Source organism: Mustelus asterias, chromosome 10, assembly GCF_964213995.1.
Source record: "Mustelus asterias chromosome 10, sMusAst1.hap1.1, whole genome shotgun sequence".
Lineage (NCBI taxonomy): Eukaryota > Metazoa > Chordata > Chondrichthyes > Carcharhiniformes > Triakidae > Mustelus > Mustelus asterias.
In genome coordinates, this window is record NC_135810.1 from 74,032,423 (window position 1) to 74,320,780 (window position 288,358).

A 288,358-nucleotide genomic window follows, 5' to 3' on the forward strand; every position below is an offset into this window, starting at 1 on the left:
TATGTGATGGGAGGGCGATGGGAGTGGGAAAAAAAGCATCATTTTGCTTAGTCTGTATTTATTTGCATACTCAGTACCATGTTCTAAATGAAAGTTATCTTTTGGCCATTAGGTAAGGTTTTCATGAATACATTATTAACCATCTCCTTAGTTTAAACTCTTTAAATTTGGTCCATTTAAAATAGTAGAAATGAGTATTGGTTTGCTCCAAACAATCACAACATGAATAAAGTTCATGTCATCCCAAGATGGCTCTGTTTCAATTTCCAGTGTTATCAGGGTTTTATCATTGCCATGTCATGAACAGTTACGAAATAGGTATTCCTGTTGTATTAGATTACAAATCAGTTAGGCATTACATTTATTAGGCCAAATTCTGGATGGTTGAGATATTTCAGTTCATGGAGTCGTTAAAATAACCCGATTAACATATCGCCACTTGATAATACAGATCTTGAGTATTGCTAAAAAAAATGATATCAAAGCTTTTCATCTTACGTAAGTGATAGGCAATGATCATCTCCAACAAGAGAGGATCTAACCATTGCCTCTTAACATTCAATGATATTACCATCGCTGAATCTCCCTCTATCAACATCTTGGGGGTTACCATTGACCAGAAACTGAAATGGACTAACCATATAAATAATGTGGCTACCAAAGCAGGTCAAAGACGAGGAATCCACTGTGGGTGTACCTACACGATGTGGCGATGCCAGCATTGGACTGGGGTAAACACAGTAAGAGTTTTAACAACACCAGGTTAAAGTCCAACAGGTTTATTTGGTAGCAAATACCATTAGCTTTCGGAGCGCTGCTCCTTTGTCAGATGGAGTGGAAATCTGCTCTCAAACAGGGCACAAAGACACAAAATCAAGTTACAGAATACTGATTAGAATGCAAATCCCTACAACCAACCAGATCTTAAAGATACAGACAATGTGAGTGGAGGGAGCATTAAGCACAGGTTAAAGAGATGTGTACTGTCTCCAGACAGGACAGCCAGCAAGTCCAGGAGGCAAGCTGTGGGGGTTACTGATAGTGTGACATAAATCCAACATCCTGGTTTAGGTCATCCTCATGTGTGCGGAACTTGGCTATCAGTTTTTGCTCAGCGACTCTGCGCTGTCGTGTGTCGTGAAGGCCGCCTTGGAGAACGCTTACCCGAAGATCAGAGGCTGAATGCCCGTGACTGCTGAAGTGCTCCCCCACAGGAAGAGAACAGTCTTGCCTGGTGATTGTCGAGCGGTGTTCATTCATCCATTGTCGTAGCGTCTGCATGGTTTCCCCAATGTACCATGCCTCGGGACATCCTTTCCTGCAGCGTATCAGGTAGACAACGTTGGCCGAGTTGCAAGAGTAGGTACCGTGTACCTGGTAGATAGTGTTCTCACGTGAGATGATGGCATCCGTGATCATCTCACGTGAGAACACCATCTACCAGGTACACGGTACCTACTCTTGCAACTTGGCCAACATTGTCTACCTGATACGCTGCAGGAAAGGATGTCCCGAGGCATGGTACATTGGGGAAACCATGCAGACGCTACAACAACGGATGAATGAACACCGCTCGACAATCACCAGGCATGACTGTTCTCTTCCTGTGGGGGAGCACTTCAGCGGTCATGGGCATTCAGCCTCTGATCTTCGGGTAAGCGTTCTCCAAGGCGGCCTTCACGACACACGACAGCGCAGAGTCGCTGAGCAGAAATTGATAGCCGAGTTCCGCACACATGAGGATGGCCTAAACCAGGATGTTGGATTTATGTCACACTATCAGTAACTCCCACAGCTTGCCTCCTGGACTTGCTGGCTGTCCTGTCTGGAGACAATACACATCTCTTTAACCTGTGCTTAATGCTCCCTCCACTCACATTGTCTGTATCTTTAAGATCTGGTTGGTTGTCGGGATTCGCATTCTAATCAGTATTCTGTAACTTGATTTTGTGTCTCTGTGCCCTGTTTGAGAGCACATTTCCACTCCATCTGACGAAGGAGCAGCGCTCCGAAAGCTAATGGTATTTGCTAAAGTTGGACTTTAACCTGGTGTTAAAACTCTTACTGGGTGTACCTACACCTCAGGGACGGCAGCAGGTCAAGAAGGTAACTCACCACTACCTCCTCAAGGGCAACTAGGGATGGGCAATAAATGCTGGTGTAGCCAGTGATACCCACATCCCATAAATGAATTTTAAAAAAACTCACTCATGAGGACAGACATAAGAATGACAAATTTCAAAGGGGGCAACAATTTATATTGCATATGAACAGACAGAATAGGAGCAGAAGTAGGCCATTTGGCCCCTCGAGCCTGCTGGGCCATTCAACAAGATCATGGTTGGTCTGTTTATGTTTCAAATTTCACATTTCTATCTACCCCCGATAACCTTTGATTCCTTTGCCTAACAAGAATCTATCTACCTCTGCCTTAAAAATATTCAGTGACCCTGTTTCCACTGCCTTCTGAGGCAGAAAGTTCCAAAGTTACACAACCGTCTGAGAGAAAAAAAATGTCCTCATCTATGTCCTAGGGGATTTTCACAGTAACTTCATTGCAGTGTTAATGTAAGCCTACTTGTGACAATCATAAATAAAATAAAAAATAAATAAAAAATGGTGACCCCTAGTTCAGGACTCACCCACAAGAGATAACATACTTTCCACATCTACCATATCAAGACCATTCAGGATCTTATATACTTAAATCAAGTAACCCCTCACTCTTCTAAACTCCAGTGGAAACATGCCCTGTCTGTCTAACCTATCCTCATAAAATAACCCACTCATTCCAGGAATCAATCTCGTAAACCACCTCTGAACTGCCTCCATTGCATTTACATCCTTCCTTAAATAAGGAAACCAAAATGGCACATAATATTTAAGATGAGGAGTCACCGATGCATTGCAAAATCATAGAATCCTACAGTGCAGAAGGAGGCCACTCAGCCCATTGAGTCTGCACCGACCACAATTCCACCCAGGCCCTACCCTGCTAATTCCCCTGACACTAAAGGGCAATTTAGCATGGCCAATCCACCTAACCCACACATCTTTGGACTGTGGGAGGAAACCGGAGCACCCGGAAGAAACCCACGCAGATACGGGGAGAATGTGCAAACTCCACACAGACAGTGACCCAAGCCGGGAATCGAATCTGAGTCCTTGGCGCTGTGAGGCAGCAGTGTTAACCACTGTGCCATTCTGCCGCCCACTGAAGCATAACATCCTTATTTTTATGTTCAATTCTCCTCATAATAAAGGATAGCATTCCAATAGCCTTCTTGATTTCATACTTGACCTTTAACCTTTTATGACACATGCACAAGAATACTTAGATCCCTCTGCACTTCAGAATTCCATAGTCGTTCACTGTTTATGTAATATTCTGTCTTTTTATTCTTCCTGCCACACTGAACAACTTCACATTTTCCCACATTATATTTCATCTGTCAGATTTTTGTCTACTCACTCAAACTATCTATATCCGTTTGTAAAGTCCTTACATCTTCTTCACAACATACTTTCTTACCTACCTTTGTATTGTGTGGAAGTTTAGCGACCATGACTTTGCTTCTCTCATCTAAGTTATTAATGTAAATTGTGAAAAATTGAGGCCCCTGCAGGACTTCACTCGTCACATCCTGCCAGTCAGACATTTATACATACTCTGTTTTCTGCCAGCTAATCTTCTATCCAAGTTCATGTGTTGCCTCTTACACCATGAGCTTTTAGTTTCTGCAATAACCTTTGATGTGGCACCTTGTCAATCCAGAATTCCTCCAACTGCTTACACTTTCTGCAGATGTGTTTGTCCTGGATCGCCTTGGTGTCCAAAAGCTCCCACATTCCACAGTTGTAATGTAACATCTTCCTGCCATTGTTACTTAAGTTAACAAGTCCCTCTCCCTTGTTTTGGAAATTCTGCTGGTCATTTGAAAGCAAGGTCTTGCCTTTCTGAAGGGGGAAATCAGCTGTTGGTGGATTGCCTAGAGTCCCTGGTGTTTTGGGAAGCTGTTCTGACTTCAAACTTTTCTGAGTTTATCCAGAAAACTTTAGACTTCATCCAAAGGTCTCAAGTCTAGTATCATGTGAACATTAGTCTTTGCTGTGTTAAGGGTCTTTTGTCTATGGGATTAGTTTGATTGGAACATATTAGATATATTTGTGAAGGGTTCTACATTATAGTGGTTGTTTTGTTTCTTGTTTGTAATTGATAAGATTCTTGTTAATTTTCTTACTAAACATGTTAACTATATTCTTAAATAAACTTTGTTTGATAAAATCTCCCTGGTGGGTCACTTGAATCATGCCTGAAGTGAAACATATCATGCTTATCCTAGCCAAATTCAAGAGACAAAACCTATGATTCAGGCGGGCTCAAAACACTTTGGAGTTTCTACCTGAACCATAACATCGGACATTTGAATTACTCTGCCTAGCTTTAAAAAAATCTATTAGGGTGTGGATGATATTAGTAATGCATTATGTATTCTTCATTCCAAGTTCCCTAGCTTTAGGAATGAATCACATGAATCACCCCACCTCGGGGTGACAACTTTTCATCGTAGTTTCACTGAACTCAGTTTCACAACTTGGCGTGCTGGGATTTGAACTGAAACTTTGGATTTCTATTCCAACATCATTACCACTGGGCTATTGCACGCATGTCTGAAAACGCTAACGCTTTGTATATTGTACTAATTTCCATCACAAGGGATATCTTTTCACATCATTGTCCCTGCAGTTTTAATAGCCTCATGTTTGTTGTCCTATTATAGTATGAAAAATTTCAGCCTTTGCGTCTGTGAATGTTAAAGGGTTAAGCCTATCCTTCAAAACAATCTTTATACATTTGTTCCATTTTGACCCGTTCCAATTGTGCTTTAAATCTTGATTATTTGTTTTTCATAAATTCTCTTAATTTAAAGTGAATACTTCTTTGAAACTGATTAGAAAGAGAATTCAATTTTAGTTTTATCCTTTACAAATGCTGTTTGAATGGCCTTTATTGCTGCTTTATGCAGAAAACACACAAATTGAAAACATAAAGAACAATGTTTCACAGTCTGAGTTAGTCAGTCATTATAAAAAGCAGAACAAACAACTCCTCAGTTGGAAAAAAAACTTATCAAGAAGTCAAAGTCAAACTGTCAAAGAAATTGATAGCCCAATATTTGGGTGTATATACAAACCCAGCTAGAAGCATGCCTCACAAGATAAGTACTCACCCAATTGAATGAGTGCTGTGCAGTGGGGAGGAGAAATTTCACACTACTGATAAGATTAGTGGCAAATTCGAGAAGAAAGTTTGTTAGCTTTTCAAACTTCTCCAAATGTTGTTTAGTGCAAAATAAATTAATTGTTATTACTTACTGGCTATCACTACAAGGAGGGTGGCAAGAAACAGTCTGTGTGGAAGTGGAGATGTCCTTATACCATTGTCTCATGGCAGGCAAAATGGAAGATGCTGGTGCATGAGATATGTGCATGTAATTGAGTAAGAGTTTTAACAACACCAGGTTAAAGTCCAACAGGTTTATTTGGTAGCAAATACCATTAGCTTTCGGAGCGCTGCTCCTTCGTCAGATGGAGTGGAAATTTGCTCTCAAACAGGGCACAGAGACACAAAATCAAGTTACAGAATACTGATTAGAATGTGAATCCCTACAGCCAACCAGGTCTTAAAGATACAGACAATGTGAGTGGAGGGAGCATTAAGCACAGGTTAAAGAGATGTGTATTGTCTCCAGACAGGACAGCCAGTGAGATTCTGCAAGTCCAGGAGGCAAGCTGTGGGGTTACTGATAGTGTGACATAAATCCAACATCCCGGTTTAGGCCATCCTCATGTGTGCGGAACTTGGCTATCAGTTTCTGCTCAGCGACTGCGCTGTCGTGTGTCGTGAACGCCGCCTTGGAGAACGTTTACCCGAAGATCAGAGGCTGAATGCCCGTGACTGCTGAAGTGCTCCCCCACAGGAAGAGAACAGTCTTGCCTGGTGATTGTCGAGCGGTGTTCATTCATCCGTTGTTGTAGCGTCTGCATGGTTTCCCCAATGTACCATGCCTCGGGACATCCTTTCCTGCAGCGTATCAGGGAGACAACGTTGGCTGAGTTGCAAGAGTAGGTACCATGTACCTGGTAGATGGTGAGCAGAAACTGATAGCCAAGTTCTGCACACATGAGGATGGCCTAAACCGGGATGTTGGATTTATGTCACACTATCAGTAACCCCCACAGCCTGCCTCCTGGACTTGCAGAATCTCACTGGCTGTCCTGTCTGGAGACAATACACATCTCTTTAACCTGTGCTTAATGCTCCCTCCACTCACATAGAAACATAGAAAAACTACAGCACAAAACAGGCCCTTCGGCCCCACAAGTTGTGCCGAACATATCCCTACCATTTAGGCCTACCTATAACCCTCCATCCTATTAAGTCCCATGTACTTATCCAGGAGTCACTTAAAAGACCCTATTGAGTTTGCCTCCGCCACCACTGACGGCAGCCGATTCCACTCGCCCACCACCCTCTGTGTGAAAAACTTCCCCCTAACATTTCCCCTGTACCTACCCCCCAGCACCTTAAACCTGTGTCCTCTCGTAGCAGCCATTTCCACCCTGGGAAAAAGCTTCCGAGAGTCCACCCGATCTATGCCTCTCAACATCTTGTATACCTCTATTAGGTCTCCTCTCATCCTACGTCTCTCCAAGGAGAAAAGACCGAGCTCCCTCAGCCTATCCTCATAAGGCATGCCACTCAATCCAGGCAACATCCTTGTAAATCTCCTCTGCACCCTTTCAATCTTTTCCACATCCTTCCTGTAATAAGGCGACCGGAACTGAGCACAGTACTCCAAGTGGGGTCTGACGAGGGTCTTATATAGCTGCATTATCTGTATCTTTAAGACCTGGTTGGCTGTAGGGATTCGCATTCTAATCAGTATTCTGTAACTTCATTTTGTGTCTCTGTGCCCTGTTTGAGAGTAGATTTCCACTCCATCTGACGAAGGAACAGCGCTCCGAAAGCGAATGATATTTGCTACCAAATAAACCTGTTGGACTTTAACCTGGTGTTGTTAAAACTCTTACTGTGTTTACCCCAGTCCAACGCCGGTATCTCCACAGCATGTAATTGAGGGCAGAAGTAATTGGATGCAAAAACATTTTTAAGTGAAGAAAGACTCCCAGCTACTTGGGTGATTTTTTTTCTACCCAACTTTCCTGCAAAGATCCCCTCCTTTCTCATTGACTTCTATATTTCTTTCATTACTGCTCTGATGTTCACTTTCCACAATAGAGCTTCTCAAAGATCCTTTCCCTTATCTGTGATCAATAGAGTCCATAACCACTTCCGTGCCAATTGTACACCTGTTGCTTCTCACAACAGCAATAGTGCCCAACTTACCCTATCACTAATTTCCCTCCCCATTCACTAAATAAACTATCATTAACCAAGCAAATTCTTCTCTCCAATGCACAGAATTTGGAAGGGAGCATTCCCTCTGCAGTAGCCTTGTTAATTCTTCCAGTCCTTCCTCTGCCCGATTGCTCTTGTCAAGCATGTATAGTAATCATGCTGCATATGATGCAATTACTTCATTGCTTCTTCATAATCCCATTATCTGCAGCACCACTCTTACCACATGAACAATGATTTGGACATACCTCCTCAATTCATTGCGTAATATTCACTGTGTTCCAATCCTGTTTGGGTCCAGATAACATTTAAAGAAGAAGTTTGAACATCCAGCAATGAATCAACAAAACTACACCAAAAGATTTGACATTTTAAAACAAAAACGAACTCTATTGTGTATAAGAAGAATTAAACAAAGCAAACACTGTTAATTTTTTATAATTACTTATGCTAAAATTTCAGTTCTACTTTTTTCCTCTTCTCACTTATACATTACAAAAATCTTGAAGATTCATTCCTTTCTTTAAGTACCAGTCCAAAATCATGCCATAGCCTTCTGAGATTCACTTTCCCCTCAGTGTTCCAGATATACTTTTGAGGTCAGATTTGAAGGGGACTTTTCAATTAAGTTTTTGTGTAACTGATCCACCAGCTTTCCTTTGAGGCCTCAGGGCTGTGGATGTTTCAACTCCTTGTTCTGGTTGCCAATTGCCTTTCGACAGTTTTTCAATCTAACTCCACTGACTGCCTCCTGCCATAAGGCTCTGTGAGGACCACTGACTGCCTTCTGCCACAAGGCTCTGTGAGGACCACTGTAAATTACCTTCACTATCTGGAAGCTAGTTTTCCCTCACAAAATCCAAACTGAGATAGAGTTTGTCACATTTTTCTTTGAAGTTCATGCCGAACTGATTATCATTAGCTATTCGGTGAGATGCTGTCTATACCAAAGCAAAGTTGCAGCTGATTCTGCCTGTTCCAAAAGTGAATTGCTTCCTTCTGTCAGCAAACACCAAAATAACCGAAACAAAAGAATATTCTCCATCCACAGCTAATCTGTCTGACAATGCGATATGCTTTGGGATGGTCTCAAACAGAAATGTAAACAAATTAATTCATCTTCATCAGAGCTCTTTTATTCTGTAACCTATATGAATAATTTATATTGCTACTGGAGTTTACAACCCTTTTCCCAGAATTGCCAGCTTTTAGCTTACTTTAAGGACACAATGATAGGCATCTTGGCGATGTTGTCTACATGGACTTTAGCAAGGCCTTTGACAAGGTACCGCATGGTAGGTTGTTGCATAAAGTTAAATCTCACGGGATCCAGGGTGAGGTAGCTAAATGGATACAAGATGGTGGTTGTAGAGGGTCGTTTTTCAAACTGGAAGCCTGTGACCAGCGGTGTGCCTCAGGGATCAGTGCTGGGTCCACTGTTATTTGTCATTTATATTAATGATTTGGATGAGAATATAGGACGCATGGTTAGTAAGTTTGCAGATGACACCAAGATTGGTGGCATAGTGGACAGTGAAGAAAGTTATCTCTGATTGCAACGGGATCTTGATCAATTGGGCCAGTGGGCTGACGAATGGCAGATGGAGTTTAATTTAGATAAATGCGAGGTGATGCGTTTTGGTAGATTGAACCAGGGCAGGACTTACTCAATTAATGGTAGGGCGTTGGAGAGAGTTACAGAACAAAGAAATCATGGGGTACATCTTCATAGCTCCTTGAAAGTGGAGTCACAGGTGGACAGAATGGTGAAGAAGGCATTCGGCATGTTTGGTTTCATTGGTCAGAACATTGAATACCAGAGTTGGGACGTCTTGTTGAAGTTGTAGAAGACATTGGTAAGGCCACACTTGGAATACTGTGTGCAATTCTGGGCACCCTATCACAGAAAGGATATTATTAAACTAGAAAGAGTGCAGAAAAGATTTACTAGGATGCTACCGGGATTTGATGGTTTGAGTTATTATGAGAGGCTGGATAGACTGGGACTTTTTTCTCTGGAACGTAGAAGGCTGAGGGGTGACCTTATAGAGGTGTATAAAATAATGAGGGGCACAGATCAGCTAGATAGTCAATATCTTTTCCCAAAGGTAGGGGAGTCTAAAACTAGAGGGCATAGGTTTAAGGTGAGAGGAGAGAGATACAAAAGTGTCCAGAGGGGCAATTTTTTCACACAGAGTGTAGTGAGTGTCTAGAACAAGCTGCCAGAGGTAGTAGTAGAGGCGCATACAATTTTGTCTTTTAAAAAGCATTTAGACAGTTACATAGGTAAGATGGGTATAGAGGGATATGGGCCAAATGCAGGCAATTGGGACTAGCTGAGGAGTTTTAAAAAAAAAGGGCGGCATGGACAAGTTGGGCCAAAGGGCCTGTTTCCATGCTGTAAACCTCTATGACTACTAAGAGTTCCAGAAATAGGTCATCCATTCACTATTTACACTTCTAATTGTGACCTTGAAGGTTAGCTTTTCACTGTAATTAACGCTAAGCATGTTTTAATTGCAGTTACTTCAGGGTGCTTATTGGTTTCACAATCAGATGTGTCCACATTGTGACAGTTAAAACTTTAATTCCCAAAAATTATATTCTAAAATCGATAAATTCTGAACTAGATCTTTGCAACATGCTGGTTCTGATGGATTTGCATTTCCAAATATCCTGAAATTACTTCTTTAATATTGGATTCTAACAATTTCCCAACAACAGATGTTCTACCTAAGTCATTGGTACCTATGTGGACCACAAAAACAGTTGAAAGAAAACCTTGTTTGAAAGGATAGTTGGAAAACCTGAAGGTGAATCCTTGATGAAAACTGTTGATGGAAAGCATTGGTTGAATGAAGATTTTAAAACATGTATTTTTAAAAGTGGAGTTCTGAAACACTGACAATCATCTGGGGGGAATATAAGGTGAACCTCATAGAAGATTGATTGAGTGGCATCTGCCACTGGATTTCAGATTTGTCTGACCACAGTTAGCCTGTTGGGTTACAGGGACTGTGTGTTTATTGAGAACATTATAGCGTAAGATATATTATGTAAAATTACATATATTATGTAAGATATATTATGTAAAATATTATGGGGGGAAGCTATTGGACACCATATAGGGAATGGAGACAGGGAGGCGGTAGGTTTTGAAGGCCAAACAGAAAATGACTGGGAGTGGAGTGGGGATAAAAACTAAACTAAAGCTATTTTTGGTGTCGTAGCATCTTTAGGGACGATGCAGAGCTCCTACAGGATTCTACATAACAGATTTGGGAGAATTACTAAGATATGACTTGGGTTTCAAACGGAAGCTTTACACCAGCTTTTCTACTGATGCTTTGGCACCAATGCTGTTTTACAGAGTTAATGCTAAAATCGAAAGTGTAGAAGTGGACCCAGAAATAATTTTAGCTAGAATTAGGGCACTTGAGCCAGATTGGGCTGGTAGGTCTGATGGGATTCTCCCTAGGATGCTGAAGTAAATGGGCCTTTAATATACAAGGAATGCCTCATGTACTTAACAATTTTTTTTTACCAACTAGAGGATGGTTCTATGTGATTCTATTTTTCAAAGAGGGCAGTTAGAACAGAAACTAGGGCAATTAATTTAAATTCAGTTATAAAAAAATTGTTAGAAGACATATTAGGGAAATGTTATCTAGGAAAAATCCAGGTTTTTAGAGAATCCTTGCATGAAAAAGGAAATCCTGTATCATCAATTTGAGAGAATTCTTTTGAACAGGTTACAAAATTCATGAATAATAAAAGTAGGATAGATATTATGCATCTAGATTTTTCAGAAAACATTGATAAAGTGCTTCTCAAAAGGCTGCTCAGTGAAGTTAGACTTGTGGGACTGGTGAGTTGATTTTATGTTAGTTAACACATTGGATTCATTCATATAGGCAGAGGGTAATTATTAATGGTAGTAAGTTTGCATGAGCCAGTCACAGTAAGAATCCCATAGGGATCTGAATTAGGTTCATTACCATTCATCATCTTTATTAATTATATCTCTGAAGGTAGTGGGAGAACAGTCTTCAAGCTTACTGAAAGGTAACAACTCTATGAGAGTCAATCACAGAGGAATCTGCATTAGATCCATTGCTATTCACCATCTTTATTAATGATACATGTGAAGGCTTTGGGAGGACAGTGCCAGCTTACTGATGAAACAAACGATATTTGGGAATGAGTTTAGATTAAACAGTCTTCAAACAATAATAGTTGCATTAGGGAATGTTGAGCAGATGATGTATTTTGGTGGGGACAATTCCAGCATAGATACGTCATACAGGGTGTAGAGTGGAAGAAAAAGTGGAGGCTATAACTTAGACATAAAAACATTGAGGGTCTATGATCATAGAAACAAAGAAAAATTAGCAAGAGTAGGCCATTCAGCCCCTTGAGCCATTCAGTATTATAAGGGCTGATCATCCAACTCAATGGCCTGATCTCACTTTCCACCATATCCTTTGGTCCCTTTGGCCCCGAAGAGCCATATCCATTTTTTTGAAAACATACAATGTTTTAGCCTCAACTGTTTCCGTGGTAGCGAATTCCATAGACTTACCACTCTCTGGGTGAAGAAATGTCTCCTCATCTCAGTCCTAAAAGGTTTGTCCCGTATCCTTAGACGATAGCCCCTGGTTCTGGACCCCTCCACCATCGGGAACATCCTTCCTGCCTCTACCCTGTTGAGTCCTGTTAGAATTTTATAGGTTTTTATGATACTCCACCCCCCCCCAGTTCTTCTGAACTCCAGCGAATAAAATCCTAACTGACTCAATCTTTCCTCATACATCAGCCCTGCCAACTGAGGGATCAGTCTGGTAAATCTTCAATGCACTCCCTCTATACCAATATTCCAGGTGTGACCTCACCAAGGCCCTGTATAGTCGGAGTACGACATCCCTGCTCCTGTACTCAAATCCTCTCGCTATGAAGGCCAGCATTCCATTTGCTTTCTTTACAGCCTGTTGCACCTCCATGCTTACCTTCAGTGGCTGGTTGTACGAGGACATCCAGGTCTTGTTGCACATTTCCCTCTCTCAATTTATCGCCATTCAGATAACAATCTGCCTGCCTGTTTTTGCTACCAAAGTGGATAACAATTGGGACATTTAAAGATAAAACTAAAAATGTAATTCTTGCCATGTTCTTGGTTCTACCCCATCTAGCATACTGTTTTAATCTCCCAGCAGGGCCCTGGGAAAAGGTTCAGAGAAGTGCCACTCTCAATTGATTCCTCATTAAGGGCCCTTATTTATTAAGATGGCCTGAGGCGTTTTACTCTGGAGAGGTGCAGATATAGAGGAGATATGATTGAGGAGCTGATTGGATTATACTATGTCCAAATGGAATGTCATTTGACTTAGACATGTATTGGAGGATTAGTTACAAGAGTTAAGTTAGATGCCAGGAATTACTTGTAGAGTTGGTGATCTGTGAGCAGATAGTCCATATGGTGAGTGTGGAGTTGCTGCAGGTCTTCAAAACAGAAGCGAGCAAGGTTCTGTGAGTGGAAGACATCTTGAGTTATAGTAGATAGTTAGATTAGCTTGGAGCAGCACTATCAGTCACCATAAGTTTCTAGAGCGTGCCTGATTACCTTTAGGGATCGGAGAGGCTCTTTCCAAAAGTGACCTACATTTTTTCATCTCTCCCAGGAGATTACATGACTCTGTGTGCATGTTTGTATGGGGATCGAGGTTGTTTGGAGTGTATTGTGGGTTGGGACATGTTTGATAGACAAGCTCGTTTTCTATGTATGTGTATACTCATAAAAAGGGAATTATCATAGATGAATAGACTTAAATAATATGCACAATCAAACTATTGAATTTTCCATTGTTGTTGGTGCGGACTCGATGGACCAAATTGCCTCCTTCTGCAGTGTAGGATTTCTATGACTATCTATTTAGATCAACTCCACACATGGAGAGCCTGAACTGCTACTCTAAAATGCCAGACCATTTTAAACTTAATTCTATCTTTGCAGGCGCACATCAGCCACTAAGATACCCACAGGATATCACATATATGTTTAAAAGAGGCAGTATTTTTGTGACAGAATGCAGGCTTCTACTAGGTATTAAAAATTCAGCAATTTAAAAAAAATAAAAGACAAATGTTTGAGAACTGGTAACTGAAAAAAGACAAACTAAATAAGTACATGCATTTATAAATTGTGATAAAGTGTTTATTAAAATTTGTCAAAGCACTCCATATAATGAATTATTTTTGGAGAGCAGCATTAGCTTTGTTGTTGTAAACGCTGAAGCTATTTCATGCAAGCAAACTGCTGCTAACAGCACTGAAACACATGACCATTACTCTTGTTTAGTGAATAGTAGAGAAATAACATTCCTGTCAGCGATCTTTGGAATTAACAAAAAGAATACAGTTACCAGTTCTCAAACATTTGTCTTTTATTTTTTTTTAATTGCTGAATTTTTAATGCCTAGTAGAAGCCTGCATTCTGTCACCAAAATACTGCCTCTTTTAAACATATATGTGATATCCTGTGGGTATCTTAGTGGCTGATGTGCGCCTGCAAAGATAGAATTAAGTTTAAAATGGTCTGGCATTTTAGTGTAGCAGTTCAGGCTCTCCTTGTGTGGAGTTGATCTAAATAGATAGTCATAGAAATCCTACACTGCAGAAGGAGGCAATTTGGTCCATCGAGTCCGCACCAACAACAATCCCACCTCGGCTTTAACCCTATTACACCACATATTTACCCTGCTAATCCCTCTAACCTACGCATCCCGGGAAACTAAGGGGCAATTTAGCATGGCCAATGCACCTAAACCGCACATCTTTGTACTGTGGGAGGAAACCGGAGCACCTTTAGGAAACCCACACAGACACGGGAAGAACGTGCAAACTCCGCACAGACAGTGCGGATAGTGTGGTATATTGGAGGGCTGTTGTTGATAGACAAGTTATTCAGCAGGTATTCATAATTCCTTAGTTCCTGCAAAGAAACTATCAGAAATTGTCAAACCTTTTAACATATACTTCAAATAAATTGAAGCATAATGTCTAATTTGTGATGGAATTGTGTACCTGCAAGAATTTTCTAAACATGGATAGAAGTTTGTTTAATTGTACTATCAGCATTGTTCTCTATGCATATATAATAAAGGCATAAACATTGAGTAGACAATATACATCCTTTCCTTAATCTGAATTTAACAGGCACAAAAAGAATGGTATCTAAAAAAATGAACCTCTGAAGTTTAATATATAATGAACATCACATCATTCATGAAGGACAAACAGAAATGGTTAATTGAAAATCAATTTATATTTTTATATTCTATGGGTGGAATTTTCCATTCTGAGCTAGCTGAGGCGGGAAAACTGGTGCGCAGCTCGCCAGCTGCACAGCCGGCTTTTCTCTCCAGATAATCCAGCACTCGGTGAAGAAAAAATCTGGAGGTGTGGCCCACACTGTCACGCTGGCGGGACAGGGCCTGAAAACCCGGCAGTTGGGAATCTCGAAGGACTCCCCGACCTCCGATACGCAACACAGGAACCACCCCCCACATGCACATGTAGACCCCCCCCACCCCACCAACCCCATGGACACGGCCCTCCCCTCAACCAATAAGGGGAAACCCCCAAAGAAGATCCACAGATGAACCTCCCCGCACTGCCTCCATCAGTTCAAGGGTACTGCTTGAATATGTCACCCTGCACCCTCCCTCCCTCCTGGAGCTGTACTGCTTTACTTACTTGTGTGCTCCCGGCGGGTTTCCTTCACCTGGTTCCCATTTTTAAAAGGCAATTGTAAACCTCGCCAACATGGCATCAGAGTTGGGAATTTGGTGGTCACCAGCAAGATTCTTGTTTTCTGAGTCTCGTGATACTTTGTGCCCATGTCATCAGAGCTCGTGGTGAACATTGGCGTAAAATTGCGGCAAATATTTTTAAGGTCTCCAACAAATTTAATTAAAATAACACTAGTCCCAAATGGCTAAAACACAGATAAAGGAGGCTCACAGTATACTTTATATATGAGTTGGCCAGTCATTTGCTGAAAGAGGTATCACAGAACAAAGAACCCATAGGTCCAGTTGCAAGTGCTAGAAGATTTTTTGCTGCTGAATTATTGGAATAAGAAATAAATGACTATTTATTTCTTAAAAAGTATTGACATGTTGTGACAAACCTTGACTCAGAAACAGTACCATAAATAAAATTTGTAATTTCTTAAAAATGTCTGCAAAATCTGTAACCATTTTCAAGAATGTTTGAAAAGGACTTTTAAGAGTTTGCATTAATTGTAAAGGAAGCAATTGTAAATTTTCTGGATAATGAGAAATACTGGTTCATGTGACCTGGCAAACTTTGATCTGGAAGCTGTACCAACAGGGCAAAGTTAAGAGAGAAACCATGTGGCTGACAGACACAAAGAAGCTACAACAGGGGATGAACAGTGAAGGCACATTTACAAGGAATTGTATGTAAGTAATACAGTTAGAAGGGTCAGAAAATTGAAGACAGTTAGACTAAAATTGTGAACTGGACAATTCCACTGCTATGCTTCAGTTAGAGTTTTAACAACACCAGGTTAAAGTCCAACAGGTCCACTTGGCAGCAAATACCACAAGCCTTCGGAGCGCCGCTCCTCCGTCACACTCCATCTGACGAAGGAGCAGCGCTCCGAAAGCCCACGGTATTTGCCACCAAACAAACTCGTTGGACTTTAACCTGGTGTTGTTAAAACTTTCACTGTGTTCACCCCAGTCCAACGCCGGCATCTCCACATCATGCTTCAGTTTTGCCAGAACTAACCAGACCGTTTAACAAGGTTGATTAAAGGAGTCAGCTAAAGGGTTCTCTAGGGAATCTGTTGTGAACCTAGCTAAGAAGTTTGCCATTTCAGTGATGACTATCTCCAGGGAACTTGGAAGGAGTGGAACTACTATAGCAGATGTCTTCAAGACCAAATTCATTCAGTGCGAAAAGTGAGAGATCCGATGCATTAGGGGCCGGGTTGGAAAGGTTACACGTGGTGCCCTATTTGTGTGCAAATGATGCAAATGCTTGTAATCTCATGGGATAATTTTATTATAACTGCTATTCCATGTGTAATGTTACTTCATGTTTAATTTACATTGATTTTGATTCATGATGAAGCTGTAGTTACAAAAAGAGAAACCTTGGTGGGAATTTCTTAATTTGGGGGGTAATTTAGTATATTTTTGTTATTTTGATTTCTGTTTCCTCCAAGGGGATTGAAACAATATGGGCTTTGATATTAATCATTAAAACCAAATATGCTAATCGAATACCTGTTGTGGGAAGTTATTGGAACCCATAATTAAGGACAGAAATTTGAGCTGATTTGAGACAGCTAGCCTGGATTTGTAAAAAAACATTAGGTTTTTGTGAAAAATCAAAGGTGTGCTACCCTTGTCCTTCTAGATGTTAGAGGTTGCGGGTTTGGGAGATGCTGTCAAAAGAAGCCTTGAAGAGTTGTTGCAGTGCATCTTGTATTTGATACACACTGCTGCCACTGTGTGGCCACGGAGGGAGTGAATATCTAAGATGATGGATGGGGTGCCCATCAACTGGGCTGTTTGTCCCGGATTATCTTAAGCTTCTGTTGTTGGAGCTGTATTCATCTAGGCAAGTGGAGAGTATTCCATTACACTCCTGACTTGTGTCCTGTAGATGGTGAACAGACGTTGGAAAGTCAGGTGAGTTACTGCCGCAGAATTCTCAGCTTCCAACCTGATCCTGTAGCCATTGTATATATATGGCAATTTCAGTTGGACTTCTAATCAAATGGCAGTGTGCCAGTGTGATTTCCTAGTTTGCTGCTGGCGGCCTATCAAAAAGTCATGGTTTGGTATTGAGTGGCTTGCTAGCCCATTTCAGAGGGCAGCTAAGAGCCAATTACATTTTGTGGATTTGGGCTCACATGCCAACTAGAGCATGTAAGAAAACAGATTTCATTCATTAAAGGGCACCATATGAGTTAAACAACAATCATATAGTTTCTCCTGCCGGAATGATTTTCCAGTCCTGCTGAAGTCAATGAACATTTAAATGTCTCGCCCCATCTGCCATGAGAGAACCTCCCGCAGACTGGGGCCAGAAAATTCCAGCCACAGTCACCATTACTTAGATTTATTAACTAACTGAACTTCAATTCCACCAGCTATCATGGTGGGATTTGAACTTATGTCCTCAGACCATTGGCCTGGATTACTAGTCAAGCAACATTACCACTACACCACTATCTTACTTCTAGGTGCAGGAGTTTAGGACAGTGGTTCCAAAACTTTTATATATCATCTCTATACGAGAAAAAATATTTTGAGGCACACCTATTTTTTTGTCTTTTTCCCTTACTGGAACCTTCATTTTTAACTTCTCCCTGTCTTCTTACCTGTTTATTTTAAACCTCTCCCTGTCTCTCCCACTTCCTCCAGGGTTTTTGCACCTTTTTTGAGTTTTTGCTTTTTGTGTAGGCGCATAGGGCCTTTGTCTTCAGCACCAAGTCCAGTTTGTCATGCACATGGGCCTGACCAACATAAAAAATCGAAACAATGCATGTGTGGCTCTTTCCCAGCTAGTGCATGCACGTAAGGCCCAAGATTCATTAGATCTTGGAGATGCCAGCCACAGAGCTGATGACGAAGGTTAGTTTTAGTTCAACTACATTAATTTTGAATCATTTTGAGGTACACTTCGGGGGGTCTTCATGGCACACCAGTATGTCACCACACACCGTTTGGGAACCTCTAGTCTAGGATGTGGAGCATAGATGTAAAATGATAGTTAGAATAAGAGTTAGGAAACACTTTTTCACTCAAAAAGCGATAGTAGTGTGGAATTCTTTCCCACAAAAACAGAAGACGCTAGCTCAATTAATAAGAATGAATTCACAAAGTGAAAATGTATTGCTATGCTTAGATATTTGTCTTCTGTTCCTCATTCATTTGTTTTGTATCTGGGCTTGTTATTTTTTATATTTATTTGAGATTGACAATTTTATGCTAACTTTTGTTTGCTTTTCATGTAGACCAATAACTTCGAATTTATTCTTCGAACCTAAGGTCTTTATCATGAAGCAATGGCTGTTGGGAAAGAGTATTTTAACTTTTACTCAACCATGAATTTATAACTGATTAGGATAATCCTTCTTTCTAATATATACTGCATGTTCAAGACCAATTCAAACATTTAATTATGCACATTGAAGCATTTTGTGACAGTTTTGCAGAGGCACTTAAGTGTAATTCAGCTGAACTCCCAGTATCAGTGAGACAAGACTTCAGAAATATCATGAATGTGCAGATAACACTCTCATATTGAAGCATTTGTTTCTTCTGACACAGGCTTCAGCATGGTGTTTCTGTCACAAGGCCGTTCTTTGACTGTTCTTGTAATTAGCCTCCAACATAGCTACTCAGATGAATGCTAATAGAAGAAACAATTGGACAATGTTATCGTGTTCCCACCATCTGAGGTTGAATTCTGGTGGGCAAACATTGAGCAGGACTGTGGTCCCTCAAATCTGGATGTAGGTGATGGAGGTTTCAACAGCTGGAAAGGTGAGGCTGGGACAAAGCTAAGGGATGCCACAGAATTGGAAATGGGCAGTCTGGGTGATGTTGCAGACATGTGATTGGAAGCTCATCTTGAGGTCAAATAGGATGCCATGTTTGCAAACGGTCTGGTTTAGTTTCAAACAGTTGTCTGGGAGAGGGAACAAGTGGGTAGCTAGACAATGGAATTTGGAGTGGAAACAAAAAATAAAGCTTCAGACTTCATAGAATCATAGAATCCCGACAGTGCAGAAGGAAGCTATTCGGCACTTCGAGTCTGCACTGACCACAATCCTACCCAGGCCCTATACCTGTAACCCCACCTATTTACCCTGCTAATCTCCTGACACTAGGTCAACTTAGCATGGTTTATCAATCTAACCCCCACATCTTTGGACTGTGGGAGGAAACTGGAGCACCTGGAGGAAATCCGCACAGACACGGGGAAATTTGTGCAAACTCCACACAGACAGCAACCCAAGGCTGGAATTGAACCTGGGTCCCTGGCGCTGTGAGGCAACAGTGCTAACCACTATGCCACCATACCACCTCATTCTCCCAATGTTTAACTGAAGGAAATTTCTTCTCATCCAATACTGTATGTCAGATAAACAATCTGGCAATTTAACAACAGCGGAGGAGTTGAGAGAGGTGGCGATGTGATAGAGCCGGGTGTCAGGAAAACCATAGCCATGCATTCTCATTAGGTTTCTGAAGGACAGCAAGCAGTCCCAATCAGTTGGACAACAGTGTAAAGGAATTGGAGGAGGAGGTTATTGTCAACCATCTCCTTACCTCCCCAACTGAACAGCCAACATTGGCACTCAACTAAAATAAAAGCAAAATACTGCGAATGCTGGAGAATTGGGTGGGTTCTGATACTACCAGAATGCCAGTGGCCTTGTAAAATGACTGTTAATTAGCCAATTACGTTAATTGTTTGCTTGACTTGCTGCCATTCCAGTCACTGGGAATAGGCCCTGGCAGCAGGAACATGTCAAGCTTCTCTCCTGCCACCTTTTGTTGACATTTATCATCCCTCCTTCCTCCTGGATCATCCCCAAATGACTGGTAAAATTCCAATCCTGGTGACGGAGTTAACTGTCGTATTGTCACTTGGTACGTTGCAATCACTAATGTTAATTTACTGTCATTACTAACTGAAATGTGAATGTCTTCACAACAGTGACATTGAATCTTTCCCCATGTCATGTATGTTATCTCCCACAGACCTTTCAATTGTTACACAGAACTTTTATCACAGATTGTTCTCTGATGGGGTGGGGGGAGGGAGACCAGATGATTTTCTGGCAGGGGGGAGGAGGGAGGCCTGATCATTCTCTGGAAGTCGGTGGGGGGGGGGGGGGGGGGGGCGGAGGGAGGCCAGATGGATCTCTGGTGGGGGGGGGCAGGCAGAGGGGACCGCTGCCACTCTGCAAGTGATCGGTGGGGAGGGAAGGGGGGGGCCGCTGCTCACTGTGCGGGTGATCGGTGGGGGGGGAAGGGGAGCAGAGGGTCATGATCGGTTGGGTAGCGGGGGGGGGGGGGGGGTGGGTGGATAAGGGGGCAGTTATGTTGTGGGGGTGGGGTGATGTCATTGGGCCCGATTTTACCATTTTGATTCTAAGTGCTGAATCTGGGCGCAATTCAGATCCGACTTGGAAACCTGTTCTCAGGCGCCCCCATACACACTTAACCTGAAAAAAAATTGCGGGTTTGAATTGCGCTGTGGGCGGGGCTTATCGCGCCTGAAACACTGCAATTCCGATCGGAGCCTTCAGCTGCGCATGCGCAGTGAAAAAAAAAATTTGAAAAACACACCCCTGTCAGATCACTCCCAGGCCACAAAAAGCAGATAAAACGGCCTGGGAGCAAAAAGCGATGGTCCCCACAGACATCACGGTCAGCCTCTTTATGTTGTCCTCTTACTCTCCCAACTTGTAGCATGGGCAAACATGAATACATTGCACTTGTTTTATTTTGTCTAAATGATTAATATGGATTGTAAATAGCTGAGGCACCACAACTGATCCTTGGGGCACTCCAGTAGTTATAGACTGCCAACTTAAAAAAGCCCTGTTTATCCTTACGCTTTGCTTCCTGCCCATTAACCAATCCTCAATCCATGTTAATGTAATACCCCCCAGCTGCATGAGCCCTGATCTTGTCTATTAACCTCTTGTGTGGCACTTTATCGAATGCCTTTTAGAAATCCAAGTAGACTCCATCTATTCACAGAGGCCACATGCTGCTCCAATGACAGTGTGCTCCTGTGCAGGGCCAGATTGTGCCGTCTTTGGCTGGGTCCTCACAGGCCTCAAAAGCCAGAGAATGGATGGCACAGACATCTCAGTCTTCAGAACAGGGGAATGAATAACCTTCTCTAACTCGGCAGAAGTGACAGGGGTAAAACCATGTGGAAGTAATCAGAAAAGGAAAAGGAAGACTTTTTAGTTGTACAATGGAATGTTACAGAATGGAATGTTACAGAACCTACAAGGGAGCAAGCTATCTTGGATCTGGTCCTGTGTAATGAGACAGGTAAAATTAATGATCTCCTTGTGAGGGATCCTCTTGGAATGAGTGATCACAATATGGTTGAATTTCTAATACAGATGGAGGGTGAGAAAGTAGGGTCCCAAACCAGTGTCCTCTGCTTGAACAAGGGGAATTACAATAGGATGAGGGCGGAGTTGGCTAATGTAGACTGGGAACACAGACTAATTGGTGGGACAGTTGAGGAACAGTGGAGGATTTTTAAGGAGATTTTTCTCAGTACTCAGCAAAAATATATTCCAGTGAGAAAGAAGGAATGTAAGAAAAGGGATAACCAGCCATGGATAACTAAGGAAATAAAGGAGAGTCAAATTAAAAACCAATGCATACAGAGTGGCCAAAATTAGTGGGGAACTAGAAGATTGGGAAGGTTTTAAAAAACAACAAAGAACTACTAAGAAAGCAATAAACAAAGGAAAGATAGATGATGAAAGTAAACTAGCACAAAATATAAAAACTGATAGTAAAAGTTTTTACAAATATATAAAACGGAAAAGAGTGGCTAAAGTAAATGTTGGTCCCTTAGAAGATGAGAAGGGGGATTTAATAATAGGAAACGAGGAAATGGCCGAGGCCTTAAACAAGTTTTTTGTGTTGGTCTTCACAGTGGAGGACACAAATAGCTTACCAATAATTGACGGTCATGAGACTGATGGGGGTGAGGACCTTAAAACGATCAGTATTACTAAAGAGGTAGTGCTGGGTAGGCTAATGGGACTAAAGTCCCCTGGTCCAGATGGAATGCATCCCAGGGTACTAAAAGAAACGGCAGAAGAAATAGCAAATGCATTAGTTGTAATTTATCAAAATTCACTGGACTCTGGGGAGGTGCCAGCTGATTGGAAAACAGCTAATGTAACGCCACTGTTTAAAAAAGGAGGTAGACAAAAGGCAGGTAACTACAGGCCGGTTAGCTTAACATCTGTAGTTGGGAAAATGCTGGAATCTATTATTAAGGAAGAAATAGCAGGACACCTGGAAAAGAATGGTTCAATCAAGCAGACGCAGCATGGATTCATGAAGGGAAAGTCATGTTTGACTAATTTACTGGAATTCTTTGAGGATATAACGAGTGCGGTTGACAGAGGGGAACCGGTGGATGTGGTGTATTTAGATTTCCAGAAGGCATTCGATAAGGTGCCTCACATAAGATAAAGGTACACAGAGTTGGGGGTAAAGTGTTAGCGTGGATTGAGGATTGGCTATCTAACAGAAAGTCGGAATAAATGGGTGCTTTTCCGGTTGGCAATCAGTGACTAGTGGCGTGCCGCAGGGATCGGTGCTGGGGCCTCAACTATTTACCATATACATAGACGATCTGGAGGAGGGGACTGATTGCAGGGTAACAAAGTTTGCGGATGACAAAGATGAGTGGGAAAGCAAATTGCGTGGAGAACACAGAGTCTGCAGAGAGATTTGGATAGGCTAAGTGAGTGGGCAAGGATCTGGCAGATGGAGTATAACGTTGGTAAGTGTGAGGTTATCCACTTTGGAAGGAATAATAGTAAAATGGACTATGATTTAAATGGTGAAAAATTACAACATGTTACTGTGCAGAGGGACCTGGGGGTCCTTGTGCATGAATCACAAAAACTCAGTTTGCAGGTGCAGCAGGTAATCAAGAAGGCAAATGGAATGTTGGCCTTTATCGCGAGAGGGATGGAGTATAAAAGCAGGGAGGTCATGCTGCAACTGTACAGGGTACTGGTGAGGCTGCACCTAGAGTACTGTGTACAATTTTGGTCCCCTTATTTAAGAAAGGATATATTAGCTTTGGAGGGGGTACAGAGAAGGTTCACCAGGTTGGTTCCGGAGATGAGGGGGTTAGCTTATGAGGAGAGATTGAGTGGACTGGGCCTGTACTCATTGGAGTTTAGAAGGTTGCGGGGAGATCTTATAGAGACATATAAGATAATGAAGGGGCTAGACAGGGTAGAAGCAGCGAGGTTATTTCCACTTACAATGGAAACAAGAACTAGGGGGCATAGCCTCAAAATATGGGGGAGTCAATTTAGAACAGAGTTGAGGAGGAACTTCTTCTCCCAGAGGGTCGTGAATCTTTGGAATTCTCTGCCCAATGAAGCAGTAGAGGCTACCTCGTTAAATGTGTTTAAGTCACAGATAGATAGATTTTTAACCATTGAGGGAATTAAGGGTTAAGGGGAGCGGGCGGGTAAGTGGAACTGAACCCACTATCAGATCAGCCATGATCTTATTGGATGGCCGAGCAGGCTTGAGGGGCTAGATGGCCTACTCCTGCTCCTATTTCTTATGTTCTTATGTTCATGATTATAAAAAACCATTGTTAACGTATTGCTTATTGTAAATGAATTGTGCACTTTATTTTAAGTTTTAATTGTCCATTAATTTCAGTTTTTCCTTCCCACTTTCCAAATGGACATTAGCCTTGAGGAGAACAGTGTGACCAGAGTGGAAGATGAGCAGTGTTTGTGAATGAATTGGAGGGATTTTTGACTGTGGGAATTTGTGTTTAGGAGGAGCCAGCAGGTAGTGAATTCAGCATTGTTGAGCCATTAGGCTTCATACACTTAGAGTACCTGAATTGTGTCTGGATGACTCCACCACAGGTTTTTCAGACCCCTGAGCCACTTGAGGCTCCTTCTCACCTTGCAGCTTCTTCACTGAGGCTGCAGAGGAGAGTTTACCTTCCTTCTCCTGTAGCTCCAGTCCTCTCTGGACACGCAAGGCACAAAATACCATTAGAGTTCTGGAAACCTTTCCTGATACATACTGAAGGGTACCTTCAGTAGATTATTTTCTAAATGGGGAGAGAATTCAGAAATCGCAAAGCGACTTGGGAGTCTTAGTTCAGGATTCTCTTAAGGTTACCTTGTAGGTTGACTTGGTAATTAGGAAAGCAAATGCAGTGTGTGTTAGCATTCATTTAGAGAGGACTAGAATACAAAAGCAGGGATATACCGCTGAAGCTTTGTAAGGCTCTGGTGAGACCACATTTAGAATATTGCGAGCAAGGAAGGACGAGCTGGCCTTGGAGAGGAGGTTCACGAGAATGATCCCAGGAATGGAAAGCTCGACTTATGAGGAGTGGCTGAGGATTCTGGGACTGTACTCAATGGAGTATTTAAGGGTGAGGGGGGGGGGGAATCTCATTAAAACTTACAGAATAATGAAAGGCCTGGATAAAGTGGACGTGAAGAAGATGTTTCCATCAGTCGGAGAGACCAGGACCCGAAGGTACTTCCTCAGAGTTTAGAACTGAGATGAGGAGGAATCTCTTCAGCCAGATGGTGGTGAATCTATGGAATTTATTGCCACAGAAGGCTGTGCAGGCCAGGTCATTGAGTGCATTTAAGACAGAGATAGATAGGTTCTTAATTGGTAAAGGGATCAAGGGTTACAGGGAAAAAGCAGGAGAATGGAGTTGAAAAACTTATTAGCCATGATTGAATGGCAGAGCAGACTCGACAGGCCAAATGGCCTAATTCTGCTCCGAAATCTTCTGGTTTTATGGTACCTCCAGATTTATTCAGGCATCTCAATCAATCTTCAGAAATCCAATAGCTTGCTATATGAGCACTCTTATGTTCACCTTTCCATTCATTAATTGTAGGGTTTCTCCCAGATGTCATCAGCTACTCCTCAGCAGGTAACACTCCAAGGAATTATCTACTGGGTCAATTTGGGAATGTGAAGATCTGCGAGAGATGTGATAGGTGCAGAGTGAAGACGCCAGAGGAGAATCCAGGATAACTTGCACAGGAATGAGGAAAAGCGTCGAGGCAGTCACAAACCAGCTAAAAATTGGTCAGGGGTGGAATCCCTTTCAACTGGCAAATACTCCAGACCGATTGGAGGGCACCTTTATTTGTCTATCACATGGCCATGAGGTCAAACTATGCATCTTTGCTCTCGAATGTTTTTGTAGGCACATTCATCCAGAATAAAGTTTTGTATGTTTTAATATTAGGCAGCAAAATGTAAAGCAGGATCTGTTATTATAAATTTTAATACAATCACATATAACACAGACCCTTCAATGCAACAGTTGAAGAGACAAACACAGTTAATGTATCAGAGACAAGGCAACAGCTTTCTTCTCTCACACAGTTCAGTATGTATCACCAATGGGATCAATAATCAAGGTTCCATTTGATGACAACAAACATTCGTAAATTGCTGCGACCAACAAACGCCCTGCCATGGACTTTTTCATCTTTCAGCAATTATAAAAGCTGATTTAGAAACAAGCAGTATAGAACATCTATACTAACACAGAATAACTCAATCTGCAACGCCGTGTAATTACTGAAAGTTGCATGCTACATTGGGTAAAGCTCAGGGTGGAACAACCTCAACATTTAAAACCTTGCAGACAAAAAGGATTCTGAACGAACTTTATCAAAATAACCTCTATTTTTGAAGCACATTCGCACATTAACACAATACAGTGCTGAGGATTAATAACTACTCTGAACACCTCACATTTCTTGCTGAGCACATGGTGTGTATAGATGAAATATATTGGCAAGAAGAGGCAATGCGGCCCATATTACATCTCAACAGCATATTTTTCAACAAGGGTCAAAATCCTACAACTTCTTACCTCAGGTCACTGTGGGAACACCTTTACCACATGATTTGTAGTGGTTCAAGATGGCGGCTCACCATCATCTTCTCAAGGACAATTGGGGATTGCCATTAAATGCTTGTTATCCAGAATGATAATAAGTGTTCCTGCGATGCTGAGCCAATATATCAATAGGGGAAACAAAACTTTTCCAGCCTCAGCATAAACAATGGGAACCCACAAACACTGTAAACAAAGCTTCTTTTTCTTTTAAATAGTATTATTTTAGAACCTATTCAACATTCGCTGGGTTTGCTTTGAGATAATCTTCCATTGGGATGACAGTGACCCCTCCAAACCAGTCCTGGAGCCAGACCTGTTCAATATTCATTTTCATAAAGAACCAATTGTGGTCTGGAGGCCACTTCTTCATTACTGGATGCCTGCGGGCACAAACAGTTAAATCGATCAGCAAACACCATGGGGGTGATTCTCCCCAAAACATTCTGAGTGTCGAATTTGCGTGAAAACTGGAGTAAATCGTGCTGTTTTTTTCAGCGGGAGTTTAAAATGAATCTCCCACACTCTGCGCACTGCAGAGGTCACTAGCGTGAATCACTCCGAAAAGTGGTGGACGGGGCTTATTCCCGCTGGAGAAGCTGAAGTCAGTGCGCTGAGTGGGGCCCTCGCGCATGCACACATCTCTGGGAGATCGCTAAGCAAGTCCTCTCAGCGTTGAAATCGCTGGCCTCTCACTCCCTCATGGACATTGCTGGCCTGATCACTGGCCTCAACCCCCCACAGACATTGCTGCCGCTCACCCCCTCCCCGCTAAACAAAAAATCTGATGGGTTCTTGGCCTCCCCATCTCCCACTGACCCAGACATTGCTAGCCTTCCCATCCCCCCCCCCACCCCAGTTCTCTCACACAGCGCTGTTCTGCCATGCACACCCCCTGCCTGCGAGCATTTCCTCTCGTTGAGTGAGAGCCTTGAGCATTGCACCCCCCATGGACACAGTTGAGCTAACCCAATCAGCACCTTTGGAGATGGCTCAGCCTCTACTGAAACCAGGTTGCCTGTACATTATTCTCAAGGAAATTTACCTAACGGGCCCACAACTGGCCCAAACTGACTGCACCTGAACTCCCATAACAAGCCAGAGCTGTATATAAGCTACAATTATGGACACACAGCCAGTCACGCCAGGATGATGGCTCCAAAGAAAAGTGCCCTGAGATTTGTGGAGAGTGAGCAGGCTCGCCTGCTAGATGCGGTGGAGGAGAGGTGCTAGCTGCTCTACCCCACTCAGAGCCATTGCCCAAGGGGTCGCGCAACGAGTGTGTTATGGGAGGCAGTGGCATCATATGTAAATGCCAGGACACTGACCTCCTCAGTTTGGAGAACAGTGCCACAAGAAAATGAACAACCTTCTTGGGGCTGTAAGGATGAGTGTGCATCCCATTCCGAAAACTGTACATGTGCTCTGCCTACAATGTCAAATCATCCCCATACACCTCAAGGGCAACCACCAATGCCCCACCCCGCCTCCAGGACTGTCTCCAACCCGTGCCCCCATAAATCAGCCCCACCCCACTGGGTACCCATTTTCCAGAAACGGCCACCACGAGCTCCCCAACCCGACACACATTGCAGCCCACGCCCTTCCATACATCATGCTTTCAATCCCCCTGATGTCACAGGAGGAGAAGGCACGCAGCCGCCATGAGAGGGAGAAGACTGGTGGGGGTGTCCCAGAGCTGCGGATGCTCAGAGTGTATGAGCAGCGTGCCCTGGAGCTGGCAGTGGGGGGGCGCGCCTGGATGGGATGGACAGCCAGGGCATGTAAGTGAGCATCAGCTGAAGCCTATTCCTAAGTCTTCTTTGAAGCAAGTGCCATGCTGCGTGGGCTGCTTTCCCTCCCTTCCCTACAGTGTTGGATCCTGATTTACCAGGCTCTTCCGGTGTTGCTCCTGAAGATACACCTCGGAGGGACGCCCTGAGGAATCCTCAGAGGACAGCACTAGTAATTTGGCACAGGCATCAACCACACAACCCACCAACACAGAGACAATCACGACGGTGGGTCATTTTAGTGCCGAGATGCCTGGGTCACTTACTGGTGAGCACATCACAGCCGCTGATGCACATCGGGTGCACGTGGGCACACCTGAGGGCTCGGGCACACGGAAGTCTGCTGGAGGCAAGGATTCAGCTGTCCCCAAGCCAGATGCTGGCCTCAGGGTTCGTTCATTCCCTAAGCTGGTGGAGTTGCATCAGAAAACCTGGAGAGTTGTGGATGGGCTATCAACCATGCTGCGACTGCGAAGCTGTTTAGAGGAGTTAAACAGAGTGCTGTTGCAGGAGGCACAGCTTGGTAACTAGGCCACACTGCAAGGGTGGCGACCGCAGTGGAAAGTTTGGCTCAGGGGTCTGTCCTCATGGGTGACAGGGTCCAGGCCATCCTGGAGACACAGCGGGCCACAGCCAATGGTGTCACCGGCATCCAGGAGGCACATCGGTCTGTGGCCACGGGTGTCGGGGGCATGTGGGAGACACTGTTGGCCATGGCTGGGGCTCTTGCTAAGGTTCTGGAGACACAGCAGGCCGTGGCTATGAGCCTCAACAACTTAGCCCAGTCTCAGAGGGATTATGCTGAGAGGCTCCAGAGCTTGGCTTGCTCTCTGAATGCTGTAGCAGAGAGGCTCCAGAGCTTGGCATAGTGTCAGAGGGCCAGGGCTAAGAGAACACAGATCATGGGGAGGACACATTAGGGCCTCCAGGGCTGGCAGAGCCAGGTGACGTTGGAGCTTCTGGAGCTCAGTCCCACTACCCTGGCATCCCATGGAGTGTCCCCAGGACCTATAGGCACCCTGAGGGAGGAGGAAGGGGAAGGAGGAAGGGCTAAAGTCCATGCCTTCCATCCAGAAGACTCCGGATGTCCCGAGACCTTCTGATTTCCCCCCCTTCCTCACACCGGGGCATCTCAGGGCGAGGTGGATGAACAGGGTGGCACAGAAATATCAGTGACATCCGCAAGTTGGCCAGGGCCCTTCAGGTTTCGGCCCCCAGGGGACGACCACCATGGGCATCACAGGCAACGGGGCACGTATCACAGCTGGACACCTCCACGAGCAATATGCATCCTGGGAAGCACCTAGATGAAGCAGTAGGCCACACAAGATTAGAAAGTTGTAGGTTCACTAAGAAGGTTACCAGTCATCATGGTTACGTTTTGGGAAATGCTAAGAACACAATAAACTGTTATTTTGCACCTCACAGCTGGGACTAATCTCTGATTCTCCCCCACAGAATTGAGTGCTCCCTAATCCCAAGTATTGAGGTGCAGGCTGCAGTGCTGCACGATAACAGCGTCTTGGCCAACTGTTTTACAATGTCTGCCCTATTTTCCCCAGCATCCCCCAGATCCTTAGTTAAACAGGACCCTCTGTGTGCACTCCCCCCCCACCCCCCCCGCTCTAGTCCCCGACCCACTGCCCCACTGCTTGTGTTCCCAACCCTTTATGCTACGTGGGCCCAGGTGCCAGTGCGCATTCAGAGAACAGGTAGGAGTCAGACTTGAGTGGCACCAGGGACAAGATTGCAGTGTGCCTCACAGCGAATCGTCATCATCCTCCAGCCTTTACCAAAGACTCGCTACCAGTGCCAGCCCAGATCCATTAACCTGTTGTAATGTTTCTTGAGAACGGGGGAAGTGGGCTGGACTGAGAGAGGGTGAGGATGGTTGGTCAATCTGGATATCATTTTGCTTACGACCTTGCATATGATTGGATTAATCAAATTGGCAAGGATAGCCTCGAGGGAGAGTTCATTGAATATATTAGGGAATGTCTCTTGGAGCAATATGCTGTGGATCCAACCAGGGAACAGGCTATTTTGGATTTGGTGTTGTGTAATGAGGGGGGATTAATTAATGATCTCATACTTAAGGACCCTCGAGGGAAGAGTGATCATGCATGCTAGTATTGCAAATTCAGTTTGAGGGCGAGAAACTGGAGTCCCACATTACAGTTCAGATGTAACTGCATAGGCATGAGGACAGATTTGGCCCTAGTGGACTGGGTAGGAAGACTAAAATGTGGGACAGTTGATGATCAGCGGCAGACATTTAAGGAGATATTCAATTCCTCCCAATTAAAATATATTCCAGAGAGGAAGAAAGATTGTAATGGGGGAAGAAACATCCATGGCTAAGCAAGGAAGTTAAAAGGTAATATAAAGACAAAAATTAACATAATATTGCAAAGGCATGTGGCAGACTGGAAGATTGGGAAACTTCTAAAGATCAACAATGGGTTATTAAAAAAAAATTAATAAAAAGAGCAATGTAAATTGTGAAAGAAAACTAGGACAAAATATAAAAAAAGAGAGCAAAGTCTTCTCTTAGTACATATAAAATGGAACACAGAGTAGTTAAAGTGAATGTTGGACTCTTGGAGGATGAGACTGGGGAGTTAATAGTGGGGAACACAGAAATGGCAGAAACACTAAATCACTATTTTGTCTTTCACAGTGGAAGACACGAGTACCATCCCAATAATAACAGGTAATGCAGAGGAAATAGAAAGGAAGGAACTTCATCAATTGGGATTGAAGGCAGACAAATCCCCAGGGCTTGGTGGCCTACCTCCTGGGGTCTTAAAGGAAGTGGCAGGGGAGATAGCAGATCTATTGGTTATAATATTCTAAAATTCCCTGAATGCAGAAAAGGTTCCAGTGGATTAGAAAAATGTTAACAGAATGTCCTTATTCAAAAAGGGAGGGAGGCAGAAAGTAGGAAACTGCAGACCATTAGTTTAACACCTGTTGTTGGGAAATTGTTAGAATCCATTGTTAAGGAAATAAAGACATTTGGAAAGTCAAAATGCAATCCATCAGAGCCAGCGTGGTTTTATGAAGGGGAAATCATGTTTAACTAATGTTTGACTAATTTGCTAGAGTTCTTTAAAGATGTAATAAGCAAAGTAGATAATGGGGATCCTGTAGATGGAGTATATCTGGACTTCCAGAAGGCATTTGATAAGATGCCACACAAAAGGTTAATACACTAGGTAAAATTGCATGGCATGAGGGGTAATTTATGGATAGAGGACTGGCTAATTGACAAAATACAGATTCTCCAGCATCTCCACATCACAACTGACAGAAGACAAACAGTTGGGATAAATGGGTCTTTTTCTGGTTGGCAAGATGTAACTAGTGGAGTGCCACTGGGTTCAGTCCTCGGGCCCCAACTATTTACAATCTATGATAATGACTTGGATGCAGGGATAGAAAGTACTATAGACAAATTTGCAGATGACACAAAAATAAGTGGGATAGTAAGTTGCAATAAAGAAATGAGCAATTTACAAATGAATATGGTTAGGTTAGGTGATTAGACCAACATCTGGCAGATGGAGTTTAATGTGGATAAGTGAGAGGATATCCATTTTGGTTGAAAAAATAGAAAAGTAATTTATTATCTAAATGGAGAGAAACTTCAGAGTGCTTTGGTGCAGAGGGATCTGGGTATCCTCGTGCATGAATCGCAGAAAACTAGTGTGCAGGTACAGCAGGTAATAAGAAAGGCAAATGGAATTTTGACATTTATTTTTGAAGGAATGGAGTATAACAGTAGGAAAGTTTTGCTGCAACTGTTCAAAGCATCAGTAAGACTGCAACTGGAGTACTGTGCACAGTTTTGGTTGCTTTACTTAAGGAGGGATGTAGTTGCATTAGAGGCAGTTCAGAGGAGGTTCCCTAGATTGCTTCCAAAGAGGTTTATTTTATGAAGAGTGTTTGAGCAGTTTAGGTCTATACTCCCTAGAATTTAGAAGAATGAAGGGAGACCTAATTGAGGTGTATAAGATGTTAAAGGGGACTGATAGATTAAATGTAGAGAAGATGTTTCCTCTTGTGGAGAAATCTAGAATGAGAACTTACAGTTTTAAGATAAGAGGGAGTAGATTTAAAACAGAGATGAGGAGAAAGTACTTCTCTCAAAGGGTTGTGAATCTGGAATTTGCTACCCAAGAGTGCAGCGGTTGCCAGAACATTGAGTAAATTTAATGAAGAAATAGATAGGTATTTAATTAGTATTGGGTTGAAAGGTTATAGAGAATGGAAGGAAAGTGGAGTGGAGGCCAAGACTAGATCGGCCATGATTGTGTTGAATGGCGGATTAGGCTCGAGTGGCTGAATTGCTTATTCCTGCTCAAAGTTCTTATCATAGAAACCCTATAGTGCAGAAGGAGGCCATTCGGCCCATTGAGTCTGCACCAACAACAATCCCATCCAAACCTCATCTCTGTAACCCCACATATTTACCCCACTAATCCCTCTAACCTACACATCCTGGGACACTAAGGGACAATTTAACATGGCCAATGCACCTAACCTGCACATGTCTATGGACTGTGGGAGGAAACCTGGGCACCCGGAGATAACCCACGCAGACACGGGGAGAATGTGCAAACTCCATGCAGTGTCCCAAGCTGGGAATCAAACGCAGGTCCCTGGAGCTGTGAGGCAGCAGTGCTAACCACTGTGCCACCCTATGTTCTTATCATGGAAAGTTTAAGAATATAAAAATCTAATTCTGTATCAAAGACCACATGATAATTTGTGTGTGGAATTGTGAATAAAACAGTGCTAAAACACAACAAAACCTTGCCCCAGACGAGGTGATAATTGTCCAATTCTTCACTTGTACAAATTTTACAAAATTATAATGGGGGGGGGGGGGGGGGGGGAAGAATCCTTTTGATTTATTAAGGAAGATCCATTACTTTACTCAACAGGGAGAAAATATATGAGCACTGCACTGGGTCACAATTACAAAGCACACCACATTTCATTCATGCATTATAGTTGGAAGTGGTATATATTGCAGCATTCAGAACAAAAATAATGGAATGACCTTAACTCTCTACGGTCACAGCACTCAATCATTCCACCTGCTCAAAGCACTAATTAGAATCAATATTAAGCTGGATCACTGTAGTCTGTATGCTTAAAAAGACAAACCTTGAAAACATAGCTTGCTTTGCAAATTGAATTTCATCAGTGGGCACGGCCACCACTTGGCCAGTAAGAGTCAGCCTGGCACACCTCGAGTCTTCAAGCTCAATGAGGTTTTGTCTGGACACAAATGAAATATAGAAAGTGAATATTCAACAATCCAAACAGAGTTTATCAACTTATACCAATCTTCTTCATAATTTTGAAAACTTGTTACTTCAAATACTCTTTCCTAATGAAAAGAAACTCAGCCATTTCCACTTTTCCTCACAAATAAAACTCCTGGAATCTGATACCAGACTAGGGCAATAATATCTTTCTTATGTTAGAGTGTGACAAGTTATGAGGAGTGGACCATAGGCCTGACGAACCTGCTTCGCCATTCATTACAAACATCTGCTTTCTTGCCCACTCTCCACATCCCTGATTCTCGGAGACTCCACAAGCCTGTCAATCCCAGCCTTGATTATAGTTAAAATAGAGCATCCAAAACTCTGAGGTAGACCATTCCAAAGATTCACAACTCTTGGAACAAAATTTCTCCTCTTCTCAGTCCTAAATGATCGATAGCATGCAGTCGTCTAGTGAGGTTCAAAAAGAAAAACATGGAAGTCACGACCTGGAAACAGGCCATTCAGCCCAGCCAGTCCAAATCTGTTTACCCTCAAAGTGATGCTTTGTATAGAAAATGTGCTACCTGTTTTAAATTGACTCTGTTAATACTGTGCTTACGTTGACATTTTCACTGCAGCAATACAGCAGACTAATGGTTTCAAGGATTTTTCTACAATGACCACCTTTCTTGACACATTCAATGAGTCAATATTCAGTCTAATATCATAGTATCATAGAATCCCTACAGTGCAGGAGGAGGCCATTTGGCCCATCGAGCTGCACCAACAACAATCCCACTCAGGCCCTATCTCTGCAACCCCACATATTTTACCCCATTAATCCCCTTGACAATAAGGGGCAATTTAGCATGGCCAATCCACATAACCCGCACATTTTTAGACTGAGAGAGGAAACCAGTGCACAGGAAATCCATGCAGACACGAGGAGAATGTGCAGACTCCGCACAGACAGTAACCCAAGCAGGGAATTGAACCCGGGTCCCTGTGAGGCAGCAGTGCTAACCACTGTGCCACCATTGCAATTATTTCCCATGAACGAGTAGTTACGTGACCCCCGAGCTGTCCACATGCAACTTCTTAGAGGGACAAGTGGTGTACAGCCACACGAGATTGAGCAATATATACTTCCTTTCATGGGCTATTGTTTCCATACTAATTATTTCTCCAAACTGAGTTGAGTTTGCCCTTCTGCTGGCCAATTTTCTGAAATATGCATAAACTTCTGAACATATCAATATTATTCCTTGTGATTTGCTTTGCCTTTTGCTCTTTGAATTCATTCCTGGGGTATGAGTGATACTATAACTTATTTGCCATCCCTACTTGCCCTGAGAAGGTGTCGATACAACTGAGGGCAGTTAAGATTCAACCACTGGTTTGGGACTGCAGACACATTTAGATCACGGAGGGCATGGTCAGGTCTTCTTCCTTCAAGTCTTTTTGAAAACTTAATCTAACATCCATTGCATTTCATCTGTTCACCAAGGCAGAACTCTTCAAGAAATTTAGCTTTCTGTGATTTCTCTTCCCTGAATAAACATGACCATCAAAACCTATGCACAGTAATTCATAATCTTCAAGAGAGTTTATCCTATTAGTTTAAGATGAGGGTTAGCCCATTATAGGAGGAAAGGAGCAGAGTTTAGTTCGGTCGCATATGCTACCAATCTCCCACAATGACAGCAAAATACTGCGGATGCTGGAAACCTGAAATAAAAACAGAAAATGCTGGAAAGACTCAGCAGATCTGGCAGCATCTGTGGAGAGAGAATCAGAGTTAACATTTCAAGTCTGTATGGCTCTTCATATTGGACTCTATGATCCATGATCAAAATGAATGGCAGTGCAGGCTCAAAGGGCCAAATGGTCTTCTCCAGCTTCTTTTTTCTATGTTCTTATGTTTCCAGCATTTTCTGTTTGTATTTCACAATGACTACCTTACATAAGTTTTTTCTTTTCCCATGAGGCTGACTGACATTAGTTGCAAATAGTTTGCTTGGAAATGTAATCAATTATTTCCAGAAAATGGCCACTACTGCAGGGATCTTGTCTTCAATGCTGAACATTTGGTCGATTTATTTTCTGCTACAACACACTGCAACTTTATACATTTCAGGAAGAGGAACACAGATCAGGACAGAAAGAGAAAAATAGCTTGGGGTCAGTTTGTGACCTTGTGTAGCTGCACCAAGTTATTGAGAGGAACATACCTGCAGTAATCTGTCTCAGCCTCAGGCAATGTTAAGGCAGCACTGGGGTTGTTCATCAAATTTACAACTGTAGGGTCCACTGGAGAGACACAGAGAAATGGAATACCGGTACCGTTGTCTAGGAGGCCATCACTGATTGAAAAAATGTTTCCAAATGGCATACCTTTGATCTAGAAACAAGTTTATGTTCATGTTAAATTCATAGAAAAGATTCAAATTTAAATGAAAACTGGTGTTACCATTTTATCTGACACAAGAGTCCCATACTGTTCCTCATCATCATCAACACCAGTAATAATGAACAGCAACAACTTACCTTGATGTCGAGCCTTTAACATAGAAATAATTCCCAGAGCAGTTCACAGAAGTGCAAGGAAAAACTGGAAGCCAAAGGAAGAGATATTGGGAAGCTTGATCAAAACGTTGTGCTTTGCAGCAAGTCTTAATGGAGGAGTGATGCAAACAGCTAGAGGTGTTTAGGGAGAAAATTCCAGAGCATGGGATACAGCACAGCTGCCAAGGGGACGATGGCACAGTGGTTCGCACTGCTGCCTCACAGTGCCAGGGACCCGGGTTCGATTCCTGGCTTGGATCACTGTCTGTGTGGAGTTTGCACGTTCTCCCCGTGTCTGCCTGGGTTTCCTCCGGGTGCTCGGTTTCTTCCCACAGTCCAAAGGTGTGCGGGTTAGATGCATTGGCTATGCTAAATTACCCCTTAGTATCCTGGGATGCATAGGTTAGAGGGATTAGCGGGGTAAATATGTGGGGTTACGGGTATAGGGCCTAGGTGGGATTGTTGTCGGTGCAGACTCGATGGGCTGAACGGCTTCCTTCTGCATTGTAGGGTTTCTATGATGGAATGAAAGGGAGAACACAAGATCCAGGTAAGGAATTGGTAGAGGGATTTAAATACCAGGATATTGGAATATGACCATTGGAAAGCCAGGAGCTGATAAGGCTCACTGGTACTATAGGGGTTGTGCAAGAGGGTCTTTATGCAGGGCAGGACACAGGCACCAGCTGTGTTTGAAATAAGCTCAAGTTGACAGATGTTGACAGGCAATCCAGAAAAGGATGGGATCAGATTAATCAACTCTGAAGGGGGCAAGAGCTCCTTACTGACACAGCAATCTTCAACATGTTGGAAGGAGCTACAACACCTTGCAACATACCAATTATCTTGCTGTTCAACCCAAATATTCAATTCCAATAACTTATACCAGACTTTCACAGATTAATTTAATTCCTTGTGCATGGGACTTTGACAAAATACATAACTATTGGAAGGCTAATTCACTCCAGGATTTTAGTCGATGTACTAGACTGTTTGGTCATAAAGCCAGATTTTACACCGAGAAATCAATTTTACTGAAATGTGTACATTTGCAGAACGTTTAATATATTAACTTTGCAATCTGCCAGAGGCCTATTTAATGTGGGAATGCACTTCTTATACGAAGGTTGCATTCTCTTTCAGCTTCTTTTATAAGAGGTGTTGGAAGATGAATCTCCTCTGAAAATAGTGGGGAAACCCTCAGGGTTGTGAATTGTGGTTGGTGGTATTTGTGGAAGTGATGAGGGCGCAGAATGTAATCTGTCCCCCAGCACTGCCAGGAGCCTTACTGCCACCAGGCATGGAGAGGATGTTCAAAGGTTGTTTAGTGTTACTCTCTGGACCCTGATACAGTGCAGGAAGCAATTCAATGACTCCTTCATTTATCTCTTTGTCTCACTACAAATACACGGGGTCCTTCACCCACTTCCCCATAAGGACAAAGAACAGTACAGCATAGGAACAGGCCTTTCGGCCCTCCAAGCCTGCACCGATCACGTTTACCTATCTAAACCAACTGCTTATATCCCTCTATTCCCCATTTGTTCATATGCCTATCAAGGTAAGTCTTAAATGTGGCTAATGTAACTGCCTCAACCACCTCACTTGGCAGTGCATCCCAGACCCTTACCACCCTCTGTGTAAAAATCTTTCCCCACACATCTCCACTGAACTATTCGCAACAATTCCTTTCCCTCAATCACATCTCTCAACACCCCACATAGCAACACTACACCACCTTTCCTTTTCACTACAACACACACACTCACAAAAAGAGAGAACTTGAAAGCCTCAATACAACGAAAACTAAGAAAAAAACAGATTAATTTGAATGCTGGTATAATATATTTAAGTAAAGTAGATTGAGAATATTGTGTGTAGTTCGCTGGGTCTCATGAAGAGGTTTGGCGTCTTGTATAGTTTAACTGCAAGTGTTTAATAACTACCCATAACCATGTATACATATACAGTACAAGGTCTAAGTTAGCAGCTGTCTCAGCAACAAAGTCATCACAACAGGGTGGGATTTTATGGCCTCGCTCATCCTGAAACTGTAAAATCCCATCTCTCGCCCACTCGGATTCCTGTGGCAGGCGGGACGGTAAAATTCTGGCCATAGAAAATAAAAGCTATCAGGAAGTTCCCAACTCTATCCTTGATTCTGACCCTCCAGAGATTCCTGGATGTGGTGAACCAGTTGGCTTGCCTTGACACACGTCTCTATCCAGCCTGAGGCTACGCTCTAGATTCAGGTTATATGTTCCTTTACATCATAGTGTGGGCGGTACTGTACCCAGTTCCACATTAACCCTTTCTATGCCAGACGCTTACACGACACTCCCATTGTGGGCCAGGATGTCAACCACGAGCCATATGGCTTTGATGTGACCAAATGCTTGCTCTTGCTGCACGTCCCAGCACCATGCCTCGTCTTTCTTGGGAAGGGTTCTGTGAACAGTGCCAAATTGGGTATAAATTTTGCCAACTGGTTCACCATATCCAGGAATCTCTGGAGGTTCAGAATCAAGGATAGACTTGGGAACTTACTGATAGCTTTTGTTTTCTATGGGTCTGTCGTGATGACTTTGTTTCTGATGATGTGTCCTAAGAACCAAATCGAGGTCTTGGAGAAATTGCATTTCCCATTCAGTGTCGACCCTGTTTCCTGCAAGTGTTCTAGGATCATTTTGAGCCTTTAGTCACGTTCTTCCACTGTTATGCCACAAAGCAAAGCATCATTCATATAGCAGATTACATCCCCTAGGGTTTGCAAAATGACTGACATAGTGCATTGAGAGATTTCCACTGTGAAGGTAATTCTGAATGGTAAGCGGTTGAATCAGAATCTGCTAAAAGGGATGACAAAGTGGTCAGCAATCTGGATTTTTCATCTAGTGGAAGTTGTGAAAATTCATTCTTAATGTTGAGCTTTGAAAACACTGTGCCTTGAGAGAGTTTGGTCAGGATGTCATCCATCAAGGACGTCTCTCACCATGGCTTTACTGAATTTATCAAGTTGACGCAGACTCAGATGGACCCATTTGGTTTTAGGACTGGGACCAGCCTGGAATACCATTCGGTTGGCTGAATGACAGGGGAAATGACACCAATTTTTCAAATCTTCTCCAGCTGTAGCTGCACTTGCTTCATGAGTGGATGAACTATTTTTCATGGCATGAATAGGCAGACGGATTTAACATCCTCCGTTCCTGCATGTGGTACTCAGTCACCCCAATTCAGTAAAGAGTTTCAGAAACACCTTTTTAAATTTAGAATCAGGCCCCCGTGAGTTGACCTGGTCAAATCTCTGTAGGAGGTTGAGGTCGACGTAGGCTTTTTGGCTTAAAAATATGAACTCTTGCTTGTGGATGATAAACAGGATCACTTGTATTCTTTTGTCTTTGTCCTCGAGTGTCACCTGCAGAGTAACTTGCACCAGGAGTGTGATGACGTCTGCTCCATACAGCTATGCTGTGGGTGGCATCAACATTTGGGTTAGTCGCCATGGGGATCGAGTGGACCGTAGCTGTGGCTTGTGTCCAATTTAAAATTTATGACATGAGGTTTGACCAAGTTGTCCATGTTCCAGAACAAAAATCCCTGACCTCACCCAAGGAGCCTGGTTGTGTTTCCTCTTGGTGTGGTAACGCAACCTCATGAATCATCTTGGGATCATCATCTGTATGTCTGATTGTTGCAGCTTTGCATAGCTTTCCAAAGTGTCCTATGTGGTTGCAACTGAAGCACTGTGCTGAGAATGCTGGACATTAGTCACGCCTGTGGAGTCACTAGGCTCCACAGTTCTCGCATGGTCAGCCACCCTCTAATGGTTGGTCAGTGTTAGGAAACCTCCCAAAAATAAACTTTAAACTAAAATTGAGAGTTTGGATGTCAGGAACTACAGTTCCCTCAGGACCTCTATGCATCCACCAGCCAGGAAATAGCCACACATGCGCAGTTTAGGTTTCTTAGCATTCTTCCAGTCTTCTACGGCTATGCCTGCCAGGAAAGGGATACATACATGCAGTTAGTCCTTTCAATATTCTTTGGGCTGGAAACTGGCCCTGCACACATATTCAGAAAAAAAGTAGTGAAACTGGTGACCTGAAGCGGAGTGCCATTCGAGCGGTGCTGTCCTGGGGAGTGGGTGACAGAGAGGGGGACAGGCAGAGTGTCCCAAACTAAAAAGATTTCAGGCAGAGACAAAGACAGAGATCTGAGATAGTTCCCATTGAATCAAGGTAAATGAAAGAAGCAGAGAAAAAATCTCCAAGTTAAAGATAGAGCTGCTGGGAACAGACTTGAAGCAAATTGGGCTCGAGAGAAGCCCTGAAGATCCAAGAGGGCAGCCAAAGGTTGGTGACTCCATGCCACGGGCTACAAGGGCCAAGGTATTCTTTTGGAGCACTGATGTTCTGCTTGGCATGGCTAAAGATTTGAAAGTGTGCTTGAAAGAAGAAGCTTGAGCTTATGCGGAGATCCAGAGGAAAGGAATCGCAGAAGGTCAGACTGAATCCACCTGGAGGTAGAATCCTGTTGAAGGTATCTGAGTGGGAGTGACACTTGGACAGAATTCCAAGCTAGGTTCTTCAAATGTAAAGACTGGAAACCCTCATGAGAAAGGCATTTTCAGTGAGACCAGTTGGATCACAGAATGACATTGAGAAATCTGCTTTGGTTGGCTCTGCCATTTACTTTGATGTGTGGGGTGTCTAACCTCTGTTTGCATTGTACTGCACTTACCCTGAATGTAAGAGTATAAGATTCATATGGTAAATTGTTTTATCTTGCCGAATTTGCATGTGTCTGCAAAGGCATTGCTGGGGTGAAGGAATAGTTGCTATTTGAATCATTTCCTTCTATTTGTATTGAGACCTTGCCAATCTTTTTGTACAATTTTGTATAATATAGTTAGCCTAAATCTTCCAATCCCTCCCCGCCCAGGGAATCATCGCGAACAGGATGGATAATTTTACAGCCAAGCAAAAGGCCCGTTGACCTCGGGCAGGAATTTCCAGACCCGGGGCAGGAGGACCAGAGAATCCCACCCATTCATTTTTCTTGTTTAATAGATGTTTTATTCTTGGTGTTAAAAGTCCAGTGAATTTGTTCAGTAATTTACCTCCACAGTTTTTTTAAAAAGTTAGGATTTATCAAGCCAGGTTTCAAATTGGGATCTGATTTGTCCTGTAGTAACATCAGCTGGGAACGTAAGTCAAGGTATGGCTTCCTTTGGCCTGGAACATTCCTATTCCTCTGCTGTTTTACTAGCTGGCACAGTGGTTAGCATTGCTGCTTCACAGCGCCAGGGACCAGAGTTCAATTCTGGCCTCGGGTCACTGTCTTTGTGGATTTTGCACGTTCTCCCCGTGTCTGCATGGGTTTCCTCTGGGTGATCCAGTTTCCTCCCACAGTCCAAAGATGTGTGGGTTAGGTTGATTGGCCATGCTAAATTGACCCTAGTGTCAGGGGGATCAGCAGGGTAAGTAAGTGGGAATTGGTCCTGGATGGGATTGTGGTCGGTGCAGACACGAGGGGCCGAATGGCCTCCTTCTGCACTGTAGGGATTCAATGATTCTATGACAATGAGGGTTGCTCTGTGCCATGGCTTGCTTTCAACCCTTAAGATGGATCTGTGGTACAAATGGATTGCCTGACAATTTGAATGGCCTTTTCAAGGGTCAAATCTTCTTAATCGTGAAGCATGTCTGAGGTGGAATCATCTGCCACTCTGACAATAATTTTGTCCCCGATTAGCTCTAATTTCAGGTCACCTAGTCAGTCTCCAGCCATTTTGTACAGCTCAGTAATGAAAAAGTCAACAGGTTCTCCTGCCGATTGGTCATTGCCTGGTGCTTGTATGATGTGAATGTTACTTGCCAAATATCAGCCCAAGTCTGAATGTTGTCCAGGCATTGCTGCATATGGATACATACTGCTTCAGTAACTGAGGATTCATGAATGGTGCTGAACATTGTACAATCATCAGCAAACATCCCCATTTCTGACTTTATGATGGAAGCAAGGTCATTGACAAAGCAGCTGAAGATGGTTGTTCCAAGGACATTACTCTGAGTAATTCCTGCATTGATGTCCTGGAACTGATTGACCTCCAACAACTACAACGATCTTGCTTTGTGTTAGGGAGAAATCCAACCAGTGGAGAGTTTTCCCCGATTCCCATGGACTTCAATGTTGCGAATGCTGCCTTGATGTGAAGGGCAGTAATTCTCACTTCACCTCTTTTGTCCACATTTAGATCAAAGATGTAATGAGGTTAGGAGCTGAGTGGCCCTGGCAGAACTCAAACTGGACATCGGTGAGCAGGTTATTGCTGAGTACATGCCACTTGATAGCAAAGTCGATGATTCCTTCCATCACTTTGTTAATGGTCGAGAGTAGACTGATAGAGTGGTAATTGACTGGATTGGATTTGTCCTGCTTTTTGTGGGGAGGGCAAAGCTGGGACGTTTTCCATATTGCCGAGTAGATGCCAGTGTTGTAGCTGTACTGGAACATCTTGGCTAGGGACATGACTAGTTCTGGAGAACAAGTCTTCAGTGCCAATGCTGGAATATTGTCAGGACCCATTGCCTTTGCAGTATCCAGTGCCTTCAGTCATTTCAGTTCTATCCCAGAGGGCCGTGGAAGCTCTGTCATGGAGTATATTTTAGGTAGAATTTGATAGCTTTGATTAAAAGTAACATAAAGGGTTATGGGGATAGTGTGGGTAGAAGTGTCCGATCAGCCATGATCGTATTGAATGGTGGAGCAGGCATGACGGGCTGAATGGCCTACTCCTGTTCCTATGCTTCTCGATATCAAGTGGAATGATCAAATTGGCTGAAGATGGTATCTGTGACACTGGGGATGTCAGGAAGAGGCCGAGGTGGATCATCCACTCGGCACTTCTGGCTGAAGATTGTTGTAAATGCTTCAGCCTTGTCCTTTGCACTGCTGTGCTGGGCTCCTCCATCGAGGAAGGGATGTTTGTGGCGCCTCCAGTTAGTTGGTTAATTGCCCACCATCATTCAGGATTGAATGTGGCAGGATTGCAATTTAGATAAGATCGGTTGGTTGTGGGGTCGCTTAGCTCTGTCTATTGCATGCTACTTCCACTGTTTGTCATGCAAATGGTTCTATTTTGTTGCTCCAACAAGTTGACACTTCATTTTTAGGAATGACTGCTTTAACTCCTGACATGCCCTCCTGCATTCTTCATTCACCAGGGGATATGCTGGGCCATAAGATTACACATTGTGGTCGAATACTATTCTGCTGCTTCTAATGGCCGACAGCGCTTCATGGGATGCCCAGTTTTCAGTCACTAGATCGGTTTGAAATCTATCCCTTCTAGTACAGTGGTGGTGCGGCACAACAAAATGTGAAGATGGGACTTCATCTCCACTAGGAATGTGCAGTAGTCAATTCCACCGATACTGCCATGGACAGATGCATCTGCAACCGGTAAACTGGAGAGGATGGGGTCAAGAAAGATTTTCCCTCTTGTTGATTCCCTCACTGCCTGCGACAGACCCAGTCTAGCAGTCATGTCCTTTCGGATTTGGCCAGCTTGGTCAGTAGTGGTGCTACTGAGTCACTCTTGGTGATGGACATTAAGGTTCCCCCCTCCAAGTATATTCTGTGCTCATGCCAACTTCAATGCTTGCTCCAAGTGATGTTCAACAAGGAGGAGTACTGATTCAGGAGCGGTGCTAGGTGATAATCAGCAGGAGGTTTGCTTGCCCATGTCTGTAGTCAATGTTGAAGACTGCAGGACAACTCCCTCTTGACAGTATACCACGCCTTTAGTGTGACATGCATAAGGATGATTCAGTGGGTATGACTATGTCAGGCTGTTGTTTGACTAGTCTCAAGGACTGCTCTTCCAGATGTCAGCGAGGAGACTTTGCAGGGTTAATAAGGCTGAGGTTGCCATTGTCATTTCCAGTGCCTAGGTCATTGCCGGATGGTCCGCTTGGATTCATTCCTTTTAGATACAGCGAATGGCTTGCTTGGCCATTTCAAAAGGCATTTAAGAGTCAACCATATTGCTCTGAGTCTGGAATCACTTGTAGGCCAGCCAAGCTGAGGATGGCAGCTTTCCTTCCCTAAAGGCATTATCAGATGGGATTTTTCAACAACCATCATGGTCACCATTATTGAAAGTTGCTTTTAATTCCACCAGCTGCTGTTGTTTTTATTCATTCATCCATTTAAGGCCTTGGGTATCTGTGTGAGTTTTCACGTTCTCCCAGTTTCTGCGTGGGTTTCCTCTGGATCCTCCTGTTTCCTCCCGCAGTCCAGAGATAGGCAGGTTAGGTGGATTGGCCATGCTAAATTGCCTCTTAGTGTCCCAAAATGTGTAGGTTAGGATTAGTGGGGTAAATGCGTGGGGTTAAGGAAATGGGGTGGGAGGTGGGCCTGGGTAAAATGCTCTGTCGAGAGTCAGTGCGGACTCGATGGGCCATATGGCCGCCTTCTGCTCTGTAGGGATTCTATGATTTCTCATCTCAGTCCTAAGTAGGCAACCTCTTATCTTGGTCTCCATGTTCTAGATTCCTCAGCCAAGGCAAATAACCTCTCAGTGACTAGGTGGATTAGCCATGGTAAATTGCCCCTTAGTGTCAGGGGAACTAGCAGGATAAATATGTGGAGTTATGGGGATAGGGTCGAGGTGGGATTGTTGTCGGTGCAGACTCAATGGGCTGAATGGCCTCCTTCCGCACTGTGGGGATTCTATGATTCTATTTGGGCATCACTGGCTAGGCCAGCATTTATTGCCCACACTAGTAGCCTTCGAGAAGGTGATGGGAAACTGCCTTCTTAAATCACTGCAGTCCTTGTTGAATCTATGCTGAGGTTTGAACCTGTATCCCACAGCATTAGTTTGGGCCTCTGGATTACGGGTCCAGTGACATTAACACCATGCTACTGTCTCCCCCCACTGAACTGAATTCCAGTATATCAACTCAATGATAATGGACAGTGATACATTCCAAGCTTGGATGGTGCGAGACATCAAGATTCACGGAGGCCTTAACAACACCAAAGAACTTCAAGATCATCTAGACCAGAGCATTTTGTCATTTTTCCACTGGATTGAATATTCATCACCAGTGCATCTTGGTTGTAGCATACACGATTTACAGGCTGCTGTCACCAAGATTACTTCAATAGCAACTCTCTCCCTGCTACCTGAACCACTGAGAAATGCAAGGAGAACAATATCACTAAAATATCACCTGCAATTCATGGATTGTGCTGGTTTTGTATTTACTGTTCTTCATCCTTAGGTTGAGATGCTGGATTCCTTATCGAACATCAACACTGCATAGTTGGACTGCGGTGGTTCAACATAGCCCAGTACAAGCTTCTCAAGACAACTACACATGGATAATAATTGCATTCATGCCAGCTTCAACAACTGGAAAGCAAATATAAAACAAGCTGGTGTGCCTCAAATTGAGGTGTCTGTCCAATCAGATAGCTCTTATTTCCATCTAGAAAAGCTATGTTGTAATATTGCCAAGTAAGGAGAAACACGAGACCCAAGTTTACCCCTGCCTGCCAAAATTGACAAAAATGGAGTGTTAAAGTTATGGCCACTGTCATTTTTATCCCTGGGTTTCAGAGACATCTAAAGCCCTCACTGAGACAGAGTACAGGAATGAGATAGAGAATCTGGTGAACTGGTGCAGCGACAATAATCTCTCCCTCAATGCCAACGAAACAAAGGAGATTGGTCATCGACTTCAAGAAGCATAACAGAGAACATGCCCCTGTCTACATCAATGGGGACGAAGTAGAAAGGGTCGAGAGCTTCAAATTTTTAGGTGTCCAGATCACCACAACCTGTTCTGGTCCCTCCATGCCGACACTATAGCTAAGAAAGCCCACCAATGCCTCTACTTTCCCAGAAGACTAAGGAAATTTGGCATGTCAGCTACGACTCTCACCAACATTTACAGATGCACACAGAAAGCATTCTTTCTCATTATATCACTGCTCTTCCCAAGACCGCAAAGAATTTCAGAAGGTCATGAATGTCGCTCAATCCATCATGCAAACTAGCCTCCCATCCATTGACTCTGTCTACACTTCCCACTGTCTCAGCAAAGCAAACAGCATAATTAAGGACCCCACGCACCCCGGCCATTTCCTCTTCCGCCTTCTTCCATCGGGAAGAAGATACAAAAGTCTGAAGTCACGTACCAACAGACTCAAGGACAGCTTCTTCCCTACTGCCATCAGACTTTTGAATGAACCTACCTCGCATTAAGTTGATCTTTCTCTACACCCCAGCTATGACTGTAACACTACATTTTGCATTCTCTCATTTCCTTCTCTATGAACGGTATGTTTTGTCTGTACAGCACGCAAGAAATAACACTTTTCATTATATGTTAATACATGTGACAATAATAAATCAAATCCAGAAACAAGACTTTTCACTGCTTGCTAAATACATGTGACAATAATAAATCAAATTAAATCATAAGCATTCAAAAATCAGGGCCCGATTATACCAAGAAAGCTGCCGAGGATTGGAACATGGACTGGATAGTGTCCCAATTCTAAAAAATATTTCACAGAATCCCTACGGTGCAGAAGGAGGCCATTCAGCCCATCAGGACTGCACTGACAACAATCCCACCCAGGCCCTATCCCCATAACCTCACGTATTTACCCTGTTAATCCCCCGACACCAAGGGGCAATTTAGCGTGGCCAACCAATCTAACCTACTCATTTTAGGAATGTGGGAGGAAACCGGAGAACCCGGAGGAAACTCATGCAGACATGAGGAAAATGTGAAAACTCTACACTGACAGTGACCCAAGCCAGGAATCAAACCCGGGTCCCTGGCACTTTGAGGCAGCACTGCTGACCACTGTGCCACCATGCTGCCTATTCATTTCATTCTGGGTCAGGAGTCCCCAGGTCTCCCTGGGCTTCTCTTCCCCTTCCTTCAATCAACCTATTCCCATCACTTCCTTTGCCAGATTACTTCCATCTGCCAGGGGGCTTGTGGGTTGCGGGGGGGTGGGGGGGGGGGGGGGGGAGGAGTTGTGTGTGTTGGAGCAGATTGCTGCATAATTTCCTGCTCCCTTCTGCCTGCCAATCATGATGTCATTCCCACTGGAGATGAGGGCTGAGGTTATAATGATTGGGGCCTCTGATCATGTGAACTTATCATTCACCCTGCACCATCTTCCCAAGTTCTTTGTATGTTTTGTTACAGCCATTATTTTTTTTTGTTCAGTTATTGTTTAATGCAGTTTCTTAAAAGCAAAGTCAAAATCTCATGCAGAGTTACTCTGCCACCTTCCAAAGACAATGTGGGTCATAAAACCAGACACTAAAATAAACTGTAAGTGTGCAGATCAATATAAATAACCCAGAAACATTTTGCAAGTTCTGTAAGTGGGCAAGTTTTGCTGATATTGGGATTCGCAGTAAGAATGTGAAGATTGCATTCAAAATTAGAAACCAATATGCATGAGTTACGATGACAATTGGGAAAAACACAGAAAATGCTGGAAAACCTCAGCAGGCCGACAGCATCTGAGGAGAGAGAACAGAGCTAATATTTTGAGTCTGGGTGACCCTTTGTCAGAGCTGAAGACAATTGGAAATAGGATGAGATTGATACTGTTGCGGTGAGGGAGGGGAGGGTGCTGGAGGGGTGCTGAGGAGGGTGTGTGTGGCTGCTGGGTAAAGGGCCAGCGATAGATGGAAGCTAGAAAGAGATTGACAAAGATATCATAGACTAAAGGAATGTAAATGGTGGTGATCATGGCTCAGAAGGGTGCTGATAATGGCACATTAAGACATTCAGAATGTGTTAATGGCAGAACAAAGGTAAGGTGCGTCCGATGTACCAACCAACTCAAGAACAGCTTCTTCCCTGCTGCCATCAGACTTTTGAATGGACCTACTTCGCATTAAGTTGATCTTTCTCTACACTCCAGCTACGACTGTAACATTACATTCTGCACTCTCTCGTTTCCTTCTCTATGAACGGTATGCTTTGTCTGCATAGCGCACAAGAAACAATACTTGCTAATATATGTGACAATAATAAATCAAATCAAATCAAGTCAAAATGCAATCTGAAAGAGATAACAGCTGGCCTGAGTTGGATGGGTGCATGGGGTGGGGGAGAGAGGAGAGACAGTGGTCAGGAAAAAAAGATGGAAAGCAAGATAAAAATGGGGGGGACAGGGAATTGAAAAATGAATGAATGGAAGAAGTGAAAATAGATTTTAAAATTATATATAAAATAAAACAGTGACAACCTATGAAAACAGAAAGGATTTTTGAATGGAAACACGTTTTTAGTTGCATTCTCCAGGAGCCAATGCTATTTTCTTACACAGGTTGAACCTTTTATTGTAACATTCAGAAATTCTAATTCAGTCATCACACAGTTCTGCTTAATAATGACCTTTTAAGCCATTTCATTTCATGGTTTTGTGATAGCTAGTTGTGCATCATGTTTTTGCGCAGTAGAATATAATTTGGTGTTTAACAACCAAGTCCCTCTATTATCAGCGTGGGTGATTAATTGCAGTGTTCTTTCATGCATATGGAGTTGATTAATGTCATGTTTTTGGCCGAATATCCAAACTTGCAGTCGTCATAATACGATAAAATGTATTGAATAAATTACCTGCAACTCATAAAAATGTAAGCAAATATGTTAGCACTATCCACTATTCTATTAATTTGAGGAAAATAAGTTGCATGATGCAAGGAAATATAATTTTTTATTCCATAATATTCAATTAACTTGTTCTACCAATCACTGAAAAATATAGGCTTGCAGGGTTGGAATTGTTGTCAAGCTATTATTAACACCGAGTTTTCACATGGGTATTAGTATGTGGGACCAAAGTTGGAAGGCAATAATTTGCATGAATAATAATGATGCTTCACAAAGCAACACATGGAGAAATGTCTAAAAAGGATTGTTGCTTTCTGCAGAGTGCAATTGTTGTAAGTAGATGCATCCCTCTGATACTTGAATCATCTACTCTGATACATACCGACTCAAGAACAGCTTCTTCCCTGCTGCCATCAGACTTTTGAATCAACCAACCTTGCATTAAGTTGATCTTTCTCTACATCCTAGCTATGACTGTAACACTACATTCTGCACTCCTTTCCTTCTCTATGAACGGTGTGCTTTGTCTCAATAGTGCGCAAGAAATAATATTTTTCACTGTATACCAATACATGTGACAATGATAAATCAAATCAAATACCACAGCAGTAAGCCGCTCAAGGTTATAATAAAATAAATAGCAACTTAAGTTGAACAAATACAGAAGTAAGAATTCAAATGTAACTGGACATGGCAATGCACTTATCCTCACAGAATGTGGGGAAAGTCGCTGACGCAGTGAAACGTCATTGGGCTAGAATCCATAGGCCTAGGCTAATGAGTTATGACATTGCTTGAAACTTTGTCAGCTGTTGGAATTTCAATTCAATTCATACATCTGGAATATAAGGACGGCACAGTGGCTCGATTCCCAGCTTGGATCATTGTGTGTGTGGAGTTTGCATGTTCTCCCCCTGTCTGCGTGGGTTTCCTCCGGGTGCTCCGGATTCCTCCCACAGTCCAAAAGATGTGCAGGTTAGGTGAATTGGCCATGCTAAATTTTCCTTAGTGTCCAAAGACATGTAGGTTAGATAGATTAGCCATGGTGAATATGTGGGGCTAGGGAGATAGGATAGGGGGAGAGGGCCTGGGTAATATACTCTGTCAGAGAGTTGGTGCAGACTAGATGGGATGAATGGCCTCATTCCACACTGTAGGAATTCTATGATCTGTATCCTTTTGCAGAAACTTAGTTCTCTTCACAACCTGCTTTCTTATTTACTTTGTGTCATTGGCAAATTTAGCAACCTTACATACTGCTGGCCTCTCCTCTCCACTCCTTCCCCCGTACGCACATTGCTGGCCTTTCCCACTCCCCCACCGCTCGGCTCCACGCACATCGCTGCCCTACTGGCCTCCCCATCCCCCAGTGACCCGAACATCACTGGCCTCATGGCCCTCCCCATCTCCCCTTCACACACACACAGCACTGGCCTCACTGCTGCCTTGAACACAAATAGCACTGTGCTGCCAGCAAGCATTCCCCCTTGTTGAGCGAGAGCCTTGAGCATTGAACCAGCCATGGACACAGAACCTTGTTGACAGAACCCAATCAGCACCTTTGGAGATGGCTCACCCTCTACTGAAGGCAGGTTGCCTCTACATTTTTCTCAAGGAATTTTAACTAATGGGTCCATCACAGGCCTAAACTGACTGCACCTGGACTTCCCTAACAGGCCAGAGCTATACATAAGCTGTAATGATGGACACACAACCAGTCACACCAGGAAGATGGCCCCAAAGAAATCTGCCCGAGATTCACAGAGACTGAGCAGGCCTGCCTGCTGGACATGGTGGAGGAGAGGCGCCAGCTGCTGTTCCCCACTCAGGGCCATCGCCCAAGGGCTCGCACAACAAAGGCATTGTGGGAGGCAATGGTATCCACAATTAATACCAGGACCCTGACACCTCGGTCCGCAGAGCATTGTCACAAGAAACTAAACGACCTTCTTCAGGCAGCAAGGGTGAGTTAGCATCCCATTTTGAAACCTGCACATACATATGCTGTATTAACAATGTCAAACCATCCCCAGACACCTCAAGGGCATCCAACAACCATTCCCCACCGCCCGGGATGCATCCAACCCATGCCCCCTTCCCCTCCCCAAAAACTGCACCTCCCAGTGGTGACCCATATCTCTGAAACGGCCAACACAAGCTCCCCAGCTCAGACACACTACACCCCATGCCCTTCCATATATCATGCTTTCAATCCCCCTTATGTCCCCACAGGAGTAAATATGTGCACAACCGCTGTGAGAGGGCAAAGACTGGTGTTCCTGATCTGCAGCTGCTAATGCTCTGTAAGCAGCGTGCCATGGAGCTGGCAGGGGGAGACTCCATGTCTAGAATGGTTATCGACAGCCAGGTCGGTGTCTGGCATGCAAGTGAGCATTTATTTATCTCTCTTCCTAAGTCTTTGAAGTAAGTGCTATGATGTGTGGGCTGCTTTCCCTCCCTTCCCCAATGTGTGTTCTTTTTTACAGTCTTGTACTCTGATGCTCCAGGCCCTTCAGGTGTCAGAGCTCCTCCCTGCTGCTTCCCAACCAACTACCCAGGACACCTTGGACGACACCTCAGAGAAAGGTCCTGAAGAATCCTCCAAGGACAGCACCAGTGAATCGGCACAGGCATCAACCACACAACCCACCAACACAGAGACTATCATGAAAGTGGGTCATTTTAGTGCTGAGGCTTTGGGTCACTGGTGAACACATCACAGCCGCTGATGCACATCGAGTGGAGGTGGGCACATCCGAGGGCCCGGGCACACGGAAGTTTGCCGGAGGCAAGGGTTGAGCTGGCCCCAAGCTAGATGATGGCCTCTGGGTTCTTTCGTCTCAAAGCTGGTGGAGATGCATCAGAAAACCCGGGGAGTTGTGGAACAGCTGTCAGCAACCATGCTGTGACTGCAAGACTGTTTAGAGGAATCAAACAGAGTGCTGTTGCAGGAGGTGGTGCCGGCACAGAGTGGTAACAAGGCCAATACTGCAAGGGTGGTGTTCGCAGTGGAAAGTTTGGCACAGGGATCTGGCCTCATGGCTGACAGGATCCAGGCCATCCTGGAGACACAACGGGCCATGGCCAAGGGTGTCGTTGGCATCCAGGAGGCACATCGGTCTGTGGCCATGGCTTTGGGGGCATGTTGGAGACACTGGTGGCCATGGCTGGCACTCTCTCTTGGATTTTGGAGACACAGCAGGCTGTAGCTGTGAGCCTCGACAACTTAGCCCAGTCTCAGGGATAATGCTGATGGGCTCCAGACCTTGGCTTGCTCTCAGAATGCTGTAGCTGAGGGGCTCCAGAGCTTGGCACAGTCTCAGAGGGCCAGGGCTGAGGGATCACAGACCACGGGGCAGGTGCATCTGGGCCTCCAGGACTGGCAGAGACAGGTGACACTGGAGCTTCTGGAGCTCGGTCCAACTACCCTAGTGTCCCATGTAGTTCTCCCGGGGCCTCTGGGCACCCCAAAGGAGGAGGAAGGGCTCAAGCCCATGCCGGGGCCTTCCATCCAGGAGACTCTGGTGTCCCAAGACCTTCCGATTCCCCCCTTCCTCATATGGGACATTTCAGGGACAGCCGGATGAACAAGGTGACACAGAAACATCAGTGACATCCACAAGTTAGCCGGGGCCCTCCAGGTAACAGCCCCCCCCCCCCCCCAGAGGACGGCCGCCAAGGGCATCACAGGCAACGGGGTTTGGATCACAGCTGGATCCCTCTAACTCCGATGTGCATCCTGGGGACGCACCTAAAGAAGAAGCAGTAGGCCACCCAAGATTAGAGGGCACGGGTGAAGGTCACCAGTCGTTAAGTTTTGGGAAATGTTAAGACCACAATAAACACCTAACAGCTGTGACTAATCTCGGATTGTCCCCACGCAGAGCTGAGTGCTCCCCAATCCTACGGATTGAGGCACAGACTGCAGTGCTGTGCGATATCAGCCCCTCGCGCATATGTTTTACACTGCATCCCTACTTTCCCAAGCATCCACCAGACCCTTACTCAAATACGACCCCCCCCCAGCCCCTGACCCATTGCCCCACATGCTTGTGTTCCCACCCTTACTGCTACACAGGCCCAGTGTGCATCGAAGAAAAGATAGGAGCCAGACTTGAGTGGCACCAGGGGTAGGATCCCAGTGTGCACAACAGCGAGTCGTCATCATCCTCCAGCCTTCACCAGTGCCAGCCCAGGCTCTTTAACTGGTTGGATGTTTTTCATGGTCAGCTGACAGAGAGAGTGGACCTTGTGCAGTGCGCAGCAGACAATGATAATGCGGGAGGCACGTTTAGGGTTATACTGGAGGGCACTCCCAGAGCGGTCCTGGCAATGGAATCTCATCTTTAACAGGCCTATGCAGTGCTCTACTAGGGACTGGGTGGCAGCATGGGCATCATTGCAGCAGACCTCCGCCTCGGTCTCAGGCCTCTGCGCAGGCATCATCAGCCATGACCTCAGCGGGTAGCCCTTGTCCTCCACGAGCCATCTCGACGACCTGGGCTGCCCTTCAAAGAGCCCAGGGATGTCCGACTGCCTCAGCACAGCGCTTGGACACTCATGGACACTCCCTGGGTGGTGTGCACAGACCTACATGATGATCATTCAGTGGTGACAGACAATTTGAACATTGAGTGAGTGGAACCCCTTTCTGTCAATGAATGTTTGCCCCTCACCTCGCGGGGACCGTAGGGCGATGTGTGCCCCGTCCACTGCCCCCTGGACATGGGGTATCCTGGCAATGGTGGTGAAGCCAGCAGCCTGGGCTTCCTGCCAACATCAAGGTGTACGTATTGGCCTGCCCAGGCGAACAAGGCATCTGTCACCTGGTGAAACACATCTGTGGATGGAGGCCTGAGAGATTCCACAGAGGTCGCCACTGGGTGCCTGAAATGAACCTGGCGCATAGAAATTCAGTGCCGCCGTCTCCTTAACTTCAACTGGCAGTGGGTGTCCACCCCTCCCCTCAGGTGCCAGGTGTACAAGCACCTCACTCAGGTGCCGGACCATGTCCTTGGATAGGTGCAGCCGGCATTGGCACATAACCTCCGACAGCCCCCGAAAGATATTCTGGTCTGGAACATTCTGCCCTCGGCATTCTCCTGCTTCTGGCCACCCTTTCAGGAGACTGCTCTCTCACCTCTTGCACATCGGCACTCCTGCCCTCCATCCTGAGGGCCTGCCACTGGCTGCTCCTGCAGTGGCCTCCCTACACCCTCCACCTCCTGAGCCACCTCCCCCTCCTCAGCTGCCACCATGATGGCCAGCTCTAAATTTATAAGGCCGAGATCCATTCTGCACAGTGGAATTTACAGAGAGAGAGATTGATAGATACATATCATTGCCTGCATCTACCCCAGAACCCCCACCCCACTTGTTGATGCTGGCAACACAACACAATCTGGGGTGCCATGCATCAGCTGATTGGGTTGCCTGTCATTGGCATTGTGAACACGGCAAAAAGGGAGAGCATGCAGGTTGGTGTGCAGGCGTAGACATTGCGATCCCTTGAGCCATTGCCATGAGTGCAACTACAGCAATCCCTTCCAGGCATGTGTTGCAGGTCAGGAACATGGAGCAGGGACAGACTCCTAATTATCTCAAGATGGGTTCCTATTCACTGCAGAGTACATGCAGTATGAGTGTCTGTATTAACCTGAGCACCCCTGCTTGGAGCACCAGCTGCCTGAAATGATTAGCCTTCAAGCAGCACATAGTGCACTTCCCACCTCCCCCACCAACCAACCCCCACTCTAAAACCCCAGCACTCAGTCCAGTCGCTCACCACACCCCACAGAGAGAACAAAGGAACAGCCCAGTGGCTGCAGACAGCAGCCTGACCAGCACTCGGTAAAGGACCCCATCCCACCGGGACTACAAGGACTCTCCAGGAACATCCCCACAGAAGCAGAAAGTTTCCAGGCCCTGCCTCCATCCTCCCCTGCATTCCGGGAGCTGCAGCTCCATAAGACTCACCTCCTTACTCCTTTCCAACGCTGCCATGTTAGTTCCTGACTTTTATACAGCAGTTGTAAACCCCATCAGCGCGACGTCACACCAGAGGGGGAGAGATGCTAGAGGGGGCAGAAATTCTAACTGTGGACTTGCTAATTATATTTAAAGGTATTTAAACATATACTAATCTCCTTTACGCTCATTTTCAATGTGGATTCCTCGATGCCAAAAGACTTAGGCTGGGAGACGCGCATGGGGCCGGATGCCTAGCGCGAATCCCAAGAATCGGATTGCATTCAAATCTCCTGGCCCGTTGTGCTAATTGTTTAGCGCAGTGAGATAGAGTTATAAAGCCATAGAGATTTACAACATGGAAACAGGCCCTTCGGCCCAACTTGTCCATGCCGCCCTTTTTTTTTTAAACCACTAAGCTATCCCAATTGCCCCCGTTTGGCCCACATCCCTCTATCCTCATCTTACCCATGTAACTGTTTAAATGCTTTTTAAAAGACAAAATTGTACCTGTCTCTACTACTGCCTCTGGCAGCTTGTTCCAGACACTCACCACCCTGTGTGTGAAAAAGGTGCCCCTCTGGACCCTTTTGCTTCTCTCTCCTCTCACCTTAAACCTAGTTTTAGACTCCCCTACCTTAGGGAAATTCAAGGTAATCCAGAGACCCACGGTAATGCCCTGGGGACCTGGGTTCAATTTCAAAATTTGAATTCATAATGACCACGAAACCATTGTCGATTGTTGTAAAAACCCATCTGGTTCACTAATGTCCCTTAGGGAAGGAAACCTGCTGTCCTTACCTGGTCTGGTCTACATGTGACTCCGGAGCCACAGCAAAGTGGTTGTCTCTCAACTGCCCTTTGAAATGGCCCAGCGAACCACTCAGTTCAAGGGAAATTAGGGATGCGCAATAAATGAAGTCCCCAGCATCATAGACATTTGATTTGATTTGATGTATTATTAGCATACAGTTAAAAGTATTGTTTCTTGCGCGCTATACAGACAAAGCATACTGTTCATAGAGAAGGAAAGGAGAGAGTGCAGATGGGAGAATCGCCCCCGATGAATATTTTTAAAACTTAGATAGATTCTTGACTGACAAGGGAGTGAAACGATAAAGGGATGGACAGGAAAGTGGAGACTACAATCAGATCAGCCATGATTGTTGCAAATGACGACTCCTTTACCGTTGCTCTTAATTTGTATGTTCACAAGTTCGTATGCCACTCAGTTCAAGGGTATTGATGGGCAAAAAATGCAGACCTTTTGATGGTGCCCAAGAATATAGAGAAAAAAAATTCCTGCAAAAAACTAATGGTGCAGAAATCAATCAAATATCATGAGGAGACAGCACAGAGAGCACTGCAAAGCAAAAGGTCATGATTTTTCTTTTTCTAAATATTTCTACAATTTTTATGCTTTTCTATTTTAAACATGCATTTTGCTCACTGCATGGATTAATGAGTGGAACACAAGGATGCTGGAATTTGCACATCTTAAATATGTGTACCCCATTTTTATCAATTATCCCCCACTGTGATGGATCATACGTTTGCACCTATGATACTCTATATTGTAAGCTCCAAGCCTTAACTGTGCTGTTAATTTTCCTCATAAAGAGAAAGGCGAAATACAAATGCAAGAACTAAATACCATTGGTTGCTCGTGCTCCGCTGTGTGGCTAGAGATCACTAGAACAAGTAGAGATTTAGCAGCTTTTTATTTTAGCCTGTCACTATATACAAACCTCAAAACGTGGAAGTATCCGAAAATAAGATTTTAAACATTTACCAGTTACTAAATGTATTTTTAAGAAAAATATTTGAAATGCCTACAACCAGTACAAATAACAATAAAAGGTCATACCGAAACATTACTGTTTCTCTATTCCAATGGTGACAAAACTTGCTTTGTACTTCACCATTTTGTTTTTATTAAACATCAAACTGTGGTTAGTTATCTTTTAGCATTTCACATTATTTTTGTGGGACTTACAACCCAAGGGCACTGCAGTAAATCTTACCAGGTTTTCTTCTTAGATATTTTCTTAAAAATACTTTGATGAAATTCCACACAAAAGGCTAATGGACTGATGGGAAAGAATGAATACCAATTTGGGAAATTATGTGTGGGGGCGTTTCTGCATTGTTTGGCATATCCCAAGGCCGGGAGACAGAATGATACTGTTTCTAATTCATACAAATGATCTGGATTTACGAACACAATGATTACATTTGCACAATACCAAACTTAGGAGAGTCAGTGAAAATGGAAGAGGCAATGCAGGAATTTTAAAAATACAAGTGGATTAAAAGAGGTTAAGTGGACAGGACAATGGCAAATGAAATTTAATGCACACAAATATAAAGCGCTACATTTAGGAACAAAAAACAGGCAACAATTGTACTCTCTAAATGGTTTTGAAAGTGCTACGGAAGAAAGTTGAAAGAAACCTAAAATTTCTGACAGACTCAAATCTTCAATGTGTCCAAACAATGTAATCAACAAAGCAAACACCACGTTACATGACAAGCTAGTATGGAAATAGTGATCAGACAGTATAGTACTCTAAACAAGAGCATGCAGCAGACACTCTTCTATGAGTTCTGACAGAGAGAGTGGGGTCATAGAGTCATAGTCATAGAATCTACAATATAGAAGGAGGTCATTTGGCCTATCGAGCCTGCACCGACAACAATCCCACCCAGGATCTGTCCTATCGCCGTAACCCCACATATTTACCCTCCTAATCCTGACATTAAGGGGCAATTTATCACAGCCAATCAACCTAACCCGCACATCTTTGGAGTGTGGGAGGAATTCGGAGCACTCGAAGGAAACCCACCCAGACACTGGGAGAACGTGCAAACTCCACACTGACAGTCACCCAAGGCCAGAATTGAACCTGGGTCCCTGACGCTGTGAGGCAGCAATGCCAACATGTGCCACCATGTCACTGTGCCACCATGCTGCCGGTCATGGGTGGGCTCAAGTAATTCTCTCCAGTTCACCTGGAGATAGCACATTATTTTTCCTCCTCCTTATGATCACCTTCCTCCTTCCTTGTGACCCACCAGCCCCTCCCCATTGCTGCAGTCGATCAGCAGGAAAGGAGGACAAAATTCAAACTGTCCCGTTGGGGTTAAGACAACAGAGAAGAAGTGGAAGTTTGTGGTTTTGCAACGCTTCACAAGGATACCAGGGTAATAATACCTTAGGTGCTCAGTCATTACATCTGGTATGAGGAGTATATTCTCAACCTTACCACATCACACAACAAAAGCAGAATGGCCCTCCACGAGTTCCATAAACCTATTCATGGGGGAGGAAGTAAGTTATTTGGGGATGCTGCCTCAATCGTGCCAATTTCTCCTGCAACCACCCTGGTTAAGAACATAAGAAATAGGAGCAGGAGTAGGCCATCTAGCCCTTCGAGCCTGCCCCGCCATTCAATAAGATCATGGCTGATCTGATAGTGGTTTAGTTCCACTTACCTGCCCGCTCCCCATAACCCTTAATTCCCTTATTGATCAGAAATCTATCTACCTGTGACTTAAACATATTTAACGAGGTAGCCTCCACTGCTTCAATGGGCAGAGAATTCCAGAGATTCACTACCCTCTGAGAGAAGAAGTTCCTCCTCAACTCTGTCCTAAACTGACTCCCCCTTATTTTGAGGCTGTGTCCTCTAGTTCTTGTTTCCTTTGAAGACTAGCAGATAAGAAATGTCTGCCAAGTTCCACAGGAGAGTTCATGTAAGAAATGTGGTGGGATCAGTTTTTTATAGTTGAGGAAGAAATTTTAGGCTTGTGCATCCAAAGATTTACATTTAGGGGAAATGGATAGTGACACTGTTATGTTGGGAAGCAAGAGAACAAATAGCAGAAGTTCTGGCCATCATCTTCGAATCCTCTTTGACTACGAGTGCAGTGCCAGAAGACTTCTAATGTTGTGCCATTGTTTAAAAAGGGAAAAAGGGATAAACTGAGCGATTACAAGCGAGTCAGTCTAAACATCTGCGGTAGGAAAATTATTGGAATTTTTGTGTGGCACAGGTGGATGTTAATTTAAAAAGGCATAGATTAATCCAAAACAGTGAGCATGGACCTGTAAGGGAAAATCATGTCTGACTAAAATGATTGAACTTTTTGAGAGGCTAAAAGGGGAGGGCTGATGAGGGCAGTATATTTGAGGTAGTCTATATGGACAGCAGCCAATGCAATCAAGGACCAAAAGCACCCTGGATATTTTCTCTTCCACCTTCTTCCGTAAGGAAAAAGATACAATAGTCTGAAAACACATACTGATTCAAGAATAGCTTCTTCCCTGCTGCCGTCAGACTTTTGAATGGACCTACCATATATTAAACTGATCTTTCTCTACACCCTAGCTGTAACTGCAACACTATATTCTGTGCCCTCTCCTTTCCTTCTCCTCTATGTACTCTATTAACGGTATGTTTTGTCTGTATAGCACACAAGAAACAATACTTTTCACTGTACGCAATACATGCGATAATAATAAATCAAATCAAATAGACTTTAGCAAGAATGTTGATAAGGTCTCACAAGATGGGCTGGTCACCAAAGCAAAAGCCCATAGAATCTAAGGAAAAGTGGTAAATTGGATCCAAAATTGGTTCAGAGGCAGAAAGCAAAGGGTAATAGTCAATGCATGTTTTTGTGACCAGAAGGCTATTTGCGGCAGGGTTTCACAGGGCTCAGTAATAGGTCTGTTGTCTTTTGTAGTATATATCAATGATTTGCACTTGAATGTAGGGGCTATGCTCATGAAATTTGCAGATTATACAAAAATTAGATATATGGCTGATAATGAAGAATAAAGCTGTAAACTGCAAGTTCCTTCCTTATCAATGCACTAGCCAGGTGGGTGTCACAATGAAAAATTGAGTTAAATCAGAAGTGTCATGTAATGCACTTGAGGAAGGCTAACAAGGTAAGTGGTAACATACTGAAAGCTGGAGAGGAAACTATGGACCTTGGAGTGTATGTACACAGATCCCCGAAGGTGGGTGGACAGGGAGATAAAGTGGTCAAGAAGGCATATGGGATTCTTTTATTGGCTGAGGCATAGAATAGAATCACTGGGAAATTATACTGAAACTGTATAAAACACTAGTTAAGCCCCATCTTGTATACTGTGTGCAGTTTTGATCACTGCACTTTTGGAAAGAAGTAATTGAGCAAGAGAGGGTACAGAAGAGATTTATGAAGATGTTGCATAGAATGAGAATTTTTGTTATGAGGATAGATTGGGGTTGTTTTCTTTGCAATGGAAGAAGTTACAGAGATATAATTGATATGAATAACATTATGCGGGGTCCAGATAATAGATTGAAATCCCCTAAGTTCCTTACTTGAGGGACCTAGGACCAGGGGGCATAAATTTAGGGTAGGAGGCTGGAGGTTTAGATTTGAGGGAAATAATTTCATCCAGAGTCTGATAGGGATCTGCAACCCACTGCCTGAATTGGTGGTAGAGGCAGAAATCCTCATAATATTGAAAAAGTACTTGAACATACACTTGAAGTGCCGTAACCTACAAGACTACAGACTAAGAGCTGAAAATTGAAGTTAGGCTGGATGGCTTCTTGTTAGATGATGCAGACATGATGGGCCAAATGACCTCCTTCCATGCTCTAAATTACTATGATTCTACAGTTCAGTGATCCCAGCACCCCTGCCCGCCCCCACATAGCCAGAGTGCACAGTGAAGAGCAAGTTAGACAACTGTTAGAGGGTGAAGTGTACTAGGTGCCCAAGAAAGAAAAGGGAGATTGGCAGTGTTATTTTGCCTGACCTGGACAAGTGACTGAACTTTTTGCAGCACTATTCTGCAGCTCAGGGAATGAGAGCTGTCAGTGACAGTGGAACCTGTGCCTAGGTGGCACGAGTGGGCATATTTTCTGCCACAGACACCCAGCAACCTGCGATTCCAGATCTCAATTTCACGAGGAATTGTTTGCAAGTCAGACTGTGAAATTGTGGCATCTTCTTTTCTGCCTGTGTGTCATGCCCTGATCCCTTCCTTAGCTGTTAGTGCCAACTGGTCGTGTGAAAGATATTGTTTAAAACTGGCACTAAAAACATTCAGGAGATATGCAGCTAAGCCAGTTGGCAATCAAATAATTGAGCCAAGCACTACTTGTATACTTCTCTGCTGCATCTTCACATGCTCTTGCAATATTAAGCCAGAACAGGCTGTTTAAAAACTGCACTCTTAATTTTGCACACCCCGGCAAATTGCACATATTTCATATACAAGTTTAATGCAAATTATTATTCCAATTCATACACAAATGAGATAAAAGCAGAAAACACTCAGTGGGTCTGACAGCATTCAACATGTCTGATGAAAGGTCACAGATCTGGAATGTTGACAAGAACTTTCTGGGCCCATTGGTGATGGGGCAACTGGAAGGTTAGCAAAATGGCTGGGAGCTCAATTGAGCCACTTAATTGGCCAGTTAGGGGCTACATTGGCATTTTGCCTGTATTGGGAGGATCCAACACCACACAGAGAGCCCTGCTAACCTACCAGAAGGCTCCAGTCCAGGATGGTTAGCCCTCCTTTTTGGGGAATGTCATGGTCCACAGGTCACTTGGCAGCAATGGCCACCCACGCAGCAATGTCTGCCCTCAGTGACCTGCCTCCCTCACTAGCGTCTGCCTACTTGGTCCCAGCGCCCCCAGATCCCAATTACTATTGGTGTGCTCTTAACCCTCGGGATGCAATCTTAGCAATGGTCAATGTTACCAATTCTTGCACTCTTCCAACAAGAGTGCAAGTCCTTTTTCATCGTGTAAAAATGATAAATTCACTGGACTGAAACCCCCCGCTCCCCCACACCTCCAGGAGTGTTAAAGATCTCTACTCTTTCTTCCCAAATGTTGGACCACAATGTAAACTGTACCTAGAGCATGTGCCAGAAAAATCAGACCCTACTATGCCTCTGGCTGGTGTTGCTCTTGGATCACATCATTGAATGCTTAAACTTAAAAATAATTGGTAAAGTGACCATTCTTTTTTAATGAAATGGATGTCTTCTGCTGGGAATCTTAACACCAGTGTTGGAACCCAGTCCAGCACCTGCTTGTGGTGCAGCACTGAGAGAATTTTAGCACGCCCAATGCACCGAACCAGCATATCTTGAGCACTTCTTCAAAGTTATCACACTAATTCCTGACACAGCCCAAGCACTACTTTAGGCAGCAGCACGGTCTTATTATATGACTCTTTATTGATGCCGCGTTAAAATAATGAAAGGTGTATCAGCGGGCGGGATGATTTGATTTTGATTTATTATTGTCACATGTATTAGTATACATGAAAAGTATTGTTTCTTGCGCACTATACAGACAAAGCATACTGTTCATAGAGAAGGAAAGGAGAGAGTGCAGAATGTAATGTTACAGTCATAGCTAGGGTGGAGAGAGAGATGAGCTTAGTCGGGATGCTGCAGTCAGTCAGTACCTTGTCCAGGCTGGAGAGAGTGGCCAGGAAGCCCCAGTTGCTGGAGTGCAGCAGGCGGCGTGCCCTGTCCTGCTGGGACGACTCGGGGGGCAGCTGCTGCTCGGGAGCCCTGGCGGCCAGCCCTTCCCTCCGGTACGAGAACATCCTGGAGGGGAAGCTGAGGACCTCCTTGGGACTGGGCAGCTCGGCATCCTGCTGCTGTTGCTGCTGCTGCTGGTGGGCGGCGGCGGCGGCCGGGTAGGGGCCCGCCTTCCAGATGCTGCTGCTGCTCTCGAACAGGCGGTTGGGCAGCACGTCCACCCCTTCGCCCTCCTCCTCCTCCTCCTCGGCGGACACCGGCTCCTCCTGGTTGGTGACCGCCCAGGACACCGAGTTGACGATCACATAGCCGCGGCCGCGCTGCGCCAGCCAGGCCAGCAGAGAAAGTGAGAGGAGGGAGAGGATAGCCATGGCACTGAGCCCCTCCAGCAAGGGGATCTCCTCACCTCACTCACTCACCAGTCAGCCTGGATGTAAACAGACTCTCAACAAAAACACCACAACCCCACACAGTATTTCAAAGCAGCACCATCTGCCGGCAGGGGCCAAGCTTCTTCCACTCTTCATCAGCCCCTCCTCACCTTCCAAATTGGCTTGTAAATTTAATGAGGCGATTTGTCATCGTGGAAATTTGACCCCTTTTTGCTCCTGCGTTTGCTTTTCTTTCTCTTCCTCCCCATCATCCGATAAAACGACCAATTGTGCATCAAAATTGCCTACCTTTGTCGTTAAAAATATTGCGCACTTCTGCCAAGAAACCCTCCTGAGAACAAGTTTCCTCTAATATACGCTAAACGTTTGATTACAACAAAAAGGAATATTTTCAAGGTCAGGTTTCAACACCACCCCCCCCCCCCCCACCCGAAAAAAGAGTTTAGCTTGCTTCTCAGTACCGCCGAAGGGAAAGAAGAGGCCTGGGATGATTTTAAATGTACATCAATCAGAGTCTGCTTAGAAACTTGTATTGATTGAATATCGGCACTGTTCAAGGTCTCTCCAGTAAGGGCACTTGCAAGATCTGCTCTGTCTCTCCTCCCTCCACCCCAGGAGTGAATGATTATACTAAAGTGCAGGGTAGAGGTCTGTATGTCTGGTTCTCAAACACGTCGTGAAGGATCATATTTCAAATGGATGAGTAATCATTGACTCACTCCCCTCCACCATCTAAATTAGAACACTATATATGTAAGTGCTGAATGTAAAGAGTGCTTTTTAAAAAGCAGGTATTCACCTACAATTTTATATTTCATGGGACGTGGGTGTCACTGTCTTGGCCAGCATTTTTGCCCATCTTTAGTTCAACTATGCAAATCTTTGCGTGGCTCTCAGTGCTCCAGTATACACAACTCCTGGGTAAGAAAGCCATCCCATTTGACACTGCGCATGGCAGCTGCATTCAGCTCCCAATTCCCACCATGGATCAAGCTTCCCTGCAGTCACCCAAGTCAGCAAACCCTGCTTGGTAAGCACTTCCACATTTTGTGGAGCTGAAGAGGTTTGCAGAGTCCAATCTGAGAGCCAATGTTGCCTGGTGCCTCTTGGAAATAAGGACACATTCTCATATACTCACCCATATACTCACCCATACTAATACACATACACTAATCTTTTCTCACAGACACTAGCTGTTTGTGCTATCAACAATGTTTAAATTTCTCTGCTCAATTAACTCTGAACACTTTCATTAGCTCCAAAGATTAAGAATTATTTTAAAAACTTGTTATTTTACAGAAAAGGGTTTCTTTTCACATGGCCTTCCATCCTCCAGTAAACAATCCAAGCTTTCTAATTTAGTCTAGGGCTGAGTTGCTTCCAATTGCCTCACCAAAGTTCTATACAACTCCATGATGACCTCTCTGCTTTTGTAATTGATACCCCGACTGATAAAGGCAAGTGTGCCATATGCCTTTGTCACCACCCTATTAACCTGCCTTTCCGCCTTCAGAGATCTATGGACAAACATGCCAAGATCCCTTTGTTCTTCGGAACTTCCCAATGTCAGATCTTTCATAGTATATTTCCTTGTCAAATTACTTCTTCCAAAGTGTATCACCTCACACTTTTCAGGTTTAAATTCCATCTACCACTTATCCGCCCATTTGACCATCTCCTCTATATCTTCCTGTAACGCAAGACACTCAACATCACGGCACAGTGGCACAGTGGCTGGCACTGCTGCCTCACAGTGCCAGGGACCCAGGTTCAATTCCAGCCACGGGTCACTGTCTGTGTGGAGTTTGCACATTCTCCCCGTGTTGGCATGGGTTTCTTCTGGGTGCCCTGGTTTCGTCCCACAGTCCAAAGATGTGCGGATTAGGTTGATTGGCCATGCTAAATTGACCCTAGTGTCAAGGGATTAGCAGGGTAAATATGTGGGGTTACGGGAACAGGGCCTGGGTGGGATTGTGGTCAGTTCAGACTTGATGGGCCAAATGGCCTCCTTCTGCACTGTAGGGATTCTATGACTCTATGAGTCCGAAAGACCTGCTGGTTAGGTGCATTGGCTGTGCTAAATTCTCCCTCAGTATAGGGAACTGGCGTCGGAGTGTGCAACTAGGGGATTTTCACTGTAACTTCATTGCAGTGCACAAGCCTACTTGTGATAATAATAAATAATAAGTTTCCCTTGCTCTCTGTTCTATATCTCTCAAATTTACACCTTTATCTAAGGCCCCTCATTCTAGCTCTATTGCTAGAGTCTGCCTCCATTTACCTTGTACAATCTTTTTATACTTTAAATATTATCACTTTAGCCTATAAATTATTATTGCAGTAAAAAAGCTGGGATTTTTAAAGTGTATTTGCATTTTATCATACCAGGCAGCATTTTAGTAAACCTGCATTGTAACTTCTTTGAAGCCTCAATATCATTCCTTTAGTTCACCCATTATTTACTGTAATTGAGGAGTTAAGATTTTATATAGGCTCAAGGCTAGTGTACGATCTGGTTCAAGTTCAGCATTCGCAGTTGACAGAATAGGTCCCAGCTGTGACAATGTAATCTGAATGGAAGTGTTACAATGAGCAAGCATTTATGGTAACTGGCAGAGGGAAGAGTGTGAAGGCAAAGTCTTGCGATAACTATGATCGGCGTGAAAACTCATAGCAACTGGTTGATTTGTTCCAGCTGAAAAGCATTTTGAAAAGAAAAAACAATTTTCTTTTTCCTCTCTTCTACTGAAGGCGTTAACTCTTGCTGGGTATGGTTCTACAGGGTATTCTTCTAGTATTTCACACAAGTATCCAATCCTCATTTACTGTAAGTATTAGTAAACCACAAAGAACATCAAATCTGGCTCAAACATGCTTTTACCTAACATGTACAGTGGATGCACATTTTTCAGGAACTGGAATGGTGACAGATTTTCTCCCCAACCCAGGGTTCTGGACTAACACTAGTTCCCACTACTGCCCTGGATAGAATTGGCTAATTCAACACAGATTAGTAATCATATGTTTTTTTATTCTGTTTGCCTCAGTACTTCACCTCAGTTCTGTTCTATAATCTTCATAATTATTGAAAATAAAGAAAATCTTATTCAGGTTCTGATTGTTTAATGTTTCCTTTAATTAACAGGCGATATAAATGAATTTTGCTTGCACGTGTTGGTTACATCAGCTATTAAGAAAAGGAACAAAAACAAAATTTTCAGTTCCAATATTGTATTTAGGGCAGAGCTTTGATGGATAGAGGGATTATTGCAACCATGCTATGGATAATTGATTTTCCATTCAGAATCATAGAAGTCTGATATACTGAATCATATTACAACATGTTCAACTCCCCATCCTGACTCCCCAATTCTTGGCTCCCTTTTTGATCAATTTACCAAACCTTTGTAAATTATGCTAAATAAATTCAACAATTGTGCATTTAAAAAAAATCTTATCTCTCTAAAAATGGATAACTTTACACATCAGTGTAAGTAATAATGGAATCGTTCCATTCCCAGGCATGCTCGTCTTTCAACATTGCTGTTTTGGCAAATCTTCACTGTATATCGCCTGAATATGTCACTTATGTTTGCATGTCCCCAGCAACATGTGGCTGCATCCTGGAAGTGTGGATTTCAAATGTCTGACCATTCTTTAAAGTGACGACTGCTTTCTTCCCTAATGACAGATTCAGTTTAAGAGTACTTTTACTTGGCTCATCTTCAACCAACACCTGAATTAACTGAAAGAAATAATCACAAGGTTTAAAGCAAATTAGGCCTTCTGAAGATAGAATTGGTGCTTCAGTCATTGTCAATAACTATTTGCAACACAGTGATAATATAGAGCTAGAGGGAGTTATAGAGATAGAACATAGAACATAGAACATTACAGCGCAGAACAGGCCCTTCGGCCCACGATGTTGCACCGACCAGTTAAAAAAAAAAACTGTGACCCTCCAACCTAAACCAATTTCTTTTCGTCCATGAACCTATCTACGGATCTCTTAAACGCCCCCAAACTAGGCGCATTTACAACTGATGCTGGCAGGGCATTCCAATCCCTCACCACCCTCTGGGTAAAGAACCTACCCCTGACATCGGTTCTATAACAACCCCCCCTCAATTTAAAGCCATGCCCCCTCGTGCTGGATTTCTCCATCAGAGGAAAAAGGCTATCACTATCCACCCTATCTAAACCTCTAATCATCTTATATGTTTCAATAAGATCCCCTCTTAGCCGCCGCCTTTCCAGCGAAAACAATCCCAAATCCCTCAGCCTCTCCTCATAGGATCTCCCCTCCATACCAGGCAACATCCTGGTAAACCTCCTCTGCACCCTCTCCAAAGCCTCCACATCCTTCCTGTAATGTGGGGACCAGAACTGCACACAGTACTCCAAGTGCGGCCGCACCAGAGTTGTGTACAGTTGCAACATAACGCTACGACTCCTAAATTCAATCCCCCTACCAATAAACGCCAAGACACCATATGCCTTCTTAACAACCTTATCTACTTGATTCCCAACTTTCAGGGATCTATGCACACATACACCTAGATCCCTCTGCTCCTCCACACTATTCAAAGTCCTCCCGTTAGCCCTATACTCAACACATCTGTTATTCCTACCAAAGTGAATTACCTCACACTTCTCCGCATTAAACTCCATCCGCCACCTCTCGGCCCAACTTTGCAACCTGTCTAAGTCTTCCTGCAAACTACGACACCCTTCCTCACTGTCTACCACACCACCGACTTTGGTGTCATCAGCAAATTTGCTAATCCACCCAACTATACCCTCATCCAGATCATTAATAAATATTACAAACAGCAGTGGCCCCAAAACAGATCCCTGAGGTACACCACTTGTAACCGCACTCCATGATGAATATTTACTATCAACCACCACCCTCTGTTTCCTATCCGCGAGCCAATTCCTGATCCAATTTCCTAGATCACCCCCAATCCCATACATCTGCATTTTCTGCAGAAGCCTACCATGGTGAACCTTATCAAACGCCTTACTAAAATCCATATATACCACGTCCACTGCCTTGCCCCCATCCACCTCCTTGGTCACTTTCTCAAAAAACTCAATAAGGTTAGTAAGGCACGACCTACCTGCCACAAAACCATGCTGACTATCACCTATCAATTCATTACTCTCCAAATAACTATAAATCCTATCCCTTATAATTTTTTCCAACATCTTGCCGACAACAGAAGTGAGACTCACCGGTCTATAATTCCCGGGGAAGTCTCTGTTCCCCGGGAGGATTAAGACAATGGAGGGATTTAAATGCAAGGATGAGAATTTTAAATTTGCAGCACTAGAGACCCGGGGCCAATATAGGTCAGGAAGCACAGGAGAGATATGTAAGTGGGACTTGGTACAGGATAGGATCAAAGAATCCTACAGTGCAGAAGGAGGCCACTTGACCCATCGAGTCTGCACCGACCACAATCCCACCTAGGCCCCACCCCCTCAAACCTCATGCATTTACCCCAGCTAGTCCCCCCGAGGGGTAATCTAGCATGGCCAATCCACATAACCCGCACATCTTTGGATTGTGGGAGGAAACCGCAGCACCCGGAGGAAACCCACGTAGATACAGGGAGAATGTGCAAACCCCATACAGACAGTGACCGGAGGCTGGGAATTGAACCCGGGTCCCTGGGCTGTGAGGCAGCAGTGCTAACCGCTGTGCCACCGTGCCGCCCATGGATATAGGATATAGGCTGCAAAGTTTTGTATTGGTGGCAAAAGGAGGCCTGTAAAGAGAATTTTGAAATAGTTGACTCTGGAGGTTACAAAGGCATGGATCAATGTTTCATTGGTAGATGGACGTAGGTAGGAGCCGAAGCTGGCTATGTTACGAAGGTTGAAATGGGCACCTTTGTGAAAGAGACAAGACAGGAGCTCATGCTGGAGTCAAAATTAATGTTTGTGGACAGTCTGCTTCAATCTAAGACAATGGTCAGTGAAGGGAATAGAGCTTGTGGTAGGACCAAATGCAATACTGCAATAGAGGAAATGGTAGCTCATCCAAGACTACAGGTTTCTTTTCTTAGTTCCTGCCAGAGCAGCAGGGCCATTTTCAGGTTGGACAGGTTAGCTGTAGCTTTTTAACTCAGCCACAACATGAACACTCCACCTTCGGATTGCCCAACTAATCAGCAAAGCCAGGTGGGATGATGCATCCATGCTGTCAAAGGAAAGATTTCTAATTAATGACACCACAACATGGATTACAAGTGATCTCAGCACATGGATTTGTGAGGAGTCATCAACCACATGAATGGAGAGGAGACCTGGGAAGGCAGCTCCCCAGGTCTCTCATTTTTATCTGGTTGCCCTCCTGAGGTGACTTTGGAAATTAGCAGCAGGACTGTGCTCCTTCCAATCAGGAGACAGTGCACCAAGGGGTTCTAGGATCCCAGGAGCGTGTGACAGGCAGGTTGCATAACATTTTTAGCATCCGTGATTTACATTCTGACTCGCCCAGCAATCTCCAGCATAGAACTCCTCAGGACAAGACACCTTTCAACTCCACTCATTCCTCTCTCCAGGCGCCTCCTCACACTCCTGTTTGAAAAGTCAATACTTGGACTCACCCACATCCTATTGCCTCTTGCACCCATGCCTTATTGTTGCCCTCCACAAATTATATCCTCTCCTTCCCACAAAAGCTACTAGGACGCTCGCATATTTTCAGAAGTGAACACACAACCTAGCAAGAATAAGAATAAGAATGGTAGGCAGGGGTTGGGGGGAGGAGTGCCTACAGTGTCAGGCACTTTGTCAATCACTTGCAGTGTGTGCCCACCTGCTCCACTGGGAAGGAGGTCATGGTCCAAGAGGCTGCCGATGCCAGCGGCAACCTGAGCTACTGGTGCTCAGATGATCCTCTACCTGTAGACCCTGTGTTGGGAGTCTCACCTCCTTCCAGCTGAGTTGTGGTGTCCATCCCCTCTGTCCTTTGGAGGCCCAAGTTGCTGAGAAGGCAGCTGTTCCAGCTGCTGTTGCAGTTGAAAGTTGGCTTCTACTTTTGCCTCTTATTGGAAGTGCAAGGTGGAACTTAAATGCTTACAGCAGGGAAGTGAAGCTGAAGGTGTGTGAAGTGCTGGACAGGTGAAATGCCTTCCAATAAGCTGGTAATCACATGTCAAGCAGTGCAGTTTCTCAATGGTCATGGCTCTTTAGTGTAACTAATGAAAGCCTTCCCAGCTTGTCAGTTTAACTAAAGATGCTTAGCACCCACTCGGTGACACTGCGTGATTGCTGACAGGTTGGGAATCAGGTCTTTAGGTGAAATCCTGAAGTAAGGTCAGCATCAGTTCTTAATGTTTACATTAATAATTTACATGTCAGATAGAAACATAGAAATATAGAATAGAATCATCATCATACAGTGCAGAAGGAGGCCATTCAGCCCATTGAGTCTGCACCGACTCTCTGAAAGTGTATCTTACCCAGTCCCTCTCCCCAACCCAATCCCCATGACCTCACACATTTACCATGGCTAATCCATCTAAGTTACACATCTTGGGATATTAAGGGGCAATTTAGCATGGCCAATCCACCTAACTTGTACATCTTTGGACTGTGGGAGGAAACCTCTTTCTGGTTCTGTCACAGCTTGGTATGGCTCCTGCTCTGCCCAAGGCCGCAAGAAACTACAAAAGGTCGTGAATGTAGCCCAATTCACCACGCAAACCAGCCTCCCATCCATTGACTCTGACTACACTTCCCACTGCCTCGGAAAAGCAGCCAGCATAATTAAGGACCCCATGCACCCTGGACATTCTCTCTTCCATCTTTTTCTGTCAGGAAAAAGATACAAAAGTCTGAGGTCACATACCAACTGACTCAAGAACAGCTTTTTCCCTGCTGCCATCAACTTTTGAATGGACCGACCTTGCACTAAGTTGATCTTTCGCTACACCGTAGCTATGACTGTAACACTACATACTGCACTCTCTCGTTTCCTTCTCTATGAACGGTATGTTTTGTCTGTCTAGCGTGCAAGAAACAATACTTTTCACTGTATATTAATACAAGTGATAATAATAAATCAAATCAAATCAAAAAACCGGAGCACCAGAAGAAACGCACACAGACACGGGGAGAAAGTGTAAATTCACCCAAGGATAGAATTTAACCTGGGTCCCTGGTGCTATGAGGCTGCAGTGCTAACCACTGTGCCATTGTACTGCCTTGGAGCGAGAGCAGGATTAGGCCATTTGATCCTTCGAACCTGCTCCACCATTCATTATGATTATGGCTGATCATCCAACTCAATAGCCTGATTCTGTATTCCATCCATATCCCCTTCGCCCAAGAGCTATATCTAACTCCTTGAAAACATACAATTTCTTGTCCTCAACTGCTTTCTGTGGTAGCAAATTCCACAGGCTTACCACTCTCTGGGTGAATATATTTCTCCTCATCTCAGTCCTAAAAGATTTACTCCATATCCTTAGACTCAGACCCCATGGTTCTGGACACCCCCACCATCAGGAACATTCTTCCTGCATCTACTCTGTCTAGTCCTCTTAGAATTTTATAAGTCTCTATGAGATCCCCCTCATTCTTCTGAACTCCAGCAAATATAATCCTAACCCTCTCAATCTCTCCTCATATGTCAGTCCTGCCATTCTAGGAATCAGTCTTTTGCTGCACTCCCTTTATAGCAAGAACATCCTTCCTCAGATAAGGACACCAAAACTGCTCACAATATTCCAGGTGTGGCCTCATCAAGGCCCTGTATAATTGCAGCAACACAGTAAGAGTTTTAGCAACACCAGGTTAAAGTCCAACAGGTTTATTTGATAGCAAATGCCATTAGCTTTCGGAGCGCTGCTCCTTCATCAGATGGAGTGGATATCTGCTCTCAAACAGGGCATTCAGAGACACAAAATCAAGTTACAGAATACTGATTAGAATGCGAATCTCTACAACCAACCAGGTCTTAAAGATACAGACAATGTGAGTGGAGGGAGCATTAAGCACAGGTTAAAGAGATGTGTATTGTCTCCAGACAGGACAGCCAGTGAGATTCTGCAAGTCCAGGAGGCAAGCTGTGGGGGTTACTGATAGTGTGACATAAACCCAAGATCCCGGTTTAGGCCGTCCTCATGTGTGCGATGTACACTACCAATGTCAGGCTGACTGGTCTATAATTCCCTGTGTGCTCTCTACCTCCCGTTTTAAGTAATGGGGTTACATTAGCCACCCTCCAAATGTAGATCTAAGGAGGTTTCCTGCTCACTTTCAGCCCCACCCCATGGAAACCCAAGAGGACAGGATGATGTCAGAATTCCAACCCTCCATCAATTTTGGGGGATTTAATTCCTCAAAAACCTGTCTCCCCTTACCTGGAAATATTCCCCTTGATGTTATGCAACCAGTCTGACAGAGAGAAGTGTCAGAGAGGTAGAATTGAATGTCTTCAGGTTATATGTGCAAACTGACCTGTGGATAATGTGATCAAGAGATAGCCTGAAAATTAGGAGAATATGAAGGAAAAATGCTTGGGAGACTTCTAAGTAATAATACAGGAGCAAGAAGAGAAGATGTAACAAATTGTAAGCATAGCTTCATCATTCGTAGACAATTTTCATATTATGATCACTGTAGTAAGCTAATAAGTCAAGACACCATTTTGTACAAACATTTGGCCAAAGAAGCCATTTTACATTTAGCATCTTATAATTAAATTGTGTGTGTTAATGAATGACCATATAATTAGTAACCAACCAGAAACAGGTGATTGACGATTATTGTAACGTAATTAAGTTATAATTGATGAATTAGTAATTAAATAGTTATTAAGGTTGGGTTATATTCAAAAGTCTGTAAATTCTAAAAGTTACTAAAATACTGCTCTGATATCTTGCTTTTTGGATGAGCATCAAATCAGATATTATGTGCTAAGCTCAGATCATTCTAGCTTTAATCATCTTAAGCGTTGGGATTGGACAATAGACAATTGTGCACAGACAAATAAGAAAAGACGTTGTGAAAGATCCTTTGAATGGACAATGTACACAGGCAGTCAAACTCCAATTAAACAATTCAATAATAAACTTAAACCAAATATAGAATTACACAGACATGGGCCATGATGAGGTTATGATAATTTAGGGGTTTAAAGTAAGGGTTCCAAGCAACATTTTTGCTCTATCTTTGCATGAAACTGGATACCCACAAGGCAGAATTTGAAAGATTTGCTATCAATGAAGGAACTTGCGGATTACTTTACTATTTTGCAGCCTGATTAACTGAAGCTGTAAAAGTCGATCTTGTTAAATATACTTTTTCCTTTTAAATATTTTTTCTTTACATCTAGAATCCATCTTGCCTTATGTCTTATCTCTTATATCTCTTATGTGGGACTTTGTCAAAAGCCTTCTGAAAGTCCAAATGAAAGACATCCACTGACTCCCCCTCATAAAATCTCCTAGTTACATCTTGTCTTGTCTTATCCAAACTGAAAAGTTTTATTGGGTTATTTTCGAATTGGGTATTGAATAATTAAGCTTGAACAATTAAGAATTAAATTAAAATACTGAATAAAAAATGGATGAGATGTTCTGGTAATGGTTCCACTCTTGCTTATCGAAGGAAGTAAGGATAGGCCCATTGGGCTAGACAGCAGAGGAAAGATAATTGAGGAGGATAGTTTTGTTGTCAAAAGCTGCGGGTAGGTAGAAGAGGATGATGGGAAAATGTACCATGATCACAATCACGGAGTGTTGTTTGTGACTTTGGTTATAGGGTTGCTTCAGTATTGTGAGAGGAGCATAAACTTGACTGGAGAGATTCAAACAGAGTTGCTCAAATGGTAGACATTAATTTGGGCAGCATGTTTGAAGACATGACAGCAAAGGGAAGTTGGCAAGGGGGTTATAGCTTATAAGGAAAGAGGGATTGACATCCATTGACTCCATCTACACTTCCTGCTGCCTCGGAAAAGCAGTCAGCATAATCAAGGATCCCAGACACCCCAGACATACTCTCTTCCACTTTCTTTCTTCGGGAAAAGTCAGATCTCATACCTGAGAACTGACTGAAGAACAGCTTCTTCCCTGCTGCCATTACATTTTTGAATGGACCTACCATATATTAAACTGATCTTTCTCTACTCCTAGTTATGACTGTAACACTACATTCTGAACCCTCTCCTTTCCTTCTCCCCTATGTACTCTATGAACGGTATGCTTTGTCTGTATTTGCGCAAGAAACAACACTTTCCACTGTAAACAATACGTGATAATAATAAATCAAATCAAATTGAGGGTTAGTCTTTTGAAGAGGAGTTAGTGACAGCAGTTTTGACAGTGCCTGAGGAGAGTGCCTATTTACAATGTCAACATGAGGGCCAGGAAGAAATAATTCATAGTTTAAGTGGGAAGAAAGAGGGATGAGCATGTCAGGAGTGCATGGGGATGAGGTATGGGCAGGAGAGGTGGGAGGATAATACTACAGAATAGGGGGGAGGAATTAACTACCATCACTATCATTAGAGAAGTAGTATTAGACAAGCTAATGGGGCTAAAGGCAGGTAAGTCCTCTGGCCCTGATGGTTTGCATCCTAGGATCCTAAAATAAGTAGCTACAGAGATAGTGGATGCATTGATTGTAATTTTCCAAAAGTCCTTGGATTCTTGAGAAGTATCGGAGGATTGGAAAACTACCAATGTGATACTCCTATTCAAAAAGGGAGGGAGGGAGGCAAAAAATGGATAACTATGGGCCAATTAGTCTAACATCTATTGTTGGAAAATGCTGGAATCAATTATTAAGGAAGTAATAGCAGCACATTTGGAAAATCATAATCTAATCGAGCAGACTGAGCATGGCTCCATGAAAGGAAATCATGTCAGACTAATTTATTGGAGTTTTTTGAGGAAGTCTCAACCAGAGTGGTTAGAGGGGAACCAGTAGATGTGTTGTATTTGGACTTCCAGAAGGCATTCAACAAGATACCTCACGAATGGCATGCTGGCACAGTGGTTAGCGCTGCTGCCTTAGAGCGCCAGGGACCCGGATTCAATTTTGGCCCTGGGTGACTGCATGGAGTCTGCACATTCTCCCCGTATGTGCCTGGGTTTCCTTCGGGTGCTCCAGTTTCCTCCCCACACACCAAATGTGCAGGTTAGGTTGATTGACCATGATAACTTTCCCCTTAGTGTTAGGGGACTAGATGGTTAAATGCATGGGGTAACGGGGATAGGGCCTGGGTGGGATTGTTGTCGGTGCATGCTTGATGGAACAAATGGCCTCCTTCTGCACTGTAGATATTCTATATTTGGCACAGATTAGCATTTCTGTGGCTGCGAACGAGACTCTAGGATGGTGTGTTGCCTCCCTGGTGCCAGGGTCTTGGATGTCTCTGAGCAGGTAAAAGGCATCCTGAAACGTGAGGGTAAACAGACAGATCTCATTGCCCACGTTAGCACTAATGACAAAGGCAGGAAGAGGGAAGAGGTCCTGCAAAGACAATTTAGAGAGTTAAGTAGGGAGCTAAAAAGCAGGACTCCGAGGGTAGTAATCTCAGGATTACATTGCTAGTGAGGCGAGGAATAGGGAGACAGTTCAATTGAACATGTAGCTAAAGAGTTGGTGTAGAATGAAGGGTTTTAGATATATGGATCACTGGGGTGTCTTCTGGGGAAGGTGAGACCTGTACAAGAAGGATGGATTGCACCTGAACTAGAGGGCACCAATTTCAGGGTGGGAGGTTTGCTAGTGATGTCTGGGAAGGTTTAAACTGATATCTCTCCACTGTTGCTAAACTTTCAGACTCCTTGATGAGCAGAAATGTTGGGAAGAATGAAGCCATTGTCTACAGTCCCTGTTAACAGATTTCTTGTCAACTGGCTAAACCAGACTGTCCACACATTTGATGTCACATTTGACCTTGAGGTGAGCTTCTAAACACACATCTGTGCTATCACCAAAACCACCTATTTCCATCCCATAACATCACTCGACGCTGTTCCTGACTCATTGGTTAATCTGTTGCTGAAACCCTTATCCATGCCTTTGTTACCTTTGTACTTGACAATGCTAATGTACTCTTGGCCACCCTTTCACATTCTACCCTCTGCAATCCAAAATTCTGCTGCCCATGTCCTTATTACATAAAGTCCTATTCACCTATCACTTCTATGCTCGTTGACCTTCATTAACTCCTGGCTAAGCAATGACTTGATTTAAAATTTTTATAATTGTTTTCAATTCCTCCGTTGCCTTGACCCTCCCTATTTCTAATTACCTCCAGTGCCTTAAACTGCTGAGATATTTACACTCCTCGAACTCTGGCCTTTTGAACAATCCTGATTGTAATTGTTCTCCCATTGGTGCTATGCCTTCAGCTGCCTGTGCTCTAAGCTCTGGAATTCCATCTCTAAACCTCTACTTCTCTCTACCTCTCTTCCTCCTTTAAAACCCTACCTCTTTTGAACAAACTTCTAGTTATTTGACTTAACAATACATTATATGGCATAGCATCAAATTTTGCTTCATTACGTTCCTATGAAGTGCCGTGGAATGCTTTATTACAGTAAAGATGTTGTATAAATATAGGTTGTTGTAAAGGTACTTTAATTGGCATGGGCAAGCCGAGCATTTTGTGGCATGTTTTGGCCCCATCATTACAGGAATACCATGCCATTTACTGGGAGGCAGATAGTGAAATGGTGTTTTTGCAACTTCCAGATTTTCCTGTTTGACTGTACATGTGTGCTTGCTGGAAGCTGCTATCCAACTTGTACATAAATATTGTTGAGTGCTGTTCACCTCACAATTATTTTCACAGTAAAATTTGGCTATTATTATTAATTAGACGCCAGGACAAACTTACCTTGTTGCCAGTCAATGTATCAACCTTAAAGCCCAAAGGTTTGATGGTGATGTTTTGCAGATTAAGGTCTTTGTCACCCGTTTGTTCTGATTTTACAGTAAGAGATTCTGATGGCACTGAATATTTTTTGAAAACAGAATCTAAGTCTGATTCCTGAATTGCATCATGTGAAAGTTGATCCATGCTTTCTGGTAATGACTTTTCCATTTCTTCTTCCATGTAGGACTGAAGCACATGAGTTAAGTACTCAGAAATGAGAAGATTCACCAAGTGCCAAGATCCTATTGTATACCAAAATAAGAGACTTATAATGTATCAGAATCTTGCGAAATTGTTCACATTCACTTCACTTTCACTTAGCTGCTTACTCCAATTCAGAGCCTATCCCATTAGACACCAGGAGTTAGGCAGGGTACTCGCAGGATGGGACATTAGTACATCGCAGGGCACAGACTCACACTCGTACACAAACTGAGGGGTAATTTTACCATGGTCAATCCACCTAATCTGCATGTCTTTGGACTGTGGGAGGAGCACCCAGAGGAAACCCTACTACACTCCTTATATACCTATGACGGTGTGGCCAAATTCCCCTCCAATTCAATTTTCAAGTTTGCTGATGACAGCGCCATAGTGGGTCAGATCTCAAACAATGACGAGACAGAGTACAGGAATGAGATAGAGAATCTGGTGAACTGGTGTGGCAACAACAATCTCTCCCTCAATGTCAACAAAAACGAAGGAGATTGTCATCGACTTCAGGAAAGGAGAACATGCCCCTGTCTACATCAACGGGGATGAAGTAGAAAGGGTCGAGAGTTTCAAGTTTTTAGGTGTCCATATCACCAACAACCTGTCCTAGTTCCCCCATGCCGACACTATAGTTAAGAAAGCCCACCGACGCCTCTATTTTCTCAGAAGACTAAGGAAATTTGGCACGTCAGCTACAACTCTCACCAACATTTACAGATGCACCATAGAAAGCATTCTTTCTAGTTGTATCACAGCTTAGTATGGCTCCTGCTCTGCCCAAGACTGCAAGGAACTACAAAAGATTGTGAATGTGACCCAATCTATCACTCAAACCAGCCTCCCATCCATTGACTCTGTCTATACTTCCCGCTGTCTCAGCAAAGCAGCCAGCATAATTAAGGACCCCATGCACCCCGGACATTCTCTCTTCCACCTTCTTCCTTGGGGATAAAGATACAAAAGTCTGAGGTCATGTATCAACCAACTGAAGAACAGCTTCTTCCCTGCTGCTGTCAGACTTTTGAGTGGACGTATCTTGCATTAAATTTATCTTTCTCTACACCCGAGCTATGACTGTAACACTACATTCTGCACTCTCTCGTTTTCTTCTCTATGAATGGTATGTTTTGTCTGTATCGCGTGCAAGAAACAATACTTTTCACTGTATGTTAATACATGTGACAATAATAAATCAAATCAAATCAAACCCATGCAGACTCAGGAAGAATGTGCAAAATCCACACAGTCACCTGAGGCTGGAATTGAACCCAGGTCCCAGGGGCTGTGAGGCAGCAGTGCTGACCACTGTGCCAGCATGCTGTCCAATAGTCCACATTCCATCATAAAATTCATTATGAATCATTATATATAATTTTTTTTTTTTGTTTAAATTAAGGGAGATCAAGTTCTTTACAACAAAAATCTAGAAAGCATTCAAATTTCAAGCAGGAGCAGAATTCTTTGCTAAAAGAGCATTTATGACTTTACATTTAATTTTAAACATTTCATTTGTTTGTCATATCACTCTGTTAGTGTGCAACCAAAAGATTATTTAATTGTGAATGATTGCTCTTTCCTTTAAGAATACCATATTCCTGGCAACCATTCTTAAACCTATGTATGTGGATTGGTTGTGTTTTTTGTTGTGTCTTAACTAGCACTGCGATTTTAGACCTAATGGTTTATAGGACACATCTAGTGGAATCTTACCAAAAAAATGGCAAAGTGAAAACCGGCATGTTGGGCCGGTTTTCTCTCCAGATCTTATGGCATTTGTCAAAAACAAAAACAGGTGGGTGTGTTTGACGGCATCATGTTGAGGAGTGGGGGCTAAACACACCAGCAAAGCTGGCTGCACTGAGATTGGGGCATCATGTTTAAAGAGCAAAATATAACCTCCATGGAGGAGGTCTCTCAGGAGGTATCCCCCAGCATTGGACCCCTTCACCCTGCCCATGATGCTGGCATCAGAATCGTACCCCCCCCTCACCCCACGACACCACTCACCAGTCATCACTGACATCCTTCCCCCAAAACATCACCAGCATCTGACCCCTTCCCCACCCAAACAGTCAATGCCAGCATCAGACACTCCAAACCCCAGCATTGGACCCTTTCCTTCCAGCAACACACTCCCATCCCCAACAGTCAATGCTGGCATCCCCACTGCTCCCCCTACCACCACAAATAAATGAGTTCTGCCACCCCCCATGAGGCTTCCTTGAGAGTCCGTCCCTGGCACTTCCCCGGCACAAGGTGACACTGCCAGGTTGGCACATTGCCAACCTGTGCCAGGCCAATGCCTGGCCATGTCCCTCTCTCCCAGGGGCTATCCTCATCTTTATACCCCCGGAGGGATCCCCACAGCGGGTTCATGTCTGGGTGAACCTGTTGTAAACTTTATTGATGTGACGTCACACTGGTGAGGTTTGAAAATACAGCGAGGGGATATATATGGCAGTGGGATCTTTAATGATATTAAAATGTAGTAAATGTATTGCAATTAGGTTCACATCCCTGATTATGTTGCCGGCAATGGGCGGTGAAAATGGGAAATCATTTTCTCGTTGATGAGATTCGCGATTTTAGTTTTTACCAAATCTTGAGCCCCTGCCGCCATTCTCATGGACGGAGGGTGTGAGCTCAAGATTGCCCCCATCTTTTTTTCACTTCAAAGACCCTGTCCAATAGTGCATATAATAGTGAGAGATCGTGATCTGTCTGAATTTTACTTTATTTTTTAAAAGTTTAATTTCGATAAAAAACTGTTCCTTCCACAATAAGTTTGTTTTCCAGAAGTTAAAAGATGCTCACCAAAAAGCAGAATACTGGTACATTGGAAATCTGAAATAAAAGCAGAAAATGCTGGAAATACTAAGTAGGTTACAGCAGCATCTGTGGAGAAACAGTTAACATTTAACATTTAACTCAAAAGAAATTAGCGATGCAATCAGTTTTGAGCAAGGGGTGGGTGGGACAAGTATAAAAAGGTCTGTGAAATGTTGGAAGTCAAGAGAGATTGAAGGGTAGAATGTTAATCTTCCAGAGCCAAAGGGAATGAAGACAAGACAAGAAACAAAAGATGTGCCGAGAACCGATATGCTACTGACAAAAGGAGAAAAAAAGAAAATAAAGGAATCAAATTATTTTCTTTGCTTGTTCTTTTTTCCAAGCATTTTTGTTCTAGGCACATCTTTTGTTTCTTTTCTTGCCCCCATCACCATTTTCTTTGTCCCTGGAAGACTGAGGGCACGATTTTCCCAATCCACTGCGCTGCTCGAGTAGTGCAGTGGGCTGGGAAATGTCAGTGGGAGACGAAAACCGTGAATCGCGTTCGGCCGGTCACCATCTTCCTGGGCCATTTTTCTTTGGTGTAATCAGCCTTGTGCCGTGGAACAGCGCAAGACTGATTACAATATGGAAATCAGCATTTACACCTATTTAGCAAGCCCGGGACACAATCGTCCAGGCTCAGTAAAGTTTCTGACACCACAGTGGAAATCCACACCAGCAGAGATCATGTATGATCCACAGCAATGGGGACCAGGCATGATGGCTTTGTGCGTGAGACCAGAGGACATTGAGGCTCCTTGGGAGGTTGGGGGTGGGGGGGGGTGCTCCTTGGCACTGCCAGCCTGGCACTGCCCACTGGACACCCTGGTAGTGTCCAGTGGACACCAGGCAGTGACAAGGGGATGGGGCTAGACAGGGTCAAAGCCAGACCAGTGGGTGGGGGAAGGTAGGAGAGGAGGGAAGAGGGAAACACTGCATGGGGGGGCAGTGGTAGCTGATGATGGGCTGGTGATCGGAGGCATCAGGAGGCTGGCCACTGGTGGGGTGGTCAGGGCTGGCCATCGGGTGGGGGTGGTGTTTGGGGCCAGCGATGTCGGTGGAGGGTGGAGGTCAGGGCTGGCAATGTTAGGGGGGAGGAGGTGGAGCTGGGTGTCTGAGCCGGTGATGCCGGGGGGAGGTCTGGCCTGACAACTGGGAGGCCGCATATCTGGGAGGGTTGGGGGGGGGGGGGTGGTGGTGGGGAGGAAGGGATGGTGTTTGTGCATGTCAACCAATCTCCCAGTATACTGGCCCCCTGAGCACTCTGTTGCCTGCCTCTCGGGTGTGATAAGGCCTCACTCCCCCACCAGCGTAAATCCCCTGACGACCTCTGTGCTGCACAGATTGCCGTTTTCACGCCCATTGGGCACTTTTTTTGGGGGGGAGAAAATCGTGCCCTAACTCTTTCAATCTCTCCTGACTTTCACCCCATCACTGGCCGATCCTCGCCCTGTTACCCCTTGCTCAAAATCATTTACATCTCTCATATTTCTCAATGCTTATGGAAGGTCACAGATCTGAAATGTTATCTGTTTCTCTCCACAGATGCTGCCATTACCTGCTGAGTATTTCCAGCATTTTCTGTTTTTATGAAGAGGTACTAATGTGTTTGCTAGCCAGCAAGATCGAATGGTCATATGATACTAGTCTGAGATAGTTGCAAATATTACAGGTGCACTCTGACTTAATTGGTGTTGTTTTGGTTAACAAACTGGCAAAATCAAATAATATATAGCGAAATCATATTTAATTTTCAAATTAATTTTAACCAGGATAGACCTACTAATCTGCTAGGATAATTAATCTAAAGATTAATGTGTACCTCCACCTCAGGGAGTGCAGTAGTTCAAGAAATCAGCTCACCACCACATTCCCAAGAACAACTAGGGATGGGCAATAAATGCTGGCCGAGCCAGTGAAACTCAATTCCCAATTTAAAAAAACCCTGCAATCTCACATGATACGGAGTAATACATAATATAATCACAGAACCACTAAAGGATATTTTCTATAGGTTCAGGTGGGCAATAAAAAGGGCTGAATTTTTCCCTGTGTGAAAGGTCAGGGCCAAAAGGATAGTGGGATCCAGGGTGATATATTGGCAGCGGCAACCAATTAAGAGGCATTAAGTTGGGGGAAGCTGGGTCCAGATAGGCACAGTAAGGAGTCTAATAGCACCAGGTTAAAGTCCAACAGATTTATTTGGTTGCAAATGCCGCTAGCTTTCGGAGCGCTGCTCCTTCGTCAGGTGAGTGGGAGATCTGCTCATAAACAGCAAACAGGGCATATAAGACACAAACTCAATTTACAGAATAATGATTGGCATGCAAGTCTTTACAGCTAATCCAGTCTTAAAGGTACAGACAATGTGAGTGGAGGGAGCATTAGCACAGGTTAAAGAGATGTGTATTGTCTCCAGACAGGACAGCCAGTGAGACTTTGCAAATCCAGGCAAGTTGTGGGAGTTACAGGTACAAAGAACAAAGAACAAAGAACAGTACAGCACAGGAAACAGGCCCTTCGGCCCTCCAAGCCTGTGCCGCTCCTTGGTCCAACTAGAACAATCGTTTGTATCCCTCCATTCCCAGGCTGCTCATGTGACTATCCAGGTAAGTCTTAAACGATGTCAGCGTGCCTGCCTCCACCACCCTACTTGGCAGCGCATTCCAGGCCCCCACCACCCTCTGTGTAAAAAACATCCCTCTAATATCTGAGTTATACTTCGCCCCTCTCACCTTGAGCCCGTGAACCCTCGTGAACGTCACTTCTGATCTGGGAAAAAGCTTCCCACCGTTCACCCTATCTTTCCCCTTCATAATCTTGTACACCTCTATTAGATCTCCCCTCATTCTCCGTCTTTCCAGGGAGAACAACCCCAGTTTACCCAATCTCTCCTCATAGCTAAGACCCTCCATACCAGGCAACATCCTGGTAAACCTTCTCTGCACTCCCTCTAACGCCTCCACGTCCTTCTGGTAGTGCGGCGACCAGAACTGGACGCAGTACTCCAAATGTGGCCTAACCAGTGTTCTATACAGCTGCATCATCAGACTCCAGCTTTTATACTCTATACCCCATCCTATAAAGGCAAGCATACCATATGCCTTCTTCACCACCTTCTCCACCTGTGTTGCCACCTTCAAGGATTTGTGGACTTGCACACCTAGGTCCCTCTGTGTTTCTATACTCCTGATGACTCTGCCATTTATTGTATAACTCCTCCCTACATTATTTCTTCCAAAATGCATCACTTCGCATTTATCCGGATTAAACTCCATCTGCCACCTCTCCGCCCAATTTTCCAGCCTATCTATATCCTGCTGTATTGCCTGACAATGCTCTTCGCTATCTGCAAGTCCAGCCATCTTCGTGTCATCCGCAAACTTGCTGATTACACCAGTTACACCTTCTTCCAAATCATCTATATATATCACAAATAGCAGAGGTCCCAGTACAGAGCCCTGCGGAACACCACTGGTCACAGACCTTCAGCCGGAAAAAGACCCTTCGACCACTACCCTCTGTCTCCTATGGCCAAGCCAGTTCTCCACCCATCTAGCCACTTCTCCTTGTATCCCATGAGCCTTAACCTTCTTAACCAACCTGCCATGTGGGACTTTGTCAAATGCCTTACTGAAATCCATATAGACGACATCCACGGCCCTTCCTTCATCAACCGTTTTTGTCACTTCCTCAAAAAACTCCACCAAATTTGTAAGGCACGACCTCCCTCTTACAAAACCATGCTGTCTGTCACTAATGAGATTGTTCCGTTCTAAATGCACATACATCCTGTCTCTAAGAATCCTCTCCAACAACTTCCCTACCACGGACGTCAAGCTCACCGGCCTATAATTTCCTGGGTTATCCCTGCTACCCTTCTTAAACAACGGGACCACATTCGCTATCCTCCAATCCTCAGGGACCTCACCCGTGTCCAAAGAAGCGACAAAGATTTCTGTCAGAGGCCCAGCAATTTCATCTCTCGTCTCCCTGAGCAGTCGAGGACAGATGCCATCAGGCCCTGGGGTTTTGTCAGTTTTAATGTTCCCTAAAAAACCTAACACTTCCTCTCTTGTAATGGAGATTTTCTCTAACGGGTCAACACCTCCCTCCGAGACACTCCCGGTTAACACGCCCCTCTCCTTCGTGAATACCGATGCAAAGTATTCATTTAGGATCTCCCCTATTCCCTTGGGTTCTAAGCATAATTCCCCTCCTTTGTCCCTGAGAGGTCCGATTTTCTCCCTGACAACTCTTTTGTTCCTAACGTATGAATAGAATGCCTTAGGATTCTCCTTAATCCTGCCTGCCAAGAACATCTCGTGACCTCTTTTTGCCCTTCTAACTCCCCGTTTTAGTTCTTTCCTACTCTCTCTGCATTCCTCCAGAGCTCCATCTGTTTTCTGTTGCCTGGACTTAACGTACGCCTCCCTTTTCATTTTAATCAGATCCTTAATTTCCCTGGTTATCCACGGCTCTCGAATCCTACCTTTCCTATCTTTCCTTTTTACAGGCACATGCCTATCCTGCAGCCTTATCAATAGTTCCTTAAAAGACTCCCACATGCCAGACGCGGACTTACCCTCGAACATCCTTTCCCAATCAACATCCACCAATTCCTGCCTAATCCGGCTATAGTTAGCCTTCCCCCAATTTAGCACCCTGCCCGTAGGTCAGCACTCATCCTTGTCCATTACTATCCTAAAGTTAACAGAGTTGTGGTCACTATTTGCCACATGTTCCCCTACCGAAACTTTGATGACCTGACCGGGCTCATTTCCCAGAACTAGGTCCAGTATAGCCCCCTCTCTAGTCGGGCTATCTACATACTGTTCCAAAGAACCTTCCAGTACGCATTTTACAAATTCCTCCCCGTCCGGACCCCCAGCTCTAAGCACTTTCCAGTCTGTGCCAGGGAAATTAAAGTCCCCCACTACAACAACCCTATTTTTTCTGCACCTATCCAGAATCTCCTGACATATCCTTTCCTCCACTTCCCGTGGGCTGTTGGGTGGTCTGTAGTACACCCCCAGCATAGTGACTGCACCCTTCCTGTTTCTGAGTTCCACCCACAGCGACTCAGTACATGACCCCTCTAAGTTGTCTACCCTCTGCACCGCAGTAATATGCTCCTTAACTAATATCACCACTCCCCCACCTTTTTTAGCCCCTCCTCTGTCTCGCCTAAAACACTTATACCCCGGAATATTCAGCTGCCAGTCCTGTCCTTCTTTTAACCAAGTTTCCGTCACCGCAATCACATCCAAATTCCGCATAAGCATTAAGGCCCTAAGTTCGTCTGTTTTACCCATTACGCTCCTCGCATTGAAGCAGATGCACTCCAGACCTCCAGGCCCACTCAGGTCATCCTCCTCCAGAGTGCTCCTCTTCTTAGCTAGCCTTGCCCTGGCCCCCAGCTCAACCCCAGCCTCAATATTTACTGACCTACTGTTTTGTTCCCCACCCCCCTGCCACACTAGTTTAAATCCTGCCAAAACACTCTAGCAAAACTCCCAGCCAGGATATTTGCTCCCTTCCAGTTAAGGTGTAACCCATCCTTTCTGTACAGTTGCCATCCTGACTTGAAGATTTCCCAGTTATCTATGAATTTAAAACCCTCCCTCTTGCACCAGTCCTTTAGCCACGCGTTCAACTGGAGAATCTCCCTGTTCCGAGCCTCACTTGCACTAGACACCGAGAGCAGTCCAGAGATTGCTACCCTGGAGGCCTTACTTTTTAGCCTAGCACCCAACTCCCTGAATTTCTCTCGTATGACCCCCCTGCTCTTCCTACCTACATCATTTTCACAAATGTGTATAATCACATCCGTTTGACTACCTTCCTTTTTAAATATGCTTCCTACCCTCTCGGAGACATCCAGTACCCCGGCACCAGGGAGGCAGACTACCATCCTGGATTCTCGTTCACTCCCACAGAACCGCCTGTCCGTGCCTCTAACCATTGCGTCCCCCACAACTATCGCTCTTCTAAACCCCTTCTTTCCCTTCCGGACCCCTGAGCCGGTCTCCGTCGAGGCGATCTGGTCCTCGTGACTTACCCCTGGAGGGTCATCCCCTTCCACAGAATCCAAAACAATATACCTATTTTGGAGGGGGACAACCACAGGGGATCCCTCCACAGACTGCTCACTCCCTTCCCTTCTCCCATCTGTTGCCCATCCCTTTCTTTTATGGGAGACTGCCACTGGGGTACTTTCTGGCACATCACCCTTCTGACTATTACCCCTCCTAACTGCGACCCACGTGTCTTCCTTCCGACACCCTGGTGTCACTACCTGACTATAACTTTTATCTATTAATCTCTCATTTTCCCTAACTAAACTGAGTTCATCGAGCCTCAGCTCCAGCTCCCTTACACGATCCTTCAGGAGTTGCAGTTCCACGCATCTGCCACAGATATGGACTTCCGGGAGGCAAGTTGTCTCCAGGAACTCCCACATCCCACACCGAATGCAGTATACTGGCCTCCCACTCATACCAGCCATGTCCTTTTTAGTTTTTGGGAGATAAAACAAAAAAGGGGGTGTAACAGAAGAAAAACAAACAACCTTCCTCACCTTCGCCAAAGCCCTGTGAGCCAAAGCCCTTACAGCTCACACTCTGCTCCCTGCTCACTCCACTGCCCGCTCCAGACGTTGCCCGCTCAAAAGTGCGGCCTGCTTTTAAACCCTCCAAAAAACCTCCCCAGGCTGCTCCTGGGCCTACTTCCTGTTTTGAAAAAAACCTCCGATTTTTAAGCCAAATGTAACTGAAAAATAAATAAATAAATAAAATGCAGACACAATCTCTCTTACCCTCAGCCTGCTCCTGTGGAACAATGAGGCTGAAACATCCAAGGTAAGCCCTTTTTAAACCTTCCCGAGGCTGCTCCTGGGCCTACTTCCTGTTTTGAAAAAAAACCTCCGATTTTTAAGCCAAATGTAACTGAAAGGTAGTGTGACATGAACTCAAGATCCCGGTTGAGGCCGTCCTCATGTCGAAAGCTAGTGGTGTTTGCTACCAAATAAACCTGTTGGACTTTAACCTGGTGTTGTTAGACTCCTTACTGTGTTTATCCCAGTCCAACGCCGGCATCTCCACATCCAGATAGGCAGGCAGGCAGACCCCGACAATCAAGCGGAGGGAGGGGGGGCCAGAATGTCATTGCTGGGACTGCCAACGCTGCTACGTCAGCCATGGAGCACCCATCAGGGCGACCCCCTCTCTGGAACCTGCTGGGAGGATGTCAGAGTTACCTGATGATCTCCCAATGTGGTGGCAAGCTCTCCCTGCACAGCCACAATATCTGCAAGTGGCCCTTGATTGGCCATTTAAATGGCTCAGTCAGCTGCCCACTGGGCACCTGTCTCGTCCCCCACCTGCTCTCCCACCTCCCAGCCCATTACCAATGGAATAGAAAAACTCATCAACATATTTCCTTTTGTTTAAAATCAATTCTCTATTCTCAGTACTTATAGAAACATGTATATATTGCAGTTTTTAGTTTCAGAAGCAAGCCTTACCAAATGACTCTGCGTTTGACAGGGTTAAAGCACGACTTATCGCAGACAGAAAATAGTTCCATCTCAACTGGAAATTTGCAGCTAGTTGTGTGAATTCTTCTCCCCTGAAGTTGCTGGGCTAGAATATTGAATGTTTTCATCTTTATATTGCACAGTATTGTGAAGCGATACTCTTGAAATAAAATCTTGAAATAAAATTTGATGATATGAATTGACAGTTGATGATTTGAAGGGAAAATCTAATTGTAATTGTACCACACCCACTGTACGTAAGAATTACCACAGAGCATCCACCAGCTTCTTCATACATTTTCCTAATATTGATGGCAGAGTGGGTGTTTTGCATATATCATAAAAAATACTCTTTAAGTTTAAAATTTGTTTTCTCACAATCTGCAAGACCTCAAACTGCTTTTGTCAGAAATATTCTGGGACAGCATCAACCTCCTGGACACTACCAGGAGCCTCTCTTGATGGGGAAGCAGCAATTAAGAGGTGTACTTCATTATGCCCCAGCAAGGGTCTTCTAGATAGTGATGGTTTGCAGTGCTGCAGAAGGGGAGGCCCTGACTCCTGAAGATACAGTGGAAGTATTCTCAGACAAGGAGAAGGTTGAGGAAGCCAAAGAAGATTCAAGCATCCTGGCAGATGTGAGGGGCCTCTTGGAAGGTGCCAGGATATAGGCACGCAGGAGATTCGTGAGGCACTTATGATCACACATTTCGCCTGACCCTTAACACTTCAGCCTTCCAGTCTAATAAATGTCCACACTCCAAGCACATAGAAACAACTCAGCTCTGCTGGAAGTCCAGACCCCCTCAGCCATTGGCACCTGATGCTTTGGCAAAGTGTGAATGATGAGTGTGCACACCATGATCGCTCCCTGCCAACCCCTGAGAGAACACTTCCCATTCTTGCACCATGGATAGCCACCAACACTGCATGGCGATGTTTGTAAACCAAATTAAACATTTATTACACTAATCACAACACATGAGTAGAGACATATTACTTTTCTGGATATCCGTGAGGCCCAAATGCATCTATTGTGTTTTATTAAAGATCGTATGTGTGCTCCTACGTAGTGTTGTCCTTTGGCTGCCAAATGTGTTGGAGGCAAGCTGCTGACCTTGCTGCCCCATGGCTTGGAATGATTTTGGCAGCTGTACTCTGGGTCCCAGCATGCTGAGGCATTCCTGCATGTGTGCAGGAACTTCAAGTCATCCTGGCTATCTGAGTATCAGTGTCACTGATAGAGGGAATGACAATGTGCTATCCTCATCAGGAGCACTGAGAACAACTCCCAGAAGCAAAATGCAGCAACTCCTCCTTCCTTGATGGCACACTTTTACCTTGCTGCTAACCTCAGAAGGACAAGGACAGAGGGAGACTTCAGGTGCCTTGATTCTTCTTGCCCTGTCACTGCTTCTTTGAGGTCATGGACAAGGCAATGGGATGCAGGTCTGCTTACATCTCTGACATGCACTGACCAGTCTGCTGGACGTAGTCCACTGGATGTGACTCTCCATTAGAGGAGAATGGCAGAACCCATGGCCTGGATCGGCACCTCCTCTGTCCAAGCCAGGGTGCGAATACCCTCTGGAGGCTCAACCAGATACTCATGTACCTCATGCTGTATTTCCAGTATCTGCTACCTCATAAATACTCCAAAGGCATGCCATCAGCCTGGGCTAAGGATGGACCTGGCCTCCCACACTCCTCCAAGTGCAGTATCCTCAGCAGTCATAATCTCTGAGAGTTGACCAGGTGAATGTGATGCTTGTACTGTACCAGGGTGTGACCGTGAATCTAATTGTGAATGCATACCCACCATTGTGGCAGTATTTGTGCTTGGAATGTTACATCCTCTGAGGTCTCCTCCTCCTCAGAAGTGGACAAAGGTCCCCCAGACACATCCACTCACTGGTCCTGTGCGAAAAAACAGAATTATGAGGCCCCTATTCCCCTCCAGGGAGGAGCCCGCAAAATCAGCTGCAGTTCAAACGGACGTCTGTACGTCAGAGGACACAACCGTCTCTCATGCTCGCTTAATGTTTCCCTTGTGCCCAGTTCTGAGGTGGATCACTTTCCCATGATTGAACTCTGATCTTATCACCCAGCTTGGTAATCTGCCAGTGGCAGAGCCTCCTGGCGTAAGGATAGCAATGATTGAGGTGCTGCCATGTGTCGTGTCCTCTCCCTGACATTCTGTACCTTTTCTCCTCTGGGAACAGAGAAGAATAATATGAGCAGTTGCACCTGAGCAAACACAAGCCTAACTGCTTTGCACAGTTGCTGTGGCTTCTGTGACCAAAGACATGCATATCGCACTGGATCACTCTAGAGTGACCTTACATGGGTCACCAGTGCCATGCTTGTGTCCCCTGACAGGGCTGTAGTCATTCATTTTCCAGGAGATGCTGCAGCCTCCATCCATCATCACTGATATGGTGATGTCTCCCTCTCCAACATCTGCACCATCATACTTACCCATTTGTTTCCCTCCACCCCCCATACCCCCCAATAAAGAGAATAGAAGTTTGTCACTGTTACTCACCTTGACAAAATAAAGAAGGTCATTGATCCACTTGCAGGCACTGCAGTCAGATTCTCCAGATTTGATTTGATTTGACTTTTATTGTCACATGTATTAATATACAGTGAAAAGTATTGTTTCTTGCACGCTAAACGGACAAAGCGTTCATAGAGAAGGAAACGAGAGAGTGCAGAATGTAGTGTTATAGTCATAGCTAGGGTGTAGAGAAAGATCAACTTAATGCAAGGTAAGTCCATTGAAAAGTCTGACAGCAGCAGGGAAGAAGCTGTTCTTGAGTCAGTTGGTACGTGACCTCAGACTTTTGTATCTTTTTCCCGATGGAAAAAGGTGGAAGAGAAAATGTCCAGGGTGCTTGGGATCCTTAATTATGCTGGCTGCTTTGCCGAGGCAGCAGGAAGTGTAGACAGTGTCAACGGATGGGAGGCTGGTTTGTGTGATGGATTGGGCTACATTCACGACCTTTTGTAGTTCCTTGCAGTCTTGGGCAGAGCAGGAGCCATACTAAACTGTGATACAACCAGAAAGAGTGCTTTCAATGGTGCATCTGTAAAGGTTGGTGAGGGTCGTAGCTGACATGCCAAATTTCCTTAGTCTTCTGAGAAAGTAGAGGGCTTTCTTAACTATAGTGTCGGCATGGGGGAACCAAGACAGGTTGGTGGTGACCTGGACACCTAAAAACTTGAAGTTCTCGACCCTTTCTACTTCGTCCCCGTTGATGTAGACAGGGGCATGTTCTCCTTTACACTTCCTGAAGTTGATAACAATCTCCTTCGTTTTGTTGACATTGAGGGAGAGATTATTGTTGCCGCACCAATTCACCAGATTCTCTATCTCATTCCTGTACTCTGTCTCGTCATTGTTTGAGATCTGACCCACTAAAGTACTTGAAAATCGAATTGGAGGGCAATTTGGCCACACAGTTATAGGTGTATAAGGAGTATAATAGGAGGCTGAGAACACAGTCTGTGGGGCACCGATGTTGAGGATGATTGTGGAGTAGGTGTTGTTGCCTATCCCTACTGTTTGTGGTCTGTGAGTTGGGAAGTTCAAGATCCAGTCGCAGAGGGAGGTGCCGAGGCCCAGGCCAGGAGGTTTGGAGATGGGTTTTGTCGGAATAATGGTGTTGAAGGTGACTCAATGGCTGCTGATCATCTCTGACACCTCCATCCAGGTCCCTTGGTTAGGCGAGGAGCTCTTGTCCTTTTGTCCCTAGTGGAGAAGACAACCTGCCTTGCTTGAATAGCCTGCAGGACATGCAGGGCATCATCACTAAAACATGGATGGGGCCAGATGGGACCTTGCTTCTACCTTGCCCACAAATGGAGATTAACTGCGTCCTTGTTGCCGAGATCACGTGTGGTTGCTGACTTCAGGCTGATGGGATTCCTTGGCTAGAGGCTAATGGGAGTTGCTGATCTCAATTGGAAGAGGGCTGGGCACAACTTGATCTTCGGGTACTGATGGCCCTTTATACATGCCACTAGCACTACCCACTTCCAGTTCAGTCTCCATATCTCCACCCTGGTTCCATAAAATTCCGGCATTTGTTTCAAATGCTGCAGTTAATACTATTTTTGATAGTATTTAGAGTGTAGATTTCTGTATACCACTTTACATTGATGTACAGCGCTCATTTTCCATCCAGTAATTTTTGTGTGAAAGGAAAATACCATTGATAACAACATACTACATTTTGTGACTTTTTTTGTCTAGTGGCACTTTGTGTTAAATAAAATAGTATAAATTTCCTTCTGCCAATTCTAGTCTTGGACAGGCCGATTGATGATTTGAAAGAGTGATAAGGTTGATAATCTACTCAGTTATCTAAGTGGAATGTTTTCATCTCCACTGGATAGCCTAGTAAAATTAAGGATTTAGAATGATGGAAACTGTGGGGAGATTTCCCTCACATACAGATAAGAGGTCTACGAATGAGTGCACACAGCATAAGAAATCAAACAATTGAGCACAAATTCAGCTTAAAGGATCGGATTTTTTAGCCGTTACAGAGACTGAGGGAGAGAGAGAATCCCAGTTAACCAACATTCCTGTCGCCCAAATCCACAGCTCACCAATCAACTTCAAATCAGATCTGGGCCTCAATATCATGGAGTCAAAATTTACCCTCTATTGTGAATGTACTGTTGGAGTCAGACTTTGTAATTGTTTTTCTTTAATAGATATATGAACTGTAAAAGACTTACAGGGAAAAGCATTGAAAGGAAAGGCAAAAAAATTAAAGGAATAAGGCAATCTTTACTTAGACAGCACTAAGGCTATGGATGGAATTGCATAAAAATACAATTTAAAAATGTTTATCAATTGTTTTAACAACATGGGTTATAATTCACAAGATATATGTCTTGATAATCTGCAGATAGCTAGGTGCTCAGACATTAGGGACACAATAAATTTGAACCTCCAATATACACCATAACATAAGTGATGTAATTATTCTTATTTCCAGCAAATATCTTACTTGAAACACGAAGAGATGCACAAGGGTTGACACGCACTGAAAGTAAGCTCTAATATCTGCTGCAGTATCCAGCAAAGCGAGCAAACTATCAAAACCTGTAATGAAAAGAAATCATATTAGGGTGTTTATACTTGCATTTTGGTTTGAGGTGCTACAGTTTTATCTCCTGATACATATCACAAAGTCAGTAAGAACAAATTTAGTGAAGATCTAAATATGGGTAATGTCATAAATGCTCTTCAATAATGTGGGGCGATTCTTCCAGCTCACTGGGAGAATAATTCAATGTAGTCAGTTCTGTGCTGGAAATCGGCATGGAGCTGATTTCAATATGCTAATAGGCATTTCAATATCATTAGCAGACCCAGGACTGAATCCTCCTCCCTCCACCGGGAGTGGTTCACACCAGCAGGGTTTACAACTGCTCCTCACTAACAGGGAACTGGTGGCCTGACCCTAATAGCAGGAAGAGAGCCCCCCCCCCAAACTGCCCAAGGGTCAAACTAGCAATGCCCAAGGGGCACCTTGGCACTGCCCCATGGGCATTGGGCAGTGCCAAGGGGACGGGGCTAGAGGAGAAGAGTAATTGGGAGGGGGGCTTCTTGGGTGGGTGATTAGTTGGAGTGCGGGGTCCTGCTGCCATTCTGTATTCAGGATTGCGGGCAGAGAGAGGGAAGAAGTGATTGGGTCTGGATGGAGGGATGCTGCATTGGGACTGCTGTGGGGGGGAGGTTGGGGCTGCTGGCAGGGGGGGAAAATCGGGGCTGGCCGGGTGGGGAGATCGGGGCTGGCCAGGGAGTGGGGACATCGGGGCTTGCCTGGGGAGGTCAGGGTGGTCAGAAGGCCAGCAATGGGAGTTTTCAGAGCTGAACAGCGATTGGGAGACTGGCAATGCGGGACCAGTGTGCATACGCCAATCTCTACGCTGACAGATCGACGCATGCGCAGTGATCCACTCTGCACGATGTTGCCGGCCTCTCAGGTGGGAATAGGCTCCATTCACTGATTTTCATAGGGAATACCGCTAGGATACTCTGTGATGCAGAGTGTGGGAGATTCAATCTGAAAATCACGCTGAAAAAATCGGTGGGAGTTACTCCCGTTTTCACGCGAATTGGGGATTTAGAATTCTTTTGGGAGAATTCTGGCCATAGAGTTTCAGATTTAAAAAGTATCCATTTTGCAAAACAATATATAATGATGTCACTTCCACTAAATATATTTCATACATTATAGAGATTCCATCAAATCACATTTTAAATATTGCTGTTATTCCTTGAAACTTTGAAGAAAATTTCTACTCAAATCACAAACCACAAATATTCCTAGCTGCAATCTTAAAAATATTAATGTAATTGAAGCCATCTTGTTTAATATGCATTTACCTAATTAACCTTCCCTACTATATGTTGACTATAATTAATGGGATCCAAATTGTAGGTGAAGGAAATCTTCAGAATATGTCATAGCTGGTTTGTGAATTATGATTCAAAACTTACTGGAAACTCCAAAGTCTAGGCTCAACGTCTATCAATTATTTAAATTGTTTGGTGAAGATAGAAAGCAGATAACCAATATTTACAAATTATAGTATAAAATATCGTACTACATATAAAAAGTACGGTGAACTGCAATGTGATGGGTGTAAGAAATTGAAAAGTAATTTTCTCCTGTAGTTAGAGCTAAACAAGAAAGAATGCAATAGATGCAAGTTGACTTCTGCATTTCCAACACTACAACCAGTGACTACACTTCAAAAGTACTTCATTGACTATAAAGCACTTTGAGATGTCCAGTAGTTGTGAAAAGTGCGATATAAATGCAAGTTTTCTTTTCTCTTTTCAAATTCTTTTGCAGCTGACCAAGTCGCCATTAGGTATGGGGAGATTTGAATGAACTGTATTTCACACCAAGGTGAGCATACAGAGCATTCTGTGAGCATTCTGATCAAATTCACTTGTTTGGCAACATGTATTGCATGTAATGATTAAAATACAGAACAGAATACAGAACTTCTACAAGAGTGATTTCCATAAGTCTTCAGTCTGTACCGCTAGCATTTCTGACTTCTGAACCTACGTTAACAAAATCTGTCTGCCCACATAGGTATTGCCCAGAATAGCTGTTAATCAAACCTTCTATCCATGTTACACTTCTTTGAAATTCACGCAGAGTTCAGCAGGATTCCACCAATGTTATGACCATTTTTCGGAGGCCATGAGCTGACAGGATAAAATTATCCATGTCTGTTTCCATTATATATTTTGCAATTGGCTGCATTTTATGGCCTTCCTTATTAAACCTGAGTAAATTCACTGTGTTTAAATACACATCAATTAAAAATACTTATTTTCTCTGGAAAATAGCACCCACAGGAATGTTACTGCTTTAATTTGAAAGTAAAGGTGAAATTAATCAATTTATTGATTTGCTCCAACATGTTCAACATGAACTTAATTGCCCTCTGTTTATATCATTTACTTATTTCCTTCATGGGATGAGGGCATCACCAGCAAGGCTCATCCCTAATTTCCCTTGAACTGAGTAGCTTGCTAGGCCATTGCAGAGGGGAGTTAAGAATCAACAACAATACTGTGGGTCTGGAGTCACATGTAAGCCAGGCCAGATAAGGGTGGCAGATTTCCTTCATTAAAGGGACATTAGTGAACCAAATGAATTCTTACAATACAATAATTGAAGATAGTTTCATGGTCATCATTATTGAAACTAGTTTTCAATTTCAGATTTATTAATTGAATTTAAATTCCACCAGCTGACATGGTGAGATTTGAACCATTTCCCCACAGCCCCATATCCCCTAGGACTCTGGATTACTGGTCCAGTGATATTACCCCGACACCACCATCTCCCTTTCAATGATTTATTGCAACGTAGTCACTATAAATAGTTAGGCAAGGAGGGGGTCAGATAGCTCCCCTCTTTGCCCTCACCTCGTTTGACTGTAGCAGGTTTTTTCTTTGAAAATTATACCATTACTAATTCAGTGATATTTACATACTGTGGTCATAAAAGAATCAAGTGAACGATTTTCTTGAGTTTTACACTTAAACCAATATAATAAAATGTGCACCGACTTTACACACTTACACGCACACCCAAAATTCACAAACACATACATATACAGCTTGCAGAAGGTTAGGTTGACCATATTAGGGTCCATAAAAGTTAAAAGAAATTCACAGTCTGTAGCTTGGTGACGTGGCTAGCTTCAGGTGAATTTGATGCTCTTCTGGTTCTAGTGTCAACACAGTTTAAAACTGCAAATGGATAATTTATCTGTTCTTTTGGAGACACAGCAGTGGGGTTGAGTAATTTCTTTAAAATCTCTGGCGACTGCACATGGAGAGAGAATCAAACACTAGCAGACAGGGCCCACAGCTTGCAAGCTGGGTGAAGAGGAAGAGAAACAGAGAGAGGAAGAAAGGATCTCTCTCAGTTTGTTCAGTTCTGCAGAGAAAGCGCATGCTTAAAACACACAAAGACATTGGTTTGTCATGTGACCACCCTTTCCAACTGCCAGCAAATTGTACATTCTAATTGTATTTCGATTGGCTCAGGTCAGGAAAGCTATCAAACCAGGGTCCCATGGACCAAGCAATTAACCTTTAATGGTCTGTCTCCCAACACTTGAATACCTCGGGTGATTGCCATTGATGCCTTGTTAATAAGACAGGAGATGTGAGCCCTCTGCAGTCCATAGGCAATCATTGCCTTTGGTAGGTTTCTGCAGACATACTGGGGAGAAATCTCCCGTCCTGCCTGTCACGGGAATCATAGTGGACGGGACACAGACCATGCAAAGATCCATTGACCTCGGGTGGGATTTTCTGGCCTTGGGGTGGGTGCAGCCGGAAAATCCCGCCAACTGTCTCCATTTCAATGGGGGTCAGAATATGGACTGAACAGTAATGTAAATTAGGTAGCCATCATGGCTGAGTTCAAGTCACTTTTATTCTGAGTTTTCAAAACATTTCCAGCTGGTGGATTGAAAATCATTATTTGACATAAAGCACGTCTTCATGACAATTTATAATAAAGATCTATTATATAATTACTATGATCTGGGTGAACTATCATTGTATATTCCACAATTGTTCTTCTGTCATATGCAAACTTACATAAATCGTACATAGAGGAGTCAAACAAAAACAATATACTTACATTTCCATTCAAAACTGCAGCCTATGTCTTCCAGTGAACAGTTGAGTGTTTTTGTAGGTTTGCTAGGAATATTCAATAGCCCCTGACTAATAATAGCACGCAGGTCAGTTCTTAAAGTGCTGACCATTCTATGATTATTCAAAACTATGTGCATGCTCTAGAATAAAAAAAAACGTGAATAGTTTTAAAAAGGAAATCAAAGAAAATGACAATATATTATGTATATCATTTTATATATTGTTGTTCCTTGGTCACGAATATTGGTTCTTTCAAAGGATTAAGTGAAGGTAAATAAACAATTTAAGTAAGATCTGCCAACTAGGCATTTGGAAGGAATTCTTCTTCATGATCTTGTCCAAAATCAGATGAATGGCAACATAGAATGTCTTGAAATGTGAGCACTGAGGCATACCATTGACTGCTGACTGGGATTTCGCCCTGTCTTTCAGAATTTCCAGTGCTCATTCCATTCACACTTGCAACATGTAACTGGTGCAGGGTCAGTGCCTTTACACCTGGCAGATTTATCTGTTTTGCATCTCCCTTAGCACCACTTCCTAGATCCACAATGTGGTGGTGGCATTAGATCCTAAAAGGAGTGAATACTCAAATGATCAGAGCAATCCTTGTAAAGATCTTCCCTCCCTCCAGAAGATTCAGACTTGTTCAGGCCTCATTTTGACCTTCGAGGTGCTTCTGCCCTTTTAAGCCCCTCATTGAATCTTTGGATGTTTCAACAGCATCTCTTCTGCAGCACCACTGAAGTTTCCTTGGTGAGTCTGGTGGCTTCCCTCGTGATGGTGGGAATTCTGCTTGGAGAATAGCATGCATGCATAATGTACCCTGGTCATGGAAGACAGGTCTCATCTGAAGTGGACACAGGGACAGGTGGAAGTACAGTCCTGTGGAACCGCCTCCCAAAGAACATAAATCCAGGCCTCTGTGTCATCTTGACTGTACATAAAACTAATCTGATTAGCAATAGTGGAACATTTCAGTCAATTGTCAACTTTAAACTCAGTTACAATTCAGAATCAACCTACAGTAAGGCAAAATATGTAATTAATAGTCTCTCCATGTTCTTCAAAGGCTGTCTAGAGTCTCACAGTCACTCACATATCCAACTGTCAGTAACGTCTGGAGACAAATACTGATAGAAAGGAAAAATAAACATTCCATACTGAGAAATAGCTTCAAATTAAATAGACTGAGACTAAATTGGATAGACCCATACAGTAGGTGCAGGAAGCAGGGTGCACGATCAACCCACATCTATTGATTGCAATGTAGGCAACATGCCAATTTCGAATAATCTCTGCTTCTAGCCAGCACTAACAGTGTTGTTCATTGGCTGCAAGCAGGGGGCTGATAGGTGAGTGACTGGAACCATTTAAAACTAGCCTGCACTACTTAAAGAGAAGTTGCATTTTGGCAACCCTCTATGCAAATACAGGTGATGATATACCTGACCTTTTACCTCCTCTCTTCTCACTGTCCAAGACTGAAACACTCCTTCCAAGTGAAGCAGTGACTTACGTGTACTGTATTCAATCTATTTTAATTTATTTACTACTCAAAATCTGGTCTCCACTAACTTGGGGAAACTAAACTCAGGGAGATGACTCTTTGCAGAACACTTCCAAGCATGATCCCAAGCTAATGGTAGCTTATCACATTATTTATTCACCTTGTTCTCATGCTGATATTCCTGTCCTCAGCTCACTGCACTATTCCAGCAAAACTCAATGTAAGCTTCAGGAACAGAACCTCATTTTACAATTAGACACTTTACAGTCTTCAAACTTAACACTGAGTACAACAATTTCAGACCAAAATCTTTGGCCCTCATTTTGTTTCCTTTTCATTGCTTTTTTTTCAGTCAGCAGCACACCTGTTCGAGGTACATCTTTTGTTTCTTTTCTTGTCCCATCACCATTCCCTTTCGCCCTGGAAGATTAACACTTCCATCATTCAATCTCTCCTGTCTTTCACCCTATCTTCCATTTGTCCTTGTCCCATCCAAGCCTTGCTCAAAACCTATTAAACCTCTAACTTTTCTTAATTCTAACCAAGGGTCAAAGACCCAAAACATAACTCCACCGATGCTGCCTTAACCAATATCTCCAGCAGGTTCTGGTTTTATTATAAAAACACCAAACATTTGTAGAATCATAGCAACAGCTAGAAAAATATGAGGCAGCAACTAAGTAGTTGATAATCCATTTAAATAGCATTGGGAATGAGTCTTTCCTGTTGCTGAGCACATATTCAGCTGTGCCAAGTTAGGCGAGGTGTTGGCTGCAATGTTGTGCTCCAAAATGTTATTGCTGGTATTGCACATTGATTGAAGTCAAGATCTATTACTTCTGGAAGCTGTTCATTACCTCTGCCACTAAAGTTGAGTGGAGATAATGTTTTTACCCTGTTTGTTAGTCTGTAAAAAATGTATCCCAAAAACTAATGGATGATTTCAATGAAAATTTGTACACAGATAGCATATGGCCCAAAGAGGAACTGATTCATTTTGGCAAATATGCAGTTTTAGATCTGGATTTTTTTAAAGGATCCGTTAACATAGGGAGATATAGGGCAAATTAACTTTTTTTTTTAGCCTGTGGCTTGTTTTATTTGGAACTTGCTCACTGTTTTAGAATTTTCTGCATTGTCTCAGTTGCTGTGCTGCAATTTGTCATAGCTAGAGTTTTTGGAGCAGGTTGTTGGATGTAGATTAGCCTGAAATCTCCTCAGTGAGATGGAAGCTTTCCTCACTTGTGTGTGTGCTAACACCTTCACCTACATGGTGTCTGGCTTGATTCAGACAATATGCCGTGGACACCATTTTAGAGTTCTAAGGGCAAAAAATGGATGCTGCTGTCCCAACATCTCACCAACTTCCCTATTTCTGTACTTCCCATGTCTCTCTGAACAATGCATAATCTGAACATCAGAGCTGGCAAGGAAATCTATTTTGAAATCAATAGTCTGATCAAGAGAGGGTCTGTCCCAAAATGTTAATCTATCTTTTCTCTTTCAGATGCTGAGGGAGCTGTTGTGCTTTTCCAGCATTTTCTGTTTTTTTTTCATTCTAAATTCAGCCAGGGGAAGGGTTGCATTCTTTCCCCTTGGAGAAAACGTTACAAATAGATGAGGGATGAATTCATATTAAATTAATACTATGGTGTGAAGTTGATTTTATATCTCCCATTTTAAATTATATTTATTACTTCTCTACCAACAAAGTGTTCCCTATGTTATGTGTTTATTACCTTTGCAAGATTGCATATACACGTTCTTCTTCGTAGTCGATTGACAAACATATTTGCTGCTGAAAAATTTAAAAGTCATGTCAGATAAATGTTTGCATACAAAATACAAAAAAAGACTTCATTCATAAAGTAAGTGTGGAAGCACAGGTGCTATACCAAAGAGTTATGATACAAGTTAATGCTTGCAATTCTTCACACAACATGCTGTGTCACAGAGTGCTCAGATATGGCAGTTTTTCTACATTATTTTCCCAATTTCAAGTGTGGGATTTTGTAACAGAAAATGTATGTTATTCCAGCCCACGTTTTTGTATCTATAAACATTTTAAGATTTTCTTACTGCTGAGGGCATTAGATCAAATTAATGTGTCAGCTTTTATGAATTTGCTAAGCATGTTTTCATCCCTGATGGTAAATGGCAGCTGAATCATGCATGATTTTATTTTCCAGTGTATTTCAGTGAACAAGGTACAAGTTGCAAAGAACCAAAGATCTGACTTAATTTTATGTGTTGATGAGATGTTAAGGGGTTAACATCCCATTAATTTCCTGTGATCTTGGTCATTTGAAAAACTTAACTACATCTTGTTGTTTTGAACAATTTGTGAACAATCAGCACATATTCCCTATTCTGAACTGCTCCTGATCTTGTAGATAAACTCCTGCTCGAATATACCAGTCTAGACTGGACTCTGCTAATGTGTCCTTGTTTGAGGGAGATAACATTCGCTTTATGTGCAAAGTAGTGTCCCAAGATATATGGGAAACGGTTGCTATCTCACACTCGAACAATGGTGGACGTGTAGTTTTGATGGCAACCGGGGATGGGTTTTCGACATATTTATGGTTTCCTCATACTGTCTTTGTATTTTACTCTTGCTGTTGCTAAGCACGTGATTTGGGTGAAGTAACACTGTGTGTACGTGACTAACTGCTGTAAAAATAGTATAAAGGGAGGAACTTGCCCCCTGTTCGGAGAGTATCGCTCGGCTAAACTCAGAACACTGTGCTGAGTTGGAAAAGCGATTCTCCAGAAGCTTGTACTTGCTTGAAAATAAAGGACTGGGTTTTCTTATAAAGATCAGTGCCTTGCTCTTGCATTAAGTACATAAGGGTTTCTGAAAAATGACCCTTGACATTGACAATAGCAAAACATATTCTAATTATGAGTAACATTATAAAATTAGATTTAGTAGAACATCAGTTTATTTCAGATTGACTGAATATGGTAACAAAACAAATTGGTAACAATTAAAAATTGGAAAGGATAATGATATTTTAAAAGTTGATTTGTGAGTTAAAACAGAGATGCTCTATAACATAGGTGGGATACATACTACGGAATAGATGCTGTATTTTCCGGAGAAGATTCATTATTGGACAGATATGTGCCCAGGAATCAGAGAGGATGTTGTAAGTTCCAATAAGGTCTAAGGTGGTTTCCTCTCCACAGAAGAATGATAAATAAACTCCCGCAATGGCTGTCAGTTTATGAAGTGAACAACTGAGCCCGATAGATCAAGAACATTTAAAGTTTGGCCCTGGGTTTGTGCTAAGTTAGATGGTATCAGCCAGGATGGCACTTGAGGTGTTATTTTTCACATCCTTGGGTTGGGGAGGGAAATATCAATTTAGATTTCCGTTCCTGATCATTATGATACAGTACTTTGGAAGTGTGCCTAAAGGATAGGGAGAAGACAATGACAAAGGTAACATGCATGTATGCAATCCCTTTAATGTAGAAAACTACCTAAAACACTTCACATTGGGGAGAGAAAAATATAAATAGCCATAAATATAGGAATGGATTCTGAAAGTGTGAGATTAGAAGGGGTCATCTGAAGTTGATTCAAAACTATAGGTTTTAATAAAGATGTTAAAGGAGAGAAAATGACAGCTGTTTTTTTTAGCTGGGAGTTCCAGTGCTAACAAGAACATCCTACCAATAGTTGGGTGAAGGAAGGGGAGATAGTAAAAGACAGAGTCGGATGATCAAAAGGGTTTGGGAGGGAATGTAAATCTGGAACAGCAAAGATATCGTGAGCAACTTAAAGGATTGAAAGCCTATGTAAGCAGTTGAGAAATGGGAGAAAAAGATAAATGGAACTTGTTCTTGCAGGACAGGATGTTAATGACTGCATTTTGGGACAAATGAGCATAGGACAAGATGATAACTTGTCTGAGGACTTCAGAGGGGTAAAGGAGGTTAGGGATGATGTGGGGTTAAAGGAGATAGATGGGTTGAAGATTGATTCTTTTGAGGAGAAGAGGAATAATATGGGTTTTGAAAGAGGGATGGCCATTATCTGAGGAAATAATTAATGTCAAACCAGGGGCAGTGCAGGAGGGATGGTTGAGTAGGTAGAGGCTGAATGATAAGGAAATCAAGGAAGAAGCATGTGGGTGTTACAAATTCCGGTATTGCCTTTAATATTCTCTTGGGAATATTCGAGCTAATTTCTCCAAGCCATTGGAGTGTCCAACATTTAGGGAATGTGTGGTGAACCATAGATGGTTACCACTATGGGTACTTGTTACTCTTGTTGCTGTTGGGGTTAGGGTTGGGGTGTTCCACCTGTTAGCATTGTTCTGTGGTACACTCCGTTTGGCTCCACCTTCTTACAGGGATATAAAGGTCACTGCTACTTCCTAGTAGCCCTTAGTCTGGGATAGTATTGTTAAGCAGTGTGCTCTATTCTTGTTGTGAATAAAAGCCTTTATTCCCGGGTACGACCTTGTCTCCCGTGTGAATCAATCGCGCATCAGAATGCAAGCAAGGCTATAAAGTCATCAACATACACAACCAGCTAAGAATTTAACACACCCTATCAAATAACCAGATTCTTAAATTATCTGAAACTATTTCCAGAAATCTATGTCTTAGCAGCCACATTCGTAGATTTCCATTTCCACTATCCAAATAGATGTCATGTGTTTTCAAGCTGGAAATCAATTTTTCTAAATGTATAAACAAATCTTTCCTTTGTTTCTTTAAATTTATACTGCATGCTTCAGACATTAATTAATAATCCCTGAGAATGCTATGCTTCACTACATTATATTCAAAATTATTGTTGGATTGACTTGAGAAAAATGTGAGTACCCTGGCATAAAGCAACACCTTTCATTTTTGACCCACTTCTAATAAGCAACGAATAATTCAATTTCCCCAAAGCTATAAATATCCTCTGTGGATTTGTTTCTCTCTCAGTTAATGAGTTCAGCAATGTTCTTTCTTCTTCTTGTCTGTTCCATACAACAGCATTTTCTCCTTCTTCATTTTCTCAAACTTCATCTCTTCCTGCAATCTGCATTCCTTTCACTCTTGCTCTCCTTCCTATTTGTACTGCTCTCATGTTCGTTCTTGCTCTAATTGAAAGTCATGCACTTTTAGGTGAGGCTGTTTCTTGCTTGTTTTCTCTATGATCACGATTCTGGCGAATTCAAGCTCATAATATTTTATTTGGATATTTTGTTAAATCACACCGTTTCTTTTCAATGCACTTTTAAATTTTGAACATTTTGAAATGCTTTTGTCATCAGCGTAGTTCAATATTCCAGGTAACTGCCATAAACTGGTACAAATATGAATTGTCCTTTCAATGTTATATTGGATACAGTGGTTCTAGTCACTATGCCATGTTGTCTGAGTGTCCAACATTTAGAGATCACAGAATCATAGAAGGAGGCCATTTGGTCCATTGTGCCTACACTGGCTCTTCCTGTAACCAATTTATCTGATGCCACCAATCCCCCCCCCCCCCCCCCCCAAACCTAAATCCACAACTCTGAAAATTCTTCCTTTTCAGATAAAAATCCAAATCCCTCTTGCATGCCTGGATTTAACCAGCCTCCACCACACTGTCAGGCAGTACACTCTACAACCTAACTTTTCCTCATGTCCCCATTGCTTGTTTTGCCAATTACTTTAAATCTGTGCCCTCTTGTTCTCAATTATTCCACCAATGGGAACATTTTCTCCCTATCTACTCTGTCCAGACCTCTCCTGATTTTGCATACCTGTCAACTCTACACTCAACTCTCTCTTCTCCAAGGAAAACATTCCCAACTTCTCCAATCTTTCTACATAACTGAAGTTCCTCTGCCTTAGGACTGTTTTCATGAATCTTCTCTGTGAATGCTCTAATACCTTTATTTCCTTCCTAAAATGTGGCACTCAGAACTGGCCACAAAACTCCAGATGAGGCTGAACAAATTTAATATAACTTCCTTGTTTTTACACTCTATGGCTCTATTAATGAAGCCTCGGATATTGTATGCTTTATTAACTGCTCTCTCAACCTGTCTTACCCATGATTTATGCATTTATACACTTATGTGCAGCTCCCTTTGCTCCTGCACTCCATTTAGAATTGTACCTTTTATTTCATGTTGCCTTTCCACGTTCTTCCTACCAAAATGAATCATGTCACACTTCTCTACATTAATTTTCATCTGCCATTTAACAACCTATTTCTCCAAATGGCTACACCCTTTTGAATTGCTACACTATCCTCCTTACAATGCTTCCAAGTTTCATATAATCCACAAATGTTGAAATTGTATACCAAGGTCTAGGTCATTAGTATTTATCAGGAAGAACAAGGGTCCAAACGCTAATTCCTGGGGAACTCCACTACAACTTTCTCTAGTCTGAAATATATTAATTGCTACACTCCTGCCACTAAGCCAATTTCTTATTTATATTGCGATTCCCTTTTATTCCATGAGCTATAACTTTGCTCACAAGTCTGTTGTGCAGCACTTTATCAAATGCCTTCTGGAAGTCCAAGTACACGACATCAACAGCATTACCCTAATCAATCTTTTTCTGTTATTTGATCAAAGAAATGCAGCAAGTTAGTTAAACGTGATTTACCCTTAACAAATCCATGCTGGCCTTTCTTAATTAACCTGCATTTGCCCAAGTGACTCTTAATTTTGTCCTGAATTATCATTTCTATAAGCTTCCTCATTCCTGAGGCTAAACTGACTGGATTGTAGTTGCGAGGATCATCTTTACACCCTTTATTGAACAAGGGTGTAACATGTGGAATTCTCTAGTCCAGACATACCATCCTGCACAATATCTAAGCACATAATAGTGTAACTCTGGATGTAGCAGTACTACATGTTATCTGAACTGAATAATCAGGCCTTTCAGATGTGTGCACATCTATTCCACTTGAATCTTTTGAAAGATGGACTGAGAAAACAATTGGTTAATGTAAAATCAGATACAAACTGTTAAAGCTTTTTAATTCAAACAGGTGAATGTACAGATCACAGTTATGATTTGACTCATGCAATCATTGCAACTTAAAAATAATGAACATGCTTCTCCACCTTGCTCGAGTTAAACAAAATGGGCAAATAGATTGCCTCATATAGTCTTGCACTACTTTTCATGTGTGGTCCTTGCCATTAGTTGTTCCCTGTGTGGCATTCTTGGTGGACGAGGATGCTTGATTTGACACTATCCAGGCACCACATTTCCAAACCAGCTGATGTGCTGCTAAGATTCCATTTTGGGTGGTGTGTGTTCAGACAGCATTGTTGTTGTTTATTCCAGGAAAAAACAAGTGTGAAGCTACAGGATGGGCTCTCTAATAGCATAGTTAAAGTAAAGCGTCAAATACCCTAAATGGAGTACAGTTAATTTCTTGGAACTTTTCCTCTTACAAAGTATCTGGGAATACTCGAGTATTTTTTGGAGGTGACTTGGTGAGTTGATCGATTTTCCAGAGAGGACTAGAGGAATAGGTTGTCTCTCTGCACAAAGACTGCAACAGGTAGGAAGGTCTGCAGCGTCAATCCCAATGGGTCTGCAGCATGATGAAGAGATGGAGAAGAGGCTGCAGATAGAGAAAGCTCCGTGACATGCATTCTGCCAAGTTGGACCCAGGCTCCCTCTATGTTTCTTGACATCAACTGGAGACTGACACGCAGCCAACATGCCCTACATCTGGGTTTACATGCCTATTTAAGCACCCCCCTACCTGCTTCCCATTGAGGTGCTCATCTGAGTGCTCTGAAGCAGGACTTGTTTACAACCTCTCCCTCTGGGGAGCTGGAAAATGAACCATCCCTTATTCCTGGCCTGGCTACTTTGATTTGATTTGATTTATTATTGTCACATGTATTAACACACAGTGAAAAGTATTGTTTCTTGTGTGTTATACAGACAAGCCATACCATTCACAGAGGAGGAAATGAGAGAGTGCAGAATGTAGTGTTACAGTCATAGCTAGGGTGTAGAGAAAGATCAACTTAATGCAAGGTAAGTCCATTCAAAAGTCTGACAGCAGCAGGCAAGAAGCTGTTCTTGAGTCAGTTGGTACGTGACCTTAGACTTTTGTATCTTTTTCCCGAAGGAAGAAGATGGAAGAGAGAATGTCCGGGATTCGTGGGGTCCTTAATTATGCTGGCTGCTTTGCCGACACAATGGGAAGTATAGACAGAGTCAATGGATGGGAGGCTGGTTTGCGTGATGGATTGGGCTACATTCATGACCTTTTGTAGTTTCTTGCGGTCTTGGGCAGAGCAGGAGCCATACCAAGCTGTGATACAACCAGAAAGAATGCGTTCTATGGTGCATCTGTAAAAGTTGGTGAGAGTCGTAGCTGACATGCCAAATTACCTTAGTCTTCTGAGAAAGTAGAGGCGTTGGTGGGCTTTCTTAACTATAGTGTTGGCATGGGGGGGACCAGGACAGGTTGTTCGTGATCTGGACACCTAAAAATTTGAAGCTCGACCCTTTCTACTTGGCAGGGGCATGTTCTCCTTTACGCTTTCCGAAGTTGACGACAATCTCCTTCGTTTTGTTGACATTGAGGAGAGATTATTGTTGCCGCACCTGTTCAACAGATTCTCTCTCATTCCTGTACTCTGTCTCGTCATTGTTTGAGATCCGACCCATTACAGTGGCATCGTCAGCAAACTTGAAAATCGAATTGAAGGGAAATATGGCCACACAGTCATAGGTATATGATCTGGGTTTCAGACAAAGCTCGGCACAACATCGTGGGCCGAAGGGCCTGTTCTGTGCTGTACTGTTCTATGTTCTTTGTATATAAGGAGTATAGTAGGGGGCTGAGTAGGGGGCTGAGAACACAGCCTTGTGGGACACTGGTGTTGAGGATGATCGTGGAGGTGTTGTTGCCTATCCTTACTGATTGTGGTCTGTGATGACTTTCATGCTGGGTGCTAATCCCAACTCTATCCTAGCCTTCAAGGTCGGTGTAGTGCCAGTATCTGAGTTGGTGGCAGCCGAAAGTCAGATAAGATGACAGAGCTTCTTCATTAGTGCAGCACTATTGCTCTCCTTCCACCTCCTTATGGACATATGTGGCTGTGCAGATGGCAGTTCCTGGGTGATTGAAAGAAGGAACTCAGATGGGGAAGGTTGATGTGAGGGAAGGGAGATTAGGTGGTGCCAAGAGGTTCATGTTTTAAACCTAATTGCAGCTTGCCTATCATGCCAAATAGCAGGATGAGGGTATCTGAGTGTCAAAAAAGGACATAAAGCAGGAGAATTCTGAGTGGCACTGGAGCCAAGGATCGTATTGCAGCCAGACCCATGATGTGGACAACCAGCACCTCTGTAGAGCTCAAGAATTGCAGGTGTCCTTGTTCCTTACCAGTTCTACTCTGCTCCCTTCAATTGTGTGCACTTTGTGCTGCCAGAGAAAAGGCAGAATGGAAAGGCAGTGATTGTGTAGCAATGTGATTGGCTGATGTGCCTGTCTTAGCTGAATAGATGGAGGTATATGGAAGCAGCAAGACACAGGTGTAAGGTTGGCAGCATTGATATGTATGTGAGCGTGAGGTGCAGTATCTGGATATTAGGTGCAAGTCCTGCATGGAAGGGAATGAAACTGGATGAATGATGGGGGTGTGATGCATTGAGAAACATGACAGGGTGGTGTTGTGTCAGGTAAGAGATGTCTTGTGAATATCAACACTCTGGTACTGACCACCACATTACAAGATTAGACTTCTTGAGGCTGCCAGCTCATCAGGCTCAGACTTTGGCATTTGAACTTTCTGGCCATTTGCTCTCAGTTCTTTCTGAGGGTGGATCTTGAGGTTCATGTAGAGGACCCTGGGGCATTTCTTCCTGTCCTCACCACTAATGCGTCCATCGCCTTTTCCACCACTCTGCAACCCTCTAATTGCCCTGACATTTACTTTGCACCAATACTTTTGTTCAGCTTTCCTTCAATGAACATGTACCTTTAAGAAAATAGGCTGACTGTACCATATTATTTTCAAACAACACAGATGGGCCCCCCTACTGACTACTCAGGCCATAGCCAGTTTGGGGGATAAGGAAGCGCTGCTGGACACGTTCAGATCAATCATGCATATATGATGGATTTGCAAAAATTGCATGATCACCAGCTTGATCTGTATGAGTGCAGACAGGTCACAAATTATGATCCCTGTGAGCAAAAATTTGGAAACCCAATTTTTAGCTGTATTTGTTCTGAAAATTCAATGCAACAATTTAATTCTTTCCCCAATTCTTTCAGTAGAAAAACAGACAGAATATCTTGAAGCCTGACAGTGGTTATCTTTGAAGAAATGAGCCTGGAGAGAACAAGCAGAGATGGGACAGAAACAATAGAATGATCTGGGATAAGGGCTGCTGTGGATGGGAGCACAAGCTGGGATGAAAGAAGGGAAGGTATTGGCAGAAGCTGTTACATAGGTGGTGTAAATCTTGTTGTCAAAGAATTCCTTTGAAGGTCAGCTCGAAGTTGATGCCAAAAAAAGGGGATTGAGAAAACAGCTGGTTGTAAAGAAAGGAAAATCTTTGTCCTCCAGGCATTTGGGCTTGGGAGATTGTGGCATGATAAAACCCAATATGATCCAGCCAGAGCTAATGATGAGTAAGTGGATTTGCTGTGCTCACCTGGTACATTCAAGTTTTTGGCCTCTGACATGGCGGAGTGAGAGTTAGCGTTCCAGCAATGGGAACAGTAGATGGAGACAGTGAGTAATTTGATGGGGAAAATGGCATGGAAGACAGAGGCAATGAAGCAGCAGCAGCAGAAATGTGATGATGGATGGATATACAGAAGTGATAGATTTGAGAATAAGGACAGTGCTAGACTAAGCCATGATGCTACCTCCTAGATAAATAAAATTTAAAGTTTATTTATTAATATCACAAGTGAGCTTACATTAACGCTGCAATGAGGTTACTGGGAAAATCCCCCAGTTGCCATACTCCGGCACCTGCTTGGTACACCGAGGGAGAATTTAGCATGGCCAATGCACGTCTTTTGGACTGTGGGAGGAAACTGGAGCACCCGGAGGAAACCCAGACACAGGGAGAACGTGCAAACTCCATACAGACACTAACCCAAGCCAGGAATTGAACCCAGGTCCTTGGCACTGTGAGGCAGCACTGTTTACCACTGTGCCACCGTGCCACCTTCAGGTAGGTGATACATCTGTAACATTCAAAGGTTTATTAATTATAAAAAGATACCTCTCATTTTCAGTGATTGGAGCAGCAATGGTGTGCCCTCCAGTGCATCAGTTAGCCAACTTTTAAACTTTTTGGCAAAATATCTAGCACTCTGAAGATGTTGCACAGAAAAGTCCCCTAGAAAATCGCGAAGGAGAATTTCTTCTATAATCTGTTAACACAGTAAATAATGGTTAATCTAGACTTTTCATCATGTTAGTTAACATCCCAGATAATTTTACATTTTTTTACATAAACCAAGCGTTATCATTAAGGAGAAAAAATACAAAGAGAAATAACTACAGAAGACTGTGACAATAAAGCATCTAAATATTACACGATCACATGTTGCATTTTGTTGTGAGGATATTCATTCAAACTGTCATTAAAAATGAACTGAAGAGCAGACGCAATCAAATAAAATTAACACAAATTTGAAGTGAGTTCACCTATTAATTAAAGACAAACAAGAGGATCAGTAGTGTGAGGCAACAACATACTGTGGCTTGGGAGAATTGTAGCTCACAACCAATTTTTAATCATAAAGTGCCATTAATGGAGGCACTGGTGAAATGTGAGGTGCTTCCTCAGAAGAATGAGGGAAACATTGCAGTTGTTATTGCCCATTTGCTTACACTTCCCAGTGATCATCATCAGCAAAGAGAGCATCAGGTCTCCCAAAGCCTTCACTGGGGAATAACGTGCTGTGCGCAAGGATACTTGAGCGTGGTTTACGTATGTGATTTGTGGGATGGATTAAAATAGAGCAGAGGTGGTTCACCACTCATCTGGATTGACAGAGGTGAGAGCACAGGTCATCTCTCATGTCTGTCAGCCATGGATGGCACAGCAACAAATTTGTTTTTTTTAATCAAAGGTTCCTTATTCCTTTGATAAACTTTCAAATGATCTCAATGCTGTCAGTAAACACTGAACGTTTGAATAAAACCATAAAACATAAAAATATTCCTCATCTTAATAAAAGGTGCATCTTTACTTTGTATTTATTATTGCATATGCAGTAATTATTCTACCAGGTTCACAAGTTTCTACAATTATCAAGTGGAACTCAGTAATAAATCATTTCAACTTTATGGGAAGATTTTCTTTGCCATTGTTAATATTGTCAAGCTATCACTGTTTTATTTGCCAGTGAAATACATAATGATTTCCAAAAGAAATTACCCCCAAAGGAACACTGTAGGTCACAGTGCGTACGTTGACCCGATGTATAAGACCTGGCGACTTTTTTCAGCGCCATGTTTAAGCCTCTACTCGATGTATAAGTCGACCCACTTTTCTGCTAAGGCATGCTATACTTGCATTGATGTCAGCCTCAATTTTTCATCTCAGAAATAATTTACTCACCTATTAAGTCAGCATATTGGATCAAGAAAACAATACAGGCCCATGTTGCTAAGATGATGTGTAGAAGTTTAAGACATCCCACACAGAGAAGATTGCACATGGCGAATGACGAATGACAAATAGTAAAGTGCAAAGCTGGTTTAAAGCTAAAATTCGTAACATTTGCTAATTTGTCAAATAATTGCTATGGCGAGAGGATTTGCATTCATGATAAAATGGTGTGAGAATAGAAGAAGGAGGAATCTGCCATCAGGAGTTGCTCAAGACCAAATACTCCATGAGAACAGGGACCAGCCACTGGCCTGATCTCAAGAAGCATGTGTTGGAATGATCCTCAAAAATTGCCAAAATAGTTACATCATCACCAAAAATGTAGTGCATATATACACAACACACATAGATGGGAAAAATAAAACCCTGAGCCTGGCAAAGGTTTCAGAGCAACTGCTAGTTAGACCTAACCATTTAATGGAACAAAAATGTCAAGCTTTGCAACAGAAGACCAAGATCACTCAGAGACTACCAAAGGACCTTGATGCCAAAATTACATTTCCAGCAATTCATCATCAGACAGTGGCAAGAAACATGAGTACCCATTATGCCACATTGGCAATATGGACAAAAAGCCCATGAATTTTAAAATGCCCAGCAGCCAAACTGTGGAGCTGGAAGGATCAAAGCAATTCGAGTGAAAACCACAGGACATGTGAAGACCAGATTCAAAGAACAAAGAGAATGAAGGAAAGTATAGATTAGGATCAGGCCCTTCAGCCCTCCAAGCCTGTGCTGATCATGAAGCCCTAGCTGAACTAAAAAAAACCTTCTGCCCTTACTCGGTGCATATCCCTCCATAAAGAACAAAGAAAAGGACAGGTGAACGCCACAATTCCTGGGGGTATTAGTCTACATTGAATGAAATTAAAGGCTAAAACCTTAAATCATACTGAAAATCAAGTTCCCTAAGGTTTTTTTGTGCATCTCCATGATAATGGTGCAATGGATGAAAATGAACTGAAATTGGGGATTGGTAATTTGTGACGTGGCATCCTGGTGGCTTTTGTAAGGAAAGCAGGTTGTTAGGACATGTTCAGATCCCATAAAACTAATTCTTGTGAAGAAATAATGCTTACATTGCTGTTATACAGAGGGTGTGTTTGAAGTCTGATATCCATAGTTCAATATTTGTATGAGTGCTTCAACAAGCCATTCAAGAATCATGCTAATGTCAAATGAAATAGATGGATGGTTGATGGAGAAAGAAACCTTCACAATGAGTGAAAATATGTGTGTTGCCCCGGTTGATGTTCTATATGGTTGTGTCATCAAATCCAGGGATGTTTAAATGTACAAACTGTAATCAGACCATTCAGAAAATGTGGAATATCCAATGGGTGAACAAAGAACAAAGAGAACAAAGAACAGTACAGCACAGGAACAGGTCCTTCGGCCCACCAAGTCTGTGCCGACACAGATGCCTCTCTAATTCAATATTTTCTTGCCTCTACATGGTCCATATCCCTCTATTCCCTGCCTATTCATGTATCTATCCCAATGCCTCTTAAATGTTGTTATGGAATCTGCTTTCACCACCTCCTCCGGCAGTATGTCCCAGGCATTTACCACCCTCTATATGAAAAGCTTGCCCCTTATATCTCTTTTAAACTTCCTCCCCTCACTCTCAACCTATGTCCCTGAGTAATTGACCCTTCGACCCTGGGAAAAAGACTGACTATCCACGCCTGTCATAATCTTGTAAATCCCTATCAGGTTCACCCTCATCCTCCAATGCTCCAATGAAAACAATCCAAGTTTGTTCAACCTTTCTTCATAGTCCATATCCTCCAAACCAGGCAACATCCTGGTAAATTTCTTCTGCACCCTTTCCAATGCATCAACATCCTTCCAGTAGTGTGGCGACTAGAATTGTACATAATACTCCAAATGTGGCCTAACCAAGGTCTTATACAGCTGCAACATGACTTTCTAATTCCTATACTCAACACCCTAACCGATGAAGGCCAGCATGTCATGCGCCTTCTTGACCACCTTGTCCACCTGAGTTGCCACTTCAGGGAAGTATGGATCTGCACGCCTCGATCCCCCCGTATACTAATATTTCTAAGGGGTGTACCATTTACTGTGTACTTTGCTTCTGCAGTAGACCTTCCAAATCGCATCACCTCAGATTTGTCCAGGTTAAAATCCAACTGCCACCTTTCGACCCAGGTCTCCAGCCGATTTATATCCTGCTGTATTCTCTGACAATCTTCCTCACTATCCGCTTCTCCCCTTATTTTTGTATCATCTGCAAATTTACTAATTAGATCACCTACATTTTCCTACAAATCATTTACATATATTACAAACAACAGAGGCCCCAGCATTAATCCTTGTGGAACACCGCTTATTCGGATAGGCTGAGCGAGTGGTCGAGGATCTGGCAGATGGAATATAACGTTAGCAAATGTGAGGTTATCCACTTTGGAAGAAATAATAGTAAATTGGAGTATTATTTAAATGGAGAAAAATTACATCGTGCGACTGTGCAGAGGGACCTGGGGGTCCTTGTGCACGAATCGCAAAAACTCAGTCTGCAGGTGCAGCAGGTGATCAAGAAGGCGAATGGAATGTTGGCCTTTATCGCGAGGGGGACAGAATATAAAAGCAGGGAGGTCTTGCTGCAACTGTACAAGGCACTGGTGAGGCCGCAACTGGAGTACTGTGTGCAGTTTTGGTCCCCTTATTTGCGAAAGGATATATTGGCCTTGGAGGGAGTGCAGAGAAGGTTCACCAGGTTGATACCGGAGATGAGGGGTGTAGCTTATGAGGAGAGATTAAACAGATTGGGTCTGTACTCGTTGGAGTTTAGAAGGATGAGGGGTGATCTTATAGAGACATATAAGATAATGAAGGGGCTGGATAGGGTAGAGGTGGAGAGATTCTTTCCACTTAGAAGGGAAACCAGAACTAGAGGGCACAGCCTCAAAATAAAGGGGGGGCGGTTCAGAACAGAGTTGAGGGGGAACTTCTTCTCTCAGAGGGTAGTGAATCTCTGGAATTCTCTGCCCATTGAAGTGGTGGAGGCTTCCTCGTTGAATATGTTTAAATCACGGGTAGATAGTTTTCTGATCGATAAGGGAATTAGTGGATATGGGGAGCAGGCGGGTAAGTGGAACTGATTCGCTTCAGATCAGCCATGATCTTGTTGAATGGCGGGGCAGGCTCGAAGGGCCAGATGGCCTACTCCTGCTCCTATTTCTTATGTTCTTATGTTCTTATCACAGATCTCCAGGTAGAAAAGTATCTTTCCACTGCCACTCTCTGCTTTCTTTGCCCAAGCCAGTTTTATATCCATCTTACCAGCTCACCTTGGATACCTATGACTTCACCTTCTGTATCAGCATGCCAAGAGGAACCTTATTGAAGGCTTTACTAAAATCCATGTATACAACATCCACTGCTCTGCCCTGATCAATTTTTCTTGTCACTTCCTCAAATAACTCAAGATTGAACTGGGTGCTCCGGTTTCCTCCCACAGTCCAAAGATGTGCGGGTTAGGTTGATTGGCCATGCTAAAATTGCCCTTAGTGTCCTGGGATGCGTAGGTTAGAGGGATTAGTGGATAAATATGTAGGGATATGGGGGTAGGGCCTGGGTGGGATTGTGGTCGGTGCAGACCCGATGGGCCGAATGGCCTCTTTCTGTGCTGTAGGATGGAGGGATGATTCTGAAATTGAAAAAGTCAAATCTAATCCAGAGTAGGATCCTCACAATAATTCCACAGCCAAAGCAACTCAGCATGAATTTGGTTAACTCTTTGCATTGGATACCAAATTCGAGAGTTTTTAAACTGTTTTGCTTGTGGTTAAAGGTATTTTTGTGAAAGTAATTCATTCAATAAAACGTGTCACATTGATTTAGTCACATTTCAAAATGGGAACCTCTTACACCAACATCGGACATTCAATTTTATACTTTGCAGATAGGTTGACCCCTAATTTTGTCAGGACTTTGAGGCTTTGAGGCAGTATATTAAACATGCTGTGATCTACAGCATGTTTAATATACTGCCTGCAGGCAGCTCTCTATGTTATCTTTCTGCTAGTAAGCATTTTTAATTACCTTGTACAGCTGTGCATCATAAGAACAGAAAAGCTGGCATATATCTGGGAAAGATATATTGATGGCATCATATGTGAATGACTCCCAGAACAATGAAAGGAGATTTCTGACCTACAATATATAATTTTATATCATAATGAGAGCATTCTGATTTCTTTTAACAAAAGGTTAATTAGTATTTTAAGTTACCTGTTATTTTCATAGTGAGTAGGATTTGAATCCTACTAATGCCTGAATCATCACTCATACCCGGACAGCATCATAGAGTTCTAGGCCAGAATTTTACCAGTCCTTTGGCGATGGGCTAAGAGGCAGGAAGGCTGTCAAAATTACATGGGAAGATGTCAGGGGGAATGGGGGGCTAGTCTGATATATTCCCACTGCCATACTATTTTGCCAGTGGCAGGAAAGGTGACATTTGAGGGCCAAATTGATGACCACTTCCCTCTACGGTGAGCATTTTCTCTACATTGGGAGGGGTCTGCTGATGAATGGGAAGATTGTCCATTGAAACTGGCCACTTCCCTGTGAACTCCTCACATCTATTATCTCTATCATCTCCGTTTCCTCTAATATTTTATCAGCAATGTTGTCATATTAATGTAAATGCTGCCCTGATTTTTACACTGTTTTGATGTTGTTCACAGTACCACATGAAAGCTTGGGCAGAAATTACGTGTGAACTTTCATGGGAGAAAAAAAATCACATTGTAAATGAAAGCTTTCCCTGAGCCCATGACATTGTGGGTTGCTTTTGAGAACCCGGCTCTATTGATCTGTCTATTAAAATAATTTTCCATGCTATGATTGCATTGAGACATTTTGCAAGAGTTCCATACCTTGTCAAGTTGATTGCTTCTAATATGCTGCAGGATTTCCTGGCAGTGATTATAATATGAATCGGCAACTACGGTAAACTAAAATAACAGAAAAACAGTCAAAACATTTTTGTTGGCACAAATGTAAGGGGAATGATTTTTATTGGATGGATGAGTGTAAAAGAGATGTGTACTTGCCATTTGAGTAGAATATTTCTTTTCTAATTCTTGCTCCCAGGTGGTAAACCGTGTTAGTTCGCAGGTAGAGCCACAAAAACTTTCTGTCTTTATTATTAATAATAATGACATTAGTGACATTTAGTAGTTCATATAGTGACATTTAGTACTTCATATATGTTGACAAATATTGTTTAATAACAACTAAAACTGTTGAAGAATGTTCTTTAACTTCCTTCATATATATATATTAAAAATTTGTTCATGGGATATGGGTGTCGTTGACTAGGCCAGCATTTACTGCCCATCCCTAGTTGTACTGGAGAAGGTGGGGTGAGCTGCCTTCCTGAACCACTGCTGTCCATGTAGCTTATGAACATCCCAGTGCTGTTAGGGAGGGGAGTTCCAGGAATTTGACAGAACACAGTTATACAAAACGTCATGCATTGTTATAACTGGTAACTACACCAAATGCATGTCAAAAGTTACCAGAACAAATATTTGAAAAGCCTGTTTGGGAAAGAGAAGTACGCCTGTGTGAAAAACTGGAGAACGTTCCATGATGAACATAAGCTTTCCAGAGAGGGATGAGATCCACTTGACTTGAGATTGGCCTGGAATGCAGAATCACTTCTTGTGAGATCTTTACACTAATTGGAGCAAGGACTGTTCTAGTTACCTTTGAATGTAGGTCTATTAGCTCAATAAATCAGAATACAACAATGACCGATATTTATGTCTCAACAGAATGTAACAGGAAGCATTGCAACAAAGAGGAAGGGGTTCATAACCAGCAAACTCAATGGGTGAGATTCTCTGGCCTCCCAGTCGCGTGTTTTCCACCAGCGGCGTGGAGGCGGGAAACTCTAACCCACGCTCCAGGACAAATTAGAGCAGGATTCTCTGGTCCCGCCGCTAGTTCCCAGAGAATTCCGGCCTTTGTTTTAATCTGCCCAATAGAATGGCCTTGGACATGAATGGACTGCAATGAGGACAATTAGAACACCATTTGCCCTCCTTCAGGGAAAGGAGACCTCTGGTACAAAATAGGTGCGCCAATCAAACTAAAAGTGTGTGTGCAAATTTTTTAAATGATAACTTGGATCTGAGAATCAATACGGCAATGTCTCCTGGTACCTGCTGATCGTGGAAAACTTTGACTGAACCAATGGACAGTGCCCAGTTGTATTTCAAATGTATCCAACTGTAAGGAAAGGGTTAACAGACTGGCTATGAGTTCAGAGCATTGTCTGTGAAGCGGAAATTATACTTGCTAATTGCAGTAACACTGCTGAATTGGATAGGACAATTAACATTGAACCAGAGCAGTTAATTGCAGCAAATTATTCAAAGCCATACAGGTAATCAAAGTGGGACAGGAAAAGATCTTTATGTGGCTAAGCCAGTGGAAGACAATTTGGGAATAAACTAACAGCTAACCATTCGCCCAACCAACCAATCTGCATCCAGAAGAGGCCTGTGCATGAATTCTTTCAAAAACTGTATCCTGGATGTAAACTCCTGAAATGTCCCACAGAGAAGCGCTTAAGAAAGAAGACAGAAAATACATATTGAGGAGGAGCACTTGTTTTGAGCACAGATCCTGGATCAGTGTCTGGACGAGACCTCAGGTTGGTCCATCAGCCAGTAGGTTGCAACTCTGTTCATTCCAATTACACTTGTTCACTTATCTTCTATGCTTCACAAAAAGCTGCTTCATGCAACTCACCACTGGCTCCTGCCCCTCAGAGCATAGTTCAACTCATTGCCAAGTCAGACCATTTCTACATTCCTGCAATATTAATATTGATTTTCATAAACTTTATAGACAATTAAAATGGTCTATTTATAGAAGGTTGAGCTAAGAATTTCACAACTCAATTCATCTGCAACTATAATATTTTGAGAGGCCAGCTTTAAATCACTCCATTATTTAATGGTCTAAAATGTGCACTGCTACAATGCAAGTGTTCAAGGTACATATATGCAAATACAAAAACAAGTATTTGAGCAGAACCTCTGGCTTATATAGCTACAGCTATATAATAATTGAATGTAGGTCTATTCGCACAATAAATCAGAATACAACAATGACCGATATTTAAGTCTCAATGGAATGTAACAGGAAGCATTGCAACAAAGAGGAAGGGGTTCATAACCAGCAAACTCAATGGGTGAGATTCTCTGGCTGAATACTTAAAAAGTGATTTTTTTTACAAACCTTTCTGCACTTGTTATTGACAGTGAAGAGACTTTCTCCCTCCAAGCTGGAAAAATCCAAGCTATTATTCAGGAAAGAAAAGAAAAACATCTTAATATTATTGTATTAAAGAAAGGCTTGCAGGATGTTCCAAAATGCTAATGAAGTACTTTTGAATTATAATTACTGATATTGTCTAATCATGCATGAGAGCTAGTTTGTGCATTAAGGTGAATGGTCATCTAACATACTTAACAGATATACCAAGACTGGATTTTCCAATGTTAAAATCCAATATCTAATTGCTTTTGTAATTTCTAAATATAAAGATTCTTATCTCTGTTAGGCAAAGTACAGTTTTAGATATCTTGTTAGTTTCTGCGAATGACTGTTTCTCTTTGAGCACAATGACCCAGAACGTTTTGATTTATAATAATGATGCGGAGATGCCGGTGTTAGACTGGGGTTGATTTGTAATAGTATAAGGTGCAGTTACGTTGCACAGCATGATTTGCAAAGCAAAAGTTTCAGAAAATATCACCACATCTTCATCCATTACTTATGCCTCTCCATCACTGCCCAAGACCTTTGTGCTAGCTCCATCATTTCCTGTGCCATAACAGTTGAACAGCTGAATAGTATTTCTATCCCACAATAAAATCAATGGCAAGATTGAGTTTATTAAATTAGTGCCACTGCCAATTAGATATTGCAGATTGGTTCTGATGAGATGACTATGTTTGTTATAGTAACATAAATCCTATATTTGTGAAAAATTGAAGTTTTTTATTAAAATTGGATTTATGTTTAACATAAACATTTTCCAATGATAACGTTAAATGAAAATAATGTAATTAGCATTTGCAAATATGATTAATTTTAGTTAATTTATGAATGTTTGGAGTCTCATAGCAAAGGTTCATTGGCTATTGCAATTTCAAAGAATAAAGTACATATTCATTTTGAAATAATGTATGCTAACGTTGTTGTAGTTCTGATCATAATGATAATGATGATCGGAATATGTTGGGTACGGTTCCAATATCAGCATGCACGGATTACAGATTCAATTCTATAGCATGTGACATTATTAAAATATAATGATTTTGTCACACTTGCAGTTTATCTTGCTTCATTTGTTGTGGATTGATTTTTTGATGGCTGACCTTTAAATTAAATTCTAATGAGATCTACTGCAGCAAATGAAGTATTCAATTCAGCTTGATGTTATAGTAACAAACAATAAAAGGGACCATATGGAACCAGTATAACAGACCCTGACCTCAAACTCCTATGCTATCTTAGGTTTAATCTCATCAGTTTTCAAGCACACTTGGGCACAAAAATCCAGTACAGGTTGTTTGGGATGTGCAATAGTATATCTTGTCTTTTGTTGCCAATTTTGCCTTTTCGTCCCATAGACATGGGTTCTCCCAAGTTGCCTGATAAAATCTGTTGAGGCTATGGTGCTATTTTGCCATAGGTTTATTTTGTGGTTGAAATTCCAAACAGTTTTTTGTTATCATACCAAACTCATTATTGAAATGAAGATTGAATGAAGAAACAAGGCTACAGGAAGAGAACAGTTTGTGGGATTAATTTTGGCCTGCTCCAGCGAAGAACTAGCATTGGTTACTGTCTTTCAGAAGCCTTGTCCATATCATTCAAAGGATATTCTATAAAAATAATTTTTTTGGGGAGAATTTGCTTGTGTTGACAGATTGATAAAAGGCCCAATAATAAAACAGGCTATTTTCGGATGACCTGGGGAAGTATTCATCATTTATTTTGTCATACAGTTCCTCTAACATGTCAGGTGTTGTGTAACTCAGCCACCCTGGTCTCCATGAACTTGTTTGATTGCTTATAGAGATCTGAAAAGAGTATCCCAGAGTTTTTTTTTCTAGAGTGGTGTCATGTTAATTTTCTTATTTTAATGCTTCTCCTTGAAAATTATACAACTACATGGTTACACAATGTTGGGATGCAACAATGAACCTTGTTTCCCTATCCCTTTTTTTACATTTTGTTTCATTCCATTTTCTTTCACTCTTATATAATGGAGGTTTGGGGCCCGATTTTACCATTTGGAGTCTAAGGGCTGGATCCGGGCGTAATACAGATCAAGCCCGGAATCCTCTTTGCAGCGTGCCCATACGCTTTTTGCCAGCTCCAGTCCAATCTGCGCTGTGGACGGGGCTTAGCGCTGCCGGAACGATCGGAGCTCTGAACTGCGAATGCGCAGTTCGAAGAAAATCTGAAAAAGCGCGCCCGTGTCAGATTGCAGATCTGAGGAGTAGAAATGATGCCTTGACTTAAAATCATACCTGCAAGTAAATTTCTCACTCAGAATGACAATTATTTGTTAGTTTAAAAATATAACCTGTTCCTGTGCAAGCCACTCAGAAGCAATAAACACAGCTGCATGTATTTAACTACATTTGCAATTTGCACCATTCTTGCTGATCAGAAGTAACTTTTAATATTTCCACGTAGCCACAAATCTGTGTTGTTAAACACAGATAATGAGTGGGTGCCGAAAGATTTCCATGGGCTAGTCTGTCAGTCAGTGCTCCCACTGATCCATCCTGTACCAATATCTCTGTCCAGCTGCCTGGAAATCGTCAAGTCTCATCTGGAACAACTGAATTTGGTCAATAAATTATCTTTTTTGCCTTTGATGCTGAAATAAAAATCTCACCATTCACTGAACTCTGAAATGTCTTGCTGCACTTTACACTGGAGGCTGTCAGCTTTCTTCCAACTGGTCCTATGTTGGCCACTTCAGTCATTACTGCAGTTGAAGAAAAGTCTATGGTGACTGTATATTTCATCTAAAAGAATGCTGGCTTTTCACGCTGTGATATATGTGCGTTCAGTCTTTTGAGTTATGCCCCCTATTCCAGACATTAGATAAACATCCCTACTGAAGGTTTTGTGGAGAAGCAAGGTCACATGACCCAGGGACACCTTTTGGCCAGTTTAATAATACAGACCCCCCTGGGAGGCAGGCCCCCCCCCAACCAGAGATCCACCTGAGCCCCCTCCTCCCCCCCCCCCAACCAGAGATTCATCTGAGCCCGCCCCCCTCCTCCGGCGGATGCCAGCGGAACGGTGTGAAGCCCGGTCACTTTAGCCGTGGCTCCAAGTCTGTGGCCAGGAAGGTGCTGCAGGCTCTCGAAGGACTGAAGATGGTTGAGAAGGATGGTGCAGGGAGACCAGCGATCGAGGCAGGTTGGGGGTGTGGTCTGCCAAGGGGGGCCTGCCTCCCAGGGGGGTCTGATCTCAGGGACGGGCGGGGGGGGGGGGGTTCAGCAGGGGGTGGAGGGATTGCCACTGCTGGGGGGTGTGGGCTGGATATCGGGGCGCTCTGAAAAGGATGGTGGCCGCAGACTGACTTCACAAGGGCAGAGAGAGCTTCGGAGGTTCCCCTGCAGAATAGAAATCCGCTTCGGATTTTTATTTTGCAGGTCGCTTACAGCACGGATCCTGAATGGACCAGAAGAAGGTAAAGTGGGATTTGGTGGTAGAGTTGGGCACGCGGTTCATTAAATCGATTTAAATGCATGCTAATGCATTTAAATTGTTGGGCCGCCCGACTCGGGCACGGACCGGATCCGCACCCGAATCGGGTGTCGGTAAAGTCGCGATTTGCTCGGATTCGGGTGCAGATCGCATTAAAGGCCCGAAGCCCAAATTTACTGCGATTTTGTGCCCGAAAACGGGCGCAAATTGTTGGTAAAATCGGGCCCTTAGATTCCACAACCAGAGTGTTATTCACTTTACATCCCTACTTTGCTAGCTGGGTACAGGAATGAAACACACACATACACACACATGCACACTCTGTGTAGAAACAATGCAAAGATGATGAAAGACACATTTATCTTTTCTTCTGGAGTCAGCAGCAGATTCTTTAAGACACTGCCCATGGCCCATGACATGTGACTGGTCAAACAACAGGTAGGGCACAAGTTTGGGGGATGGCTGTAGAGACAGACTGTCCACTTGGGCTCCCTCTGGTCTCACACTCAGATTGTTTCTGTTCTTCTCACCAGCCTGGAGAAAAGCAGCTTCTTAAAACTCAAGGAGTGTTGGCTTTTCACATGATCTCCCCTCACAAACTGACCAGGTACCCAAACATGGTCATAGCAAGTTGATTTCATTGTTTAGAAGTGATTAGATTATGGCTGGAGGAGTTCTCTTCTCTGCCAGGGTCCATTGTCCAAAGTGATTGAATCTAATATCTTGTTCCACATCCTGTTGAATATACAGGTGATGTTTTGGAGATGGACCATTCACAATAATCTAAGTTAGTTGTCTTTGGTGGACTACTTTTAGATAGCCTGACTCCATACTAATGACTTTGGAATTTGTAATGCACAGTTATACAAATGTTTGGCCATCTTAGAAGCTGCTGTTTAGTCATTTCAAATGCTGTTGTTTAGTCTTGTCATTTATCTGCTAATTTCAACCCACTCAATAAATAAAGTCATTTTTAATATAAAACATGGGTTTATAACAGATGGAAGAGAAGTAACTTACCAATTTGAAGTCCTAACCAAATACACAATATTATTTTCTTTATGTCTAAATTCATGCAAATATATAATTTGTTATCCACTTTATGAATGAGCATTATTTTACCTTTCAAATTGTTTATTGGTCATCAGAGATGAATATCGACCATATAGATGAGAATGTGGTCTCACACGTATCCCTTCATAGTGATATCTATAAAAGCAATTAGATTTTCTGTAAAAGCAATACCATTTTTCTCAAAAAAAAATGAAATAACATATATATTTAAAATATATTATGTTTTATATAAAGTACATAGGATGAAGGACAGTGTTTACTCAACAATTCAAAAAATGTAATTTAAAGTAATAACACAAAATCAAACTAAGTAAATAAATGAAATTATAATAGCCCGTGATAATACTAGTTCACAATATAGATTGTTCATTGGTAATTAAACTTCTGCAATAAAAATAAAGTATCAAGACTTTAAAATTAGATGAAAAGGAGACATAGATCTCTCAGCACTGGATGGGGTGGAATACTGCCTCACAACGCCAGACACCCGGGTTCAATTTCTGGCTTGGGTCACTGTCTGCATGAAGTTTGCACAGTCTCCCCGTGTCTGCGTGGGTCTCCTCCGGGTGCTCCGGTTTCCTCCCACAGTCCACAAAGGTGCGAATTAGGTGGATTGGCCATGCTAAATTGCCCCTTTGTGTCAGGGGGTCTATCTAGGGTAAATGCATGAGGTTCTGGGGATAGGGCCTGGGTGGGATTGTGGTTGGTGCAGACTCGATGGGCCAAGTAGCCTCCTTCTGCACTGCAGGGATTCTATAATAGAGGTGCCCCTCCTGGTTTGGGACTTGATAATTGAAATGCTAAATTTGGCGGTTTGGAATTGGTTCCTGGAAGTACACCTATCTTCCTGACCTTCTGTCTCCATCTAGGCATAAATTTAATTAAACCAATGCGCTTACAGTTGAGGGCCTAGCCACGGACCAGGAGCCTGACTCTGAGTGGAGCAGGCTTTGCTGTCATTGTTTAACTCAGCCACAGGATTAGCATTCCACTTCCAGATTTACTTAGAGAGTGCGGGCATGGTGATGGTCCACACCTGTCAATGGAAGGATTTCATAGAATCATAGAAACCCTACAGTGCAGAAGGAGGCCATTCGGCCCATCGAGTCTGCACCGACCACAATCCCACCCAGGCCCTACCCCCACATATTTACCCGCTAATCCCTCTAACCTACGCATCTCAGGGGCAATTTTAACCTGGCCAATCAACCTAACCCGCACATCTTTGGACTGTGGGAGGAAACCGGAGCACCCGGAGGAAACCCACGCAAACACGAGGAGAATGTGCAAACTCCACACAGACAGTGACCCGAGCCGGGAATCGAACCCGGGACCCTGGAGCTGTGAAGCAGCAGTGCTAACCACTGTGCTACCGTGCCGCCCTATTTAAAAGAATCGTGGCAAGGGTCAGAATTGTTTTATTGCAGATTGAATATTGAGGCTTTATCAAGCACAAGAATAGAAGCGAGATGTGAGAAGGCTGTGGCCTGGTTAACTGACTCTTCCCTGGAGGTCATGCTGCAGGCTGTGAGGAAATGCAGAGAAGTATTGTTACACCCAGGCAGGAAGAGAGACCAGCCATTCAAGCCAAGCAAACATGAATGGAAGTGGCTGAAGGTGAAAAGGAGGAATCTGGTGCTTTGCAGCTGGATTCAGAGCTATAAGAGATTCAATGGTCCCAGGAGAGCAGGAAAGATGAGTGACGTCTCTCTTTCAACTGCTGACCCCCATATTCTCACTTTCCCAGCATTTTCTTTCACAGCACCTCTCACACCAACACACCTTGCAGTTCCACTCATTCCTCTCTCATGAGGCAGCACCTCACATTCCCATCTGAACAGCTAACATCTGACATTTTCACCTCATTGTCGCCTTACACTCAACCCTCCATGAAAATGTTTTTGCCCCATCCTCTCCACACAATCCATTGCTCATACTTGTAACTCTCTTGTTTTCTCTCCTTGTAGAAGAGAGTGCCAATCTCCAGAGAGATACAGAGAGTGGGGGTGGAGGAAGGTGGTGGTAGCCCTCCAGTGATAGGCACCCTGACCACGTCAGAGGAGGAATTTTGGGAGATGGATAAAGTGGTGCAATGCATTGTTATTAGCGAAGGAGAGATGGGGGCCTCCCAGATACCTGGTGTCAGAATTGCACATCACACTGCCTCTTGCACATCATCGCTAATGGTGATTTACTGTCACCACGAAATGAAATTAGAACATCTACACGAAGATGACATTGAACCCTTTCCCCATGTCAGTTCTAATTATGTATTTTATCTTTCACAGGTTCTTCAGTCATGGGAGGGAGTTAAGGATTCCTAGAGGATGTTCTGAGGAAGCACTGTCCCATGATTCATGCACACCCTCCACCAGAGAGGACATACACACCTTGATGGGAATTCAGGGGAAATAGTGAGGTTATCACACAGTGAGGCACAAACGGCTGGTAGAGAGAGGGATAGCAGTGGAGAGTCCTCATCAGAGGGTGCAGGACATTCCAAGTTCTGCTCAGCTAGATGCAGATGCTGAGCCTTGGGGGTCATCTAAGAAGAGGACTATTCTGGAGCAGCAGCAGAAATGTCTGAGATTCTGTCAGCATTTTCAGAGTCATTGCACATGATTGGAGAGAGATTGGATGAAACTGTCTCAAACATGAGTATCATGATGTTTTTGTGCTGATGTCCATCTCCATGGAAAGAGTGGCCGCCTGCAAAGAGAATCAGATGCAGCAGGTACCTGAGTCATTCCTGACCTCACTAATGATCTGCACACATAATTTGCAGTATAAATAGGATGAAAGAAAGCCTGACCTTGGTGCCTCTTCAGCTTTTTATCAGCAGGAAGTATGGGCAGGCCATGGGAGGGAAGATGTCCACAGACAATTTTCATGTTAAAAAAAATAGCTTCCTGAAGCTTTAGAAATATATTCTCTAACTTCTTTTCCAAATAATTTTGAAGAAACAACCAAATATATTGGGCAGGAATGGAAAAGTAGGAAGGATAGCCCTGATAATAAGGGATAACATAGAACATTGCTAAGAAAGGATCATGGCTCAGAGACATCAGGAAGTAGAATTAGTATGGGTGGATATTAGGAATAGCAAGGCTCAGAAAACAGTAGTTTATAGAGCCTCTAACAGTAATTATACCATTGGACAGAGCACTGAGCAAAAAATCTTGGTGCTTGTAACAAAGACAATGGAATAGTTGTGTGGGCCTTCATATAAACTGGATCAAACACACTGACAGTAAATTTGAAAGCAAAATACTACAATCACAATCAAGAATCTTAAACTTAAACAAAGTCAATTACATAGATATGAGATGAGACCCGGCTAAAGTTAAATGGGTGAAACTAAAAGATAGATGGGTGAATAAAGATTGGGAAACATTAAAATGTTTATTTAAAATAAATGTTTCAAAATGTTTATTTAAAATAAATTCCATTGGAAAACAAAAAATCAGCAAGACAGATCCATTCATGGCTTACTAAGGAAGTTAAGGATAATATTAGATTAAAAAAAGAGGCTTATAATTTTGTAAAGAAGTCTGATGATTGTAAGAGTTTTAGAAGCTAGTAAGAGGGTCACCAAAAAGTTGATGAAAAGAGAAAAATAGAATATGAGATGAAACTAGCCAGGATTGTAAGAATTTTCAAGTATGAAAAAGGAAGAAAGTAGCTAAGAGTGTGTCAACACCTTAGTATGCTCCTTCCCATGCTCAAATGCACTTTTGATATGGAGACATATAACTTGGTTCTTTTCTTCAATGTTCTAATTGAGAAATCTGCTAATGGGTTCTTCACTATGGTCAACTGCAAAACTGCCTTCACCTGTCAATATACATGTTGGGATTCGCATAGCTCCGCACACTATAAGATTGTTCTTAACAGCAATGTTGTAAGTAGGGCCCTTTTGCTTACCTTGATGAAGAAATAAAGCATGTCAAAGCTATCCTGCATGACAATGGCTTTCCTGATCAGATCACTGTGCACTCTGTATTGCATAGACTTGCAATTGAGCCAAAGGCCTCCATTTTCCTACCTGAAAAGTGCACAGTCTTTCCCCGGAAAGTATCTCAAAAATTTGAACACAGGTAAACAAGTCATTTCATGCTGCTGTTATGGTTACACAAGTGGCGTTTTCCACTAACTAGATACTAGTTCTGGAGCACAAGTCTTTAATGGTGTAGACAGGATGTTGTCAGAGCCCATAATCTTTGCTGTACCTTTGCCTTCAGACATTTCTTGATATCATGTGGGGTGAATCAAATTAAATGAAGACTGGCTTCTGATACCAAGGATCTCAGGAGGAGGCCCAAATGGATTTACATTAAATGGCTGCCAGATGTATGCAGATTAGGCATATCAGGCTGTCAATCAGCGTTTCAAGTCTGATTTGATACCAGTGGTGCCATTTTGGAGTTCAATGCTCGAGCAACAACCTATCCTAAAAACATGCACAGCTGAACATGAAAAGTGGCAGTAGGCATACAAAATTGACTGAGCAACCTTGGATTAGGACAAGGACTGTGAAGTTGACAGTAGAAAGGAACTTTTATGTGTCTGGTTGCTTTCAGGCTGGTGCTGGAGATATTCGAAACATCTCAGAGTTTGCCATCGATTGTTGTGTTAGGGAGGTCACTGACGTTCTCCATTCATTCAGAGCTAACTACATTCCATTTGTTCTTGCCAGAAATAATTGGAGGTGTCTTCACATTGATTATAGATTCCCCCATCAGACAAGTGTTGACTGCACAACACTTTGTGGGTGCAACACATTAACTCTGTCCTTTACTGGTACCGAAAGTTATTCCATCCCCTCAAAGTCTAATCGCAGGCAATCATAGGCAGACAATCATGTCGATCAATGACAGTATCCTGGCAGCAATCAGAAGCCTTCATTTTTATGGCAGATTTCTGTGCCTGCTGCTTTCTAGCCATCAAGGCAAACTAAAGGGTGACAAAGGCCATCCGCTGACCATGTGACTGATTACTCCAGTGTGCTATGTATCTCCATGAGAACTGTCACATAAAACTTCACAGCGCCAGGGACCCAATTCTGGCCTCGGGTCACTGTCTGTGTGGAATTTGCACATTCTCCCCGTGTCTGCGTGGGTTTCCTCCGGGTGTTCCGGTTTCCTCCCACCAGTCCAAAGATGTGCAGGTTTGGTTGATTGGCCATGCTAAATTGACCCTAGTGTCAGGGGAATTAGCAGGGTAAATGCGTGGGATTGCAGGAATAGGGCCTCGGTGGGATTGTGGTCAGTACAGACTCGATGGGCCAAATGGCCTCCTCCTGTGCTGCAGTGATTCTATATTCGAAAGAGCAGATCATTGGTGTGCTCATTCCGGTGTGATACTAGTAGCTCCAACTCATTTTTCCATTTACCAACAGTCCCACACCTTCATAGAATCATAGAATCCCTACATTGCAGAAGGAGGCTGTTTGGCCCATTGAGTCTGCACCATCAACAATCTAACCTGGGCCCTATCCCAGTAACCCACGTATTTACCCTGCTATCCCCCCTGACACTAAGGGGCAATTTTGCCTGGCCAATCAACCTCACCCGCACATCTTTGGACTGTGGGAGGAAATCGGGGCACCTGGAGGAAACCCACACAGACACGAGGAAAATGTGTAAACCTTACTTTCCCTCTGTTACTGATGGTCACAGCATCCCCTTGATCACAATGCGAAAATAAAAGCCACTACAAAATAAACTTTCCATACTAAATTTATAATTGATATTATACCACACTGCATACAAAAGTAATTATTTGTGTGCATTCCTTAAGAGGCTGTCCTCCATGTGCCTTTGCTTGGTCTAGTGCTGTCAAACAGCCCTACTGCAGTGGCTGTAGCGTGGCTGGTGAAAGGCTGCTGAGTTTCAGTAGGAGATTGCAGATGGCCTTCAAGAACAACCATGAGCAACGATGGCCTAGAAGTCTGGCTGCTGACTGCACCACCTCAGCATGGGTGACAACAATCTGGACTTGCTAGCTAACTTGCAACAACCAGGGAACTGGCAGAGTGGCAGAGCTAGTAGATTGACTGCTGTTATACTGAGAGAAGAGAGTAGGTTTGTCCTCCATAGAACCATTGACCCACCCTCAGGTCAGGGCCTCGACAATCACAGTGGTCTATTGGGAGACAGATTTATAGACTGCTCTAATTCTCCACAAACCTCTTTGCACAGTGGAATTCATAGCCATGAGGAATGCAGTCTGACCTTACATGGCAGCAAGCTGACCTTGCACAAGGAGAGCCTGACCTTGCATAACTTGCACTGCAACACTCAGGCTTCTGGTGAAAACTTCTTTTGCTACAAAAGCTGAGGCATTAGCTATCAGGTGCCATCATGGGTGGGTCCACAAGTGTGCTGATGGAGTTGGCCACTGTTGCCATGTTGAAAAGTATAGGCTCTAAATTCTGCATAAAGCCTGGTGCCAACTTGATGTCAGATTCTTCCATGTTGATATTGAATGCAGGCTTTGTGGCAGGTACCTCAATGCACTCAGAATGTTGTTGTGCATACTCATCACCCTTCTTCTCTAGGTTGATCCGTTGAAGCACCAAATCTCTCATGCAGAACTCATATGATGTTGTACTGCACACCCATGCTACCCTTGCCCCCTGCTCTGTCTGGAAGCCACTCATGCCAGATGTTTCACCTCTAAGTTATACTCTAAATTACATTCAATGTTAATATCTGAGTAGGTGAATGCATGCATGAAATAAAGTGGCAGTGTGTCTCCTTGCTATTGTTCCACTTCCCAGCCAGACTGCAGTTTTTGGGTATCTGAAAAGAAAACAGCACAAGGGTAAAATGATGTGAGGGAGGGGTGAAAGTGGAAGGTACACCATCTGCACCTTGTAATTCACAACAGAGTGTGGAATGAGGAGGAGGTGGGATGAGAGAAGGCAGATTAGGTTTCAGGATAGCATCGTAAGTGATTTCAGTCCCTCTGCTAGTTGCGGCCTTAGCAATGGATGTCCCAAAAATGGGCCAATAACGTCTCCTCCAATGAGTTCATGATATGCAGGGACACCCATCCCCCTCTGGTTTGCTGCCTCCAATTCTGCGCTATCTTGACCTGCAATATAGAGGAATCTGTGTCAGTAATTGTTGTGCAATCTATATGGCTAAAGTAGCCATCGTGGCTGAAAGGCTGGCAGTGTGTGTAAGCTGTAAGTAAAGCTATGAGCCTTGCAGCAGTGCAGTGGAGCAGATGAGGTATAATTCCTGATTGAGAGAAATTGTTGATAGGTGAGCGATAGGGCCACAGTGAATTGAGCAATGGCTGAGGCCAGAGGGGCAGTTTGTATGGTATAGCATTTGAAGATATATTCACTAACCTTGACCACTTCTATGATGTCACTGAACTTCTTGCAGCACCGCACCCAGGTCCTTGGGCTTGGCTCCTGATATTCAACATTTCACTTCCTGCATAAATGACAACGCCTGCTTTAAACACAATGAACCTCCCCTTTGAATTTTCAGCTGACATTTGCATTCCTCCACTGTGCATTATTCTGAAGAAAACAGTTGTAGTGTTTTTCCAAGCAGAAATCTGCTTTACCCTATCATCAGTAGTGCATTCAGGATGTTGACTGAAATCTATTTTACTTATCAACAGGAGTGCATTTAGGTTGCTGTTAGGTGAAGTATAAAATTACATACTTTGAACACACAAATTCCCATGATATCAACATCTTTAAAAGTGACCTGTGGGGTAATTTTTCACCTTTTCTACCTGGGCACTAATGAGTTGGAGAAAATCAGCTGTATGTTGTGAAATGTATACAACTTTAATCCCACTGATTTCAAAACAGGATAAAAGTGAAAATTGACTGCATTATTTTCAGATGATAAGAAGAAAATGGAGATGTTACCTTGCACACCCTCTTGTACCCAGTCGCCTCGTTCTCAGATCACTAAACACTGAACGAACAAGCTTCAAAGCAAAGTAGAAAATTCACGACAATAACAAAACTGCCCCTCCTAATTTTTTGATGTTTAATCTAGTCATTAGAAAATTAACAGATTACATTAGATCTAAATAAAACAATTTCCTTGAATGGAATGCGCATTGAAACCATTAAGTCATTCAAACTGGCATTCAAAAGTACTTATAACAAACAACATCCACATAAAAACAGTTTGATCAAAAAAGATTAAGCAGCTCATAATATAGTTCCCATTGAAATTTAATCATAAGCCTTAAGATGCACAAAAGATATAACCATCCCATTCAGTGTTTTTAATAAGCTACTAATATTTATGTAGAGATACCAGTAGAAATAAAAATATGCATCAGTGCTCAACTGCAATATTATCTGGTGTTGTCCTTGTGATTATAAATTGGAATAATAATCACATCTAATGATTAAATTAATTCTAGTGATTCAAGAACATCAATGTACTATGCCTCAAGGCTCTGGTTTATTTATTCTCTTTATGCTGTCAAATAAATGGGAATTAAATAATTTAGATGAATTTCTATTACAAGGGAATATTGAGAAGAAAACAATAATAAATGGGTTTAGTCAGATGCCTGCACCAACTTTATCAGAATTTTAAAAATGTTGCGTTTCTTTATGGGTTTTTCTGCATCTCATTGTTTGGTTCATTTTAAAGTGCTATTTATCTGTAATATCATCCAGTTTTGACAGAGTTCCAATGCCCAATACATTAAACTAATCACTTTCCTTATTCATTCATGAAATATGAGTGTTGCTGGCTAGGCCAGTATTTATTGCCCATCCCTAATTGCCCTTGAGAAGGTAGGGTAAGCTGCTCTCTTAAACCTTGCAATCCATATGATGTAGGTACACCCACTGTGCTGTGAGTGAGGGAGTTCCAGGGTCTTGACCCAAAAAAAGTGAAGGAACAACAGTATACTTCCAAGTCAGGATAATGAATGGCAGGCAGTGGTATCCCCATGTGTCTACCATCCTTTCCCTTCTAGGTGGTAGTGGTTGTGAGTCTGCAAGGTGTTGTCTCAGGAGCCTTGCTGAGTACCTGCTGTGTATCTTGTAGATGGTTCCTACAGCTGCTACTGTGCATTGATGGTGGAAAGAGTGAATGTTTGGGGATGGGCTCTCAATCAAGTGGGCTGTTTTGTCCTGGATGGTGTTCAGCTTCTTGAGTCTTGTTGGAGCTACACTCATCCAAGTAAATGGAGAGTATTCCATCACATGTCTGATGTGTGTCTTGTAGATGGCAGGCTTTGGCAAATCAGGAGGTGAGTTACTCACTGCTGTATTCCAAGCCTGTGACCAGCTTTTGTAGCAACAGTATTTGTATGGCTAGTCCCGTTCAGTTTTTGGTCAATGGTAAGCCCCATGACGTTGATGGTGGGGGATTTGGTGATAGTAATGTCATTGAATGTCAAGAGTTAATGGTTAGATTCTCTCTTTTTGGAGATGGTCATTGTCTGACACTTGTTTGACGCAAATGTGTTTTGATTTGATTTATTATGGTCACATGTATTAGAATACAAGTGAAAAGTATTGTTTCTTGCACGCTATACAGACAAAGCATACCATACATAGAGAAGGAAAGGAGAGAGTGCAGAATGTAGCATTATAGTCATAGCTAGGGTGTAGAGAGAGATCAACTTAATGCGAGGTAGGTCCATTCAAAAGTCTGATGGCAGCAGGGAAGAAGCTGTTCTTGAGTCGGTTGATATGTGACCTCAGACCTTTGTATCGTTTTCCCGACGGAAGAGAAAACATCCGAGGTGTGTTGGGTCCTTGATTATGCTGGCTGCTTTTCTGAGGCAGTGGGAAGTGTACGCAGTGTCAATGGATGGGAGGCTGGTTTGAGTGATGAACTGGGATTTGTTCACACCCAGCACAGTGGCGCAGTGGTTAGCGCTGCTGTCTCACAGCGCCAGGGACCTGGGTTCAATTCCAGTCTCGGGTGGCTGTCTGCCTGGAGTTTGCACATCCTCCCTGGATTTCCTCCGGGTGGTCTGGTTTCCTCCCACACTCCAAAGATGTGCAGGTTAGGTTGATTGGCTATGCTAAATTGCCCCAAGATGTGTAGGTTACGGGGGATTAGCAGGATAAATACATGGGGTTACGGGGATAGGGCCTGGGTGGGATTGTTGTTGGTGCAGGCTTGATGGGCCGAATGGCCTTCTTCTGCACTGTAGGTATTCTATGATTCATTGTAGTTTTTTTGTGGTCTTGGACAGAGTAGGAGCCATACCAAGCTATGAGGCAACCAGAAAGAATGCTTTCAATGGTGCATCTGTAAAAGTTGGAGAGAGTCATAGCAGACATGCCAAATTTCCTTAGCCTCCTGAGAAAGTAGAGGTGTTGGTTGGCTTTCTTAATTATAGTATCAGCATGGAGGGATCAGGGTAGGTTGTTGGTGACCTGGACACCTAGAAACTTGACGCTCTCGATCATTTCCACTTCATCCCCTTGATGTCGACAGGGGCATGTCCTCCACTATGCTTCCTGAAGTCGATGACTATCTCCTTCATTACTTGCCACTTGTCAGCCTAAGCCTGGATATTGTCCAGGCCTTAAACTCATCTGTTCTTTTTACAGCTGTTGCCTGACCTGTTACGTGTCTCCAGCATTTCCTTTGTGCATACACAGTCCAAAGATGTGCAGGTTAGGTTGATTGGCCATGCTCAATTGCTCCTTAGTGTCAGGGAGATTAGCAGGGTAAATACATGGGGTTGCTGGGATAGGGCCTGAGTAAGATTGTTGTCGGTGCAGGCTCGATGGGCCAAATGGCCTCTTTCTGTACTGTAGGGGTTCTAGGATTCTAAATACAATTAATGTATTCTAAGTGGTTGAGACATTGTGGCAGTTTAATGTAGTGTAATTAATTGCAAATAGTCTGGGACTGAGAAAGGTTAGAGTGAAACCAACTCAAATATCATCTCTCACAAGTAAGGTGGTGTCAATTAGAAGCAAAGATCCATGGGAAAGCAGGGTTAGAACATAGAACATTACAGCGCAGTACAGGTCCTTCGGCCCTCGATGTTACGCTGACCTGTGAAACCAATATAAAGCCCATCTAACCTACACTATTCCAATATCATCCATATGTTTATCCAGTGACCATTTGAATGCCCTTAATGTTGGCGAGTCCACTACTGCTGCAGGCAGGGCATTCCACGCCCTTATCACTCTGAGTAAAGAACCTACCTCTGACATCCGTCCTATATCGATCACCCCTCAATTTAAAGCTATGTCCCCTCATGCTAGCCATCACCATCTGAGGGAAAAGGCTCTCACTGTCCACCCTATCTAATCCTCTGATCATCTTGTATGCCTCTATTACTTCTTCTCTCTAACAAAAACAACCTCAAGTCCCTCAGCCTTTCCTCATAAGACCTTCCCACCATACCAGGCATCATCCTGGTAAATCTCCTCTGCAGCCTTTCCAATGCTTCTACATCCTTCCTATAATGCAGCGACCAGAACTGTACACAATACTCCAAGTGCGGCCGCACCAGAGTTTTGTAGAGCTGCAACATGACCTCATGGCTCCGAAACTCAATCCCTCTACCAATAAAAGCTAACACACCGTACGCCTTCTTAACAACCCTATCAACCTGGGTGCCAACTTTCAGGGATCTATGCACATGGACACCGAGATCTCTCTGCTCATCCACACTACCAAGTATCTTACCATTAGCCCAGTACTCTGTAATCCTGTTACTCCTTCCAAAGTGAATCACCTCACACTTTTCTGCATTAAACTCCATTTGCCACCTCTCAGCCCAGCTCTGCAGCTTATCTATGTCCCTCTGTAACCTGCAACAACCTTCCGCACTGTCCACAACTCCACAGACTTTAGTGTCATCCGCAAATTTACTAACCCATCCTTCTACGCCCTCACCCAGGTCATTTATAAAAATGACAAACAGCAGTGGCCCCAAAACAGATCCGTGCGGTACACCACTAGTAACTGAACTCCAGGATGAACATTTCCCATCAACCACCACCCTCTGTCTTCTTACAGCGAGCCAATTTCTGATCCAAACCGCTAAATCACCCTCAATCCCATGCGTCCATATTTTCTGCAATAGCTTACCGTGGGGAACCTTATCAAACGCTTTACTGAAATCCATATACACCACATCAACTGCTTTACCCTCATCCACCTCTTTGGTCACTTTCTCAAAGAATTGCTCTGTAGGAGTTGATCACCTCAAGACATCAGAAGCAAATGCCTGCATTTCAGGAAAAGAAGGAGATTGACCTAAACATTCTGCTTGTTACAATTAAGTTATTTAAGCTTTGAAGATTGTTAATCACATGCTTACGTTTAAGTTATTTGATAAATTAGCTACTCAAAGCTATTAAATTGTCAGCTGTCTAAGGGATTACTTTTAAAGTAGTCTTACAAATTGTTATGATGGAGAAAAAACATTGGCTAGGATTCTCCCAAAGAAATTCTGTGTTGAATTCACGTGAAAACTGGAGTAAATCATGCTGGCTTTTCAGCGGGGCTTTAAAAATGAATCTCCCACAATCCAGGGCGGAGTCTATTCCCACAGAAGAGGCTGAAACCAGCACGCTGAGTGGGTCCCCACAAGTGCACACACCTCTGGGAGATCGCTAAACAAGTCCTTCCAGCATTGAAATCACTGGTCTCAATCCCCCACGCACATCGCTGGCCTCTCACACCCTAAACACCGCCCCCCTGCCACAGACATCGCTGGCCTCTCCATCCCCCAGTGACATGACATCACTGGCTTCCTGGCCTCCCCATCAGATGTCCGCCCCTCCCATCAGGTGTGCGAGCATCTCACACAGATGCCAGACCATGCCGTTGGATAGGTGTAACCGACAACGGCACATAACCTCCGACAGCCCCTCGAAAGATGTTCTGGTCTGGTACATTCTGGCCCTTCGCATCCTCCTACTCCTGGCCACCCTTTCAGGTGACTGCTCTCCCACCTCTTGCACATCAAGGGCAGCCCCCTGCCCTCCATCCTGAGGGCCTACCACTAGCTGCTCTTGCAATAGCCTCCCCACCCCCTCCACGTCCTGAGCCGCCTCCTCCTTAGCCGCCACCATGATGGCCAGCTCTAAATCTATAAGCCCAAGATCCATTCTGCATGGTGGGGGTGACAGAGAGAGAGATTGATAGATACATGTCATTGCCTGCATCTACCCCAGCACCCCACCCCTCCAATCCTTCACTGGGACCAGTTCCGCCACTTGTTGATGCTGGCAACACAACCACAGTCTGGGGTGCCATGCGTCACCTGATTAGGTTGCCTGCCATTGGCATCATGGTAACAGCAGGCAGGGAGAGCATGCAAGTTGGTGTGCGGGCATGGCATTGCACATCCTTGAGCCATTGCCATGAGTGCAACTACAGTATTCCCTTCCAGGCATGGTTTGCAGGTCAGGGACACATGGTAGGGACAGACTCCTAATTATCACAAGATGGATTCCCATTCACTGCAGAGTACATACAATATGAGTGTCTGTGTTAACCTGAGTGCCCCTGCTTCGAGCACCAGCTGCTTGAACTCATTAGCCCTCAAGCAGCACATGGTGCACTCCCACTACCCCCCCAAAACCCCAGCACTCAGTCCAGTCACTCACCACACCCCACAGAGAGAACAAAGGAACAGCCAGTGGCTGCAGACAGCAGCCTGACCAGCACTCGGTAAAGGACTCCATCCCAGAGGAGCAGAGACTGCAAGGAACATCCCTGGGCTTGAAGACAGCACTTCCAGCTCTCCAGGAACATCCCCACAGCAGGCAGAAAGTTTCCAGGCCCTGCCTCCTGCCTCCATCCTCCATCCTCCCCTGGACTTCGGGAGCTGCAGCTCCATAAGATTCACCTCTTTACTCCTGTTCAATGCTGCCATGCTAGCTCCCGACTTTTATACAGCAGTTGTAAACCCCGTTAGCATGATGTCACACCAGAGAGGGGAGCAGACACTAGCGGGGGTGGAGATTCGAGTCTCTGACCCACTAATTATATTTAAAGGTATGTAAACGCATCCTTTACGCTCATTTCAGCATGGATTCCTCTACGCCAAAAAACCTAGGCTGGGAGACGTGCTCAGGGCTGAACGCCCAGCTCGAATCCCGTGAATCAGCCGGCGCTAAAAAATTAGTGGAGTGGGATGGGAGAATCGCCCCAATGGAATATATATGCAGAAATATTGGACTTTTAAGGGATCTGAGTTTCATATTTTTAAAATAGACACAAATTCCAAAGATGGCTGAGAATGTATAGTAAGCCACTAACAGGAATGGTTGCAGGGTTTTTCTCTGAGGGACAATCGAACACCTTCTGAAAGCATCCAAAGTCTGATTACAGTCTCCAGTAACAACAAAGGGGCATAATGGCTATTTTACCTCAAAGACCTTCGGTCTAATTGCCTAGATGGACTATTCCAGTTTCCTCTTGGAATATACAAAGAAAGGGATTAAAAGCCAGTTGAAAGAGCAATCCCAATGCCTGGCTGTGTCTTTCAGTCTTTCTGTGCGGATAAGCAGCTGGAAGTCTGTGGTGTGGAACACTGAAGGTGTGTGATGCAGTAATAGAAGCAGCGCCCTAACAAAAACAAAATAGCCAGCTTTTGCAGGAATATCTCAATACTCTCTCTCTGATTGGGGAAGTCAATCCAAGGAACAAAAGGATCACAGCTGAAAAAAATCTGAAATTTCTGTGCCAAACCCGACAAACTGAAATTGAAGAATCAACTATTTACCTGCAGAAATCCACTATATTGGAATCAATTTGTAATAGCCGCCAGCTTCATCATCTACTCCTTGTAAGTCAAGGACAGTTATATATAACTTTTTAATTTATATTTACTTACCATTGGACTCAGCTTTTGCTTCTAATCTGTATGAATGTATTTGCATGTGTTTTACCATATTCCTTACTGTTTTAGTTGTTAACTTACTCTACCTTAATCCATATGTGTATCATACCTTTCCAAAGGTAGCTGCATTTATTGGATTTAATCTATTGTAGTTACAATATTCCAGGTAAAACTGGTAAATGAGACCACGAGGAATGCTCCAACCTTCACAAACATAAAAATGTTCAAGTAGCCTGAAAAAAGGGATACATCATAAATGTAGTTTGGCATTCTGGTATTTTAATTGCAGTAAAAATAACATTTTAAAACTAGTGCTTAGATAACAAGTTATTTTATAAAAAGATGCAATAGGACCCCAATGTTATATGACACTTCATATAGTGTTAACATTGTGACTGTAACTTCCATAATCTGGAACTACCACCACAAACCTACAAGACGAGTCAATTGCAAGAGTGTTACAGCAGGCTGTACAACGTAGCAAGTACAACATAATGTCAGTTCCCGGTGTAGAAATAGGGGAGACGATGGCCTAGTGGTATTATCGCTAGACTATTAATCCAGAAACTCAGTCAATGGTCTGGGGATCCGGGTTCACAAACAAAATCTGGAATTAAGAATCTACTGATGACCATGAAACCATTGTCGATTGTCAGAAAAACCCATCTGGTTCACTAACGTCCTTTAGGGAAGGAAATCTGCTGTCCTTACCTGGTCTGGCCTACATATGACTCAGTGAGTCACAGCAATGTGGTTGACTCTCAACTGCCCTCCTAGGGCAACTAGGGATGGGCAACAAATGCTGGCCAGCCAGCAATGCCCATGACTCATGAATATTTAAAAAACCTCATACCATTGCTGCAAAAATAGATGGAAAGATTTTCCTCTCTTTATTTTCCCCTGAGATTAATGGGAATCAACAGTTTAAAAAAAAATCTAAAGTTCAAATAGAAAGTCGTGGAAGTATGTAGCAGATTTGATATCTGTAAAGAGAAAATGCAGGTTGATATTTAACAGGTTGAGTGCAGACCTTTGGTCAGAATTGGCAATTGGATGATATGCCTGCCTTATTAGAGGACTAAAGCTAACCTAAAGCAAATTACTGCGGACGCTGGAATCTGAAATAAAAACAGAAAATGCTGGAAAATCTCAGCAGGTCTGACGGCATCAATGGAGAGGGAAAAGAGCTAATGTTTCGAATCTGGATGACCCTTCATCAGAGCTGAAGACAATAGAAAGTAGTCGAGATGTATACTGTTAGGATGAGGGGGATTGACAAAGATGCCATAGACAAAAAGACAAAGGGAATGTAAATGATCATGGCTAAGAAGGGTGCTGATAGCGGCCATAATGACAAAAATCAGAAGTGCTAATATCATCACAAAGGATCAGTGGTTTAATATAATTTGCACATCATTTTAAATTGGGAATAAGAGAAATGATTCTGGATTATGTTCAATGGTGCGAAATGATTCTGGATTATGTTGAATCGTTATCTCAGATTGGTGTTAAGAGAAGTGGTGCTTTGGGTGATATTAGGAGTCAGAGCCTCTCAGCTTCTTCTCTCCACTGCTTTTCTGAATTCTGCATTGATTAAGTAGGATTGCTGTCTCCTCCCCTCCTCAAAATATTGTTCATTCAATATATCACATTATTTGGGGTCCCCATGGAACGCTGAGACCAAGTAATTAACCTGAAAGTTTATTTACTGTTTTAGTTTCTACCAATTTCCACCTGCAAACTGATAGAGTTTGTTAGAAATGTGTCTCCTGATAAATTGGGAAAGGGGATCAGCTTGGTGAAAGGTGTGAAGTATCAATTACAAAGGGGATGACAGCAGCTGCTGTACTCTGGGTTTTCAACACCTTACATTTGGACAAAAAATCATCTCCATAAGACATAAGAGCAGAATTAGGCCACTTGGCCCATCCAGTCTGCTCCACCATTCAATCACGGCTGATATTTTTCTCATCCCCATTCTCCTGCCTCTTTTTCGGCCCCAAATTAAAATGAGACAGAATCCGGGGAACAAAACTTGTAACATTTATGTTTTTTAAATCTGAAATACAACAGCACGTGACAGATTTGCTCTGTTACAATGCACCAATTTCATCGGGTTATAATAGCTCGTCTCGCTCCTTCTCTAGATTAAGATATTAATGTGTCTGTAGTTTGTTAACTCGGCGTTCTTTCATATTGTTGACTTCATAAGGGGTGGAATTTGAGTCGATTGAGTTGTGGAGATGCTGGCATTGACACCAGCTTCCTCCGCAGATCAAAACTGCTCATTCACAATGAAATATTTAAGCCGTTTTTAAAATGTTATGTTTTTTAAAAAAAAGATAAAAGTAAATGACCGTTGGATAGATTTCTATAATTTGTAATGAACCTCGACAGCCCAAAAAGTATTTTTTGTTGTTTTAAGTACATTTGTAACCGGAATCTCTTAAAAACAGGCATTTTGTTTTAGCTAAAGTGGTGTAAATAACTTAGTTATTTCCGAATATATCGTGTCGTGTTGTTCCAGTTATTTCACATCTCACCACTTGACAAGCTCAGGGTGACAGCCCTTGGCCGCGGTTGATTGCTCCATGCTGCTTCTCCTCGGGAGCTGTCAAAGGTCCCTTGTTCCTCGGAGCTAATGCTTGTGATTGGAATACTTGAGTGGAACGCGCTGCACTTCAAAAACAATTAATAACAAAGCGGGCGGAATGGAACTAGAAACCATTTCAGGAATAAACTACTCTTAACTGTTACATTTGGAACTCCTTCCCTTTAATTCTGCTTCATCCAAAGTTACCTCCCAGATCCATAATGATCGAAGCAAAACTTAACATTTTATTTAAAACATCCGATTATAATGTGTCTCATGAGAAGTGATAAACCCGAATTATTGAGTTGTGCGGCTAGAGTGTTGTTTCCATCCGAGAGATTGGAGAATGACCACCCAGTTCAGGATGTTCAAAGACCTGTTTTTGTTAAATATCAGACCACTCCATTCGAAAGCCTTAGCTTATTTATTAGAACCGATTTTTTTCAGAGATAATTTTTCACAATTTGGACAATAAAATAATGGTCTTTAATGGCCAAATAAGGCATACCAATTGCGACCTCATGGTTTCTAAATCAGTGGAAAACTCCACATTAACAGACCACACTTCAAAGCCAGATGACCCAAGATTTGCAAGGTTTTTGATGGTGAATTGTTAGCATTTGCCCATGTCCTCATGTCTGACCTCGAGGTGCGCAGTGGTTGGCACTGCTGTCTCAAAGCGCCAGAGACTTGGGTTCAATTCCTGCCTATATGGAATTTGCACATTTTTCCCTGCCTGCATGGGTTTCCACCCGGTGTGCCGGTTTCCTCCCATTGTCCAAAGATGTGTAGGGGAGGCGATGGCCGAGTGGTATTATTGCTAGACTATTAATCCAGAAACTTAGCTAATGTTCTGGGGACCTGGGTTTGGTCCCGTCATGGTAGATGGTGGAATTTGAATTCAATAAAAAACATCTGGAATTAAGAATCTACTGATGACCATGAAACCATTGTTGATTTTTGTAAAAACTCATCTGGTTCACTACTGTCCTTTTGAGGAAGGAAATCTACCATCTGCCTGGTCTGGCATACATGTGACTCCAGACCCACAGCAATGTGGTTGACTCTCAACTGCCCTTGGGCAACTTGGGATGGGGAATAAATGCTGGCCAGCCAGCGACGCCCATGTCCCACAAATGAATAAAAAGAAAGGTCAGGTGGATTGGCAATGGTAAATGCACAGGTTTATGGGAATAGGGCAGAGGCCATAGTGGGACGCTCTTTCGGAGAGTCAGTGCAGACTTGATGGGCTGAATGGCCTCTTTCTGTACTGTAGGGATTCTTTGGATTCTGAATTCAGGCATAGCACAAACACAGATTAACATGAGTATCATTAAATTGTGGTATGTTTTTCACTGCTCTGCCCCAGGTTGTACTGTGGACACCATGTCCCATGACTCCTCTCTGGGGATTGGAGGTATGAACATGAGGCACAGATGTGGCAGGGGCAGCCATTGTCGCAGGGGTTATATAGCACACAAAAAAGGACGGTCTCCCTGTGCAATAACGAGCCTTGCTAAGTTTTCCTAAATTTCTCAACTCCTTACCTCCAAGTTTGCCATTTTGCACAACCTGCCTTGCATGACTGCTGTTATCTGCAGAACCCCACCTTCATCCTCATTAAGTTCGGAACCTAACCTGCAAACGTAACATTGTGTACAGTTTTGGTCACCTAGTTACAGGAAGGATGTAAATAAGATTGAAAGAGTGCAGAGAAGGTTCACAAGGATGTTGCCGGGACTTGAGAAGCTGAGTTACAGAGAGAGATTGAATAGGTTGGGACTTTATTCCCTGGAGCGTAGAAGATTGAGGGGAGATTTGATAGAGGTGTATAAGATTTTGATGGGTATAGATAGAGTGAATGCAAGCAGGCTTTTTCCGCTGAGGCTAGGGGAGAAAAAAACCAGAGGGCATGGGTTAAGGGTGAAAGGAGAAAAGTTTAAAGGGAATATTAGGGGGGGCTTCTTCACGCAGAGAGTGGTGGGAGTGTGGAATGAGCTGCCGGATAAAGTGGTAAATGCGGGGTCACTTTTAACATTGAAGAAAAACTTGGACGGGTTCATGGATGAGAGGGGTGTGGAGGGATATGGTCCAAGTGCAGGTCAGTGGGACTAGGCATAAAATGGTTCGGCACAGACAAGAAGGGCCAAAAGGCCTGTTTCTGAGCTGTAATTTTCTATGGTTCTATGGTTCTATGGTTCCCATAGGAAAATCCTGAAGGCCAGCTGCAGAGTCATGTGGCAAGTCCCACTTTGTCACTAGCCTAGCAACTGGAGGAAAATCAAGGCTGCTGTGTTTCTTTCTCAGGTTAAGAGTCCCTGTTGTGGGAAATTTGAAAAGATGGCCAATTTATGTTTAAAAACTTAGACTTTATTCAAAAAACTCGCAAAAGGCAAAGTCTCTGTTCAAAAGACATAACAAAATTTACTTAAAACATAAAATCAAATAGGGCATACAAACAGAAACATATGGCCATTCAGAGACCTTCCAAAGGGTCAAACAGCTCAGGTTCAGAGCTGTAAAACCTCTCCGGGAGATCTGAGGCACTCAGCCAAACTACAAATCGGTTATAGGATTCTGTTATCTATAATTCTGCCTTCCATTAGCTTAGGAGCGATTTAATTTTACAATTATACATCAATACATACTTTGTCAGATACTCTGGCCATTCACAATTTGCCACCCAGCATAATGCTTCTTCACTGGTCCGTTTAATATAGATATCACCCTCCATCCTGATGAAACTGACTTCCTGGTTGCTAGGCACCCACAGACGCTCTCCCCAGAGGTCAAAATGAACTTTCCCACTGGCGCATTGCCAAATGAATAGACACGTAAACCCTGGGCCCTAGGTACGTATCTATTCTGTGTCTAGACAATGAATGCCGCTATTCATAAAGTTACAACATTTGTTCCACATATTTAACATTTCTAATACCTCTTTCTGCTGCCTAAGGGATATTCACCCCATGGTTCTAACCTTCTGACCTAAACCATTATACATTGCGGCATCTTGTTCTTGGCCAAAGTGAACAATGTATTAAAATACATTCAATATTTTGATATACATATATATAAATATATACTTTAAAATCATATTAAGTTGTTTTAATACTGTTACTGCATTCACTTGTGAGCAAACTGTCCATATTAACTTGTTATAAAGAATCATTTAATCCCCTTCTTGCTATCCTGTCTCCTCAAAGACTACATCTGTCAGTGAATCTCACTAGCTAATTTGAAATTCCCTTCTACAGTCCCTCTAAAGTTCCTCCCCACTCCATCACACAGAGAGCCTGTTAAAAAGATTCAAAATAATTTTTACTTGATTAATCTTTGAAATTTGTCCTCCAGTTATTCTTTACTGACCTTTGAACAACCAAGTGGGTTTCGTCATAGACTAAAAGAAGCATCCTATCATTTGTCTATCTAAAGTGCCACTGGTGCGTTTGGAAAACTGTACGCACTGTACACGCTCAGGATGCCTTCAGCTAAGAATGTCACAACTCTGGACACAAAAAAATCAGAGAAAAAATGAGATTACCCCAAAAAAACAAACCTAGGAGTTGCAGTATGTGATTAACCCACGTGTTCACGATTGCAATTTGCCATTGAATTCATTTGACCTGCTTCTTTACATGATTGTTTTGAAGCCCATGCTATCTGTGTTATTCATTGGTTGTATAGATCAGCAGGATGCCCAATATTGCAGGTGCTCTGCACTAAAGCTAGCCCTCACCTCCTCATGAGGCTCCAAATGGTGGTGGAAGTAAATTGAGAACAATCTTATGCCATACTACTTTGAGCAAAACTGAACATATGAGAGAACATGCAATTAGGTTTACAAACACTGCATGAGAAAGTGTGGTGAAAGAAATGGAAAACAGGAGAGTATCTGCCAGCTGCAGGCGGGCCCCAGGTAGATGCTCAGAGGTAGTTGGAACAAGTGACAACAGAACCAGGAGTGTTAGTCCAAGAACATGGATGCAGTGCAGGAGCAAATTTCATAATCTCATACAAATTGCCAAGGAAAGTGAGTTCATTCTCATTTGGCATATTCTACCAAATGTCTTACTTGCCTCACCTACGACCCAATTCGTCACACCCCCATCAACTATCTACCAACATGTTGGATTCTTGATCACTACTCAATGCGAAAATCCATATGAAATCATAGAAACCCTACAGTGCAGGAAGAGGCAATTTGGCCCATCGAGTCTGCACCGACCACAATCCCACCCAGGTCCTACCCCCATACCCCTACATATTTTTACCCACTAAGCCCTCTAACCTATACATCTCAGGACACTAAGGGGCAATTTTAGCATGGCCAATCAACCTAACCCGCACATCTTTGGACTGTGAAAGGAAACCGGAGCACCCAGAGGAAACCCACGCAGACACGAGGAGAATGTGCAAACTCCACACAGACAGTGACCCGAGCCAGGAATCGAACCCAGGTCCCTGGAGCTGTGAAGTAGCAGTGCTAACCACTGTGCTACCGTGCCGCCCACATGCTTTACTTTATTCTTACACAGTTAGCACTGTTACAAGCCTTGCACCCACATACTCACAGCTCATACACGCTGGCAACCATGACAATCACATTGCTCAAGCAGTGGGGTACTCACTGACATACTCTTTCTTGCAGGAGAAATGGAGAAACTAGTGCATAAAAGCAGTCAGCAAAAAAGAACTGAAAAAGGACAAGTTTTAATTCCCAGAGAGAAGACAGAGCTGAGCATCTTGGGAAGGAGGACCACTGAAAAGGCTTAAGCGATTCATGAAGAAATCATACCTCACTGGTGGAGTGACATGAAATACACCACAGGATCGCAAAAAGCTTATTTTAATACATTAGCATGTCTTTAGTGAGCATTCTCTCTGGGATTTCCGCACAGAGACGTGAACCTGTCGTGGAGGTCTCCCTAGGGTTGTAAAGGTAAGTATAGCCCCCGGTGGAGAGGGACATGGCCAGGCAGTGACCTGGCAATTCCCCCAGCACTGGTCCTTGGCACAGGCTGGCAGTGACAGGTAGGCACCATGCCAAATTGTGCCAAGGGGCAGCTCCAATGGGTGCCTCATGGGGTGGACCGGGATTCAATTAGATGTAGTGGTGGCCAGGAGTGGACAGAGGAGCAGGGGATTCTGGCTCAGACCGTGGTAGGGGTGGAGGATGCTGATGATCGGAGGGTGGGGGGGGGGGGGGGGGGGGGGGGGGGCGGAATTATCAGAGGTGGGAAGGTAGCCCTTGAAACCTGCATGGTGGGCTGGGTGGGGGGCAAGGTTTACTCAGGTTCTGACTGGGCGCCTTTTAAAGATGGCACCCGATCTCTGAACAGCGAGATTTTGCTGGTGTGTTGGGCCTTCGTTTTTGCATCCAATTAGCGGGGTGCAAATTATTTTTACACTGACCTCGTGGGTAACAGCGAAAGATCCTGTGGGAAATCCACATTAACGTAAAACTGATTTCTGGGTCACCTGCCAAACTCCAATACTCTCCATCCCTGCCATTGAACCCGCCAGCAGTGGCATGGGAGTATTCAACTAGCATAAGTCCAGAAGGAACCAGATGCACAAAAATTAAATACTATGGTTACCTTGACCAGCCAAGGGAAATGTGCTCCTTTCCCTATTTTGAGGATGTAAAAATGGCTGCAGCAGTTGGCAGATTTCAACTATAACTTCTTTAAAGCGGTGAAGATGTCTCAAGCATTTATCCTTGTTGAAGTTGATCTAAGAGAATTATTGCCTAAAGATCCTCTGCAGGTTTGGTCACATACTAAGAACCTTTCTCCCAGTCTTTCTCTTCTAGTAGCTTGTTTTATCCTGTGTGATCTCTCTTTATTATCTCAATCATGCTCAATTTTAAGAGGAAGGCTTACTCGGCCACCCATGTCTGGAAACAACTTCTTTCAACTCAAGTTTTTAGACAATCATAAAAGCACTGCATCACCAGCCAATAAGACCAAAAGATACAGGTGCAGAAGTAGACCTTTCAGCCTATCAAGTCTGCTCCACCATTCAATGAGTTCATGGCTGATCTGATATAATCCTCAACTTCACTTTCCCGCCTTATCCCCATAACCCTTGATTCCCTTACTGATTAAAAATCTGTTTATCTCAGCCTTGAACATACTTAACTTTACCATATCCCTCAGTGGTAAAGAATTCCACAGATTCACAACGCTCTGTATGAAGAAATTCCTCTTCATCTGTTTTAAACGGGCAACCCTTCATTCTGTGAAGAAATTCCTCCTCATCTCTGCTCCTTAGTCTGTAATTATGCCATTTAGTCCCAGACTCTCCCACGAGAGTGTGGTGAACCATCGTTGGTTCCCACCAGGTAGTGCTGAGCCAGGGTCTGGCCAGTACTATGAGTCTGTATATATGTTACTGTTGGGGTTAGGGTTGGGCTGTTCTACATGTTACTGTTGGGGTTAGGATTGGGCTGTTCTACCTGTAATATAGTTCTTATGGTACATCCCAGTCGGGCTCCGCCTCCTGGGAGAGGTATAAAGGTCACTGCTCTGTCTGGGACCCTTTAGTCTGGGATCGTGTATTATATATGGTAGCTCTATTGTTGTAGTCAATAAAAGCCTTTATTTCCCCGAGTACCTCTAGCCTCGTGAGTTATATCGCGCATCAGAGAGGAAACATCTTCTCAGCATCTACCCTGTCAAGGCCAAGAATCCTATGTGTCTCAATAAGATCACCTCTCATTCTTCTAAACTCCAATGAGTAGAGACCCAACCTACTTAACCTCAGTATTTCCTATTGACTGGTCAAACTTTAGCCAAGTATAGGAAAGCTCCAAAAATGCATGCACCAGCAGACAGAAGAAATCATTTAGCACCTAACCTATAAATTGTTCATAATCCCTTTAATTTTTTCTGGTGAGAGGATTTTCATATAATTTCCACGACCAGCTGTACATGGTTAACATTGTAAAGGCAGCGTGGAAGTTTGAAAATGGCAGAACTGGCATCAAATCAGTATTGCACACTGACTTCATAATCTGCCTGCTCCACATGCTGCTAGTAACCATGAGGTGTGCATGCACAAACTCCTTTACCAAGACGGAGTCTGGCCCACTTCCTGTTGGAAATATGTGTGTGTATTTCAGATGCTATTTTCGAATCCGGAAGCCACAGAGTGCCTAGAACAGTGGTTCCCAAAGGGTGCGACGTGCCACACTGGTGCTGCACAAGAGGATGGCAAGTGTGGCGGGAAGATTCAAGGACAATCAAAGAAACATTTAAACATGGATTAGATATTTTTCCAAAGGGATTGTTTTATACTTTCTGGATGTCCCATGATCATATTATAAAGTAGTTGTGTTCTATGTTATGAATCAAGCACTGCTAGGAGTTCTTTTTTTTTGTTTTTGAATGTATTTCTTATCAATAAAAAAATTCGGTGTGGCGCGAGCAAATTTTTATTCCGAAAGTGCGGCCCAGTGAAAAAAGTTTGGGAACCACTGGCCTAGAAAATGGCTCTGCAAAACCTAATTTCATCACCATTAAGTTTAAGCCCAGTCTTTTGGGAGATGCTAAGATTGTAAAATAAAAACATTAATAAAAGCATGAAAAGATATTAGTTCCATTAATAAATAAGCATGTTCTGCCAAATATACATTTAAACCATTGTTTTGAAAATGAGAAATGTCACTTACTAAGAGAATATATAGCACTCAGATAATGTATATAAAGAAATTTGAATGATTCAGCACCACCTAGTGAATAAGAAATAGGGAAAGGAGTAGGCCATTTGGCCCACCATCTGATCCACCATTTAATAAGATCGTAGCTGATCCTATTGTGACCTCAAGTTCGCTTTCCTGATGTCCTGCTATAAACCTTGACTCTCTTGTAAATCAAAAATCTGTCTAATTCAGCCGTAAATATACTGAATGGCTCAGCCTCCACTGCTTTCTGAAGAAGAGAATTCCAAAGATTAACACCCCCTGAGAGAAGTAAATCCTCCTGATCTCCATCTTAGTTCGGAGATGCATGTTTTTAAAATGTGCCCCTAGTTATAGATTCCACTATGAGGGGATACATCCTTTCAGCATCTAACCCATAAAGTCCCCTCAGAATATTATATGTTTCAATGAAATCGCCTCTCATTCTACTAAACTCAGATGAGTATAAGCTCAACCTTTTTTAAAATTCCTTCACACCGTGTTGCAGAGTAGGCTAGTGTTGCCCTCAAACTCAGGTCAATTGATGCTTTGACAAAGACACTCAAACTCTTGAATTATTGTCCAACAAATCTCCTTTATTGTGTTTTACGTTTTGTACTCCATTTTATTATAAAATGGGGTACAAAATGTACAATTTTTACAGCCATGGATGTAATATTTTAGATTAAAATTGATCATCTAAATATATTAAGACTACAAAACCATTTTATTTATGTTTACAAAATGCAAGTTAAATATTAATGTACCATATTTAACTCTTAAAGATTTAATATATTCATTTATTGGGTTAAAATTTCACAATACTTAATATATAATGTGTTATTATGCATAATATATTGTGGTACAAATACAATATCTGAAAACTTTTGTAAACTATATACTTTATATCAAATATGCAATCAATATATAAAGCAACACTTATCGTATTCATCAACCCATGGTATTTTCACAAATATTTATGTAATGAAAATAAGTTATTCACACCTATTAAAAGCTAAATAGGGTGACCATAAAAAAGTAAGAGATTGAAAAATGAAATTGCTGAGAATTATTTTTCAAGTGTTGTCATATCTAAACTTTCTTCTGTGTGTAAATATCATGCAACAGGCAGCCACCTGCCAATGTTTTTTTGGGTGGCAGAATGGGAAAAAATCTATATAAAACTCAGATTGCCTTTGTCATTTCATAACAATATAGTCAGAGGCTTTGTTTTCACGATTTCCTTGTTGTAGAAGATATATGGCTCAAGGAGATTGGATATATAAAAGGAGATCTCTCTAAACAACCTGCTTTTTCAATCAATATTTCTTCTGCGATGATGACATATTAAACAGGGTCTTCCATTTGGTTTCAAAAGTTGTTTGAAATAAAATTTTATATTTAGGAAATCACTAAAGGACAGACAATAGCCAATAAGCAGGATTATATTTATTCTCTGCATCATGTTTTTAAATATATGCCAGAATTCTACTGCCCTGGAATCGGAGCAGGTGAGGGGTGAATAATGGAAATGTCTGTTGACCTTGGGTGAGATTTTCCGGTCCTGGTTCGAGCGAGGCCGTAAAAGCCACCCAATGTGTCTGATTGTATTACCATATAAAGTATTTGATTTGGATATGTACATATCTTTAACATTCATGTTGATGTTAAAAGAAAGTTAAGAGAATAGACCTTAAGATAAAAACTGAATTTGCATGCAGATGGAATATCTCTTACTGTTAAAAGATGGCTTACATATAGTTACTTACCTTCACATGAAGATTCACTTTGGCTAATTATTAACATCAGGAGGCATCCTGATATGTTATAGGACTAGCCTAAAGTTATTCCATTCACTCTTTTGCAAGTCACTGATTCACTGCAGTTTGGGCACCTTCGGCTTGGCCATCTCATATTATCAAAGTATTAACTTGCACATAAGTGAATCAAAATCACCAGGCATCTCATGTTTCCCAGTGTATTCAAAAATTATGAAACAGTTCTGGGTGCAAGAAATTCAAAATTATGAAATTCTAACAAAAGGAAAATAAATAATTAAACTGAAATTATTAGCTACAAGCGTAGTACATTACTTGCATTTCTTTCATCAGCTAGATGGACATACTTCCCTATGGAGTTTTAAGTTAATTTTTATCCTGTTCATCTTTGAAGCCCATGACTTATGAATTATAGTTCTATGTAACCGGTAATTTTCTAGTACCAATTTCCTGGGGTCATTCTTTGCGTACACTCTTAAGACAGTGCTAAGAAATTTATTCCATTACGGATCTCTCCAATTCAGTACTCACTCACATTCTCATGCTCCTGATCAAGAAATAGATATATATATAGTGATTCAAAACTTTGTCTAAACAAACTAGTTGTGTTTGGATCCTGGTACTTAATCAATTACATTTCCAAGATGCAGAGTGTGCAAGAGATTTACAAAGTAAACCACATGTAAAATCATTTTTCCTTTTAAGTCTACAATTAGAGACACATGTTGAGGAAAAAATCTCAACTATGAGACTACTAGTACTTAACTTTGTAATGCAAACAAAATATATTTTTTACTGTTTATCATATTATACATTCAAAATTGAAATGGAAGTCTTGCTAGCAGTGCTATATAAAAATCTATAAGCCACCAGCTGGTTTAGTGGGCATAATGTGGAACATTCTGTGGTCTTATATCAGATGAAAAAGTTCTAGGTTTGAGCCATAGGCTATGCTGACTTATAGGACGTTAGCTGTGAAAAGATTTAAGTTGGTACAATTGGTCTCAGTAACCCTGGGCTAAACAGGATAAATATCAGCTAGGGTTTGTGTTCCTGACCAGTAAACTGACACTAGTGGATTGAGTGGGCACAGGAGTTTGCGCAACTATAATGCCTATCATTACATTCTGTCTGGTGCTCATGAATGAAAAGAATGGTCACTTAGGCTAGGTACTGGATTAGCGCATGTCGTGACATATTTAACAAGAGGTGAGAAAATTGATAAAATTGAAAAAGTAGAGTTTAGTTTTTACGATTTCCGTTGACTTGATGAATATCTGCTTAAATGATTTCTAATGGTATTAAAGGCAACTGGCTTAGAAATTCTGTTGACCCAAATATTGTGAATAAACTATTATTTCAATTCAGTTTCTTCATATTATCTGGCTCAATGATTCTTAAGCCAACCCAAGAACTACAAATACCCATGTAAGATAAATGCAAGAGTAAATCATACATTTTTGTCATGTTCTGATTTCTAACATGAGTACTGAAGGGGAGAGAATCCAATTTTAACAATAGATCACTTGTAGCATACATGTCACTGGTAGTATAAAACATTTTGAGATATCTTCCTGCAGATGACAAGTACTATAGAAATGCATGTTGTTACTGCTTCAAAATTGCGTTAGATCTTCTCATAGGCTCTGCTTAAAATAACCTCTGTTTGATCATTCCCGAGATGGTAAAGATCCAAAGTGCATAGGAAATGTTTTCCATTTAGCTCCGATACTGTTCCCATGATTAAATCTGAGAGAAATCATTCATTTGTTTGATGTAAATTATAATTTAAAGATACAAAAACATTTACAATGTAGATAATTCATACTGTGGAGATGCCGGCGTTGGACTGGGGTAAACACAGTAAGAAGTTTAACAACACCAGGTTAAAGTCCAACAGGTTTATTTGGTAGCAAAAGCCACAATGGTAGCTTTTGCTACCAAATAAACCTGTTGGACTTTAACCTGGTGTTGTTAAACTTCTTACGATAATTCATACAACAGCTTTTCCCAATTAAATCTTTGCTCTTGATCTACCTTTATCCTTTTCCATAACTGCTCTAAATTTAACTGAATTTTGATTGTCACCATTAAAATGTTTTCCCACTGATCCTTCCACCCAGCCAGATGTATTCAGAATCCTAGAATTGTTACAGCATAGGAAGCCAATCAGCCTATCATGTCTACATAGGCTCTTCATTGAAGCAATTTATCCTGTCACCCCTTCCTTTAATTCCCTGTCATCCTCTCTAAGCTATGATATCATATTTGCAGGCAATTCTAAAGGATTGGAAACCATGTTGTAGCATAAGAAAGGACATACTGAGGATTGGGGAGGCAGGTAGGACTAGAGTAAGAAATACGTTGGGTCAGACTAAGGTAATGCAATAAAATCTGAATTAGGTTTACCGTGAATCATAGAATCCCTACAGTGCAGAAAGAGGCCATTTGGCCCATCGAGTCTGCACTGAGCACAATCCCACCCAGGTCCCACATCCGTAACCCCTCATATTTACCCTGCTAACCCCCTGAAACTATGGTTAATTTAGCATAGCCAATCAACCTAACCCGCACATCTTTGGACTGTGCATGAATGTGAATGCAAAGACTGATGAGCTAAAGATGCAAATAGCCACAAGGAAAAATGATGTCACGATAACAGAAACCTAGCTCATAAAAGGGCAGACTGGGTACAAAATATTCCTTATTAAAGTAATCAGGAAAGATAGGAAAGGAAAAGGCAGAGGAACAGTGACTATGATGATTAAGAGGAATATTACAGTGCTAGAGACAAAGGATGTCCTCAAGGGGCCAAGGAATGGATGTATTTAGTTACAGATTAGAAACATTAGAAGTATCATTGCATTACTGGATGTTTCCTAAAAGCCACCGACTAGGGGAAAATATGGTGGAGTAAATTTCCAGGGAAAAACACAGAGGTGCAAAACTACAGAACAATGATAATGGAGGACTTTATTTATCCTAAAAGACAGAGATGATAACAATGTAAAGGGCAAAGAGGAGGAAGAGTTTCTGAGTGTGTTCAAGAGAACTTTATCAATATGTTCCTGCCTAATGAAGGATTGCTGCTTCTGATGCTGGGGAATGAGGTGGTTTAACTGGAGCTGGTGTCAATCGGGGTGCTTTTAGGGAACAGTGATCAGAGCATCAGGTTTAATTAAGCAAAGAAAAGTACAAGGACTAATCCAAAGTAAAGCTATTTAATTGGACTATGTCCATTTTCATTGGGATGAGAATACATCTGTACCAGGTCACTTAGAATCAAAGATTGGCAAGGAAAACTGGAATGCAGTATTAAGCTGCCTTTAAAAAGGAAACATAGAAAGTAAGTGCAGCAGTATGCTTTTCAGGCTCTCAAGCCTGCATTCAATATGATCATGGCTGATTCTCTATCTCAACACCAGACTCCTGCTCTCTCCCTGTACCCCTTGATGCCTTTAATTTCCAGAAGTCTACTGATTTCCTTCTTAAATATATTCAGTGACTTGGCCTCCATAACCTTCAGTGGTAGAGAATTCCACAGATTTACCATTCTCTGAGCACAGAAATTTCTCCTCACCTCAATCCTAAATGGCCTACAGTGATCCCTTGTTCTAAACCCCCCTAGCCACAAGAAATATCATGCCTGCATCCTGTCTGTCCAGCACTGTCAGAATTTTATATGTTTTAATGAGATCTCCTCTCATTCTTCTAAACTCCAGTGAATACAGGCCTAGTTAACCTAATCTCTCCTCACACAACAATCCTGCCATCCCGGGAATCAGGCTGGTGAACCTTTGCTGCATTCCCTCTATGGTAAGTATATCATTTCTAAGATAAGGAGACCAACACTGTACACAATACTGCACCAAGGCATCCTTAGTCCTGTACTCAAATCCTGTTGCAATAAAGGACAACATGCCATTTACCTTCCTAACTGCTTGCTGTACCTGCATATTTGCTTCCAGTGATTGGTGTACAAGAACACCCAGGTCCCTTTGTACATCAAAATTTCTCAATCTATCACCGTTTAAAAAATACTCTTCTGTTTTTCCTCCCAAAATGGATAACTTAATATTTATCCACATTATATTACATTTGCCTTGTATTTGCAGGAAAGATTTACAAGAATGGTTCCAGGGATGAGGGACTTGAGTTACATTGATAAGTGGAGGTGCTAGGGTTTTCTCCTTAAACAGGTTGAGATGAGATTGGATAGAAGTGTTCAAAATCATGAGGGATCTGACCAGAATAGATAGAAATTGTTCCCTTTGGCAGAGGGGTCGCTGATTTAGGGTGATTGCAAAATAACTAATCATAGAACCCTACAGTGCAGAAAGAGGCCATTCGGCCCATCGAGTCTGCACCGACCAATCCCACCCAGGCCCTACCCCATATCTCCACATATTTTACCCGCTAATCCCTCTAACCTACGCATCTCAGGACACTAAGGGGCAATTTTAGCATGGCCAATCAACCTAACCTGCACATCTTTGGACTGTGGGAGGAAACTGGAGCACCCGGAGGAAACCCACGCAGACACGAGGAGAACGTGCAGACTCCACACAGACAATGACCCGAGCCGGGAATCGAACCCAGGTCCCTGGAGCTGTGAAGCAGCAGTGCTAACCACTGTGCTACCGTGCTGCCCATGATGACATAATGGTGACAAGAGGAATAATCTTTTTTATGCAGCGAGTGGTAAGAGCTGGAATCACTTTCTGAGAGTGTGGTGGATGCAGATACAATCGAGACTTTCAAAAGGAGAACCTGAAGACAAAAGAATTTGCAAGGTTACAGACAAAGGGAGGGAATGGGACCAACTGAATTGTTCCCAAAGAGCTGGCATCGATATGATGAGTTGAATGGCCTCCTTCTGTGCTGTAACAACTCTATGATTCTATTCTTTGTGCCCTCAGCTCATCTACCTTCTACACTGGACCCCTTGCATTTAAGTAGATACCACTAATCAATTCGCAAGCCCTTTGTTGCCTAATTTCGAGCTCATTTCCTTGACTTTCCATAATTTTCTTACTTCTATTTCCAGCTTTACTTTCTTTCTGAACCTACACTCAGGTTCTGCCACAGCCTGCATCACCCCACCACTTCCTGCCAAGAACCTAAAGTGGAAATTGGAACTGAATATTTAATTTCAAATATGAAATACATTTTACAAACATGATACAAACATTATGTATGCATTTTCTGAACATTACATGGTTGGGGTGATGATTCTTCTAAGCATCTATGAAAGTCAAATCCTCTCTTTACACAGTGATTAGGTAATGAGTTGTGAAACAAATATTCATCTCAGATCTTATAATTGTCACTTGTTTATATTCAAGTCAAGTTGAAATGCAAATATTTATATTACCATTTAAGATTGAAGCTTCAGAGGTGAAACCACCAGACAACATGGAAATAAATGTGGTGTCATTTATGGAAGTGATGAAGCTCTTGTCAGTTATCACTGGTAGGAATACAACATCCATGGCAATTTCTTGATTTAGATCTGTCAAAGGTAACACAATGGTGTTGAATAGAACCAGGCACGAATAGTTCCAAACTGGTCAAAACCATAAATACATACCAACAATAGTCAACGAATAATAACCATGATTCCAAGCACTGGCAAAATCACAGGCACTATTGCAGGAGTCATGAAGATAAGAGGCATATCTTGAAGGATGAAGGTTATGCTGGTTCATTATCGCTTCTTTTTTTGCATACTCAAACTTTTGGGGACAACTTTCGGGGAGAAGGTGGCCAAATGACAAGAATTCTTTCACTTGACTTTTAATCTCTGACCACTTTGAACTTTCCCACGAGTAACTCAAAAATTTGGGTTTTGTAAGTCCATCCATTTCAGAGACATCTAAAAGAAAATGTTAAAATAAATTTTCATGAAAAGAAAAGTTTAGTCACGATAATTAATTAATCTTCAATCTTGATAGGTAGTAGCATTACAGCGTATTTTGCTTATGTGGCACAGCAAAATATCTACAATGTTAGTGCAAATTGATTATACTTTTTGAATTAGACAAATTTTATGGCTACGTTGTAACAATAAATTGGACTAATTGTAATATTTTTAAAAAACAAACCACTTATTATGGAACCTGAAAACAATTTAAGTTCATTTAAAATATACTAATTAATGCCAAACTAGAATAAAGTGAGTAAACAAACTTCCTTCTCGAATGAAAATACTACGCACTTAATGTAATATTGCAGAATTAATTCTGCCTACACATTAAGATCTGTTCTAACAAATATGTATTTTGTACCATTTTGTACCACAAAATATACCATTTTGTACAACTGCTTCCATCCATGGGAATTTAGTCACAACATTTCACAACTGTTCCTGTTGCTTTGCTAATTTACATACCAACTATGCTCATAATATACTGCTTTACAGCTATTTTTCAGTTATTAGTTTGAATATATATATGTTACTTAAAACAATTACATTCAGTAAAGCCTTGCTTATTTTGGTTTTCATATTTATTCCCATGATGTTGGCAACAATAGTGTGGAATTCTCCCATTTTGAGACTAAGTGCAATGACAGGTGGCTCCAGTGGCACATGTCTCGCTGATCAGAATGATAGGGTCCTGTGCTAGATTCTGTGTTGGAACCTCAATAATTATGCACAGGCAAGTTCCCCTCCAACTCTCCTTGCGGACTTGCAGCTGATTCGTCCGCATGCTCTCAGCATGCTCAAGGTTTGAATGTGCCAGCACCATATTTAAATACCAATCCAGCACACTCGTATCACTTGGTCTAGCGCTGTCTTCATCAGAAAGCAACCCAGAGGGAACAGACTAGCAGTCTCAAGAAAAACTCTGAAACAAAAACAGAAAATGCTGGAAACGTTTCAAGTCTGGATGACCCTTTGTTAGAGCGGAAGGCGAAGAAAATAGGACAAGATTTATACTGTAAAGGTGTTGGTGGGGGGAGAAGGGGAGTGTAATTGACCGAGATGTCAAGACAAAAAGACAAAGGGAATGTAAATGTTGATGATAAAAGCTGAGAATGGTGCAAAGAGTGTCCATTAAGATTAACTATCTGGAACCCAATATATTTAAGTCAAGCCTTGTTTCACAAAGTTCGATGTTGATTGATTTCTTTCTTCTTTCGTTTGCTACTGAGGAAGTAATTCACAATTGGTTAACATTGTTTAATTGAGAAGGATATCACATCTGTAGGGAACTTCCATGTTTTAAGTTTAAAAGTTTATTTATTAGTGTCACATGTGTAACTGTTATCAGCAGCACCACTAGAAAAAGAAAGCCCATATTAAAACAAACCTTCATCAGCAGTGAAATATTCATCATCTGTTTCTTCACTATCGGACAATAAACTTGGATCAAGATCAGAAGCAGGATTTTTCATAGTGGATGTCTGAATAGCTTCATAATTTCTGGATCTACAATCAGTAATACATCCCAGTTACTCTCTTAAGAATGCCAAAGTTATGCAGGTTAAGGAGAGAATTAGAATACATATTTTGTAAATTTTCCAGTCAATTGCTTAAATAAATGCATCAGTTTTCATGATACAAATACTAGGCATGGTATATTGTTGCCCTTCTTATGACTGGCTAATTATGACAGACCACCGATCAAAACTGAGATCTTCCTGGTCTGCAAAACTCACTAATTATGCCATATCAACTGAAAAAACTGCTAAAGTCTCCATCGTACACTTAAAAAAAGAGTCATTTACAGGTCATTAACTTATTCTAGTGGTTTTGCTTTCATGTTCTTCTCTCCAAATAAATTAATTCATTTAAGCTGTCTTCCTGTGAACAGCCACCTATCACCTTGCATTACATGGCACGGTGGCACAATGGTTAGCACTGCTGCCTCACAGCGCCAGGGACCTAGGTTCGATTCCCAGCATGTTCTCCCTGTGTCTGCGTGGGTTTCCTGCAAGTGCTCCGGTTTCCTCCACAGTCTGAACGATGTGCTAGTTAGATGCATTGACCCGAACAGGCGCTGGTGTGTGCTGAACTTCACAATAACTTTATTGCAATGTTAATGTAAGCCTTACTTGTGACTAATAAATAAACTTTAACTTAACTTTAAAATTACATTGTATGTAGCAGACCTGTACCACTCCCCCCATCACTTCAACCACCACACTAATGTCTTAAATGGGTTGTCACTGCAATTTTGATGCCGATAGCATCACTGCTGATTATGCCTTTTAAACGTCCACAAGGTGTCTAACTACTTGCCTGGCTCATCTGAAGTCATGGCACACATTACTCAACTGAACCTGTTTTATTCTTTCCTGCGATCCGAGCTTTCCTGACAAGGCCAGCATTTGTTAGCTATGCCTAATTGTGGAATGAAATCTCTACAGTGCAGAAAAGGCCATTCAGCCATCAAGTCTGCACAGACTCGCTGAAGGAATATCTTACCCAGGCCCTCTCCTCACCCTATCCCTGTAACCCCAAATTTTCCATAGCTAATCCCCCTAACCTACACATCTTGGCATACTAAGAGGCAATTTAGCATGGCCAATCTACCTAACCTGCACATCTTTGGACTGTGGGAGGAAACCAGAGCATCCAGAGGAAACCCACACAGACATGGGGAAAATGTGCAAACTCCACACAGAGTCACCAGAGGCCGGAATTGAACCCGGGTCCCTGGCGCTGTGAGGCATCGGTGCTAACCACTGTGCCACCATCCTTGTCTTGAACTGAGGGACATGCTAGGCCATTGCAGAGGGCAGTTAGGAATGAATGACAATGCTGTGGTTCTGCAGTCACATGTATCATAGAATCCCTACAGTGCAGAAGGGGGTCATTCGGCCCATCAAGCCTGCACTTACACCCAGGCTCTACCCCTGTAACTCCACATATTTATCCTGCTAATCCCCCTGACACTAAGCGTTAATTTAGCACATCTATGGACATGTCGACCAGACCAGGTAAGGCAGGTAGATTTCCTTCCCTATGGGACATGAGTGAACCAGATGGGTTTTTGCAACAATAAATGGTATTCGTGGTCACCATCCCCGAAACTAGCTTTATATTCCAGATTAACTGAATTTAAATTCCACCAACTGCCAGGATGGGATTTAAACTAATTTCCACAGGACATTAGCCTGGAATTCTGGATTACTAACACAGTGCTGCTGATGCTCCGTAACTACTGTACTCTCCTCCTGACAATGATAGGCCGAAAGAAAGCTACTTGGCAATGACTGACGATCATTATTCCTGAGACTTAGCAAGAAGGCAGTTGCAGAGTTGCAACATCTATTTCAGCAACTGCTGCAGAGAACTCCTCAAATAGGAATGGCATTACTTGAAACCATCAAGGTAAACACAGCCTTCAATCTTTCCCTGCTCCCTCTGTCACTTATCAGGCTACCACAGGAGATATCAAAAAAATTATTTTCTGACTCCTTTGTAGAACAGGCACTTGAAGATCTGAAAATCTGGTTTGGATCTATTTAATTGGATCTGCTGTACTTGAACACTGAGCACAATCTTCTGGTTGACCCTTTTATACATGCCTAAAGTGGGCTTGCTGCAAATGAATCAAAGGTTTCTTTAAATATTGCAATCCATTTAAATAAAGTTGGTAGCAGTTTCCTGCCTGCTTACAAGGAGGTTGAAACACCCACTTCCTTTGTCCATCTGGTGTGGGTCTATGGATAATACAATTCCCAGGCTATTTAGCCATTTGTTTATTTTCTAATTTTACAAAACATTAACCTCAACTTCAACTTTTTACAATTTATCTAAATGACTTGGATGATTGAAGGTATGGTTGCTAAATTTGATAATAACAGAAAGGTAGGCAGGAAAGAGAGCATGAGGGGGCTACAATGTGCAAGATGACCACATGTGTAGGAAGTATCTCCAGCTGCAGCTACTTGAAATCTGTGTTTCAGACTTTGAGCTGCAACTGAAGTTACTGTGGAGTACTCGCAAAGCTGAGATGTTCGTGCATAGCATGTGCTGTGAGGTGGTCACACCGCAGATAAAGAATGCAGAAAGGGATTGGGTGACTGCCAGAAATAGTAAAAGCACTAGGCAGATAGCACAGCAGTCCCCTGGGAAGCTCTCCCTCTCTAACAGATTCTCCATTTTGGATGCTGCTGGTGGAGATGGTTTCTCAAGGGAATGAAGCAAGAACCAAGTCCGTGCACCACAAGTGATTCAGCTGCATGGGCACAGGAGGGGGAAGAAAAAACTGTGGCAGATGTGATGATACTGTGCCTTTAAGAAATGCATTTATATCATATCTCTTATAAGGGGTACATTTAAAATTCTGCTGTTTTGCACAATGCCAATTTGTCTGCAGAACAGGCAGCTCAAATGTTGAGAATGCAGGCTGATGATTGATATTAGCCCATTATTTATTTCTTTTAATCTGAGTTGATGCATTTTTGTTTACCTGGTTTTTCCCTGGGGTTTCAGAATAGGATTTTGATCAGGTTGATTGACAGATAGTCATGTTAATGGACAGAGATAAGCTTGCAGGAGAGATAGCGTTTTTAAAGTCAAGAGCAGTTTCTGCCTGGTTCTGAATGAAACAGGAGGTGCCTTTCTGTCTCTCTCTGGAAAATGCTGTTTGGGGCTGTCAGAAGACAGGTCTCTCTCTCTCTCCAGAGATGTTCAAAAGGCTCTAGACTGTTAACAAGTACAAGCACATAAACCTGTGGATTGTGAACTGATTTTAAAGAGGGGTTTTAAGTCTGTAAGAGGAATATTGCTTGAAAGGGTACTAATAAGAGATAGACTAGCAGTTAAGAATTGTAACTTGTCATGTTTACGTGTTGCTCAAATGTTAAATGTTAAACCAATTCATTTGTATTGTTAAACTGTATTGTTAAATAATGTTTGTTTTGATAAAAGCTTTCTAGTGTTCCAATAGAATCACACCTGGAATGAAACATCTTATCCTCACAATGCCAAAATAGCAAATAGTTAGGGTCTAGTCTAATTTCATAATCTACCTTGGGTTTCTGATCTTGTACCCTAACACAGCGTAATAATGACTGGGGATTCTATTGTAAGGGAAACAGATGGATGTTTCTGCAGCTGCAGACATGACACCGGAATGGTATGTTGTCTCCCTGGTGCCAGGGTCAAGGAAGTCACTGAGCAGCTGCAAGATATTCTGAAAGAGGAAGGTAACAGCCAGAGGTTATGGTCCTCTTTTTACCTACGTCATCCACCAATGACATAGGTAAAAAGAGTAACCAGGTCCTGAAAGCAGAATGCAGGGATCTGGGAAATAATTTAAAAAGCAGGACCCAAAAATAGTAATCTCAGGATTATTCCCAGGGTCATGTGGAAGTGAGATCAGGAATAGGAGAACAGACCAGATTAATGTGGTTGGAGAGATGGTATAAGAGGGATGGATTTAAATTCCTGATGCCTTGGAACCAATTCTGGGGAAGATGGACAGGTTGCACCCCAGCAGGATAAGGACCAATATCTTCGCAGGTGTAATTGCTAGTACTGTGGGGGAGGGTTTAAACTAGAGTGACAGAAGGATGGGAACCCGAGCTGGGAGACACATAAGAGGGAAGCAAAGATAGAAATGAAAGACAGAAAAGTATAAAGCAAGAGTACAAGGCACAGGAAACAAGGACTAGCAGCAAATAGGGCCATAATACAAAAAATAAGTGAAAAACTACTTAATATATTTTAAAATCATTTATGACTTCAACCCCCTCTTTGGGTAATCTATGACTCCCAAACTTAAATCTCACAGCACTCTGCTCCTGTTGCCCCCAGGGCAAGTACTCCTGTTGACCCCGAAGTTGCTGAAATCCTCCTGTCCATGACTGGGTCTCGCTCCCTTTCTACTGTTCCATAATGCAAATTCCACTCCCACCCTGTCTTTTCCCTACCTGTTTCCCCTGCGCAAGGGGTTCTGACCCAATAGGACTCTGGCAGCATAGCTTTGCCGAACTTGCACCATGTCCCCACCTTGTGTCTTTATTTGGTCCACTCTTATTGCTCCTCCCTTCCTGGCATGTGACAATGGCTTCCTCATTATCTGTTGGAGTTGCACTGAGCTCCCACTTGCTCGCCACCTCTTTTAATTGGGCAAGGTTCTGAAGCACCATGGTTTCCATGCAACATTAGTAAAATTCAAAAGCACCTTAAAATTTATATCAATTGGCTAATCAGTTGTCTTAATTATCATCCTGACATCTCCATGTGTGATGCCCATCCTCTATGCCAGCTGCCATCTGGAAAAAGTGAAAATGACTTGATGACATCCAATCTGACGTCTTATGTTCTAACTTGTGCATTCCCCGCCCTCTAAAAGTGGCCTATGCTATTATCCCGCATGGAATCAGCAAAATCAGCAGAGATTAAGCTTCAAACCTAGCTTATTATTACTAAATTATTCACTTAATCAGCTAAACTATGGAGTAAGGAAAGGGAAAAGAGCAATTTCTATTTTTAACTCTGATATATCTTGAATTAGTAGTCTCACCAGAGGGCAATTCATTGTTCATGTTATAGCTAAGGTTTGATCCATCACTGAGATATTTGTTTAATAGAATAAAAATTACCTGTTCACAATTATTGTATTAAAAAATGGTCTGACCATACCTAAGAGGTAAACCAAGGTAAGTATTGTCTCCGTGCATTATGTAAAAAATACTTGTTTGAATAGTTATTGCTTTCTAACAACTTGAACAGATCTATTTTCTACAGCACCACACATATGAAAATATATCTACTAGCCAGTTGCATGTTTCAAGGCCTAATTTTGTGAAAACCAGACCCCTCTGAACTATATTGAATGAATCAGGTATCACTACAATTTTACTGAAATATAATTTTGGCCTTGTGGCCTGACACATTAAATACTTGCGTAATTTCCCTTTCACTTCACTTTTATCTTACCTGCAATTCTTTTTCAAATTTACTTTTCTTTGGCTTGCTGTGCAATCATAGAATCATAGAAATTTACAGCACATAAGGACATTCAGACAATTAGGTCTGTACTGGTCAAACGGAAGCTATAGAACCAAAATCCACTTTTTAGCTCTTGGTACATAGCCTTTGGGGTTACAAAACTTTGGGCGGGATTTTCCTTCCGTGCTCACCCCAAGACTGGAAAATCCTGCCCAAGGTCAACAGACCTTTGCATGGTCCATGTCTCATCCGCTACAATTCCCGTGGTGGTCAGAATGGGAAAATTCCGCCCTGCAAGTGCATTCGCAAGTGCTTTTTAAATGTGATGACAGTTTCTGCCTTTACCAACCTTTCAGACATTGAATTTTAGGCCATACCACTCTCTGGTCTTCCCCTCCAATACTTCTACCAATTAATTTAATTTATGCACCCATCCCAGTCTGGTTTTTGATCTCTCCACTAAGGAAAAAAGGTCCTTCCTATCCACTTTACCTAGGCCCTTCATAATTTTACACACATCAATTAAATCACCTCTCAGTCTCCTCTGTTCTAAACACAGCAATTTCAACCTGTCCAGTCTTTCCTCATTGCTAAAATTTTTCAATCCAGACACCATCCTTGTAAAGCTCCTCTGTATTCCCTACTATGCAATCACAATCTTACTATAATTGACCAGAACTATATACCGTACTTTGGCTGTGGCCTAAACTAGCCTTTATATAATTTCAGCATAACCTCCCTGCTCTTATTTACAATGCTTTGGTTAATAAAACAGAGTATCATATATGCATTCTTAGCTGTCTTACGTACCTGCCCTGCTACCTTCAGAGATCTTTGAACATCCATGACAAGATCCCTCAGTTCTTCTACTACTTTCAGTATGCTACTGCATACTCTCTTACCTTGTTTGCAATCTCAAAATCCATTACCCCATTATCTGTTTGGAAGTTTTCTGCTCCACTGACCAGTCCATTGATATTTTCTTGCAGCTCAGCTTTCTTCCTCATCACCAAACACAATTTTTATATTATCTGCAAATTTTCAATTATGACCTCTACATTTAAGTCTAAACCATTAAAACTTACCACAAAAAGCAAGGGAGCCAGTACACCAATGGAGCCACTGAGCCAGTTTTGAATCCAATTTGCTAATTTCCTTGGATACCATAAGCTTTTACTTTTCTGATCAGTCTACCATGTTGGATCTTGTCAAAAACCTTGCTAAAATCCATGAAGCCAACGTCAAACGCACTACCTTCATCAAACCTCCTTGTTACCTCCTCAAAAGATTTAACTTTCCCTTAACAAATCTAGGACAAATGTGTGATTAATCTGTGCCTTTCTAAATGGCATTAATACCGTCCCTCAAATTTTTTCAGAATCATTTATCTACCACCCCAGGTTAGGCTGATCAGGCTGCAATTACTAGTCCATCCCTTTCTCCCTTTTTAAATAATATGTTTGCATTCTTCTGTATCATGTCAGTGTCCAGAAAGGATTACCAAATGATGGTCAGAGCCTCCGCTAAATCCCTCTTTGTGCAACAGCCTGCGGTACACTTCACCTGGGCCTGGCAACATATCTACTTCCAAAGCTGTTCAAACCCTTGATAATTTCACTCTCACTATGTTTATATCATTGAATATTTTACAGTCCTTTTCCTATACAATGTCTGTACTGTCTCCACTTTTGTGAAGACAGAAGCAAACTATTCATTAAGAAAAATGCTCACATCTTCCTCCTTCACACACAGTTACCTTTTAGGTCTCTATAATAGAGACTTAAATATGGGGAACTTGCTCCAACATACTATGCATGCATCCACCTTAATCTTTATGTCAGCAGATACTTCTCCAAAAAAGCGATAATGCAGTCTTGCCATTAAGTTCACCAGGACCTTAGTATTTTCTAGTGGATTCTTTGGTTGCTTTCAGCCTCCATGCTTCTATGTGAACCTGGTTTCAGAGCCCTTGGCCACTGTTTCATAAGGGCACCCTGATCTCAAAGTGCACAGGGAGACCCTGCTCCTTCCCTCCAAGGACATTGGGACCCGCCTTCCTCATCAGCAGTATGTTTCCCCACCCCCTCCCTGACATGGCTTGCTGGCATGAGGGCCTTTCCGATGGGTCCTCCTTCCTGATCCCTGACATGCCCCACCCCCCCATCATGATCTCCCCACAACGACCCCGACCTAATCCACCACTGCACAGCCTCCCCTGCATAGCTCCTCCATCATAGCCCCCACTCAGATGCCACCCTCTTGACACTGCCACTGGCACACTGGCGGTGCCCGACTGGCACTGCTGGGGAGCCTGGTGGCCACTGTCAGGGTGTCTGGTGGGCACCGTCGGGGTCATGGCGCCCGGCCATGACCCCGACCACCAAGAAGATTCAATGGCCTCTGAGCACCCCCCACAGCATGGCCATAGCATCTAGTCTCCGCTAGTGGAGACCAGTAGTGATTTTCTTTGTTCTCGAGGTGCCCCCGAAGGCCAGAGAATCCCGTGCGCTGGGAGTTGAACAGGTTATGCATATTTAAATGTTACTCTTAATATGCTAATCAGCCTCGCGCCCTTCCTGGGCGTGATCCAGTTTGCGCCATTAGAAAGGGGCCAGGAGAATTGCAAACTGTTTGGCGCCGGGACTGTAACCTATTTTTAGGCCCGCACACCACTCTTCAGGATTGGCGCGATCTGTGCCATGCACAGTGAAGTCAGAGAATCGCCCCAATTCTCTTGGATGTGTAACCTTCATCTAGTTGCTCATCAGACTATGAAAACAGGCCTTTTGTAGTTACTTTTATGCAAAAATGTCTGAAGTTTACCTGGCTAGTAGATAGCATTTACTTTCAATATCATCTGAGGCAAATAAAAATAAATTACCTAAGGTTGTAATGATCTCTTGCAAGACACATAACTTCTTCTTCAGACTCCAATATTTGTGTGAAACTTTGAAAGGTCTTACTGAAGTTATGTAAATAATCCTGTTTTGACGACTGGTTGTCAGCCACTTTGGCTTGATATTCATTGGATGAATATTTGTCGAGATCATTATCAGATTTTTCAGTCTGCACAGGCTGTGTAATTCATAAATTGAAGAAGTCAAAGCACAGTGGATGATTGAAATTTTAAGATTTCAATTAACAACTAGATTGGACCATGTTAGGCAGAATTCTCCACCCCTCCCCACCAGAGGGATCTTCCAGACCTGCTCAAGTCACTTCCCACTGATTTGATTTTGATTTGATTTATTATTGTCAAATGTATTAGTATACAGTGAAAAGTATTGTTTCTTGCATGCTATACAGACAAAGCATACTGTTCATAGAGAAAGAAAGGAGAGAGAATGTAGTGTTATAGTCATAGCTAGAGTGTTGAGAAAGAAAAAAACTGCAGATTCCCTGACAGCAGCAAGGGCAAGGAATGTAAATTGCCATCAACTTTGGCATGGCCAGAAGATCCCGGTGGCTGATGGTGAGCCACCTCGACTGCAGGAGGAACGGTGAATTCCCCCCATTGAGTGGTCCTAGCTGGAGTCTAGAGGGGTGTCGTCTGCTGGCTGGAGCCCCATGTCACCCTCCGAATTAACTGCCATTTAGGCATTTAACTCAGTAACAGTAGGTATTCCTGGGGATCAAGGACCCGGGAAGTGGAAATCCCATTCCCCAGAGATGCTGGTCAATCAGAGGCTGGCAGCTGTTCGTTGCTCAGGAGCACCATGCGAAAGCAATGGTAGCTGTCAGCAGTACATCCACTTGAGGCCCAGGATCACAGAGGGATCCAGATGAGTGACTGAGGTCAAGGGGAAGGGGGATCAGCAGCAAGGCCAGAAGATGGCTTTCAGCTATTTCCAGGTTCCTCAATCAAGCATTGAATGAGTGCCCCCACCCGCCCCAGTACTAATCAGCACACAGAATGAATGGGTGAAATTTGAAATAGCAAGGTCTGTAGCGCAGGCTAAGTTTAAATCTGCTTCACTGACTTCCTCCCACCTTCCACAAAACAGAAGCAAATAAGTTACCTCGAGCTACATTAGTCCTCTGGAAAACACAGTCATGTAAAGAAATCTGGATGTTTCAATGCAATCTTCCTACAAGTACTGTGCATATAAAATGTACAAAGGCTTCAGGAATTATATGCATTAATGTATATTTGTTAAGAAATCAATTTTTTAAAAGTGCATCAAATTTCCAGCTGATGAAAAAATTAAAAATGCTGATTTCTTCCCTTCTTCCAACAAGGAATCTGCAGGTCAGATTATTCTAATATGCTGCCAATCCAATGCGTTGATAAGTTTATAGGATGCATACTTTCAGGGTGACAAAATAGATTAAATTTTGTATTTCTTTAGAAGTGGAGAATGGAAGGCTCTTTAGTTTAAAGTCAGACCAAGAAGACATAAACTTGACATCATCACCATAGTCTAAACATTCATACAACAATTTATGAAGTTTTCATTCTTCTGAGTATTCTACCTGGCTGCATCCTAGTAACTGTTTTCTATTTTAACTCGGGAATGAAGGTGAGATGGAGCAAGTGATGAGCAAGCTTGAATCACCTAATCACATGAAAAATCAGAAAGAAGATACAGAGGATGGGTATAAATATAGTTCATACCTGGGTGGATTTCTTGTCCATTAAACATCCAATGGAAGTGGTGTGTGTAATATAGTTGACAGCAGTAATGATTCCTTGAACAACTACATGCTTATGCTCCCTATAATGTAAACTTTCTACTTTTTTCTTGAACTCCTGCAATGGTGTAAGAGTGACCTCTGTTATGTTGAACGAAAAAAAAGTATAATTTATTATTATCTTGCATAAGGAAGGATGCAACAAAACAAAAAATAAAGAACTTGCACAGTTTATTAACATAGAGTCATTACATTACCTGTTATTCTAGGGCCAGGATTTTCTACTCCTGTTCACGTTGGGTGGGTTCAGTGACAGGAGCAGAAAATATCGCAAGGAGTCCAAAGTTGTGCTTTATGTTGGAGTGAAAGCTCATGATCGTCCCCAACCCCATCAGTGGTGGCTGTGTTTCCCATTGTCCAACATTGGGATCATCATTATAAATCATTACCGGGCCCATACACGATAGCGTCTGGGGACTCGCTAATGACATGTAAATCATGTCATTAATATTAAATATAATATTATTTAATATTAACATTAAAATTGGCCCTTCTTGGGCGCAAAGCCAATTCTGCCAGCAAATCAGTGCTGGTAAACTCGCGAGAGGCGAGAAACCATGCACGATCCTAATTTTTCGCCTCTTGCCCCAGCTCACCTCACCAATTGACCAGGAGGACAACTGTTCTATGTTCTATAGTTGATACATTGGTTTTAATTTTCCAAAACTCTAGATTCGGGGAAGGTCCCATTTGGTGGGAAGATAGCAAATGTGACTCCATTATTCAAAAATGAATGGAGAAAGAAAGTGGAAAACTACAGGCCAGTTAACTTAATATCTGTCATAGTGAAAATATTAGAAGTTATTATTAAAGAAGTTATAGCAGGATACTTGGATAAGTTCAAGGTAATCAGGCAGAGTCAACATGGTTTTGTAGAAGGGAAATTATGTTTAGCAAAGTTATTAGAGTTCTTTGAGGAAGCAAAATGTGTTGTGGATAAAGGGGGAATCAGTTATGTACTATATTTAGATTTCCAGAAAGCATTTGACAAAGTGCCACATTAAAGCTCGCTGCAGAAAATAAAAGATCATGGTACAGGGGGTGACATATTGGCATGGACAGAAACTTGGCTAGCTAAAAAGCAGAGCGTAAGCATAAATAGGTCATTTTTAGGTTGGCATGATGTAATGAATGTTGTGCCATAGGGATCAGTGCTGGGACCCTAGCTGTTTACAATTTACATAAATGACTTGGATGAAGGGATTGAAAGGATGGTTGCTAAATTTGCTGATGACGCAAGGGTAGGTAGGAAAGTAAGTTGTGAAGGGGACATAAGGAGGCTAAAAAAATGTATATAAATAGGTTAAGTGTATCTGTATAGATCTGGCAAATGGAGTATAATGTGAGGAAATGTGTAATTATCCATTTTGGCAGCAAGAATAAAAAAGCACATTAATTAAATGGTGAGAGATTGCAGGGCTCTGAGGTGCAGTGTGTCCTAGTGCATAAGTCACAAAAGGCTAGTATGCAGTACAGCAAGTAATTAGAAAAGCTAACAGAATGTTTTCATTTATTGCAAGGGAAATTGAATACAAGAGTGAGGAGTTACGCTTCAATTGTACGAGCACTAGTAAGACCACACATGGAGTAGTAAAGAGTAGCGTACAATATTGGTCACCTTATTAAGGGAAGGATATAAATGCATTGGAAACAGTTCAGAGAAGGTTTACCAGACTAATACCTGGAATGGGTGGACTGTCTTATGCAGAAAGGTCAGACAGGCTAAGCTTCTTTCTGCTGGAGTTTAGAAAAACAAGAGGCGACTTAATTGAAACATACAAGGTTCTGAAAGGTCTTGACAGGGTGAATGTAGGGAGGATATTTCCTCTTGTGGGAGAATCAAGAAATAGGGGTCACTTTAAAAATAAGTGGCTCATCCATTTAAAACAGAGATGAGGCAAGGTCTTTTTCTCTCAGAGGGGCATGAGTCTTTGGAACTCTCTTGATGAAAAGGTGCAGGAAGCAGGAGCCAGAACCTTCTCAGATATCAGCAAAGGCCAATGTTGGGTGGGAAAAGCAGCATTAAAGCTGCCAATGGCAATTGCAGCTTTCTCCCCCATATAATCCGGGACTTAGAAAACAAAACTTGCAGTCATGGGTTCCATGACATTTCATGGTGGGTGACGTCAGATTCACCCATCTCACCATCAAATCACACACTGGAAGATCTGGACACCATTTTTAAAGGCCACCCAACACACAGCGAGCAAACCAGGAAACAATCGTCACCCGGGTGCATCTCCTGGTACTACTCTAGCATCAAGCTGGCACTATCCTGGCATGACCCTCTCCCCTTGAGTACTGCACTCAGCTCCAAGCTCTCGGGCGGCATGGTGGTACAGTGGTTAGCAGAGATCTGTGTGGAGTTTGCACATTCTACCCGTGTCTGCGTGGGTTTCCTCTGGGTGCTCCAGTTTCCTCCCACAGTCCAAAGATGTGCAGGTTAGGTGGATTGGCCATGCTAAATTGCCCCTTAGTGTCAGGGGGACTAGCAAGGGGAAATGCATGGGGTTATGGGGATAGGGCCTAGGTGGGATTGTGGTCGGTGGAGACTTGATGAGCCGAATGACCTCCTCCTGCACTGTAGGATCCTATGATTCTCTCCTGGAAGTATTGTCTGTCAGATGCACACCTCCTGAGACCAGTTGTACTTCATGCCATTCTGATATCACACTGCTGTGGATGATTTTTTGAAGTGGGGGGATGATTTTGGCTTATTGGCCTGATAATTATGTGATTAGTTCTTACAATCAAGTTCCTGACAATAAACGTCAGGGAATGCGGCCCGTCACTGATGGGGGCAAAGCCAATTGCTTCATGGTTTAATGTCATCATGAAACCCACTCTGACCGTTGAAGTTTATTTATTAGTGTCACGAGTAGGCATTCCTCATGATATTTTCTGCTCCCATCGCCAAACCCTCCCAATGCAAACAGGGAACAGAAAGTTCCAGCAGAGTCTTTGAATATTTTTAAGGCAGAGATGGATAGATTCTTGGTAAGCAAGTGGGTGATAGATTATCAAGGTAGGGGAGATGCAAATCTGAAGTTACCATCAGATCGACCATGATCCCTTTCAGTGGCAGTTTGTTTGGATGGGTATTAGGGGTTGAATAGATATTGAGGGGGGGGTCTAGTCTGGAAGGGGGGAATAGTTGGATGAAGGGGGATAGTTGGGGGTGGTTATCAAGAGAGTCAGAAGGGTAGTTGGGGGGGTCAGGTAGTAGTTGGGAGCATGCAAGGTGTCAGGTGATAGCCATGGGGTCAGGAGGGTAATTCGAGAGGGCTAAGGGGCGGTCAAGGGTCCAGTAGGGGAAGGGGCTGGGTTGAAATCAGTACCATAGTCACCCAGGAGTTAGAAGTGGTTTGAATTCTTCTAACTTTTTCTTTGTAACTATTCTGCTCTATGAGTCGGAGAAATTCAAAGACTCCAATTTAAATTGGAGCACCATATAGTTCCAATTGCAAGGTGATTGCCCATTGAAAGTTTAAACATCATAGGCAATTCCCATGTAGTCTTTGCCTGGGTGTCCCCCAGTGCACCTTCTGCACTACCTCTGGGGTACATATCCCTGGGAAACAAAATATCTAGTCTAACTAATGCTATTCCACAGCATCAGCTTTCAAACTTTACCTTCCATATTTTGACTGTAGGCCTGGAAGCTTGAAGGCAAGGGAGGAAACGAATAATATCCTCCAACCACAGATTTTTTCTGAAAATCTCTCTCATTTTGTGCTTTTGCCCACTGAATAAATCTTTTGACTGTAGTGTCAGTTGTGTATGGTCTTCCCTTGTGATAGCCTGCATCCAATATTTTTCACAAATTATTTAAAGTGGCATTTGGAATTGAAAAATCAAATGAACATACATGACCTTAAAAAAAATGATTCAACCTTTGGTTTTAATTTGCATCCGAGTAATTTTTCAATACTAGAGAGATTTTGGTAGTTACATTTTAAATTGACTTGCTATGAATGTTGGAGTAAAGGACATTAAATTGATTTATTATTTGACAGAATATAAATGATAGATATAACTAATAACACTGTGTACACCGGAGCAATATTCCTTCTGTGATTATTCAATTACACTCTAGCTTTCATCAAAGATGGACACCAATATGTGACATTTAAAAATGAACTTCAAGGTAATTAAGATAATTCATTAGAAGGCTGCTGAAACTAACAATCAGATAGGAAAACAATGTGATCAGACTAACCAATGATCCTGAAAATAAGATATGAGTGTGTCACAAAGGACTGACAAGATACAAGATGAGCAAAACCGTGTTGTTGGGGGTTGTAATAATCTTATCAAAACCAGTCTTCTATCACCATCTCCCTTTATTTACAATGTGCTCAAAATGCCGCTCAGTGGCTACAATATACAGGTCAGCCCTAAAGTTTTTCGACAGCCGGCCTGAGTGGAGCCAGCTGGTTTTAAACAACCTGCTGCTCCTTCCCTATTGGGCAAGCCTCCACTTGTCTAATAGAGGAGGCTGTATTCTATGGTTTATTGACGATCCCTCATGCCCATCATAACAGGGGTGATGTCCTCGAGCGTAAGGGTCGTTAGTAGGATTGGCTAGAAGTGAAAATGAATTAATGACTGTTCCTCTTTATTTCTCTTCAGAAGTTAAATTTCTGGTGATCCTTTTGATAGCGTTTCCATTCAGGTGATTACAATGGGATATGGTTAATATTTAGTTCATTTAATATTTCTTGCATTATGTCCCAACATCACAAACATTTGTGTGGAATGTTACATGTAAAAGTTGGTGTTTGAATTTGGAGATATTTTAAGTGATGGTGATGCTGATCTTTATAAAATCGGAGATAAAGAAAGCTGTTTGAAAGATAAAATATAAACATTCCCAACTAAAGACCACAAGAAAGATAGATACTTGATATCTCCGTCTCCAGAGTAATACTCATCATGATGTCCTTTCTAAATGTTCCTTTGACGTGATAAGATCACAAGAAGTAAGGGGACACACTAAGAGGAGCGTTATGGACAGGAGGGGGATTAATTTAAATAGCCCTGATTTTGCCTTTCACTGCCCGTCCATAAATAGAAAGGTGTTTTTAATTTCTGATTTTCCCCTTTATAGTCTGCTCAGAATTCAGGGACACCTCAGATGGCAGCATGGAGTCTCATGGGCTCTCTCTGATAGCTGCTCTTGAATTAAAAATGTCCAGATCTCGGAGGGTCATATTTGCTATTCTGTTATTTTCCCAAAAGTGGTAAAAATGACTCTACACAACTCGTTTTCGTTTCAAATTTGTGAAGGAATCGCACATACTTGAGAGCCTCAGAATGTGTTTCCAGGTTAGGGAGATGAGGGATGCTGCCTTCCCTTGCAGCAGTGAGTGTCTGCTCTCTCACTCCCTTTGAGCTGTTAACTCTATTTCCAATTTTCAGAGCTGAAATTCTCTTCCCTTTTCTTGAGCTTCCCTCTTTCTTTCCCTCTCCTGAAATTCCAGCTGCAATTTAAGCTTTTTGAATTCGGTAGGGGATTCAGAGTCATGACTGAGGTCTTCATCTAACTGCTCTACTGGTGATGTGCGATCCAGACATTTTTCCACGTGGAAGACATGGGTCTCCAAAATTTCCATGCTTAAATTCTCTTGATGAACAAACATCTGAGCATCAAACAATGCCATTTTCTTAGTGTTAGAACAAGTATTTTTTGGGCCCGTCCGCCTCAGGCACAAATACCGTTATGGTCACTAATTCTTGCAAGAGGGATTTGCATCAGGGTGAGACCTTAGTTTGAGATTTTCCCCACCCCATGCCAGTGATGTAATCAGGTTCATGCTCAAATAAAGGCATGAACCAGGTTTGGATGGACTTAAATCAATTTAAGTATAATAAAAGAGGGATAAATGAAGGAAAGGAATACAGGACAAGACCGCAATAAAGAATTTCATGTGAGTCCAGTTTCATAAGGCTTCATCTGAGTTCAGAGTCCAAAATTAAAAGTCCAATGGTGTATTCCTTTGGGCCACTACACCTGAGTGAGACGTAGACTGAACGTGAAGTTGGGAATTTGGTTCATGTGGGAATTCAGTACAATGGAGGAAAGAGGGGTTCCTTTTCCTACTTTTTTCTAGCCTCCAGTAGCTGCAGAAAACACAGGTTGTATACCAGAAATAGGGGGTACCTAGAAACAGTGGCAAGAGTTTGAAGATCTCAGAGTGGAGAGATGGGGGGGGTTGAGTCTGTGGGTTCAATGCATCCGAAGGAAATTGAAATGTGATGTTAGAGGAAAGATAGTAAGTGATTGATTGATTAGCAAGCCTTTTCTCTTATCTGCATTAGGGAATTTTAATTGGGGCAAGTATAATGTTAATTGAATTAAAAGAACATAAGTACCAGCAGGAGTAGAGGTATTAAATAAAATTTAAGAAAATAATTAACTAGTTAATTAAAACACTATAAGGATGGCAGCACAGGTGATGTATTGCAGCTGTAGCATGTGGGATCTGATGGATGCCTGCACAATCCATGATAACCACACCTGTAGTAAGTGTCTATGGATTTAGGAACTCGGGCTCAAAGTTAATAGAGGCTGCGCTTCGGACACTGTGATGCATCAGGGAGGAGGAAAATTACCTGAACACTGTTCCAGAATGCAGTCACATTCCTTCAGGCTATGAGTTTCTGATTTGGTCTGTGGTCAAGGGCAAGAGGCTGTTACTGTGAGTGAGGCAGGTATGGAGATCAAGAAGATAGAAATGTAGGAACACTGGGCCTTGCAATTGTCCAACAGGTTTGAGGTTCTTACAGCTTGTATGGATGAGAATATGAGCTGCAAAGTGGATGAGTGAACCAGCCATTGCACCATGGTGCAGGAATTTCTTCAAGCTAGGGGAGTAAATAGAAATGTAGTGGTAGTATGGGGGAATAAACACAGTTCTCTGCAACCAAGAGCATGAGTACAGAAGGTTGAATTGCCTGCCCCAGTGCCACAGTTTGGGAATCTGCTCTGGGTTAGAGAAGAACTTGCAGTGGCAGGGTAAGAATGTAGTTTTACAAAAAACATGATTAGGGAGACAACATAGTTTTGTGAGAAGGAAATGATATTTGACTAATTTAATAAGAGTTCTTTGAGGAGGTGGATAAAGAGGAACCTGTGGTCTATTTGGATTTCCAAAAACCATTCACTAAAATGCCACATCAAAGATCAATTGAAACAGAGTAAGAGTGCTTTCCTTCAAAATTAGCGTATGTTAGTAGAAAAGGAAAAAAACCCGCCAAGTTAACTGGCTGATTTTATGATAAATTAATGCACAGAAATTCTTGAAAGGAAATTCTTAATAAAAAATTGCATAATTAACATAACATCCACATGGCAGTTATATAATAAATAGAAATTGAGAAGGTAGCACGGGAATTTGTATATAAATGTTAAGGTCTATGCATGAAAAATAAAACATTGCAAGGTTATACTGGTGGATACATAACTATTTTGTGAAATATTGCTGGCATTTCTGCAATAATGTAATAACTCCATTACACCTTTAAATGTAAATACTTTGGCGACTGGCATCTAATGTATTCACATTATAAAGGCATATTGCCCTAACACATTTGTAAAACACATATCTTGCTATCAAGTACTATAATTCCAAAAAATACAATCAAACCAAACAATGTGACACACAGTTTTATCTGACTGTTTACCTGTGATATAAATTTGAGTCTCATTAGAAGACGTCAAATACACAATGCTGCATCCATTATGGAATTTGTTCTTGACAATCCTCATCTGAGTACACACTAAGAAAGTCACTAAAAGGACAATCACAAAGTAAACAAATGGTATAAACCTTAGGTCTATTTTAGAATGAACATTCAAGACATAAACATTCAAGAAACTGCAGTCCCAAGTTTCAAATTATAAAAGGAGTTTTCAATCCCTTCAAGTCACAAACTATCAGATTACTCCAGTTTGAATGTCATGTAAGCAGTTTACTTCCAACTGCTTTTAGATATTAATATATTGCCTTTTTAAAATTTCTTTATGACTGTACAAATACTCTAAAGCAAAATCACATTTAGGAGCTCATAAATATACTGTGGCCTGGAGTTTTCATTCGACTGTTCTGGTTTATGAAAGCAACTCTCCCAACATCAGTATAAGCAGTGCACAAGGCTGTGGAATTTTAAACTCAAATTGCTCCAGCTTCCACAATCTCTTGTAACAGTTCTTAAAATATTACACAAGAAATCAGCCGCGCACACAAAACTAACCACACCCCAGGTTGTTTAAAAAGAAAGACGTATTTTTTAGATAGTGCCTTTCATGACCACCAGACATTCCAAAGTGTTTTACAGGCAACTAAGTACTTTTTGAAGTGTAGTCACTGTTACCATGTAGGAAATGCAGCAGGCAATTTGTACATAGCAAGCTCCCACAAACTGGTGATGGACAGACGAATATTACTGAAGGGACGGAATAAAGTGAATGGATTAGACTTGTAGGTGTCGTATTGGGTGAAATTATATACTTAAAGGCAGATAATGTAAGGCAATTTGACATCTCTTGTATTTTTGTTAGCTTCAAGACATTTTTAATATCTCTTATATTTCTGTAAATAAAATGTAATCCAGATGTGGTGTGGACCAGTGTGTGTGGAGCTCATTGGATGGTAGGAACATGGAGTCTTGAGTCGGGCATGTGGATAATATGGCCTGTCCATCTCAATTGGCCGTTGGTATGTCTATCCTGCTAATGGATTTGCAGGATTTTGCAGGGGCAACATTGATGATATCTCTCCAGGGATTTAAAGTGTCTGCTGTACATTATCCATGTCTCTGATGGGGACAGTGGTTGCTCTGTAGACCATGAGCTTGGTGTTGGGTTTGAGGTCTTGGTCTTTGAAGAATCTGTTCCTCAGGCATCCAAAGACTACACTGGTGCATTGGAGTCGATGCCAGATTTCATCATCAATGTCTGCTCGTGCTGCGAGGAGGCTCCTGGGAAATGATCCACGTTGTCCAGGGGTTTGCTAATGATCTTGATCGTCCGGATTGGGGGGGGGGGGGGGCGGTTGGGCACTGTTGTGTGGCAGAAGCAGGTTAGAAGAGAACAAATCATCCTTGACCCTGGGGGACTTCCAAACAGAAGAAAGAGGAACATGGAGTGAGGAGGACATCCAGATGGACAGAGAAGAATAACCCTGTACCATCACACAAAAATGGAGTGTGGGAATAAAGCAGATTTTCTGACATTAGCAGGATTGTGCATTTTGCACACTAGGACCCAGATTCCTGCCATGACAGAGAACCTCTCCATCATCATGAAAATCCCAGAAATGGCCAGAACTCCAAAGTCCCTCTCCCAAATACAGCATTTTTTTTATTTTCACGGAGCTGGAGTCAAGTCAAAGGTTTCACATGCATGCTTCAAGGAGGCAGCTAATCATTTAAATCATCAGCTGCATTCACTGAAGTGGGATTTTGGTAGGTCAGGAGTGCGAAACCTAGAGTGTGCAGATTAGACCAGGTAAGAGGAGTTCTGAACGTGGTGGGTTTGTTTGGATAGCCAAGGTACCCTTTGGATCTGGTCCCAGATACCTTTGGAGGAGACATTGATTAGCATGGATGGGACATTTGAAATCTGTGAGCATTGAGGAGTGAGAGCTTGAGGGCTGTTTTTGTTTTATTCTTTTTCCAATTTAATTTAACAGTGCCCAAACATAAAGGTAGGCCTTCTGCCAAACTCACCTCCACACCTAACAGCCTCCACACTTGTTCTGGGTTTTGCAGGTCCAACATACAATCTAGTCCATCCTATACGCTGTCCCACCCGGAAGGACAATTTGACCTGCAGGTGGCCAATTTTAAAGGTGGGGTTCACAGAGCTGGGAATTCTCTTGTCTGCGCACTCAATCTGGGAGCGAAAATCTGGACCTAAGTATTCCAAACCAACAAAAAGCACAGAGGGAAATGGCGCAGGATCAGGAATCCATAGGAAAGTTGGATTTCCCCCCTAAAAATGGTTTGGCCACTCATGCACCAAAATGCACCTCCACAAGCAAAAATTCTGCCTAAGATGTTCATGAAAAATAGGGAAAGAAATAAAGCAGATGTAGTAGTATTGAATAAACAGAGTATTGGAGTGCTGGAAAGAGAAATAGTCCTCTGTCATGGCAGAAATTAGGAACCTAGTGTGCCAAATGGACAATCATTAATAGAGCTGTTTCACTTTCCAACAGGTTGATACCTTCCTCGTGAGCCTATCAGCAACAAAAGCAGGGAGAAATCAGACTGCGATTGGCTGAATTGCTTTACTGCATTTTTCAAACAACAGAACAGTCAGTCAGTTGCGACTACACAGGAAAACCTGGAAAATCAGTTTAATTTGATATTCAATAGATCTTACGTTCTTTTGCCAAAATCTCACGTTGGATTCAAGAGGAGAAAATTCTGTTTTGTTGCAAAAATTGACAGGAGGGAATGTTTTGAAACTCATTCATTTTGGGGCCCTCTGAGTTTGGGGCCCCGTGCCAGAGCACTGTGTGCTATATTCGTCCCTGCATTCCATCCCCATTTCTTGCCTTTTACTTAGGTCCTGAAACTCTGGGGTGGGGGAAGGAGAGGTGCTGTTCCAACATCAGTTAAAGCCTCCTCTGTGACACTGTTGATTAAATGCTGGGAACCTGATTCTAGAAGAAGGCCCACTGCTGTCCCCAGATCAGCCTGGCTGGTACAAGATCCAGATGGCCTTCCAAAGCAGAGGCAGTGCGGGTGTCTCACGATCTCTCCAGATGGCAGGCAAGATCCATGTTACCAACAGAAGATTCAGTTTACTGTTTTTCTTGATCTTTTTTAATGACCTAGACTTGAATGTGCAGAACACATTTTCAAATTTTGTAAATGACCCAAAACTTCTGAGTATTGTGAACTGTGAAGAGGATAGTCATGGACATCAAGAACAGAGGTTGCTGGATTGGGTGGACTCATGACAGATAAAATTTAATACAGAGAAGTGTGTGTGGTAAACTACTGTTAAGCTTATTGCCTGTGTGTATGTGTGACGTGCCTGGGCATGCCCCTGCCGGCCCTGCCTGAGACTCCTCCCCCCCGCTCCAGGTATAACGGTGACTGCTCCCAACCCCCCTGCCTCAGTCGCGGGACCAGTTCATCAGCATGGGTGCGCTCTCAGTCTTTTGCGAATAAAAGCCTATTTGTTCTTGCATACAAACTAGTCTTTGCTTGATTGATAGTGCATTAATTTTATTTGCAAAAAGTTATGGGATAGAGCAGATACTAAAACCCGATAGATTAGAATTGGATCCTCAAGGCGTAGGAGCCTCGAACAGCTTCGATCATTGGCTGCGATGTTTCGAAACTTTCCTCACCGCCTCCGCTTCCGTCGTCCGGACCGAAACTGACAAGCTACACGTACTCCATGCCCGGGTAAGCGACCAAGTATTCTCGATGATTAGAGACGCTGAAACTTACGAGGATGCGATCGAATTTTTAAAAGGCCAGTACAACAAACAGACTAATGTAATCTACACCAGACATCTTCTGGCTACTCGCAGACAACAGCCAGGAGAATCGGGCGACCAATTCCTGCGTGAGTTGCAAGCACTTGGCAGGGCCTGCAACTGCAAGGTCTTAACAGCCGCCCAAAACACTGAGGACTTAATCAGAGATGCCTATGTCACGGGTATCAGGTCAAACTATATCCGACAATGACTGCTGGAACAGGGTGGGCTGGATCTACAAAAGACTGTAGCGCCTGCCGACTTGTTAGAGGTGGCCTTCCGTAATCTCGAGGCCTACACCCCCGACCACGGGGGCGCATCGTGGATGCCGCAGTCGCCGCCACATCTGTACTCGGGAGAGCCGCAGGCCTATGCCACGCCACGTCCCACCAATGACCCGACCGCTGCGGCAGTCTCTGGAGGCCCGAAGTGCTACTTCTGCGGCCTGGGGAAGCACCCCCGACAACGCTGCCCGGCGAAGGATGCGATCTGCTCCGGGTGTGGAAAGAAGGGCCATTATATGAAGGTATGCAGGGCAAAGTCAACCTCCAAGCCCAGTAGCGCCGCGGGTGACCCGCGGGGGCCGCCATCTTGGGCGCCGGTAGCCGCGTGTGAGCCGTGTGGGCCACCATCTTGGACGCCTTCAGCCGCGTGAGCCGTGCGGGCCGCCATCTAGGAGGTCGTCAGCCGCGTCGCAAAATCCAACGGTGACTTCGGTTACGCTGGACCAATCCAGGCCTCGCCAACTCGCCAGGTCCATGATGGACATCGAGGTAAACGGTCGCACTACAAACTGTTTATTTGACTGTGGGAGTATGGAGAGCTTTATTCACCCTAACACAGTGAATCGCTACGCCCTTTCAGTACTGCCAGTGAAGCAAACGATCTCTATGGCTTCAAAGTCCCACACGGTGGATGTCCTCGGGTACTGCATGACGACCCTGGCTGTACGGGGCACAGTGTACAAAAACTTCAGGCTCCTCGTGCTGCCACAACTCTGCGCGGCCGTACTCCTGGGGCTAGATTTCCTGTGTCACCTTAAGAGCGTCACCATGGAGTATAATGGGCCTTTTCCCCCGCTCTCTGTTTGCAATCACCAGTTCTTAGATCGCCCACCGCACACCACCTACAGCCTCTCGACCCTTAAAGTCACTCCTCCCTCACTGTTTGAAAATCTCACCCCTGACTGCAAGCCCATTGCCACCAAGAACAGACGGTACAGTGCTGGAGATAGGGCTTTTATCAGGTCCGAAGTACAACGGCTACTCGGGGAGGGGATCATCGAGGCCAGTACCAGCCCCTGGAGAGCCCGAGTAGTAGTTGTTAAGACTGGGGAGAAACATCGCATGGTCATTGACTACAGTCAGACCATTAACCGATACATGCAGCTGGACGCGTACCCCCTTCCCCGCATAGAACATAGAACATTACAGCGCAGAACAGGCCCTTCGGCCCACGATGTTGCACCGACCAGTTAAAAAAAAAAACTGTGACCCTCCAACCTAAACCAATTTCTTTTCGTCCATGAACCTATCTACGGATCTCTTAAACGCCCCCAAACTAGGCGCATTTACAACTGATGCTGGCAGGGCATTCCAATCCCTCACCACCCTCTGGGTAAAGAACCTACCCCTGACATCGGTTCTATAACTACCCCCCCTCAATTTAAAGCCATGCCCCCTCGTGCTGGATTTCTCCATCAGAGGAAAAAGGCTATCACTATCCACCCTATCTAAACCTCTAATCATCTTATATGTTTCAATAAGATCCCCTCTTAGCCGCCGCCTTTCCAGCGAAAACAATCCCAAATCCCTCAGCCTCTCCTCATAGGATCTCCCCTCCATACCAGGCAACATCCTGGTAAACCTCCTCTGCACCCTCTCCAAAGCCTCCACATCCTTCCTGTAATGTGGGGACCAGAACTGCACACAGTACTCCAAGTGCGGCCGCACCAGAGTTGTGTACAGTTGCAACATAACGCTACGACTCCTAAATTCAATCCCCCTACCAATAAACGCCAAGACACCATATGCCTTCTTAACAACCTTATCTACTTGATTCCCAACTTTCAGGGATCTATGCACACATACACCTAGATCCCTCTGCTCCTCCACACTATTCAAAGTCCTCCCGTTAGCCCTATACTCAACACATCTGTTATTCCTACCAAAGTGAATTACCTCACACTTCTCCGCATTAAACTCCATCCGCCACCTCTCGGCCCAACTTTGCAACCTGTCTAAGTCTTCCTGCAAACTACGACACCCTTCCTCACTGTCTACCACACCACCGACTTTGGTGTCATCAGCAAATTTGCTAATCCACCCAACTATACCCTCATCCAGATCATTAATAAATATTACAAACAGCAGTGGCCCCAAAACAGATCCCTGAGGTACACCACTTGTAACCGCACTCCATGATGAATATTTACTATCAACCACCACCCTCTGTTTCCTATCCGCTAGCCAATTCCTGATCCAATTTCCTAGATCACCCCCAATCCCATACATCTGCATTTTCTGCAGAAGCCTACCATGGTGAACCTTATCAAACGCCTTACTAAAATCCATATATACCACGTCCACTGCCTTGCCCCCATCCACCTCCTTGGTCACTTTCTCAAAAAACTCAATAAGGTTAGTAAGGCACGACCTACCTGCCACAAAACCATGCTGACTATCACCTATCAATTCATTACTCTCCAAATAACTATAAATCCTATCCCTTATAATTTTTTCCAACATCTTGCCGACAACAGAAGTGAGACTCACCGGTCTATAATTCCCGGGGAAGTCTCTGTTCCCCTTCTTAAACAATGGGACAACATTCGCTAACCTCCAATCTTCTGGTACTATACCAGAGGCCAACGACGACCTGAAGATCAGAGCCAGAGGCTCTGCAATCACTTCTCTTGCCTCCCAGAGAATCCTTGGATAAATCCCATCCGGACCAGGGGATTTATCTATTTTCAGACCCTCCAGAATATCCTGCACATCCTCCTTATCAACTGTAATACTGTCTATTCTACTCCCCTGCAACCCAGTGTCCTCCTCAGCTATATTCATGTCCCCTTGCGTGAACACCGAAGAGAAATACTGGTTCAATGCTTCACCAATCTCCTCCGGTTCCACACATAACTTCCCTCTGCCATCTATAACTGGCCCTAAACTTGCCCTAACCAACCTTCTGTTCTTGACATACCTATAGAACGCCTTAGGATTCTCTTTAACCCTATCCGCCAAAGTCTTCTCATGTCCCCTTTTAGCCCTTCTAAGCTCGCTCTTCAACTCCCTCTTAGCCAATCTAAAGCTTTCTAGTGCACTACCCGAGTGCTCACGTCTCATCCGAACATAAGCCTCCTTTTTCTTTTTAACCAACAAAGAAACTTTTTTGGTGCACCACGGTTCCCTAGCCCTACCAATTCCTCCTTGCCTGACAGGGACATACCTATCACAGACTCGCAGTAGCTGCTCCTTGAAAAAACTCCACATGTCGGACGTTCCCAGTCCCTGTAATCTCCTAGTCCAACCTATGTTTCCTAATTCTCTCCTAATAGCCTCATAATTACCCTTCCCCCAGCTAAAACCACTGGCCCGAGGTTCATGCCTATCCCTTTCCATCACTAAGGTGAACGTAACCGAATTGTGGTCACTATCACCAAAATGCACACCAACTTCCAAGTCTAGCACCTGGTCTGGCTCATTTCCCAGCACCAGATCCAATATAGCCTCACCTCTAGTTGGCCTGTCCACATACTGAGTCAAAAAACCTTCCTGCACGCTTTGAACAAAAACTGACCCCTCTAACGAGCTAGAGCTATAACAATTCCAGTCAATATTAGTCAAGTTAAAATCCCCCATAACAATTGCCCTATTACTTTCACTCCTAAGCAGGATTGACTCCGCAATCCTTTCCTCAACCTCTCTAGAACTTTTAGGAGGTCTATAAAAGACTCCCAACAGGGTGACCTCTCCTCTCCTATTTCTAATCTCCGCCCATACTACCTCAACAGATAAGTCCTCATCAAACCTCCTCTCTGACACTGTGATACAATCTCTGACCAATAATGCTACCCCTCCCCCTCTTCTACCTCCTTCCCTACTTCGACTAAAACATTTGAACCCCGGGACCTGCAGCATCCATTCCTGCCCCTGCTCTATGCATATCTGACATGGTTAATCAGATTGCGCAATATCGGGTGTTCTCCACCATCGACTTAAAATCTGCATACCACCAGCTCCCTATCCGCCCGGAAGACCGCCAATGTACTGCCTTCGAGGCGGATGGCCGCCTCTATCACTTCCTTAAGTCCCCTTCGGCGTCACCAACGGGGTCTCGGTTTTCCAGCGTGAGATGGACCAAATGGTAGACCAGAACGGGCTGCGGGCCACCTTCCCGTACCTGGATAACGTCACCATCTGCGGCCATGATCAGCAGGACCATGACGCCAACCTCCACAAATTCTTCCACACCGCCACACTCCTATATCTGACCTATAAAAAGAAGTGCGTATTCCCCACACACCGCCTCGCCATCCTTGGTTGTGTTGTGGAAAACGGGGTCATCGGTCCCGATCCTGACCGCATGCGTCCCCTCCTGGAACTTCCCCTCCCCACCAGCCTCAAAACACTGAGGAGATGCCTGGGCTTCTTCTCGTATTACGCCCAGTGGGTCCCCAATTATGCGGATAAAGCCCGTCCGCTCATCAAATCCACCTCTTTTCCCCTGACGGCAGAGGCCCGCCTGGCCTTCGACCGCATCAAAGCAGACATCGCAAAGGCCACGATGCACGCTGCAGACGAATCCATCTCATTCCAGGTGGAGAGCGATGCGTCTGATTTCGCCCTAGCCGCCACCCTTAACCAGGCGGGCAGACCCGTGGCCTTCTTCTCACGAACCCTCCAAGGCCCTGAAATTCGACACTCCTCTGTCGAGAAGGAGGCCCAAGCCATAGTGGAAGCTGTACGGCACTGGCGCCACTACTTAGCTGGTAAACGATTCACCCTACTCACGGACCAACGGTCAGTTGCATTCATGTTTAACAACACGCAGCGGGGCAAGATCAACAATGATAAAATATTGAGGTGGAGAATCAAGCTTTCCACCTACAATTATGACATCTTATACCGGCCCGGGAAGCTCTATGAGCCCCCAGACGCCCTATCCCGGTGAATATGTGCCAGCGCACAAATAGACCAATTGCAGACTCTCCACAACGACCTCTGCCACCCGGGGGTCACCAGGTTTTTTCACTTCATTCAAGCCCGTAACCTGCCCTACTCCATTGAGGAAGTCAGGTCTATAACCAGATACTGCAAGGTCTGAGCAGAGTGCAAGCCGCACTTCTATCGGCCAGACAGAGCACACCTCATAAAGGCCACCCGCCCTTTCGAATGCCTAAGCGTCGACTTCAAAGGCCCCCTTTCCTCTTCTGACCGCAACATATACTTCCTCAGCGTCATTGATGAATATTCATGTTTCCCCTTCGCTATTCCCTGCCCGGATATGACCTCGGCCACGGTCGTCAGAGCCCTGCACAGCCTCTTCACTCTGTTCGGTTTCCCTAGCTATATCCATAGTGACCGGGGATCCTCCTTTATGAGTGATGAGCTGCGACAGTACCTGCTCTCCAAAGGCATAGCCTCGAGTAGGACCACCAGCTACAACCCCAGGGGAAACAGACAGGTAGAGAGGAGAACGCGACAGTCTGGAAGGCCGTTTTACTAGCTCTGAGGTCTAAAGGTCTTCCAGTCACCCACTGGCAAGAGGTCCTCCCTGATGCACTACACACAATTAGATCGCTCCTTTGCATAGCTACCAATGCTACCCCTCACGAAAGGATGTTTGTTTTCCCCAGGAAATCCTCCTCGGGGACCTCACTACCATCGTGGCTGACATCCCCAGGCCCTGTCCTGCTCCGGAAGCACGTGAGGACCCATAAGTCGGACCCCCTGGTCGAAAGGGTCCAGCTCCTCCATGCCAACCTCCAATACGCCTATGTGGCATACCACGACAGGCGGGAGGACATGGTCTCCATTCGAGACCTGGCACCCGCAGGTGCCCCAGGGACTACGACGACCCACAACCCCACACCCCCAACCCCCGTATACAGCACGCCTGGAGCCGCCACGACGCACCTGACAATCGGAAGGGACTACAGACGACTCGAGCAACTACGACCTGGCGCCTGAACAAACACCGCGGCCACCGGAACCGACACCACATCGGGCACTACGGCGGTCGCAGCGGCAGATCAAGCCCCCAGAGAGACAGAATTTGTAAATTTGTAATTCTGTAAATATCGTTCCACCCACCTCACCCCCGCCGGACTCTTTTTTAAAAGCAGGGGGTGAATGTGGTAAACCACTGTTAAGCTTATTGCCTGTGTGTGTGTGTGTGACATGCCTGGGCATGCCCCTGCCGGCCCTGCCTGAGACTCCTCCCCCCTGGTCCAGGTATAAAGGTGACTGCTCCCAACCCCCTTGCCTCAGTTGCCGGACCAGTTCATCAGCATGGGTGTGCTCCAAGTCTTTTGCGAATAAAAGCCTATTTGTTCGTGCATACAAACTAGTCTTTGCTTGATTGATAGTGCCTCAGTGTGAAATGATTCATTTTGGTCAGAAAAACGAGGAAAGGATATATAAAATAAATGACACAATTTTAAAGGTATCTGCCGCACAGTAAATTTGCTGACATTCATGCAGAAGCAGAGGGATCAGGGATATAAGTGCACAAATGAGATCATAAGACCATAAGAAACAGGAAAAGGAGTAGACCATTTGGCTCTTGAAGCCTGTTCATCCATTCAATAGGATTATGCTTGATCCAACATTCTTCATGTCCACTTTCCTGCCCTTTCCCCGTAATGTGGAGATGCCGGTGTAAAGGGGAAAATACAAGGGGGGCACACTCGAAAATGGCAATACAAGAAAGCACACTCTAAAATGGCTGCCTAGCACATAAAGGGTTAACTGGGAAAGCCAAAAGAGCAGACACAGGCTCCTGCTGTTCAGAAAAACCTAACAGACAAGCCATTTCCAAATCACAGACAGTGACTCATAGCAAACAAACACCTCAGGAAGCCAAAGCCAAGGGTCAAGACATCTTTTAAGATAAGGAAACCCCAAAACAAAGAGCTTAGATTAATGTTAAAGGAAGGCGGGAAATATGAATGCGAGGGAACCGATTAGCACCTGAACGAGACGAAACCAGCCATTGATAGATACAGACATAAGGAGATGTACCCATTCATAAAATGCTAAATGTCTATACCTGTTTGTACTCTTGTAAACATGGGGAAATGTACCCATTCATAAAATGTTAAATACTTGTACTCACTTAAACAATGTGATAATGTTCGAATCACCGGTTTACCCATTGTGTAAAGGGTATAAAATTGAACCGCTCCCGGCATACAATTGAGAGAAGGTTTGCTACAGACCAATGTGCCTTGTCTCCACGGGGCTCCGTTTAATAAATCGTATTTTCTGAATCTCGAAGTCTGCCTACAAGTGGATTTTTCCCACAACACCGGCGTTGGACTTGGGTCAGCACAGTAAGAAGTTTCACAACACCAGGTTAAAGTCCAACAGATTTATTTGGCAGCACTAGCTTTCGGAGCCTCAAGCTCCTTCATCAGGTGAGTGAGGACTTGTGTTCACAAACAGGGCATATAAAGACACAAACTCAATTTACAAGATAATGGTTGGAATGTGAGTCTTTACAGGTAATCAAGTCTTAAAGGTCCAGACAATGTGAGTGGAGAGAGGGCCAAGCACAGCTTAAAGAGGTGTGTATTGTGTCCAGCCAGGACAGTTAGTGAGATTTTGCAAGCCCAGGCAAGTCATGGGGGTTACAGATAGTGTGACATGAACCCAAGATCCCGGTTGAGGCCGTCCTCATGTGTGCGGAACTTGGCTATCTGTTTCTGCTCAGCGATTCTGCGTTGTCGTGTGTCGTGAAGGCCGCCTCGGAGAACGCTTACCCGAAGATCAGAGGCTGAATGCCCGTGACTGCTGAAGTGTTCCCCGACTGGAAGGGAACATTCCTGGTTAGTGATTGTCGAGCGGTGTTCATTCATTCGTTGTAGTGTCTGCATGGTCTCCCCAATGTACCATGCCTCGGGACATCCTTTCCTGCAGCATATCAGATAGACAATGTTGGCCGAGTCGGAAGAGTATGTACCGTGTACCTGGTGGATAGTGTTCTCTCGTGAGATGATGGCATCCGTGTCGATGATCTGGCACGTCTTGCAGAGGTTGCTGTGGCAGGGTTGTGTGATGTCGTAGTCACTGTTCTCCTGAAGGCTGGGTAGTTTGCTGCGGACAATGGTCTGTTTGAGGTTGTGCGGTTGTTTGAAGGCAAGAACTGGGGGTGTGGGGATGGCCTTGGCGAGATGTTCGTCTTCATCAATGACATGTTGGAGGCTCCGGAGAAGATGTCATAGCTTCTCCGCTCCGGGGAAGTACTGGACGACGAAGGGTACTCTGTCTGCCGTGTCCCGTGTTTGTCTTCTGAGGAGGTTGGTGCGGTTTTTCGCTGTGGCACGTCGGAACTGTCGATCGATGAGTCACGCGCCATATCCTGTTTTTATGAGTCTGTAGGTGTCTGTTGCGATCCTCCTCATCTAAGCAGATCCTGTGATCACAGGATCTGCTCAGATGAGGAGGATCGCAACAGACAACTACAGAAGCACTTCACTATACCGCAAGCCCATGGATAACTTCACGATGCTCCATTTCTCCAGCTTCCACCCTAAACATGTGTATAAAGCCCTCCGTTAACACAGGATCTGCTCAGATGAGGGGGATCGCAACAGACACCTACAGATGCTGAAAGATGCCCTCATAAGAACATGATATGGCGCTCGACTCATCGATCGACAGTTCCGACGTGCCACAGCGAAAAACTGCACTGACCTCCTCAGAAGACAAACACGGGACACGGCAGACAGAATACCCTTTGTCGTCCAGTATTTCCCCAGAGCGGAGAAGCTACGACATCTTCTCCGGAGCCTTCAACATGTCATTGATGAAGACGAACATCTCGCCAAGGCCATCCCCACACCCCCACCTCTTGCCTTCAAACAACTGCACAGCCTCAAACAGACCATTGTCTGCAGCAAACTACCCAGCCTTCAGGAAAACAGTGACCACGACATCACACAACCCTGCCACAGTAACCTCTGCAAGACGTGCCAGATCATCGTCACGAATGCCATCATCTCACGAGAGAACACCATCCACCAGGCACACGGTCCATACTCTTGCGACTCGGCCAATGTTGTCTACCTGATACGCTGCAGGAAAGGATGTCCCGAGGCATGGTACATTGGGGAGACCATGCAGACACTACGACAACGAATGAATGAACACTGCTCGACAATCACCAGGCAGGAATGTTCCTTTCCAGTCAGGGAACACTTCAGCAGTCACGGGCATTCAGCCTCTGATCTTCGGGTAAGCGTTCTCTGAGGCGGCCTTCATGACACACGACAACGCAGAATCACTGAGCAGAAACTGATAGCCAAGTTCCGCACACATGAGGACGGCCTCAACCGGGATCTTGGGTTCATGTCACACTATCTGTAACCCCCATGACTTGCCTGGGCTTGCAAAATCTCACTAACTGTCCTGGCTGGACACAATACACACCTCTTTAAGCTGTGCTTGGCCCTCTCTCCACTCACATTGTCTATACCTTTAAGACTTGATTACCTGTAAAGACTCACATTCCAACCATTATCTTGTAAATTGAGTTTGTGTCTTTATATGCCCTGTTTATGAACACAAGTCCTCACTCACCTGATGAAGGAGCTTGAGGCTCCGAAAGCTAGTGCTGCCAAATAAATCTGTTGGACTTTAACCTGGTGTTGTGAGACTTCTTACTGTGCTTTCCCTGTAACCCTGGACTCCCTTACTGATCAAGAATCTATCTATCTCAGCTTTAAATATACGCAAGGACTCTGCCTCCACAGCTCTCTGTGGCAAGGAATTCCAAAGATTCACAACCCTCAGGGAAGAAATTTCTCCTTGTCTCAGTCTTAAATTGATGCCTCTTTATCCTGAGACTATGCTCTCTGGTTCTAGACTCTTCCATGAAGGGAAATATCCTCTAAGCATTTACCATGTCAAGCCCCTTAAGAATCTTATATGTTTCAATGAGATCACCTCTCATTCTTCTAAGTTCCAATGTGTCTAAACCTGTTTAACCTTTCCTCATAAGACAATCCGTCCTTACTGGGGATCATTCTAGTGAACGCCCTTTGAGCTGCCTCGAATGAAATAATATCTTTCCTTAAATAAGTGGACCAAAACTGCTCACAGTACTCCAGATGTGGTCTCACCAGAACCTTGTACAGTTGCAGCAATACTGCCCTACTCTTATACTCCAACCCCCTTGAAATAAGGGCCAACATTCCATTGGCCTTCCTGATTACTTGCTGCACCTGTGCACTAGTTTTGTGTTTAGTGCACAAGAGTCCCCAAGTCCCTTCGTGCTGTGGCTCTCTGCGGTGAGGGAGGGAAGTGGATCCAACGGCTCTCTGCTTGTGATTGGTTGGGGGGAGGGGTCCACTGCCACTCTGCCTGAGATCAGTGGGGGGATGGGGGTCCACTGCCACTCTGCTTGTGATCAGTGGAGGAGAAAGGGAGCCCGCTGCCACTCAGCCTGAGATCGGTGGGGGGGGGGGGGGGGGGGGGATCTGCTGCCACTCTGAGATCGGTGGGGGGGGGAAGGGGGAGGGGTCCACGATCGGTCTGAGTGGCAGGAGTGTCGGGGGGATAAGGGGGTCAGTAATGTTGGGGAGGAGGGGCAATGTCTGTGGGGTCGGGGGAAGCATTATCCAGCCCAGAAGGGATGTGGCAAGGGAGCAGCAGTCTTTTTTTTTCTGCGCGTGCGTAGTTGGAGGCACCGATCGGAGCTGGGTTTCGGGTGCGTTAAGCCTCGCCCACAGGTTTCTGCAGCGCGATTCAGAATCACTGATACTTTTGCAGGTAGAGTGCATATGGGAGCACCTGAGAACGAGTCTAAAAGTCAGATCTGAAACACTCCCAGTTTCAAGTCCGCCCAGCAGTTAGAATCAAAATGGTAAAATAGGGCCCCTTATCCCCACTCGCTGTTTCCTGCACATTAGTGAATACTCTATCCAGGCCAATATATTCCAACATAATGAGCTCTTATCTTGCAACTTAATCTTTTGTGAGGTACCTTGTCGAACACCTTCTGGAAGTCCAAATACAACACATCTACTGGTTCCACTCTATCTTTCATGAAGCCATGCTGACTCTGCTTAATAAGATTATGATTTTCCAAATGTGCTGTTTTTACTTCATTCTTAATTTACTCCAGCATTTTCCAACAATAGATATTAGGCTAATCAGCCTATAGTTACCGCTTTTGCCTCCCTCCCTCTTTTTGACTAGAGGTGTCACATTGGCAGTTTTCCAACTTTCCAGTACCATTTGAATGTGGCAACGCAGGTTGAGAAAACGATTAATGAGGCATACAAGATCCTAAGTTTTACAAATAAAGGGATACATACAAAACAAGGAAATTATGGTGAATGTTTATAAAACACTGGTTTGGCCTCAACCTGAGTATTACATCCAATTCTGGGCATTTTTACAAAGGATGTGAAGGTATGAGAGCGGGTGCAGAATAAAATACGAGAAGAGTTACAGGCATGAGGGACTTTGGTTACCTGAATAGATTGAAGAAGCTAGAGCTGCATTCCACTGAGAAGAAAAGGTTGAGAGGACGTTTAATAAGTGTTCAAAATCATGTTGGTAAAGGACAGAGTATATAGGGAGAAATTGTTCACATTGGTGGAGGACACCGATTTAATTTGAATGGCAAAAGAACCAAAGATGACATTAGGAAAATGTTTTTCTTTACACAGCTTGTGGTTCATTTCTGGAATTGCCTGAGAATATGGTGCAGGCTTTCTTGATCGTGGTTTTCAAAAGTGAATTGGATAACTTCCTGAAGTGAAATAATTTGAAGGGCTACAGGGAAAAGTCAAAGCAATTGGAACTGGCTGAGTTGCTTTTGCAGAGAGCTGGCACGAGCACAATGGGCCAATGCCTCCTTCTGTGCTGTAACCATTTTATTATTCTATATAGCACTTTAAGTGTGGAAAAATATATTCCAAGCAGCTTCACAGAAGTGCGCTGCTGGCAGACAATGTTCCAGAGGTGGGCTTTGTGATGAAGAAGACATGGAATTGGAAACTTTGCTGTGGGCCAAATGGACCTGAAAATTGCAAATAGTGTGGAAAGATTCAAACTGTTGAAGGATGACACTAATTAGGAAGATCTCAACATATTTAAGGGCCATGGAGGGCGAAGAGTCTGGTGAGTGCATGTATTAAGGGTACTTTTTTTCAAGTGAGGGGCTCATGAAGACAATTTTGTCAGCAAAGGGACGGCCCTTTATTGGCAGCCATGGGAACATATGAAAGGTTTAACAAATAATAATGACGTGGCTTTAAAAAGTTAATGAAATAAATGAGGAACTTATGCACCAAGTAACAAATTAATTCTCAGCAGAAGAAAACTCTGATATCAGCAGTAGAAGGAAAGAAATTAAGTGGTGTCCCTGGTTTGAAGCCAATATATCTTGAGAAGCTTCACATAGCTATTTGTCAAAACTGCATTGGTCCTGGGAATTATCCTGTATGGTTACAGTACAACAAAATAGAAAAATTAATTTGGGATATACTCTTTCAATGTTCATTACCTGGATGAAGTTGATTATAAATTTCTGGTTGGGAAGTGCAATAAAGTTCCAGAATAAATGGCTTTGCGCTAGTTTCATCCACCATCTCAACAAACCGTCGAACCCAAAAATCATCACCATCTTCTACATATATTAGAAAAGAAAACAAATGATTAGAAACTGCACTAATGTCAGTACTTCCAGAAGAAACAGACTATTATTTGCGGAACATCCTTCAAAAGATATCAGTCTTTCACATACTACACAAGTGTAGAAAATGCATGAAAAGGCATAATATTAAAGATGGGCCTACTGCTCCTATGCCATGTAAAGCTCCAAATCCATTACACTGTGCCAATTTATTTTGGCTTGTGACTAATCTCAAAGTAAGCAAACGATTATTGCTAATGAAAGCTATACCTCTGAAAAGAAAGATGGATAGGATTACAATGTGTGAAAATGCACGTTATTTGAAAAATGAAGAAAATTCTTCATTTTGCATCCTGAACACACTGTAAGAAGATTAAATAGGTAGTTGCTCTGATTTCGGAGGATGAAGACCTTGTACAGTGTAGGAACAGGATTGTTCAGTTAAAGGTATCTTCTGTGTTGGAATTAAATCTCGGCAGTAACATTCAATGTATCAAGATTAATCAACATGCAGATAGAACCTGGCTGAGAGATACTGGTTGAGTAACCCTTCACTTATACCCTGGTCTTCTTCTGATCAATATGGCAACAGTGTAGAATGTATCCATGTACAGTATGCAATTGGCTATTTGCTGCTTGTCACTCGTTTGACCTGGGCTCTTGCCCCACTGAAAAGATATAGCTTATTAATGCCGTATAGTGTACAGTGATATAGATCTTTGACTACTTACATGGCAGAAGCTAAATCCCAGTCATGAGCTATGTGGCAAAAAGAAATTATGCAACAATAATTTATTGATCCAAATAAAGCAACTTCAGGCATATACTCTGGAGGTCTTATTGACCGCAAAGTTAGAATGGCAAATCAAATAGAAGTAATCCATATTTAAAGTTACAATAATTAGGTTTGCAGTTCAAATGCCCTGCCAAATGTAATGCTAAAATTGCAATTTGTCAGTCATACATTTGAAGAATCCTGTGAAAGGTTCTTTCACAAATATTTCTGAAAACTTAAACTGAGTTTCCAATACAAAGCAGTGAAGACCTAATTGGCAAAAACTTTCAAAAATTTCAATTTACATAAAATAGGTTGAAAGGATGACTACTTGACAACTCATTTGCAAGTACATGACTGAATCAACTGAGATGTGAACCTGAATACAGGTGGGGGCATTAAATTGAACAGCCCCTAAAATGGGATTGCAATTGAAATAATGAAAAATGATGGTATCCTCAGTCCCCAGTCCTAAAACTTTTTCTCATATCCCTTTTTCCTTTCATCCAACAATCTCTTCTAACTTACAAGCCACAAATGGTGTAACTATGCAGCGCTTAGTTTCTGTTTCTTTAATGCAGACAGCATGGCGTCATCATGCTGCCTGCTCACTTTCAAGATTTTTGAATGCAGCCAGCATTGAACATGCTGTTGACTGCATGAATACATCAGCAGGAGACCTAAAATTGATACTTGATAGCATTATTTAAAGCTACCCTGCATTGTATGGAGGTGCATTATATAAATGGAGAATGTGCTGAGAATGTTCTGTTTGCTTAACCTCATTTCATGCACTTAGCTCTGTTGCAAGCCTCATATCCACATCTTCCAGTTTGTGCACACTGACAGCACTTCAACCATGACAACTACACGAGCCAAACAGACTGCACAACATTTGCTGCCAAATTTCCTTCTTTCAGGAGAAGCGCGCAAAACTGAAGACAGTAAGAATGATCGGAGGGGGAGAAGCACAACTGTATGCTCTAATCCCTAAAGAAGAGACAATGCAGGCCATTACCAAAGGTCCATTGCTAAAGCTGTGGCCAGCGGCATTGCTAAAACTATCGAGGATGTTGATATCCTCGGTCCTGAACCTTCTTTTCATATCCCCCTTCCCTTTTATCCAACAATCTCCCGATTTACAAGCCACAAATGGTGTAACTATGCGGCTTCTACCTTCTCTCCTGCCTCTTAGCACCTCCTTTTTCATGTATCTTATTGTTTTCCAATACACAAGAAGTATGCCCTGGTCAGTCAATGGATGAACTCCAGGAAGAGTAGCTATGGTGGCACACCAGGACTTGATTTCACACAAGTGGCCACCAGCTCAGATATTGACATTGTGCGTATATTAGAGTATGGCATAAAGAAGCAGGACCTGCATATGGTGAGATGCACAAGTCCTCCACCACTAGGACAAGTAACAAGGATATTGCAAGTGCCACCTCTCCAGAAGGCAAAGTTACAAATGACTTCTGTTCCATGGGCTCAGATAAGTACTTTGATGGAGCAGGCTACAGAATATGGCTTATTGGTATGCACAGTAAAATGCTTTAAACAATAAGCGAATCAAGAGTTATGGGGATAAGGCGGCAAAGTGGAGTTGACGATTGTGGTGTCAGATCAGTCATGATCTCATGGAATGACGGGACAGACTCGATGGGCCGAAAGTCTACTTCTGCACTTATGTCTTACAGTATAGCTTTGGAAGTCTGCAGAAAATCCGTGTTTTCAATGTCAAGGAGCACAGAGTGTTCCAGCACTAACTTCACATGCACCGAGAATCGTCGCCGAAGTTCCTCACATGGACTGTATCTCCAGGTTTGAAGTCTCTATCCGGTCTTTGACCATCGCGGCCCCTTTTCTGGGCTTCTTTAATTCGACATTGCCAGGCAAATTTGGAAACATCGGGCTAAGCTTAGTCCAAATGTGTTGGCCTATCAATAGCTCTGGCGGGGCTATTCCCATCGTCATATGCGTCATATAGTGAAAAAGGAAACGTGCAAGCTTTGTTTCCAGCAAACTTGTAGTTTGTTTCTTCATGCAAGTTTTGAATGTCTGGACTGTCCTCTCAGCCAGGCTGTTTGGTAGGCAGAATGGATGCGTCTTACTCTGTTCATACTCATGAACGTCTGAAACTCCCCGCGAGTAAACGGGGGTCCCGTGGTCAGGCACAAGAACCTTGGTTATACCACGTGAACTAAATGATTGATGGAGTTTCTCTATGGTATTGTAAGAGGTAGTAGAGGCCATCCAGTGCACGATGATCCATTTTGAATGGGCGTTGATGAGAATTAAAAACATGGAGCCCATAAATGGCCCTGTGAAGTTTGCATCTACTCGCACGTAGGGTCTCCTCGGCCATTCCCAAGGGTGCAACGAGGCTGCTGGTTGGGGCCTTCAGGTTTTCCTGGCAAATTTTGCACCACTTGACCAGTCTTTCGATATCACAGTCTATGCCAGGCCACCAGACATAGCTCCTTGTGAGCATTTTCATCTTAGCAATTCCTGGGTGGTCATTGTGCAATTCTTGAAGTATTGGTCTCTGGACTGGATGCAGGACAACCACCTGGGGTCCCCACAAGGTGATGTCATCTTCTATACTCAACTCCTGATCCTTAGAGAGATAAGGTTTCAAATCCTCCATAAGCCACCCTTGTGGTCCACTCAGGGCAACGTGACTTAGTTTCGCCAATGTAGGGTCCATGTCTGAATTTGCTTGGTGGATACTGGCAGTGTACATGAAGTTCAGAGTCATGGCAACTTCAGCCATTTTCGGAGGAGAAGGTAGGTTGTTGGGTAGTGGCAGATGGCTCAAGGCAACCATGTTGACTATATCTCTCCCTGGACAATGTTCTAAGATGTATTCATAGGCAGTGCCCAGAGTTGGATCCGGGCTGATCCAATGGGAGGAATCACCTTGGCTTCCTTGAAGAGGCCCAACAGAGATTGTAATCGATTACTCTGGTTAAATGCCAACCGTAGACACTGGTGGAATTTTTTTCACCATGAACAAATTGCCAAACCTCCTTTTTTGATCTGAACATACTTCATCTTTGCATTCGCCAGGGTTCATGATGCATATGTCCCATCATTCCAATGGTGCGATAATACCATTCCTATCCCATAGGGGAAGGTGTCGCATGTTACAAAGAGTGGTTTCAGGGCGTCCTGATGGGCTAATTGTTTGATTTTTGCAAAGGCTTTCTCTTGTGGCATTTACCACAACCATTTCTGATTTTTTAAAAATAGTAACTGGAGGGGTGCCAGCAGGGTTGCCAAGTTCAGTATGAATTTTCCATAGTAATTTATGAAACCTAAGAAAGACTTCAACTCTGTTGTGTTCCTTGGAGTGAGCCACTTTTACGTCCTTCACCTGGTCTTCCACAGGGTGTAATCCATTCTTGTCAACTCTGCACCCAAGGTACATTACCCTGTTGACCTGGAATACACGTTTTTACCTTTTTAATTGGACACTGTCAGAAAAAAGCCATGTGACCTCCTCCAAACTCTCCAAAAGTTCCTTTACAGTATCTCCTTAGACTAATAAGTCATCCAGATAGACTGCCACTCTGGGCGCCCCTTGAAAGATGTTCTCCAACACCCTTTTAAAAATGGCGCAAACCGAAGACATTCCAAGGGCAAATGAGTGTATTCATACAGTCCTCTGTATTTATGGTGACATACTTCCTGGATAACACCTCAAATTCCAGTTGGAGGTAGGTGTGGCTCAAGTCTAATTTGGAAAATATATGACCCCCAACCAGCTTCGCATATAAGTCTTCTATGCATGGCACAGAGCATCTTTCTAAGCGGGAGGTTCTGTTGACCATCAACTTACAATCCCCACAGAGATGGGCCGAATTGTCAGGTTTTAAAGCTGGGACTACTGGTGTGGCTCATTCAGCAAATTGTACTGGGTGTGTAATGCCAAGTTCCTCCAGACGTTCCAATCTGGTCTCTACTTTGGCATATAGGGCATAAGGTCCAGTCATGCCTTGAAGTATTTAGGTCGGGACTTTGGGTCCATGTAGATCTTGGCCATAACGCCTCTAATCTTCCCGAGGCCTTCTTGGAATACTTCAGGATACTTCCCGATGACTTCATTTAAATTGTCAGTACCCAAAGATCTGTTGCCAATCCAGGTGGATTTTCTGTAACCAGTCCCTTCCTAAAAGCTGGGCCCTGGTCCTTGCACCACTACTAAGGGGAGTCAGGCTGTCAGTTGCCTGTGCATTGCTGGGGTTACAGTGGTCCCAACAATATGTGAGGGCTCCGCAGTGTATGTGGCCAATCTAGCCTTAGTATCCTAGCCTTAGTCCAATTGGAGTTGCCTAAAGGTTTGCTCCCAAATAATAGATACAATGGCTCCTGTATCTACCTCCATGTGTAGGGGTTAGCCATTTACCTGGAGATTAATCTTGAGTGGAGCCACTTTGGGTGTGGCCATGCAATTTAGCTGCATCAATTCTTCATCCTCGGACTGATTTGTTTGTAAAGCCGTTTGTAAATCCTGAGATGGCTTCCCCCTTCAGCCTATGCATTTTGCCTGTTCTGGTAGCCTTGTCTGGGGTGAATCCTATGACTACAACTGCAGCACGGATGTATTCACTTCTCATTATATTCTGGAGAAACTTCCCATCTAGTGCTAGAATCTCACGGCCTCCAATTCCAATCTCCCTTTCTTGGCAGAAAATGGGAAACATGAGTTTTATACTCAGGGGACATGTTTCTGCGGTATGGGGATCAGCCAAGGATGAGGACAGTACCAGCTATGGACTCCTAAAACTCCTGGGCCCCTTTTTCCACATTTTCCAGTTCTATGGTTTTCTTAATGTCCAGAGTTGGTTCAGTCAGCAGCTTCCTTTGAGTCGCAATACTATTAATTCCACATGATAAATGATCCCTTAACATTTCCGCAAGTACTGATCTGTACTCAATGTTCTGCCAATTTCCCCAGTCTCGTCAAGAATTCAGTGACTGGTTTCCCGGGGAGTCTTAATTGCTGTGTTAAATCTGTAGTATTACAATATAACAGACAGTTTAGGGTCGCAGTTGTTCAATATCATATCTACCAATCTGTCAAAAGATTTTAAATCTTGAATCTGGGGCTTCCGAGTAGGTTAAACTTCTTATGGTGCTGAAAGTCAGGTCCCAATAAGCAGCCAAGAGAATGACTTTTTGCTGACCGTCTCCTTCTACCTGTTTGCCCGGAAGAAATACCTCATTCTTTTGGTGAACTTGGGACAATTCTCCACACCCGCAAGGTAAGTTTCCAGTTTCCCAAACAGTGGCATTTTCAATATCTCCCCATCACTGTCTTACTGGGTTTGTCGAAAGGCAAGGCTGTCCAAAACTTTTCTTGCTCGTCGTCGCCAATGTAATGACTCAGGAAGCCCGATTGGAAAGTAACATTGTCTATTACAGAATGCAATTTCCAAACCCACACCCACTACCATCTAGAAGGACAAGGGTAGCAAATACATGGCAATACTACCATCTGCAAATTCCCTATGTAATAATTCAGGAAGCCCAACTGGAAAGGAATATAGTTTATTCCAGAATTCAAAGTAAAACCACTACCGTGGTGTACACACAGTGGTACCTGCCTGGGACTAAAGTTCAGCAAGCCATGTCGTGAGCCTGCCTTTTAAAGGCTCAGGTAATGAGTTCCAGCTGGGAAGGCCGTTGCCTGTTACCAGCGGAACTCATGCTCAATGAGCCCCACAGGGAGATCAATTAATGATCCGCCATGGACCTCATGGGGGCTATCACACTCCTCCAAGCTATTCACCATTCTAACTTGGAAATATATCGCCATTCACTGCTGTCTTTGGGTCAAAATCTTGGAACTCCCTCTCTAACAGTGCTGTGGGTGTACCTACATCATAAGGACTGCAGCCCATCAAGAAGGCAGCTTACCACTCCGTTTTCAAGGCAATTAGGGATGAGCAATAAATGCTGGCCAAGTCAGTGAAGCCCAAATCCCTTGAATGGATAAAAAACCCATGGCAAGTGGTAAGAGCATGAGAGATTCCAGGTTACCCATGCTTGATACAGAGTGGTATCCTGAAAGTCATAACAACTTACCTCTCTCTAAACAAAGAAAAGATGCCTGTGAACTCTAGTGGACTATGGCTAATTATGGACATATAGAGAAAAGCACTGGTCAGTGCTGATATCTTTATAGCAGTCGGTGCTGACATAATTTGTGAACTCTTGTACAAAAGTTCCATGAACATCCATGTTGACAGATGCTGGTGCATTCCATCATCAGCTAAAATCAGGGATATTTTGGTGCTGATGTGTGCTCAGATGTGATCACCCTACATGTCTGAAGTTCTTAGACTTACAGTGCACACCTATTTTGTTTCAAATATCAGAAACTCAGTGCAGCTATTTCTCACTTCTGTGCACTCAAGATAAACCTATCAATTTTAGATAGCAAGCAATTTACAATAGCGAAGATATGAATGAATTATTACATTTTGCACAAATTGAAACTTTTGGCGGATGTTGATGAAAACATGGGATATACACTTCTAAAAAGCACAGTCTAATATGATAACAATCTGAGTTGTATAATATAGGAGTAGGAATGCATGGGCAGCGCTACCACCGCCTATCATTAATGTCATAACCATATTTTACGCAAGTCCTCACACAAAATTTCAGGAAATCATATCATGCTGGAATGTAAGCTATCCTTCGTATTTGGAGGTTGCAATAAACAGTGAATCTGTTTGAATAAGCAATTAAACATGTTACCTTTCTTTCTAATTCTTTCACATCTGCCGACAAAAGTGACAAGGCCTATGACATCACAAACGTAAGTATCAGGGACAGTGTCTAAAAGATTCCTGAAAATAAAAGATTCTGCTTTATATTTGAAAATAAGAATTCTTAAACAAACAACATACTTTGTACTTTATTATTTAATACCCAAGAGAATGTTTAACATTCAATATTTCAATATCACAACCTTTTCCATATTTCAGTATGGAAATATATGGTTGTATATATAATATACAAAACAACATATCAACTATTTATTAAATGAATCAGTTCAAAAAACTCAGAATCCTTGGAATTTATTTTAAATTCTAATTAAATGCTAAGAAAATTATGAATATACTTTACTAAAGTGCTTTGCAAGTACTGTATAAATATGACTTTAGCAAACTGTAACAATAACTTGTCCCTGAAAAATAACTGAACTAAATTTGTTTTCATAAAGCTCAATAATTAATTATATTTATATATTATTGAAGCATTAAGTGTTGTTCATCCTATTTCTTTAATTTCCAAACCATTGTCCTTGCAACGACTGCTGCAAATTTTGGGTCTGTACAAGATATTCTCTTAGTTCAGCATCACAAATCATTTCTGTTAAGTGAACCTTGTGTCCTGTATGAATTGTGGCACTGTTGCTCAATATGTTAGTTAGTAAATGATAGCATTACCCAGGGTTTTAGCAGTAAGACTACTTGTCTTAAGTGATAGATACTATGATGTTACCATTTACAATCACATATGCTTCTCTCTTTCATGTGAACTCTCTACTCACATAAACTGCAGGCTGGGGAGAAAGAGGGCTGAGTATGCAACTTAGAAAGCAAATTAATGCTCTAAAGGGCCACATACCAAGGTGGCAGTAAGGCAAACAGAGCAAATGAAACATAGTAAAGTGGGGTGGGGGGGGGGGGGGGTGGGGGGAGTAGAAATGAGTGTATAAGGCTTCTACAACAGCTTGAGAAGGAACAGCAATCTGCTCAGGTCCGTTGTAGCGTCAAAAGGGATCCTAGTGGGGTGGTTATAAGGCTATGGGGAATCCAATTCTAGTCAAACTTTACAGGACCTAAAGTGGCTCAGGAACATAAAAGAAAAGAACATTGAACATCATAACAACATAAGCAACCCTACTTTCAACCAGAACCATTCAAGTTGAGCGTATTTTTTAAGAACAAGCAAAGCACAAAGTTGGAATATAAACTGGAAAATTCATCAAATTGATATTTGTTAAATGATGAATCTACCCTATCTCCACAATCAAATTATGATAAAAGAGAAACATTAAGCTGCTGCAAGACAGGCCATTTTTAAACCTAGTAAAATCATTTTTTTCAGCTTAATAGAAACATTTTCCCTGTAAGAGCAATTGATTAGTGATCCTGTTGCGTTGGATTAACGTTCACATCTTCTTTTTCCAGAACCTCATGTCAATGCCACTGGGATTTGCAACCTGAAACCAAGTTACATTCGCCAAAAGGAAACAGTTGATGATTGAAAGCTGTTAAGGTCTTGTAAATTGAAACTTACATCTTAAACTGGCAAACAAAGATTAAAAAGTATAATCAACTTTTTCTATGAAAGTTGAACAGTATCAAAACCTTAAAGTTTTAATTAACATTCACTAAAAAATGAACACCTTAATTCACTTTCAATACTTTCAGCATGATGTATATCTAGAATGTCTTCAATCAGAACTGTAAAGAAAATAATAATTTCCATATGCATTGACAATACGCAGGCCACAATTAAAAGAATATTGATTTGAAAATGCAGACATATACATATATAGGAAGGCATGTGACACACACAATGTTGTACAGGTTTTATCTTAGATTAAGTTTGGTGGGTAGAAACCTGAGGAGGAAAGAGGGGTACAGACTTTGAGGAGGGGCCACTGGCAGGCTTAGAGGACCATTAATTGGGCAACACTCCCCGAAACTTCACTGCCATTAGTCTGGGGAGCAATCTCAAAATTGGTGCTGGCCTCAGCCTGCTGTGAAAAAAAATGTGGTGGAGTGGGAAGGTTGTCCATTAATTGTTATTTAAGGGCCTCAATTAGCCCAAAGGTGTCTGGCAGCTCCCACACTACGTGTAAAATGCAGTGGGGGGGGGGGGGGGGGGGGGGAGTGGAACGAGCGGGTGGGTGCTGATGAAGCCACTCATGGTGTGAGGCTAAATTTTATGTCCCCCACCTGCCCACCCAAGAATAGGAAGCATAAAACTCTACCCCAAATTTTAGTTCCATCAAAATGATTTATTATCTTACAAATTAATTAGTAGATGAATACACATGTACACACGCAATGAAGCATTGTACTGGTACGCTACCTTGTAATAAAACGATACTTAATATCAGGAAGCCTCCATTCAAGTTTAACTTGTTTTGGTGGAATAATCTTAATATCAGCTTCAGGCTTCCAAGGGTTCAAAGAAATATCTGAAATACAAACAGAATAGATACATCCAGAACACATGTGGTATACATCCACTTAATGAAATGCAGTACTGCTCAGAAATAAAAATAATTGAAAAACATGGTGTGCCTCATTCATTGCAAATGGTCAAAATAAATTTATGCCAAAATATTGGGGTTATCTAAATAAGTGTATCCCTCTTATGAATCAATCACCAAAAACAATATGTATCTTGGAGGCACAGACAGGAGAAATCATCATGGGGAATGAGGAAATGAGAAACATTGAACAAATAGTTTATGTCTGTCTTCACAGTAGAGGACACAACTTACGTAGCAGAAAGAGAGGGTAATCAAAGGGCTAATGACAAACTTAAGGAACTAAAATCCAACAAATCCCCAGGACCTGATAGCTTACATCCAGCATTCTAAAAGATGTAGCTTCAGGGGTAGTGGATGCGTATGTTATGACTTTCCAAAATTCCATTGATTCTAAAATGGTCTCAACAGATTGGAAGTTAGCAATTTGAGAACGGAGACAAAACAGGAAACTACAACCTAATTAGCCTGACATGAGTCACCAGAAAAATGCTGGAATCTATTATTAATTAGCAGTATAGCGAGAAAATCAGAGTAAGATCAGGCAAAGTAAATAAGGTTTTATGAAAGGGAAATCATGTTTGACAAATGTATTGGCTTTTTCAGGAAGCAAATAGTAGGGTAGATAAGGGGAAACCAGTAGATGTGGCATACCTGGATTTCAAAAAGGCATTCAAGGTGCTACACAAAGTTTAATACACAAGGTGATGGCTCAGGGAGCTGAGGATAATAGAAACATAGAAAAACTACAGCACAAACAGGCCCTTCGGCCCACAAGTTGTGCCAAACACATCCCTACCTTCTAGACCTACCTATAACCCTCCATCCTATTAAGCTCCATGTACTCATCCAGGAGTCTCTTAAAAGACCCGATTGAGTTCGCCTCCACCACCACTGATGGCAGCCGATTCCACTCGCCCACCACCCTCTGTGTGAAAAACTTACCCCTAACATCACCCCTGTACCTTAAACCTGTGTCCTCTCGTAGCAGCCATTTCCACCCTGGGAAAAAGCCTCTGAGAGTCCACCTGATCTATGCCTCTCAACATCTTATACACCTCTATTAGGTCTCCTCTCATCCTTCGTCTCTCCAAGGAGAAAAGACCGAGCTCCCTCAGCCTATCCTCATAAGGCATGCCACTCAATCCAGGCAACATCCTTGAAAATCTCCTCTGCACCCTTTCAATCTTTTCCACATCCTTCCTATAGTGAGGCGACCAGAACTGAGCACAGTACTCCAAGTGGGGTCTGACGAGGGTCTTATATAGCTGCATCATTATCCCCGGACTCCTAAGCTCAATCCCTTGATTGATAAAGGCCAGCACACCATACGCCTTCTTGACCACCTCCTCCACCTGCGGGGCCGATTTTAGAGTCCTATGGACCCGGACCCCAAGGTCCTTCTGATCCTCTACAGTACTAAGAGTCTAATATCCTACCATGGATGATAATTGGTTAACAGAGAAGAAACAAAGAGTAGTGTTAAACAGGACATTTTCAAGTTGCCAAGCAGTGACTATGGAGTGCTGCAAGAATCAGTTAAGGCCTCAGCTAATTACAATAGATATTAATGACTTAGACAAAAGAAACCGAGAGAAATGTATCCATTTTTGATGATGATACAAAACTAGGAGGGAACGTAAGCTGTGAGGAGGGCACAATGTGACAATACAGAAATCTAGACATGTGAGTTGGCAACAAAATGGTAAATATAGAACAAAGTATAGAAGTGTGAAGTTATCACTTTAGAAGAGTAGAAAACAGATTTTTTTTAATAAGGTGTAAAACTTGTAAGTGTTGATGTTCAGAGGGAATTTGGTATTTTCATAAAAGGAACAGAAAAAAATAGCATGCAAGTACAGCAAGTAATTAGCAAAGTAAATCGCATGTTGATGTTTTGCGATTGGAGTACAAGAATAAGATAAATTTTGCTACAATTGTACAGGATTTTGGGAAACCCACTCTGCATTTTATGACAGTTTTACGACTATGACAGCGCAGAGTCGCTGAGCAGAAACTGATAGCCAAGTTCCGCACACATCAGGACGGCCTAAACCGGGATGTTGGGTTTATGTCACACTATCAGTAACCCCCACAGCTTGCCTCCTGGACTTGCAGAATCTCACTGGCTGTCCTGTCTGGAGACAATACACATCTCTTTAACCTGTGCTTAATGCTCCCTCCACTCACATTGTCTGTATCTTTAAGACCTGGTTGGTTGTAAAGATTCGCATTCTAATCAGTATTCTGTAACTTGATTTTGTGTCTCTGTGCCCTGTTTGAGAGCAGATTTCCACTCCATATGACGAAGGAGCAACGCTCCGAAAGCTAATGGCATTTGCTACCAAATAAACCTGTTAGACTTTAACCTGGTGTTGTTAAAACTCTTACTCGGGAATCTAGAACAGGGGCACAATCTCAAGATAAGGAGATGATAATTTAGAATTGAGATCAGGAAAAGGTCGTGAATCTGTGGAATTCTCTACCAAGAGTTGTGGAAGTTCCATTGCTGAATATATTGAAGATAGACAGAATTTTAATCTCTCAGGAAATCAAAGGAAATAGGGAGTGGGTGCAAAATGGAGTTGAGGCAGAAGATCAGCAATGATCATATTGAATGGTAGCAGGCTCAAAAGGCAGTTTGGTCTACTCCTGTTCTTATTTCTTATATGCTAATGTGTTTCATATATATATTTAAAAATACTAAGTATACTCGCACTTTCTTTCAGTGCCATTTGACTTCATATTGGTACATTTTTGTCATCTTATATCAAATTTCTGTTATAAATTCCATGACAAATTATGATGGAAAATACTTAGACAAACTCTGATTGTTGTGCAATGTAGCTACTGATCATTTTCTTCATCTTCAAATCTCCCTCCCACTCCCCCATCTCTCAGTATCAAAATTTTGAGTGGCCAAAAGTAAGGTTTATCCAAAATTGAAGAAACGAAATTGTCTTTTATATCCTTTTAATACTTCTACTAAAATTTAACTGAAAACTACAGACTCCCCCAAAAGCAAAGGCTTGGGGCTGATACTTTTTCAGAACTCTGTTAGTGTAAGTTAAATTTGGATTGTGCAGTCTGAGCATGTGAACCTACCTGCATATGTTCTCAGCTTCACTGTGAAATATATTTTGTTTAGTTTCAGGCAATTTATTCAAAGAAAATAAGACTTTAAACTGTTAAGTGCTATAAATTGCAATTGTAATGTAACTACTTTCTTTCCCTCCAGACTCAAGAACAGCTTCTTCCCTGCTATCATCAGACTTCGAATGGCCCTATCATGTATTAAGCTGATCTTTCTCTTCACCCTATCTGTAACTGTAACACTATAGTCTGCACCCCATCCTTTCCTTCTCCCCTATGTATTTTATGAATGGTAAGAAACAATACTTTTCACTGTATCTTACTACGTGACAATAATAAATCAAATCAAATCAAAGCCAAGTGCTGAATGAGATGGTGGTTGAAGCAGGAATGACAAAATATGGCTCATGGAAGATAGTATGAATTTATGGAAGATGGCCTAGTCAGTACAATAATCAAGAACACATAGATTGATTAAGTGGCTAATCTATTCAAGTCTTTTTATGTTGAGCTGGCAATTGACATTTGTTCACTAACTCAACTAGGGTAATCCATTTGCTTTCCTTTAAACAATATTAATATGCAAGATTTAATTTTAGTGTCCATCAAAGCAGTTTGCTTCCAGCCAACAGTAAACAAATTGAAGTGACACCAACTGCCAACATTCCATAAAAAATATAGAAAAATAGAATTAAAAACAATCTCCAATCTGTCACATCACTGACGTCGTGAAAATATATTGGCAAATATTATTTAGGATGGGAGAATAGCCTGTGGCATAGTTATATGATAATCATGTCACAATCAAGCATTTCTTTTGAATCATTGTATCATGGACTTGTAAACAAAGAAATAAAGGTTCATATGCCCCATTTAATAAAGAATTTAATGATTGTTGTACTTTTTAATGTTGTACTATGGAAAACACTATCATATTACCTATTTCTTTATAGATTTTTAAGTTGGGATGGTATGAAACAGGTTGTGTTCTCATTTGAAATGCATCCTTCACAACGTACTTCTGTATAAATATTACTGTCCCAACCTCCAAGCTCCGAAAGAATCTTGGACATAAGGAGTTCCATAAAACCATTGACATCATACCCGAACAGTCACCAACTTCAAAGTAAGCCTGTAGAAAAAAACATATAAAGTTTGATTAGGAAAAAATGCAACTGCAATAACTTGCATTTAAGTAGTGCCTTAAGGCAGCAATGTCTCAAGACACTTCACAGGGGTATAGGACAAAAAAAATCACAAAGCAATGGAAGGATATATTAGGTAAGATGTTCCAAAGCTTGGTCAAAGGGGTAAGTTTTAAGGAAGGTGGAGAGACAGACACTCTCAAAGGAAACGGGTGAAACTCCCAATTCAAGATCACCCCTAGATATCAATAAGCATTCAGAGTAGGGGATAAGGTAAAGAAAAGTTTGGGCAAAATTTACTGGGGTGGCAACCATGCTGCAGCTATTCCTGCACCCCCGCCCCCAGCTCAATTTAATGCTAATCAGGTATTTATCTGGTTGATGACAGGGTCCTTGGGTCTTAAGGGTGGATGTCCAGCCTCTGAAACCTGCTGGCCATTTAGAGACTGAGAGCTTTCGAATACTGGCACCACCACTAGGAGCAGTTGATACTGCCAGCAGTGCAGTAAACCCAGGCTGAAGATTGTCGTTGGAGCCCGGAAGATCAGTAAGGCACAATCACCAGGGCCACATGGTCTCGCCCTTGTGGATGAAATCCTGAAGTAGCCACTTACAGGCCTCACTTGACCTTCAGCCGAGAGACCTTTCCCACGCCGGATTTAATCAGAGAAGTTGGAAAGGAAATGGGGTCTCCAAACTACACATTCCTGCCCTATTATACAGCATAAATTTGCTGCTGCATTTCCTACAACTTTGATTTCACTTCAAAAGCACTTCATTGCTTGTAATGTGAAGTATTCGGTGGTCATGAAAAGAACATTATAAACTCAGATAATTCTTTTTTTTCCTCATCTGTCCGAATAGTTTATGTGGCTCATTGTCAAATTTGTTTAGTGTTGCTCCATTAAAGAGCCTTGAAGATGCTATATAAATGCACCTTGATATTGTTGTAATAAGTCATGTTTCGACCCTGGTGTCTGTAAACGTTGATGAAATTTCACAAAAAAAATGTGTAACTGCTGAATCTGGTGATTAAGCTGATCTTTTTCTTCACCCCACCTGTAACTGCAACTCTATATTTTGCATTCTATCCTTTCCTTTGCATTATGTACTCTATGAATGGTATGTTTGGACTGTAATAGCTCGCAAGAAACAATACTTTTCACTGTATCCTAAAACATGAGACAATAATAAATCAACTCAAATTCAATTCAAAAAGTTACATTTGTTTTATCTGTTTTTGAGCACATCATCTCCACCCAAGATTGTTATAATTTTGAAACACATACACAGGACAGTTTATTTTACTTCATATACTGAAACATATGATCATCCAGCAGAGGTGGCAGAAGAGAATTCTGGGAGAAGTCAACTCAGTCACCTTGACTGTACTGTGGGTAGCTGAAGAACTGGTTTCAATTGGCAGAGTTGTGTGCCTTTGCTGTGAGATGTGAGGGATCATGGACACTTCAAGCATCCCTGAGGGCTACATCTGTGGAAAGTGCCATCCAGTTGCAGATTTTACAAATGCATGGATCGGTTAGAGCAGCAGCTGGAAGTACTGAGGAGCACAAAATTAGCTGAAATTGTTATAGATAATAGCAACAGAGATGTGGTCACACCCAAGGTGCAGAAAGATAGATGGGTGACTGCTAGGCAGGGTAGGCAGCCGGTGCAGGGGTCCCCTATGGCTGTCCCCCTATCTAACAAGTATGCCATTTTTGGATACTGATGAGGACGAAGATCCATCAAGGGACAGCAACAGTAATGGCCAGAGCGAAGGCACCACGGCTGGCTCTGCTGAACAGAAGGGGGCTACAAAGCATAGTAGAGCAATAGTGATAGGAGATTCAATAGTCAGGGCACAGATAGGCACTTCTGTGGCCGCAAAAGGAATTCCAAGGTGGTAGTTTGCCTCACTGGTGCCAGGGTCCTGGAGGTCTCTGAGTGAGTTCAAAGCATCTTAAAACGGGAGGGAAATCATCCAGATGTCATTGTCCACATTGGCACGAATGACATAGGTAGAAAGAGTGGTGAGGTCCTGCAACAGCAATTTAGGGAGTTAGGTAGAAGATTACAAAGCAGGACCTCTAGGGTAGTAATCTCAGGATTACTCCCCACGTGCTAGTGAGGCCAGGAAGAGGGAGACAGGGCAGCTGAACATGTGGCTAAAGAACTGGTGCAGGAGGGGGGGCTTCAGATTTGTGGATCATTAGAATGTCTTCCAGGGAAAGTGGCCCGTACAAGAAGAGGGTTACACCTGAACTGGAGGGGCACTAATATCCTGGCTAGGAGGTTTGCTAGTGTGGTTTGGGTGGAAATCAGAACAGTAGATCAGCAAGTGCAGAGACTGGGGATGAGCATGGGACCAAGGTCTGGCTAGCTAAGAGGCGGAGCAGGCTGGGGGTGGTCAAACTCAGTGGGCCTGGAGGTCTGGAGTGCATCTGCTTCAATGCAAGAAGTATAACAGGTAAGACAGATGAACTTAGAGCCTTGATTCATGAACTTGGATGTGATTGTGGTAACGGAGTCTGGGCTACAACAGGGACAGGACTGGCAGCTAACTGTCCCAGGATATAGGTGTTTTAGGCGAGACAGAGGGGAACGCAAAAGAGGTGGGGGAATTGCAATACTTGTTAGGAACATATTACAGCCATAGAGAGGAAGGACACCTTGGAAGAATCAGGGAACGAGACATTGTGGATAGAGCTCAGAAACAGGAAGGGGACAGTCACTATGATGGGGGTGTACTACCAGCCTCCCAACAGCCCATCGGAAGTTGAAGAACAGATATGCAAGCAGATTCTGGACAGATATAGAAATAATAGGGCTGTTGTAGTGGAAGACTATCTTTCCTCATATTGAGGAAATCCCTTAGGGCTGGGGGTCTAGATGGTGAGGAATTTGTTAGTGTCCAGAAAGGTTTTTTGGAACAATATGTAGATAGTCCGACTAGAAAGGGAACTAGACTGGACCTGGTAGTAGGGAATGAGCCCAGCCAGGTAATCAAAGTTGCAATGGGGGAATATGTGGCAAACAGTGACCACAATTCCATAAGTTTTCAGATACTCATGAAAAAGGACAAGTGTCGTCCGAGGGTTAAGGTGCTAAATTGGGGTGAGGCTAACTACAACCGGATTAGGCAGGATTTGGAGGCTGGGAGAGGCTGTTTGAGGGTAATTCCACATCTGGCATGTGGGAGTCTTTTAAGGAGTAGTTGATCAGAGTGCAGGACAGGCATGTGCCTGTGAAAAGGAAGGATGGGAAAGGCAAGATTCGGGAACCGTGGATGACCAGGGAAATTGCTAGTCTTGTCAAAAAGAAAAAGGATGCATACATAAGGTATAGGCAACTAAAAACAGAAGAACTTGAAGAATACAGTGAAAGTAGAAAAGAACTCAAGCAGGGAGTTAAGAGGGCAAAAATGGGTCACAAAATGTCCTCGGCAGGCAGAATTAAGGAGAATTCCAAGACATTTTATACATACATTAGGAACAAGAGGGCGGCCAGAGAAAGAGTTAGTCCACTCAAAGACAAAGGAGGGAAATTATGCGTAGAACCAAAGGAAGTGGATGAGATCCTTAATGAGTACTTTGCATTGGTATTCACAAAGGAGAGGGACACATTGATTGATGTTGTCTCGAAGGGGTACGTTATTATGAGGGAGGAAATGTTAGGTGTATTAAAAAGCATTAAGGTAGACAGATACCCAGGGCCAGATGGTATCTATCCCAGATTGCTGAGGCAGTCAAGAGGGGAAATTGCTGGGCCTCTAACAGAGATCTTTGTTTCCTCGTTGGCCACAGACGAGGTCCCAGAGGATTGGAGGATAACCAATGTTGTCCCCTTATTTAAGAAGGGTAGCAAGGATAACCCAGGTAATTATAGGCCAGTGAGCTTGACGTCAGTGATAGTGAAATTGTTAGAGAAGATGCTTAGGGATAGGATCTATACACATTTGGAACCGAATGGTCTTATTAGCGGCATACAGTATGGTTTTGTACAAGGGAGGTCATGTCTCACTAATTTGATTGCGTTTTTTGAGGTGACAAAAAGATTGAAGAGGGAAGGGCCATGGATGTTGTCTACATGGACTTTAGTAAAGCATTTGACAAGGTCCCTCATGGCAGGCAAGTGCAAAAGGTTAAACAACACAGGATCAAGGGTGATCTAGCTGGATGGATTCAGAACTGGCTTAGCCATAGAAGCCATGATGTGGAGATGCCGGCGTTGGACTGGAGTGACTCACCTGATGAAGGGGCAGCGCTCCGAAAGCTAGTGGCTTATGCTACCAAATAAACCTGTTGGACTTTAACCTGGTGTTGTGAGACTTCTTACTGTGTTTAGCCATAGAAGACAGAGGGTAGCAGTAGAAGGGTGCTTTTCTGAATCGACGTCTGTAACTAGTAGCGTTCCTCAGGGATCAGAGCTGGGACCTCTGTTATTTGTAATATATAGAAATGAATTGGAAGAAAACGTAACTGGTCTGATTAGCAAGTTTGCGGATGATACTAAGATTGCTGGAGCTGCGGATAGTGATGAAGATTGTCAGAGAATACAGCAGGATATAGATAGGCTGGAAAATTGGGCAGAGAAATGGCAGATGGAATTTAATCAGCGCAAATGCAAGGTGATGCATTTTGGTAGAACCAATTCAGGTGGGAGCTAAAAAAAATGGCAGGACCATCAGGAGCATAGACACACAGAAAGACCTGGGAGTATAGGTCCACAGATCCTTAAAGGTGCCAGCAGGGGTGGAAAAGTGGTAAAGAAAGCATATGGCATGCTTGCTTTCATTAGCTGGGGCATCAAATATAAAAGTTGGCAAATTATGTTACAGTTATATAAAATGTTAGTTACGTCACATTTGGAATACTATGTCCATCTAGTTGCCACACTATGAGAAGGACGTGGAGGCTTTGGAGGGAGAACAGAGAAGGTTTACCAGGATGTTGCCTGGTATAGAGGGTATTAGCTATGAGGAGAGAGTGAATAAACTACAATTGCTCTCCCAGGAAAGACAAAGACTGAGGAGCGACCTGATAAAAATTTATAAAATTATGAGGGGCATAGATAAGGTGAATAGTTGGAAGCCTTTTCCCAGTGCAGAACTAACAATTACAAGAGGGCACATGTTCAAGGTAAGGGGGGAAAGATTCAGTAGAGATGTGCAGGGGAGGTTTTTTTTTACACAGAGGGTGGTGGGGGCCTGGAATGTACTGCCAAGTGAGGTGGTTGAGGCAGACACGTTGGCGACATTTAAGACTTATCTGGGTAGACACATGAACAGGCGGGGAATAGAGGGCTACAGGTGGTTGGTCTAGATAGGACAATGTGATCGGCGCAGGCTTGGTGGGCTGAAGGGCCTGTTGCTGTGCTGCACTGTCTTTGTTCTTGTTCCATGAACACATCAGTCATTGATGCAACATTTTCCATTTTGATGCAATCCCAGTGTTATTGGTTCTGATTAAGCAGTAAAAGCAGGAACTGAATGCAAAAGCTTGAGTCAGCAGTGTGAATGATAGTGTGGTAGCCAACTAATGGCAGAGGCACTCTAAAGCAAAATGTTATGCATCTCATTCTACAATCACACTGTCCATTTGATATCATTTGTTTTGTATATTATTATAATCAATTTGTTTCTTAACCAGAATGTTCACTATTACTTCCAGCTGATTGTAATCTGGCACAAAAAGTCTTTAGTCCTATCACAAGGTAACCATTTCAACAATTTATTTTAAAGCAACATTCTTATTAGGGTCTTGCCTGATAAGGCCAATCAATGTTCTTGCCAGCTCGTCCATAGTGCCGTAATCTGGATTTATACATTATTCTCACCAACAGTGGAGCCAATTTCAACCTTCCTCTCCACGTATATTCTAACTCCTTCAGTGTAGTTATCCTGAGACCTAAGTACAGCAAATTAGTAAAATATGAATAAATTTTCATAAATAAATGCTGATTTATGCGTCAGTGTCATAATAGATAACATAGAAATGCATCCATGGAAGCTTGATTCCTTAATTTCTGACCCGCTTCATAGAATCCCTATAGTACAGGAGGCTATTCAGCCCATTGAACCTGCACCAACAACAATCCCACCTAGGCCCTCTCCCTGTAACCCAACCCTGCTAATCCCCCTGACAATAAGAGGAAATTTGGCATGACAATTGACCTAAACCCATCTTTAGGTTGTGGGAGGAAACCGGCACACCCGGAGGAAACCCATGCAGACATGGGGAGAACGTGCAGACTCCGCATAGACAGTGACCCAAGCTGCGAAACAAACCGGGGTCCCTGGCGCTGTGAGGCAGTGCTAACCACTGTGCAACCATGCTGCCCTCTTCCATCCACCTTTGCCTTCCTCAACAGTTTTTTTTAAGGTTTGCACAGTAAGTACCACTCTTCCATTGAACTGTGGATATTTGAGTCTTAACGTGGTATGACGAAACTCCCAGTTTTTGCAAAACTCAGTGCCTGAGAATTGTGGACTGCTGTCTGAGATGAGAACTTCAGATAAGCCATGGTGAGAAAAAAATTGATTTCAAATGATTCATTACAGTGATGCTCTTACTATCCTTTCTTGTCAGCAGTTTCAAAAACCTTTGAGTAATAATAGGCTGCTATTAGGTACTCGCTGTTGTCAAATGTGAACAAGTCCGCACCCAAATTTCTGCAAGGGCCCCTCTATAACACCGTGTGGTTGAAGTGGTTCTTTTTGTTGTGCTTTGCTGTACTTTTGGCACACTGTACATGCATTCGCCATTTCCCCAATTTGTGTTCCCATTCCAGCCAATACATTACATCTCGAGCTCTTCTCCTGCATGTTTCCAAGGTGACTGTCACGTATGCAATTACAGTATTTCTTTTCTCAGTGTTGCAGGAATTATTACCTTTTCTCCTTTGTAAAGTATTCCCTCTGCTATATTAAGTTCTTCATAAAAGTTTGAATACTCAGAAGGGGTTCCACTCCGAATTGTAGGCCAGTCATTTTGCATAATTTGCTGCAGTTTACTCAGAGTGACGTCATTCTTGGTTGCTTCCCTGATCTAATCTTGTTTAGTTACAGTCACAGGTAAGTCTTTTGTCAGCATGTGAACCAGCACTTGTGTTTCTTCATCATCTTCTTCCATGTTGGGTAGGAATGCACGTGACAAGTGTCTGCACTGTACATTTTTTTGCCCGATTTGTATTTAATTCTGCCCTGGTACTTCTGCAGAAACTTTGGATTCTTGGTGGTGCACAATTCAGGAACTTCTTAAGTACAGGTTACAAAGACTTGTGATCAGACTCTACCTCCACACCTTTGCCATAGACAAACTGGTGGAAGCATTCTAGGCTGAACACAACTGCTTGTATTTCTTTCTCTATTTGGGCATAACACTGCTGTGTTTCAGTCATTGCCTTTGAATTGCACACCATTGCTGCTTCATTTTTTTGCTGGCCAGTTTTTGAAGAGTCCACTAATATCTTGACTGGCTGACTGACATCATAATACACTGGTGTCTGGGTCAGTGTTCTCTTTAGACTGATCAAAGCTTCTTGCTAATTTTGTTCCCAATGCCATTCTACATAACTTTGTACAAATTCTCAGAGAGGTACTGTCAAGTCTGGCATGTTTGGAATGAATTTCCCAAGATAGGTCACCATGTCCAAAAACCTCCCCAAGTCTTTCTTTTTTAAATTCTGTGGGTGACATGTTTAAGACTGCTTCCATTTTACTCTGGTCTGGTTTCAGTCCCTCACTTGATAGCACATGTCCCAAGTACTTGATTTCATGAAAGCCGATTTTGCACTTTTCCTTCTTCAGCTTTAAGTTGCTTTCTCTAACTCTTGCCAGCATCTGCCTCTGTGTGTGGCCATGTTCTTCTTGTGTGGCTGCTCAGACCACGACATTGCGATATGTTTCCACACCCTCTAATTCTTCAAATAGCTGCTTCAGTGTTCTGTGGAACACCTCAAGAACTGAATACCAAAAGATAAATGTAAAATTTTATAGAGCCCAGATGATGTGATGAAGATACAGGGATAGTAACTCCACTCATCCATCTTGACCTTCCAAAAGCCTGAACTTGTTTCCAAGCCTGAATAGTCAGTAGTTTCCAAACACACTGGTGTGCCATACCATGGGCGGCATGGTGGCACAGTGGTTAGCACTGCTGCCTCTCAACACCAGGGACCGGGTTCGATTCCCAGCTTGGATCACTGTCTGTGTGGAGTCTGCACGTTCTCCCTGTCTGCATGGATTTCCTCTGGGTGCTCCGGTTTCCTCCCACAAGTTCAAAAGACATGCTGATTAGGTGCATTGGCGATGATAAATTATCCCTCAGTGTAGCCGAACAGGTGCCGGAGTGTGGCGACTAGGGGATTTCCACAGTAACTTCATTGCAATGTTAATGTAAGCCTACTTGTGACTAATAAATAAATTTTACTTCAAAAGACCTCCACCCCTTCCCCAAAATGTGCTGCAAGAAAAGGATCAATGTGATTAAAAATTAATGTCATTAAACTAAAACTAACCTACGTCTTCAGCTCCTTATTCACATCTCCAAGACCCGAGGAACCTCAGGCCTCCTGCGCATGCATTGGCCAGGAAAGAGCCACACATGTGCGGTTTAGATTCTTTACGTTGGTCAGACCCATGCACGTAATCAACAGGACTTGGAGCTGAAGACAAAGGCCCCATGCGCCCGCACAAAAAGCAAAAACTCAAAGGGCAAAAAAGCCCTGAGATAAGTGAGAGAGACACAGAGAGAGGTAAAGAATGGCATAGGCTGTTCTGAAAATCACAATACTGGAACCATGCCAATAACTTGTATCTATAATTATGTTTAACTAATGCCTAGATGAGATTAGCATTCTGCTGAGACTTCTGTCCTGCACTTCAGCTTTCACCTTGTATTAATTATGTTACCGTTTTTTCTCATAATTTACTTTTCAACCTGAGGTAATAGTACTCAAAGAATTAATACAAAAACAAAGTGCCGCAAGTGCTGGAAATCTGGCATAGGAAAAAATACTGGAAAAACTCAGATAATCAGGCAGTGTCTGCAGAGAGAAAATGTCATGTTGATGACTGCTTAAAATATTAAATCTTGTATGAACTGAATAAATTATTTGTGAACTGTTAAAATCAAAGTTCCCTTTATACAGTTTACATTTATATCATATTATTTATATTTTCCAAATCAATGGCCCAGGGTTTGTTATAGTTAGAACTGAAGCTATCAGTACTTGGCACTATTATGATAGAAGTCAGATTTTTGGCACCCACGCATGCACAGTAAAACATGGAAACCCGCGTTTCTCAATTCTTTCCAGATTTTTCACCCATATTGCTATTCTTTCTGACAGCGAACACAGGCTGAAAATCACCCCAAAAAATATTTTGCTTGAGGGCAGTTCAGGGGAAATAGGAGGTGTGCCTCCATTTTTTAAAATGGTATAGAGGTGTGCATTACATATAAAAGGTTGGGAACCACTGAAATGTATTTCGCATTAGCAAGCTCACACATGATCTCTTCTACTGTGGGCAACTGATAATGATCACTTTATACTGCCTGGTTTAGATCTCTAGGATCGAGATAGATTCCTATCTGATTTTTTTACAATTACAATTGAATTAACCTGTTTTGTCGGATCTTCAATTTTCTTAATGGCTTAATGCCATTCTGTCCAACTCTGCTTTCAGTCGATCTTTCAGCATTACTATTACTGTCCTGGGCATGTGTATTTTGGGTCACAGTTTTGCCGATCTTGATGGCGTTTTCTCCCTTTAGGCAACCAATTCCCTTGAACACATTGTTGTACTCACTCAAGATGTCATCAGAGGGTACCGTCATTATTCATAGAATTCTACAGTGCAGAAAGAGGCCATTCAGCCCATTGAGTCTGCACCGACCACAATCCCACCCAGCCCCTACCCCCATACATTTACCCTAACTAGTCCCCCTGGCACTAAGGGGCAATTTAGCATGCCCAATCCATCTAACCTGCACATCTTTGGACTGTGGGAGGAAACCAGAGCACCCAGAGGAAACCCATGCAGACACGGGGAGAACGTGCAAACTCTACACAGACAGTGACCCAAGCCGGAATCAAACCTGGGTCTCTAGCACTGTGAGACAGCAGTGCTAACCACTGTGCCTCCGTATTCTCTTAACTTCAGATTTTCACAAGCTTTGATTCCAAGAATGGGTGTTGCATCATTTTTCACCACTATTAAATGGAAGTGCTTGAGACTGTGCAATGGCTAGACAGGTAAAAAAAATTGCTGTGTAAATAGAGTCTCACTTTTGTTTTAGTGGTCTTCCTTTACTTATCTTACGATACAAGATAAAGGGAATATATTTGCTTGTGCACCTGTGTCAAGCTTGAAATTCACCAGCATGTTGGCAATTTTTAAACCAATCTTCCATTCATCTTCTTTCAATGAAAAGTTCAGATTCTGTATGTGTCATCATCTGCAATCGTATGCACTTTCTTTGATTTACACATCTTAGCAAAGTGATTTAATTGATCCTAGTTCTAAGTTGGACAACTACATAGTAAATCCTCTGTTCTGCATTTAAATATTTATTCTTTTTACCTTCAAACTGTTGATTTCTTTTTCCCCAGCACTATTTCTATTCAACGGTATCTAGCTGCTTGACTGTGAGGTGTAACCAGTTCCATCTGCTGTTTAATCTGGCATTTTGTTATCTCTGCCATTCTGCAGATATTTACTGCTCTCTCGTGTGAGATCCACTTTTCTCAAAAGCCATTCTCACAGAGAATCATTTGTGATCCCACAAATTATATTTTGGATGAGTGATTCTTCAAGCTCTCTAAATTCACACGATTTAGCTCATTTTCTCAACTCAGTTGCATACTGATTAATGTCACTGCCTTGTGTTCATGTACAAAAATTGGTATCTTTCATGCATTATGTTTTTCTAAGGACTGCTGTTAGCTTCAAATTTTTCAATTATTTCTTTCAAATCGTTTAATTTCTCATCACTTGCAAATGTGAATGTGTTATAAACTTCTAGGGCTTCTTCCCCTGCTACATGAAGATGGAAAATTGTACCCAGCTGGTCTTTCTTATCAGTGCATGTTAGTGAGATATAGACTGCAGCATTGCTAAATCTCCTCCAGTTTTCTGCGAGATTACCCTTCAAATTGAGTTCCGTCAGTGCTTTCAGAATCTCCATTGTTGCGTTAAGTTCACTTCTAACATGTCTTGTTTTTATAATGTAGCATGATCAATATCGTTATTGTACACTAACTTTATTAAGAACAGAAGATATACACAAATGCAGGCTTGCAGCCTGATTAAAACTTACATTTACATGTACTATCTGATCTCTGACTCCCAGGTAAGGTGACGCAATGAAGTACATAGTGTACCATATTATATCTAATACTGGAATACACTACCACAATCACTCTAATTTCATGACAATCCTCACTTCCCGTGAAAGAATGAAAAACAAAACCTAAATAAATAGCTAGTGCAGTCAGGAAATTCTACAACGGGGCAAAGTTTTAAACCAAGTCTCCATCTGCTTGCTTCACCAGTTAACGGGATGTTAAACAGTACTATTCAATGAAAAGCAAGAATGCTATTCCCTGATGACCTGGCCAACATTCCTTGCTCAGGCAATATGCACGGAGAAACTATCCCATTATTAACTATTTTTGCCTTTCACTATCAACTATTTTGTCAATTAATTTCTCCTACCTTCCATCCCATTAGACTTCCCATTTGTTTCTCTCCCCTCCCGTTTCCTTGTCAATTTTAAAACTTTATCACTACACCCTGCTGCTCCAAAGGGTCACCAACCTGAAATGTTAACCGATCCTCTCGCCACAGATGCTGCAATGCTGCCAGATCTGCTTAGCATTTCCACCATTTGTTTTTATATGCAGAGAAATAAATCATTTATCTAATTTCTTGCATTGTACAAGATAATTGTCATATTCACCCATATAACAGCAAACTGCACAATGCAATTCATTATAGATAGAATGCTTCTGAAACAGCTCAAGGAACAATGGAAATGCAACTTCTTCCCCATGCTAGAATTTGCACTGGCTTGCAAATACCCAACTGTCATCAACGCACCCCAGTGTAACTGTGAAGGGACAACTGTGAAGTCTTTAATGAAATTTAAATGGTCTAAACTGTACATCCACTTCTTGCAGTTTGTCCAAGGTTCACCCCACGCATTAGAACATTTTCTTGCAATGTTCATTATCTGGGGGTAAGTGGGAAGCCCAGATCTTTGCGACAAGTCCTCTGTGAGCTAGACAAAAATCACCATCAGTACCCCAGAATGTTGTAGGCCTACCGAGCTCTAGTATTGTTGTGCCCACTGCAGACAACCAAGCTGTTTCTGAACATCCAAATCCACACTTTTAGCAAGAAAAACAATGGTCCAGGTATAATTGTCAAGCAAATTGTATTCACCATGATTTTTTATGTGTAAATTGCAACCAGAAATGTGCAGTGAACAGTAAAATGCCGAAGTTGCTGTCCAAGTTATGCTCCTCTGTGATGATATCACCTAGTCTTCTGGCGCTCCATTCATATGTTCAAAATAGCATTAAGCTCCTATACTCTCTTTTAATACAAACTTTCATTCTATTTATTTTCTGTACCTAATTGAATACTGAATTCACAATTCTAACAAATAACTTCCTATGTTGCACATTAACCATTTGCCAATTCGATTGGTTAAGGAGATATCCAATTCATGCAGGTCCCAGATGTTCCGTTGAGGACACTGAACATTGGCCAGAGCTTACCTTGCAAATCCTCCAAGTCTAAGGGCAAGACCCACTCACAGCAAATATGGCTCTATATCAGTGTTGCACAATAGGATTTCAACATTCACCAAACTTGAGCCGATTAGGTCACCATATTCACCACATTACAAAAATATAAAGTATTAAGAGAGCCAATGAACAATCTTTTGAAAATAAATTCAAGGTTTTAAAGAATCAATAATCAAGACTGATCAAGCCAATAATCAATACTCCCTGCCAGGACAACTTCAGAGGGACTTGCAATCCAATTATTAGCAAAGCAAGCTTGCTGTATACAATCTCAAAGAATGGTGACAATTGTTACATTCCCTGTGAGGAACACAACTCAAAACAACCAAATTTACCAAATAACCCCACAAGAAGAAAATACCAAAAAGATTTCAGTTTTTATAACTGCTACTTTAAAAAGGGATGAATTAGAATCAGCATAAATTAAACATGAATTAACAGGCAAATGATACTTGTAAATAAAAAGGTAAATTTCACTTTAAGTAGGCAATACAAGATACATCCCATGGAACCATAAGCACCTGCATCAATTCCTGCATAAACATGGCACCACAGTTGCAGTTTCACAAAATGCTGTTCTTCATTCATGCAGAGTAGGTCAGGAGTCCTGTCTGACAACAGCTTTCATCTTTGAGTTTCACTGGTATGATGATCATCAACAGCAAGACACCGTGCATGGTGGTGGCCTTCGGGTGGGAAGCTTGCAGCGCCTCCCCATTCTCAGGTTTGGGGACAAAGGCCAGGGAGAAGGGTGGGTGAGTGTGGGGGGGGGGGGGGGGGGAGAGACCAAGGAGGAGGAGATTATGACCCCAGCTCATCTCATCTGCAGCGAGCGAGGAAGGGAAATCTGAAAGTCATCCTTCACCAAATGGAGATGGAGAAAATTTGTTATGTCCTCAGCAGCTAATTGAGGTCATGGCTATTAAAGTTTTTCCCTCCTGTCTTGGAGAAAGAGAAGTCCCGTATTGAGGCAGAGCCTTCCTATTTGTCTCCACAAGAATTTGCTTTTGCAAAAGAATACACAGCCAATGTGAGACATACCTGAAGAGTCTTGTCCTGAAACACATGCCACCTAACTTGCAAGCTGTTCCCAAGTCCAACCTGGCTTCCTTTGCCTTCCTGACAGGCGGGAGAACAATCTCGTGGAGCTACAGATGGAGGATCAGAGGGAGCACACCACTGATTTGGAGGAAGCGTCCCAACATTTGATGAAATACAAGACAATTGCCCGTGTTGTGGCTAGTGGGCAGTACAGCTAATATAAATGGAGACCTGAAGAGAGTCTGTTACCTGCATCAACCTCAGGAATTCTGGCCCATTGTCTCTTGTAGGAAAATAGTCCTGTTTTTGAGTGTGCAAGAGCTAACAAAACTATTTGTCACTTTAAAAAAAACTGCAAGACACACCCCTATGAACCTTCTCTTCCTCAGGTCACAATAGTTCTGATGATGTAGCATTCCAAAATGATTTTCAAACAACCAATCAGTAACATCCTAGTTCACAGTTTAGCCAGTTCTGGAAAAACACACAGCTCTTTAGCCTCTCCGAGCTATTCACAGCTTTCCAGCTTTAAAGCTTTTTAACCAGCTCAAATCGTACTTTCAAGAGCTCCTTCTCCTTTTCTGTCAATCAAAAAACTGGCCTCTTCCTGAAGGGGATTTGCTTCTGCTCCTCACAATAATTCTGTGTTCCTCTTCCTGTCTGGCTGCTTTCTATTTGTGCCTGCATCTGTGCACTAATCACTTTCACCCTCCAGCTCATCTGTTTATAACACTCCTTTTTGCCTGCATACACATGGTTTCTTTTACTTCCATCCTGTTGGGTTCAGGTCAAGGGCCACAAGGTCACATGGACCAGTATATTTTATTATCCAAGAAAATTACAAGTGATGCAAACTCTTAAAAGACCTTTCAAATATTTTTTAAAACTAGATTTCACAAAGCTTTTAAAAAATGGTACAAACTTTCCTCAAGGTACTGCTTCCAGGTCAAAGACTGTTAGTGTGCTTCAGTTATTCCAAATAAAAATTTAGTCACATAAACTGTCTCTATTTTATCAAAATTGTTATATTAGGAGATGGAAGACGAGGGAAGACGTGACAAATCTCTACATATTGCCATCTGCGCTCTCTTAGTCATCTGGTTTTCCAAACACAGCATTGAGATATTTAACAGACCTTTGGATCAGAGCCAAGTATTCCCTTCTTTTACATCAATTGCACCCTATTGCTTCCAATCATTAATTTCAACAGATCAAGATAAAGGCTAAAAACATTGTATGTTGCTGCACTGCCCTGTTTGCCAAAATTGTACATTTCAACCCTCAGTTGCAACTATCATCACTCAAACACCTCAACTGCTTTGCGACAACCACTCAGTACCAGCTGAACAAAATCAAGTTGTTTAGTTAGCATTCCATGTCACTAGATTTCCCCCAAAAAACAGCAACTAGACCACTAACCTTCCAGAGGTTGCCCAGAATGCTTCAGAATGGTCCTGCAGATCTAAATTGATTGTTATTTAGAGTCACCCAAAGATAATAGGAATCAAAAAGGTAGCAAACAGCAGACTATTCTTCTTGTTTCATTGAGCAAGTAGTCTCTCAGCTTCCAAGTCACTAGAAATCTAATAAATGAACTATAGTCTGATAAACATTGTGATAGTCTGACCAAGTCCAACTCCCGTCTAACAGCGATGTGGTTCCTTCTTCTTTGCTCAATTAGAGTCTGATGATTAAATAGTGGTTGACAATATGACATCTGTACTCAACCGACCACTGCAACTTTAGCACAGCCCAGTATTGTACATGTTAAATTCTTTAGTATCGAGAAATATCTTCAAGAACTCACATCACAGACAGGGGTCAGGGAATATGGATCTTTATTGCAGTTTTATTCGCTTCACACTCCAAACAACAACTGCCCTCTCAGGGCGGGTCCCCAGGCAGCTCACCCCACACCCTGGATCACCTTAAAAAGGGGCGTCACCCCAATATACATAACACTCCTCCCCTCTGAACAACAATCCCCCATAACAGCAACAGCATTTTAAAACTATTTACATAAAATTATACATATATTTTTACATAATTTCAAAATACTTTGTGAAGAATCCAGTCTATTTACAATATGATTTGGGCTGTTCTTTAGTTCCCCACCTATATGTCCATCCTATATTGACATGATCAATCTGTCAGGGGGTTGACGGTCCCATGGGGGCTGTTTCCCGGAAACTGTCACCCTCTACTGGTACCTCCGCTGGCACCGGTCGAAATGCCTCCAAAATTGTAGATGGGGTCCCCACCCCTTAATGTGGGACTGCCAGCAGTTGGTCCGCGTGATGATGCCAAACTTACTTGTCCAGAGTTTCCATCATAAAGAACAGTGGTCCTGTTCTGACTACAATTGTGACTTGAACCCACTTCTCCCCAATGCGTAGTTTCTGGCAAGTACCAACTCGCCCTTCTGAAATGCTCTCAGCTTGGCATGTTTGGCTCGACAGCCCACCTGCACCTCCTGGTTCTCTCCACCACTCATCTTGTCTCAACAGGCCTCAGTAGGTCAAACATCATATGCGACAGTCTCCCAAACATCAATGCCATCGGGAAGCATTTATTGCTGAATGGGAGATGTTCCTGTACACACTCAAGAACCGATTTAATCTTTGTACCAATGATCCCTCCCCCCGTGAAGCCTCCAAGGAGTGTATAACAGACTGCAAAACGCTCCACTAACCCATTTGTCCCTGGGTGGTAGGGCACAGACTTTACATGACGAATTCTATGCAGTTCCATGTACTCATCAAAGTCCCATGACATGAACTGTAATCCATTGTCACTTACAACCTGATCTGGATATCCAAACCTAGCAAACATGTCAAGCTTGTCAAGGTTCCATTCTGTGGCCGTTCATTTCATACATATCACTTCCGGCCACTTCAAGTGTGCGTTGGCGGCCACCAGTAATATCGGGCCTTCAACTGGCCCCATAAAATCTATGTGGACCCACTCCCAAGGCATCTATGGCCACTCCCATGGGTGCAATGACAACACAGGTGTTGCTTTCCAGATTTTGGAACATGACATGCACGAGCCCGCTTCTGCCTCGATGCTGGCATCGAATCTTTGGCCACCACACATAACTGCGGGCTACCCCTTTCATCTGCACCACCCCTGAGTGCCTTTGGTGCAGTTGTTCCAACACTTTTCTCCTCTAGGAAGGGAGAATGACAACCAGTGTGCCCCACAACAAACAACTGACCTGCAGTAATAATTCCCACTGCAGACTTAAATATGGCCTCTGTTCCCGATTTTTCTGTTGGCTTGTCCTCTCCTTGCAGACCAGGATGACTACTTGACTCAGTATGGGATCCTTTCTTGTGGCTTGTTTCACCTTAGCAGCTGTAATCAGTACTTTATCATGGTGTGAGAAGTACATAATCTGGATGACCTCATCCTGGGCCTCTTTGTGACAAGGCAACGGCTGCCTGGATAACGCATCTGCATGTTGATTCGATTGGCGATAGTGGATTTCATGAGTAGCCTGATAATATTAACGCTCACCTCTGCAACCAAGCTGCGGCCATAGATAATATCCCCGGGTAAAGTTCCAAAATCTTCGTCAGCGGTCTGTGGTCCATCAGTAATAATGTGGAGATTTTCCCATTACGCTGCAAGAAAGGATGTCCCGAGGCATGGTACATTGGGGAAACTATGCAGACGCTGCGACAACGGATGAATGAACACCGCTCGACAATCACCAGGCAAGACTGTTCTCTTCCTGTTGGGGAGCACTTCAGCGGTCATGGGCATTCGGCCTCTGATATTCGGGTAAGCATTCTCCAAGGCGGCCTTCGCGACACATGACGGCGCAGAGTCGCCGAGCAGAAACTGATAGCCAAGTTCCGCACACACGAGGACGGCCTCAACCGGGATATTGGGTTCATGGCACACTATTTGTAACCCCCACAGAGTTTCACTGGCTGTCTTGTCTGGAGACAATACACATCTTTTTAGCCTGTCTTGATGCTCTCTCCACTCACATTGTTTTGTTTCTTAAAGACTTGATTAGTTGTAAGTATTCGCATTCCAACCATTATTCATGTAAATTGAGTTTGTGTCTTTATATGCTCTGTTTGTGAACAGAATTCCCACTCACCTGAAAAAGGGGCTTGCAGCTCCGAAAGCTTGTGTGGCTTTTGCTACCAAATAAACCTGTTGGACTTTAACTTGGTGTTGTTAAACTTCTTACTGTCCATCAGTAAGGCAAACTTCCTGCCATACAGATAGTGAAGCTTGGTAATGCCGAAAATTATGCCCAGAGTCTCCTCCTCTCTTGGTGCATAATTCTCTTCCACTTTAGAGAGTGACCTAGATGCGGATGCAATGTGCCTATCTTCTCCATTTGCCGTAACATAGTATAAGACCATAAGACATAGGAGCGGAAGTAAGGCCATTCGGCCCATCGAGTCCACTCCACCATTCAATCATGGTTGATTTCAACTCCATTTACCCGCTCTCTCCCCATAGCCCTTAATTCCTCGAGAAATCAAGAATTTATCAATTTCTGTCTTGAAGACGCTCAACGTCTCGGCCTCCACAGCCCTCTGTGGCAATGAATTCCACAGACCCACCACTCTCTGGCTGAATAAATTTCTCCTCATCTCTGTTCTAAAGTGACTCCCTTTTATTCTAAGGCTGTGCCCCCGCGTCCTAGTCTCCCCTGTTAATGGAAACAACTTCCCTACGTCCATCCTATCTAAGCCGTTCATTACCTTGTAAGTTTCTATCAGATCTCCCCTCAACCTCCTAAACTCCAATGAATATAATCCCACGATCCTCAGACGTTCATCGTATGTCAGGCCTACCATTCCTGGGATCATCCGTGTGAATCTCCGCTGGACCCGCTCCAGTGCCAGTATGTCCTTCCTGAGGTGTGGGGCCCAAAATTGCTCACAGTACTCCAAATGGGGCCTAACCAGTGCTTTATAAAGCCTCAGAAGTACATCCCTGCTTTTGTATTCCAAGCCTCTTGAGATAAATGACAACATTACATTTGCTTTCTTAATTACGGACTCAACCTGCAAGTTTACCTTTAGAGAATCCTGGACTAGGACTCCCAAGTCCCTTTGCACTTTAGCATTATGAATTTTGTCACCGTTTAGAAAATAGTCCATGCCTCTATTCTTTTTTCCAAAGTGTACGACCTCGCACTTGCCCACGTTGAATTTCATCAGCCACTTCTTGGACCACTCTCCTAAACTGTCTAAATCTTTCTGCAGCCTCCCCACCTCCTCAATACTACCTGCCCCTCCACCTATCTTTGTATCATCGGCAAACTTGGCCAGAATGCTCCCAGTCCCGTCATCTAGATCGTTAATATATAAAGAGAACAGCTGTGGCCCCAACACTGAACCCTGCGGGACACCACTTGTCACCGGTTGCCATTCTGAGAAAGAACCTTTTATCCCAACTCTCTGCCTTCTGTCTGACAGCCAATCGTCAATCCATGTTAGTACCTTGCCTCGAATACCATGGGCCCTTATTTTACTCAGCAGTCTCCCGTGAGGCACCTTGTCAAAGGCCTTTTGGAAGTCAAGATAGATAACATCCATTGGCTCTCCTTGGTCTAACCTATTTGTTATCTCTTCAAAGAACTCTAACAGGTTTGTCAGGCACGACCTCCCCTTACTAAATCCATGCTGACTTGTCTTAATCCGACCCTGCACTTCCAAGAATTTAGAAATCTCATCCTTAACGATGGATTCTAGAATTTTGCCAACAACTGAGGTTAGGCTAATTGGCCTATAATTTTCCATCTTTTTTCTTGTTCCCTTCTTGAACAGTGGGGTTACAACAGCGATTTTCCAATCCTCTGGGACTTTCCCTGACTCCAGTGACTTTTGAAAGATCATAACTAACGCCTCCACTATTTCTTCAGCTATCTCCTTTAGAACTCTAGGATGTAGCCCATCTGGGCCCGGAGATTTATCAATTTTCAGACCTTTTAGTTTCTCTAGCACACCTCCTATGCCATTCAGCGGAGCATCACAGGCCAACTGCGGAGGTAAGTTGGGGCTGAAATGAACTAGGACCTCGGACTCCCTTCAGTGCCTTCTTCACTGACTGGTAAGCCTTTTTACACTCCGGTGCTCACTAGCATACCTTCCCCTTTATCAACACCCAATGCAGTGGTTTCAATACTGTCATCAAATCAGGCACAAATTTGCCATAATAGTTTGAGTCCCAGCAAAGACCTTTTTGGGTGATGATGGTGGCTGGGAGTCTTCAGATACCTCCTCCTGCAGATATAAGCTTGGGAGAGATCCATTTTTAAAAATTTGATTTATTATTGTCACATATATTAGCACACAGTGAAAAGTATTGTTTCTTGCATGCTATACAAAAAAGCATACCGTTCATAGAGAAGGAAATGAGAGAGTGCAGAATGTAGTGTTAGTTATAGTTAGGGTGTAAAGAAAGATCAACTTAATGCAAGGTAGGTCCGTTCAAAAGTCTGACGGCAGCAGGAAAGAAGCTGTTCTTGAGTTGATTGGTATGTGACCTTAGAATTTTGTATCTTTTCCCCGACGGAAGAAGGTGGAAGAGAGAATACCTGGGGTGTCCCGAATTATACTGGCTGCTTTGCCAAGGCAGCGGGAGGTGTAGACAGAGTCAATGGATGGGAAGTTGGTTTGCGTGATGGATTGGGCTACATTCACAACCTTTTGTAGTTTCTTGCGGTCTTGGGCAGAGCAGGAGCCATACCAAGCTTTGATACAACCAGAAAGAATGCTTTCTATGGTGCATCTGTAAAAGTTGGTGAGAGTCATAGCTGACATGCCAAATTTCCTTAGTCTTCTGAGAAAGTAGAGGCGTTGGTGGGCTTTCTTAACTATAGTGTTGGCATGGGGGGGGGGGGGGGGGGGACCAGGACAGCTCGTTGGTGATCTGGACACCTAAAACCTTGAAGCTCTCAACCCTTTCTACTTCGTCCCCATTGATGTAGACAGGGGCATGTTCTCCTCTACACTTCCTGAAGTCGATGACAATCTCCTTCATTTTGTTGACATTGAGGGAGAGATTATTGTCACCGCATCAGTTCACCAGATTCTCTATCTCATTCCTGTACTCTGTCTCGTCATTGTTTGAGATCTGTCCCACTACGGTGGTGTCGTCAGCAAACTCGAAAATTGAATTGGAGGGGAATTTGGCCACACAGTCATAGGTGTATAAGGAGTATAATAGGGGGCTGGGACACAGCCTTGTGGTGTTGAGGATGATTGTGGAGGAGGTATTGTTGCCTATCCCTACTGATTGTGGTCTGTGAGTTAAGAAGTTCAGGATCCAGTCGCAGAGGGAGGAGCCAATGCCCAGGCCACGGAGTTTGGAGATGAGGTTCGTGGGAATAATGGTGTTGAAGGCTGAGCTGTAGTCAATAAATAGGAGTCTGACATAGGTGTCTTTGTTTCTACTTGTTCCAGGATTGACTGCCGCGCCAGGAAGATGGCATCTGCAGACCTATTGTGGCGGTAAACGTCTGAACGCCAGCAAGGCCACTAAACAGATCTTCAATAAGGGGCGACGGATATTGATCCACCCATAAGTCACGGTTCACTGACTTTAAAATATCCACATAGCCTCACTGAGCGATCAGTCTTCTGACAGGAACAATGGGCGTGGCCCACTCACTTGTGGTCACTGGTTCCAACACCCTCAAACCTACTCTCGGGTTCGGCCTCCACCTTGGTTCAAATCGCATACGGCACTGGACGTGCCTTCATGCTCTTTGGACATGCATCTGGCTTCAGCCGTAGGTTCACTTTCACTCATGCACCAAGGGCTCTATTAAACACCACCTTGTATTTTGCCAAAATATCACTCAGACTCAAATGAGACTCCGTTAATCTGTTCACCACTTCCCAGTTCAATTTTAATTGTTTCAGCCAACGTCATCCGTAAAATGCGGAATAATCACCCGTAACAACATACAAAAGTAGATGAGCACACTGGTCCCTCAGCTATACCTTGGTCGAAACATAGCCCTTAAGAGGAACCAACCGCCCTCTGAATGATGTTCACAGATATCAGGGGAAGATGATTCAACTTTGCCTCATATATTGATTCTGAGATTGATGACACCACCGCCCCCCTGTCCAACTCCACTAGTTTCTCTTCGACTATGGGCATTGCCCAGAACTGGTCTGCTTTACCTTGCATAATGTGGAGATGCCGGCGTTGGACTGGGGTAAACACAGTAAGAAGTTTAACAACACCAGGTTAAAGTCCAACAGGTTTATTTGGTAGCAAAAGCCACACAAGCTTTCGGAGCTGCAAGCCCCTTCTTCAGGTGAGTGGGAGTTCCGTTCACACCTGTTTAAAATCTCCACATAGCCTCACTGAGCGATCAGTCTTCTGACAGGAACAATGGGCGTGGCCCACTCACTTGTGGTCACTGGTTCCAACACCCTCAAACCTACTCTCGGGTTCGGCCTCCACCTTGGTGGATTCTGTTTGTGAACAGAATTCCCACTCACCTGAAGAAGGGGCTTGCAGCTCCGAAAGCTTGTATGGCTTTTGCTACCAAATAAACCTGTTGGACTTTAACCTGGTGTTGTTAAACTTCTTACTGTGTTTACCTTGCATAGACAGAATGTTTAGTTTAAACTGCGTCTTCTGAGTCTGCTCTGTTCCATCTGCAGACCCCACAGACTCCTTGTCCTCGCCTACATTGGCCACTTGCCACTTTTAAAAAATTCATTCATGGGACATGGGCATTGCTGACTGGCCAGCGTTTATTGCCCATCCCTAGTTGCCCAAGGGCAGTTCCTCCTGGGCTTGAACCCTGATCGTTTTAGCTTTGCACACTCCTGGGCCTGCTCTGCAGTTTCAGGCAATGTGGCCTGTCTTCTGACAATTCCAGCACGGAGCTCCCTTTGCCCATAACTGGAGTCCAAGTGACCCCCTCGGCCACAATGGTGGCATTCCTCGGGCCATGACTAACTCTTCAGCATCTCTGTCTCCTTGTGCACCCTTGCACTAATGCCTAAGTGCACTGCATCCGTGGCAACCCATTCCATAGAAACCAAGATCTCAAAAGCTTTCTTAAGCTCCAGCTGTGGCTGCCAGTATTCTTCGCTGGATTGCTTCCAGTTGGAGGCCGCATGCAAGCCGGTCCCATATTGAATCCTGCAAGAAAACCCGCAAGTCAAATTCAGCTTTTGAGAGTAGCCACTAATTGAGTAATGATCTTGCCCTCCATCTGGTCCCCCTTGTAAAACTATAAATACTCCACAATCAGCAGTAGTTTTAGCACAAAGTTTCCCTCCAATACCGTACACAACTCCTGAAAATGCTTCTCAGCCCATTTCTCTGACTACAATAGACTCCTCAGGACGCCGAATGTTTTACTTCCAACTGTGTTCAGAAGACCAGCACAATGAGGTCGTCCGCCACCCTATTTGCAGTGACAAAGATACTGAACCGTTCCTCATCGAACGCCCCTATAGTACCAAATTTTCCTGCCCCTGAACTAAGCCCAAAGCCAGTTTTTCCTATGCTGGCACCTGCGCTCGCTTCTTCCCGAACGCTTGCTAGTCCAGTCACCAAACAACTGAGTCCCTCTGATCGCCCGCAACCCGATGCCAGCGACAGTCATGGAGACCGACTTGCAACTGTTGATGGCACCCAAGTCCATCTAAGTCGCTATTTTTCACGATGTCCTCTTACCCCCCCTGGTCCTTCCCATCCTCTGAGGGTTTCTTTTGCACTGTGGATCTACAGACAGTCCATGTTGAAGCTCCTGATCCTTCACCTTACAAGCCGTCGAACACTCCAACCTTCGTTGCCAGTTCTTTAGTCCCAAGGAACACTTTCAAAAACTCGCTCTGCAGACAGGCATCAGGGAACACAGATCTTTATTGCAGTCTTACTCGGTCCACACTCCAAAAGACAACTGCCCTCTCAGGATGGTCCCTGGGCAGATGACCACACATCCCGGCTCATCTGACCTGTTTCCTTAAAGGGGCTATGCCCCAACATACATAATCAGTACATACAGCTCAAGGAATTGCCAGCATCAATTCACCACACATCTGTGGCCAATTTGCCATGTGTGGTGAGTGGTAAGCGGACTGGATAACACCACTTTTTACATTAACCACACCAGGTTTATTGAGTAATAATCAGTGGTAAATTACACCAGAAGAAATAGTATGTACATATTAACACAAGGTTGTCCAGTCTAATTGGGTGTATCAAATGAATCGGTGTCTCCAACCACAATGCTCCAATCAAACAGCCTTCACCTCCCCATCTGTGATACTTTTATAATCAATAAATGGAACTGTACAATAATAAAAAAGGATATATCTTATGTAATGCCCTTTTGATCTTTCTCCCGGGTTGCTCACGGCCGTGATCAGCATATTAATCCTTAAATCCAGAAGAGGTGTTAACCTTACACTGGCCATGTTCTGGATTTTAAACAGTCATGTTGTACCACACCTTCAGGGTTGACAAGTTCCTGACTGCAGGTTTGCACAATCCACTCCTCCCCATAGTAGTCACTCTCCTCCCAAAGGGGCAGGTAGTACTTGCTGGAGCAGAGGAAAGGACGAGGGAGAGGCAGGGCAGCAACATAAGCGGGCGGAGAAGCGGCTCCCCTCAGCACCTCGACCGCCTCCAGCACCACCAGGCTGTCCGCCAGCGCCGAGACGCGGCTCACTCTGAGCCGGCAGCCCGAGCGCAGCAGGTTTCTCTGCACCAAGCGGTTCAGCTGCGGGGAGAGCGCACATTTAACCGGCGCCCGCTCCCCGTCCGCTCGCCCGCAAAGAGTCAGGTCATATCGGCTTGTTCCGGCCTCTTTCGGGAGATACCGCTCCACCGCCAGCACCCAGAACACGGCCCCACCGAGCCAGGTCTGTACGGAGACAGATTCTGCTGTGGCCATGGGGAAACAGGCTATGCGGCCGGCCGAGTGGGATGCACCGCTTCGCACAAGGTTCCCCCACAGGCTGCCGCGCGCGCTGCCTCCTCGACCGTTAAACGCGCGAGTCCCGGGCCAGGTTCCAATATCCGCGCGTGCGTCCGCCGCCCCCCAGCACACCAGCTTTGGCGCCAAAAGCAACGATCCACCTCGCACCGATGTGCGAACTAACGAAAGTGCCAGTTTGAGCATTAGAGAAACATAAAAGTCCCAAGTTGAGGTACCCAAAGGTCACAAAGAAGAGGAGGCCTTCAGTCCAGGCTAGCGCCTGATTTGTGGAGTGAAGATAGATGTAGATTATAACGTTGAAGAGTTACAGCACAGAAGGAGGCCATTCGCCAGATGTGTTTGTGTCTCCCCTGCAAAAACACTTCATCCAATTCTCTCTTGAAAGCCACAACTGAATCTGCTTCCACACCTTCAGGCGCCACTCACTGCACAAAAAAGGTTTTCCTCATGACTTCTTTTAGCAACCACCTTAAATCAGTGTTCTCTGGTTCTTGATCCTTCCACTGAAGGGAAAGGTTTCTTTCAACCTACTTTGTACAGTATTTCCCCCTTCCCCCCCTATTATTTTGAGCAATCCCATTAAATCTCTCAACTTTCATTAGAATCATAGAAACCCTACAGTACAGAAAGAGGCCATTCGGCCCATCGAGTCTGCACCGACCACAATTCCACCCAGGCCCTACCCCCATATCCTTATATATTTTACCCACTAATCCCTCTAATCTACGCATCTCAGGACACTAAGGGGAAATTTTAGCATGGCCAATCAACCTAACCTGCACATCTTTGGACTGTGGGAGGAAACCGGAGCACCCGGAGGAAACCCACGCAGACACGAGGAGAATGTGCAAACTCCACACAGACAGTGACCCAAGCTGGGAATCGAACCCAGGTCGCTGGAGCTGTTAAGCAGCAGAGCTAACCACTGTGCTACCGTGCCGCTCCAAGGACAACAGCCCCAGTATGTTCAATCTATCTTTGTAACTGAAATTCCTCATGGCTGGAACTATTTTCTGCATGCTCTCTAATGCCCTCACTTTTTACCAAAAGTGTGGAGCCCAGAACTGGATGCAATACTCCAGTTGAGGCTGAACCAGTGTTCTATATGTGCTTTTGTACTCTTATTTATAAAGCCTAGGATCACCCTTTATTATCAGCACTCTCAACATGCCCTGCTACCCTCAATGATTTGTCTTCATCTTCACTCAAATCCCTTTGCTCCTGCACCCCCTTTAGAATTGCACCCTTTATTTAATATGCCCTCTTCCTGTTCTTCTGACCAGAATGAATCACTTCAAACTTCTCAGCATTAAACTTAATTCCCGTTTCACCCATCCTACCAACATATGTTCATTTGAAGTTTAACACTATCCTGCCCACAGTTCACAATGTTTCCAAATTTTATGCTATCTGCAAATTTTTAAATTTCCCTGTACACTAAAGTCTAACTCAGGTTGCCAAACTGGGTTCCACTCCTCCTGGGGTTCTGCAGTCAGTCCGAGCTTCAAGTTTTTAGGTGTCCAGATCACCAACAACCTGCCCTGGTCCCCCCATGCCGACAGTATAATTAAGAAAGCCCAACAACGCCTCTACTTTCTCAGAAGACTAAGGAAATTTGGCATGTCAGCTACGACTCTCACCAACTTTTACAGATGCACCATAGAAAGCATACTTTCTGGTTGTATCACAGCTTGGTGACAGCTCCTGCTCTGCCCAAGACCGCAAGGAAGTACAAAAGATCGTGAATGTAGCCCAATCCATCACGCAAACTAGCCTCCCATCCAGTGACTCTGTCTCACTTCTCGCTGCCTTGGCAAAGCAGCCAGCATAATGAAGGACCCCACGCACACTGGACATTCTCTCTTCCTCCTTCTTCCGTTGGGAAAAAGATACAAAAGTCTGAGGTCACATACCAATCAACTCAAGAACAGCTTCTTCCCTGCTGCTGTCAGACTTTTGAATGGACCTACCTTGAATTAAGTTGATCTTTCTTTACACCCTAACTATAACTGTAACACTACATTCTGCACTCTCTCGTTTCCTTCCCTATGAACAGTATGCTTTGCATAGCGTGCAAGAAACAATACTTTTCACTGTATGTTAATACATGTGACAATAATAAATCAAATCAAATCAAAAATTTTTAAATTGCTTTCTGCGTAACTTGCCCAGTCATAGGGCCTGATTTTACCAATTTGATTCTAAGTGCTGAATCTGGGTGCAATTCAGATCTGACTTGGAAAACTGTTCTCAGGCGCCCCAGTACGCATTTAGCCTGGAAAAAATATCTTGTCTGAATCGCACTGTGGGCGGGGCTCATCGTGCTGCTGCTGCTCCAGTCGGAGCTTTGAACTGCGCATGCGCAGTGAAAAAAAATTTGGAAAAAAACGCGCCCCTGTCACATCGCTCCCCGGCAGCAAAAAGCGGATAAAGCTGCCCAGGAGCGAAAAGCGGGAGTGATGGCCCCCACAGACATTGCCCCATCCCCATAACATAACTGTTCCTCCCTTATCCACCCACCCCCCGCTATCCAGATTGAGCGCGACCCTCTGCCCCCTCCCCCCACCGATCACCCGCAGAGTGGCAGCAGTCCCCCTCGCCCCCAACCAGAAATCCATCTTACCTGCCTCCTTCCCCCCCCCCCCCCCCTCCCCCCAGAGAATGATCAGGCCTCCTTCCCCCTTCCCACCAGGCAACGACCTGGCCTCCCGCCCCCCCCCCCGCCCCACCCAACACACACACCAGAGAACGACCTGGCCTCCCTTTCTCTCCCCAGAGAATGATCGGGCCTCCTCCCACCCCCACCGCCCCCCACCAGACAATGATCTGGCCACCCTCCCCCCACCCGACAACGATCTGGCCTCCCTCCACCCCCCACCCGACAACGATCTGGCTTCCCTCCACCCCCCACCTGACAATGACCTGGCCTCCCACCTCCCTCCCCCCCCCCACCAGAGAACGATGGGGCCTCCACCCTCCCCTTCCCCACCAGAGAACGATCGGGCCTCCCTCCCCCACTCCACCAGAGAACGATCTGTCCTCCCTCCACCCCCCCACCAGAGAATGATCTGATCCGCATCCCTCGCCCCACCCCACCCCTCCCCTCCCACACCACTGATCTGAGCCAGAGAGCCATTGGAAGCTCTGAACTTACCTCCTCAGAAGCTGGAGTGCCCGAAATAGACCTTTGCCGAGCATGTCTGTTTTGCGCTGAATCTGGATGGGCTAATGCAATGGTAAAGGGTGAAATGCTGGTAAAGTTGGGCAGGTAGCTCATTAATTCAATTTAAATACATGCAAATGCATTTAAATCACCATTGCGCCCGTTTCGGGTGCGATTCGAATCGGGGCCATTTTCAGGCCTTGGTAAAGTGGGCATCTGTGCGGGCGCTGATCGCGTTAATGGCCTCACGTCCGACTTTACCAAGTTTTCGCGCCTGAAAATGGGCGCGAAGCAATGGTAAAATCGGGCCCATTGTTTGTTGGCTACTGATGGACTCATTAGTCAGCCTATCAGTAGCCATTGAACTAAGGAGCTGGCCTCTGATTGGACATGCTGGAAATACTTTAATGTAAACTCAGGTAAGTGAGAGATTGAGATTGAGAAGTGGGGGGGGGCGGTCTGAGAGACACGGAGAGGAACCGGGGCCATGGGTCCCCCCAGAGAGGAGTGAGAGTGCAGATGCCAAAAAGAAGATAAGACTTGGAAGTATTTGTTGAATGACAACATTTTAATTCTAATAGAGGTGTACATGTAAAACACATAAATCAAGTTTGTTTTTGTATGTTTATAGCGCAATAATTGTTTGTGTGGTTTAATTCTTCAACATAATAAGAAAGTTTCTCAGGGTTCCACCAGTACTCCTGGGAGGTCAAAAGGGCTCATGGCATGTAAAGTTTGGGAAACCCTGGTCTAAGTAGTCAATATAAGAAAAGCCAGGGTGCTAACACTGGCGAATCCCATCATAAACCTTCCTCCACTCTAAAAAACACCATTCACCACTACTCACTATTTCTGGTCACTCAGCTTCACCCTGTTGCTACTGCACTTTTATTCTGCAAGTTCTAACTTTTCTTACAAGTGTTGCACTTTATCAAATGCCTTTTGGAAGTCCATTTACACCACATCAACCACATTCCCTCATTTACCTCATCAAAAACTCAAGCCTGTAATTGTTTGGCCAATCCTTGCTCCCATTTTTGAACAATGCTGTAACACTTACAATTCTTTAGTCCTCTGTCAATCCTTATATCTAAAGAAGATTGGAAAATTATGGCCATCACCTCCGCAACTTCCCTTAGTATTCCTGGATGCATCTCATCATGTTGAAACTTTAAGTCAGCCAACCTATCTAATACCTCCTCTTTATCAGTTTTTTTACCCATCAACTCTCTTCTCATTCACTACCGCTTGGCAGCATTTTCATCTTTCGTAAAAATAGTTTGGAGGTCTTCTGGTGCCATGGGTAGGATGGCTGCCTCTAATAACATGGTCAAACAGGTTGATTATCAACCAATAAATCTTTCCAATATGCTTGTGGTGAGTTGGAAAGGCTCCTGGTCAGCCATGCTTGATGTGGAGTGGTGCTCTTCAAGCTATAGCCTCTGGCCATAGGCTGGCAACCTGTTCCATGAAAAGCTAGCTATGGAAACAGATGTAATATGCTTAGTCTGCCATATGTATCTCTAGGCATGGGATGAGAATCAAGAATACAGAAGCAAAGCATTCATTTCATACCTAAGCCAAGTTCCATGCATAAATCTTTTAGGTCCCTAATTATCCCTATTCCTCCTTTTACCACTGCCATGTCAAGAAGGCATGAAGAAAGAAAATCTTGTAAAATTGTTTCTCTTCCATAGTCTCTTGTTTAAATCATGTTTTTTAAAATGGATAAAGGTTAACTCATCAAACTCCTGGAATGTGACTTGTCTGAACTTTCCAGCCAAGCCAATACAAAGGAATAGTAGATGAGATGTCTGCAGGAGCCAGCTCTAGACAAAGCAGCTCCTCATCTCCAACGTTGTGGGAATGGTTCCACAGTTATCTGCTCAAAATACAATGGGTTTTAACATGGTCCTTAAAGGTCTTCTTTGTTAGCTGAATGTCTCAACCCAAAACCACCCTGTCACATGACCAAAACTCGAGCCGTTTGAATTGCTTTAACTATACAGCTTATGGATTGTCTTCAGTTGCAGTTAAACTTCAGAAGAGAAAAGTTAAAAAGTTCTTTAAAAGTTTATTTATTAGTGGCACAAGTATGCTTACCATAAACACTGCGATGAAGTTACTGTGGAAATCCCCTAGTCACCACATCCTGGTGCCTGTTCGAGTGCACTGAGGGAGAAAACAGGACTCCAGGCTAACAGCCTACCTCTGACCTCCATCACTCTCAAAGCTGTATCTTCAGAAAGAAACCTGTATTATGCCTACAGAGTGAACTAATTTCCATTAGTATTAACTAATACCTGGCTGCATTTTCAACTGCCTCAACTGGCTTCCTAGGACAAACACCAGGAATTCTGTCAGACAAAGCCACTTGAAAGAACCTTCATTGGACATTGACTCAATGCTAATACCTTTTTGATTTTTTTTAACCAACTCGCAATTTGTATCTTTTTTCTCTGCCTTTCTACCTTATATGCTTGTGAATGTGAATGTGTGTCGCAATCCATCCCTCGGGTTTTAAATGTGTTAGTGAATCTAATTTTGTTTCACCTCAAAGAATTTGCTGTGGGATTATTTTTAACATTGGACCTCATAAACCAGGGTTTGGAAAACACACCATGGCCCATTTCAACAAGGGAAAGGATGCTAAAGGTAACAAATTAAATAGGAAATTAAAACTCTTGCAGAAGAGGAGAACAGCAGTAATAATTCAATTCACTTCATCCTCTTGTCTGAAGTGCCACCCTTTTACCATTTGTATGTCCACAGGAGATTTTTAAATTTTGTTTTATGGCAGCTGCTAGTCGCATATTCTTTCCTTAATTTTTTTCAATTCCCTTTTGATCTTCGATCCTGAACCTGATTCTCAATTGTATTAACCACTTGATGTCTGTCATATGCACCCTTTTTCTGCTTCATCTTGCTCTTTATTTTTCCCAGGGAGCTCTGGTTTTGTTTGTCCTCCCTTTCCACCTCATGTGAATATACCTTGACTCTAACAGAAGTATCTCTCCTTTAAAGGAGCCCAGTGTTCAGTTACAGTTTCGTTTGCCAATCTTTGATTCCATTTTATGTGGACGAGATTCATTCTCAACCCATTGAAGATCACCCGCTCCCAATTATTCTAACTCTGGCAGGTCTCCGTTATCGCCACAACATCAGATTTCCACATGGCTTTATGCATCAGCAGCTCACCAATTATTTACCACATTCTGTGCATTCAGATTAATGCATGGCAGCACTAATTTAGACTTTATTACATTCTCTCCTGCTCTGACTCCATCTAATACTTTATTATTTGCTCTCCAAGTTCTCTATGCACCTTGGTTTTCGTTTCTAAAATAACTTCCTGGTTTCCACAGTTCAGCCAAATTAGTTTAATTCTCCCCAATGCTAGCAAATTGCCCTGAAAGGAAATTGATCCTGGTCTTGGTTCTGTTCAGATGCTACTCAACTGGCCTGTACAAATCCAGGCCCACCCCCACTCCCCCCCCCCCCGCCCCCCCCCCAACCCGAACTGGTCTTAATATCCCAGTAGTCAAAAACTCTTTAATCCCTCCTGCACCATCTCCCCAGCCATGCATTCACCTGCTCTATCCTCCTACTTACATGGTTACTTGTACTTGGTACTGTGAGTAACCCAACCTTTGAGTTCCTGTATACTAGTTTCTTCCCTAGTTGCCTAAATTCTGTCTCAGGACCATACCCTTCTTTATATTTATATTATTGGTATCAATATGGCGCATGGCCACATAACCCTTCCCCCTCAGAGTGCACCATGGCCGTGCAGTGACATCTTTTACCTTGGCCATGATATTATAGACCTGGCTCTGGCTGCACACCCCAAGAAACCATCATTCTCACCAGTATTCAGAATATTGGTTGGAGAGTACGATGCACTCAGAAGCCTCCTACACTAGCAACTGGTCCTCTTTGTCTACCTGGCAGTTACCCATTCCCTTTCTGCCTGTATAGCCTTAAGCTGTGTGGTGACCACATCTATAAGCACGCTATCACAAAGTGCTCAACTTTGCAGATGTGCTGCAGTAATGTCAGCTGCTGTTCAAACTCTGAAATGTGGGTCCATAGCATGGATGTTTAATTTTCCCATGGAAAAAGTAGATCATGCCACCTTGTAACATATCATACAAATAATAAGACCTCCAATAATGCAGATTCACTCCATAATGCTTTGTACTCTCAGTGCAGATTATGGGCTCATGCCTTCAAGGGAAGTTGAACCCAAACCCTTTTGACCCAAAGCTAAGAATGATTCTAACTAAACCAAGCTTAAATCTGATACTTAATGATGAAACAATTGAATCAAACCCTATAGGCCAGCTGAAAAGGATACTGTTTGTGCCTATTGAAGATATGTGAAGTCTTTGGTATTAGACTGTATTATAACATATTCCAACCTATGTTGCACTCTTGTATTTCAATGGCTCACCAATACTTAGACTTTTGAGGATGTAGCAACCACAAGAATGGGGAGGGCACCTGAGAAGACTGCCACCAGGTCTTACCTGGAGGTTCTGATGTGGGATCTGAGTGTGACTGCAGTGAAGTTTAAAGTGTATTTATTAGCCACAAGTAAGCTTACATTAACACTGCAATGAAGTTACTGTGAAAATCCCCTAGTCACCACATTCCGGCGCCTGTTCGGGTACACTGAGGGAGAATTTAGCATGGCCATACACCTAACCAGCACATCTTTTAGACTGTGGGAGGAAACCCATGCAGACATGGGGAGAAAGTGCTGACTCTGCACAGACAGTGACCCAAGCTGGGAATTGAACCCGGATCCCTGGCACTGTGAGGCAGCAGTGCTAACCACTGTTCCATGGAAGTGAGCTTTCCCAATGTCAAGAGGGAGAGGACAACCTCTCTAACGAGGCAAGCATGGATGGATGTGGCTGAGGAAATCAGCAGCAGAAGTATGGGCCCTCCAACCTGGAGACAGTGCACCAAGAAGATCCAGAACCTCAATAGGGCATAATGGGCAAGTGGCATCACACATTTAGGTGCCAAACCCTACATCCAACTTTCCCAGTGTTCTCCTACATTTCACCCCGCAGCTCCACTCATTCCTCTGTCTGCAGGAACCTAACACTCCCACCTGAACAACCAACACTCAAACTTATCCTCTCAAAACCATGCCTCACAGTCAACCTCCACAAAAGTTGTCTTTTCTTCCTCTCTGCTTCAATCATTACAAACACTCACACCTCTCTGCTTTCTCTCCTGGCAGCAGAAGAGAATACCCAACTACTGGGAAGAAGTCATGTTCCAGGAGGCTGCAGTTGTCAACAGCATTCTGCATAAGAGCCTGAGTGTCCTGAGTCACTGGTTCTTAGAAAGGTCAAGTGAGTTAATCCTCCTGTAGATCATGTGTTAAGATTCTTGCCACCTTCCAGCTAGATCTCATTGTCCATCCCATCTGCTCTTTGGAGCGGCATGTGATTGAGGAGAAGGCAGCTCGTGCTGCTGCTGGTGTTGCTCCTGCTGCCCCAGATACTGTTGGTGGTGGTGTGGCTTCTGCTCTTGTCCCTCAGCAGAGATGGAAGATGGAGTTGCATAAGCTGCACCAATGCCTTATTGAGGGTGGCAACAGGAAAGTGCTGCTGAAGGTGAGTGAAGCACTAGATAGGTGAAATGCCTTCAAAGAGGTTTATTGAACTCTCTGAGAGAAGAAGAGCTTTGAACAGCAGTCACTCAATGGCCATGGTTGGAACTCTTAATTTAACCGATCAAAACCTTCCCAGCTTGTACATTTCACTGAAAAAGCTTTCCACACTGTGTCCTCATCTTGGTGACTGTGACATGTTGCTGACATTTTGAGAAACAGGTCCCTTGGCTGGGAAATCCATGATTGAGGTTTAAACCTTTTCTTAATTCGTTCTTTTCTTCAACTACTTCTTAACTACTTACCTGACAGATCTTTGGGGCCTCACTACTCACCTTCAATCCTGCCCTAGGAGAATGCCAGAAGACAATGGGATGTTTGGAATCCTACCCTGATATTTGTTTCTGAGCTTTCTCACCTGGCATCCACAAGAACCACCTCACTTGGCTGGGGAAACTTTGCCCAACTCTTCAGGTTGATAACCCTTTGTCAGAACCGGAAAAGGGTGGATATGAACAGATTTAAGCAAGTACAAATGGTGGTATCATGTTGGAGGTGGTGGAAGTGAAAGAAGATGATCAATTGAATGTGAAGGCTAGTGAGGTGGATGGCGAGGACACAAGAAACCCTATTGTTGTTTCAGTAGAGAGGGGAAGAGGTGTGAGCAGGTCAAGGTTAAGAGCTCTGTCATCCATGGTGGTGAGTAGAATCTTCAGTTGAGGAAAAAGGAAAGCCGGAAGTGCTGACATGCTATTGTTGTCACTTCCAGTGTGGTGCCACTATCAAAGGAGTCTTCCACTCCTATCTGCTTTCAACATTTCAAAGGAACCGTTTCCGACGGGATACCCTGGGCTACTTCCCTCTGCTTCCCATGCAATAAAAAATGAAATAATCCACAGGAATGGTGTATTTTCATGTTACCCAACTTTATCACTCCACTACTTCTCTCAAACTCTCAACTACCTATTTTTTATTAGTTCATGGGATGTGAGCAGCATTTATTGCCCCATTCCTAATTGCCCTTTAGAAGGTGGTGGTGTGCTAGGTCTTGAACTGCTGCAGTCCTTGTGGTTTAAGATCACTCACAGTGCTGTTCGGAAGAGAATTCCAGGATTTTGAACCAGCAACAGTGAAGGAATGGTGATATGATTCCAAGTCAGGATGGTGTATGATTTGGAGGGAAATATGCAGGTGGTGATATTTCCATGAAGTTGGACTGTTTGTTTAGCATCAAGTCTTACATGAGTGTTAACATTTTTAAAAAATCACCCAAGTATCAAAAGGACTGCTAATTTTCACTACCATTAACATTGGAAAAGATGTCGTAGCAGGTGCTTGAATAGCTGGCTCCTGTTTACACAATTACCTAATGTCAATATTAACCGCCAAATCCTTTCCATGTTTCGAAATTCCACTGCATTGTCTTGCCCTTTCACTGGAGTGTGTCAGTATGGCTAGATGGTAGCACTATAGCTGAAGTGAAAAGGTTGTGACTTCAGGGCTTGAGTGTAAAAATCAAAGCTAATACTCCAGTGCAGTATTGATAAAGTGCTGCTCTGACAGAGATGCCAGCTTTTGAATGAGACTTCAAATGGAGGCCCCAACTGCCTACCTGTAAAAGATCCCATGGCACTATTGCAAAAAAGAACAGGGAGTTATCCCCAAAGTCCTGGTGAATATTTATGCATCAACATCACAAATAACCGATCATTTGGTCATTAGTACATTACTGTTCCATGGACGTTTGCTGTGAACATATTGGCTGCCTATTTTCCAATATTAAATTCGTAACCATGCTTCCGAATGTTCTTCATTGGCTGCCGTGCTTTTGAGACTTCTTTCTTTCCTTTCTTCCTTCCTTCCTTCTTTTGTCCTTTCTTTCCCACCCATATTTTCTTAGGAATGATTTGTTCTTCTTATTTCAGTTTTGTCTGCTTCCCTCTCTCTAGTTGATACAATCTTCAGCTCTTGGGCAAAGAGAGCAGTCCATGAGCACCTTCCTTTCGCCTCAACATATTTGTATGAAAGTTGTTTCTCCTGATACACAGCTACAAAAGCAAAAAAACAGGAACTGACTGAATGCCACAGCTGAAATTAGAATCCAGCTCTCCAACATCAGCCTTGACATCAAGCAGATGTGTGCACAATGGAGGCATCACTGAAGGTCAGCCTTCAATGCTTAATAATAATGTTCTATTCTAGCATAGATACTGCTAGAAAAATCTTGTTTACATTTGATTTCTGTGTTTGCATCTATCTTGTGGCAAAAAAGGAAATGTTTGAGGTTCCCCGATGCTCTTGAGAATTCACTCAGGATCTTGCGGCAAGAAAAGTTTGGGAAATCCTGTTGTAGCTAATTACCATTCTGACTTTGCTTGTCCACAATACACCATAAATGGGATCTACCCCCTTTATGCTAATGACACCATTCCCAGGAATTGTCAATCAGCCAACCACCAGCAGCTCAAGAAAATGTAATAGAATTGTTGATCTGAATTTTGCAAAGAATGATACATGGTGCAAATATTCAGAACAGCCTCAACTCAAGAGCTGAATTGTTTCCCCTTCCCCCAGAAGTATCTGTAAAAATTGTGAATTTACAGCCTATCTGGATTGAGTGGAGATTTTTACAGCCTATCTTCAAACAATCTTCCAGTTACAAATAGGGATTTCACCCAGACTTTGCAAGAGTAATAAAATGAGCAACAGTGAGTTAACACCCTGACCGCAAATTTGCATCCACGGCCACTGTGAGCATAAAAGGTGTCGCAGGTACAAAATATAGCAAGACTCAAAAAACGTGAATCTCGCCAGCAAGATCATGATTTTGTACCCCTCATCGATGAGGTTTCTAATCTTCCTGGGTGTGAACCTTATTTCAATATATGAACATATCATTAATGAGCAGTCCGTAAGGGCTTCCACTCCCTGAATGTCGAGGCCATCTGTGACCATGCCAAGCACATCCTGCAGATGTCTGCCAGGTTCTTGGGGACCATCCACAACAGCTACATCCTTGGCCACTTTCAGATAATGGAAGTATTTGAGGGAGCTCAGCAGCTCCAGGGTTGATTCCTTGGGGCCGAGGGGTACCCCCTCAGGCCGTGGCCGATGACACCTGTGCGCAGGCCACAGAGTGCGACAGAGACCCATTACAATAAGGTTTATGCTGCAACTCATGCGTTGGTAGAGCAGATGATCGGCATCCTGAAGATGAGGCTCCAGTGCCTGGACTGGTCAGATGGAGCCCTCCCATATAGCCCCCAGAGCGTTTTGTGCATCATTGTGATGTGTTGCACCCTCCACAACCTGGTGCTACAATGGGATGAGGAGCTGGCAGAGAAGGATAAGTCAATAGCTTGCAATTAAGAAGAGTTATTTTCTCGGGGGGTTGGGGGGGGGGTGCAGTTAAAGATAGAGGTTTTGGAAAGGAGGGAGCTACTTACCACGTGAGCTAACATAGGTCCAGGATACTGGATAACATGGCAGATTGTCATTTTTAATTGCTTCTGTACTGCTGGTGTTGATTTAGCCCTTGAAAAATATAAAATGCAAGCAGGAAATATATTTGCATTTATGAAGGGCAGAAAAGCACTCAGATTCATGGAGAAGGGTTTGCTATCTTCTACCTGTGAATTTTCTACTGCAGCAGTTCAAGTTATTAATGGCAGAGGAAAAAACTAAAAACTTTCTGTTTAATTTTAAATGTTTAGCTAAATACCAGAAAGACATTTGCAGGTATATTGCAAAGAAAAGCTACAGTGTATGAATTCTTGAAAGTACAGTACTTTCATTTACATTGATACTGCTGAAATTGGCTCAGGTTAGCAGTGCTGGACTGTATTTTTGGCAGTGGTGCAATAAAAATGCCAGGGAACTAATGCCAAGAACTACAGTACAACGGTAGCATTCTGTGGTGGATTAAAGACTGTTGATATCTTTTTTGCTGTTCTAATACAAGAAGTCATGGAAACAAGAAACACCCGTTTGAACAGACCGAAATAACGAAACTCAGATCTATTTAACATGTACATTAAAATTTTAAAAATTATGAAGATTTCCAAAATGGTATTCCGTACTTTGAATCAAAAAGTAACAAGTTAAAACTAGAATATATCAACTTTCTTGTCATTCCACTGCAAAATATTGCTTGCCATTTGTCATAACCCATACATTATAGTTAAGCTTATAAGAAACTGAGAAAATGGATGGACTCTTAAAGATAATTCATACAAAGTAGAAATGCATGTAGAAAAGTGAAGCAAATTATTAAACTAAATCAGTATTGTGTTTTATTTAAAATCATACATTATGCTTTAAATAGATTTTTAAAATACTAATTTAACAACAGTGAAGCTTGTCAAGTCTTTTTCACTTCCAGCCACTAGATGGCAGTGCTGATCAATAAAGGGGTCAGGATACTTGCTGAAGTAGGTGTTAAGCAAATGGCACATTTCACACACTTTTCAGAGGCGGTCGATTTACACTGAAACACACTGTGCCATGGCACAGGGCACCCAAATGATAGGGGGCCCCAAAATGCAGAATAGTCTTCACACTTAAAGTTTAATAAACCAAATACAAAGCTGATAAATGTTGCAAATATTCATACTAAGTTGGACGGTTGGGGATGTTTTAGAACAGTAAGAAGTCTCACAACACCAGGTTAAAGTCCAACAGGTTTATTTGGTAGCAAATAAACTTATTTGCTACCAAATAAGTTTATTTGCTACCAAATAAACCTGTTGGACTTTAACCTGGTGTTGTGAGACTTCTTACTGTGCTTACCCCAGTCCAACGCCGGCATCTCCACATGATGTTTTAGAAACCAGGGAAAAGATAGAATATGAGACTAAACTTGTGTGTGTGTGTGTGTGTGTGTGTTAGTCATTGAATATGTTCAAGTCAGAGATTGATAGATTTGTTGATATTAAAGACATGAAGGGATATGGGGATAATGCAGGAAAATGACATTGAGGTAGATCAGTCATGATCTAGTTAAATGGCAGAGCAGACTCAAAGAACTGAGTGGCCTATTCTTACCTATTTCCTATGCTCGTTGGATGCAAACAATGCACATAATTTATGTTATTCTGCATTCGCCATACTGTCATTGATACATTTAGAACATAGAAACCCTACAGTACAGAAAGAGGCCATTCAGCCCATCGAGTCTGCACCGAACACAATCCCACCCAGGCCCTACCCCCATATCCCTACATATATACCCACTAATCCCTCTAATCTACACATCTCAGGACACCAAGGGCAATTTTTAGCATGACCAATCAACCTAACCCTCACATCTTTGGACTTTGAAATAAGTTAACAGCTCAACGTTTCTTAACAATACAGTGAAGAAGTTAACTACAAAGTTAACATTACAAACATTTCAAAATAGCCATCACACAAGGTGCAATAATATTCAGGTTCTCTATTTACATCATTTTGTACTCCTGAGGTGCTTTAGTGCAGTCAAAGAAATGTTTGACATTTCAAAATGATCATTACAAATTGTGCAAAGGTATTTAAGTTGTCTACCCGGAGCAAGTTGCACTCTGGGGTGCCTCCATACAATTATGATAATTGTAATATTCACTATATACATTCAATGTGAGTCATACAATCTGAAGGGTTTTTATACATTTCCACTCTCCTCCGTTCTCTGTGGCTGAAAGGTAATTCCAAGAACAAATAAAAAAGGAAAGGAAACCCGCAAACTGTAGGTCTGACCTACATATGGCTAAAGTTCCATTCAATGTATTGAACCTCATTGTAGTCAGGGCAACGAGAGATGAGCAATATTATCCTGCTAGTGCCCATAGAGGTCCAAGAACAAATGAGCTAAAACTTTGCCAAAATAATAATGAGGCTATAATACTCACCATTATTTATGTAAAAAATGGTAAAACAACTGCAGGTGTTGGCATGGTGCCAACCTGACAGTGCCAACCTGTGCCAAAGGGCACAGGGGGTGCCAGGGGGTATTGCCAGGCCACTGCCTGGCCATGCCCCTCTCCACCGGGGGCCATGTTCACCTGACGCCGCCGGGGAGACCACCACGACAGATTCATAGTCTAGGTGAACCTGTTGTAAACTGCATCAATGTGACAATATATGGCAAGGGGGTGGGTTAATGATATTAAAATCAATTCAAATTCATATAAAGCAGATTCACGCTCGCTGTGAGTATGAACCTGATGACGTTGCTGATGAGAGGCGGGGGAAGATCTGAGCTCACAATCTCGCTGGCAAAATTCTGGATCTTGAGCCCCCATCAGCATTCGCACAGACGGTGAACGCGGGCTCAAGGTCGCTCCTTAAATCACTTTTTTTTAACATTCTCTTTATTTCTCCCTCTCATTCCAATCCTTCTCTCCCTCTTATTATCCTTTCTGCACCCGATGACATTGAATTCACCCTTCTCAGTCCTTTTTCTGTTTATTTCCTAAATCTTAAATCTTATTCGTTAAGGAGGTACTGCTGTTTGCCCTCTATATTCAGGTTACAGGTGCCCTGTTTCCTTCCCTGTACATTATCTGTTCACACTTTAGCCAATTTGTTTGGGAAAATGAGCTGAAGGTTGCAAGTGCCAGTCTACCTAGTGAGAGATAATGTCTACCTAATGAAGCAGGAGATACCCTGCTTCAGCAACACTGGCACAGATTCCATTCTATGCAGGGAAAAGCTGCAGAAAAAGATGCACGTGGGAGCTGAATGGGGGATAATAAAGAACAAGAGCAAGAACAGCTTGGAAAGATAAAACTAAAAAGGAGCAGCTTAGAAAAAGAATAAGAGAAGGGGATCAATTGCAACATATAATAAAAATAACAACAAGATAGAGGATTAGGCATGATCATATTGAATGGTGGAGCAGGCTCGAAGGGCCGAATGGCCTACTCCTGCTCCTATTTTCTATGTTTCTATATTTTCTATAGATAGGTAAGGAAAGGGGGCCAGTGCCAGGATGCAGAGAATGGCTAAAACCATGAAATGAGAAGAAGCAGCAGTAGAAAATTAAAAGCTTGCATTTTGAAATCCTTGTGTATACCAGAAATCTCGCACCATAGTTTGCTTCCTGTGAGACCCTCTTTTCCAGTTTCTTTACATAATATTCTTCTCATACTTCTGGCCAAGACAAGGAAAATCTCTGATGTCGACCTGAACTTTAGCATGTCAGCGATAACATTATGTTTATGTAAATTATCTCCATGCCTCTGGGCAATTTGCTGGAGGCAATGAGCAAAATGGAGAAGAGAATTGGTGCAATGACACAACCTTTTTTGACCCCAGTCTCCACTGGGATAGGGTTTGCCATGGTTCCATTGATAAGTATCACAGCTTGTATATATATATCGTCACCGACTCATGGGAGTCCCTGGCTTGTGACCAGCCAAGATGGAGAAGGTTCTCTGAGAAGGCACTAAGCACATCAAGAGACTTCATCGGTAATGTGCAGAGCTGAAGTCAAGGTATTGGAGGGAACATCCAAACCTCCAAACAACTCATCTACCCAACTGTTCAAGTATCACCTGCTTTGTATTTGACAGAATCTGTAGGTTGCACATTGGATTTATCCAGCCTTCTCAGAACTCATTGAACTGGAGTGGAAGCAAGTCATCCTAGATCCTAAAGGATCAGCTAACAAGAAAGGATATTACGTTATAAAATTATATCAACACACTTTTGTTTGTTTTCTCAGATAACAATTGACTATAACATTTTTGTTACTATTTTGTTTGAACTTAGGTGGATGGAGATTCATGTGAAGCATAAATCTCTTTCTCAGAAGCAAGGAGTATTTGGAGCCCTGGAAAACATTGTGGGAGGAGGATAGATGTCGAATTCATTGATTACATGGAAGGCCCCAAAATACAGTGCAATTGGAAATGGGGTGATGGAAATGGCAAAGTTATCATGGAGAGAGTAGCCCCTTCAAAAATCAAAAGAGAGGTGGGGTAAATGTACTTTGTGGTTGGATCATGTTGTAGGTGGAAGATATGAGGACTATAAACAGCCAAATACAAAGTTTGGTGGAGTGGAAGGTAAGGTCGATTGTCAGAGTTAGGAGAGAATGGGCTGGAGATGAACCAGATGAAAGGTTTGGAACACTGCTGTGAAAATACTCAGCTGTGGATAAAGAAATGCCTTTCAGAAGCTGTGGAAAATGTGGAAGATAATGTCATCAGCACAACCACTTGCTGCTTCATCAGTGACCTTCCCTCCATAAGGTCAGAAGTGAGAATGTTTGCTAATGATTTCTCAATGCTCAGTACCATTCACAACTCCTCAAATATTGAAGCAGTCCCTACTCATAGGCAACAAGACCTGGACAATGTGCAAGTTTGGCTGATAAGTGGGAGGTAACGTTTGTGTCACTCATTTGCCAGGCAATGACAATCTCCAAGAAAGAATCCAACCATCTCCCCTTGACGTTGAATGGTATTACCACAGCTGAATCCCCTACTGGCAACATCCTTGGTGTTACCATTGACCATAATCTAAACTGGCTGATCCAGCCATATAAGTCTGTGGTTACAGAGCAGGTCAGAGACTGGAAATTCTGTAGGGAATAACATACCTCTTGACTCCCCAGAGCCTGTCCCACATCTTCAAGGCATAAGTCAGGACTATGATGGAATATGCCCCATTTGCCTGGCTGAGTGCTGCTTCAATAATACTAACCCAGGATAAAACAAGCCCCTTGGCCAGCAACCCATCTACCACCTTAAACATTCACTTCCTCCACTACTGATACACACTGGCAGCAGTGTGAACCACCTAAAAGATGCACAGCAACCCACCAAGTCACCTTTGACAGTACCTTCCGACCCATAACTCCTGCCACCTAGAAGAACCAGGGTAGCAGGCATATGGACACACCATGACCTGCAAGTTCCCGTCCAGGTCACAACTATTTCAAAATATCCTCCTTCACCATTGCTGCATCAAAATCCCTCAAGTCACTTCCAAATAGCACTGTGGGTGTATCTACAGCACATGGACTGTTGTATTCAATTGTTCAGCTGTCCATTGTTTGATGTGTTGCTGTAGTCAAACCTGTGAATATGTTTTCAGAGAAAGAGAAACTAAAAGTAAGCTGGAAGCTTGTAGGCAGCAGACATTTTTTTAAAATTTGAAATAAAGTCCCGTTCACATGTAAAATCTGGTGTGTGTCATCTCTGCATTTCTCTGAGGTACAAAATGCAGTAACTGGTGAAGAGAATGGAGAATAGTTTAAATTTACCAGATCCATCACTGAGAGATCAACCCATGCCACGGTATTGTTGGATTTTGGGGTTCAAGACATATTTGCTTACAATGGATGTGGGTAATCTGCAGGTAGCAGTGACATGCAAGAGGAGATACTTATCCACTGCCTTGGAGCTGAAGAACAGTCAGTATACAAGCAGCTCACAGAAGACAGGTCAACATTTGATATAGTGGTAAGCACTCTCGGAAAGTATTTCAAACCAATGAAAAGTGTGATAATCAGATAATATACATTCTAGCATAGGGGTCAGGGAAATAGTGAACCCATAAAACAATACGTGGCAATGTTGCGGAAGTTCACTTCTACATATAAATTCGGCACACTAACCAGCTAAATAATTCATGACAAATTTATGGAAAAAAATGTCAATACCATGAGTCAGGAAATTCCTCCTCATGGAGGAGGATGATTTAAGCTTGGAAAAAGCCACAGCAATGGCAGTCCAAATCAAACCCAAGATGTTTGATTCAAAGAGGTTATGTTGACTCAAGGTCATAGACACAGCTTTCCCAGCCACACAAGTGCAAGCATTACAGACAAAGAGGCTTCAATAGTCTCATCAACACTTACCCCATTATAGTTCCCCCAAAAGTTTGCCCAAATTGTGGATGTACCTATCAATTCACAACAATATGTTCATGGTGTTCCCAAGAGTGAAATATGGCTTGCGTATATTACCCAGATGGTAAAGCACCAGATCATTTTAAGGATTGCTCAGTTGAGATTATGGGCATTTTAGCTCATTCTCATTGATGGGAGATGGTGGTGTAGTGGAGTGGTAATGTCACTGGACTGGTAATCCAAAGTCCCAGACTAACGCTCTGGGGACATGGGTTCAAATCCCACCATGGAAGCTGGTGAAATTTAAATTCAATTAATGAATCTGGAATATAAAACTAGTCTCAGTAATGGTGACCATGACAACTATTGTCAATGTTTGTAAAAACACATCTGGTTCACTAATGTCCATCAGGGAAAGAAATCTGCTGTTGCTACATGTGACACCCAAATAATTGTGGTTGACTCTGAATTGCCCTCTAAAAGGCCATGCAAGCTATTCAGTCCAAGGGCAACATATGCTGGTCCAAACAGTGATGTCCACATCCCATGAAAGAATAAAGAAAAAATATTGCTTGATTGAGCAATAAACTTTACCCATGGTATTTTTCAATTTTCTCTCAGTCCTGCAACAGAAACTGTTCAAGCTTAAAATGGCTCAATTATTTCAGTTTTCGGAATGATTACCATTCCAGTGCATGACTGCAGTGGTTCAGAAAGGCCACTTACCAACACCTTCTCAAAGGTAGTTAGGGATGGGAAATAAATCATGGCCTTGCCAATGTTGCTCACATTTGATGAATGAAAAGAAATGTAGTGGAGACAGGAAAACTTAGAGAAGGGGATGGAATTCTCAGAGGAAGTGTGTGAGAAGAACCTGTGGGAGTCATTGCACTCGTAATATTTGTATACAGCACATTATCACGGCCTTGGGGGGTCACTTGATTCACCCCAAATGTTCGCTAATTGACATCAACTAATTTAGCATAGAGCCCGATGATTGAATGTGGGACTTTTATGACTCTTTCAATGTAGTGTGAGTTCCGTGTGAATCATTTAACAAAACACAAGCTGGGAGAACTTAGAGTTGTTGATTACAGTTTTGATTTCATTTAAAAGCTTTCTAATGATTGTTATAAAAGGACATTGTTCCTCAATTGCATTTTGAAACTTGAAAAGACCTTTTTTTGGAGATTAAGAAATTATCATTAGTATCAACAAATCTACAGGATTGTTCTCATTTTTACTATGCTCAATCTATATAACTGATAGCTTTGCACATAGTTGTCACACAATATATTTGTGGGTGTCCATTAAATCTGTTTGCAGCAAAGAAATATCTACCATCACACGGTAGCACCATCACTGTGCTACCGTGGGGCGGCATGGGAGCACAGTGGTTAGCACTGCTGCTTCACAGCTCCAGGGACCTGGGTTCGATTCCCGGCTTGGGTCACTATCTGTGTGGAGTTTGCACATTCTCCTCGTGTCTGCGTGGGTTTCCTCCGGGTGCTCCGGTTTCCTCCCACAGTCCAAAGATGTGCAGGTTAGGTTGATTGGCCATGCTAAAATTGCCCCTTAGTGTCCTGAGATGTGTTGATTAGTGGGTAAATATGTAGGGATATGGGGGTAGGGCTTGGGTGGGATCGTGGTCGGTGCAGACTCGATGGGCCCAATGGCCTCTTTCTGCACTGTAGGGTTTCTATGATACAAGTTTCTTATAGTTTCAAAGAATCAACTGAAGCATACTGACCACCAAACATCCCAGCAGGCTTAAATTTCTACCAAAGACATCACTGCAGTTATATTTTCAAATTGATTCTAGCTGCCATTTTAATGTTTTTCTCGCCCATTGTGGTGTTTGTTCCTTTAAGGATCCATCTGCAGAGTAAGGGTCACATGACCTGGGAAACCAATTGGGGAGCTGGGCAAGGATCACCCTGGTGTGCTTGGGTTTCTGACCTAGAACCTTCTCAGGAGTTGATTGCAGCTCTGTATAGCCTTTACCTGTAAATAAACATGTTTTACCCTTAACTGGTGAACAAGAATTATTACATTGGCGACAAGGGTAAAAATGTACCTCGAACTATGAATATACAGTTTCCATTAAAGTTGAGACAAAGAAAAGTAATTACAAAAATGCCTCTATTTGGATGGATAGATCCTTTTGATGCTGTTTGGTGGTCAGTATGCTTCAGTTGGTTCTTTGAAACTATAAGAAACTTGTGACGGTAAATATTTCCCTGCTGTGAACAGATTTAATGGGCACCCACAAATATAAAGTGTGACAACTCTGTGCAAAGCTATCAATTATATAGACTGAGCATAGTAAAAATGAGAACAATCTTGTCGATTTGTTGATACTAAATACAATTTCTTAATCTCCAAAAAAAGGTCTTTTCAAGTTCAGGCATGAAGGATTGGACATTTAGGCTATTACTTTAGGGCCAACAAAATAGAGGAGGGGAGGAGAAACAAAATCCTCCTGAGAGCATATAGGACCCAGGCTTACAATTTGATTTGAGGCCCACAATCCCATGCACGTCCAACTCCAAGTCATTCACTGAGATCATTGAATTGGCAAAGTCATATTTCCACCCAAAACCATCGGCCATATTGCAAAGATTTGCTATTAATTCAAGGGTGAGAGCCCCAGGGGAAACTACTGCAACTTATATCACCAAGTTGAAGCAAATCTTGGAGTGCTGTGACTTTGGAGCCACTTTGAATGATATGCTGTAGGACAGATTAATCTGCAGGGTGAATAATAATGCTATTCTATGGAAATTACTAACAGAGGCAGATATAATTTTTAAGTGAGTATTGGAGATAGAACTAGCAATGGAGAACACTAAAAAAGGTGCACAAGAGTTAAAAAGTGTGCAAAATGGCACTGCTCACCAGTTAGGGTGGGAAGCTGCAATCAGCAGTGGTGCCAAAATCAAAGTTGCAGTCATGAAGCAGGAAGCAAATTCAGCCACAGATGAAGTAAGAAGATTTTGAATAGGAAATCAATCAGCAAAGATTGAAACAGAATGTTACCATTGTGGAAGTAACCATTCCCCTGAATCCTGCAGATATAAAAAGGCTGAATGTTTTTTCTATCACAGGAAGGGCCATTTAAGGCATCGGTGCAAAAGCAAGTTAAGTCTACCCAGTAGCCAATTAAGTAGAGCATCACAAGTATATAATGTGGAAGAATCTAGCACTGATGATGTGGATGTTTACTCCCTGTTAAATGTGAAAGCAAGCAAAATAACTCCCATTACCGTAATCCTCCTGGTAAGTGGAAAGCTTCTTACCATTCATAGAGTACATAGGGGAGAAGGATAGGAGAGGGTGCAGAATATAGGGTGGGATTTTATGGTCTCACTCGTCCTGAAACCGTAAAATCCTGCCTGAGGTCAACGGACCTTTCCACGTTCCATCCCTCACAGGCTCCGATCCCTGTGGCAGGCAGAGCAGTAAAATTCTGGCCATAGTGTTAGAATCATAGCGAGGGTGTAGAGAAAGTTCAGCTTAATATATGGTAGGTCCATTCATAAGTCTACTGGCAGCAGGGAAGAAACTGTTCTTGAGTCGGTTGGTACATGATCTCACACTTTTGTATCTTTTTCCTGATGGGAGAAGGTGGAAGAGAGTATGTCCAGGGTGTATGGAGTCCTTGATTATGTTGGCTGCTCTTCCAAGGCGGCAGGAAGTGTAGATGGGATGGGAGGCTGGTTTGCGTGATGGACTGGACTGCATTCACAATCCTTTGTATTTTTTTGCGGTCTTGGTCAGAGCAGGAGACATACCAAGCTGTGATACATTCAGAAAGGATGCTTTCTATGGTGCATTTGCAAAAATTGGTGAGAGTCGTAATAGGTATGACAAATATCCTTAGCCTCCTGAGAAAGTAGAGGCATTGTTTTGGAATCAGTGTTAATGCAGCAGAACCATTCACTGGGATGGGTAGAAATACACTAAGCAAAGGTTAAACCAGCAAAGTTTATAGAGAAACAATGAAAGCCGATTTTCTGCCGCTTTCTGTGCGCTCTGCAGACACTTTGGCTGGAATTTTACTGCTATGCTCACCCCAGAATCTGGGCAGGTGAGGCTCGCGGAATGGCATTCTCAGTTGGCCTCGGGTGGAATCTTATGAGCCTCGGGCGGGCGTGTCGGTAAAATTATGCTCTTATTTCCCAGCTCTCATTGCTAATATTACTCTGCATTTGAATGGACCTTTTCCTTCTCACTGAATTGCAAAGTGTGTCCTGGCCTCAGTAAAATCCCTGGAAATAGCCTCCAAAGTGTCAATTTTCTCACTTGCATCCAGACAGGATGCTTTCTATGGTGCATCTGTAAAAATTGGTGAGAGTCGCAGTAGACATGCCGAATTTCCTTTGCTGTCTGAGAAAGTTGGTGGGTTTTCTTAACTATGGTGTCGGCATGGAGGGACCAGGACAAATTGTTGGCGACCTGAACATCTAGAAACTTGAAGCTATCAATCATTTCCACTTCATCACCTCTGATGTAGACAGGGGCAAGTTCTCTGCTACGTTTCTGCTACAAAGGCAAGGACTGTCGTTCATTTTACTGACATTGAGGGAGAGATTATTGTCATTGCACCAGTTCACCAGATTCTCTATCCCATTCCTGTACTCTTTCTCGTCATTGTCTGAGATCCGATCCACTACTGTGGTGTCATCAGCGAACTTGAAGATGGAGTTGGAGTGCAATTTGGCCATGCAGTTATAAGTGTATAAGAGTAAGGGGCTGAGGACGCAGCCTTGCAGTGCACTGGTGTTGAAGATAATCACGGAGGAAGCATCAATGCCTATCCTAACTGATTGTGGTCTCTGGGTTAGGATCCAGTAAGAGTTTTAACAACACCAGGTTAAAATCCAACAGGTTTATTATTAACCTGGTGTTGTTAAAACTCTTACTGTGTTCACCCCAGTCCAACGCCGGCATCTCCACATTAGGATCCAGTCACAGAGGGAGGAGCCGAGCTGTAGGCCATGGAGTTTGGAGACGAGTTTTGTTGGAATAATGGTGATGAAGGCTGAGCTCTGGTCAATAAATAGGAGTCTGACATAAGTATACTTGTTATCCAGGTATTCCAGGATTGAGTGTAGGGCCAGGGAGAGGGGATCTGCTGTGGACCTATTGCAGTGATAGGCGAACTGTAGTGGATCCAGGCAATCTGGGAGATCGGAGTTGATGTGTGCCATGACTAACCTTTTGAAGCACTTCATAATGATGGATGTCAGAGCCACCGGGCGGTAGTCATTAAGGCATGCCGAAGACAGACCAGGTGTGGTCAGGATGAATGACTGACTCCAGAGCAGACCTGACCAGATTGACGATGATGTTGGAAAGAATTTTATAGTTCACATTCAACAGTGGAATCGGTCGCCAATTTCAGTTCAGTAACAAGAACACCTCAATGCCTTCACCACAGTGAATATAATTCTTTCCAAACTATACACATCAGTCACATTCCATACAAAGCCTCATGATGATCTCCCTGGAGAGCCCCTCTGAAGATGACTTTGATGTGGAATCATCTGTAACCAAGTGATACAAAGCAAGTGAGAAAACCACACATTCAACCATTCAGTATGCATCAGCAAACAAAAACATGAGCTACCTCGTCTGAAGAAGCATCAATCTCTCAGCCTGTACATCCTGCATATGAGCTCGAAGAAGAAAAAAGAACATGATTTTGAAAAAGTACAGAAGTTGAACAACAAGAAATGTAATGCTGGGCAATGGGAAAGTGATTGACACAAAAAGGTCAGCAAACCCTGTTTATTTTATCTTTCAAATTTTTTGCACTTCACAGAATTATTGTAACTTGAATTTTTCACAGGGAGTAAAAAATTTAACAATATATAGACACAATCGATAAAAATGAGCAACGTTTTGTTAACATTGAAACTTATTTCAATCAAAACTGCTGTTACTCATTTTCCATATGTTTTCTGTGTTCTGGTTTTGTTTTTGAACCACTATTGCATAAGTCATGTATGCTGTATTGCCAAATACAGGCATTACTTCGCAGAATAAGTTTTTAATCTAGCATTGACACATGGCTAGCATACTATTTTGATTGAATAAATCCTTGGCTTGGGATTGGATGAGTTCATTGAACTGTTATATATTATAAAGTCTTTCCGTTTGGTATTTGCAATATCTTTTATCTTTGTAAAGAAGGAAACCCTGAAAAAATTTGACACAAATACAAAAGGTAATATTACTTCATGACTGCATCACTAAATAAAGGACTTAGCAAAAATGAAAACAAAGCCCATGAAAATCAAAGAATCACCTTTGAGAGAATCTCAGACAGAACCATTGAGAAAAATAAAATTGACCCCTGAGTAGTTCAATCAATTTAAATTGCAAGTCGCTTGATGATATATCATTATCAGATAAACGTTTGGAGATACGGTGCCACTCAGATAGCATGCTTCTGATTTCTGCATTTAATTGCACGTGTATTGTCACTAGAAGTTACTGTCTAATAAGCACACAAATAACATTGGTATGCTAACCTTATCATTACTTCTACTCCAAAATATGATCCAATAAAAATGAATTAGCTGGTGCTTCTCTTGAACGCTTTCAGTTTTTCATTAAAATAATTTTCCTGTTCTGCAGCCTTCTACCACTGTGCTCTGCTCCATCAGCCTTTGTTGCACTCTATTCCATGACTTAGAATGGACCACAGTAAGCATGACAACTCTGCTTCAAACGTCAAAGTTTCTATGAGAAATGCGAGTGACACTATTTAAAAATGCACTATCTGGAAAATATAGCTGATTCACAATGCTACAAAGAATAATCTAATGTTTTATTAAATTTAAAATCCAGGCCCTTTTCATTCAAAAAATAAATCAGAGGTAGAGGTAGAATGCCTTTCATTAGCATGATGACACTGATGGAGGAGGCTATGGAGATCAGACAGATCATGGCAAGGCAGCCTGTCACTAAGGATGAAGCTTTTGGAAATTATGGAGGGTGAGTTAAGGAATGGTTGCATCCAACATTCCCTCAACTATGTGTGAGCTTTGGTGTCTGCGTGTGCCTTTAACACTACTGGATGCCCTTGACTAAGGGGAAACACCAGGGCTTGGTTGAAGGAGCAGTTGCTCCATTTAAATCATGTTTCTCCACCAGGTAGATGGGGAACAGACTATGGATCCTGCAACATTGAGAAACTCAGAAGACGAAACTGGGTCATTTCATTCCAATGCATCCTCCACCAGTTCAGATACAGTCACATTGGTGGGCTTCGTTATGTATATAGAACAGATGACACAGTCCAGTGAGCATTGCACAGACAGACACAAAGAGGTAACAGAGGCAGGGACTGCTGCAGCCATTTCACCTCAAAGGAGTGAGAGATTCGGCAATGTTCCGCTCCTTGTAGATGGTGAGTCTCAGGTGTCTAGAAAAAGTGCCAGATGATGGAGGAATCCACTCATGCAATGGGGCATGTGGCACATGGCATCCTCCACTGAGAGAGTGGCGACCCTCATGGAGAGACAAATGGAGCCTAGCACTCAGTGGATTTTGAGGGGGTGCACAGATCTCCATAGGATGGCCTCATTCATGAGGTCTATGGAGTGCTGGGTGGGTGTGATGGGCCAACCATGCATCTCCCCATTGCCAGGAGCTAATCCACTTGAGGCAACCAGGGGAGTGCATGTGGGTGGGCAGACTGGAAGCAATGGAGGCTCCTCTCCAAAGTGCTTCGATAACTGAAGGTAGATCATTGGCTGCTTTGACAGTGTCATCAATGCTCCATACTGGTTTGACAACTAAAGCAACTGCTGTACAGGTGATCTTGAATACACCAGCACTGGTGAAATTGGTTCGCAGCAGGAACACATCAGGAATCGATCTGAAGCGTGCCTACCCCGTTTTATTGTTCGCCTAATCCACCCCCAGAGTTCTGATGAAAGTTCACAGATCAGCAATTCTGTTTCTCTCTCCACAATAACAGAAGTGCTTCTCCCAATGCTTCAGTAAGCAAAAGGGCTCCAGGATCTAACAATCATAATGTCCTATCCTATTATGATATTTTCACTCTGTGAAATGCCCCTGTTTTGTTCTCCTTTGTAAAATATGCTATTTGGATCCTGGATGTTGTTATTGACCATTGTCCCTGTGAAGTGGTGGTAAATTGGTACTAATCTAATATTAAAATAGAAAATATCAACATCAGTAAGAGCAAAACAAAACTAACAAATCAAAATGACAGTCAAATAAATGAAATCTGGATGCAGGTTTACAATGTAAATGTATTCATATATCTAAAACTTTTGATCGAGTTGATTAGATTGATAGAAGTAAACAAATGCAAAGAAGAATTGAAACTAAACAGAGGATAAAACATAACAAAGAGGTGAGAAGTGAGTGCGTTCTGTAAGAATATTGACGACAGATAAGGAAGACAAGGTTAAGCACAATCAGGTTCTATGAGTCTTTCAAAATTGGATGTAATCTTTTATGACGACTTATCAAGCAGAACTTGTTACATTGGGAGATTAATAAGAAGTGAACGAATTATACACGATGTACTATTTGATCGAAATATGTTTTTTTTAAAAAAGGATTAGCTATTTTGGACATGTTGTGGAGACGGTAGGGTAGATTTTCTAATCAGTTACGTTTGGTTAACGAGTGTAAAGTAGATGTAACTGAGTGGTGTAGATACATTATAACAGATTTGCAACACATTTAGCACCCGTGCAATTTACTGTTCAGGTTTCCTTGCGGCACTAGATGTAATCAGCAGTTTGTATTAAAGTGTATAGAATGAAGCCCCAATAACGTAATCTAGATGTCCTTGTAATTTCCCAATATTTACATCAAAATAACATTCAACTGTCTAGCTACTGATCTAAAAAGGGCGTTAATGGTGGCAAAGGTTCACTAACTGTTTTCAGAAGTATAATAAAAGAGACCCGAAGTAAAATTTGTAGCAACACTTTGAGGTTCACCTATCATTCCTATCCTTGCTGAATTACATTGATTCCAATGCCTCAAATGTAAAATTCTCATTAATGTATTTAATGTGACAATCCTTCCATGACCATATCCATACCTATCTCTGTGGTCTCCTCCGATCTGAAACTCCCCCACCCTAAACTACCCACACATGAAACTTTCTATTCTTCTGATTGTAGCCTTCTCTTTGCTCTACAATTGGTTGTTGTGCCTTCTGTGGTGTTGATTTATGTTCTGGAATCCCATGGTCCACTTTACTGACTTAACTCATCACCTTTAAGACCCTCCTGAAAAACCACTATTTTGATCAAGCTTTTTATCACCTCTTCGAACTTCTCCTGGCTTACTGCGCGCACCATCCATTTTTTGCTTACATCTCTGTGAAATCCCTTGGGATATTTACCCACGATGTGGAGGATAGTTTCTTCAAAATATATTTTTATAGAAGATGTTTCCTATTTTTACAAAACACACAGCAAACCCTCAAGGATTGGTACAGTACAGCATAATTACTTTTCCATATATACGTACAGAAAAAGACAAGAGAGCACCAGCATTGTTGGTTCAGATTATTCATTATTCATTACAAATGGTGCCTCCAAAGATACAATGAAGGGATGTTTCAGAGATTGGGGGAAAACAGGATGACAAGATAAAACCATGAGTCCATGGCATAACTGTGCATGCCCTTGCTTACAATATATTAAAGACTGAACCACATAATTTACATTCCAGGATTTTCAAAGTAACTGTTGTCATTGCGTATTCAGCCAAGGAGAATGTAGGATACTGACACAGGTATAGAAAAGGCTGATCAGCCAAAGATTCTCGCACCACATTTAGGTCAGTACCAAAGCATACTTCCCCCATCTCCAGCTATATCAGGGGTGCCATTGACGCAAAACAATGGGCCGGATTCTCCAACCTGGCCCGCAGCTAAGATTATCCAGTCCCATTGCAGTGAACGGAGATTTAGCTAAACGCTAAATTCTCTGTTCTCGTTGACAGCAGCAGCGGGACGTGAACGGCCAGAGAATTCAACCCTGATGTTCAACCATGACAGACACATTACCCAAACACGCTGTCTGGCACAGTTCCCTCTTTCTTTCAGGAGAGTGTGGCACGTAACACTAGGCAGAAACAAAGGTATTACAGAGGACCAGTGTCAAAGAATCATTTATGTCACAGAAGGTAGCCATTCAGGGCATCGAGTCTATACCAGCTCTTTGTGGAGCAATCCAGTCAGTCCCTTTTTCCTGCTGTATGCCCTAGCCCTGAAAGTTTGTTTCCTTTGACTGTCCATCTAATTTTCCTTTGAAATAATTGAACATCTCTGCTTCCGCCAGCCTCATGGGTAACAAGTTCCAATCATTACCTCTTACTGCATATAAACATTCTTTTTCATATTCCCCTACAGTCCTTGCCTTTTATATATCTGGATCCACTAGTCTTTGCACCATCATTTAATAGGAAAAGCTTTTCCTTGTCTACCTTACCACAAATCGCCCACATCCATATGTGTCCACATGTTTCAACACCTATGTATTGATGGCTACTATGAGGAGAGGCATTGCTGAGGCCACAGCGACTTAGTGCTGAAAATGATTGAAAGGTGAGGGGGCTTGTAAATAAGCTGGGTGGCCAGCCATCACCTTCCTGTTCAGCCCTGAACTGTCCCTTATATGACAGCAGCAAGTTGACGGGCATCCCGCCAATCTTTAGGCCCATTGAGATCTTTAAGTGGCCAATTAACTGCCACCTCAGAGGTTCAATCTGCCTCCACCACAATTTTTCACAATGATTAGCTTGGGCAAGGGCACTATTGTTGGACTGCCTTTCTTGCAACTGGATTTGGAGGATATTGCGAAGGCACAACTGCTGGTACTTAACCAGTGTGCCTGCTATAGATTGTGCAAAACTTTGAAGCCTTTGGAATGTGGGGGTCACTGTTGCCCAGTAAACAATGAGCTTAGTCTTGGGTTTGAGATCCGGCCTTCAAATACTCTTTTAAGGCAAGGGAAAGGTGAACAGCCCAACAGTTTTCACTGCTGTTATCCCTCACCCTCCAGCCTGAGTAACCCAAAGCCAAACCCTCTCTTCCTGTAAATGTCATCATTTGGCTGGAATTTTCCAGCCCTTCACTCCAGTAGGATCTTCCAGTCTTGGCAATGTGAATGGAGATTTCAGCAGCTCACCAGCCCCACTGCGGGAAAACTCAGGGTGGGTGGGGGGAGCTGGAAATTTCAAGCCCTTGTGTCTAATTCCAGCCACCATACTTTAAGAAAGATATGAAGGCATTAGAGAAGGTGCAGAAACGATCTATGAGAATAGCTTCAGAAGTGTGTAGATAGATTGGAGAGGTTGGACTTGTTCTCCTTGAAAAAGGATGGCTCAGAGGATATTTGATGAAGCTGTTCAATACATGGAGGGTCTGGACAGAGTAGATAGGGAAACATTGGCAGAGGAGTTAAGAACCAGAGGATATCAATTTAAAGTGAATAGCAAAATAACGAAAGGCGTCATGTGGTGAAACCTTTTGAGACAGCATGTGATTAGAATCTGGAATGCACTGTCTGAGACTGTGGTGGAGGCAGATCCAATCATCGCTTTCAAAAGGGAATTGGATAAATATTTGAAGAGAGAATAAAATTGCAGGGCTATCGGGAAAGGATGGCGGAGTGAAAATAACTGAGTTGCTCTTGCAGCAAGTGGACCTCCTCTGTGCTGTTACCATTCTATGATTCTATTCTCTGATTCTATTCTAAGACTTTTCTGGCTTGTGGACTGTGTGGTTTGGCATTATTCTGTTAATGTAGCTCACTGAAGCTAATTAGTATGGAAGTCAGTATAAATTGGATTTGTAAGAAAATCAGGCAGCACAGTTGAAGTATGCAATATAATTTTTCTCTCACTGTTTTCTAATTAATAGAACCACATTGTAAACTCAGTAATATCAATCTTTCATTAAATTATAGTTGTGAATAACAATAGCTCAAGTTCAGCCTTCTGCATCAACCCTGATACAGTAAATGTTGGTTAACTATGCTTGAATTTATGCACACACTTCTTCGGGATCAGGATGACTCGTTTGCACTCTTGTTGAATGGATTTTGAGGTGGCTGATAAGTCCAATGCACAATTTGCGGACTCAGGCACATTCAGGGCAGGTGGTGCTTGAAGGGTTGGGTAGATGAGTTGTTTGGAGGTGATGCGCGATTGATTCACACGGGAGGCTAGGACGTACCTGGGAATAAAGGCTTTTATTCACAACAAGATTGGAGCACACTACTTAACAATACTATCCCAGACTAAGGGCTACTAGGAAGTAGCAGTGACCTTTATACTCCAGTAAGAAGGCGGAGCCGAATGGAGTGTACCACATAAACAATGATAACAGGTGGAACACCCCAACCCTAACCCCAACAGTAACAAGAGTAACATATGTACAAGTACCCATAGTGGTAACCATCTATGGTTCACCACAGGAGGATTGTGTGTTCTCTCCAACATCTTGACTTCACTTCTATGTTCACGATAAAGTTGCTTGATGTGTTTGTGTCTTCTTGAAGAACCTTATCCATTTTGGTCTGTCACATGCCAGGGATTCCCATGAGTCAGCGGGATGCTTGACCTCTTCAGTGCTGCTTTAAGGACATATATAAAGCATTTCTGCTGTCCTCCTGGGAGTCTCCTGCCCAAGTGAGTTCTGAATTTTGCTGTTACTTTTGAAGTCTGGTGTCAGTCATTCGAGTGACATGTCCCATTCAGCAGAGTTGGTTTTGAGTGATTAGCTCCTTAATACTGAGCATGCTTGCTTGGGCAAGGGCACTGTTGTTGGACTGCCTTTCTTGCAACTGGATTTGGACGATCTTGCAAAAGCACAACTGTTGGTACTTAACCAGTGTGCCTACTATAGATTGTGCAAAACTTTGAAGCCTTTGGAATATGGGGGTCACTGTTGCCCAGTAAACAATGAGCTTAGTCTTGGGTTTGAGATCCTGGCCTTCAGGGACATTGGAGGTGTTGACAAATTTCATCATCTATTTTTGCCTTTGTCAATGGGAGGGTCCCAAGATATGGAAAATGGTTCACAGTTTCCAGGATGTCACAGCTGATTTTAATGAATGCAGTGAGGTTTCCTGCTGAGGAAGTTAGTTGGAAGAGGAACTTTTATTTATGGCCATTTAATAAAAGGCCCATTTTCTCATATGCTTATAGAAAAAGTCAGCAATTACCTGCTGGTGCTCAGTGTGGAGTGGAAAGAACAAAGTAGAGGACTTCCCATGGACTTTGCAAAAACAGAAGAACTTGATTTATAGATCACCTTTTAAGGCCTCAACACTTTCCGGAATGTTTGTTAGCCAAGAAAGTATTTTTGAAGGATAATCACTTTACAATATAGGGAAATTCAGCAGTCAAATTGTACAAGCAAGTTCCTACAAATAGTGATGAGCTACTGCTTAATGATATTGATTGAGGTCTAAATGTTAATTTGGACTCGGAGTACTCCCCTGTTCTTTTTGAATATTGCCACAGACTCCTGCGTGTCTTCATGAGCAGCAGAGGAGATGGTGGGGGAGGGAGAGATCTTTGTTAAACTTCTAATTTGAAAGACAGCACATCCCTCTGTTTTGCAATAAATTGTGTTCTCAAATCTTTGAAATGAGGCTTGAATCCATGATCTTCTGACTCTGAGATAAGAAGCTGTCACCGAATCAAGATTTTGATTTGATTTATTATTGTCACATAGAGTGAAAAGTATTGTTTCTGTGCGCTATACAGACAAAGCATACCGTTCATAGAGAAGGAAACGAGAAAGTGCAGAATGTAGTGTTACAGTCATAGCGAGGGTGCAGACAAAGATCAACTTAATGCAAGGTAGATCCATTCAAAAGTCTGACGGCAGCAGGAAGAAGCTGTGTTTGAGTCGGTTGGTACGTGACCTCAGACTTTTGTATCTTTTTCCCGACGGAAGAAGGTGGAAGAGAGAATGTCCAGGGTGTGTGGGGCCCTTAATTATGCTGGCTGCTTTGCCGAGGCAGCGGGAAGTGTAGACAGAGTCAATGGATGGGAGGCTGATTTGCGTGATGGATTAGACTTCATTCATGACCCTTTGTAGTTTCTTGCGGTCTTGGGAAGAGCAGGAGCCACACCAAGCTGTGATACAACCAAAAAGAATGCTTTCTATGGTACATCTGTAAAAGTTGGTGAGGGTCGTAGCTGACATGCCAAATTTCCTTAGTCTTCTGAGAAAGTAGAGGTGTTGTGGGCTTTCGTAACTATCGTGTCGGCATGGGGGACCAGTACAGGTTGTTGGTGATCTGGACACCTAAGAACATGAAGCTCTTGACCCTTTCTACTTCATCCCCGTTGATGTAGACAGGGGCATGTTCTCCTCTATGCTTCCTGAATTCGAAGACAATCTCCTTCATTTTGTTGACATTGAGGGAGAGATTAGTGTCGCCACACCAGTTCATCAGATTATCTATCTCATTCCTGTACGCTGTCCTGTCATTGTTTGAAATATGTACCACTACGGTGGTGTTGTCAGCAAACTTGAAAATCGAATTGGAGGAGAATTTGGCCACACAGTCATAGGTGTATAAGGAGTATTGTAGGGGGCGGAGAACACAGCCTTGTGGGGCTCCGGTGTTGAGGATGATCGTGGAGGAGGTGTTATTGCCTATCCTTACTGATTGTGGTCTGTGAGTTAGGAAGTTCAGGATCCAGTTGCAGAGGGAGGAGCCGAGGCCCAAACCACAGAGTTTGGAGATGAGTTTCGTGGGAATAATGGTGTTGAAGGCTGAGCTGTATAAATAGGAGTCTGACATAGATGTCTTTGTTATCTAAGTGTTCCAGGGTTGAGTGCAGGGCCAGGGAGATGGCGCCTACTGTGGACCTGTTGCGGCGCTAGGCAAACTGTAGTGGATCCAGGCATTCCGGGAGGCTGGAATTAATTCGTGCCATGACTAACCTTTTGAAGCACTTCATAATGATGGATGTCAGAGCCACCGGACGATAGTCATTGAGGCACGCTGCTTGGTTTTTCTTAGGTACCAGGATGATGGTCGTCTTCTTAAAGCAGATAGGGACCTCAGATTGTTGTAAAGAGAGGTTGAACATGTCTGCCAATACCCCCGCCAGCTGATTCGCACAGGATCTGAGTGCTCATCCGGGTACCCCATCTGGGCCAGTTGCTTTCCATGGGTTGACCTTCGAGAAAGCTGCTCTGACATATGCAATGGTGACCCCAGATACAGGTTCATTCAGGGCTTCCAGGGTGGAGGGCATGCTCTCGCTGACCTCTTGCTCAAAATGGGCATAGAATGCATTGAGTGCATTAGCTCATCCGACTAATACCTGAAGCAAGTACATTATTTTGCTTTTTGTTCTTTACTTCATTCACTTACTCATTCACGCACAGACTGTAGATAAAACACAAGGGTGTCTTGCGATGCAAGTAAAGCTGCATCCAGGATAAAATTTTGATTCTGCTCCTCTAGGTGCCTGAAAAGAGGAGTGCCAATCCACAAATGAGTCTTCTGACAGTGGCAAGCACCAGCACATATATACACTGAGAGGGAGGGATATCAACAAGTGAGTTGTAAAAGGAAGCACCAACTGAAATACAGAGGATAAATGAAGAGGTTCATTATACATGAAATTGAAGAGGTGCATCCTGGAGGGCCAGTTTAGCTGTTGCTGATCAGTTTCCCTCTAAACATAGTTTAGTGGTTGAACATCATCAGCACATGCACCATATATGCCAAACAGCTAATACGGTTGAGAGTGTCTACAGAGGAATCTGTAAGCTGTGCCTGTATAGGATTGCATGATCACCAGAGTGTCATTACATTGCCATGAAGAAAGTATATAATGATCAGACGACATCTGCAACATCTTACAGTTTGTTGTCTATAGTGGTATACTGATACTCTATGCAAACAGGGGGGAAATGCAATGCATTTTCCATTTCCAGGGAGAAACAGGCAGTGTGAGCACACAACTTTTCAGGATAGCAGACTCCCCTGTGGTGCAAAGAACTGTTTAAAGGTTTAAACTTTAGTTGTTAATGTAACAAGTAGGCTTACATTAACATGGCAATGAAATCACTGTGAAAATCCCCTAGTTGCCATACTCCGGCGCCTGTTTGGGTACACTGAGGGGGAATTTAGCATGGCCAATGCACCTAACCAGCACATCTTTCAGGCTGTGGGAGGAAACCGGAGCACCTGGAAGAAACCCATGCAGACATGGGGAGAATGTGCAGAGTCTGCACTGACAGAGCCACAAAAACATTGTTTTGTGGGCAATGCATCGAAATTCAGAAATGCACCACAACCATAATGAGTTCCACTCCATCAATGTTCAGCTCAGTGTATCATACAGGTCAATGCACAGTGTCCTGGCAGCAATCATGAAGCTTTTATTTTGCTCAAGTCCACTGTGCCATCAGCACCTGGATCACTATAGGAAACCAGAAGTTGGCTTCAAAGTGAAAAAGGCTATTCCTTGACCACTTGGCTCATGACACCAGTTCACAACCAATGTGTACAGCATATATATGATGAGAGCCATGGTGCCACACAGAATGTGCAGACCATTGGGGTACTTAATCAATCCTTCTACTGCCTGGACTGCTTTGGAGTAGTCCTGCATGCTCACCAGAGTGCTTGTAATCATTTGCTGTGGTTTTTTGCATCCTGCCAAACCTCATCACCAGGCATATGACAAGCGACTGAGCAAGAGAGGGAGGACGGGGAAACAGTGAACACAGAACAATAATGACAAAACTAAAGGCTTTGTAACTGAATGCATGTAGCATTCAAAACAAAACAGATGAACTGATATGCAAATAGAAATAAATACAATCTGTTAACCATTATAGAGACATGGCTGCATGATGACAAAAACTGTGGTTAACCAAAGAAAGTTAAAGACTGTATCAAACTGAATGTAATAACATTTAATTGCCCAAAGATGGGTGGGAAGTCAGAAGATTGGACAAAATATAAAGAACAGCAAAGAATAACAAAATGTTAATTAGGTTAATAAAAAGAAAAATTGAAGTACGAGAGAAAGCTAGCTAGAAATATACAGATGGATAGTAAGAGTTTCTATAGATATTTAAATAAGAAAAGAGTTAACAAAATAAGCATTGCTCCTATAGAAAGTGAGTCTGAGGAATTAATGGAAAATAAGGAGATGACAGATTAATTGAACAGATATTTTACATTGGTCTACACTGTAGGGGAAACAAATAATATCCCAGAGATAGCTGTAAAATGGGAATGAGAATGGAGGGAGGAACTCAGGAAAATTACATTCACAAGGAAAATAGTACATAACAAAGTGATGGAGCTATGGGCTGACAAATCCCCAGGTCCTGATGAACTTCATCCTAGGGCCTTAGATGAGATAGTTGATGGATTGGTTTTAATTTTCCAAAATTCCCTTGATTTATTTCTGTGACCTCAATTTTTTACAATTTATATCAATATCTTTGATGAAGGGGCCGAAGTTATGGTCATTAAATTTACTGATGACACAAAGATAAGTAGGAAAGTAAGTTGTTAAGAGGACACAAGGAGGCTACAAGAGATATAGATAGGTTAAGTGAGTAAGCAAAGACCTGACAAATGGAATGTAATGTGGGTACATTTGAAGTTGTCCATTTTGGCAGAATGAATAAAAAAGAAGTATATTACCTAAATGGTGAGAGATTGTAGAACTCTGAGATGCAGAGGGATCTGTATGTCTTGTGCATGAATCACAAAAGGCTAGTGTGCAGGTACAGCAAGTAATTAGGAAAACTAATAGAATGTTATAATTTATTGTAAGGCAAATTGAATATAAAAGTAGAGAAGTTATGCTTCAGTTGTATAGGATACTGGTGAGACCACATATGGAGTACTGTGTACAGTATTGATCTCCTTATTTAAGGAAGAATATAAACATGGTAGAAGCAGTTTGGAGAAGGTTTATTAATCTAATACCAAGAATAGGGAGGGTTGGCTTGTGAGAAAAGATTGGACAGGTTAGGCTAGTATCTACTGGAGTTTAGAAGAGTAAGAGGTGACTTGATTGAAGCAGATAAGATCCTGAGGGTCTTGACAAGAGTGGATGTGGAGAGGATGTTTCCTCTTGTGAGAGAATCTAGAACTAGGGGCACTATTTAAAAATAAGGGGCTATTCATTTAAGACAGAGATTAGGAGAATTTATTTCTCTCAGAAGGCCATGAGTCTTTGGAATGTTCTTACTCAAAAGGCAGTGGAAACAGAGTTTGAAAATTTTTGAGGCAGAGTTAGATAGATTTTTGATAAACAAGGGGATCAAGGTTATTGGGGTAAGTGGGAGGTTACAATCAGATCAGCCTTGATCTTTTTGAATGTCAGAGCAAATTTAGTGGGCTGAGTGGCATACTCCTCTTCCTATTTCATAAGTTATATATTTGCATGTTCGTATTCCCTTTCCAGCCATGCTGTCTGATCAGCACATCCCACCTGTGAATGCAACTCAATTCCTCATGCAACCATAGTCCCACACTTTACCTACTCTCTGTCAGTGATCATCTCAGTTTACTCTTAGACACAATATTGAAACAAAAACCATGGAAAAACAAACATTCCAAACCAACTTTATTAATCAAATTATTCAACATTCCATACAAAAGTCAAATAATCACCTTGTCCACTCCCTGGGTGGCTGTGTTACATGCGTCTTGGCTTTTCTGTCTTACAGTTTGTGTAGAGCAGCCATGGGGAAGTACTTGTTTATGCAGAGGGTGATGGGTATATGGAATTCACTGCCTGAGTTAGTGGTGGAGACAGAGACCTTAAAATCTTAAGTGCTATAAGCTGCAGGGCTATGGGCCGAGTGCAGGAAGATGAGATTGAAAAGGGCACCTGGGTGTCCTCAGGCTAGCATTGACAAGATGGGCTGAATGGCCCCCTTCTGTGCTGTAACTTTTCTATGGATTTATGGTTTGAGTGTTGCTATGTAGTGCTACCCCAATGACTGCAAAATGGTTGATGGAAGGTTGCTGACATGGTGAGATGGCCTTGCAAGATTACTTTGCACAACACTGGCCCTGGAAGTATTGACGTTGGATTCCACCACCCTGGAATGGGTGGCAGTAGTCTCAGCACAATGCTGACTGACAGATTGACAGTTTGAGCTGATGAATGTTGACATCCTGACAGAGGACAGCAGGTTTGATTTCAATGATGCCTCTGCTACTTCCCTGGGGCATTGCCTCAGCAATCTTTGTCATCTATTGTACCACAGATTGCTGGATGACTTTCAGACCCTGCAATCCCCTTTGAACACTGGTATCCCCAGCCATGATGGTAGCAGTCTCATCTTGCGTGACGACATGATTTCAATCTGAGCTTCAACTGCAGCACTCAGATGTTGGTGGCTTCTGTTGGTGCGGCAGTAGAAGCTGAGACATCGGCACTGGATTTTCCATCATGTTTGGACCCACAGGTGCGGTAATGGAGTTTCCAACATTTTCAAGCTCAAAAGGATGGGCTTCAAGCTCTGAGCAAAGCCCTGAGCAAGATTGGTGTTGGATTTCTCCATGGTGCCAGACAGGCCTGCCAATGCACCAAGCATTTCTGTGTTAATGCCCATCAGTGATTTTTAAGTCACTGCCACACTGCAGTAGGACTGGTGTACAACCTTCCTCTCCTATGAGCTGACAGTGAGCCTTGCGCACGAGCAGTGGGAGAGAGCACATTGTGAGTGAGACACAGCTAAAGTGTGGGTATCAGGAATTTTGGAGCATTGTGGGAATTGGGAACAGAGGGTAAAGAGGCACTTTTGTTTTATTTTCTTTGCTTTCCAACTTTTTAAATCCTCAGAGAGTGGTCTTGCCATGCTGGAGCAGTAGAGGCTACAAGGGAGAGAGCTGATTGGTAAGTGGTGGATAGGGTCGCTTAAGAATTTGCTACTTTTATCACTTACGGTTTGTAAGGTTACTTAGTGTTTATAGTTTGTAGGGGCTTTTTTCTGTAATAACAAGGACTGGGCAAGAATGGCCCTAGAGTAATTGATATTATTTTATTTTAAACATCTTCCAAAGGTTTAATTTAAAGGTGCAAGTCATGGCAGCAAAGCTCAAAGCAGAAAGTGTCTTCAGGTACAGCTCCTGGAAACCCACGTTTTGGAGCAGGAGCGGCGGTTGGGGACACTGTGGAGCATCTGTGAGGTGGAGAGTATCGTGTACAGCACATATAGAGAGGTGGTCACATCGCAGTCTCAGTCTCCATAGGTAGGAAGGGAATGGCTGACCGCCAGGCAAAGCAAGAGGAACAGGCAGGCAGTGCAGGAATCTCCTGTGGCTATTCCCTTGCAAAACAGATATACCATTTTGGATACTGTTGAGGGGAATGCAAAGGGCAAAGCAGCAACAGAAAAAATTGTTACACCACGATGGCTCTGTTGCATAAGGATGGAGTGATAAGTGTAGGAATGCAATAGTTATAAGGAATTCAATCATAAGGAGAATGGATAGATGATTCTGTGCCTGCAAATGAGACTCCAGGGTGGTATGTTGCCTCTCTGGTGCTCGGGTCAAGGATACCTCCGAGTGATTACAGGACAATCTGAAGGGGGAGGGTGAACAGCAAATGGTCATGGTACACAAGGTAGCGAATGTAACCCCACTATTTGAAAAGAAGGTAGAGAGAAAACAGGGAATTATAGACCAGTCAGCCAGATGTCAGTCATGGGCAAAATTCTAGGGTCCATTATTAAAGATTTATAGCAGAACACTTGGAAAACAGTGGTAGAATCAGACAGTGTCAGCATGGATTTACAAAAGGATTTACAAGCTTGACAAATGTACTGGAATTTATCGAAGATGTAATTAGTAGAGTTGATGAGGGGGCGTCAGTGGATGTGGGGTACTTGGACTTTCAGAAGGCTTTCGACAAGTCCCACATAAGAGATTAGGGTGTAATATTAAAGCATATGGGATTGGGGGTAATGTACTGAGATGGATAGAAAACTGGTTTGCAGACAGGAAATAAAGAGTAGGAATAAACAGATCTTTTTCCAAATGGCAGGCAGTGACTCGTGGGATACTGCAGGGATTGGTGCTAGGACCCCGACTATTCACAATATATATTAATGATTTAGATGAGGGAACTAAATATGATATTTCCAAATTTGCAGATGACACAAAGCTGAGTGGGAAGGTGAGCTGTGAAGAAGATGCAGAGATCCTTCAGTGTGATTTGGACAAGCTGAATGAGTGGGCAAATGCATGGCAGATGCAGTAATGTGGATAAATGTGAGGTAGCAAAAACAGGAAAGCAGATTATTATCTGAATGGTTATAAATTGAGAGGATAATGTGCAACAAGACCAGCGTGTCCTCCTACACCAGTTGCTGAAGATAAGCATGCAGGGGCAACAGGCGGTAAAGAAGGCAAATGGTATGTTGACCTTCATAGCATGAGGATTCAAGTACAGGATATCTTGATGGAATTGTACATGGCCTTGGTGAGTCCACATCTGGAATAATGTGTGTAGTTTTGGTCTCCTTATCTGAGGAAGGATGCTCTTGCTATAGAGGGAGCAAAGATTTACCAGACTGATTCCTGGGAAGGCGGGACTGGTATATGAGGAGAAATTGAGTCAGTTAGGACAGTATTTGCAGTTTCATTTTCTGAGGCTATTAAAATTTGCCTCTTAATGTCAGTTGATGTTTCATTATTTATGTATAAAAGGTTTATTTATTTAAAAATCAACTTCCATCATGGCCAATAGCCAAATTGAGGTGAGTTCTACAATCAATCACTGAATATAAAAATGCTAATCATGATAGAAAGAACAGAGTAGAACAATGAACTCATCATCAGATTAGTATTATCAAGGTTCAAAGTTTAACAGATATTAGAGTTTGTTCATTGTGTGGTTGAAATATTGCATTGAACTATTCTTAAATCTTGGTCTTTTAAGTCTTAATTCAGGTAGTTGTTTTGAGCTTAGTAGTTGCTAGCCACTGAAATATTCATTTTTGGGTAAAAATAAATATGTTTTGGAGTTCAGCAGCAATCTCGCAAAAGAACAGCAGAGTTAATCGTGTCTGTTCTTGAGTGCCTCCAGACCACAATCATGAAAGGTATCTGAGTAACTTTGTAATTAAGGCCAAGAATGACTTTTGCAAGCTATCCATATTTTTGGCCAAACCATTGCCATTTAAACAGTGGATACATTTGCCCAGTTTTCTTTCCAAGTCTGAAGGAGAAGAAGGCCACAGGGACAAAATACAGAAGACATATGAAAGGACCTCATTGTCCCTACCTTTAGTGAATGGAATTCTGTTGGATCAACAGGATGTGGACTATAGTAAATCAATCTGCATTTTACACATCGCTAGGCATCAACAAATTTACATAGTGGATTAAATATCTGCAAAGCACACATCATGTAAGTTACTAACTTTGCAAGATTTACATGTATCTGTACTTCTGATATGTAAAGTGAAATATTACATTGAACATCATAAATCTCTACTTTTATTGCAGTTTTTCCCACATCCTGTTGATGCAACTGAATTCCTTTCCCTGAAAGGGACAATGAGGCTTGTTCACGTGTTTTCCTTATTTTTTCCCAGTGGCCTTCTTCTCCTTCAGATTTGGAAAGAAAGACGAGCAGATGCTTCCTCATCTAACAGTGCTATATCCTTTGAAATTGGTGAGGGCTCAATTTGTGTATGGTGCTGTGACATACGCTTCTGTGTGCATTCCCTGCGTTGACTGTGGGTGCTTGTGCTGTGGCGGACTTTGTGCTTCCAGTCCTTGGTTTGATTCCTTGCAGATGGTGTCCTTTGAAATTATTCCAAGCTCATCTAAAGAGAGAACATTTAAATGTTCTAAAAATACAACCACGGAGAATTAACCTGTTTCCACCACATATGTACACTATTGGAGTCATGTGTAATTGAAAATGCAAACAATTACAAAAATATAGCAAAGCATCTTTTATTTTATATTGAATATTGTATTTTATATATGAAATGGGTAGTGTGGTTTAGAAATAATCGAATGAAAACAAACATTAGCAAATTTGGCAGTTATTCCTCTTCTATATTGCCTCAAACCTTTTCGAAGTATTCTACTAAACAGAACATGGGTATCAGCCGAGATTTTCCAAGAATAAGCAGCCCAAATTTGGATGGTATGGTAAGAGAAATGTGGTAACGTGCTCTTTCAACTGTCTCAAAAACTGGTCAACATTATTTCCTTGTGACAACCCTGCTATAATCTGCATCTATCTGCTCTGAGTCTGCTCCATTGTTTGTAGATGAAGGTGGAGTTGTGCATTAAGAGTCCATTTTTGCCTGACCAAACTGAAGCACCTCATCATTATTATTCATGTGAAAGGTACAATGGTTGCTGTAGCATAATTCTGACATTTCCCTCCATTTCCACTTAATTCCCTCCTCCTGGGAACATTGTGAAGATTAGAAGTCACTGCATAAAAGATACAGTGTTCCTCCAGAACCATGAAACTTGGAAGCAATTTCCATTAGACCAGGGGGTAGGATTTTCTGGTTCTGCCCACTGGTTGAACCTAGCGGAGCCGCCAAAATCAATGGACTTTTGGCTGGCTCTCTGCATCCGCTATGGTGGGCCGGAAATGATACTAAGTTATCTGGTATTAAAAAGAATGGCACAGATTTCAAGTGGGACTGATGTTGTGATTAAATATTGGATTTCCTTCTTGGAATTGCATCATTTCTATGCTTTGTGGAAGAATGAATCCAGAGAGAAGAGAGGTTAGATAGCACCGAGTCTGGCATAAAGTACAAAGAAACCATCTGACAATATACCAAATGTTTTCCCCATTTACTAATTGTGCCTTCCTTATGAACCATTATTAATTATTATCCCCACATCTACCTTGTGCCTAAAACGTTCAAAGACTATTTCCTCGGGTGGATGGAGCTATTACAAGGGGGCATAACTATAGGGTTCGTGGTGGGAGACATAGGAAGGATATCAGAGGTAGGTTCTTACACAGAGAATGGTTGGGGTGTGGAATGGACTGCCTGCAGTGACAGTGGAGTCAGACACTTTAGGAACATTTAAGCGGTTATTGGATAGGCACATGGAGCACACCAGGATGAGAGGGAGTGGGATAGCTTGATCTTGGTCTCAGATAAAGCTCGGCACAACATCGTGGGCCGAAGGGCCTGTTCTGTGCTGTACTGTTCTATGTTCTATATGTGAACCTAATCTCTTACTTCTCCATGATGCTACTTCAGTGTCAGGGGATTTTCAGGCTGGTAACTTGAACTGTACTCATGGACTGAAATAGTGCTTATTTCAGGATTGTTGCCCTTGAAGAAGCTTAGTCCAAAGATGTGCGGGTTAGGTTGATTGGCCAGGTTAAAAAATTGCCCCTTAGAGTCCTGGGATGTGTAGGTTAGAGGGATTAGTGGGTAAAATATGTGGGGGTAGGGCCTGGGTGGGATTGTGGTCGGTGCAGACTCGATGGGCCGAATGGCCTCCTTCTGCACTGTAGGGTTTCTATGATTTCTATGATTATTCGGCTGTCCTATTCTATTTTCTACTGGGTCCAGTCCAATGGTTCTCCTCAGTGCTGGCATTTGAGATGGGCTGTATTGAGTCAGCATAGTTATCACTATCAAGAGAAGCAGTAATATTTCCAATCATTTCATGTGACCCACCTATATTGGGCATGGTCTCAGTTGGGCTGATAGTTTGTGAGAAAACAGATCCAATGAGCTATTTAGCAAGAATGCACAATAGAATCTATGAAATCTGTTATGTCTGCCAATCCAGAAGCAACAAACAACTGAGGAACCTTAATGTGTGTCACTGCAATGACCTTGTGACTGCTACATTTACTAGTTTAGTCTCATACCTACTTCATTGTACTACAGATGCAGATCATGGATTCATCAAACTTATCCATTACCTTCAACACAGGAGAGTTTTCCACACTGTCTGAACATCAAATCTATGCCCTGGTAAACTCAGTGGTGGGGCCATCATTTCTGCTGTCTCCATCAGTAATAGGCAGCTGGTTTCTTCTCACACAGTGTCTCCTGTTAAATTCTGTTCAATCTGCAACATACTCTCTGTCTCACAATTTATACCCTCCCGAGTGGGTGTTTCTGACCTGGTGCTTGAATAATTAAAGTACCATAATGGAGTCAGGTTAGGATATGAGAATGGGTGCAGTGAACTGCCAGAATCTCCAGAGTCCATTCTTTTCTGAACAACCAATAGAAATGAGGGGTACAAGATGGATTCACTCTTTTATATGATCCATGATGCACTATCAATCAAGCAAAGACTAGTTTGTATGCAAGAACAAATAGGCTTTTATTATCAAAAGACTTGGAGCACACCCATGCCGATGAACTGGTCCAGAGACTGAGGCAGGTGGGTGGGGAGCAGTCACCTTTATACCTGGACTGGGGGGGGGAGGAGTCCCGGGCAGGCCCGGCAGGGGCATGCCCAGGCATGTCACACACACACACACACACACAGGCAATAAGCTAACAGTGGTTTACCACATTCACCCCCTGCTTTTAAAAAAGAGTCCAGTGGGGGTGAGGTGTTTGGAACGATATTTATAGAATTACAAATTTACAAATTTAGTCTCTCTAGGGGCTTGATCTGTCGCTGCGACCGCCGTAGTGCCGGTTGTGGTGTCGGTTCCGGTGGCCGCGGTGTTGGTTCAGGCGCCAGGCCGTAGTCGCTCGAGTCATCTGTAGTCCCTTCCGATTGTCAGGTGCGTGGTGGTGGCTTCTGGGACTCAGGCGTGCTGTATACGGGGGTTGGGGGTGCGGGGTTGTGAGTCGTCGTGGTCCCTGGGGCACCTGCGGGTGCCAGGTCTCAAATGGAGACCGCGTCCTCCCGCCCGTCGGGGTACGCCACATAGGCGTATTGGGGGTTGGCGTGGAGGAGTTGGACCCTTTCGACCAGGGCGTCCGACTTATGGGTCCTCACGTGCTTCCGGAGCAGGACAGGGCCTGGGGACGTCAGCCACGACGGTAGTGAGGTCCCCGGAGAGGACTTTCTGGGGAAAACAAACATTCTTTCATGAGGGGTAGCATTGGTAGCTGTGCAAAGGAGTGATCTAATCAAGTGTAGTGCATCAGGGAGGACCTCTTGCCAGCGGGTGACTGGAAGACCTTTAGATCTCAGAGCTAGTAAAACGGCCTTCCAGACTGTCGCGTTTTCCCTCTCTACCTGTCCGTTCCCCCTGGGGTTGTAGCTGGTGGTCCTACTCGAGGCTATGCCTTTGGAGAGCAGGTACTGTCGCAGCTCATCACTCATAAAGGAGGATCCCCGGTCACTATGAATATAGCTAGGGAAACCGAATAGGGTGAAGAGGATGTGCAGGGCCCTGACGACTGTGGCCGAGGTCATATCCGGGCAGGGAATAGCGAAGGGGAAACGTGAATATTCGTCAATGACGTTGAGGAAGTATATGTTGCGGTCAGAAGAGGGGAGGGGGCATTTGAAGTCGACGCTTAGGCGTTCGAAAGGGCAGGTGGCCTTTATGAGGTGTGCTCTGTCTGGCCGATAGAAGTGCGGCTTGCACTCTGCGCAGACCTGGCAGTGTCTGGTTATAGACCTGACTCCCTCAATGGAGTAGGGCAGGTTACGGGCTTGAATGAAGTGAAAAAACCTGGTGACCCCCGGGTAGCAGAGGTTGTTGTGGAGAGTCTGCAATTGGTCTATTTGTGCGCTGGCATTTATTCCCCGGGACAGGGCGTCTGGGGGCTCATAGAGCTTCCCGGGCCGGTATAAGATGTCGTAATTGTAGGTGGAAAGCTCGATTCTCCACCTCAATATTTTATCATTTTTGATCTTGCCCCGCTGCGTGTTGTTAAACATGAATGCAACTGACCGTTGGTCCGTGAGTAGGGTGAATCATTTACCAGCTAAGTAGTGGCGCCAGTGCCGTACAGCTTCCACTATGGCTTGGGCCTCCTTCTCGACAGAGGAGTGTCGAATTTCAGGGCCTTGGAGGGTTCGTGAGAAGAAGGCCACGGGTCTGCCCACCTGGTTAAGGGTTGTGGCTAGGGCGAAGTCAGACGCATCGCTCTCCACCTGGAACAGATTGGATTCGTCTACAGCGTGCATCGTGGCCTTCGCGATGTCTGCTTTGATGCGGTCGAAGGCCAGGTGGGCCTCTGCCGTCAGGGGAAAAGAGGTGGATTTGATGAGCGGACGGGCTTTATCTGCATAATTGGGGACCCACTGGGCGTAATACGAGAAGAAGCCCAGGCATCTCCTCAGTGCTTTGAGGCTGGTGGGGAGGGGAAGTTCCAGGAGGGGACGCATGCGGTCAGGATCGGGACCGATGACCCCGTTTTCCACAACACAAGGCCAGGCGATGTGTGTGGAATACGCACTTCTCCTTATTATAGGTCAGATTTAGGAGTGTGGCGATGTGGAGGAATTTGTGGAGGTTGGCGTTGTGGTCCTGCTGATCATGGCCGCAGATGGTGATGTTATCCAGGTACGGGAAGGTGGCCTGCAGCCCGTTCTGGTCTACCATTCGGTCCATCTCACGCTGGAAAACTGAGACCCCATTTGTGACGCCGAAGGGGACCCTAAGGAAGTGATAGAGGCGGCCATCCGCCTCGAAGGCAGTATATTGGCAGTCTTCCGGGCGGATTGGGAGCTGGTGGTATGCAGAATTTAAGTCGATGGTGGAGAACACCCGATATTGCACAATCTGATTAACCATGTCAGATATGCGGGGAAGGGGTACGCGTCCAGCTGCGTGTATCAGTTAATGGTCTGACTGTAGTCAATGACCATGCGATGTTTCTCCCCAGTCTTAACAACTATTACTTGCGCTCTCCAGGGGCTGGTACTGGCCTCGATGATCTCCTCCCCCAGGAGCCATTGTACTTCGGACCTGATAAAAGCCCTGTCTCCAGCACTGTACCGTCTGCTCTTGGTGGCGATGGGCTTGCAGTCGGGGGGTGAGATTTTCAAACAGTGAGGGAGGGGCGACTTTAAGGGTCGAGAGGCTGCAGGTGGTACGCAGTGGGCGATCTAAGAACTGCTGATTGCAAACGGAGAGCAGGGGAAAAGGCCCATTATACTCCATGGTGACGCTCTTAAGGTGACATAGGAAATCTCGCCCCAGGAGTACGGCAGCGCAGAGTGTGGCAGCACGAGGAGCCTGAAATGTTTGTACACTGTGCCTCGTACAGTCAGGGTCGCCACGCAGTACCCGAGGACATCCACCGAGTGGGACTTTGAAGCCATGGAGATCGATTGCTTCACTGGCAGTACTGAAAGGGCGTAGCGACTCACTGTATTCGGGTGAATAAAGCTCTCCATACTCCCACAGTCAAATAAACAGTTTGTAGTGCAACCATTTACCTCGATGTCCATCATGGACCTGGCGAGTTGGTGAGGCCTGGATTACTCCAGCGTAATCGAAGCCACCGTTGGATTTTGCGACGCGGCTGACGGCGCCCAAGATGGCGGCCCCCGCGGGTCGCACGTGGTGCTACTGGGCTTGGAGGTCGATTTCGCCCTGCATACCTTCACGTAATGGCCCTTCTTTCCACAGCTTGAGGATCCAATTCAAGTCTATCGGGTTTTAGTATCTGCTCCATCCCAAAACTTTTGCTAATAAAATTGATGTACTATCAATCAAGCAAAGACTAGTTTGTATGCAAGAACAAATAGGCTTTTATTAGCAAAGGACTTGGAGCACACCCATGCCGATGAACTGGTCCCGAGACTGAGGCAGGGGGATGGGGAGCAGTCACCTTTATACCTGGACCCGGGGCGGGGGGGGGGGGGGGGGGGGGGTGGAGGAGTCCCGGGCTGGGCCGGCAGGGACGTGTCCAGGCATGTCACACACACACAGGCAATAAGCTAACAGTGGTTTACCACAATCCAGAAGAAATGATAAGCAGTCTTCCAGTCAATGACAATGAATATACAATACGTTACTGTGATCATCATGTGATAATTTACAAAAGCTGATTCTGCAAGTTTTGCAAGTTCTTCTATGTACAAAAGCTGATTCAGCTTTTGTACATAGAAGAACTTGCGTTAAGTGCCCTTCATAATCTTATGACATTCCACAGTGCTTCACAGCCAATAAAACAAGCATAATAATCATAATAATATAGGTTAAGTTAGCAGGCACTTTACACACAGCAAGGCCTACATGCCAAATCCCCAGAGATGTTCTGAAGCTTCGAACAATTAAAAATTAATCTCCTAGATGTTTCTGCAACAACTCAGAAGAAAAATCAAAGGGACATTATAAAAAGTGTTTTTAATCTTTTCTTTCTGAATGAACACTTTCATTCATTATTTAGAAAAATATCGGCAATCAGAAAAAGAGACTGACCAGTCAGATTGGAGGTGGGATCCTGCACTTCCATAACCTGACCACCCCCCCTGACCCATCACCCCACCTCCCCTGGCACCAACCTGATTCCAGATCCAGTTTCCAGTCACCTGAGGGCATCTGTAATGCCAGCAGCAGCCCAATTTTGCACTCCCCTTCATCTACAGTCTCAAATCTCCTCTGAAATGAGTCCTGAGGTCTCACCTTTCTGGTGCAGGAAATAAATCATGAGCCCACCATGAATCGCAAAAAGGGCTCAGCTGAATTTCTGGGCATATTTATTGCCAAATGTGACATACAATGCTATAGATTTTATATTTATATTCTACGTACATAATATATACCGTATGATGCAGACAAGCTGTCAGTTTCTTAATCTTGGAGGAAGAAAACAATTTATTTTATCTTTCAAAGTCTGGTTCCTAACTGTGACTCAGAACACTAACAGTATCTCTTTTGCCACTTTGAGTCTTTAATAGTTGTAAATCCAGTTTGTTATCAGACATTTTGACTCCAACTCCAGTGATAGCTGTTTTGTTTGCACAGCTGGGGTCACGAGGAATTCAGAGTCTTCTGGACTTCAGCTTAATTTTTTGACTGCCAAGCAAAACTTAGCTTGCTGGTCTATTTTTAGCAAGCTTTTAAATTTTCAAGGTTATAAAGGGGAGCTCTGTATTCTCAGTGGAATGTCCCACAAGAGATCTGTAACAAATATGAATATTATTTGCAGCATGATTTATATAAACATAATTGGCATATCAACAGATTTTTGTTTAAGAATATTTTTATTCAAAGTTTTCCATTTTACAATTGTCACAAAACACAACAAATGCCCAAAATCTACCAAATCTAGTACAGTAGATTGTACAGTGCAGTACAGTGGGCAGCACAGCAGCACAGTGGTTAGCACTGCTGCTTCACAGCACCATGGACCCGGGTTCGATTCCTGGCTTGGGTCACTGTCTGCGTGGAGTTTGCACGTTCTCCCCATGTCTCCGTAGGTTTCCTCTGGGTGCTCCGGTTTCCTCCCACATTCTGAAAGACATACTGGTTAGGTGCATTGACCCGAAAAGGACTGTGGCAACTAGTGGAATTTCACAGTAACTTCATTACAGTGTTAATGCAAGCCATACTTGTGACTAATAAATAAACTTTATTTTGTTTTATTTTAATGACAGAGTGACCATTATTCCACATAAACATACAGGAAAGACCAATGAATATTCATACAAATAATTCCAATTATCAATCACTGCAATCGTTGTGGTTGACATCTCTTCTCGCACAGATAAAGAAGGTATACAAAGAAGAGTGGGGATCTCAGGATAACGGGGTAAAACCATGAGCACATGACCCCATGTTGCACACCCTCTTCCTCAGGATAACAGGGACAGAACTACACAAGATATGGGATCCCTTGTGGGAAATCTAGAACTAACCGGGTCTGAACTCAACATCCCAGGACCTCTAAGCAATGGTAAGATAACCCAGAAAAAGGGTGGGAAACCTCAGGATACCACTATCAGCACAGGATGTGGCGCATTAGCCTATGCTCTCATGTACTGGAACCAGTAAGCCAAGGATTCATACACCTCGTCCAAGCTCTCAACACAACAAACCTCCCTCCTCTCCAGCCATATCTGAGGCACAGATCAGGCTTCCAATCACTGGAATACTTAAACCATTTTCCAACAAGGAAACCCCATTAACAAAGAGAAGAATAGTCAAGACACCTATCAACAGAGTATGACCCTCCTCCTCCCAAAAAGACAAGGGAAACCCTCCAGGATTAATGATAACAAATCAGTCTATATTAGTAATCCCCCTCTCCCCCACCACCTCCTCCAACCTAGATAAAGAAAGGAAGCCCTAGAGAAAGAGAGGAGCAGCAAGATTTACCAATAGACGCCAAACACAGATTTTTCCATCAATACTTTCACAGGAACTGCATGATGTGGGTGTGGAGGATTGACCCTAGTAAGCCGAGCAAATTAGATACTTTTTCAGGGCAAATAGGACAGAAGGGGACAACTGGCAAAAAGTCATCTTGCTGACCGCTTGTGGGGCCCCAACTTTCAGCATCATAAAGAGTTTAACCTACCCGTTGCCCCAAATTCAAAATCCTTTACTGAACTGATAGATATAGTAGCAAACTACTGTGCCCTCAAACCATATGTTATATTACAGCACTAATAGGCTTAACACGGCAAATAGACTTTCTGGGGGACCAGTCACTGAATTTTTGACAAGATTGCAGAAATTGGCTGGACACTGTGTACAGGTCAGCACTTCTGGAAATGTTAAGGGAATGCTTGTTTTGTGGAAAAAAATATATAGTGACCCAAAGAAAATTACTGACTGAGCCAAATCTGGACATTAAGAAAGCCATAGAACTGACCCTATCTCAAGTAAATGTGGAGAAAGGGGCCCAGGAGCTTCATGGGTCCATAGATGGCACTGTCCTCAGCCTTGGGTGACCCCCATACTGCAAAACCAAGTCCACATTGGATAATACTCGGGTTTCCCATTTGTTGCCAAGGAAGGGCAATTGGATAAGGAGGCTGCGAGATTCTGGAATGGGACGGGAAGTTTCTCCTCAATATTGTGAGGAGCAAGCACATCTATGCTGTACTTGTAGTCATAGGGTCCGCCCCAGACAAGGCTACTGAAACAGGCAAAATGCTTATCGCCCAGGCTGAAGGGCGAAGCCACCTCAAGACAGAGCTTTGCAAGTAAATCAACCCAAGGATGAGAAATTGATACAACTAAATTGCAACACTGCACCAGAATTGACCACAATCAAGATTAAACACCAGATAAATGGCCACCCCCTAGACATGGAGGTAGACAGAGGTGCCACAGTATCTATCATTGGGGAACACACCTTGGAAACTCTGAATGGGTATCTTGCCTTTAAGCCTGTGAGACACCAAGGCTAGATTGACCATGTACACGGGGGAGCCCTTACATATTATTGGGACCACTGTAACCTCAGTTACACATGGACAACTGACAGTCCAAGTCCCTTTAATAGAGGCCCAACCTTTTGGGAAAGGACCGGCTACAGAAAATCTGCCTTAATTGGCAACATCTTCAAAATGGGCATTGGCAATCTATACAAAGTAATTGGGAAGTATCCAGAAGTGTTCCAAGAAGGCATCGGGAAGATTAAAGGTGCCAGGGCCAAGATCTACTTGGACCCAGCAGCCACAGCTAAATACTTCAAGGCATGGTCAGTCCTCATGCCCTGTATACCAAGGGAGGGGCTGAATTGGAACGTCCAGAGGAACTTGGTATTCTATACTGAGTAACATTTGCAGAATAGACTGTGCCAGTAGTCCCAGTTTTAAAATCCAACAACTCGATCCTTCTCTGTGGGGATTATAAATTGATGGTCAACGGTGCTTCCTGCTTTGACAGATACCTTATGCCATGTATAGAAGACTTGTATGCGAAACTGGCTGGGGGTCAGATATTTTCCAAATTAGATATGAGTCACGTCTACCTCCAACTACAGCTTAAGATGTCATCTGGGAAGTACGTCACCATAAATACTCACAAAGGACTGTATGAATACACTTGCTTGCCTTTTGGGTTGTCTTCGACTTGCGCCATTTTTCATGTGATGGAGAACATCCTTCAAGGGGTGTCCAGAGTTGCAGTCTATCTGATGGCATTTTAATCTCAGGAGCTACTGTAAAATAATATTTGGAGAGTTTGAAGGAAATCTTATTGCGTTTCTCTGAGGCTGGTGTCAGGGAAAAATGTGTGTTCCAGATAACTGAATTAATAGGTACAGAGTCAACAAGAATGAACTACACCTGTCGAAGAGAAAGTGAAGGCCATTAAAAGGGCTCTGACTCCAAGAAATCCAACAGAGTTGAAGATGTTCCTAGGTCTCATAAATTACTGCAGGAAATTCATACCAAATCTGGTGACCCTGCTAGCACCCTCTGTGTCCTCCAAGGTCATGGCAAATGCTACAAGAGAAAGCCTTTACAAGTATTAAATTGCAATTGCTGTCAACAAATATACTAGCCCATTATGACCCCCTGAGATCACTTATCGTAATCTGCATTGCCTTCCCCTACGGAATAGGAGCGGTATTGTCACACCATTGGGATGATGGGGCAGAACATCCAATCATGTATGCTTCAATGCATTCAACTGGTGAGCAGGCCACGGCATGCAGAAAGGAAGTACACCTAGATTGAGAATGACGGTTTGGCCATGGTATTCATGGTGACAACATTTCACCAATATGTCTATGGTTGGTATTTCACTACAGTGACAGACCACAAACCTCTGTTGGGCCTCTTTGCAGAAAGCAAGGCAATTCCTCCCATCACATCAACTCGACCCAACGCTGGGCACTGCTGTTCGGTGTCTATGAATATACCCTAGAACATCGTCCAGGGAGACAGATGGCTAATCACTTATAATGGTGGCCCTCATCTTGATGTCAGCAACATTGCTGAGGCATTGGCCTGCTCACCAGTTGAAACTGCCATTGAGCCCCATCCTTGTCGTCTCCGACTACCTCGATCAAACAAGGATTATCTTGACATAACTTGGCTCCAAAATTTAGCCAGGGCCTTCTAGGATCATAGCACAGGTTATATACATCAGGATTGGATAATTGTGCATCAGGATAACAAAACGGGTTAAGAAATGAGTGGCTCCAGAGCTTGTGAAAACACAGCCGCTCCAGCACTTAGGTCATATGACCCCCCCATCAACAGATATTCTGATTTAATTTGACGGCAAATTACAATCCGCGTACATTTTGTTTTGAAATTCTTCAGTCTATATAAAGTACAGGAACAAAACATATTACTTCCGATAGAATTGACAGCTACTCCAGGTGGAAAACAAATCAGTAACATGACATTATCAGCCGGGAGTGGTGGAAAATGTAGCTGCAAAACAGTAGACAACAATAAGCTGGTTAATGCATTGAGTCATTCCTTGCTGCCAAATCCATTATGTCATAATGGCTCCTACCCTGAGTTTACTTTGGTCACTAAATCTAATCATCTCTCAAGAAACAGCTTGACGGTACTAGTGACTCAGAACTACAAATGCTGAGCCACTGTGTTGAGTGGTATCTGAGGAGAGCTGTCACACAGAGATAATTGCAGTGTAATGTACTGGAGATGGAAAGAAAACTGGAGGGCCCAATCTCTATATTAGTAAAATCTCCACATCGCATTGAATTCAAAACCAGATTGGCAAGGGGTATTGGATTTAAGAAAATAACAAGATAAACATCTATTATAGCAATGGATTTGTAGTATTCTCCAACCGTAACCATCTACTGGTGTGGGGATATAGTTATTTCAGTACTATTCTTTTTGACACACTGAATATCATTTTAAGGCCCCGGTGGGTTAGCAGCTGTTGGAACAGTCGACAATACGCTCCCCCCCGCCACCCCCCACCCCACCCCATTCTAATATTTCAGTGTAAATATTGGGGGGTGATGGTGGTGTCATTGTAATGTCACCGGATGAGCAATACAGAGGTCCAGGCTAATGCTTTGGATTCAAATCCCATCACAGCTGCTTGTGGAATTTAAGTTCAATTAATAGAATCTGGAACTGAAAATTAAACTCAGTAACACTGTGACCATGAAACTACCATCAGCTGTGGTCAAAAATCCATCTGGTTCACTAATGCCCCTCAGGGAAGGAAACCTGCCATTCTTATCTGGCTGGTGTACATGTGACTCCAGACCCAAAATAATGTGGGTGACTCTTAACTGCTCTCTGAAATAACTTCCTCAGCCAATCAATTCAAGGGAATTAGGGACGGGCAATAATGCTGGACTTTTCAGCAACACCCACACCAATGGAAGAATAAAAGAAAATGAACAAAATCCATTGAGAACCAGACAGGAAAAGGGAAAAAGTGCATTAAATTACATTAAAAATGAAAAGAAATAGTAGCTTCTTCAAAAATCAGACAGGTGATAGGCTGCTCTCAATCATTCTTAGTGGCTAGCAGTGCGAGGCATACATTAGATTGAACTACCAACCTAGAGAAGCTACAACCCAGGGAGGTCTGTATACTAAACAGCAAACAGACTAGACTATACAAAGCATAGCAATTCCATCGTAGCAAAACTCTACAGCTCCAACATATCCAGTCGAGAAAACAGACAGGATCCATAAACATCCTCATTCTTAACCATGAAAGAGCTAAGTACATGCATGTAAGAGAAAAGGCTGAAAGGACAGCAAGTATCTCCAGGCAAAATTGTCATTGGATGCTCCTACTCTTTGTCCTGAGGTCTCCATCATGCATACCAATTCAATTCACTCTATTTGAAAGTGCATGGAATGTACCACAACTTTGTGACATGGGTCACCATAGAGAGAGCAGGAATAAAGAATTTCTCTGATTTATTTGTCATGATGAGCAGAATTCTCCCATGCCCCTGCTAGTAGGTTTGATGGCAAACGCGGGGGGTGAATACGGCCAAGAGGCCCAAAGATCAATTTTATACCTGTGTGAATTTCCCACGGGATCTCCTGTTGGTGCCCACCATCGTGGATTGAGAAACCTGCTGGAAGCTGGTGTGAAACTGATTTGCACCCTGCTAATGGGATGAAGATGAAATCCCAACTGGAACCTTACCCCCACACCCGATTCTCCATGATGCCAGTGAGAAAGCATGCTGGTGCAAAACATTTCTGCAACAATATGGTGTGGAGATGTCAGGACTCACCTGAACAATACCTGGGGCTGCCTCTGGAGTTGGGAATAAAGGCCATCGGCAACTCTGGACCCAGGAACATTGCAGCAGTGGGTGGGGGGGGGGGGGGGGGGGGGGGGTGGACCTACAAGTGGATTTTCCAGCTTCACTGACATTAAGGAGGTCCATCTTCCAGCCTCAGAATATTCCTCATGATCCATCTTCATTGCCAGGAGGTCCACTTTCTTTCTTCAATAGTGGGTCAGTGATGTTGGTTGTCTTTTCAATATGGTGCCCAGATATGACAGTGGACTATGTGCCATCAGGCCTGCTCCACTACGGAATATGGCGCAAAACACCCAGTTGCATAATTAATGAAGTTGGAGCTGAAAGATATGGCATGTTTTCCCACTGACCTCTGCAGTGGGAAACTCTTCACATTCCAGCCAGCACTATGACCCCAGTTAGGAGAATTCTGCTTAATGAGTGGTTGTCCCCAATTATCTCTGTATTGGTGACTTAGCTTCACACCAAATATAAACATGATTGTTTCAAACAAAGGTTGGTGGAAATCTGAAACTATCTTCCCTAAACGTCTGTATAGTTGCTAGGGTCACTTAAGTCTGAGATAGATAGTTGTTGCGTAAGGGTATCTAAGGAATATTGAGCAAGGCAAGGAAAAAAGGAGTTTAAGTGCTAATCGGTCGCAATCTAATTGAATGATGGAGCAGGCTCAAGGGACTAAGTTGTCTATCCCTGTCCCTAATGTTCCTATGACATCCAAAATTTCACTTGATTTTAACATCAAAATTGACACTTGTCTGTTATCAGCAGGAGTTTCTTAGACCTGACATTCATCCAACAGGGAATGTATGTTATGAATGTTGTGTGTGGAAATCCAGCACACAGGCTGTGCCCATACATCTGGTCAGTTATGCCTTAATTACAATAACTGATATGGCATAATCAAGCTGAAAATCAACACTAATATAATTATTCAAAACATAACACACAATGCAGCATCTGAACTCTCAGTCAATCTATTATTACTCAATAGGTAGAAGGTGCTAGGGCGGTCCTTTACTGGGGCGTGTCTGTATCTGTAGTTGATGCTGTAAGGCAAGAAAAAGTGGCATAACCAGTTTCATCCACAGGAACAGAGCTGTAGCAGAAAATAAAGGAGTGGCAACAATGGCAGCTGTGAAGCAATAGTCCATTCCCCTGACAATGAACCATAATGATGGAAGGCACTGTTTGGAGAGGACAATAGTAGGAGAATCTAAAAAATAGGAGTAAGAAAAGTAGCAATAGAATCACAGAATTACAGAATTTTTACAGCGTTGAAGAAAGGTATTCAGCCCACTGTGTCTGCACTGGCTCTCTGAATAAGCAATTTACTTAGTGCCATTCTCTCAACTTCCCCTCTTAACTCTGCACATTGGTCCTTTTCAAAAACAGTCTAATTTCCTCTTAAATGCCTCAGCTGAACTTGCCTCCACCACACTCTTAGCCAATACATTCCAGACCTCAGCCACTCGCTGCATGAAAAAGATTTTCTCATGTCCTTTTTGTTTCAAAATCTGTGCCTCTCGTTCTCGATTCTTTCACAAATGAAAAGTTTCTCCCATTCTAGTCTGTCCAGACCCCTCATGATTTTGAATGTCTCTATCAAATCCCCTCGCGACTTTCTCTTCTCCATAGAAAACAGCCCCAACAAATCCAGTTTATCTTCATAACTGATTATGTGTAACTTTGAAAGATTCTTCCATATTTTAACACTCCAATGTTATAGTTTTCAACCACTAGATGGTGCAAAACATTTTGCTCATTCTTCATGTTATGGGGTTAAGAAAATTAAACGGAGGGTAAAATTCAGTGTTTAACTTATTACAGAAATGGCATATAAACAGATATTATCATGCAATTGTTCTAATGAGTTTCACCTATTCCTGTGATGTAATTCTGGCCATGTGCCACAAAAGGGTGGAACATGATTTAACAATCAAGTTCTGACTAACCTGAAAGTTGTCACAAAAGACATTAACACAGTTGTGAAACATTGCAACACATTGTGGGATGAAATTGAGACAGATAATAGTTATAACAAATTACTAGTGCAAATAAAATATGACCAATTAGGTAACTGGTTTAATATTTGTATTGAATTGCAATGATTCACATTTTGAGAAACGTCATAACAACAGCATGTTCTATTCCCTTACTTATTGCAATATTGTGTTATTGATAATGTAGATGTTGTGATTTTTCTGACATGTCCTTTTGGTAATAACAATAGAAGAAGCTGGAAATACGCAATGGCGTCCAATTGTGGGCATCTGTGTTACCATTATTAACGATCGTCAACATCTTTGAATCCACACGCATAGATTCTGGCTGCAATATGTATTTCAATGTTAATTTCAAAAAATTCTAAAAGGGCAAATGATCAGATAAGCAGACTGCAATAACAATGGCATGTTAGAGTTATTTGAAATTTTAATGACATTCACAAAAACATCAAATCAGTCTGATAGAAATCTGCTTTTACTCACAAATTTTCTCTTCAATTTTATTTCACTGCTTTTGCCTTTCCTGGCGACATTGATTCCCTGATGGTTCACAGATGTACAGGAGACTATGCCCTCTGGCACCTTTCTTCATGGCCACTTTTGATGTGTGAGTGTAGATAATGTTTGTCAGCTGGTAATTTGATCAGCACAGTCAAGCAAGATTCTCTCCTTGTCTGAATGTGACAAAAATTTACTTCCAGTGAGAATCATTGGAATTTGATCAATTTCTTCCTTCCTAATGGGGGTCAAACATAGGAACAAGGGTCCCCTTTGTCCTCACATTTCCCCCACCAGCATCTGCATTCAAAGGATCATCTTCCACCGTTACCGCCAATCCAAACACATCTTCCCCTCACTCCCCTTGTCAGCATTCTGCAGGGACAGTTCCCTCTGGGATACCCTGGTCCACTCCTCCATCAAACCTAACAACTCACCCCCTTTTCACAGCATCTTTCCATGCAATCGCAGAAAGTGCAACACCTGCCTCTTTACTCCATCCCTGCTCACCATCAAAGGACCTAAACATTCTTTTCAGGTGAAGCAATGTTTCGCCTGCACCTCCTGTAATTTGGTCTGTTGCATTCGCTGCTCCCAAAGTGGTCTACCCTACATTGGAGAGATCAAACGCAGACTGGGTGACCGCTTTGCAGAATACCTTCAATGTGTCTGCAAGCATGATCCAGACCTTTCTTTGGTTGCCACTTTAACACATCATCCTGCTTTCATGTCCATATTTCTGTCCTTGACATATTGCAATGTTCTAGTGAAGCCTAACACAAACTGGAGGAACAGCACCTGGTCTTCCAATTAGGCACTTTACAGCCTTCTGGATTTAACATTGAGTTTAACAACTTCAGAGCATGAATTCTCTCCTCCACCTTCACCCCATTTCCATTAATTTATTTTGTTTCTTTTCAATTTTTAAAAATTTTCAATTCTTCCATTTTTCAAC

The 288,358-nt window shown here is 43.1% G+C and overlaps 3 protein-coding genes across 3 annotated transcripts; all 3 read right to left on the reverse strand.

Moving 5' to 3' along the window:
- Positions 1 to 25,481: 25,481 nt before the first annotated feature.
- Positions 25,482 to 62,472, reverse strand: creg2 (cellular repressor of E1A-stimulated genes 2). Its single transcript, XM_078221947.1, has 4 exons — positions 61,938 to 62,472; positions 35,474 to 35,643; positions 33,136 to 33,249; positions 25,482 to 26,550 (listed from the first exon to the last, which is right to left on the reverse strand). The coding sequence occupies exons 1-4, from the start codon at positions 62,385 to 62,387 to the stop codon at positions 26,400 to 26,402; spliced, it is 885 nt and encodes a 294-aa protein (XP_078078073.1). The 5' UTR covers positions 62,388 to 62,472; the 3' UTR covers positions 25,482 to 26,399.
- Positions 62,473 to 65,994: 3,522 nt separating this feature from the next.
- On the reverse strand, positions 65,995 to 118,093 carry LOC144499453 (DNA-binding protein RFX8-like). Its single transcript, XM_078221439.1, has 10 exons — positions 118,034 to 118,093; positions 115,182 to 115,259; positions 114,343 to 114,453; positions 108,874 to 109,024; positions 99,375 to 99,433; positions 96,109 to 96,265; positions 91,927 to 92,021; positions 86,891 to 87,008; positions 76,282 to 76,562; positions 65,995 to 66,153 (listed from the first exon to the last, which is right to left on the reverse strand). The coding sequence occupies exons 1-10, from the start codon at positions 118,091 to 118,093 to the stop codon at positions 65,995 to 65,997; spliced, it is 1,269 nt and encodes a 422-aa protein (XP_078077565.1).
- A 10,805-nt stretch (positions 118,094 to 128,898) lies between these two features.
- On the reverse strand, positions 128,899 to 215,158 carry LOC144499454 (RPA-related protein RADX-like). The gene is made up of 15 exons (XM_078221440.1): positions 215,032 to 215,158; positions 211,083 to 211,225; positions 205,111 to 205,303; positions 200,895 to 201,003; positions 198,543 to 198,634; positions 190,871 to 190,993; positions 174,315 to 174,422; positions 170,257 to 170,429; positions 166,552 to 166,707; positions 164,818 to 165,011; positions 162,839 to 162,938; positions 160,031 to 160,173; positions 156,337 to 156,455; positions 154,614 to 154,898; positions 128,899 to 128,939 (listed from the first exon to the last, which is right to left on the reverse strand). Exons 1-15 carry the CDS (start codon positions 215,156 to 215,158, stop codon positions 128,899 to 128,901), a joined length of 2,106 nt encoding a protein of 701 aa, XP_078077566.1.
- Between the last annotated feature and the right edge of the window lie 73,200 nt (positions 215,159 to 288,358).

Bases quoted from the DNA above. Each gene is read 5' to 3' on its own strand.
- LOC144499453 (XM_078221439.1), bottom strand. From the start codon at position 118,093: ATGGATGAAGATGTGGTGATATTTTCTGAAACTTTTGCTTTGCAAATC. The intron at 115,260-118,033 runs GTAACTGCACCT...CTGTTATTTTAG, and splicing joins TGCAAATCATGCTGTGCAAC to TTTACCGTAGTTGCCGATTC. The intron at 66,154-76,281 runs GTAAGTTTGTCC...TATTTCTTTCAG, and splicing joins ATACATTGACTGGCAACAAG to TTAATTCAGGTGTTGGTTGA.
- creg2 (XM_078221947.1), bottom strand. From the start codon at position 62,387: ATGGCTATCCTCTCCCTCCTCTCACTTTCTCTGCTGGCCTGGCTGGCG. The intron at 35,644-61,937 runs GTACTGACTGAC...ACTTGTTTCTAG, and splicing joins CTCTCTCCAGCCTGGACAAG to ATCAAAGGTATGCCATTTGG. The intron at 33,250-35,473 runs GTATGTTCCTCT...ATTTGTGTCCAG, and splicing joins GCTGAGACAGATTACTGCAG to ACAAAACCTCATTGAGCTTG.
- LOC144499454 (XM_078221440.1), bottom strand. From the start codon at position 215,158: ATGACGGTACCCTCTGATGACATCTTGAGTGAGTACAACAATGTGTTC. The intron at 174,423-190,870 runs GTAATGAACATT...TTGTCCTTTTAG, and splicing joins TTATAATCAACTTCATCCAG to TGACTTTCTTAGTGTGTACT. The intron at 166,708-170,256 runs GTTTGAAAGCTG...AACATAACAGAG, and splicing joins GTCAAAATATGGAAGGTAAA to GTCACTCTTACACCATTGCA.